Consider the following 288,358-nt stretch of genomic DNA (forward strand, 5'->3'; position numbering starts at 1 on the left):
GCCCCATTGGTTAGCGGTCAATCATGCTTTGTTTATATGAATTAGCTACATGGATAATTGTGTCTTGAACGTAAATTTCAGTCTTCGAATTGAATTCCTCGTTTTATTCTGAGAATTGTAAAACTTTTAACGAAGCTTCACAGTCAATATTAATGCATTTAATGCACCAACAATTTCCATGTTGATGATTATACTGAAATCGAGATATTAGTTAATATTTATCATAGAATTTCGTTTAAAATTTGTAAATGCTGCTCAAAAGAAAAAATAATTCAATTCTTAGAGAATATTTTTTGAGAAAGGCACAAATATTTATTTTGCAAAATGACTGAATAAACAATTTTATGACCAACAGACCCTTACTGCTAAGAGGGGTAATATAAGACGAGGGGTCTGGGTTCTTGGTCCTGGATTTCGAGGGTACGACCTAAGCCCCGCAGTGTTGGGTCCCGAAACAAATACATTGCACACCCACAACTGTCATAAAAGGGTGAGAGCTAGCAGGGGCGGATCCAGGATTTTTCTCTGGGAGGGGCACAAGGATACCTCGTAATACAAAACGAATGCAATGATAATGGGACCGTATTAAAAATCTTGCATATTTTTGAGGGTCTGGGGGGGGCACGTGCCCCCGTGCCCCCCCCCTGGATCCGCCTATGAGAGCTAGGAAACGTATATATTTGGCATTCGTTCACCTGCGTAGGAAAATCTCTGACGAAAATATACGGCTTTTGTCTCTCGGGTCAGGAAACGTCCAGACGCTCATTTACATCTTTAGTAGGGAAAAGGTTAAAGTAAACTTAAATGGTAAAAATTAAACAAAAAATATTGGCTTGAGATTATCTGAATGCCACTCCCTGGATCTCCCAAGTTGTTCGTTCAAGTGAGGCATATTCTCCTTTTGATGGAAAGAAGGTTATATTTATGAAAAACAGCTATTTTATTGCCCAGTTTCATGGTTTTGATGAAAATCATATAAAGAACCTATCTCATATCAAAATTTCAAACACCACAATCACCAAATCAATAATAATCACCCTTTGCTTTTCAATGAGCTGTGGGTGAATTCCGTGGTACCACAGAGTAAAAATAAATCACCAGGACTAGGATTTAAACCTTGTCTGTCTTTAGTACTCTCTGCATCAACCAATGAACATCCTTAGGCATACTTTACACCAGGAACATGAAACCAACTGGAGTCTTTTCACTTTGATGTGATCTTGAGCACGGGACTCTTATTAGAGAGATGAACAGCCAACTCATAATTTTCTTTTGACTTTGTACTGATCGACTGCCTATTGCCCCTGTATCCCTCATCAGTAAAACAGGTAGCTTTTTTCAAATGTTCATGTATAGAAGATAATCAGTTGACTTTCTGCTGCAAAATAACTCCCAAAATTTTAGACAATGTAAAATTTTCATAGGTTTAACATCCAACGTCCTTTGCTGGAAGTGTACGGATGCATATAAGACCATAGAGTAAGTATATACTTACTCTATGATAAGACTAAGAAAAGGCAAGACACAATGGAGTTGGTTGCCATTTTAAGTAAATTAAGCAGTCTTATGGATAGGTTCACGTGCAACATTTGCTGCATTATCTAGCAATCACAAATTAATCTCTCAATGACAGTGAATCAAGTCCATGTAGATGTTTGGGAAGCCCTTAAATAATCAAGCGTGCAAGTTGAGCATAACATATTTGGCAATTCGAATTGATCCTACAACTCTTTAGATGTTGCATGCACCATTCCGTCCCTTTTGTGTTTATGCCATTTCACAAGAAATTTTATGGATTAGTATTTTTACTGTAGGAAGGCTTGAATTAATAGAAAATAAAATTATTGACAACATTACAGCCAGAGGGTGATACTTAACCCATACATTTTCAGGGCTGCCTGGAAAATTTCCATGGGCAAGAAACTCTTACCAACGAAAAATTTCACGCATTTTGTACTTGAATTTTCTTGCATGTTATCCATAAATTGGCAAATTATCTCTGATTTCCTTCATTGGATGTGTGCTTATATGATTCAAATGTGTGTCTTAGGTAGAAGATGGCAACACTTTTCTTCACACAGTTTGTCCACCAACATACATCAAGATAACATCAATTAAGCCTCCAAGTTTGATCGTCCACATGCCACTACTATTTTGATCATGGGTAAAAATTTGTTCTCTAACAAGTCTCATTCAAGTGGTACCTTCAATAGGAAGAGGGAAGATGATTTGTTTTATTAAAAATTGTTTTCATCAATCTATCCTGAAAAGAATTCAACAAAAGTGATTCCATAAAATTCTCTTGATAATATGTGTGTATAACAAATATGTATTTGGGCTGCACTGTACCCAGCTGTTCTCAAAATTTACGCACCTCATTCAGAAAGGAAATACTACAATTGATTCATCCCCACACTTTCCCTGATTACAATAATTCAAAAAAAGTACGCAAGGTAGTACAGCTTTGGCAACAAACTCATCGAAGTGGAAGAGCATTAGGTATTAACTTGGAGCAATTATCAGCCAAAGATCCCAATGTGGGCCAATAAATAAGGAGCACTTGGTAGTGCTGGTACGAACATATGCCACCAGGATCACAATTCCGTCTCGATGAGAACCACAGGTTTGTCCGTGCCTATGAGGTCTTCAAAGAGGTTCGCTTCCGTCCGACCCTCCGCGCCAGTCTCTTGGCTGTAACCTTGACCACGGTCGCACGAGGGAGACTCGAGACGAGACTGAGCAAATCTCAGCACAGCACTTGTCAGTTCACCAATAGTCCATTGCCGGTCCAGAATCACTCTGCACACTGTATCCAGCTGACAAAATAGAAACATGTTTCAACATTTTAGGTCTGAGTTTGAGGGTTGAAATTGAGAATTTAAATCATGGATTAACGAAATATTATTACATTAACATTTGAAGGTAACAAACTGTTTGAAATTTATCAGTGAGTGGTTTTTGATGAACCTAAAGGTGGATTCACACAAACACCTTTTGAGTAATTAATTGGTTAATCACACAGCTTGTGAGTGAAGCACATTTTTTTGTATTGCCATGGGCTGGCTGCTACCATATATGTAATGAGTTTTCACAAACTGAAATTTTCAGTATCCATAAAATCACTATGTATATTTTTTTTGTTTGGCATATTCAAGGAATAAGAGGATAGTGCAATATTTTGAATCAGCAATTAATGAAATTTAAATTAGTTTTCCATTGTAATGCTGAGTACCATGTATACATATTTATAGTGACCGACATCAAAATACAATTGATTCAGTTAAGAAATAACATATGTATATGTGTATCGTAATCTACCCTGAGTGATTCCATAAAATTTTCTTGATACTACATGTATATAACAAATATTTTGGCTATCCTACATCTTGCTGTTATCAAAACTTACACACCTCATTTAGAAAGATACTACTACAAGTGATTCATCCCCAAATAAAAACAGCTTTCAAATGTTTTAGAGAATTAAATATGATAAATGAGAAGGTTTAGAAGCTTCTTGCATCCAGAATGGCTGCCATCTCCAGAGAGTGATCATTTATATTAAAATAGATGGGAACAAGGATGATCCTAAAAGCTAATAGATATTATGTTGAGCTATATGTATTCATGCTTAGGATTATAATAAAATTTCCATTCAAAAGACAATTACCAATGTGGTCAAATGTTTTACTTTTTAGCAATTTGCACATTGCATAATTTGTACTTTTATATATTTTCTTCTCACCTTAGTTATGTATTAATTATTTTATTTCACTTTACCTAATGTTACTATCAATTAATAAAACATATTTAATATGTTTATACTTTTCTATCCTGTAAAATTTTTAAAAGGGTTTATGTGCTAATTAATACACGTAAGGCTTGATTTATTGATTGAAGAAGAAGTGGGGGAGCTAGGCTCCCCAGGCACTTAGAACTGAGGGTCCATTGTGTCAACCACTGACGATGGATCACCCACAGAGGCCTATGTCCTAAGTAAAGGTCAAGAGGTCCCCAATGGGAAGATCTCTTACCTCCCTGGACTCCATAAAAGGTGAGCCCAAGTGTCTACATCGAGTCCTCATGATTGAGGGGCACTCGCATATTAGATGGGTAGTTGTTTCTTCTCCCATCTCGCACCATCTACACTTATCTGAGTCTGCAACTCTCAGTAGGTGTAGATGTCTCATCATGTGATACATAGTGGCCAGTAAGCATGTCTACTTCCTTGATTAACGCTTATGTGGCTCATGGTGATTTAAGAGATACATACGGGTGTATGCTGAGTGATGTATCGGAAATTGCCCCGACGTTTCATGACCAATGGTTCTCTTGTTACAAGGGAATGATTTCCTTGAAGAAGTGCCCAGCAGTCGGTCACAAAACGTCAGGGCAATTTCTGATAAATCACGTGGCATACACCCATATGTCTCTCTTTAATCATGCATACTTCTGTTTGAAGTTGGCTTCTGTTCATAAGAAGAAGTCTTCTCCCAAGTCTGGGGCAAGATTCTCCAATAAGCAGTTTAGCCTGGCATAACCCCGGTGTATATAAGGCTTAATCAGCCCTTCTTAAAAAAAATACCACAACCTCTTACGACAGGAATGCAATATATACCGTACATGTCTGAATATAGTCCCCCCTTTTTTTCCAAAAATGCCCATGATGAAAGTTAAGGGGGGGACTATATTCAAACACATTTTTTAAATTTTTTCCCGAAACTCAAGCCTCAAAATTAGGGGGGGGGGGACTATATTCAGAGGGGGACTATATTCGGAGGAATACAGTATTTGCTGTGCGATGCACTCACTCGTGGAGGTGAATTTGGTGGCATACCCTGAAGGGTTAAAAGGCATCTCACCTTGAGCATTCGTGGGTGGGCGCAGGTGTAGTAGATGAGGCACGGGGCTTGAGCACGGCTCGCAGCGAGCCACTGCAGGACTGCCTTCAGCTGGGGATCACCGCACCCTCCGCCTCCCCCACCGCCACCGGCCGGTTCGCTCGCACCGGGAGAGCCCTTGCCCACAACACGGGGGGAAGAAGGAGGGTGGACGTAGGAAGAGGACGTCCCGCAGCCCCAGTTACCCGTCGCAATGGGCAGAGGGCCCTCTCCGTCACTCCCATTCTCTCCAGCAGACCACTCGGCATGAGCACCCAACAAGGAAACCTGTCCCCAGAAAAAATAATTATGTATTATTAACACTATCATTTATCTAATGCCAACTGGTTCCCAAATTATTAGAATTTTTATAATACTGATGAAACACATTTTAAAAGCACCCATGCCCTGGACACCCTGGTGGAACTTAAACCCCGGACCTTCTGTTAGGTATGCAAGGGCTTACTCCTGTAACCACCGAGGCTGGCTAAATCAACAAAATGATAATTCCTTCTTGCGACAGATGAAAAATGATACAATTATGATGAAATATCTGATGCATCATTATTTTAGTTTGTTGTGCTGCATTGGAACATGGGCAAAACCCACTTGAAACACGCGCCCCCGGTGAAGAACGCGTCACCACGTGACCCTCCCCACTCCACCGGAACGCTCTCCTCATCTCCTCACCTTCCCCACTCCAGCCGGCTGCCTTCCCCTCACACCACGTGATTTCCCCACTCCCGCTTTTAATTGCGCACCTGCCCTCACACCCCGACCGCACACCTGCACACAATCGTGCACCTGTTCCCATCCCACCTCCTCAGCGAACTCGTCACCTCGTGACCAAGCGGAGCACCCTCATTGGACGGAGGGAGGCCAGGGTTGGATATAAAAGACGCTGCCCGGACCATGGAAGGCACTTGGGGTTGAGGAGGCCGAAGCTAGGACTAGTTCCTACCACAGGCCCTCAATCAGCCGGATGCCCTGTAAACTGCGGGTGGACCGGCGCTGCCCTGGCTCGCTCTGTCCCCGAGAGGAGCGAGCACGCAGTCCCCGAGGGTCCTCTCCCCGGACACCGCCGCCCGCCTGAGGTCATCGCCCGTGGAAGCAGACGGAGCACGAGGCCCACGAACCCGCCGTAGCGCCTGGAGCCGCCGCCAACGCCGGAACCCCCGCCAGAGCTGTCGCGGATCCACGGAGATTCCCAGAGAGGCAGTTCCGGACAGAGCCGGACCCAGCCACGCGGAAGCAGCAGCCGCGGACTTCGCCCGCCCTTATCGGCACCCCCTGTAACTTTCTGAACGCAATAAACACACCCCCGGGTGTTTTAACATTCCCATCCCGGCCTTTCTTTTCCTCAGCACCATGATTACCCAATCCCAGGTCTCCCTCGCAACCGAGAATGTCGCTGGAGCCGCGACAAGTTCCTTACAGACATAAATAATCCTCAATCTCCTATGGAGCATTTATTTTCTCAACTAATGACCTCATCATAGAGGTGAGAACACCTTTATATTTTTCCAAACCCTGATTACAAAGTCACCTCAAGGTGGACAAAGTTACCCCAGTTGATGGTAGCTGAGAAATTGTTTTGCTTGGCAAGAGCTCGTGACATCATCAATTTAATACCAAGGAAACCGTCCTGTGGGAAGATTTTCAGATGAAAAAGTAAAAGAGAGGTGCTACTTTGTAACTGTCCGGCCACACCTTGAATATTTAGTGAACATATGGAATCCAGTGCAGAAAGCCTTAATCCGTGAACTTATAAGAATACTAAGGAAAGTTGCATGAATAGTCAAAAATTGCTACAGGCAAGCAGAAACTATTACACAGATGTGAAACAAATTAGGGAGTCACTAGAGGCTCAGAAGCTTAGTGCTAGGCTTAGATTGCTTGACCAATTGAGAATAAATATCTTACAGAGCAACGTGGAGAAGATCATATTAGAACCCCTCCATGTTTCCAGGTCCGACGGAGGTGATAAATTAACACGTTGAGTGCCACATCAGTCATCGGTAACTGACACCGAGTTCTGTTCAGGCTGCATCAGTCACTGGTGACTGACAGTATAAAATATGATAATAAAGGTAAAAATTGAACATTTTTTCAGAAAACTTATATGCATTTTATTAAAATAAAGTAAATATAATATTGGGTGTCCCACAGAAGAGTCATAAAATGTTATTACCTGCTCGGTCAAATGTCGTGCTATTTTTCTGTCACTCTGTGCCGCATTTTCTTCATAGCACAATTTGCAATATTTTTCCACTGCTGCACTAATTTGACAGTATTGCACTTGGCAGTGCTGTACCACGATACCTGTGTGTGTGGCCTGATGGGGAAGTCGCTATAAAACCGTGTGGCACTCTACATGTTAAGAGACATATTTTGCTGAATGGATAGGTTCACGAATTCCCCCAAACCATAAAGGACTTTCGTAAATGCTAGTCGTAATTTTATAATTTGTGAACGACTGGTGTCCTAGGTGGTGAGGTGGCTTGCGGGGTGGCATGCAGATGTAGAATCTCAGCCTAGGTGGTCTTCAGAAACCAGTGGTGCAGGAGATGTAGTTGCTGTCTTATATCCACAGCCTCCTTGGAGAGTTTATCCCAATATCTCAATATCTTGTGGAGCAATTGGGCTTTTTCGAAGTGAAAAATATGGCCTTAAAGAGACTGTGTTCTTCTACTGCCAATTTTTTTGGATGGATAAGCTTAATGCAGCTCCAATGTTTTTAAGTCTCTTCTCTGCAGGGCTGCCATTTACCCTAATGGACTGGTTTAGTTGTGGAATGCTAGTAATTAGTTTATTTTCCAAACAAACCTTTTCGGCCTATATTAAAGCATTGAGTGATTTGGACGAAGCTGATGATTTTTTGTTGCAAACAGCTTGAGATGTAGATAGATAATGGATGGATATATGGATAAATAGAGGCCTCTTTATTTCTCTAACTTCATCACAATTGAGAATAAAATAAACTTGGTGATTGACCCCATGGCACTCACTCACCAAGTGTTCGGCCATCCTTTGTCTCCGGCTTCCCCCGCTGAGCCTGTCCGTCATGCTCAAGGACCTCGCCACTGGCGGTACGTTCTGGTGGCACCCTCCCTTGCCGGCACACATGCCGTCCCCGCTTCCGGCACCCTCTCCATCAGCACACTCCCTCTCCTCTCCACACCCTTCCCTGCCCCCTCCATGCATCGACATCATGGAGCCACCGTCCAGCGCCACCCCGGCAAACGAGTCACTCAGCGCTCGCTTGAGAAGGCCGCTGGCAAATCGTACGACAGCTTCCCCCCTGGCCCTAGTGCTTTCCCCACTCGAATTCCGCTCGGGCCCATCGGGAGAGTCAATCCAGTGGCCAAACTGTTCATAGATCTCTTCAAACTCTGAAAAAAAATTAAGAAAAAATATATGGTACACTTCCATAATAAAAACTGAATTCCACAATCCTTGCCCAGGTACAAGTCATAGGATGGTAGGGAAAACATGATTTTCAAGATAATTATGGTAATGATGATGATAATAATAGTAATAATCATAATTATTATTATTTATGGACACTTGTTATTTTTCAAATACAGAAACGAACAAGATTATTCCAAAATTAGAAATGAAACAAGAAAAATTGAATAAATAAGAATGTATAAAATGCACTAATTTGGGCAAAGTTTGCTCGAGATATAATACATTGAGATATGACTTATGAGGCGTGGCCTTGTGAAATTGCTCCATGATTAATCATAAAAACCTTGTGGATTTCGCATAGATAACTTTAATCTCAAACAGTTTCGTCGCTGTGTGACATTGTCAGGTTGACACCACAGCAATGTCACGCAGTGACGAAACTGATCGAAATTAAAGTTATCCATGTCAAATCTATGTTCCTTATACTTTATTCTATTGGTTCCATGTTTTCCCATCCAGTTCCCAGCTATTTCCATACTGATTCCCAACCGTCCAATTTCAGACCTGGAACATGGTGCGAAAAATCCACAGAGAAAAAATCATTCGCCTTGACCAGGATACGAACCCGGATCCCCCGATTTCCGGTCGAGTCCTTAGCCAGTTAAGCTACTGAGGCATCATTCTCCCCTGTGGAAATAGGGTGGTTTCCTATTATTTTTTTAATGCCTAAATCGAAAGATTATTACTCCTGGAGTACGTATTTCATGCTTTTAGATTTTTAAATGACAATATCTATTTTTCGCGATTAAATGAAAAGAGAAAAATTTCAAGCGCGTGAAAACGCGACGGCTAAGTATGATTTCTTGGAAAAACCCTGTGTGGCATCGTTCTGGTTCCCGCTGCCGCAAGTGAGGTGACCTTGGGGCGAGGCTTTGAGCGCTGATACGACGCAGGATGCTAGCAGGTAGCAGAGTACCCTGCTAGCTGGTAGCACTTGGCTAAAATAAGGATTATTAATACCTTATCAAACGAAGGAAACTTTCCGAACTCAGGTATTTTTAATAGTAGACTATTAAGACATGTTTTCCTGAGCTCTGTGCCTCATGCATGCATTGATAATCTCAGACAATGTAAAACTCCTATCTACTCATATAGAAACTAGGTCCCTGTGACGTCACTTGGAGTGGCATCGCATGGGCACCAATCTGGCCTTTTTCAAATGCGGTTAAAATTGACCATTGCCATTCGTCTAAAATGGGATTACTAAAACCAAATAATTTGTATATTATGAATACACTAATGGTGGGTAAGGAATCGTAATCAACACATTTCGTTTTCTTTGATGAAGGAAACTACCCTATTTGCAGACTATACTGAACAAAGTGGTATGGACTGCTGAGCATATGAGCATATGATGACACAAGCAGTCCAAATCGTGCGCACAGCCGGAGATCAAAGCCCGAACTTTGACCACATTGAGGCGGTCGCTCATGACTAATTTAAGAATACCGGGACTAGCCATGGTGATATCTTTACGGAGTCACCCACAATGCACAAATTGTGCGAAAAATCCTCAGAGAAAAGATAATTCGCCTTGACCGGGACCAGATCCTGGTCATGGCGAATGATTTTTTCTGTGTGAATTTTTTGTGCAATTTGTGCATTATGGGTGACTACATAAAGATATCACTGTGGCTAGTCTCAGTATTCTTAAACTGGAACGTGGTGTTCCAGATCTGAAAATTTCAGACCAGAAACTTTTTGAATAGAGTATCAGAAGAAACACCCACCTCCTCCCAAGATTTTATTTTTCTCCAAAATAATCAGATGTTCCTTCATTACTTACCCGAGCCATAATCAGTGCTGAAGCTGTATCTCGAGGAGTCTCCTGCACCGTCTTCCCTCTTCGACAGACTCTGCCCACCCGTCCGTCTTCTGGCCCTGAATGCCTTGAGCCACTCCTGCTCCAACTCAAGGCCATCTCCAACCCAATCATCACACTCGCCCAATTCAGCTTCTTCCTCCAGCACAAAACCCCTTGAACCCCCACGTCTCAGCCTGGAAATCAAATTATGTAGTAAGTGCACTGGGTAATAAAACTGTCAATGTGCACAATCCTTAAAGAGCACCACGCAGAATTGCCACGCAGAAGTTCATGCAAGAATTGCCTGGCTATTCTACCCACAAATGCAGACCTATTGATTAATTTCTATCTAACTATTGATACATATTGTTTGTCAACTAGGTTTTCATGAGGTTTTGTCTGATTAGAATTCCTAGCTGTTCGAAAGTGTTGAGAAAAAGGAATGGCCCTACAATCGATACATTTGGAAGGCTAGAAATTCTCATTGGTCAAACCTGCCTCACTAAAACAACGAGCAATTGTACCATTCTTGATAAGACCTTCTTAATTATTTTTCTTCTGAACCACATGCTTATATGCAATAATATCTAAGTTGAATATACGAGGGTCGTTTGATAATTCTGTGATTGCATTTCCCGCGTAGTAACTATAAGTACGACATAACTCCCGTTAATTACCATCTATTAACAAGCAGTTGTGAAATTTTGAGTCGGTTCCATCATTTAATTTGCATTTTACCGCCATTGAAAGCAGACAACCTTGGCAATTTTAGTGAAAATGGAAAAAAGTGAATTTTGTGTGCTGTCTAAACATACTTTTTGTGTGTACAAAAACTGTAACAGAAACCAAGAAAAGACTTGATGAACACTTTGGAAACTCTGCGCCATCAATTTAAATGGTGAAGAAGCAGTTTACTGAATTCCGTTGTGGTCGTACCTGCACAAGTGATGTCGAACGTTCAGGAAGCCTGACAGAGGACTTAATGCTAGAAATCATCAATAAAATCCATGAAATGACGCTGAATGATCGAAGAATGAAAGTGCGTGGGATGACTGATGCTGAAGACATCTCATATGAGTGGGTAAATCACATTTTACGTGAATATTGGGGAATTTAAAAAAATATCTGCGCAATGGGTGCCGCAATTGCTCACATTTGAGCATACACACAACCATATGACCACTACAAAGGAGTGTTTGGCGATGTTCGGTCCCAATCCTAACAAGTTTTTGCACCGTTTTGTAACTGTGGATGAGGCATGGATCCCTAACCTTAACACACCAGAGACAAAATAACAAGCAAGGCTATTGGTTTCTGCGGGTGAACGTGCATCAAATAAAGCTGAGTAAAACACTTTTTTGTTGAAAAAAATATATTTTCTACAAAAAGTCACGGACTTATCAAACCACCCTTGTAGCAATCATTATTCCTACTTCTGTGGTAAATTATTCACCTGTGGTGATTCTGACATTAAATATCCTGAGGTTGAAAGTTTTCTCACTTAAAGAAAGCTGAAAGTTTTATTCTCTGAAAGATGGTGCGGTGTGCAAGCTCACCAAACATTGCAGTCATCCACCTCGGACCCTGCAACACTGATGCCGACAGCATAGGAAGACGAGGAAGTGGATGAGGCAGTGAAACCCTGTGAAGACGACGATGAGTAGTTGGAAGAGGACAGTTTAGGCGGACGATGCCGTGATCTGGGCGAGGATGCAGCCGCTGACGATGATGATGCTGACGCTCCTGAACGGTTCAAGGCCTCCCGAAGGCGCTCGGCAAAGGATGTGTGCCTCACAGGAAAATTGGACTCCTCATCCTCAAGGTCATCTGGTGCATCTACAGTACGTAATGTAACATGGGAAAAGAAAGCTATCAATTATAATAATAACAAAAACAAATTAGATATGAGCAATAAAGTATTTCATAACCTTCAATAATTTAATTCACAATTGGGGTTTATTATGGCATACATTAGCACATGGATTGTAAATACTGAGGGTTGTATTCTAGGATATCACTCTAGCAGCGACTCTAGCGCCGACTCCATGGGGCCTGAGGGGGCCCGAGCCCCCCCAAAAATTCGTCACAGATGTGTGGAAAAAATGTGTAAGGCTTGTCGATTTTCCCCGGAGTGTCCAGATATCGAGATTCGAGTGATCAGGGTTCTAATGTTGATCATATGACTCTTCTAAAATGCTTAAAAACTTAAAATTCACTACTTATAAAATTTACCGGGGCTAGGTCCCCGGTTTGGGCCCCCCCAATATTTTTCGTAAGTCGGCACCCTTGCACTCAAGTCTTTATTTTGACTCAAACTTGACTCAGTTTCCATGTTGGTATTACGAGACCTCACTTTAGTTCTAAAGCTAACTCAGACTACACTCCATGGTTGATAAGTTGAGTCCCAACTCAAATTGGGTTACCATGTTCCATGATATACAACCATTGTAACCTCGCATTTTTAAAATGAAATACCTGTTGTACAAATTACTCCCATGTGTGGTATTCCACACCAGTAATACTAGTTTTTGAAGAGTGACCATGGAAGTCACTAAGGAAGACCATGAGTGACTGTGGTTTACGTAAATATATATGATTTTTATCAATTTTGCTTTTGATAACCGATTTAGAAGCAGTTTCAAAAGGGATGCCAACATTTTTTCAACATTGCATTTCCTGCTCATTACCACAACTAAAATCTCCAGCCAGTCAATCTGAGAAATTTCAAGGCGTTCACGTTGAAAAATCAAGTGCATACATACCAGTTGACTTGTCGGCCTTTCCATTGTCAATCTCTCCTTTGCTTTCTTCTGCAGGCTTTTGCTCATCATCTTCCAGGCTTGTTCGAGCACTGTGGAATGCTTCATCTGCTGAGGAAGAGGCGGCAGAATCCGCTGAGTGGCAGCTGCCATATTGACTACGGAGGCGTGGAGCTTGACTAGTCTATTGAGAGTCCAAATATCAGGAGTTACTGATGAATATTATCAAAAATTAAACTCTCTTAGTGTTAATTTTCTTCATTATGACTGGCAACAAATACTGTTGGGAATTCAACTCTTCAGCCAGTCAACTAAACTTGTAAGAAATTTCATGCTATTCACGTTGAAAAATCAAGTGCAAGCTAGCTAGATCGCAATTTTTTCACTCCTATAGTGGGAAAATTTGCTAAGGAAACCTTAGCCTTTTTACTGCAAGGAGGGGCAAATCATGTAAACAACCTTCCTGATCTTTTTAGGGACCATGGTAGGATTACACCCACTAGGGGATGGATTAGTGGAACAGGGATTAATTTATGGAATTATTTCCTCGGCCAAAATCGACATAACAAATGTTATATGAGGTATGATTTTGATTTTCTGTTTAATTTGTTACCAAACACATTGGAAATCAGTTGATATTTACCCACATTAGTTTAAAATTCTTCTATGCATCTAATTTCTCACATTCAGTATCGAGAGGATAATGGAAGGATTAGCGAGTACCTCAAGGGAATTGAATGCAACTGCTAACAAGTGATGGTGGGACAAGTTTAGGTAGGAAGGGAATATTGCCAATCAACCCGTTTATTAAAGCAAGAGTTTGACCTACAAAGATAAGAAGAGCCTTGGAGAGCAGCTCAGATGACATTATCGCTCGTTCTTGTATATATTTACCACAGTTACCAGTACACTTGTAAGTGAATGTTTTTATCAGCTGATTGGTTAATAAAATGTAGCCCGTTATAAATAAAATAATCGAGCTTCTTTGGATTTGTTCACAGGTTTTTTTACATTAATTAAGTTGAAGTTGTTAATGATCATAAATGTTTCCTCTGTCTGAAAAAATAAATGATAACTGTGCAGTGTCACAAAATAAAACATTATGCTTTGATAGAGTCGATGTACTGGCCAGCTACTCTTTTCATCCAAGGTGAAAAAGCCAATACATCAACCCACTGTACTAACTTAGAAGGTTAAAAATTAATACCACAGGATTCAACCATAAAGAGAATAGATATACATTTGTATGTGGAATATTCAAGACATATGCCTCAAGACAATTCTTCAGGTTTTGTATTAACACCCACTTCGTGAGGTATATTTCTTAAGGAAATAATTGTGGAATAGTCAGAGGCATTTACCATTATAGAAAAACCCACTTGAAAAATTAGACTTGGACTTTTCCGCTATGATTTTACTACCCATGAATGCAAATAAAGTGTGAAAATTCCACAGCAGGAAAAATCAATTGCACAAAACTTTGTGAGTTCACAAAAAACAGCCAACTTGCTAGAATACCCACTTATGTTCCTAAAGCTTCTCTACTCCATGCAGTGGATTAAAATAGAAAGGACAGAAAAGCAAAACTTTCACTCACTTCCGATGCAATTGTCGGGGGCCGACTCAACGTGCGCTCAGTGGACGGGACTCCAACTCTGAGGGGCTGTGTCCTGACGGGCAGTTGCTCCCCCGAGGAGCCCAGGGTAATGAAGCGTCGCTTGCAATCAGGGCTGGGTGGCCGGAGACGAGAAGATGGCGGAGGGGGCGCAGGTTTCCTCTGACACTTGCTGTTCTTCATATTAATATCCTCAGTGCTTGGCTGGTCAATGTCATCCTGAAAGTAAAATTGTTTATCCAGTAATTTGAAAGTTTATTCTTCTTATTATATAGACAACTTTGGCTGTCACTTTGTTCAAGTCGATACCACTTGAAAAAAATAGATTTTTTACATTTTTGCAATGATTTTGTCGCACAAACAGTGTCAGCATATCTGTGCCATTTTCCAGGAAGTACCAAGAAAAAAATGGACTGTACTTTTGTCCCACTTGAAAAATTAGACTTGGACTTTTCCGCTATGATTTTACTACCCAACTGGTTTCGGATCATATTATCCATTTTCAAGGAAGACTTTTGAAAATGACACAGATGGGTTGTGGAAGGAGAAGTGGAAATAGTAAAATAATTGTGGAAAAGTGAAAAATTAACTTTTTCAAGTTTATACTTTTCAGTGATCAAACTCACAATTCTCCACATTGCAAATTAAATGGTAATTATGTATCAAGTTTTATTAAAAATTAGAGTGCAAATTGTTACAAAACATAAAATATTTAAAAATAGTGAGGAATAGAGATATTGCAGTATGTATCAAATCCATTCTTTCTTTTGAGTGAGCAATACCTTAGCCACAAACATTTCAGGGGAGTCCACATTGATAGAGAGTTTGCTGTTAAAGTCCTTGAGAAGAATGGTAGATGGTTGTTCAGTATGCATACACTAATATTTTATCAGTAGCCACCTTTTAAAAATGCATTAACGCTCTTTACACATTACATGTTTTTGCCCGTGCGGGAATACACTCTACGGGTTTAAATCATGGCCAGTTTCTTTTCATACTGTACAATTTAACCATGCAAAAAGATTATTGTGAACACTACTGGAGACAGCTCCCACACGACTGAAACCGTATAGTGTGAAAGTGTGCATTTGGTTACGTAGATCACTGAGCAGAAAGACGATATGGTAGCCGAGTGGCCCCAGTGGCACTGGACAGCTGCAATACCACTAAAAATAGTGCCCGTGTTTATCCCTACATTGTGAAAGGTCTCGTACACTTCTTCAGTGGACTAATAGGAAAAGGCCAGTGCAGTTTTTTTCTGCATGGGCAAAAACGTGTAATGTGCAAGGAGTGTAAGAGTGGGAACTGTCACTTGAGATATTACATTATGTAAATCATATTCCAACAAAATCAGCATGCATGAAAATGAAAGAACAATTGGTTAATTAAACATATCACATGAGAAAAGACGTATGAAGTCTATTCTTCATTAAAACAATTAGGGAAAAGCACAGCAGGTTACCTATAAATTTTCTGTTCCAAGAGAAATGGTTGATCGTCGAATGAAGAGAATAACTCTGAGATTTCTCTTTTTATAACCAACCCCCCACAGTAGGAATTCCATGAAACAAACCTTGCCAGATTCTTCAGCCTCTGGTGGGGTGGATCCGAATGATTCGCCTATGGGCGAGAGACGCCTCGGTCCGACATCTTCCGCAGAAGGATTGGCTCGATTCGTTGGCGATGGAGTGGAAACCGTCGGCCGGAACGCCAAGTATACCTTGTTGAGTTCCCTCAGGAGATTGTCCTCCTCCCACTGCCTCATGGGATACGTTCCATAGTCCTCGGCATCGGCAAGACACAGTCGTAACCTACCCCTTCCACCCTCGCTCTTGGTTGGCTCCACGACGGCCCGACCCTTAGGGTCTGTGATCCTGGCTGAGCCCTCCGGCTGCAATCCACTCACTCGAAATGCCTCATTGTCTTCAAGGCCCTCAACCCACAAGAGGAGACCAAGCAATTCTGGATGGGTTGAAAACTGTATACATTCCTACAACAGAAGACAAGTCGAAAACTAAGGATTAATAATTAGAAAACAAAGGTAAAGACCGTCACCAAGGCAATTACTTTGTGCCTAGGCATTTACAATGTTATTCTGCTTGGTTCTAGTTGCTGTTATCACTACAGGCCGCAAGGTGAACCATGAAACACAAACTCGATTGTTTTCTCATGAATCACTTATAGAGAACGACAATTGATACTGTCAAAGGGTCTAAGTGAATATTGATAATCTAAAATAGGCAAAATAAGGTTAAAAAATATATACTGGACGATATAAGTCTGCTTTTGCATAGTTCATTGTGTTCACATAAGTTACAGCAAGAATTTCGAGTATTTCATTCTCAATATGAATGTTTCACATTTATCATCGTTTTTTCGTCATTGCAAAAATATCACGTCTCTAATTATAGTGAAACGATAGATAATAAAATTTAATAGGCAATGGGGTAGCCAGGAATTTCGTTTGGGGGGGTGGGTCCAAAACCAGAGTGGATAATTTTTGAAAAACAGGGTACTAACAATAAGTAGAGGTAAGTGTAATATTTCTAATCCTGCTGCTTGAACGGCGGTGAAATATACAAGAATTGCCATGAGAAAAAATTCATGCCAAAGGTCAGTGGTTTGATTCCCGGTTCAGGGGAATTTTTTCTCATGGCAATTCTTGTATAAGTAGAGGGTTTTGAACTAATTTTAACACTTTTCATAATCGAAAAAACAATATTTGTCAAAGAAATATTTTGTAAATTCATGATTTTTCAATACATATATTGTTATCAATAATGAAGGAAAGAAATGGTGTTTTTATACTTTGGGGGTGAGTCCAGATCCCCCATAAGTCCCCCGTTAACTACGCCACTGTTAATAGGCATTATAGTCACCTGAGAACATCCTCCCGATAGAACTCGACCCCCAATAAGAGGCGACGCAAAGCAAGCTCTGAGGGCCCATGGCTCAGCACCTTCAAGACGACCCTCGTGCCTGCACACCAGCGGACACAAGGGGCCTTCACACTCCACCCAATCTTCCAACGTCAACCACTGCCGGCTGGAGAGGACCTGAGGGGAAAAGGTATCATAGACGAATTTTAAAATCTGTGATATTGAATGAAAACTAAGAGATAAAATATGTTTTATACCAATAAATTTATAATGGATCCATATGGAGAATATGCCCTGGGACAGGAAATACAAATTGCAATTAAAGTTGGAAGGAAAATATCTTCAAAACAGGTTTTTCAATTGTTTTGGGCTATCATCGACAAGATGGAGAACAGGTGTTAACGTAGATGGGGTTAAGTGTATCTTAGCCTTACCCTCGGTGGGTTAACACCTCTTCTCCCCATAAATTATTGAAAAATATTATCAAAAAACTAGTTTTGGAGATACGTATTTATATGGGTTGGAGAAAAATTATGTTACGAAATTTTGACCGTGGATAGCTTATGCTAGTAGGAACCAAAATTAGGTACTATGCAAATGCAGGCAAAGCATTTTAAGTCTTGAGTTGTCCAGAGCAGCGAGGGGGGGTGGTTTTGGGGGATCAAACCCCCCCAGGGCTTAGAGAATTTTTTTATAAAATATTTTAATATTAAAACTTTTGTAATTAATAGAGATATGCGAATAGTATCCGCGAATACTCGAATACCTCGAATACTAGAATTCGTTATTCGAGGTCTCGAATAATTATGCTAAAGGTACACACTCGAATACTTCGAATACTTTGAATTTTGTGCCGTACACTGTCGCACACTGTTGTTGGTAGTTGACTCAGAAAATTGTAAAGAACTCTAGTCGTTTAGTGCATGCAGCGCCGTTATAGGCAAGTTGACGAACTACATCAAATTCGTGGATTAGAGCGGTGAAAAGAGTTCGACGTGGGGAACCGAAAATGATTGGGTGAAAAAATCCGAAAATCCCCCGTTTCCCCCATTAGGAGACCCTCAGTGCCGTGGGATAGTAACTACGTAGCACAATTCCCGAAATCTGCTACCCCCTCCATCCATCAGCCCTCGGCCTCCGACGCTTTCCTCCTCTCCAAAATCAAACAAATGGTGAAAAGGTCCCAGCTTGCGCAGGGTTTGTATTATGAAGACCATAAATGAAAAGCTTCAAAAGAAAATATCAAGTTACAGGAGAATAATAGAATCGTGTTTCACCCTTCCCTCTTTCTCCCTCACTGACCTTTTTCTGCCTACCTGCCTATTATTATCATACCTAGTAATTACCTAATATTAGGGGGACAGAGGACTCGCAAACAAAACATCAAACTATTCACACAGCCGTGAAACTCACCATTTTGAACCTTTCATCTTAAAAATTTTCTTGGGGAGGGCCCAGGCACCTCCCGCTTATCCTGGTGGGTATTCCATACCCTGCAGACCCTTCAGTATTAGTTGCACCTAAAACCCTCCCTAGATTTAATTTCTAGCTGTGCCCCTGGTCCAGAGTATCCAGCAACAAGGCAAACTCGCGGCCAATTGGAGCGCTTGGCTCAAAGTTTCTGCAGTTTAAAAATGGTGCATTATCAATCTCTATATCATTTGTTTCCTACCGGCATCAGCTATCCAGGGTTAAAATTTTGTGATATAATTTTTCTCCACACTGTATTTTCCCAATATATGTAGTTGGCATTTCGATTTCCTGTCTCCAGACATTCTATTTACTAAAGCTAATCAGCTGCTTATCTTAATTATTCCTATCTATATGGAGGTTTGTCGAATAACTGTTGGTTAATTTGTAAGTTTGCCTCAATTTTGACAAATTTATGTCACCATCCTCTCTTTTTTATGCCACAATCACATCATTACTGCCCATTTTGATATCATCAGAATTAACTATAAAAATGCTGAAATTGAAAAACATAGATGGGAAAGAGGTAATTATCAGTTTACATTCACTAATTGCATGGTGCAATATATTTATTAATCAACTACCTATTCAATAGTGTTTGGAACTAAGCAATCATTTTCTAAGATATTGAACTTTTCAAATATAATTTGAGAGAAATTAATATCAGAACTTAACAATTATAACATAAACAGAGAAAATTTCCACATACAAATACAAAAAATATTCTGCTCACAGAACATTTTACCCACATGACTGCACTATTAGAAATATTTAGCTATCAATAATGTTTATCCATAGTCATGAACCATTAAAATATTTTTCCACTAAAACAAGAAAACAATGACCTTTTATTAGAGTGCACTTTTACTTCATTGAATTAAGAGGTAAATAGGCACAAAACTTTTCCAAAAAATTATTTTTAAATTTTCATTAAGTTAGTACACATAGCTGGTATCCTTTTTGCAAAATACATAAGGGCATAGGAAACATTAAATTTTAACTTTTGACAAAAGTGGTGGTTCAAATGAAGATTTTTAGCATTGGGTAGTGCTTTTTATGAAATTTTAAGAGAAGTTTAGAGCACATTTGAGAATATTTTAGTCTGAAATCACATGCAGGCTAAGAACGTTTAAACCGTTGATTCAAATGCTTAAAAAAAATAACGAAAAGGGATATTTGGGATTAAAAATTGAATATGAGAATCAATATTAAATAATTTATTAATTAGAAATCCATGATTTAAATCAGAAAAGTCCCAGCAAACAATTGTCTAAGAATTCAGCCATATACACCAGTATTGATATTATTTGACTAAGAAACGTGATGTTTCAATGACCACACAAAAAATCCAATTAGCTCCACATACCTGTCTTGAAAGATTAACACAGCCATCAGGTTCATTTTCTGCTATCTGATCAAAATAGTGAAAAATGCTCCAAAGTTTTGCCTTCTGAGAGTTTCTGATCAAATGGTGATACCAGCCACAGGCAATAAAACGAAGCAAAATATAAGAATGTAAAAATAAATAATTAATAATTGCATTTTAAATGAGTTTCTTTTTTAAGAGTTTAACATATGGTTAATTAAAGGATTTTATATTAACTCTCACAGTTAAGATTCATTTACTCATCCCAAAAGAAAGAATTTCAAGGATCTGAATTAAAAATTATATCATGCGTAAATTCAAGTTAGAGCCAATCTCATGGCAATGGCAGATGAAAATAACTCATGCCTTTACTTTGAGTCCAAAATAAAGATATTCGAGAGGAAAATATGTACATATACACTATTTTATTAAAGCAAAATATTCTACAAGAATGTTTTTCTAAATTTAATCAGACAAAAAGGGACGAGTCCACATTTTCCCTTAGCTCAAGAGAGAATGGTACATAGTTGTAAGATTATATATACTAAGGAAAAACTTTTTCAGAAACATATAAATTAATATTGGCACATCAACAGGACTACTTTAGGGAAAAATAAAGACAAAGTGAAAATTTTGCTTTATTCTTCAACCACTACCAATTGTTAGACAGGCTCTTCAATCATTATCCAAAAGATTACAGAGAATAAATAATTGATAGTAAATAGTAATTGAATATTTGAAAGGATGCAAGATGATTTGATGAATGGATTCACAATTACCATGGTTGCAACTAATTAGTGGATGCTATGATTCATGCACAAGGTTTGTCCCAAAATTATGCCAAATTATCTTGTCCAGATTACGAGGATGATATGCTTTCCAGCTCACTGCTTAAATGGCTGCAAAATTCACATTGATTTCCATGGTAAAAATTTCTCCTGGACCCAAAATCCAAACACAGACTCTTTGGCTTCCTTGACTACTAAACATGTCCCATAAATTGACATAGAAATACCAGAAATAAAATACCTTGTGGTCTGCACTGTGACATGTAAAGAATGTGAATGATTCATTGGAAAATTTCAGTCCTTGGCATTATGTATTTCCATGATAAAAAATCACTTGGTTTCATTTAACCAATTTTTGATACAGCATCTGCACCAAGCACAGAAATATCAACAGTTAACATTAGAAACATGTAGGGAAATTGACATTGATTTATCAGCATCTTAGAAACATATTCAAAGGTCAGTTGGTCTGATTGCACATAGAGAGTTCTGGGTTGCATCACTCAAGCAAGGGAGGGTAATGTAGACGGGCAGTCATAGAAGTTCTTGTCTAGGTCATAACCAGAAAAGTATTTGAGGAATGGGGGTTGGAGGGGGAGGATTATGTTAATATTACTAAAGTGCGACTACTGAAAGAGAAATTCCTCACCTGTGCAAGTGACGGAAGAAATGAGTGAAGTTGAAGTCTTGTAGCGTTGGATGGGTCTTTGGCGTTCGCTTCGGAAATGTCGAGAAGAAAGCGTGCGATACTATGGAGGCGAGGAATTGACGAGATAACTGGACTCGGTCAGCTGGAATAAAAAAATAAAACAATCAGCAATGAAGAAAACATAATCTTTTGAAAAGTTTAAAACTATGTACATATGTAATTCAGATTTAAATGTACTGAATGCTGCAAAAAATGGACTTTATACTATATTCCATCAAAACTATGTATTTGGAACCTAAAGGCTCTTCTGACAATGAATACCAATGTAAAAAGCAAATGTTGATTATATTTCAAATGTAAATACTGTTTTGACAAAAGAAAATATCATAATATTGGAGACATGAAAAAAATTAAAAAAGAAAAAAAATTACTGCACTATACATACATACTAATTTTTTAATAGTAAAAATTAAGCCTCAATGGCTATGAGGTTTAAACATGTTTTGAGCAAATATGACTACATATAGAGTTTGGTAAAACAGCTGTAAAAATGTTGCATGCTAATTGCTTCAGGGTTTTATATTTCAGCATCTTATCATAACAAGTTTGCAGCATTTGATAGTTGCTTCCACTAACAGCAGTGATGTTTGGTGATGTGATATCTGCAGGCGGCTTCTCACAGCAATATTTAAACATATTGCCGAGCAAATATCCTTGAAGTCCATCAATAAAAAATGGTGTCAATCATTTTCATTTTCTCTTCGGCATCATGAGGAAGAAGATGGGCCAGAGCCAATCAGATTGGCTAATTGGGCGTTCTATCCCAGATATTGAAAGTTCAAAGCTTCCAACTCTTTGGCAGTCGTTACAGTATTTTAAGCACATCCATGAAATTGGGAGTAAAACTGCCAGGCTGACTATTTTAAAATTCAACAAAAAAAATAAGAGTGGAGTTAATCTTATTTTCATCATAGACCACAAAATAAAGTACTTTTGTACAAATCAATTATTCAGCTCCAAAACAAGCAAATTTATAAAATGGATAGTTAGAGACATCACTTCATGAAATTGCTTCCTGTTGAATGGAAAAAAAACATTGTAGACCTCATATAGATAACTTTAATCTCGACCAGTTTGGTCGATGTGCAAAATCGTCGAGTACAATTACAGGAAAAGCATGACCTTATATACATTGAGTCAGTAGGGATGGAAGGCTGGCCAAGGTGGATAAGCTAAGAGGGAGGGTATGGTTGTTCTTGAGTCATACATGAGCTCTACGGTGAGTCATACAATGTCAGAAAGTGGGAGGGAAGGTTGATTCAAAGGATGGATAGTGACCTCAGGTGGTGGGAGTTAAGTAACGGAGAATGGGATAGGAAAAGAACATCAGTAAGCAAAATTCCTTGTTCATGATTTAAAATATCCATGGACTCTATGGCATCCAGCTTGGGTCCCTTCTCCTCCACATGGAGGATCTCTGGTTCAAAAACACTTATATTGATGCCTTCAAACAAATGTTTTTTAGTGATTTAAATAATGAGGGATTGCTATTTTTGAAACCTGTTCCGTGTCCTTTTACTTGAGTTTTGAATTTCCTTCCCATTCGTCCAATATGTACATAATTATTGGCATGTGTCAAGCGTGTATTTGTACACATCACTCTTTTGCAATGGGTCTTCCTTGTCGTTGGAGTGATGGACCGAGCTTCTTAATGATTTTTTGGAATAAAAGGCTGGTTTGAATTTATTGGTGGGAAAAATTTGTTTAATTTATCGGAAGTACTCACCAAGAATAGGATTCTATCCACAATGATAATGAAATGGCAGGAACAACATAAAAGTCAATCATAGCAGAAATTCTTTTCGTGGGTTCAAGACCACTAAAATATACATATATCCAGTGGCGCCGACTCCATGGGGCCTGAGGGGGCCCGAGCCCCCTCAAAAATCGTTATGGGTGTGAGGAAAAAATGTGCCAGGTTTAACGATTTTCCCCGGAGTGTCCAGATATCGAGATTTGAGTTTTCAGGGTTCTAATATTGATCATGAGACTCTTCTAAAATACTTTAAAAACTAAAAACTCAGTACTTGTAAAAATTTTCCCGGTGCAAGATATTGAGCCCCCCCATTATTTTTTGTAAGTTGGCACCCCTGCATATATCTAGCCTCTTTGAATACTCACGCTGTTGCTGAAGACTGAAGTGCAGTCCGGAGGGAGGCCTCCACTGCTTCAGCTGCAAGGCACAGTGGACTATGCTAGGAAGAGTGACGGACAGGAAGTGCTGCCGCTCCTCTTGGTTCATGTCCCGGTCTAGGAAGGAACGCAGCCCAGAGAACACGCTTGGGTCCGGCTTCTCTGAGTCATCCGGATCCAAGCCGACACTAAGGAGTATTGGAGAGAGCATTTGTAAGATTTTCCACCAATAAGTAATTACTAAATACAGTAAAACTTGTTTTGTGTGGCCATCAAACTGGTTTACACTAAGTAGGAGCTTAACCATTCGTTTTTCAACTTAAAACGCTCAATATATTGGCCCCACGGCTTAGCAAAATGCAGGCTGAGGAGTATTTGAAATACAAAATATAGTTCCAAATGTATTTGAAATGAAAATACAAAATACCTTTGAGTTGGGTATTTGAAAAACAAACTACAAAATAGTATTTTAAATACCATTTAAAATACAAAATACATTTGTGCGGAAACTAAGAGGTCTTAAAAAAATATTAGCTGCCTCGGCATGCTATGGATAGTTGCAAACATGAAGAAAATGATGAAAACAGAGTAATCCTAGCAGCACCAGTGGTGCAGCAAGGGGGATAAAACCCCCCAAAGATCAGAAAAGGTTTTTTTATAAAAATATTTTAATGTGACAAATTTTGTAACAAATATTAGGGGGATGGATGACGCACCACAAAAAAATATCACACAGCTGCAAAAATCACCATTTTGAACCATTTATCCAAAAAAAGTTTCTGGGGAGGGGGACTTAGCACCTCCCTCTTATCCTGGAGGGTATTCCACAGCCCCCAAACTCTCCAGTATTAGTTGTGCCTAAACCCCCCCCCCCCTGTGCTACACAATGTTACACAAGTGTTATCAGAGCTACTTCAAAAGTATTCTACAAATGCATTTTTATTTTAGAATGGGAAAATGCCGAAAATCTGTATTTGAAATACAAAATACAAGATACATTCAGGTTGTGTATTTGAAATACCAAATACAAATCACTAATGTATCTCAAATATATATATTTTAAAATACTTGTATTTGAATTACTAAATGTATATACATACTGCCCAGCCCTGATTGGCCCTATGTGACATCCCATATAAAAATGTTTACTAACAATAATTTCAGTTAGTTTTCCTTTTATATTGGAGATATTAAGAATGTTTACTAAAATCACTTCTGATGAAATGGTATATCTTCCACAGTATTTACTGTTCCATATATGTAAACAAAAGAATTTGCCTCTTCTTTCGAATGCCTGATGAGCACTTCTGATGTAGATTGAGCTTTCTGGGAGTGAAAATGATAAATTTCTGTGAGAGTAAATGGATTAAAAAGATTACCTATGAACCGAGGTGAAAGATTCAGGATTTTCAGGAGTTAGAAATAGTAACTGAGCATAAAATGGTTATATGTAGTTTTCAACATTTTCATAGCTTCCGGAAATGCCATTGCAAAGGATATGAATACTGGTTGGGAGCAATACTTGTTTACTTTTTTTTAAATTTCCAGCTCTCCAGAACATTATTTAGAAACTCTTTATAAGTAGTACACCCAAGGGCAGATCAAAGATTTTTCCTGGGGGGTGGGGGGGGGGGGGGCTGACAGGCAAACAGTCTTCTCATACTGGCGTTTAAAAACAACATACCCACAACAATCACTGTATGAGATATTCTCTTTATTTTAATATGAAATTAAATAAATGAGGCTCCGTTATACACGAACGTCATGCACATTTAAAAAATCTTGTATATTTTTTAAGCGTCTCGGGGGGGGGGGGAGGGAGCACGTGCCCCTGTGCCCCCCTCCCCCTAAATCCGCCTACGAGTGTATCTCTTTGGGTTATAAGACAGCCTTACCCAAACAAATTCCCAAAGTGTTTCGCTGTAGGGTTCGCTGGAAAAAGATTGCGCTGGGCCCTGAAGGAGGGGGTCGCTGAATAGAGGTGGGATTCACATTTTTTGCACGAGAAATATCCACACCATGTGCCACCTTGCATTTTGAGGATTTTTTTAAAGTGAAGGCAGCTCCACACATGCAGAATACGAAACAGATGAAACAGTTACCATTAATCTTGTGGGAGGTAGATGATAGGCTAATTGCAATACCATTTGTGAAAAAGTTTTGAACCTAAAATGTTTACATATCCATACTAGATTGTTCTCAATTATGGAGTGGGATCAAAAATCAGACAAGAAAAGATTTATTGACCTGCACCTTACACAAACACACTAAATGCACTTAGCGTCACTTGTTGGGGCCTTCTCCGTATAAATCCTCAGTAGACAGCTGCTCCGTACAATTTTGGGAAATGGCTTTGCCACTTGGTATCAGAGGTTTGGAATGATGACGAGTTACAAAAATGAATTTTTTGAAACTTTTAATTTCGAAATTTTAAATGAGAAGGAAATTCATTCAGGCATAATAATCCAAAATTCCACCTCATTTAAAAGTAGATGAACTTCGGTGTGGGTCAGGTTGCAAACCCATTGAAGAGTGTATTTAACCCGTTAAAGTCTCCAGCAAAGTTTGTTGAATTTGTAAATTTGCAGAATTTTTGCGCAAGCATCACAGTATGTATGTACAGATATATACTGTGCAGTCTACCCAATCAACACAACAATTATGGCCACACTGTGGCTGAATTGTGGTTTACCTGTGGCAACTATGGCTATGGCTAGCCACAGCTTGCCATATTATGGCCAGACTGTAGTTGCCATGCAGCAAGCCATAGTTTGGCTTGCCAAACATGCCAAACTATGGCCACACTGTGGATCGTCTCAGGAATGCCACAGATTGGCAAACCAAACATTTGTAAACATAAGTATATTACGGTTGCTATTGATACAGGTTAGTTGGTAAGTTATTAAAATGGAAGTTAATTGATTCAATTGATATACAGATACTTAAGCCACATTATGGCGAGCCACACTTTGGCCACACTATGGCCGGGGGTCAGAACCACAATTGGGCCATAACGGCAACCCACTATGACCACAGTATGGCCACATTGTGGCCACAATTGTTGTGTTGACTGGGTATGGTTGGCGCATTTATTGGCATTTAGAATAAGTGATTATTTTTCAGGAAAGTTGTATAGTAAGCGAGAAAAGGCACTGGTTCACTCACTTGCACAAGTCATGAAGGCGTTGCATGCCCTCGATGACGTCGGCCGTGGATTTGGCGTGGCGGAGGTTGGCGAGGTGGCGCTGGACGGTGCCCCACCACGGCAGGTCGCACGGCAACATAACCAAGGCCATTTTGGATTGCTAAACAATGCCCTCAATCCAACAAAATGGCCAACGGTAATATCACCTGGTCAGCACCATCTCTGATTCTGAAAAGAGAGTAAAGGAGGGAAAAAATAAAATTAGCAGATCGATCGAGATCCGTTTAAATCATTGGAGATACATTAAGAAAGACCTCAAAATTTACAAAATATTACTTAATTATATAACACGACTATCTAGTTTATTAAGTCCAAGCGACGATACGTGGATACCATAACACTAAAAATGAAATAATTTGATTGCTAAATACAACTATCGCGTTAAATTTTTGCAATAAACGAGATTGTAAAGTTTCGAAGACTTTTTAAGTTGATATAGAGGTTTAATCACATTCCATTATTAAAGGCAGATAGGTATGAAAGAAAAATACAGAAGTTGCAGAAAAAAGTTCATAATTATTTTCTAAAAAATATTCTCAGAATATTTTTTCCAATCAGTCTCTGAAATGATTCAATGTACAATGCTATATAAGGTCATGAGTTTTAAGTGAAAGCTTAAGAAAACCTTTACGTTGACAAATCGTCATGCCCAATAAAAAATGTGATGAATCGAAAGATAAAAATCAAGAAAACAAAAGCCGAGGGGACTGTCCCATTCAAGTAGAGTAAAAATTCAACAACATTTCTGCCGTGGTGACTTAACCCATTATAGCCCAATGTTGCTTCTAAGCAACATAAAAAATTTATAAATTTTCAGCCATATTTAGTAAATATCTAAACTGTATATTATTTTGTGGTGTAAAGTTTAATTACAAAATATTTAGCTTCCACGATAATTATGACCAAGTGCAAAATTTTCAAGTTTTCAAAATGAAAAATCATGACATTTGAGTTCTCCTAGAAGCAGTTCTGGGTTAGAAAGGGTTAAATTTGGGGTGCTACACTTCCTGAAATAAACCCATAGAGGTATAATCGTGAATAGAGCGGTAGTTTTCAAGCTTTTTTCTTAAATTTTTTCATAAAACTCGAAAAGAAAGCGCCATGTCGAAGAGTTGGCATTGCGGTAAAAAATGCTGTCAAAAGGCAACCCAACCGTATACAATTTTCTGATGATCACGTAATCTTGGTAAATTTTAAAACATAAACATTCCATAGAAATGAGAATATAGCTCATACATTTGCTTTATTGCATATTTTCAAAGTATTTTTCAGACTTTCACATGGCCGAGAGCTGGAATTTATGCTTGAAATGATAATAAATTATGGCGGCCGAGGATTTATTTTTGATTCCTTAAGATCAGGAGGAGAATGGGTGATTTTTCCAGTGACCGAGTTCATAATTACACGCAACAATTAAGATGTGATTCGAATAAAATACAAGTCTCTGTATTTACGACAATAATTTTACTGTGTGTCCGTCAGTCAGTATCCTGTATCCATTTATTTCCTCTCAACAGTTTCGAGGTATATAAATGAGGCCAAATGCGTTGGATGCGGATTCTCTGCCTTCATGTTTTCGTTGTACGTAGTTATGGAAATTTAGCAGTCGATAGAACAGAGAAAAAACCATGAAACGTGCTTTTTTACAATGGGAAACACGACATATTGTGTGACCTGCAACCCGCGAGTGCTTAATCGCATGGTGGGCTGCCTAATGTTCAGGAAACCCGTTTCCTCGTGATGTGTAACCCCTTCCAATTGTTCAGTTCACTATCGGTGAAAATATAAGTGCTTTAAGTGAAGTATTTAGGTGTTGCGAGCTCACGCCCTTCCACCAATTATAATTAAGGACACAGGGTAAAAAAAAGTCTATAATTGTCGACTTGTTTTACCCTGTGTCCTCTGAAGGGACTGGATTTTGGGAGGGTTTTAAGGTAGGGGTGGCTGATCAAAACGATCTCGCGCGCCACCTTGGAAATGCATCTTAACTCCGCGGATTGCATAAGAGCAATTCGCCTCTTCTCTCTCGAGAAAGATGGGCTGCGCCCCAATTAGACCAAAACACCCTCGTATGCTCCATCTTTTTACTTTTTTTACAATCTAACTAACAGATTTTGTATTCCCCCAAGGGCAAGAAGAAGTTTCATATATTAGTGTTCTTGTAAAAACATAGCCATATACTATCTCTCTGCATATGAAAAATTGGATTACGAAAGTGCTAGTAATTTCTGAACAGATTAAAAACTCATTTCATGACAACTCATATCAGAGGCTACAAATAGCAAATAAAACCTGAAATACACTATTTATTTCACAGTTTTCTTTAACAGCGCACCACGGAGAGTCTGTTGGCAAAGCAAATGCTTAAGTTTTTTAGATTGCATTCCCAACACTGCTACGTCACCAAGTCGAGTCGCCGAATACGCTTCCACAATGGGAAAGGCGGCGTCCGCCATTTTTAGGCTAAGCGCCCCCTAAAGAGTTATGGGGAAATGGAAAGATATGTTTTTTGTATGTTTGTTGAACGTATGAAGATCGATGTAAATACAAATAGATGTTAGATGGTTTCTAAAGCCTCTTAGAACCAAGCTACAAACATTTGAAGCGACCCAATTATTGCAACATCGAAAATTAAGTGACAACCCTGAAGCACTTACATGGCTCCATGATGAAATAAACAACAATTGATAATTTCCACTCTTTAATACATAACTCCACTATCTTCCATGTCTTCGAAACTCTTTGTCAAGGTCAATGGCCACCTTGAAAATGACATAGTGTGTCGAAAACATGGACGGTAGTGGAATTATATTTTAAAGAGTGTAAATTATCATTTGTTGTTAATATTTTATCATGGATATATCGAATTTCCACCACATCAAGCCTGTAAAGATTACATACAATTAAGGAGTTGCTGGAAATATTTATTGCTGACGAATTCTCCATTTAATAATTGAAAATAAAAAAACTCTACAAGTCTTGACGTCTATGCTTCAATACAGTCCGCCATTGTAGTGACGTGCAAAACAATGGTGGGTTACGATAAAATCCACTCTGTAGTTATTATGGGGAAATCTAGAAGACTTTGAAGTAGGCAGAAGGCTGATATTAATAGTTTATATACATTTTTCGGAGTCAAGACCACTCACGAACGATTTATGCCTACATATAAATTACTTTTGACTTAGACAATCGAATCGAAAACATGTATTTATTTCCCAGAGTAATGAACCCCCTATGGACGACAATTTCACCCAATTTTCAGCTTCTTTCCGTAAAAAAAAAGTCTCGGCTAACTTCTAGAGCAAGTGCACTCGATAAATTGAAATTTCTTTCACGCAGCTCAGTAGAAATAGGAATAAAAACAATTTCCTTCGCAAAGTTTCAAACTCGAAGCGAAGCGAAGAATACGGCGCGAATCACCTGTCACAGTATCACCTGCATCTTCAATAAACTGTGGAGCTCTAAAGAAAAACTTATTTTCACTCATAGTTTCTTTTCCAAAGCTAAAGTTCCACCAAGTTGCCACGAAGGAAGTTCGATTCTTCTATCTTTGGCTATACCACTGAAAAGAAAATTCTCTGAAAGAGTTCTTTTTTCCAAACCACAAGAACGAAATAGAAATCTTGGAAAAATTTCTTCGAAAACAGCATTTGGACAGGTAAGCTTCATGGCTAAGCATTAAAAACAATTGACGTGGTGAAATTTCCAACAATATCGCAGAGCATAATATGTTTCCAAGATATCGGTCAAAAACCTCCATATCTTCAACTTATATCTAGATAAAAACTTTAATTCACTTTCAGAGATTTATATATTTAATACTGGACACATTTTGTAGATACATGAATTACCGCTAACTATACGACCTCGAAAGATATCCCTTAGATATCACTAATATCAACCCTATAAATCAAGTAAACATAAATCAAATATAAAAGAAAAACAGGTCATACTGTTTTGCATTTTTTTTCGTTATTTCATGCATTGCTTTAGCTGGTTCTGACCGCATTAAGCTCAACAATGCATGAAATGACATGCATTGGTTCAGTTGGGTGAGACCACATTAAGCTCAACAATACATGAAATGATACGAGACATAATTATAATATTCCTAGGCATGAGATATTTTCAAAATAGTAGTTAAAAAACGTGGTTAAATAATCGATTTAATGTGTATTGTTGATGTAAATAAAGTATCAATATTTTACAACTGATATTAAATTTTAGGAAATGAAAAGAAGTACAGAAACCTCCATTAAATTCTTGCAACAATTTCGCTCGCCGCCATATTGATTATGAATGCGATCCGAGCCACACGATCTGATGGAAAAAACACGAGTAGCAATTTGATGGGGATCAGACATTTTATAGCGTAGCACAGGAGCCTTTAAAAGAAGAAAAACTCCTCTTTTCCACATGCACGACGCTCTAAAGAAGAGGCCTTCGATAAAAAAAACAAGGAAAATAAAACCGTTATTTACACTCTATACGAGTTTGAAAAAAAAAAACAAAAAAACAAATGAAGTCTCACAGTCCCAGGCATTCCTTTCTTTTCCCCAGGGTCCCCATATCAACCATTTTATTGGGACTCGAAAAAACAGTCAACTTTCCCCATCGCGGACGCTTAAAAGTTTAAAAAGCGCGTGAAAATGTCATTCGGCTATCGATTTTTGAATTCCCATGAAAGTTGCACGAGGACGTTCCTTGGTGGCGGGGGGGGGGGGGGGGGGGGGGGGAAGTTGGGGGCGTAGGCACTTGGAAACCCTTGTAACTCCTCCATAGTGGACCCTAAAAATCAGCCTCCCACAAAAATCTACCCTCACATTAAATTCATATCAGGGAGAGGGTGAAGGTAGTATGGCGGTTTACGAAAAGGATGTATGTATTGATCTCTTGATGACGACTTGCGTGCTTTTTATGTTTATTGCAGATCATGATTCATATTACCGGGGATTTATCATTAATAATTAACTATTGAGAGGAATTTGCGGAAGTATCTATGAAAAACATGATCAATTAAAACGAAAGTTTATTTTTGTGAAAGCAAATGTAAAAGATTGTTCAATAGTTCAAAAAGTATATTAGTTTGAAGTTATTTTCATACAAATGAAATAAAATAATATTTCATTTTAAAGATAATATTTTAAACTATTATTTAAACTGCTTTCAAATACTCGTAGTATTTATTAGTATTCCTTTGGTATTCATTCGTATTCATCGGTATTCCTTCCTTATTCCTACAATATTCCATCCTATTCCTCGTACAGGACAGTGTAGGCATTTATTTGCATTACTCCCGTACTCAAAGTAACTGCGGACTTTGGACACATTACCATAAATAGATAAAGCACAATAGAGATTACACACCCAAAAGATTTATCGCAAAAAAAAGATAACAAAGAAAGATAAAGCCTCCAATTTTCAAAAGAAAAGTCAAATGCTGTGAGCCGACATTGAGGGAAAAATACTTCATACGGATATTCTGTTACAGATTGAAATCCTGAGTGCATGATGTATTTGAACTATCCACAGCGGATCTTTATGAATTAAAATGAATAAATATATGGGAAAATATCTTTAAAAATATATATTATGGTCAGCAAGGAATTATCAGCAACCTACACAAGAATGAATGAGGCATAATACCATTTTATGAACTGGCTAAGGGTAAGAAAAACAAACACAAAAAATTATTTTCTACAGTAAAGGAAGATAAAAATATAAAAAAATCATATGACTTAAGATGAATTAACACAGTTAACACAGGGTTAGCGGCATTATTTTAGAAAAGTAAATAAAAATTTTAATGTTTTGAACCCTCGAACAGAAAAATAGGAGAGGAGAAAGCAGGCGTTTTCTCTCAGATAAATAAAAATCAGAACACACTCTCGGACACAAAACATCGTCATGGCAACGAACCTCACAAGCATCCGCTTGGAAAAATCGAAAAAAATTGACGTGCGCATCGCGCGCATGGGAATTACTCGGCCCGGGGAATGACCCGAGGGACTCAAAATGCGATATACATATATACCTCGTCCTCCCTTCCACCTGGAATCACGCAAATAAAACAACGGACGCTCGCTCCGCGAACCAGAGCAGTTATGCTATCACGTTCCGCGAAGCGCCGGACAATTTTTCGTTGGCGAGCGAAATCGTCGTTTTCGATAGGTTTTTCTCCACATACGGATTCCCGCGCTGCGATTCCACGGTCCATTGTTACGTCCGCTGTCCAACAATGGAAACAACAACGCAACTGCCATGCGGGACTTTCCGGCATTCAGAAATGGCGGACGAGAGTGGGAAAGAGGTGGACGCATATACGAAATGGGACGATGCATGAATTTTTTTATATTCCATTGTCTAATTCTAAATGGAGTGGGAGCGTTGGTAGAGTAAAATGGTTCCATTAGTATGAAGCGACTCGTGACGTCGCGTCGTCGTGCCCGCCCAAGTGACGTAGGCGTCACGCTCTAGCGAAATGCATTCCAACGTACAAATCCGAATGGGGAGAGTTGAGGTCGTGATAAGGGAGCCAAAGCAATTTTTTTCACTTGCAAGTGGATATTTTTGGAACACGAACATGTCCGGTATAACTATAAGCAGGGGCGCAGCCAGGAATTAAGGCTATGGGCAGTGGCGTAGCCAGAAATTTCGTTCGGGGGGCGGGGGGGGGGGGGGGGGCAAAATCAGGGGGGGGGGGAAATCTTTGAAAAACAGGGTACTAAATAATGGGTTTTAAACTAATTTCAACCGTTTTTACAATCGAAAAACTTCATTTGTAAAAGAAATATTTTTTAAATTCACGATCTCAATATTTTGTTTTCTTTTATGAAGGAAAATAACTGTGTTTTTATATTTCGGGGGGCTCCGGACCCCCCTGGCTACGCCACTGGCTATGGGGGTTTTAGGCGCAACTAATACTGGGGACATGGAGTATCCGCCAGGGTAAGCGTGCGGTGAGGGGGGCCTCCCACAGAAATTTTTAAAGGTAAATGGTTCAAAATATCGTGATTTTTAAGGATTTCTGAGGGAAATTTTATTAATCCTTACACTGTTCTATAATTAATATTAATCCAATTACCTAAAATGGATTAAACTTATAAATTTCTCTGATCTCTGGGATCTTTGGGGGGTTTATCCCCCAAAACCCCACCTCGCTGCACCTCTGACTCTATGTACTACTTGTAGTAGGCCGATATAATTTGTGGAACTCTATCACAACAGAAAAGTGATTAAACTTTAAAATTCCACTTAATATTTTAAAACTTCATTTCAGTGAACGTGTTCCTATGCACTGCAGTAACAGCATAACAGTAGTATCAGTGCATTGCAGTAAAATGTACAGCAAAACACTGAAACATGCTACTGAAAAGAAAGATGTTGACCTTCATAAAGTATTTATATAGCGAGTGAAATTTACAATGTTTAATAAATTTTATGTTATGCAGTAAAAATACTTAAACCCAGGGACGGATCCAGGATTTTTTATGGACAAGGGTCTCGCAGGTTTTGCACTACACTGCACTGCACTACAACAAAATTATTATACAAAGAAAACCATGATACACAATGTTACAGCGACAAATCACAGAACCAACGAGGAATAAGTTTTAGGAATAGCAATAAGTAACATGATGAAAAGAACAAACAAAGAAATATAAGAGATACACATTTGTCTTCAATTAACCAATACGTTATTATGGGGTAGTAAATAATAAGCTATAAACTTTTGCCTTGAACGATTTCAAAAACCGAGTATTTTTAACATCATCTGGTAGATTATTCCATAGTTTGGATGCTACAACCTGGAATGACTTCTGGAAAGAAGTTGCGCGATGAGCGGGATAATAGATGAAGTAAGTATCTGATCTTGTAGTTATTGTAGTCTTTTTAGGCTTAGTTTTAAATAGGTTATGTAAATATTCTGGATTTTTATAAAGGAACAATACGTAAAGAAAAGCAGCGAGGAAATATTTTCGTTGATCTTTAGTGGAAAGCCATCCAATTTCATTGAGGTATGGCGATATATGTACTACATCTCTTCGAAGGTTGAACACAAATCTTACACAAATCACACGAATTTAATTGGCGTTGAAGTTTTAAATCAAGTTCATCTGGAATATCATTATAAACTAAATAGCAGTAATCGAAATGCGGAAAAACAATGGAGGATATTAACATTTTCCTGGTTTCAACAGGTAACAGTTCTTTGCTTAGTTTTAATTGATACACAATTTTACTGACTTCGTTAGAAATGTCATGGGCACATGATTTAGCCATGAATGATAATTAGACATTGTCACTCCAAGATTTTTTATTGCGCTTGAAAAAGGAGCATTAAAATTTCCCAGTTAAGGATTGAATCGAAATCAATCTTATTTAAAAGCTTCGAGGAGCCAATAATTATGGCTTTGGTTTTAGTACAGTTTAAGACAAGGTAGTTATTTTTAACCCAGTTGGATATGGAGGCAATATCTTCATTCAATCTTTCAATTGTATATGTCCGAGGTTATGAGGAAGACACTGTATTTAGTAGTGAAATATTACTCCGTGTTTTTTTTAATAACAAGTTATAATTTCAATTTTATTACAAAGTTTTTTGTTTTAGTTGCGAATGTCTACATTAGAAATTGAGGCAGCAAAGTTAATAAAAGTGTTATTTGACTATTATGTCTTTTGTTAACCAATGCCGGAACGTCGTTCCGGCACTAGAACACCACTGATTAGTTCGCCGGGAAAGGACAAAATCCCTTTTTTTTTAAAAAAAAAGAACAAAAATAAATTTCATCTATGGTGGATATAAATAAAAAGCAGGAAAGAAAATTTAAGAAAACAATTCGTTTTTGATTGCGCGGTCAAGAGCATAACTTCTTAAAGAGCTTATATATGTACGACCGTTCTAAAGAGGAAGGAAAATAGTAGAGTAGAGAAAATAGGCCATGGCGAAATTTGGCGGGAGAGGAGGAGAAAGAGAGACATGCCAAATATTCAGGCCAGGAGGGGAGTTAGTTTCTTTTCGAGTTTTACTTTTTTCCTCCCCTCCCACGATGCAAAATTTTTCGTTGAAAACTTCTCGCCAGCTCTTCCCCTCTTATTCATTTTTTCGCCCTCTTTCGCTAACTGGGAGAACTATTTTCTCCAACAATCCATTTGAGAGACAGTATGACTTGAACTTCCGCGAAGAAATGAGTTACATATTTCGCCAATTCCATTTTTCTTGTTTTTTTCTCTTTTGGGAGAAATTCCAGTTTTAAAAGTATTCCGACGAGATAAATGGAAATTCTTCAAATTCATTCATTCCTATTACAAAAAAAGACTAGAATCTCACGAAACACGTGGTCTTTTGCATCAAGTTTCCATTTCCGGATTGCTGTGATGGAAAAAACTGGATTGCGGAGAAGAGTTTTAATTTTTTCAACTTTGAATGTCATTGGGTATCTTACAAAGCGGGTACCTACGGTATTACACCTGAAGGAAGATAAAGTTAGAAAAAAATATGCAAAATGAATAAACTTAACCTAATTGAAAAAATTAGCATTTTTACAACGAAAAAAGACGAAAATAGAAATAATAGATCAATCTTTCCAGCCATTTTTCTTTATAATATATATTAATAAAATTTTCAAAAAAATTCAGTGGTGCCACAATCGCTGCCGTTGAAAATTATATTGTTCTTACCTCTCGTAGCGAGTACGGAAAATTAACATGGCTACTGGGCGCGTGAATGTCAACGGCAGGTTTAATGTAGCTAGTTGATCGACTTACCAAAAATCGCGCCAGATGAAACAATTCGTTTACACGAAAAGCTTGGCTTCGAAAAGCTCAAGCTAACCTACGAACATTCCAAGACGGGTTTTTGATAAGTTTGTTAACGTAACTGGTAACATAGAAGCAAGTGTATTTTATTTATTTATTTTCATACCACCGAAAACAGCTCATGTTGGCCTTTATGTCACAGTTTGACAACAATTTTTAACAAAAATACGTGCGATGGTGGGTGGTGTAACGTGGTGGAACTCCTTCATGATGCACAAAGGGTAAGAAAAAAAGACTTTGCTGTTCCACAAAATAAAATATATATCTGCGACCGGTTTCATATGTATCAAATACATATTTGATTTTTGTGGAACAGTAGTGTCTTCTTTTTACACCCTTTGTTAACAAATATACGTTCATGAACAACCATGTCCTGGATAATGGCAATCTACATAGGCGGGACTCGACCCGCGACCTCTTGTTTGGTAGCCGAGGACTTTGCCCCGCCTCCACCAAGGCCAGCAAATTTGTTTAATACTATTGTATATACTTTTAATTAACGTATACACTGTGCTGAAATGGCTTCAAGACTATATCAATATCAGAATAATAATCTTAATATCTAAAATAAGGTGTTGATAATAAAGATTATTTTGGATTTTCAGCATGATTCTTATTTTCACCCAGTCAGTAAATAATTCAAGAAAAAACGTCATATACTGAGAAAAAACGCCAAATAACAATCTAATGAGTGTTAATACAAGAAAAAGAAATAGTATTTGGCATAATTAAATAAAGAATTGCTGTCCTTATGACTGAAGTGGCACCATTTATAAAGGTTCTAACATTACATATTCCTCTTGTTTCAGAGACAATAATTCCATCATCTTTCGTGAGAACTTACAACTTGGAATTGAATAAAGTGGGGAAATCAACTTGAGTGCCTTCCTTAACTTCCAATTGACACGAACTTCCTCCTCACAATTGTGTCGTCTTCTTTCAAGAAACAAAGATTTCCCTTCTCAAATACGACTCTCCATCGTTTATAAATTATTTTGTTTCCATGGAGAATGTCGACGTCGAACCCTCCTCCATTGTCGCGACGGCATTTTATCATCTTGTTGCCACGAAACGCCGCCATTGTTATCGCGATGTTCCAATTGGGGCATGCGGAAATTGGGAAAAGGAATAAAAATACGAGGACGGACAATGCTCATTTTTACAGTACCCATAGGCGGATCTAGGGGATGGGGGTACGGGGATACGTGCCCCCAGACTCTTAAAAATATGCAAGATTTTTAATACGCTCCCATTACCATTGCGTTCGTTTTGTATTACGAAGTATCCTTGTGTCCCCCCAGAAAAAATCCTGGTTACGTCCTTGCTTGTGCCCCCCCCCCCCAGAAATAAATCCTGGATCCGCCCCTGACAGTACCTACCAACTCTTGTCATGTACCAGCTATACACCGTTGATATAGATCAGGAGAGTAAGATTTTATATGTAGCCTGATGATGAAATATTCTCTCTTAAATTTTAGGAATATTTCTGTTTATTTCAGTATTTCGCTTCACTTGGTATTAGTCTGTTACCATGAAATTCCGCAATCGATCTTCAGTTTACTTCTCTGCGAGATAGAACTCTGAAATTTTGAAGAATGATCAATTCTCTATGACAATGCATTTTTTATATTGTTTCCATCATTATTCATCGAATTTCCAACAAAATAAAATAAAATATGGAGATTAGTTCCAAATACTGTCACAATGGTGGCACTTCAGTCACTAAATGAAAACCGAAAAGCATTGTATATGAATATATGCAATTTTAAAATTGTTAAACAATGAAAAATAATAAGTTCAGGGACGCCGACTTGCAAAAAATATTGGGGGGGGGGGGGGGCCAAACCGGGGGTCTTGCCCCCGGAAATTTTATAAGTAGTGACTTTTAAGTTTTTTAAGCATTTTAGAAGAGCCATATGATGAACATTAGAACCCTGATAACTCCAATCTCGATATCTGGATACTCCGGGGAAAATCGACAAGCCTGAAATATTTTTTCCTCACCCCATAACGAATTTTTGAGGGGGCTTGGGCCCCCTCAGGCCCCATGGAGTCGGTTCCACTGACTAAGTTACATTGTATGATAAAAATAAATAAAATTTTGATATAATTGTGGCACCACGCATTTTGTTTTCAGGACGTAATATAATATAGATAGCAAAATAACACACTCAGAAATCAAAGAAAGCCTATACGATGAAAAGAATATACATTACAAGGGTTGTGCAACGCCATCCCTCAACACCTGAAACTGAGATTATTCATGGCCGTCTTGCTTCCCAGCATAACGTATGCCTCCCCAATATGGTCTGGACTGAAGCTGAAAGGTCCAATGCGAAAATTAGACAAGACCATCAGGAAAATCCTGCGCCAAATCACAAAATTCCCAAAACTGGCTGGCAACGAGGCGCTTTACCTAGCAACGGGGGAATCACCATTAGAACAACGAATGCAGGGCGAAGGAAAAGGATTCTACGAGAAGACGAGGTCATCACAAATAACTGATATTGCTCCCCTCGCAGTAGCGAATCTCAACTCATGGGACCGCTACCGCCGACCGGTGTCTTCTACGGGAGACGCTGAAAACCTACCGCAACACCGGAATTGAACATTCCCAGTCCTGGAAGGCAGGAAACTAATTCTGCACCATCTTCAAAGTGCCCAAAAGGGTGGAATGAAGAAAAACAAAATGATTCAACTTGCGAAGGGTTGTGTTGCATTAATTTTACTTCGTTTTGCGATTTGTTTAAAATGAAGTCCGCAATTCCGTGTCCCGCATTCCCCTTGCGTCTTGTTCACTCCTCCTTTCTCTGCATCTTATCTCGATATGATCGATCGGCTTTTCCTAACAACACAGTCGCCTCCTAGTCACTCGATCCTGGACATTCCTTTCAGTCAAACCATTCTCCCTAATATCATTCTCGACACAATCTTCTCTTTAGTCTCCACCTCTTTCTCTTCCCTTCTACATGAAAACTCCGAATTCAGTTCCCCACATCCCTTGTTAAAACATGACCGAAACATTGCATCCTTCCCTATACAGGGCGTCCCATTTATCTTGACCACTCGAAGTAACATTATGTCCAGATGCGAATTCAAAAATATTTGTCAAGCAAATGTTCATTGGCCGTCAGGGGGACATTAATCAGCATGACTGCCTTCCTTGTAGCTATGTTATTTACAAAGATATGAACAGCGGTATGTCTTTTTTAAATGGAGGAAATGAATTACCAAATAAAAAATATAGGGTGCCCTTTAAAAAAAGAAATACCGCTGTTCATGTCTTTGTAAATAACAAAGCTACAAGGAAGGCAATCATGCTAATTAATGCCCCCTGACGGCTAATGGACATTTCCTTGATACATTTTTGAATTTACATCTGGACAAAAAGTTATTTCGGGTGGTCATGATAAATGGAACACCCTGTAGTAACTTCAGTGAGATCTCAACGACTCCTACCACCTCCTATATCGTCTTATTCCCAATATAATAATTCCTGCTAAGTGAGTAAGTGAGCTTTCGTGATTGAGTGTTTCATTGTGTTTCAGCTTTATTTTTGAGCATCACCCCAAAGTCATCCTTCCAAATTCCCATCTTTTTGCCCGGCAAAGACTACGGTCTAGGGGAATTTATTTTCTTTCAACTGTTAAACGGCTGTAGAGCGTTCAATTACCTATATTATTACTAATCTTCACTCTTCTTGTTTTTTTTTCACGTCATCTATCTCAGCAGTATCATCTCTGACACAACCATTTTCTTTTCGTGGGCTATCTATGCAGGTCAGATTTCACTACCTTATGATATTATTGTAGGGGATCGAGTTGGTATGTTGGTTAGAGTGTTGGCTTACCACCCCCAGGGATCGGGTTCAAATCCCGGCAGTGGAAGAAAATGTTCAGAGACTGCCCGATCCCTGCTTGAATGTTATATGGAGGGCATTTCAAGTGCAACACTCCGTCCGTCGGATGGGACGTTAAGCCGTGGTACCCTTGGCGCCTTTCGTTAAGAGCAGGCTAATGCCGACGCCGGCTTTCTCTCCACCCTTCCTTACCAACCACTTCCCTCAAGGCGCAGATGACCTCAGCTGTCGGTCGCCTCCTCCAAATACCATACCATACCATAGTATTATATCCTTTTCCTTCTGAAAGTGCGATCTTGGAAGCAAATAGCAAGAGGGTGAAATTGGCGGATGGCCAATTTAAGGAGGTTGTTCCGTCACTGTTTTTATGTAGCCGAGGCTTATGACCCCGAGTCGAACCCAAATGACAGTCATTGCCAAGAGACACGCTTGTGTACTTTTGTTTTTCCCAGATAGAGGATCCTAGAAATACAAATGGATTTGCTATGCGACGGAAGAGAGCCGTAAAGCCTTGGATAGGGAGTCTAGCTGGTAAGGCATGCGGAGGAGGCGAGCGACAGCCAACGTCATGAGCGCTAAAGGGAAGGGTAAGGATGAAAGGGTGGAAACCAATCCCTGAGTGGAAGCGTCCATTGGGGCCATGTCACTAATGTAATTACCCAGATTATACAAAAATTCCAGTCAATTGGGTTTAGTTTCAAAGAATTCCGTGAAGGGAAGCTTCAATGACTGGACTAATTGCTGCTCATCACCTTGGATACTCGTAGATCCCTCCCCTCCTCCACAACCCTACCACGACAATGACTATATACACACACCATTTGTACCTCAATGCCAGTGGAAGATGGCGTAATTACCGTAACCGGTCGTTTTTACTTGATATCTAGAGGAACTGACCAAGTTCAGTTTTTGTAGACGACAAGAAAAAACTTGCAACATGTGAAAGCCTTTGACTCTATAGCTACCTGGTACGGCATTTGGAGGAGGCGACTGAAAGATAAGGCCAATTATACCATGAGGGAAGGATATGTTAGGAAGGTTGGCGAGAAACTCCGTGTCGTCATTATTCTGCTCTTAACGAAAGGCTCCAAGGGGACTTGAATTGTCCTCCACAGAGAAAAGCAAAAAAATTAAATATCAACGGTCTGAGGCAAGATGTTGTACAAAAAAGTGATGTAAAACGAATTAAGAACTTATAGAGTTTTTCAACTAAAATTAGTGACGTGGCGCCGATAGAACTTTCCACCCAGGGGGTGGTTACCATCGCTTCTCGGGGGTGGAAATTATTTTTTTATCTCAAAATAATCTCTCCGACATTCAGGTACGTCAGAAGCGATAAATTGATAGAGATATTTAGCCGAACGAATAGATATGGGAATTCATTTTTCTCCCGAACCATTAAGGTCTTAAATAAATGTTAATCGCTATTTCGCATTTACTCAGGTGTAATCGGCTGGTGTCCTAACACCCCCTGCCGTGCGCCTTCTGAGCAGCTTGCGGGGTAGTATGTAGACGTAGAATAATCCCGGAAATCTTTAGAAGAACAAATTTAATGCATAAAATGTGGCAATAAGGTTTTTTTGATAAATCAACGCTTTTTTGATTTTTTTTGAACGATTGGACACTAATGATGAATAATTCCTGGCTCATCGCGTTGGCACAACAATCAAGGAAAATTCGTCACAGTCCATCACGGATTTTCTCTCTTTTGGTGAAGAAACTCTTACATGTCTTTGTAGTCTGCTTCTGATTTAAATCAAGTGCAAATGATGTAGTATTTATCCACTTTAATGTTGACTCGTGCAACTAGTTTCGACGCATTCATGCGTCATAAGAGGACTCGAAATCATGAGGAGTACCTGAAGATGACGCATGTAATCGTCGAAATTAGTTGTACCAACATTAAAATAGACATATGCTACACCCTTTTCATACTTATTTAGCAAATTAAAATATATTTATTCTTGGGAAAAATTCGGATATTGTGGTAGCATTGGTGATGGACAGAACATGTGATTAAACTTTGCCGTATAGACTTGCGTATTTGGAATTTACGGCTTCAATTTATTTCCATTCAAATTCGGCCGGTTTGGGACAGGTATCTTAAACATGGTGTAATGACATTAAAAAATAAAATACAGCCGAAAAACAACTCTCTGTTTGAAAATGAATGCTTCTTTTTAAGTTTTATGAACTTTTGGTTTTTAATTTCAGTGTGCAAGTAAAAAAATAACAGTTTTTTTGTTCTACTGAAAAGTTGCTATTTTTGAGATACGTGTTGTTAGAACTTGGCCATCGAAATATAACTTCGGTTTAAATATGAAGTGGCACTTACAGCTCAAATATTTCTAAAAAAAAGTGTCTCACCCATCAAACTCCAGCAATTCTTATTTTTTTGGGCGTCGCTTCAATCACGAAGCTTCACTATTCAAAACAGTATTTTTATGGAAAAAATAACTTTTCAAACGGATTGTCACTAAAAAATACTACGCTAAAAATACAGCTAAAAATACTACGCTAAATATAAAAAGATGATTTAAAAACAAAAATTTAGGTCGTAGAAAAATAAAGACAGCCATGTTTAGCGGAATGTTATCTAAGTGGAATAGAAAGCAAAGTTAAGTTTCGGAAGGGAACTTTATTTGGCGAACACTCGAGTCGATGTATTCGACGTCAAATAACGGAAGAAAGATTGAGTTTACGGGTGTATGGGACTACGAAGAGTTTTATGGCACGATTGAATTTGTTTCGTTTTTCACCGCTGTGTATTTTCCTTCTACGCCTGCTGAAGTTTTTAGCGTGTGTGATCAGTAAGCTTTTCCGAGCGGGACCGTCTGAGCTAACTCGGAAGCAGCCTACAAAGGCATTTGAGAGTTTTTCCCTCCAGGAAAGAGAGAAAAACCGTGATTGGCTGGAACGAATTTTCCTTGATTGTTGCGTCAACACGAGGCGTCACGAATGAAAAGGCAATCAGAACGTGCAAACAGTGATTCGGCGAGTCAAAAGCTAGTCGAGTTCACGTTTTCTCAGGCTGTAATCACAAAAACGATTGCTACTTGGATAAAGAAAATAAAAACTAACGGGCACATTTCGAAATAAACAGCTAGATTTTTCAGATTATTTTCATATGAAAATGTAAAAATTGAATCGTTTTTTTCTCCACTTATGTGCGTATTAAAATTAAATCCGGAAAGAAAAAGTAAAATAAAAAAATTCAAATTTTATGCCCATTGCTAAAGATCCTCTGAATGATTACGCATGAAATGCAACGACGGGGAAGTTAACAGCATCATTACAGTAGTGGATATCAACGCAGTCGATTCTTCGTTAACTTTACCAAAATCCCTCGATGCAAAAGTCTTAAAGACTGGTTAATATTTTATGGCAGCGATATAAGGGTTGCGTTAAAATGTAATGGGAATTTTAGTTTTTTGAAAAAAAAAAAAAATTGTTCGTCTACATTAATGTTGTACTCTTCAAATAGTACCTACCCATTAGATACTATGCACTTGTGACAGCGCTCCTTCAAATTCTCGTAACACTTCTCAAACTAGATCTCTTTGGGATAGCATTTATCTCGGTCTGCAATTCACTTTCAATATCATCTATGCTTGCAAAACGACGGCCCTATAAGATAATCCTTATTTTAGGAAATAGGAAAAAGTCACACGGAAGCATGGCTGGCGAACACCGGGGCTGGGGCATCGTTACAATACTGTTATTTGCCAAATATTCACGAACAACCAGTGAAGTGTGTGTCGAAATCACAGAGCTCAGAAAACACGTCTAACCTTAGCGGCTGTCACAAACGAAGAAAATAATATATATAGCTAAAAATTTTATTATTCTTCAGGAGCATGTATAGTATACAATTTGTTTTGATATACGATGTATACCAACAAAGTTTTTTTTTTACAAACAGACTCTCAATCAAACTCGCGATAAATTTAAAAGCTTAGTTCCCGTAATTTTATGAACCCACCTCGTATGTGTTTTTTGTAACATATACAGAGATAATAAGAAACACAAATATGAAAACCATATGGGAAGATACTGTCGAAAAACTATTTCAGAGGACTATTTCGGACGTTTAATTTAAATATTTCTCGAAATATGAAAACAGTACGCTAAGCCCTTGAATACATTGAGATGTCTGAGAAATTTTCCATTTAATCGAGAAACCTATCGGCAGGGTGAATTGACCAAGGAACAGCAAAGCCGATAGTCTTCATAAATAAATTATTATTGGCCATAATAAATTCATCTAAGCGCCAGTCTCAGCGAAATTCTCAGCATAATATTTAATCTGCTTAGGTGGTCCAAAATAACATTGGGAAAACCAAATTCAAATAAAGTAACGCCTTGAAGCGGCCACCGAGAGAGTTGAAGATAAGTGTCGTATATAAATAAAAAAAAGATGAAAAAAAATAAATTGAGATGAAAAGTTTTCAGGATTAGTTTTAATTACGAGAGTCATTGATTGATTTAATTACCAAAACCGTCAATACTACCCGGATAGATTAAAAAAAATAGTGTAAAATTGCCACATAGGAGATTCCGACCGGATTTATGGCACTAACCTAATGAATGACGGAATAAAAAGTCAAATGATGTTAAAGCTTATATTTGTAAATATTAATCATAGATAAATATACCCATATCATTATAAGAGGTATAGGAATGATCTGAATGTGAATAAAGTTATTATAGTAAGAAAAGATACCATATAATCGACATAATGGGCTTTTTGAAAATTGTCGCTATATTACAAATATTATTTCGGATAAAAGGTATTTTGGAACTAGTTTCACGGCCAATGGACCACGACTTGCTGCATCCAAAATATAATCCAAATGAATATAAATATAATCCAAAACGGGACTCCAATTACTGGATAGCTCTTTAAAAAATCCTATTAGTTATTCCATATCATCACTTTAATTGGATGACATAATATTTAATGGAAATACGTACGTAATATGATCAAAGATCGGACTATTGTTAAATGCGCAAAAATGGATCAGAAGTGATAGAATAATTCAATTCGACACGTGCTTGATTAGAATATTTTTTCCCCCGCATAGCTTTCCAAACCATAGCTATATGATCAAAGGAAGTCAGGAATATAGAGTCCACACATAAAAAAAATCAATTCCCACACATATGGACGAATAATATTGATGGACCTAATAAAGCTAAGTCGTCAGCATAAGAGTATGGAAAAAATTAAAACACTGGAGTATAGTTCTTCGTTGCTTACAAAAAAAGAAGACGCACAATTGCAATTATAGTGGAGTCCAGCTAATCCGAACATCCGACTTACTAACGAACAAACTAAACAACTATAAAAAAGGTATATTACTTCAATTTTTTAAATTTGTTTTTTAATCGTTAAATATATCATTAAAATGTTTCATTAGGTGTGTTTTGCACTGTAATATTTATTTCTAATTCTTGACCAATTTTGTATCTATTCTACCTCACATATTCTAAAATAATAAGCCTTGAAATTTGAAAATTTATTTCCGACATTTCGTCAAATAAGTTTTTTTTAATGACATAAACCTCAAAAGCCTATATTTAAATATGAACAGGAGGTCAAAAACAAGAGGAATATATTATAACAGAGAAATAATGTTTTCGTAAATATTATTTGTGATAAAATAATAGTATAAAACGTAATTTGTAATGCCAAAAAAATGTACAACCATAACCTAATTAGTAATACCAAAGATGGAAGGCAACTTTGGAAGAATATTAACATTATCAGGGGTAAACAAGTCAATAAAAATAATGATGACATGATAATAAAACACCTTTGTAAGGATAAAGACATTCGTAGTGTATGTAATGAATTTGTATCTAATTATACACATGACATAAATAATTTAAAAATTAAATGTTCAAATAAGCTATGGAAGTCCTATCCAGAGTCAATGATAAATAGTATGCATCTACCAGAACCTACCAATTCTGATATTGCTAATATTATTATAAAGTTAAAAAACAAGGCCTGTGGAGAAGATAAAATTAGAATTAAGGATATAAAAAGTCAAAAGGCTGTAATACCAGTTTTGACTGCTCTTGTAAAATATAGTGTTAATGAAGGTACTGTTCCACAAGGTATGAAATTAGCCTTAATTAGACCAATATATAAGGATGGCACTTTCACTGACATGAACAATTATAGACCTATATCAATCTTGTCAGCTCTCAGCAAAGTCCTGGAAAAATATGTAGCTGCTCATTTAACTAACTTTATCTCTAAATACAGACTTATAAATAAAAATCAGTATGGTTTTCAGAAACATAAGGGTACAAGAGAAGCTCTAGAAACTTTTGCTGACATTGTGAACTCCTGTCTAGACAAGAACAAGCATGTAATTGTTTCTTTCATTGATTATAAAAAAGCATTCGATACTGTAAATCATGAGATCCTATTACAGGATCTTCAAGAATTTGGAATAAGAGGAAATGTTTTAGATTGGTTTAAAAGCTATTTGTCAAACAGGAAAATAGCAGTCAAGATTAATTAATGTACAGAGTAATTTCATGATTACTCAATATGAAGTACCTCAGGGATCAATTCTGGGATCTATATTGTTTAATATTTATGTGAATGGAATATTTAAAGCCATTAAGTACGGTAAAATTTTGCTTCATGCAGATGATGTGGTTCTAATAACAAACCATAAAGATTACTCTCAGGCAGTAAAGTACATGCAAGAAGATCTGAAAAACATAGCTCTCACGATCATGACCTAACAATAAACCCAAATAAAACAAAAGTAATGCAAATTATTAATAAAGGATTTACGATTACTCCCATTAAACTCTATTTGCATGACCATAAATGTTTACATAAAAAGGGCTTTTGTAGCACATGTAACTGCACTCCTCTGGAACAAGTTTCACATTACAAATACTTAGATCATAGAATCATCATATAGAATCAATAGAATCATCGATCAATAGAATATATACATAGAATATATAGAATATATATAGAATACATAGAATCAATAGAATCATGGAATCAATAGAAGGCAAGATGGCGCGGTTTGGCGACGATGTTCTTTGTGGCTCCTGCGATAAAGTTGTCGAACGGTTGGACCAAACGGTTAACTGCGATATTTGTTCGTACATTTTTCATTTTAAGTGTGCGGGCCTCTCCGATTTATGTTTTCGAGCTCTAAAAGACAATACAGACATTTTTTGGAAGTGTTTACGCTGTCGCCTCTCTACGGTTTCTCTATCCAAAATGGCGGCCGAAATTGAAACACTAAAAAGTGATTTAGCAGAACTAAAGTCAGCCTTGAAGCCTAAATCGGACTCTAAACCGTGCCCGATGCCATTGTCTCACTCGGCACCATCGGTGAAAAAAGTTACCTTTTCAGAGGCCTGCAATGTTGTTTCCGGCGAAGTTGCCTCATCCGGCCCACGTGATCAAAACAAAGGTGCCAACGATCGCCGTAAACTTCAATCAGACACGTTATCTGTTTTCCCAAGTTCTGATTCTTTCTTGGAAAGTGCGCGTACCTTAGTGGTTGATTCTATGTCGCCGTCCAGCGATACGAACGAAAATGATGGTTTCATAGAAGTCAAGAACTTGCGAAACAAGCGCCGGAAAAATGTATACGGAAAGGCCAAGGACCTTAGTGACTGCCCGTTCAAGGGTACTGAAAAAAAATGCCACATTCATGTGTGGAAAGTGCAACCGATATCCACTACGGAGGATGAAATAAGATCTTTCCTGCAAAGATCCGTGAAAAGTGATCTAGAAGTGGTGAAACTCGAAGCGAAAGGTGATTACGCTTCCTTCCGTGTTTCCGCCGCGGATTCGTACAAACGCTTGCTTCTAAGTGAATCTCTCTGGCCCGAGAATGTGGCTTTCAGGCCATTCCATTTCCCTCGAAACCGCTCCTCCCAAGGTGAAGTTTCGTCGAGGGTCAATATCCCAAAAGTTGCCGATGTTGCCGTCGAAATCACGGATGTTAGCACCGAGCCTACGGTCAATTCACAATCAGTTGACGCCACTCCTACCCAGGTAAATCGTAAGTCAAGTGATACTGTAGGTATCCAAACCGGAATGGTTACACGGAGACAAACAAACTCTACGGGAAAAGACTCCACGAACTTGTGGCGATATTTTCAAAATGTTCAATGTTTAAACAACAAATTATGTGACGTAGAAATTTTGCTCAAAAGTGATTTGATTAACGTTGATGTTCTCTGTTTTGCCGAACACTGGTACAACAGCTGTGATATAATGTCCATAAATTTTCCAGGCTACACTCTTGGTAATTATTCTTGCAGGAGTGTGTACAAAAATGGTGGGACTTGTATTTTCCTCAAAAATGGTATTAACTTCAAACCCATTGACTTAACTGACCTTGTGCAAATTGAAAAAGACTTTGAGTTTTCAATTATCAAACTGTTGAAATCTAAGATATTTATTGTGTGTCTATACAGATCTCCAAATGGTAATTTTAATACCTTTATTGATTACCTAACAATACTACTGGAAGAACTTTTAAAAAATGGGAGTTCTATCATTATATGTGGAGATCTCAATGCTAACTTCCTGCAAGAGCATTGTGGTAAAGTTTTACAAATTAAATCAGTTTTGGATTCATTTCAAGTTAGGGCCTTATTAAGCGAACCTACCAGAGTTACAAAAACAAGTGTGACCATTATTGATCAAATAATGACTAACCTAAGTAAAGATAAATGTAGTGCTTCAATTTTCAACACCGGCTTTTCTGATCATAAAGGTGTTTTAGTTAGCGCAAGTTTAAATGAAACTTTAAACCAAACCTCATACTTTGTGCATAAAAGGCACTTTCATACAAACCAAATGCAGTTGCTGGCTTTTGATCTGGAAAATGAAGCATGGGAGGATGTTTATGCAGCGAACACATTTGATGAAAAAAATGTATGCTTTTATGAGCAAACTCAAATTTTATTTTGAAACTAACTTCCCTGTCACGAAATGTAAAATTTCAAACTCAAAAAAAGTTAAGAATACTTGGCTTACAAACGATATCATAAACATGAGTCGTTATAAAAGGGAACTGTTTGAGCTTGCCAAATCATCTGACAATAATATACTCAAAACTGATTATAAAATCTTTAATAAATTTTTTAAAGAAACTGTTAGGAAAGCCAAATCTGCATGCAATGATCAATTCATTGCCCGCTCTAAGAATACCTCTAAAGCAGCTTGGCAAGTCATAAAAAGGGAAACATGCAGTAAAACTAATGTTTCAAACTTAGAACTCACTTTAAGGGGCAATGTTCTAACAAGTCCTAATGAAATTGCAGAGGCTTTTAACAACTATTTTGTGGAAACTCCAGGAGAAATAATTTCAGCAATTAAAAAAAAGAATTACTCTAGCAGAGCTGATGTCACCCAAAGAGTTTTACACTCAATTTTCTTATACCCTGTAACTAATGATGAAATTATTGGCATAGCTCATACCTTAAAAAATAAGTATTCCTCAGGAGTCGATGATATACCGGACAAAATAATAAAATTTGCCATACCTTTTATGAGCAAACCTTTAATATATCTTTGTAACCTATCTTTAACTGATGGAATTTTTCCAAACTGCCTCAAACTAAGTAAAGTCATACCACTTCATAAAAAAGGAAAAGTAAATGATGTAGAAAACTTTAGGCCAATAAGTTTGCTACCAGGAATCTCAAAAGTATTTGAAAGGATAATGTTTAACCGTGTAGTGAAATACTTGGAAACAAACTCTATACTTTCCAAGCATCAACATGGTTTTAGAAGAGGTAGTTCAACAACTAAAGCCCTTCACGAATTCGTCACCAAAACACTTACTGCAATTGATACAAACAATTTGCCAATAGGGGTATTCTTTGATCTCACAAAGGCTTTTGATATTGTCAACCATGAAGTCCTTCTGGAAAAACTAAATAAATATGGGATTTCGGGCATAGCTAATAAATGGTTTCATTCCTATCTACAGGAAAGATTTCAGCTGGTTGAAATTTCTCATTTTGATTCATCGGCAAACCTAAAGCTAAATTTTCAGTCTGCCAAAAGAGCAATGAAATCTGGCGTCCCCCAGGGCTCGATACTCGGGCCCCTACTTTTTTTGTTGTATATAAACGACTTACCAAGTTGTGTCCCAGAAGCTGAAACTGTTTTATTTGCAGACGACACTAGTGTATTAATTCAAGGGACTACTCCAGAGTCATTACAATACAAAATAAATTGTACCATGAAATCTTTTCAAAATTGGTTACATGATAATCTGTTGGCCATAAATGTCCAAAAATCTGTGTGCCTAAATTTTAGCAAAGAACAGTGTACATCAGTACAACTTAACGATGTTGACCTCTTATTTGCAGACAATGTAAAATTCCTTGGTGTTGTATTCGAGCCATCCTTAAAATGGTCCTCACACATCAATTCAATAATACCCAAGCTAAGTAAATCTCTGTATCAGCTTAGATATCTTCGCCTTAGCGTAAGCTTTAATATTCTGAAGATGATATATTTTTCTAACTTCCAATCCATACTGGCATATGGCCTCATTTTATGGGGCAGCTCCTGCCACAGTGCAAAAATTTTTAAATTGCAAAAGCAGGCCATAAGGACTCTCTTCAACCTATCTTATAGAGAGTCCTGTAGACCTTATTTTAGTAAGGCCAGTATAATGCCCCTACCCTCCTTGTATATTTTTGAACTCATTCTGTTTGTTAAAAATAACATGAATTTATATGAGTTAAACTGCAACATTCACCAGCATCATACCAGGTCAAACCTAGATATCCACATCAAAACTAGATCTACCACACTAAATACTGAGGGTCCATACCACAAAGGAGCAAAAATCCACAATTCACTCCCACAAAATATTAAAAAAATCAACAATTTTTTTAAATTCAAAACTGAGCTAAAAAAATTTTTAATACAAAAACCTTTGTATTCTACTGATGAATTTTATGCTGTATGTAAAGAAAAACTTAAATGAGTTATGTTGTATGTAAGGAAAAACTTAAATGTAAATTAATGTATTAAATATTGTCCTGATGTATCTTTAATTGTCATTTGCATACACACTGTGTTCTAATGCCATTGTTTGTTTGTGTTTTATCCTTTATGTAATGTAACTTGACGAAGCTATGCAATTGTATTGCCTTCAGCGAATAAATTATTATTATTATTATTATTATTATCATCGATCAGTATTTGAAATTTGATAGACACATAGTTAAAATGAACAGTAAACTAAGGAAAATTAATTATCAGATGTATCAAATTAATACCCTAGTCTCAACAAAAACAAAGGTTATGATATATCACGCGCTGGTTGAATCAATATTACGCTACGGAATTACCATTTGGGGAAGTACTGCTCAATACTATCAGGACACTCTGTTAAAAACAAAAAAAAAAAAAAAAAAATTCTCAAATTAATTCAAGCAGGGATTGAATCAACAACAAATCATAAGAATGCAGGTATATCCCTCAAGGGTTCTCCTGAACATAATAAATCTTTGTATGAAGAACTCGGTATACTAAAGGTTACTGACCTGTACATTTATGTGCTAGTAATTAATAATTATTTCAACAATACATTAAAGATTCATAAAGATTACAACCACTCCATGGAAATGAGAAATCTTACTCATTACTATGTACCGAAATATAATAACAACTATGGTAAAGGTGTAATGAATACTAAAATCCCAATGGCAATAAACGAGTTACCAGATAACTTGAAGAGAATAAAATCTATTAGGGAATTAAAAAGTAAACTAAAAAAGCACCTACTGGAGAGATCGTAAAACTGATGTCTTATAATTTTCATAGATATGTTTTTGAGTGTCATAATGTAATACTATTATGTGGCTAGGGAATTTAGGAATACCTTAGTGCTCATATGTATGATGGGGTATATGTATATTGCCTGTGTGTAAAAACTTAATAAATGTTTTGTAAGAGCAAAGATAATAATGGAACCTGCTGATAAGCTTAATGCTTAGCAGGACCATTAAAATGCAAAAATATAGTCTTCATTCAAATGTAAATATTTAGAGAACTTAAATGTTTTATTGGAAGATATACTAAACTGAATTGAATTATATAATGACAATATCATATTTTCAGATAATATTTTATATTTTGCAACATTTTTAAAAATTTTGTAATATGCTATGCAATGTGACTACTTATTTGAATGGATGTTAACAAATGGTTAATATTTTATAGGTATGGAACTATTGTTTGAAAAACTTTTTAACTATCAAATGTATTATTTAAACAATTTTTATCATTGTAATAAATAAATTAAATTATTATTAATAATAATAATAATAATAATAATAATAATAATAGTACAGTAAGTATTAATAATAATTGCTTAATATTTTAAAGGTATAGAATAATGATAAAAGAATTACATCATATTGACGGAATCTGCTATTATTTATATTATTCTGCTAAGACGAATGAACCTACAAAAACGTAATGCCAAACACTATAGGAACTTTTGCTGGGAAGCTTCATATAACAACAGACAACATATTTGAGGATCACGACTTAATTTCTAAGAGATTAACATATAGGGATGCTCCCGCAGGAAATTCATACTAAGAAACATAAAAAGGCAACTACTGATTAGCGAACAAAGCTAAAACAAACTAATGCAGGATTAGCTCCAAGTTCTACCACGAACATAATCAACAATATCCTAAAATTTACGGAGCAGGAGTAAAGGATTTCACGGTTGTTTCTTTAAAAAAAACGGTACTGGATGATAAATATAAAAACGGGCTGCAAAAAGCTGGAATAAATGAAGACAACATGCACCGAACCCTGACTGAATTTAAAGAGAAAATTCGATTCCGGACGCCCTGATTAGACTCACGTGTTTTCTGCTGGGATTAAACGTAACACGTGATGATTAATATTAAATCCATGAGTGTTCAAGCGCGTCAGAAAACATTAATGTCAATTCTAAAAACAAAAGTAGGAATTGTACCGACCAGAATAAACCTTTGACGGACTACTCTTGGCGTTTATTTGATATTTGATGAGAAAGAATAAAAAGCGGGGAATAAAATTATAGAAAACGCGATTTTTTAAGGCTTTGCTCAGTGAAAACCTTTCATCTTTCATCATGAAAAATAAAAGCAATGCAGCCATGTTGTGTCATGGCGGTACTGCTGTTAAAGAAATAATCTTTTATTTCATAATTACGCTTAACGTTTCGCCGAATTAATTCTCCACTATCAGTTCTGCGAAAAATCCGCAGAGAAAAATCATTCGCCTTGACCAGGATGATGACAGGCGAATGATTTTTTCTTTGTAGATTTTTTCCACAATTTGTGCATTGCAGGTGACTCCGTGGCTAGATATGACCGTGGCTAGGCCCGGTATTCTTAAATCAACTTCATCAGGGCTAGCGAAAAAAACAAAGGAAAAAACCACAGGCAATACCACAATCGTTGACATTCTAAAAATATTTTTTTTGACGGCAAGCAGAAAAATGATGGAAACTTGCACATAAAGCAGCAATGAGAAATAATTACAGATTAAATGAATACATTTAAATTCATAAAATGAAAATCATGCTATTAATCTTATGTTTTTTAAATTATGGAAATCGTATTGTTGACTCATAGAATTTATATGAGTCAACAATGCGCAATCGTATTGTTGACACTCGCTCAAAGCTCTCGTTTAATTAAGCCCAAAGATTAATTGTTTCAGTCAATTATAATCGAAAATTATCGTCCAAACATAATTATTTAAAGTCCTTAGAAATCCAGATTATTAAATAAAATATCGAGAAGGCTGAATATCCAATAGAAACCGTTTCCATAGAAATCGCTAAGAGCATTCAAAAAAATGTTTGTGCTGCCATGGATCAGTAGCTGAGGAGTTGCGAGTTTATGGACAAAAAATACTTAAAATTGTCTCCCCCACCACCTCCTGAAGTACTGCAGATTCCTGCTGAAACACCTCATTGTATATTACACGAATTCATAAAATGAAAATCATGTTATTAATCTTATGTTTTTTAAATTATGGAAATCGTATTGTTGACTCATAAAATTTCTATCAGTCAACAATGCGCCTTGGACAAAAAATACTTAAAATTGTCTCCCCTACCACCTCCGGAAGTATTGCAGATTCCTGCTGAAACACCTCATTGTATATTACACGAAGTTTGGATAATTACGGAAAAAGGTAAGGAATGCGGTCTTTCGTGGAAGATGATGAAAAAGAAGGAAATATTGGGCAGAACGGAAGTAAAAATAGGAAGAAGTTTTAAGAAAAAATTTACAAATTATAGAAACAGGAACATCATCATGGCGGTTGGAGCACGAGAGAACGTAGCAAAGAAACACGTGGTCTAAAGTTGTACAGCGAGGCAGACGGGTAAGGAGACGAGGTGATGAGTGTATTAAGTGGTCACTCGCTTCCAAGTACCTACTTGAGACCTCGGCGTCTACGTCACGGATCTTTTTTAAGGGCCGGGTGCGACCCAGCCTCGGACTCACAAATAAGGAAGAAAAAAAATAATGAAACTGGAAAAGCACCTCTCAAAACATGCCGAGGTCAGACGTCTCACCTCTATTTATATGAATGTTAAAAAATCATTCTCGGAGTGGGGAAAGGTTTTTTTTTTAAGAAGTCAAAATGCAAGACTTAATGTGATGACGCGAGAGATGGATTGACATTATAGCCTCATACTAACCCGAAGAGCGCCTAAATAGGTGTAATAATTCGAGTCTGCCGCGTGAACGGCGGTGAAATATACATGACTTGCCTAGAGAAAAAATTATCCAGGACCGATAATCGAACCACAAACCTTTGGCTCTCTGGAGATCTAGGGTGAAATATCGGTGTGACTGAGGAGTCTTGGAAATTTTACTTCTTTTCTTAAATCACGTTTCTTCTCCGCGTTGAGTAAAAGCCACGGTATTTTTTTGTGAAAAATAAGAATATGCACGGTTAAAACGTTGGCCATTTTAAAATATCGACTCAGGTTACCACTAAGCCATTATTATTTCCATGGTTACAATTTCAACAAAAATAAAAATTATTAACCTTTGAACAAGTCTTTGATAAATAGCGACTAGTGAATGAATATTGTCTCCGGATTGTCAGCATAAAACTGGGCATTGAGCACAAGAAATTAAGGATAAGTGTATTATGTATGAAAATTACAGAAAGTTACAATGCTTAAAGTAAGGTTTTAATAGCTAATTTCGAACAAGGACAGCGAAAGTTGTAGTAATTTGACAGTAAAATGTGTTATATTTTCGTAAAATAATTAAAAACTGTGTAGCAGAGAAAATGTGTTACAGAAAGAATTTATAAAATATGATGTACTTCTTTCCCGGCGAATCTTATGAAATGTAATGTCACGAGGACGTTTTTCTCAAGAATATAGGGTACACTCCCTCATTTTTTGGGAGGGGAGAATGATGGTGTGAATCAGGACTTAATAAAAGTTACACGACGCCAAAGAGTGAAAAATAAATCAAATACGATTACATTGTCAAAAATCTTCCAAGGCCGAGTTGGATAAGTTTTGTTTACATTTTTAATAAGAGTAGAAGTGTATTTTTATCAGTCCAATTGTTTTCATTCTATCTTGGAATGTGTTTAGATACACCTCAGAATACGCTATCTATTTTAATATGTTTACGGTTCCTTTCGAGCTATCCTATTATTCAGATAGTTATTCCTTTCCTCCTTCCCAAATACTTAGTTATGCCCATAAATATCGCAGTAATATAAACTTTAGGGTTATGCCACTGCAAACCATTCATGACATCACCATTGTCTCAGACCAATTGCCTTTATCGGTGCACTGCATGCAAGCCGGAGATACCCCTGCTCGCAGATCGCTTTGTTTGCAGCCGTTTGAGAGAGGGAAGGTCAGTGGGGGAGGGACCTTGGACCCTGTCCCAGAATCCACTCTCATGGGGCCTGGTCAGGCGGGTGAAGGTGAGTTAGTCGACTTGAAGCTGCGGGAAAGAAAGCGAAGCGGTTGCGGCGTGGGCGTTGGGAATGCGGAACAAACGACGCACGACGACCGCTGCGCGATCTGGACGGAATCCAAGGGAGAAAGAGCCGTTCTCAGCACTACTCTCTCTTTATCGCTATCTGTCTCCCTCTCTTCCATTCGTTCTAGCGCGAATCTGTCTCGCACAGTCCGGCACGGGGCAAAGTTCCCGCCAATGACAGGCACTAAGCGAATGGGGTCGAGAAGATAAACTGGCCTACCGCATTCGATTTTTTGGGGGTTTTCCGGCGGGAAGGATGGAAAAATAGGCAAAAGGCACTGAACTGTAAACAATTGGATGCCGATAATCCACTCCTCAAGTGGAGCCAAGAAATTGCGCATTTGGACACCTTGATAAGGGCATCTCAATCTTGATAATGTAAGGGTTAGATAAATTTATAAATGCGCGAGTGCCACAAGGATCCGTATTGGGTCAAATTTTTTTCTGGGATATATAAATGGTTTAGGTAATCATGCAACTTCAATGCATAAAACATCGCGCAACTTTGAATTCTTTTTATCTCGTATAAATCGGATGAGATTCAGAATTGGATGATAAATTACTAGGATCCCAGCAGACAATTTTTGGACATCAAAGTAAAATATTCTTTAAATCAAGTTTTATGCATTTTTCCATTTTCATTCCATGGGAGTTGGCCATATTTAAAGGTCCCAAACGAATGGGGTCGAGAAGGTAAAATTGCTAACCGTATTCGACTTTGGGGAGTTTCCGGCGGGAAGAAAGGAAAGAAGGGAAAAGGCACTGAACTGTGAGCAATAGAATGCTCATAATCCCATGCTCATATGAAGTCTAAAAATAGCGCATTATCCCATATTCTGAAGGAAATACAGAGTTAGGCTTCATTTAAATACAGGGGATATCGCTCAAATTTTAAATTGTATTATCATCTCATATAATTCCGATTAGATTGCGACTTGGGTGATGAATTACTTGGAAAATCGGTCGTGAACGACCGATTTCGGTCGCGAATGATCGAAAAAAAAAGTCAGTCACGAACGACCCAAAAAGATTGAGTCGTTCGTCGGAGTCGATCACTATCTCGTTCATTAATCGATCACACAGAAGATCTCAATCGCGCATGTCGATCGCTCATGATCGATCCATCACAGTATGCAGCACACACAACACAGGAGGCATAAATAGTTGCCTAAACACAAGGCGAGTTAGGATTACGGCCTTATCTCACGTGTTACGATACATATAAGTTTGCTTGTTTGAGAAGAAAGAAATGATTGAGAAAATAAAATTTTAAATAGGCATTTTATATAATCAAATTTCATAAAAGTTATACATCGTCGAATTTACTGCTACCACTACGAGTGAACAGAGAGGGCGAGTTCCATCACTAGCCCTTTCAGTCAGTGTCCAATAAAATGGACATGACTTTTAGGGGATTTTAACCTCCAAATGTTCACAATTGTCCATAATTATGATCATAGACCATGGAATTTATTTTTCAAAAAACAGTCATTATTCCTGCCCGTCATCAAAGTGTTCACGACACCATATTTAAGTTTAGATAGCAAAAAGAATTATTTACATCATATAATCGAAAAAATATCTGAATGTAAAGGCTAATATACCTCCTTGGTGTGAAACATGTCGATACCTCCACTGCATCAACGCTCAACAATCGCCCACTCCGTCAAATCCGCTCATCTAGTATTATAAGGGCTATCTAGATGAGCGGATTTGAATCGGTGGGCGATTGTTGAGCGTTTATGCAGTGGAGGTATCGATGTACTATGGTTCATTTTAAAAATATTTGCGACTGAGAGGCAGGCCCAAATATTGTTGGGTGGTAGGTGAGAGCGGAGAGCTCGTGACTTTCTGAAAACCAACCAAAATGCGATAATCGTAGCCTAAATTCCCGGAAATTCAGTCGCTTCCAGGCCGTTGTGGTGTATACTGCGTACGTTTGCCGTGTTGCCAAACGTCCTGTGCTTTCGTTCGCTTGTTTTGCCGTGGTGATTGCTCTCCAACGGCCCCTGAAAAGGGTCAAAATAAGGAATTCGAGCAGGAAGTGAAAGGGATTGGATGGGGTTGATCCCTTCGACAGAGGAGCTCGCAGGATTTTCCACACTTCCTGTATAATGAGCCAAGCGGTGGCTGGTGGGAAGAGGGTTTTTGAGACAGTCTCCCGTTTCCATTCAATGAAAAAGTCTCCCGGGAAGTCATGGCAACGCCCGCCTCTTTCTCTTACCATCCTACATTGGACCGTGTTTCTTTAGTAAGGCTGGTACAACTTCGCAGTACGCCTTTAGCTGTACTAGCCCTACTACGTCTTGCACGAATATTACAAAATCCTCAAGTCGGCCTCTAAATTTGTTTTCACCCACCGCGCATTTAAATGGGTTTACAAAAGTCGCTACTCGCGTCGCTGACGGACAAAGTGATCCGAGTTTCAAGGGAATATAAGGTAACATTAGCGATTTTAGGCCGAAATTAATGCATATGATAATGTGATCTATCAAATTCATAACTTCTCTATGCTATTTATTAGAATTACAATCATCATGCTGCAAAATATTGGAAAAAAGTGGATCTCATTGCACTCATCACCGCGCCGCGGACATTTTCGAAAGCCGATTAACAAAAGGGACAACAGAAATCAGCCTTCAATGGGATGGAATTGGGCCTCCTCTATGCAGTCCCCTTGACGTCTTGCTTTGGTTGTGAAGTTCACACAAAGTCGAAAAACGTGACGGCACTTACGAAAACTGGGGAAATTTAAGTAAGTACGACAAGTATACCCTAAAGTGGATTGGAATTCTCCTACAGCTTAATACAGACTACACATGAAATGGTATGGGGGCCGCTGAAGACTCGAGAGGCTACTTCTAGGACTAAATTAATTGAGCAATCAATAAAAGATATTTTATTTATTAATTAAAGTATTCTACCGATTAAGGTAGGTTTCCATGGAGTACTTGAGAAGAATTCTTGGATCCTCCCTCCCCATCAACAAATTCCCTCTTCAATTCACAATAAGGCTTACTCCCTTTCATTCTATCTAAAAATCCTTTTCTTTTCCTTCCTCTCCCTCGTTTACCTATCATTCTACCCTCTAACACCATTTTCAACATCCCCTCCCCGCTAAGTAATCTCTCCAACCAAACCTTCTGTCTCCTCCGTATCTCATCTAAAAGTTGCCTCTCCTCTCCTACCGTGTCTCCTCTCCGTCGATTTCACCTTCTCCATTCTTCGCCACACCCACATCTCGAATGCTTCCAGTCTAATAAAAGATATAATGAAATATAAAATACAATAATTCCACGAAAATTTAATATCGTACGACCTAGGTTTAGACGTGGCACGCCGTCGTTTAGATGACTTCGTTTAGATGATTTATCGTTTCGATGACTGGCCACGTTGAAATCAAGGCTGTACAGTATTAAATTTATGAGGAACTATAATTTTTTTACATTTCACTATGTTGAAATGATTTCATGAAGTGATGCCCGAGACAACGAATTAAATAAAAAAGATATCTATCAGCGCGACACGTAGAAAATTACCTTATAACCACACCACATTCCCAGGTCTGATAGAAACTACGATTTAAGAGAGCTAAACGGATAGGTATAACGATTATTTTTTTATCCAGAAAAATTACGTCATAAGTTAATGCTAGGTGGATTTTTTGGAGTATTTCCTTTTTATTTGTCAACGGCCGGTGTCCTTACACCCCCTGCCACACATCTACTAATGTGGCTTACATGAACTATACAGTAAAATCGCTCATACGTCAGCCTTATTTCATTTTCCTTTTTGTTGAAATATTGAATCAGTTTACGGGGTTGTTATTTGAATGAAGATGACTTCATAGGCTTTCAAAATTGAATCTAATAGGCAATGCTTTGGGCGCTTAAAGACACGGTTATCCTAAAAAATTCACGTGAATCACGTAAACCACGTGAAAACTATTTAGCCATTTTGTGGTATGCATTTGCTCGCTTAACATGGCTGGCGATGCTATTATTGTGTACAATTACGGTAAAGGCCTGGTTACACAGTATATTAACACGTACAAGTAAATGTACGTTTGCGTGAAATGATTTGGTGAATGAATGATTTTGGTGGACCGAAACGGAGCATGTACTAATGCATGAACCAAATTAGAACAGGTTATATTTTCAGGGCACAAGTTGGGTGGTTACACGGTGCATTTTGGCGTCCATTCTCGGGTTCATACATTAGACATTAACCCGTACGTGCTAATGTATCGTGAAACCAGGCCTTAAGAAAGAAGTGCTTTTTTGATAGTTTCAAAGGCACGGTTGTACTTAAAAAATAGTTCACGTTGTGACGTGATATTTTTAAAATCATGTTTTAGGAATGCATATGCACCCTTTTCCAGTTCGGTGATGCTATTATTTATTTATTTTTTACGATACGAGCATGAAAAATACTTTTTTCCGGATCCAGAAAAGTGGGTTGCTTTGGGTGTTTAAAGAAATGGTTTCCCTTCAAAAACGGTTCACATCACGTGACATAGGGATTTGGGGAGAGGAGAGTTCTTTCGAAAGAGAGACAAGGGGGGGAAAGCGGGGGGGATGAATTAGGGGAGGAAAGAATCCCTCACCCCCTTACTACCACCCCTATAACCACCTCTCTCTCGCCCTCCGAAAGCCCTGAGGCGTACACATCCACTCAGGTTTAATTACTTGGCTGTTTCTCTCACCCTATCCTCCCGCGAGGACCACGTCGAACTCTCATATCCCAACAAAAAAAACCCAACTCCTCTCCGTTTCTCTCCTGTCAAGGAGCTCGGCAAGACGTCTCAACCATCTCATGAAAATAGACAAAAAGAGAAGAGAAAAGGAAAGCCTTGTCATATATATGTATGTAACAACCCGGGCCGAAGTGTATGACAAGCGATCATGAGAAATGTGAAAGACAGGACAAAAATAAGGAAAAGTTATGAGTGACTACTAAAGCTGGATCTTTCTCCTCATTTCCATTCCCATATTTACAGTAAAAATTCCGCTGATCCGAACTCGCTTGATCCGAATAGCTTCGAGACGAAATTTTCTTCAAAGAAAGTTAAAATTTTTATTTACTTGCAGAAAAGTTTTTATATTTAATATTTGAAAGTTAAAAATATGTAAAATACACAAAAATGGATCAGAAGTGACAGAATAATTCAATTCAATACACGCACTTGATTAGAATAATTTTTTACCGTGTTGGGCTTTCTAAAAAAAATTACCATGATTACGGGATCTCAGGAAACTGGATCCACGGATTTAAAAAATATTTACTGCACATATTGACAAATATTATTTATGGACCTAATAGTAAGTAACCATTATAAGTGAATGGAAAAATAGAAATACTAGAGTATAGTGTTAAAGTTAATGGATTAATCAATTGCTAATTTAAATTAAAAGAAACGAGCAGAAGGGTAGTCAAGGGTTAAAAGTTGTTGATTAGTTACTGGATAAGATCGATCAGTCAAAGAGACAACAACGACTTGTATGATTTGATGCACAAAGGTTAAGAAAAGACTTAGCTGTTTCACAAAATAAAATATATTTGCAGTAAAAATTCCGCTGATCCGAACTCGCTTGATCCGAATAGCTTCGAGACGTAATTTTCCTCAAAGAAAGTTTAAAAAATTTAATAAAATATATTTGTATATATAGCAAATATATTTTATTTTGTGAAACAGCTAAGTCTTTTCTTAACCTTTGTGCATCATGAAGGAGTTTCACCATGTTACGCCAACCACCATCGCATTTACTTGTATGATTTGAGATTAATAAGATCATAATTTATGCTAATACTGAGGATAATAATTATTTATGGAGCAAAAGAAGAATTAATTCCAATATGTATTTCTTCTTTACTTATTGTTGGTAAAAAAATGACGCAAAAATGCATATGGAGTGGATTGCCGATAATCTGTACACGCTTAATCCGAACGTTTTTCGAAGAAAACGAACCTTTTGCCATTCAAAACACGTTTCTTTGAATACTTTCGCCTTAGAATACAGCACGGTAATTCATTAACGTACTAAGTTAAAAATATAACACGCAATATAAAGTATAAACTATGTAAAGTGTTCAATACTATACGTATTTGAAGTAAATTATAAGTAATGAGGACTGCTGAAAGTGCAAGACGCACCTTAAAGTTAGCGCGTGTGTGGTGCGTTGAAGGAGGATCTATTTTACGCGGTCCTTTGCAATGCTTTTGCTTGTGATTCTCCATTTCTTTTCGAACCGGTTTTTTTTACTATTATTTCGGCTAGTTCAAACAATCATGTAATACGAGCAGTGTTCGGTCCCGATCAGAAATACCTGGGCTATACTGCACTGCAAATAAAAAGGGACAATTGTTGTCTCTGGTTATTTTTCAAGCTGGATCGAAATTAATTAGTAACCTGAATCTTAAAAGCACATGTATTCTTTGTTGTAACACTCACAAACTAAAACTGATACTTAAAAAAAAATCATCAAACAACAATACACATGGTAACTCGGAGAAATAAACATTGAAATTGCGTACACATATTAGTGGGTGAGAAGCCAAGGTGAGCAAGCGATTTATTTTTTGTTACAGTTAGAGTTCGGTACAGACATTAGGCATACAAAACAAACGAGATCAATTCGATGTTTAGTAGTGCATTAGATTTTCCACTCGACGTAAGCACAGAGCAGAGACTCACACGTATCCCATGGCAACCAAGTTTTTGTGTATCTCTTCTAACAATTTACTTTACCTAACTCTGTTGAGAAAAATGTCACTTGTACCCCATGTCTTCTCTGTTAGCAGAGCGTGATTCTTGGTATAAACTCGCCCAATATATTACCAGAAATGCACTCCTGGGACAGGGAATCAGTAAAAATAAATACACCACCTTTGCTTGACAAGAGCACAACCAACAATGCTTTATTTATATTTACCTCTCTACAAAAGTAAATAGATACCAGTAGCGACTATGCAATTCCTATACTTGCCGCTAGATGGTATACCCATCGGTATAATCGCAGCTGATATCATATGATCGCAACTTCCAACATTCTCAACCTCTCATATATATACACCAACGATGAGCATTTCTTTGATCGCTTGACATTTATAAGAATAAGTAACTCTCTTTAGATTACTGTCGCTACGTATGTGCTGAGGTCGAGGAATATACATAAGGGGAAAAATGTCGGCCAATATTTGCTACACTTCTTCCTTCTATTCAACTATTCCCTCTTGGGGCGGCTGTCCCTAACTAGCTGTCTCCAAGTTACTCTATATCCCGGGAATCCATCCCTTCCAGTGAAACCCTTCTCCCTCAAATCATTCTCGGCACACTACAACCCTCCATCTTCTCATTGGCCTTTCCCTCGTCCTCTTCCCTTCCACAACGGAAAAATTTGAATTCTGTTTCCCACATACTCCTAATCACTTCTTTAAATATGACCGAACCATTGTATCCCTCCCTCTTTCACCTTTATTTGAGATCTCAACGACTCCTGCCATCTCCCTTATTGTCCCATTGCTAATCCCACCTCTTCTTGTTTTTCCTAATATTAGTATTATTATCACTGTCAAATCCATTTTACTTTCGTGGGCTTTCTTATCAGGCCAGATCACAACAGGCTAATCTTTGCTTGATCATCATTCTATGAATATAAAAGAGGATGTTGGTATATCCGAGAAGATTAGAATCTTGCACAATTTCATCGACCACCATTCTTACCAATGCAACCTCTCACTCTTTCTCACAGAGGAGCTTTGCAAGACGTCTCAACCACCTCAGGAAAACAGACATAAAAAGAAGAAAGAAGGGTTCTCAAGGTTGTGATAGATGATAAGAGTTCCAAAGAAATATGAAAGACAGGACAAAAAATAAAAAAAATACTAAGCTGACCGATAATCTAAATGGTACTTTTTTGCCATTTTCATTCACGCATCAACTATATATAAGCGCTTTTAGAGCCATAAAAATTGCCTGCAAAAATCACCAACCTTCACTTCCCTGACGGTGGAATTGAAAGTATACGATGTATGAAACGTATTTTCCTGAGATGAGAAAGTGACTGGTGGGGAAGCATTTTCAAATCAACGATGAGCTTCAACAGTAAATAACAACAGTAAAATTCATTGAAAGTCATCAGAAGCCACGTTCTATGAAGTAGCTATTGTAAGTATTTTCGACAGGCACGAACAATCACCGATCACCGAGGCTATAATGTCGAAAATTAACAAAGAGCGTGCCTAATATTTTTAAATGAAGTAATTTCTAATCAATCACTTTTTCTTCTATTCAAGGCCCATCAGAGGTTTAAAAAAATAACAGCCCTCGTTCAAACCCAAAAAAAAGCACCCAGTGTTTTCATATCGACCTCTATGAAGACAGATCATTCATCAAATCCAAAAGCGTTTCTGTGACACATCCATCTGCGATCAACGAGCGTGTACAATAGATAACACTTTACAAACTACGCGTACATATACATAAAAAAAGATTGTACAGCGATACCAGAGAAACTCAGACTCTGTCTTCAGCTAACATGCAGAGCAGAGAGAAGAAGATTAAACAATCCTACGAGCAAAAACATGAAATTGAATGTGACCCAACTAAAGCCCTGCAAAGCGCCTTCTAAACTCGACTACTTTCACTCGGCTGGCGAATGAATCTAATGTACTGAGCACCCTTTAAAACCTATGGTTCCACACGTTGGCTGTCACGATAGTTCGACGTTTGCCTCTATGACCTTTGACCTCCGTATTAGCCTTGGAGGTCAAATAGTGGATAAGTGAACGAGTATTTCGACAATACCGATGACTTGGGCACCCTTTAAAACCCATGGATCGACACCTTTGTTGGTATGCCAATCTTTTTGCCACCCGTATGACCTTGACTGTGACCTTTCAGGGTCAACGGTTGAGTTTTCGTAAATAAAAGTGTTATTTTGGGTTTCCTCGTGTCCGAAAACCTAAAAATTGACATCTTGGTCAATGAAATTCAGACTTCTTTCCATCTCGATTTTTTAAATATTTAAACCCCATAAGGCATATTCAAAATTTTGGTTTGGACCCACATTGTGAGTTCAAAAGGTCAAAATTGTAAAATTTTGCTTACACTCAACAAAACGTAGGACTTTTCCCCATAAGTATGCCAATTTTCAAGAATATTGCTCGAGGGGAAATTACTAAAATTAGAGGTAAAACATTACACACGAGGTAACCGAGTGCGGCTGTGCTAGACGCTCGACCGCTAACTCGACTCTGATCGACGGTCAATCGCCGAGTATGAAGGGATCCGGGGGACTCGGCAGCTCTATTGGCACTCGGTCAAATATTTGCTTTGCTAAAATCTGCTATCCGTAAATTCGTTCTCTGTAGATAAGAAAGGCGAGTCGAAATTTCACATTTTCTTCGTTTCAATCAGCAATAATATGTTTCCTAGGAAACCAGTCGCGCAACAATAATAAATAGATACGGTGATAATAACTTCTCAATCGGATGCGATTCCGCAATGGAATTCCACTGTTTGTTGTTGAATTGCATAAAATGTGTGAAAGAACGCTAATACAATTATTTCCCTTCCGCATAGTGTTCTACACTTATGTACTGAGGCAAAGAAATACAGACACACAGGACGTCCGTTGAGCTTAGGTAATTTTGTAAAAACCTTTGAGAACCCAGAGTTTTTTCTTATCGTCGCAAAAAAATGAAGCACATTCTTGATCCTCGTCAAAGAGCTCAGTTTTTACTGCGAGATACTTTGCACTCATTCGCCTTTTTTCTTTCATCAAAGAGTCCGGTTCATATCGCGAGATGTTTTGCACTCATCCAAGTTTTTTTTCTTTTAGCTAGTCTGAAAGCTATTCTGACGTTTTTCGCCCTTCCTGCGCTTGACGGGAATAACTCGTTCGTCAGCTTTCAACGGACGAAACAAGCGCATTTCCGTCGGTGCAATTTACTCAAGTACGTAACTAATCTTGAGCAATGATAAAAATCCACGGTGCAGGAAAAAGTTTGTAACAATCCTAAAACGTACGCCTCAATGACATTTGAGGTGGTGGATATGTTTAAGCACATTTTAGCAAAAGGGCAGGCATTGTAATCGCAAGTCACCTTCAGTTACGCATAGGGGTACGAGCATGTTAGATTGTTAGAGACATCTTGGCGACATGTAAGTACTCTGGTTGCGACTTACGCTTTAGTTCCTAATTTTGTCGAATAAAAAAACTTTTAAGCATCTTCATCACGCCAAAAAAGCATAATTAAGTATTTTTCTGGGGGGAATCTAACGATTGACAACGTAGGACGATCACAACCATCCGTTTTTATTATTTTATCCGTATTTATTTTATTTAATTCACGGATTAATTGTTTTGCGCCGGACCCATAATGCTCAATGCACATTCAGGGTGTGGCCGGACGAGTGCTAAATAGCAAATATCCTTTACTTTTCATCTGAAAATCATCCCACAACACACTTGACGAATCCAAGCTTCTTCTGGATTCTGCCCAATATGTTTCTTAAATGTTTTCTCACGATTCCTCACGTTCTTTGCGGATTATAAAACCAGTAATCAACGAGCAATGGCGGTTGAATATATTATGTTCAAAGAAAAACGGCCATTATCTTTACATGGTCCCCTTTCCCAAAGTAAGGGTCGATATTTACTGGAATTCTCCTCCGCATTATTTAGGGCGTTGTTATGTACAGGTTTATCAATCACTTTTATTTTGCAGGGATTACTATAAATACCAGAACTATAACAGCTGATCTAGTGCTACGGTCGTCCTGACTTTGTGATGCCATTACGGCAGCAAAGGCATAAATACAAGGATTTCAGGCTTTAAAGGAGATAATAAATATCAGGATCAATATACCTACGTAATCCAGCACGGCTATCGCATTTCTACTGATGATCCCGGCAACAAAGTTTTGAAGAAAATGGATAATTTTACATGAACCGCGTATAAGAATGACCAATATGTTCCAAAGTGAAACTTTTCCGGTAAAGGGAGGGAAAAGGTGATATCTAGAGAATCCTGAAGGTATTCAATCCGCTTTGCATTAATCTCAATATTGCCGATCAAACTGAGAACAGTCGGCATTGAACATATCTCATACATTATGTGAGAATAAAACAAAATGTCACTTAGCCCTGGTCTTGTACTCCTTTCATCAATACCATCCCAGCCAGTGTCAACTTTTCCTACCGATTGAGCTTTCTAAGAAACTCTTTCTGGCTTGCCCTTTGTCTTTAAGACTCTTTTAAGGCGACCAACCTTCATCACGAAAAAAGGGAAACAGTCCTGCCAACTTCAGAGGGACGACGCTCGCAACCGCGCCGGAATATTTTGTACCACCCTCTGCTCTCATTTCTCCAGACACAGTTTCCGGGCCTCTCACTATTCAAAAGTCTCAGAGATTCCTTTCTCACGGGTGCAGATGCAAAAAATTGCAAAAAATAACGACTTCCATCTATACTGCAAATGACTCCCTCTGCTTCGCATTTGAGGCAGAATCCCCTTTGCTTCTCCATTGTACTTAATGACTCAGGGTATTAACCCTTCTCCACTCCCCCCCAACGTCTTTCCTCCCCCTATACAGCATCCCTCTTGAGTCAGGATGTAACCTTTGCGAACCCCTCTATTTTCCCTCTCTTTCTAATGGGGTCAGGCACTGTCGTCCCGGATGGACCCGCCCCATTTAACACATTAACCGTAGAATGGGGCCAGCACAAAGTCGCTGATCAAATGGCGCCATTTCGTCTGCGAGACTTTTCTCCTCTGAAAGACGCTGGGGACATTTCCTGAAACACTAAGAGGAAATCTGAGACCTTGAACTTTTGCTGTTATCCACCCATTTTCAGGGTAATACTGTTCTGGCAAAGCGATGTTTAATGACACGGTGCGATAATCGAGAGACAATTCCCACGGTATGAAAAAAATAAAATTTGAGAGCCATTCTCACTAAAAATGTACGAGTTTTAAGTTCTTTCTACTAACGACAGTCAGAATGAAAGAACTATATTTCTATTTTCCAATTGCATTATAACCAGTGCTGTAGTTAGGCCGGTACGGCGTACCCCCTAAAGTCCAAACTCGTTAGAAGCGTACCGGTTTTAAAATTTTTAAAACGTAAATAATCGGCGTAAATTAATGCGCAGTCTTGGCTCAGATCAGGAATAAGATCAGCTGAAAAAACAGCGTGTCGAACATGTGACTCACTAAACAAAGTCCACCACGAGTCCATCTGGAACCTCCCTAAGTGATTTTTGGTGAGCACCGCCTACATTTATTTCCAGCTAAAGCACTGATTATGACACTATAAAAGTGAAGAAGTCATTCAGCAACCCAAGGGAACAATAATGATATGTTTACCAACAATATCATGTACTGATTGGTGAAGTTAACTTTAGCTGAATAATAACAATGAAATAACTAAAAAGGAAGTGTATCTACCGGACTTTGTTTTTTGACTACCGTCATATCTACTCCTTTAAAACTTATGATAGTACCTAGAAAACTCCTGAATTAATAGAGTAGGTCCTGTTCAAAATTCATGCCAATTCATCAATGACAGTTTCTCAAGTATGAAAATTTTGCCTCATTGCTTTCTCAGGCGAAATTTTTTTTACATATACATAATAGGAACAGTGATATATGCATCTGCATACTATACCCCACTGATAGGCGAGTAGCGGGACTGTTAGGACAGCAGCCGTTGACAAAAAAGGAAATACTTCATTAAAGTAAAAAAAATCTATGGTCGAAATATGGGTTGGATGAATACTTATAGTGGGGAAGTTAATACTTAATGTAAACTATTTTTATTCAACATAAGTGGTGAATATGTTATCTCCATCAAATTTTAGCCCAAAAGTGGTAAGTATCAGGACTTCTATGACATTTTACAGTAGCATTTCATTTGCTAAAGCCTTCAATCCGTTATACTGGGCACAAAATGACAATTATTTAGTTGTACGAAACAGTGGCGCATCGAGGGTGAGAGCTTGGGGGATAAACCCCCACAGAACTCGGAGAAATTTTAAAATTTAATCCATTTCACTTAATTGGATAAATATTACTTATAGAACAGTGTAAGGATTAATAATATTTCCCTCAGTAAGCCGTAAAACTCATCATTTTTAACCATTTATCTTAAATTTTTTTCTGGGGGAGGGCACCCACAACTCCCGTATTCCATACCCCCGCTTTGGAGGTATGGAATACGGGAGTTGCGGGTGCCCTCCCCCAGAAAATTTTTAAGATAAATGGTTAAAAATTATGAGTTTTACGGCTTACTGAGTGGGGGTATGGAATGCGGTAGGTGCGGGTTGCCCCTTAAAACCCACCCTAGCCTTAATTACTAGCTGCGCGACTGGCACGAATCACTTAAAAACACCGAAGGATTCTAGTACCAACACGTCAATAGTGGACTTCACAGAAAAAAATAGTGCAAGAACTTCTCAAGTTAAATTAGCCAGTAAATTAACTGTCGTGGAGTTTGGTTGTTTTCGCATTAATGGGAATATTAGCGGGAAGCTTTGGAACGCGCAGTAAGATAGATATTTTCATAAAGTTTCTTGGGTTTTCACATTGAACTCAGGATTGTTGTTATTTCGTAGTCACCTTTAGCACTTTTTTTATATTTATAATATCATAGATTCTAAAATTGTCCTTTGACGTCTTCGTCCACCTAGTAAATTCAGCAGATATAAATATGGGCTCGGTAACACATTGATACCCAAAGAAGTTACCTTATCATGAACAATAAATACAACCCTTCAATGATTTTTTCCATTTTTATTAAATAATAAAGACCCGTAAAATCATTTTACAGAAGGCAGCAATAGTCAAAGTGGGGGAAAATAAGTGAGGAGGTAAGTTGCTCTCGTATATGATATGTTTGGAGGTTTTCCTGAATTTTAAGGTGATGAAGGGTCATATTAACCTTATTGCTAATGGCTAGCACATGATTTTGCCAAGCCAAGTCGCATACCATGGTGACCACATGGTTTTTAACATTATTTGAATATAACATTTCCCCAACACCAATTTATATCTTCGGAGTTGCATTAGGGTAGATTTTTCTGAGTAAGTTTTCTGAGTATTAACTCTGAAATCAAGCCTTAAGTCATTTCATTAAATTTTGTGCGAATGTATTATCTATTTGATATCGATAGATATCCTCAATCAGATGTAGTGAAACATCCAAGGAGGAAAGAATGGAGAAATTTTATTCACTGTAACAAGGTAACGTAATTTGTCTTAATCACTACCGCCATCAGGTGTGCCGAAAAGATGGGACTAAACATCAAACAATAAGTCCAAAATGAATCGTTTGTCGTACGGTGTGTTTCAATTTTGGCTCAAAATTCGACTCACATTGTTATGTGCATTATTTTCTCCACACCAAGTTCAGCGACTCCCCGATAGGGATCGCGCCAAGCGTTCGGTCGCTCCCGATTATTTTTAGGACGATAACATCATTCGAGCAAGACGGAGGAGAAAGAGGGGGGGGGGGGGGAGAGGAGGATGAGTTCCACTTCCCCTCTTTTTCCCTAGGCGACATTTATTTCGGGACATCAGGGGCAGTTATCACTTGAAAGAGGTCGTGTGTATTCTGTACGAGGCAAGGCAGTTAGGAAGAAGAGCTGGCATCATTTCGCCATTTCATACCATTTGAATACTTCCCTTATTTTATTCAAGTTAACGATATAATATTATATTTAATGACATTTCTTCAGCCTATAAAGTTCGGACGTAGTGAGAATTATATATAAGAAATATATGCAAATAATAAATGCACAAACTGCATGCTGAAGAGTATGAATTCGTAATGAAATCTTTTACTAAGTAAAAATAATGAAGAAGTGGGTAACTTAACGATAATTATTTATAATAATGTGATATAAATACCATAATTAAAGCTGTATAATTTAAATAATAACAATTATATTTATCAACATTTCTCCGGCCTATAAAGGTATATGGTTCAGTCATAGCCATGATAACGTATACATGCATAAAATAAATATAAACATATATAAGAAATGAATAAATGCATGCTAAATATTCTGACTCTGTAAAAAAAATATTTACAGATTAAAAGCAATGTAGAAATGGTTAACTTTGAAGAACACGTCTAAAAAATGGTCTTCTGTAAAAAATGCTAATTGTATAAATTAGTTATTTCTTTTTATTATGTGTGAGAATAAGTGAACCAAAGATTAATAACGCCCAAATGTCTATAATATCCATATAATAACCAAATGTAAAATATTTTTTTTCACGCGCGTGTAATTTAATGCCATGTATTATGCATAATCACTGCACTGAAAAATGTGTCATAGATTTTTTTAATCATTAAAATCTATATTGACAGATATGTATTTACGCTACTCACTGAGTTTATTTGTTTTGCAGCTAAATCCCCATGTCAAAAATATGTTTACACTCTAGTACCAGTATCATTCAATCACACAAGAAGTAACTAACTTTTTACATTTTACGGTTAGTCTCAGAAGGTCAAAGCTAAAATATAGGACTCGCTAACATGAAAGAACATCAGTGAAACTTAACTGATCGCGGCTAAAACCAATTAGTGATATTTTTCGCCCAGTTACAGTTAATATTGGGCTTTAATTACGTAATCGATGAAGTTCACTTTTGATTGAATGAAAGATACCAAATGCTACATTCCGAACTTATGCCTATTTTTAAGGTAAGGTTTGGCTTTTCTTAATTAATGGCCACGCTAAGTCGCGTTACGCCGATTTAAGTTGCTGTGAATTAGGAGATTCTTCACTTAACAAATTCTCAACAGAAGTGAAACCAAGGTAAGTCATGTGTAGTAGTTCTGAACATAGGTTAAATTCTGCGACCATTTGAGTTACCAACCTGGAATAATTGAAGGAAAAATTGTTCCTTATTGTTCGAATACCGAACTTAAACCAGGTTTACAAGCCGAAGCAAACTGTAGCAGTAGCAGTAACTCCGAAGCTCTCGCTGTCACCATTAACACGGGAGTAGAAGAAGGTAAGAAAGACGGTTGCAAATGAAATTGATAGGAATTTCATAATAATTCTATCTCGCACTCTTATTGAGATAACTGGACAAGTTTCTTCGCACAGAAAATTCAGCTTACCACTGATCCCTAACGACAGAAGAATAAAGCAATCTGTAGTCGTATTCCTTGCCTGCGTAGTTAAATCACCATTTCCCGCTTTCCATGGATTCATAGTAAACGAAGCCTACTGTGTTCAAGTTGAACAACTTCGACTTCGTAAATATATCGAATGAAGACTGATATCGATTCGTGATCTTTTCGCATTAGTTGCCCACACGTACTATTCGAGCTTAACAGCGTGTTAACCCAGCTCTAAGCGGGATATCGTCAAATTCGGAATCATTCAAAGCGATATTACGAAGTTTTCAAATCCCTAAAGACGAACAAGTTCAAGATGTCGGCCCAGAAAAAAGTTGCGAACGAAGGGAATAGTGAAGTCATCAAGTCTGGTCCTAAGAAGTCAGCAAGAAATCAGGCGATATTCAACGTGTGGAAAGATTTATCAAAGAGCTTGAAAGTTTTTGAAAGATCACAGTATATACCTATCTAACCTGTGAATCATGAGTCGTTACTAGCCCACTGGGAATGGGGATCCGTTGGTGGACAGTCTGCACCAAGCAATTGATGACTGGTAGAAGCAAAATATGAGCTTTCATTCAGATCAAGGAAATCGAAATGAATTTACAGGACAAAGTTACTAATCGATACGACTACTGAGACAATCTTTATAGTCAAAATTGAAACCAGATTTCATATCATTAAAATTCGCAACTAGTACGAGGAGAATACGCGTAAAATTAAGGGCAGAATTTTAAGTGAAGTATGAATTCGAAAATAAGAGGCATTAAAATAAAATGTCACGCATTGCATGTTAACAGAGATAAAACAAAATTCTTTAATTCTGGATTTTTGGCAACAATGTTCCATTAATCAAGAATTACACTGACGTCAGATATACTCTGATGATAACAATCACTTTTATTGTAAGTAAGAATGTTTGTTATCATATTTTCTTTACCAATTTTAGACTTACTCGACATTCCTTGAATATTCCATTGCTATTTGGCCCTGTTTTTCTTCGAACGAGCTGCTGCCAGAAAGATCACAACAGATATAAAAATGGGAGACGACAAAGGGAAACGTGGCCACCATGGAAACAATAACAACAACAGCTACACTGGCGCCATTAGAAGAAAATACAAATGGAGGGGCCGGAGGCAGATATGAAACGAACCGATACTGGGTGTCATCAGAATAAAAGAACGCCATCATTGGAAAGAAAAGATATGAAAACCTCTTTTGTGGTCCATTTTCTGTTATAATTCGCCATTATTTCTATATACGATTCCTTTCTTTTCACTTTCCGACCGTAACGCGGGAATTTCTTCCCGAGAAGTCTTCTTACGGATTTCCTCCACTCGTCTTTCCGGTTAACGGCGTCTTTTCACAGGATTCGCTTGCCTGCCCAGAAAAGGGGCCAATCGGGGTGGTTAGCAACGATATAAAAACATGGGAGGAACGAAAAGGGAGAGAGAGAGCGAGATAGAGGAAGAAAAGAATCAGGCTCCAGGAAAGAATTAGTCCGTCATGCATGTCGCTTTTATACCATTCTCTTCCTTTTGGAGAGATCGGAAAACCAATTGTAATAATATGACAGCTTTCCAGTTTCTAACATTGGAGGACATTTATCAAGAACATCAAATGCGATGAAAAAAAAAGATTACGCATCCGACCATCTTGAAAAGGACCTCGAGAATTGCGCACTTTTTAAATACACGTAAATTGGAACACTTTCATCTCCGTTATTATAATTTAGATAAGATCGCCACCTGGTAGATAAATTACTGTGAACCCCTGCGCCAGTTTCATCAAAATTTCAACAAGAAATGCAAATAAAGTAAATCGACGCGTTGTAGAAGCGGTGCGAGGAATGGACTGAATAACAATGGCATGAATATTTTCCCTCCCCAAGTGAAGACCAGGAATTGCGCATCCGGCCATCTTCAAAAAGACCTCCGCCCCATTTTAATGCATGTGAATTATCTCCACAGCCTATACATTTTGGATGAGACTGCGGCTTGGAAAATCTTGGATCAAAAACGACATTTTTTGCATCTCAAAATGCACTGTTCTTCACTGTTCACGACTCATTTTCCCTACATAGGCGAATAGACAGCTGGTAAAGCGTTAGCTAAAAAATTGCTTTGCAAAAATGTGTAACTATTAGGAGTGTAACGATTATGAATATTAAAAATTCTATTAAAAATTACGGATTTTTGAAATGTTTTAACTTCAGACAGAAGATACCGTCAGCTAAAATAATGGCTGCGTTAGATGAACAATAATGTTAATCGCTTGAGGGTTAACATGCATTTTACTCACATTAACTCGTGATAATGTATGAATTTCACATGATAAAGATAATTACAGTAAAATTATGGCAAAATAAATGAAATTTAACAAGTTTAAACAACAAACAATAATAAAATATCACCATATAATTTGTTACCATGAGGTAAGCGTCAAATGCCACGAGGTACTTACATTATAATTAAACAAACTATTAGTTTTCACTCCAGAAAGTTTATCCTTTATATTTGCAGCCCGTGAAGCATCCAGGGACGAAACAGGACCTTGTACCATTTTATCACCAATATATTACTAAAATCATCGGCCTATTACAAATATCCCCCATAAGCCGCCATGCAATGCAGCAATCACATTAGCCTCGCATTGTTACCTTCTGCATAGAAAGATCAAGGCGCATGGTGGCTCTGGTGGCGCCTACAGAATTAAAAGCACCATTAAGACATTTGAATAGCGGGCATAAAGAACCAGAGGCGAATACAGATAATATTTGGGGGGAAGGAAATGCCAATAATAAGTTATTAGTAATTGAGATAAAGGTTTTACATTATTTTTTGGTAGTTAAATTAAAAAAGTAACTAAAAATAATTAGTAGTGGGTTCATTAACTATTATATCACTTTTTTATCACCTGTTGTATCACTAACTTTGCAACACTTTTTCACCTTGCGCATCATATCTATATTTAATCACATTTAATACTTTTTTCCATTTCGAAGGGGGGGCGGGCCACCTGAGCCCCTCCGTTTTATTCGCCCCTAGGCAGAATTAGTATTAGGTGACCATTATTGACCCACCACTACAACCGTCAGGATGGCCGAGCGGTCTAAGGCGCCAGACTCAAGATATCCTTGCCCGCCATGCGGGTCTTGTGAATTCTGGTCCTCGTAAGAGGGCGTGGGTTCGAATCCCACTTCAGACAAATTTTTTTCGCTCACGATGATCATGAACACATACTCAGCCTTTAAGACTCCTCGAGAATTCCTCTGTCAACTACAAATATCCGCCATTCAATAAAACAATCACAGGAGCCTCGGGTTTCCCCCTTTGAAACATATAGCTCAAATGAAGTATGGTATGGTATTTGGAGGAGGCGACCGACAGCTGAGGTCATTTGCGCCATGAGGGAAGGGTATGGAAGGAAGGGTGGAGAGAAACCCGGCGTTGGCATCAGCCTACTCTTAACGAAAGGCGCCAAGGAGACCACAGCTTAACGTCCCATCCGACGAAAGGAGTGTTGCGCTTGAAATGTCCTCCACCCAACATTCAAGCACGGATCGAGAAATCTCTGAAAAATCTCTGCCTCCGCCGGGATTTGAACCCGAGCCCACAGGGTAGGAAGCCAACACTCTAGCCACCACACCAACCCGATCCCCTCAAATGATTGAAACTAAAAACAATCAAAGCGCGATGAGGTTGATTGGACCACAAAGGTTCTCGCTGAGGGCTGCCATTGCCATGAGGCCATTTGGCGAATTTTGTGGTGGTTTAAATAGGTACGCAGTTCGAACTTGGCATGAGAATCAATTGAGTCGACTTGGTAACAAGACAACTTTTCACCATTAACTGACAACTTGCTCGCAAATGACTGATCGTGTGGTACAGCGGACAGGAATTTGCCCTGTGCTCGCAGTAGTCCCAAGGCACATTGGGTGGAAATCGAAAAAAGTGTGACAAAACCCTAAATTTTCACTATTTTTTTGGTAAACAAAAATGGTACAGTCCGATAGAATAATGTCCAAGGATTAAGGAACTATGGCTATTTCAATATTTGGTTCACCCATTAAATCATTAGAATCCGTTAAAGACGAGAAAAAATTATAAAAAATGTCAATTCTGAATTTCTGCAAAAATCGAGTATTTACTTTCGCTATTGAGCCGTTAATATGGTTTTCCATAAATTTCAACGCATATTTTGTAAAAGAATAAATCTTTCCTAAGAATTACACGGGATAGTTTTTTTATTTTTATTAATTTTTCATATAATAATTAAACATTCAAAAGTGCATTGTTTTTGGACTATTTTTGACATAAAGTGGAAAAAAACTTTATGAGGGCGACTAGACTCGATCTTAAAATTCATATGGAAATAAAGACCTGAATCTTGACTATATGATCCAAAAGAAAAATCTTGCTCCAACTTGCTAACTTGCTTGTTGATGGGATATGTATAAAAAGTCAACGCAGCCGCCCGGCCCAGCCGCAGATTACCCTGATTTGGTTTTTGCTCCAGTTTAAAGCAAATAATTGTTCCACCACTATTATTTTTACCACCACTATTATTACTTTACCCCAATTGTTAGGAAAGATGTGAAATCTAAAAGTAAAGGCAATATTTTGTCCAAAAAAATTTCGTACTCTCTTGTTGCACATAGAAAGTAGAAAATTCGCCGCTTCCGCCGGTCACCCATGAGCCCTATGAGGACGTGTGACCATACGTCGGCCATAAGGGGACTGCATAGAGGAGGCCCAATTCCATCCCATAGAAGGTGCCTGTTTCTGTTGCCACTTCGGTCGCATTTTATTCGATTTTCAAAAATGTTCGCGGCGCGGTGATGAGTGCAATGAGATCCAATTTTTTCCCATATTATGCATTAAAATGTTTATAATTGTGAAGAATTGCCTTAAAAAGTTATGAATTTTATGGATCAAATCTTCACGTACGTGAGTTACGGTTAATGTCCCTAATTATACTTATTTCCCAGCGAAACTCGGATCAATTTGTCCATAAGCGACACGAGTGGCGACTTTTGTAAACCCATTTAAAAGCACGGTGGTTGACAACACATTTAGAGGCCGACTTGAGGATCCTCTTTTGTAATATTCGCGAACCCGCCTTTGGCTTGTTTGGCGTTGCTAAGTGATCGGCAGTCGAAAATAAACATCTCCCGTATTCCTTTTCTCTTGTTTTATGTACCAAGCATAGCTTGATCTTCAGTGTTGGCGCCATGATGTTTGCATTCCGCTCCTTTGCCTGCCATTCGATGGAGCGAACTTTTCGTTTTTGTTTGTCTGTTGTTGGTGGTGGCCAGGGAGTGCAGATTGTTGAAGACGCTTACATACCTATGTAGAGTCAATTTTTACAATTAATTTGCATTTACAAAACAGGCCACTAATTTTCTTTGGCATTGATTTTTTCCTAGTTTCTGCCTACTCATTCAGCGTGAAAACAATTCGATACCTCCCCTGAAAAAACGCTCAACAGTCGTCAACCGATTCAAATCCGCTCATCTAGCACTACAAGGGCTACCAGATGAACAGATATGATTCGGTGGGCGATTGTTAAGTGTTTGTGCAGTGGAGGTATCAAATAACTTATGCAAAGTATTTTTCTTATGCAAAGTATGGGCTAGCAAAAATAAATGACTAGTTAATATAAATAATAATAATGGAATCTTCCGCTAGTACAGCACAAGAAATCGATCTTCCAGATGGTCCCTCACTCATTCATTTTCCCGATATAAACTTGAATTTGGATGCATTATACATCACTTTTACAGGCACATGATATGGATGTTATTTCAAGCATACGAAAAATTGTTCTTAGGCTTTTAAATTAGTAAAGAATAAACATAAATGATGACTTACCCTATAGTATGATATTCCTGAAAACTACTTGTGCTGCCACCTAGCTTTCTGTCTACGCGATCGACATCACGACGACTGAGAACACTCTGAAATAAAAATGAAGAAACAAGAGATTAAAATCTGAATAGAGAAAGTAAGGCAATTTGGTGAAAGTATTATTCAGTCATTGCGAGTGAAAATATTGACAACGAGTCCATGATCGTCACTACCAAAATTAAAAGTTACCATAATTGTAATTCTAATGATTCATTTTGTCAAGGAATTATTTGTAACGGTAATTATTTACAAATTTAGCATTGAAAAATTGAAACTAAAAGCAACGAAAAGAATCGTAATTTTCCCCGATTACATTTTTTCAAGAATATTCCCATCACTGACAAGGAAAGACTTCAGCATTGCGTAAACTTCTCCCGTGCGAAGTGTACATCCAACAGCATTCAATTGTTTACAATTCAGAGAATCAAACTCTATTGTTAAAGTTTCCTTTGTAAATAAACATACACACGGTATCTAAGGTACCTCTGTGATTCTTCGGCAGTGGTTAAGTGTAGGCACTGATTGTGAGTAAGAATGTACACAAATAGCTCATACAGGGTAAAAATATTATTAAAAATAACTTAGAGTAGCTCGAAAAGATTAATTTACCTGCACGCACGTTGTGTATTCAGATGATATACATATTGGTGCTGATAGACGTCCGTTGAGTTTATTTAAACGATTTATCCTAGATATGAATATTTATCAAGTGCCCTCGTCACAACTGGCGATTAATTTGATTAGTTGACGTCGTCCTAGCTAGAGAGCCGAAATAGCCTTGCCTCAATTAGCGTCGAAAGTTGGAGCTGCATTATATGGGGAGTACGTCGAGTGGACATCAGTTCATATTTCACGTGCACACAGACAAAACTGAATTGAAAATAACCCTTGGTTCGCGAAATTGGATTACCCATTTCAATCATTCAAGAAGCAAACATTACCCGATTTTCCTCTTCACTGGGAACCGTTTAGGAAAACGAGATTTTGGATAGAAATATGTATTAAAAAACTAGGAATTAGATTTTGGAAAAAATGAGCATACAAAAGCTATGAATCAGAAATAGAGAAAATCAGTTTACTTCAAAGCCTAATCTAATCCAAATAGAAGAGAATTGCTTCAAGCTGTAGAATTTAATAAGTATTCTTTGATTAATTCCCCGCGGAAAAGCGAACGATAGAGGAACCAATATTAATACATAGTTCCAATCACTAAGTCCATAGTTTTTATAAACAAAAATACCTCCATATATACGGAAACTATTTGGGGACATAAAGATATCTCATCGATTTATTAATAGAGCGTTTGCATAAAAATAAGAAAGAAATAAAGTAAATAAATTATATGAAAATTAAATAATAAAGATATAAAATTGTTCTAAAAGAAAAAATGATAAAAAAGTGAAAAACCAATGGAAAAAAAAAAAAAAACAAAACGCATAACTATGCAACAAAAAAATAAAATAAATTGCAAAAATCTTAGAAAAATTGGCATTTCTATATCAAAAATGCTTTGGGCCAATCAGGGCCCTTTCCCGACGTCAGATTTCGGTTAGGTTTAGTTCTTCTAATTTTAGTGTGCTTTTGCCCACGCTCATTAGTAACCTGTCTTTCTCATTCTCCTTCACTAACACTGGAAAGGTTAAACTGGTCCCTTTTACACTTGAATCGTCATTTTTCCCATGCGTGAGCTCTAGCTCACATCCATCGCCGCTGAAGAGGTGGTATATATACTCACCGGCAGCAGGCACATATCCGGTTATATAACTCGGTCAATTTTGAAATATGTTCTCCATGTTCAAGGCTAATGATCAGGGATGCCATCTTACAAAAAAAATTGGGGGGGCCTGAACCGGGGATCTTGCCCCGGGAAATTTTATAAGTAGTGAGTTTTAAGTTTTTAAGCATTTTATAAGAGTCACATTAGAACCCTGATAACTCGAATCTCGATATCTGGACACTCCGGGGAAAATCGACAAGCCTGACACATTTTTTCCTCACACCCATAACGAATTTTTGAGGGGGCTCGGGCCCCCTCAGGCCCCATAGAGTCGGCGCCACTGCTAATGATAAGAAAAGATAATAGGTCCAAGAAACACATAAGAGCTCACAAATTAAAAATTAATTTTTCAATGCAAAAAATACGCAATAAAACAGTTTAACAAACAGATTAAAATTTAAAAACAAATAATTGAGGTGGCATACCTTTTATGTAGTTGTTTAGTTTGTTTGTTCGTGCAGTTGTTTGGTTTCTTTGTTGCAACTAACAAACAAACGTTGTGGATGCAAAACGCGACTCAAGAGACGTGAGATGCTGGTTGTCAAGGGAACATAATAACCTTCGTGAAAACATTAGCATGCAGGGACCAATAAATTGCCCTATCAACGCATGTACTAATTAATTATTAATTGTTGAAGAACTCATAACAAAGACGATACCCGCTCCGAAAGTGAAGCAACAGAAGTGCGTATCGGCGTGCCAATAATGTAAATGCAGTAAAAAAGTGTTTTCCTTCCATTATCACGATATAAAAATCAACAAGATGAGCCAATTGTTTTTATTTATGTGGAAACAAATTTTAGGACCATCACGTCACTTCATGGAGAGTCCCCTCTATTAAAGAGTTGACTTCATAAGGCCTGGGTATTACTACGAGAGCTCGAAGAACTTTGATTAATTAAAAGGCCCTCTATTTCCACTTTTAACAGCGACCGAAATTCCTCTCGAGTTCATTCGATCGTAACAGAGCGAGAGGCAGGCTGAAATTAACGGAATTTTAATTACAGAAAAAACATATACACTCCAAAGGTCACGACGGCGACAAGAGCATCAAGCAACGAAACTTTGAGAACGAGAGTACAGGTAGTCGATGGACTCTTAATTAACGAGCCAAAAAAATATTTCAACACTACAAATTCTGAAGAACTTGTCACGGCTTGTCGTGACCAGATGCAAAAGGTCCTACCCCTCCCCCACCCGGGCCATCCCAAAATTGAGGGTAAGGTGAGGTGGAGTTAAACAGACAAGCAAAAACAACTTTAGATATCTAACACCACTCAGTGATTCAACCCGAAGATTGGTTTGCATTAGTGAGGGTAGAGCTCACCTCGAACTAAGTCAAAGGCGTTGGAATTTCACACATTCAGGGTAGGGGAGCCAGTTCCTTTCTCTGGACCACCTTGCACAAGTGAATGAAGTAGATTTTCACTAAAATTCGTCTTCATTAGACGGACAGTTTCATCCAAGAGTAAAAATCGGTCTTTAGGGTAAATATAAGGTCTTTAGGCATGACAATGAAGTGTATTTTTTATGAAAGCGTAAGCATTGCTTCCTCATTGCTTTCCGGACCACTCTATACACTATTTAATTAATAAAAAAAATAGTAATAATATATATTATTAAGGCCCTTAAAATAATATTATAACAAAAAGAAAAAAAACAACTTGAACTTTTAAAGTCAACACAGTTGTATTTCCTGTTTTAAATTCATTAGATTTAAGTTTCTTATTCCACACAAACAACATTAAATACCGACAACGATACATATGCGCCATTTTTCATTACTTTTGTCAACAGGCTGGTTGGGGTTAGCCATTTGACTCAACGGTACAGCTCCAGTAGACGTTCGGCGTGGAGAATACGTGACTGTTCTCGTCGTGACTTTTGGCCTGATGACCGCCACTGTTGGATGCACGAATCTTACAGAAGAGGGAACCCCAGTCAGCCACGAACCTAGGTCCTCTGGATTGTTGATAATACAGACCCTATGAGGGAGTAGTGTAGAGAACTGCCATCCAGAGGACTCTGTCACGAACAGTTTTATCACCCACCTCGCATTTAGATGGGTTTTTTAAAAAAGTCGCCCTCGCATCACTGACGTGCAGTGTGATTCTAATTTGTCTCTGAAATAAGGTATAATCAGACTAATTAACCAAACATTATAATCGTGGTGACGTGACCTATCAAATTCCAGACTTTTGAACGCTATTCCTCGAGATTGTGAATATTATATAAAAATGGCTGACGTGAGACCCGAAGGTTGATTTGCATAATCGAGGATAGAGCTCACCTCTAACCAAGTCACAGGTAAATGAATTTCACACACTCGGCGTAGGAGTGTCAATTCCTTTCCCTGGACCAATTCGCACTTAGAGGATTTTCTTTGGGGATGTAGGAGGACTACGCCCAGCATATGAACAAGGGACCTCCCGATCAGGAGCAAAAGGCTATACCCACGAAGCTCCCTATTTCGGTACTAATATTTTAAAAATCCATTTAGGGTACCTTATAGGGCCCAGTTCCATTCCCTGGGACACCTATTATCAAGAGGATTTGTCTGGAACGTTATAAGACTCCACCCGGGATTGAATGCGGAACCCACCGATCAGAGTCCCAGAGGTGAACCCGCTAGAACACCGAACTCCGAACCATGAGAGCTACCTATCATTAAGGAAATGTTTCGAGTTACGCCCGTCTTTTCTTAATGGAAGACAATCTGCGATTACATGCGCTAACAGATACGCCCCCTCAAACTTTTACCATGAGACGTTGGATCTCAAAATCATTCTAGGCAACTTACGTCACACGGTTTATGTGTTCACATGAGGAGCCAATTAATGACATGGATTTATATATAGTTGTTTCGGATTGAGCATGTTCAGCGGGACTTGTGACGCGTATGAAGCTAAAGGTCCAGGAAAAGCTCCTCATGACTCCTCATTGAAAACGTTTTTATGTTGGCACCGATATATTGCCCTAGCAATTCGTCTACTGTTTAAATAGGATAAAAAAATATTCAGCTAGGCTACCTAATCGGAGTCATAGGAAAATGTTCTTCATTCCATAAAGAAAAAATATAAAATATAATAATATTTGCCTTGGGCTCAGAATTCCTCGCATTCCCTCCGATAGAACTGAACTCTAAACAACAGAATGCTGGTTGCTAAGCAACGCAATCGAGCAGTTTGTACTAGGCTTGTTTGGGCCCTCCAAAAATGGGACACTCCCATTCATTTAAAATAGGAAAATACGTAACAATATAATGAAAGAATTGTGTATTTTGAGGAGTAATTGCCGTACGGAAAGGGTTATGTAGTTCCTAGGATAATATATAACATTCGTTCGCATGAAGGCGACGAGTAACTTAATAAAAATACCTCTGACAGCTGATTGGGTGGATAAATTAAGTTGCTTAAAAAAAAGACAGTGAAAAAGTCCCTAGCAAAACGTCGGGATTCCAGCTACCATTTGAATACACTACTACGGAAATGTCAGCAATAAATACGACTAATTTGAACCAATACAAATAAAAGTGTCCCAATAGCTCGCTTTTCCCCAGGAAATAAATCAAAGAATATTTATTTAATACTACAGCTTAATGTTAAATTAAGCTTTGGAGGTTCGTTAATATTCTAAATGTCTCATTCATAGTTTTTGCATGCTAATTTTTTCCAAAAATCTTGTTTTTCTAAACGTTTCCCAGTGCAGGAGGAATATTGGGTATTTTTTGCCTCTTGAATAATTGAAATAGGTAATCAAATTTCGCAAACCAAGGGTTACTTTCAATTCAGTTTTGTCTGTTTGCACGTAAAATATGAGATGATGTCCACACGACGAACTCGCTATAGAATGCAGCCCAAACTTCCGACGCTAATTGAAGCATTGCTATTTTGGCTTGTTCTGTTAGGACGGCGCCAACTAATCAAATTATTCCCCAGTTGTGACGACAGCACCTGATTAATATTCATACCTAGGATAAATCGCTTAAATAAACTCAACGGACGTTTCCCATCAACAAGATACATATCAACTGAACATACGCCGTGTGTGTCCATACCTTAAATTTGTCACGATACTCAAAGTTATATGTAATAGCGTTGATTAATAATGATCTATTTGTGCACATTATGCCTCGTTCAGATTACGATTGTTCCAGCAATCGTTGGAACTATCGTGCATTCACACGACGTTGGTTAAAACCTATGCTGCCCTCCAGTGCTGACATCTAAAGTGAACGAGAAATTGACGGTTAGCAAAGCTGTTGAGGTATGCAGGGTCAAGATATTACTGTGTTCAACGTATATTTAAAGAATAATTTTTCTTCCGCCCATATTCTTCCTTGTTTGGACAAATCCATTAAAATAATAGAGTGAAGGGAGCTTTACGAACTTTTCGCCTTTCTCTTGTCGCTTCCTCTTCCGGTCTCCCAGCGCCTGACGATCGTAAAGGGCAACGTTCGGAACTACAGTAACTATTGTCAGGACATGCATTCACACTTCTAATTCGGCCATCTATCGTTAGGACGATCGCTAACTAACGTAATCTGAACGAGGCATTATACCTTACTCACTGCGTATAATGCACCACAGCCGAAGACTCACAAAGGTATCTTAGATACCGCGTATTTATTTACAAATGAAATTTTAACAATAGGGTTAGATCCACTGAACAGTAAACAATGGCGGTCGCTATGTGGGCGCGGGAGAAGTTGACGGCAAGTTGAAGCCCTTTCTCGCCAGTGATGAGAAATTTATGAAAATATAATCGGGGTCAATTAAATGACACTTTCAAGTTTGTAATTAATAACAATCATAAATCAATCTTTGAAGAGTAACAGTAAGCAAGCAAGGATTACAAATTTAATTTTTTCGCGTAGATTACACAATCGCTGTGAATATTTTCTCAAACAGGGAATACTAACATGGAATCCAACATTTTAATTATAATTTTATGCCATTGCACAAAATTATAATTGAAACTTTTGATGTTAGCACTTTAGGGATATGTGTTTAGACATGTTCTAACAAAAATAAAAAACCTGTAGATGAGGTTAATGTAGCTGGAACTGCCTTTCGATCATAGAACTTGGAATTCAAAATATTTTTTTAATTTCTAAAATGTAACGATAACTCAAAGTTAGCGATTACTGTCACGAGCTTTGGAGTAGATTTCAAGTGAAGATTACTCTTCCAAAAATGTATTGGTTACAAGCAAAATGACCAAAAATGTGATCGTTAACAGTAATTCAAATACTTTTACTTCGTTACATCACACCACATAACCAAATATGGCCAACTCCAATGTATATAAAATGGAAAAATTTGATTAAGAGAATATGTTTATGTGGAAAAACGGTCTGCTAGCATTCAAGTGATTCATCTTCCAACTCTCAATCTATATCAAATCATTTGATATGAGGTAAAGATTCAAAGTAGGGCGATATCCCGTGGATCTAAATGGAACGCAATTTCGGAGGTCTTTCCCAAGATGGCCGGATGCGCAATTTCTTGAATTTACCAACGGAGGAGGAATTAGTAGTCCGTCGTTTCCCGAGTTTAGTGTCTGAGAGCCATAATAAATTTATGGGGTGACTTGATTCCAGTTTTTGGCATGCATTAAGGTGCCTGGTTCGATTCCAAGTGAGGGAAAACGATTTTTTCCTATAGTATATTTTGGAACTGCGCTTCCAAGCTTAAGTAATTACTATCAATTGAACCCGTGACTTGGTTACCACAGTGAAAAAAAGGAATGAAAAGACGTACGATCAGCGCAGAGTTGTTATTTTACGCAGCATTCAAAATATCTGTTTACCGGACAATTTGAACTTAGGCCAAACGGGGAAAAAATGAGATGAACCACTTTCACTCGCAGAAAAATTGGCGAGTTTCACTGGTATTGAACAACAATGGATTCACACACACTGCAGACGCGTTCAACTGCGGTACCAGCGAGATTAATGCTATCCATAACCAGAAGTTAACGATAGAAATTAATTTTGTACGCATTTATTTAAGTTTCAGGGTAGTTTCGAGTTTGTGTCAACAGATAACTTAATTTCAAGCTTAGATTATATAGAAAACAGAAAATATCAATGGAATTTTCTATTTAATGAGTGTATCATACAAATGTAATAATTGCTTTAAACGCATTTGCAAACAATTAATTTTTCAATTTGTAATCGTTTTTCAGTTATATTATATTTTCCAGCCATGTTGAACTTGTTATATATCGTGCTTCTTTATTTGCAAAGGGCCTTTCCATATATTTTTTGATTTTGGCCTTTTTTCCCATACATGCTGAAAAATAATTAACTTTGCAACAATTACATTCGCTAACATTATATGCTGATAACTTGCTGACTGATCTGCTGGCAACTTGGTGAGCCAGTGCATGAGTTTGAAAAAATTGCCATTAAAATGATTAAAATGCAGGCTTATTACATTTAGATCGACCAGAGTTATGTTCCAACTCAGACATTTCAGTGATGCGGACCACCCTTCACCATTCACTTGAGTGAATCAATCGTGAATGGTCAATCGTCGGACACCACTTATGTGATTCACGACCAATATCGGCCTCTACTTACGTCGGTCACGACCTATGTCATTCAAGACCGATGTCAATGACGACCGAATTCAATCACGAACGGTATCGTTCGCGACCGATATCTTTTATGGCAGATATGACGGTTCGATCGGTCGAGACCAATATCAATATCACGACCGATTTCGATCGAGAGTGAGCGACGATCGACATCGGTCTTAGGCAGTGGTAGATCCAGGATAGGGACAAGGGGGGTATGTGTAGGGATAAGGGGCACAACAGTAGAGGGGGTCCGAACAAAATTTCCATTTTATCTAGTGTAAATTTTATACGCCCTTTGATAGCCCGTCTCCGGTTTCGCAATAGGGTGGTTTCCTTTTATTTTTTTATTGCCTAAATCGAAAGATTATTACTCCTGGAGTACGTATTTCACGCTTTTAGATTTTTTAATGACGATATCTATTTTTCGCGATTAAATGAAAAGTGAAAATTTTCAAGCGCGCGAAAACGCGACGCCTAAGTTTGAATGCCGGGAAAACTCCGTGTGACGTCGTTCTGGTTCCCGCTGCCGCAAATGAGGTGACTTTGGGGCGAGGCTTTGAGCGCTGATACGACGCAGGATGCTAGCAGGTAGCAGAGTACCCTGGTAGCTGTTAGCGCTTGGCTTAAATAAGGATTATTAATACCTTATCAAACGAAGGAAACTTTCCGACCTTATCTAGTTTTAATAGGTGATTATTAAGACATGTTTCCCTGAGCTCTGTGCCTCATGCGTGCATTGGTAATCTCAGACGATGTAAAACTCCTATCTACTCGTATAGAAACTAGGTCCGTGTGACGTCACGTGGATTGGCATCGCATGGACGCCAGTCTGGCCTTTTTCAAATGAGGATAAAATTGATCGTTGCCATTCGTCTAAACCGGTATTTCTAAAACCAAATAATTTGTATATTATGAATACACTAATGGTGGGTAACGAATCGCAATCAATGCCTTTCGTTTTCTTTGATGAAGGAAACAACCCTATTGGTCGCGAGCAGTGGCGTAGCCAGGGGGGGGGGAATCCGGGGGGTACGGACCCTCCCCCCGAAATATAAAAACACAATCATACTCCTTCATAAAAGAAAACAAAATATTGAATAATCTGGAATTTAAAAAATATTTCTTTAACAAATGAAGTTTTTTCGATTGTGAAAAGTGTTTAAATTAGTTTAAACCCATTACTTAGTACCCTGCTTTTCAAAAATTCCCCCCGTGGTTGGACCCCTTCCCTAACGAAATTCCTGGCTACGCCACTGGGCTTGAGTGACCGACGATCAAAGAGTTTGTATATATGTGGAGGGGGCACCACTGATTTCGAGCGTGGGGCGAAGTGTGGCCGGAATGGGGGTGCTAGAGTAGGACAAGACACGCCCACTTTGACCAAAACATTGACAATCACATAAGGGTCAATGCTTCCTAATTTTGGTGAAATTTTTGTCATAACTCGTTAATACATTAAAATAAACTATGGGACGCACAATGTCCACATTCGCCAGAAATGCATATCTGTGACTTTTTCCTATTTCCACAAATAAAGAGAACCTCAAAAGACTGTCGTTTTACAAGCACAGATGGCATTAAATGAAACCGCTGACGGCGCAAATGGTTATAATAAAGGTCGAGTTTGAGAAGCGTTTCGAGGATTAGAAGAAGTGCACGCACAAGTACACGTGCATGTAATGAGGATTATCTTTAAGGAGCCAGCATTAATCTACAGGAATAAATAAATCTTAAAAAAAACTAAAATTCCCATTTTTTAAAGAACATAACTCGTATAATCCCGAAAGCCGCCCCTATTGGCAAGTGGCGACCAAGGAGGTTGTAAATATCTGGAGGGAGCACCATTGGTTAAGAGCGTGGAGCGAAGTGTGGCAGGACGTGTGGGGTGCTTGGGTAGGACGAGCCACGCCCACTTTGACCATAACATTGACAATCCCATAAGGGTAAATGATTTCTAATTTTGGTGAAATTTTTGTCATAACTCGTTATTCAAACATCTTTTCCCAGGGAAACATTATTATCAATCACCATGGTTACGTTCTACGACCAGCTCAGCTGAAAATAAAATTTTACGAGAGTAAACTAGTCATTTATTTGCACTTATACTGGTATTTAATTTTATTATAGCCAATGGAAATCTAACAATTACAGTAATAAAGTATATTTTCAAGGATATCCCCACCAATAAAGTGGCTAACAGACACAGAGTTTATACACTAATAGAAATATCGCGAGTGATAGAAAAAATCCGATGATAATCACCGGCGAAATAATAATGATTAGGATTTTTCACTTAATTATTTCATTTTCAGAACAAAACTTAGCCACCTCAAATATATCAGCCGGAGACTTAGTCCACAAAATTGTCAAACCATGATGGCCGCGCTGAAAACTTGGAAACAGTGCCTCCTGATAATTACCACCTCCCTGCAGACGACCGACTTCGGCCGCGAATAACTGACGATCGCCAATTTTCACGAACGGCCAAAATGATTGCATCGTTCGGCGGAGTGATCCCGTCCATCAATCGATCAAACAAAAGATATAGATCGCTAGTGTGGGTCGCAAACTACGATCCCATCACTAACCGCAAGGGGCAAGTGCGCCCCAATAAATTAACTCAAAATGTATTCTCGGCCACGGAAAAGTGAGGAATCAGAGAGCGAGAATTAGGTCGAGAGAAACACACAAACACTCCCGGCCGATAAAAGCTTGGCGGCAGGCGAAACCATTCTGCTCTTCAAACTCTAGGGGACTAGCAAATTACTCTACCGAATGGAAATTAGTCCTGATAACAGCACCTAGTAGGTAATCGATACGCGCATCTGCTTCGTGTCGCTAGGTCTTTCACCGCCTAGTCAAAGGACGCGAGACGCACTGATCCACAGACTACGAGGACCATGGTTGAGCGGCTTGTTTTCCCGTGGGGAGAAAATTGTGTTCCCTTCGTCTAAGGGCGAAAGGCCGTAGTTAGGATATGTACGCCCCAGATTCCTGACACTTTGAGGTGCGGATCGGTTCTCTATCTCCTCGCTGCATGGACTAATTAAGTCCATAATAATTTAAATAAACCTCACGATACAGAAATCGAAAAAAACGATAAAGAGGACGGATCATACCAGCTATGATTTCAGTGTCTGTCTCGCTATCCATCTCTGTCAGAACTTTATGTCTCGATATCCAGCTTTACTTGAAGTCTTCGTCTCGACATCCAGATAAACCTGTAGTTTTTGTCTCGACATCCAGCTCTACCAGACCGTTTAGTTTCGACATCCAGCTTCACTCGTAGTTTTTGTCTCGAAATTCATCTCCACCTGTCCTCGTGTAAACATCTACCTCTACTAGTATACGTTGTCCCTACATCCAGCTTTGCCTACTGTTTTTGTCTCAACAACCCGTCCCACCTATACTCTTTGTCCCGACATCTAGTTCAACCAGAGGTTTTTTTTCTATTCATACAGATTTACCTGTACTCTTTGTCTCTACATCCAGGCGTATTGGTAGCTTTTATTTTAAAATCAAGTGCTACCTATAGTTTTTGTCTCGAAATTTTGGTCAACCAAAAGTTTTAGTTTCAATAACATGAAATATTACTTTGTTAACTGATTCTATCACCTTAAAAGTTTTAGGATCCATGGTTAAGACTTCAGTCACCTTTTGCCTATGCCTCGATTATAAAAAAAAATATTTTCGCATCAGCAACGAGATTAAATAGCCACATTTCAGATACAAGAAATAGTTAAAAAGAGTCTTACCCGCAGTACAGGCACTGGGATAAAATATGTACTACTTTTGGACAAAATGCGTAGCTTAAAAGGGTTTACTTATATATCCTGAAACGTTCCACAAACAGCGTGGGTCTAAAACGCGAAAAATTTCAAAGCAAAAAGAGAAAATACAATCGGTTGAGCGGCAGTGATCTTTTCTCTTAAGGAGGTTGCATTTTCATCAAATACATTCTCATTTTGGTTTCCGAATAGGATCGGTAGAATGCTAACTTAGAAAAAGCCTATAAGATGGCTTAGGCTCAATTGAAATTTGAACGTATTTTCCTAACAAGGGTAGTCAAAATTTTTTAATAGACACCTTCTTAGCCATTAATTTGCCTACTGTATTTGGTTTTCCATTCTTGCAAAATTTAATATGAACATTTTGCATTCTGCAAAGATGCAATTGAAGATTGTCTACACACTGCACAGAAAACGGTTCAGAGATTTGTCATCCCGCAAGGATAAATTTAGGACATTCTCGCGAAGTGGATTAAACCCACTGTCCCGATATGAGCGCCCAAGTTTCCTGACACGTTGACATAGGTATGTGAAGCGTAGTTTTGGCTCTTAATCACCTTCATACCTCCACTAATGAAGTAACTTCAGATGAAAATATAGATACTCCTTCCGGAAATAAGATATTTATTAAGAGGAGGAATGTGTCCTGCTCCACTGGTCCTTTTAGCGTTGAATCCCAGAAACATTAATATTATATAACTCATGCATTCATTTAAATCTTTTCATGGTAGATAGACGAATGTTCCAATATAGGTAAGCAGGTACGTCAAAAATGAAATTTTACCACCATATAGGTAAAAATTTCAAAGGTACTGTGGTAAAATTTTTCATAATTGATTCAGACGATAATGATCTAATGGTCTAATCTGAAGTACGGACACAAGCAAAACTGAAATTATATTTCGAATTTTATCGATTATAAGAGTCTGTACTCCAAAATTACTGAAAAGTTCAAGACGATAAATTGAGTGCTAAATAAAAAAATATGTCAGGAAGTGAAGACAAAATCGTGGGTCGACGGGAAGTCATACGACATATTAAGCTGCGACACCAGCCGTATACAAACAAAAAAAGACCTGCTCTAACGAAGCTCCGCCTGGCATTTTTTAAAGCCCTCTTTCGTGAACGAGAAGAACGATTTTCCATACCTACCTGTTAGGCAAAATAACACTCATAATTTATCATTACTATCGGACGTGGCAATATAGTGGGTTTCTAATGTGAAGTTCTCCATGACGCTCTGAAAGATATCTATCCTCAATCGCTCAAGCAGTCTAAGCATAGCGCGCAGCCTCCGAGTCTCTAGCTGCTCCCGGGATGATTCGTTAAACATCCATGCCACGCTTGCTGCAAACTTGTAGGAGATTTCGAAAAAAATCAGCCAGCTTTCCTCTGTAGTTTACGAAGTCCACGGGTTAATTTTTTATGTTATTTATCGCATATGCTCGCTGTATATTCAAATGGAGGCGGGAAGAGTGGGAAATAACACCTCTCTTATAATTTTTCATCCGAGGAAGCACGATTTCAATCATTGGCCACCATTTGTTGAAAAAAAGGTGAAAATAATTTCTTTCCTCCATATTAGCACTTTATTTACGCATAAAACTATTTTCCATGTTTACAAAACGCAGGATGTAAATATTTGTTCCTTGCTGAACCAGACGATGTTCAATGGAAGATACTCGTTAGTTCGTAGGACTTCGCTAGGAACGGTTCAGCGGTTAGTTTCCACGAAGGGAGAAATTTGGGCCATTCTCGTAAATGGGCTAAAACACATTGTCAGGAGTGCCCTAGTTTCCTGACACTTTGAAATGGGAGCGGTGACGTGTTACCACTTTGTCCTCACGTACCAAGACTGACGATCTATGCACCCCATAAAATACATAAAGCGACACCTTCCGGAAATCTAACCATGATCGATGAAAGCTTAATAGCAATGAGAATAATTTTTTTTACAAAAGTGTGTGATCTTAATGTATTTGTGATACCTATTATCAAATGGCGTAGCCAGGAATTTCATTCGGGGGGGAGGTTCCAAAACCAGGGTGGATAATTAATTAAAAACAGGGTAAGCTGTAAGTAGAGGGTTTTTAAACTAATTTTAACACTTATCATATTTATAATCGAAAAAACGTCATTTTTCAAAGAAATCTTTTATAAATTCATAATTTTTCAATATTTTGTCGTCTTTTATGAAGGAAAGAAATTGTGCTTTTATATTTCAGGGGTATTTCAGGACCACCCGGACTTCCCATTCTCGCTACGCTACAGCTGTTATCATCTCCGGTGGGATCAACGGGATTATTTTCGCTAAAAGCATATAAAATCAGATGTGTCACCAACCACATTACTGAAAACATTTTCTTTCACTTTCTTTTCGAATAGAATGAAAGAAACGTTTGTTTAAACCGTTTCTTATTTTCTTTTGTACCTATCTCATATTCTTTTTTACCAATTGAGCTAACTTTTGTAAAAGCTTCATGGGCTGCTTCCAGATAGGCGGCTGCGGTAGTTTTAATCGCGTATGACTTCACTTGCTTCGTCTGTCTGTTTAATCGATGACATCATGTAGTTAATTTTTACCCTTTTCCGATTGTCGAATTTGAAATATGGCACACTTGCCACCTTCTAATGACATCGCAATATTCATTATTTCGGAATGTGGAAGTTACTTCCACCGTCCTATAGTTAATTCACCAAAGCTTATTTGGGAAAATAGTGTTAAATTTTATTAATGAATGGCGTTAGATAAAACGTTTTGGGCAGACATTTGTTTAAGAACTCATGTTCAATCGATTTCATGGTTCACCACTAAACATTAGAAATTAATATGAAAATAAAAAAGATTTAAAAACTTGCTTTTCCAAAAAAATATAGGAAAACGTTAAATATAAGCTTTTTATCATCTGGACAAAAACTTAGGTGCTGATTACGTTTAGATAATAATATTGCGCGCCAATCCTTAAGGCTCTTCTACAGGAATTGCTAGTGAATCATATCAGCACCCAAGCAACATTCTCTGCGTGATGAAAAGCTTATTTTACACTTATTAATGCCTTTATTACTGACATTGGAATAAACGTTTTTTTCATTCGATTTCACTTTCGTAAACGTTCAGGGACAAAAAACGCAAATCTCTTCAGTCTATTTTTGCGATTGGGGTCTGCGATAAACGCGTGCGTGAGTGTACGATCGCGCTTTGAGCTACGTCTCCTGTTTGTGCCTATTCGAGGTTTTTGCTGGCTAAAGGGTGTATCTGGCCATGAGCCAAATAGGTTACATGGTTTCGCGTGAAAAAAAACAATGACAGAAGAGCATCAACTCCTTAGCTCGCTCGTGTCTCTGTTTTTCGTCTGGTCCACAAGAATGAAAGCTATCCTGCCAAATGTTTGTCTCTCATGTTATAGTATATAGTAAACAACGATATGGCGATTTCCAAGCAGAGAGACTGAAAAATGCTTTCTCGGGTTTTCTCCCGAGTGATAATGCCCAAATTGTGCGAAAAATCCACAGAGAAAAAAAATCATCCGCCTTGACCGGGATTTGAACCCGGATCCCTGTCAAGGCGAATGATTTTTCGCACAATAGGGTGGTTTCCTATTTTTCTTATATTGCCTAAATCGAAAGATTATTACTCTCAGAATACATATTTCACGATTTTAGATTTTTAAATGACGATATCTATTTTTCGCAATTAAATGAAAATTGAAAAATTTTCAAGCGCGCGAAAACGCGACGGCTAAGTATGAATGCTGGGAAAAGCCCGTTTGACGTCATTCTGGTTCCTGCTTCCGCCGTACGAGGCCACCTTGTTGCGAGGCTATGAGCACCGATAGGATGCAGGCTGCTAGCAGGTAGTGCTTGGCTTATATAAGGATTACTTACACCCTATCAAACGAAGGAAACTTTCCGACCATAGGAAATTGTAATAGGTGATAAGAAATGTTTCCCGAGCTCTTACCACATTCATGCATTGGTAGTTTCAGACGATGTAAAACTCCTGACTACTAGCATAGAATCTTGGTCCCTTGTTGCCAAGCCAACACAGTACTCATCTATACTTTGGAACCTTGAAAACTGTAGGAATCTTTTGTTAGTTCGGCCACCCAATGGTAACAAACAGTATTCCATATTACAATGTGTTGACTGAAAAACTGTTCGGAAATATAAAATCTCTTTTTAGGAAAGTAAGCTTTAAAAACATGTATCAATTTTTTTAAACAAATGTTTTTTTAAAATACCCTGATGGGTCAAAGTACGGAACTCACGGAACTGATTTTGTCTATCGCAAGAGAATTGCTTGAATTAAACTCCTCAAGGGAAAAGCTAATTATTCCGTACGTCATCGGTCTTCACTTCGGATTTCACTATCAACGTGCTCATGCATATCGGTTACGAGTGGAGACAGAACGAAAGGCTTTGCCAATGTGTCGTCACGGGAAAGCCCTCTGTTGAGTGCGTGGGAGTAGCCGGCGGAAATTAGACTCGCGCATCAGTTGACTGGGACCCACTTGGCTGGTGGTTCGCGTTCCTCGCTACAGCCATTTCGGGCGGGCAACCTTTCCACAGACGGGCGCCATTTCATTTGCCGCGACTCAACGTTACAAGCAATAATGATGGGGATACAATGTTGCCAAGCCTTCGATGCTGGGCGACGTTGCCAAAGTTACTCCGATTTGCTCACCAACTAAGAAATTAACTAATGCGACTGAAGAACAGAGAGCCCGCTACACTCCAGACTTTGAATTTCATGCATTTTTTTTCCACGGTTTCCAATTCAAAATTTCTTTTTCCATGTACTTGAAAGAATAGTATTTGTGGCAAGTATATTAAAAATAAGTAACACGTTGAAATTACTCATGGCTACACCTAAGGCACTTAAAAAATTAAGGTAAAAGAGGGACGTTCGTTAGAACAGCCTATACGAGGACGGCCTTCGATAGAAATACCTAGGAAGGTAAGCTTGAAAAAAATGCATCTATTTTTAAAATAACTAGTTGACCGCTCAGGCCAGCCGCTTGCATGCTTTACTTAGGGAGGGTTGCGAAGGAAATAAACTGGAGTAATTTACGACGAGGTAATACATTAAAATTCTTTTTCGGAATATAATTTACTTCGTGAAATGGAGTTCAAACCTGGGACCTGCCTGGCCCCTTCCTCTGGGCGAAACATTTTCCACTGCTCAGAAGTTGTAGAGAGCCCGTGACGAGACAATCGCAAGCAAGTGAGGCAAAAAATTATTTCTTCGCATGCTGTTGTGATTTATGATAATAGTTCTGTAGTTAATTACATATTGATGCACCAGCGATTTCAAAGTCCCTAATTAACTGTTTATTGTTACTAGTCATAGAAACAGCGATCACAGAGTTCCTAGTGGAAAAACCCATCAATCATTCTTGAGGAATTCTTTCAATGTTTCCAAGCCGTCAAGGCAAAGCGGCGTTGCTAAAGGTACTCCGATTTCCACACCAACTAAGAAATTGATTAATGAGACTGAAGAACAGATTGCCCGCAGCACTCGAGACTTTGAATTTCATGCATTTTCCAGGCATTTATACATTCCAAAGGAGGCATATATACCAAAAATATCTAGTGTACGACCACGACGATGAGCTTTCGAGTATGATAACATACATCGCAGAGCCGCAAATGAGGCGAAACTCATGAAACGAAAGTTAGGGGGTGAGTGAAGCTAAGGACGTAGGTTTGGTTCTCAAAAATTTACGTCATGTACTGGAATTATTTCTCCCTAATCTATGGTGACTACAGTATACAAGGGGACTGCATAGAGGCCCAATTACATCCCATAAATGGCATCCCATTTGAATCGGTTTTCAAAAATGGCCGCGGCGTGGTGGTTAGTGCAATGCAATCCATTTTATCAAATAATTTGCAATACAATGTTTGCAATGGCGAAAAATATCATTGGAAAGTTATGAATTTGATAAACGACTAGTCAACCAGTGACGATCCGAAACTTCAATTTTATCATATTTTTTTAACCATACATAAAAATGTAATCAATTTGATTGTCCAAGACACCTCTATGCTGTAGCGTTCAGCAACATATTTGGCATGCTTAGACAAATATCTTCAAAATAATCAGAGTGAAACTTGTGGCTTTTTAAAATCTACTTCCAGAAAATATTACACGAGAAGCAGTATTTTTCGTGGCCATTAGTAGATGTAGAGCTATAAGAAGATAATATTTTGATACTTCCACGAAAATGACAGAGGCAACCCCCAATTGGATTGGGAGAAGGCCCGGGGTAATCGACAAAAAGGTACGCGAAAACCCACCATGATATAATAGTTGGTCCATTATAGCGCTCGTATTTTATCTCAAGCCAGTTCATTCAAATGTAGCAGGTAGTACTACGGTGTGGCAGTGGCGCAGGGAGGGGAGGTTTTGGGGGTTAAACCCCCCCCCAGACCGCAAAGAAAGTTTTAACTTTAATCCATTTTACTTAATAGGATTGATATTACTAATGTAATAGTGTACGGATTAATAAAATATCCCTCAGAAAGCCGTAAAACTCACCATTTAAACCGTTTATCTTAAAATTCCGCAATTTATTAATCTCGCACATACTGCTTATCCTGGTGGTTATTCCATACCCTACCCATACAATTAGTTGCACCTAAACCCTCCCCAGCCTTAATTCCTAGCTGCGCCCCTGCGGTGTGGTATCTTTCGACGTTATCCACAGCGGTGCCAACAATTATGCTGCAATAATCAGAGTTTTTTGAACAAATACATGAAGGTGATCATAGCAATATGATAATACATAACCTCCTCAAATATTTCTATTCGAAGAAATGACTAAATATTAAATTAACTATTTTTACCAAGGATGACATTTCTCATGAAAAAAATCATTTTGCTTCAAACCCCATTCTCTCGATTGACGATCAGGTATGCTTCTAATTAAACCACCAAGCCATCTCCAAAAGGTAAATCTCAGGCTGGGTTTTACCGAATACGGGGTTGATGTCTGAAGTCAACTCTTTGGCACAAGAGTAAGAGGTCGTGCTTAATAATTCACTGATAGAGAAATAAATCCTGCTATGTCGCTATTGAGCGACGGACGTTTTCCAAATAGAACGGGACATTCCATCATAGACAAAACGGGATGTCCGGGGGGTCCAGACCCTCCGCCCGAAATATAAAAACACAATTACTTTCCTTCATAGAAGAAAACAAATTATTTAAAAATCATGAATTTTCAAAATATGTCTTCGTCAAATGAAGTTTTTTCTATTATGAAAAGTGCTAAAAATCAGTTTATAACATTCTACTTCGTACCTTATTTAAAAAAAAGAATTCCCCCCCCCCATGGTTTTGGACCCCCCACCCGAAGTAAATTGATCCCACTCCTCGCGGGTATAAAGTCACTATCTGACCCGGCGAACTTCGTACCGCCTAACAATCAATGAACTTACAGTTTATTTACACCATTTATAAATCAAGAGCGGCTGTATCGTTTTTAATCATGTTTAATTTATTATAATAAAATAAGGATACAAATTTAATAAAAATACGTAAATGAGTATCAAAATTGATTGTCAGAAATACATTTTCTTTATTGAATCTACATAGGGTGGATCGGAGCACGTTTACGCGGATTTTTTTCAATGAATTTTCTTACGTTTTAGCTTAAGAAATTTTGGGCATTGTGGTTTTATAAAGCAGTTAATGAAATAAAAATTATACGGATTCAGTTGTTGGCTATTTGCGTTATTAACCGTAAAAAATGTTTTTATGTCCTAGTCCGTTGCGTAAACTTGGCCCGTTCACGGGGCAGGTTAACACAACGCCAGACCGACGCTTGACTGATGCTCAAAATCGTGTAAGAAAAGCCCCTATGAAGCAGCATTCGTATCAAATGAGTTTAGGCGCGCCAGTTATAGTATCTCTGTTTGGAAAAAATGCACTGCGAAAACTTGCTGCATGCGTAAACGCACCACGGTGTGCCCTACACATTCGGGTTTACTTATTGTCTTGCGTCAAGCACCTTCTGATAAACAACAGTTTTTGTTTTGTTATCAGGTGCAAGATAAAGCCGATGAAGCTAAATAAATATAGCGAAGCGAAGCAGTGACGCAGCGAGGGGGGTTTTTGGGGGATAAACCCCCCCAAGAGATGAGAGAATTTTTTTTATTAAACAATGTGTTACTAATATTAGGGGGACGGATGAGTAGCAAACAAAACATATTTAACTATTCACACAGCCGCAAAACCCACTATTTTGAACCATTTATCTTAAAGAAATGTCTGAGGGAGGGCCCCAACACCTCTCGTTACCTTAGCGAGTTTTCTATACCCTACATCCCGTAGTATTAGCTGCGCCTAAAACCCTCCTATCCTTAATTCCTAGCTGCGCCCTTGAAGCGAAGGAAGAAACTCAGCGGATGGTTTAACGACTCGTGAACATACCACGTTTAATTGACCATGAGAAAGTAGTGGGTTTTCATTAGCACATGAGCACAAACATCACAAGAACTGAAAGACTGACCATTCGATTTGTTAATCGTTATCACGAATGCAACACGAATTGGAAATTGAATACGTTTGAGTTCAAAAGGGCATTTAAGTTGGGATCATGGAATCTTCGGAATGAGAACTTCCTCATCTTTGAATTTTCCTTGAGTAACGTGAATCATATTCACTATCAATTTTTTAAATCACCAATGGCGTTCCGTAGGATAGTTTTGGTTGGTTTAGGTTTCGAAAGATCATGAGCACAGAACCTACATTTAGCTGTAAATCGTGCCTTGGTAAGCCAGGTACGTCCAAGGACTTAAAATATTCAAATAGATAGTTGGAGATTTCGTCTTCGTTTGTTACACAGTTAAAATATTTGAATTCATGCAGAGTACCAACTATTTAATCCTGATTTACCTAGTTTGAGTAATCCACATCTTCGTTCTAGGCCGTCAAAATCGTTCGCACAATCAACCAATTTTGATTTTTGTGGTGATCAATCATATTCTGGAACACTTTGTTGATGAGCTCACCTTCCGATGAAACTAATTTGCAAACATTCCTACGAAGTGAAATCAGACTGCTCCTCGACAGGAACACGGACATTACCGTTCGTCAACAATTGCTTGGAGATTTGTTTACAAACACGGTAGTGAAGAGACAACTCGAGCTGGGCTTTCAATTAGCTCGAATTAAATTTTTTTAATGCAATTTCAATATTTTGAATATATATGGTGATTAAAATGTTATATTGCTACGAATTTCAGTTATTAAATTGGTAAAAACAAAAAATAATTTAATTTGTAGTTTTGACGACTTATCAATTGTTGTTGCGTTACTTACTCCTAAAAACATATCACTAAGAAAGAGATGAGTTCTTTCGTGAAATTATCCTTTTTTTAATATTATATGTGTTATCCGGGGCTGAGACGAATCCGAAGAACCTAATATCATTAAAATCGGTGCAGCCGTTCTCGAGTTATAAGTGTTATAACTAACACGATTTTCGACTTTCTTTCTTATATAGATAGTATAAATCCAGGATGAAATCATCAAAACATCATCCATAATTCTAACCCCGGGAGATCCGGGTTCGAATCTTGACCTCGCCAAATGATTTTTTCAAGGCAAATTTAATCCTTATGTAATTTTTCGCCTGCTCGCGTGACTGCGTACAAAGTCGCTTGCTTAATGAGTTTGAAACTGCGTAGCCGTGGCGAAATAACTTCGTCTCGCGTTCACGTCGCGGAAGGAAGCAAACGCCGCGAGAAGACTGAACTGCAGCGTCTTCAAAAAGAAAGTATTGCGAAGGAAGACAGAGAGAAAGATAAAGACCCTGAGGGAATCTGGAAAGTCGGAACGGAACGACGAAATTTATGGATCCTCCGTGGATTGTTGCTCCTTTTGGACCACCAGACCCACAGGCAAAACAGATTACTCCTTCGATAACAGATACGGTTGGCAATATTTATGCCACCTTTCTGCCAAAAGCTTACGAATAAAGAATCAAGATGATAAAGCGAACTGGGAGAATTAAGAATATATTCTAGGGAATAGAAAAGGCAAAACTGGCGAGCGAACCAACATCTTGGAGGCATGATAAAAGCTGAGTTATGAGGTAGGGAGTTAAAAATATTTTGGTCCAGGGGTAATATTTCAGGAGGCTGAGGGAAAACTTCAGTGCGTATAAATCACCGCCCATATACTTGGAGTTTATTCTCTTCCAATGAACCTCCCATATGCAAGCATATGGTATGCCTGACGAGAATAAAATATACAATGCGCGTAAAATGCAATACAGAGAAGCACGTTTATCAAAACCAGCTAGAAGCGAATGAAAAAAGGATTTTTTCGTCCAAAGCACAGGGTTTGTGCAACAAACAGAGATTTCGTGGATAAATAAGACGGAAAATACTGTATTATTGAACTTACCAAGTTTTACTGATTTAAAGACTGAAAACAATAGATTGAAGTTTTATGTTTTGTAATTTTTCAACAATGACAATGGATGAGAAAACCTCTTAATTAATGTAAAATTATTAAACAGGCGTTTTCTTCCCTCATAAGAAATAAATACAGTTTCACCGAAGCAAACGGTTTAGTTAACTAAAAATATGGACGGCAGTGCGATTAATTAGAAAACGGTTTTATTTGAACACAAAGCCTTTTTAGTAAAAAAAATAGATCAAGCCAGATGAAAAAGTATCGTTTCGCTGAGAGTAGACATTCATCTTTTGAGCTTCAACAAACATTTGCAACACATCCGAGTTTGATATCCAGATATATCAATATTTTGAATGTATCTCCGGTTTCAGATAGTAAGTTAGAGATACATTCACCTAAGGAAAAGTTATAAAATAAAAGGCTAACCACGGTAAAAACTCGCATGGCAAGAAGAAATAAAATATGTCAATGGATCACCCACTATAAATGCCATTTATGAGAATGAAATAGAGGCCATGATTTCAAAAATGCAGTCCGCTTGGCCTTAACTTGGAATGATCAGTTTTCTGTATATTTTTGGGGCTTCATCAATAGCATTTTCATCAAAGGATATCACATATTGCAATGTTTACCTACTCGAGCGGGAAAATTTGAAGTTAGGGCATTGGTGAATTTTAAAATGTGCACTTAGTGTGGTTTGTCTCTAACTTTAATGAATTTTGTTGCTGAGAAGATCTCATCAGAAAAATTCACGAGTGTCAAGTACTGATGGGAGTCGTGTAAATGAAACCTAATTTACTAGAAGTCTACGAGAATGTTTACGTAATTAAGTAGCGTAAACATTGATGAAAATTTTCAGGCTAAACAGGCGAATACCTGAAGTAAATTATTTTCTGGTTTAATCCGGGTCAGTATTGCCATGGTGGCCGCAGCCCTGATGGATTTCACAGGCCAACAATGAAAAAAACTTTTTACTGAAAATACCTTATTCTTATGTTTTTCAAGTTGCTGAATCAAAATATGATGGTTTTAAAGTTGAATCACCCACCATTTATTCACATTTTACAGTTAAATTTATGAAATCAAGCAACATTTTTAGAATTTAACAGCTTTTTCACAGCTTAATAAAATTGAAAAAGTAGGTCTAATGAACGAAGATAATGGGGGATTACTGTTGGTACTTCACCGAGAAGTTCAGCAAGCGATTCATCGCAGAAAAAGCTAGAAGCTTACAGGAAAAAAGGGAAAGAAAATGTAGACCAAATCCAGTTGACAAGTGAACCCTGTATTATCACGCTGTAGTAAATACAAACAATTTTATCACGATGTAGAGAACAGTAAATACAAACAATTTTATGATGTAACACAGTGTTTCATTGAATTCCCTGTATACCGTATAGGGGTATTAGACTAAATTTTAAATAAATATTGCTTGGAAACTATGGGTGGTACAAAAAAACTAAGGCCAGGTTTGAATTCGGCACACAAAAATCTATAAAAATCAGCTATAAAATAAAAAAGTTTACACAAATAATTTTTTTATTGGCCTGTGTTTTTTTCCTGCTCTGAAGATGTGGAGCAAAAATCTTCTTCACTGGCGGTCAAAAACCGACCAGAAGTAAAAGCATAGGAGAATATACAAAGGAGTAAATATTTTTCACGATGAAATCATGACGTATATCGATGGCTAACTTATAACAACACGTATCTCAAAAATAGCAACTTTTCAGGAGTGCAAAAAAACTATTAATATTTTTTACTTGTACACTGAAATTAAAAACCAAAAGTTAATAAAACTTAAAAAGATGCATTAATTTGCAAACAAAGATTTTTTTGCTTGTATTTTTTTTTAAATATTATTGCACAAGATACCGGTTTCAAGTCGGCCGAATTTGAGATACGTGTTGTTAGAACTTGGCCATCAATATGTTGGTGGGAGCGAGGCTGAAATGTGAAGATTCCACTTCAAGACTAAAATTTTTGCTTTAAAACTTGACCAGAAAATAGTTCCACGGAAAAAGGGACAAGTCACCTTTTTAAATGTCAAGGTACAGAGATTTAGGGCACGGCGTCCACGTAAAATGGGGCACGAATCCGTCCCCGAGGAAGGAGCCAACCCCATTCTACTCTCCGGACATGGAAACCTCAGCTTGACACATCTGGGTCGTCCTGTTTCCTCAAACTTTTTTCTCCCTTGCTCAAAAGATCCCAAATCCCATTTCTCTCAGGGCGCTAACGCTCGGGAGGAAGAAAAAAAAGAACGTGTCAAGGGCGCAATTTTAAAGGCGAAGCAACAGCCGGCAGCCAAAAGCCCGCTTATTGCCCAAACGATATTGGCAGTACCCGAAGCACCACGTGAAAAAAGTTGGCCCTCAACATAACAGAGCAGATATTCGGTCAATGCAGAGCGATGTTGAGGGTAACAGGGGCACAATATACCCCTAACGACCTCTAGACTACGTGAAACGTCGTCAACGCCGAGAACCAGGGATGGCAACTGAAACGAAACGAAAATGTTTCGTTTCGACACGGAAGGAAACGAAAAAAAAGGCCAAGGCTTAGTTTCGCTTCCGCTTGAAATTAAAATCTCCGAGGAATTTAATTTCGGCACGGGACCAAACTTTACTTCCGGGAACGAGACTAAATTAAACGAAACTCCGCTCCTCATAGTTATGTTTCGATACCAGAAGTTGATTAGAGGACGATTTTATTTTTTTATGTTATTACACAAGATACCTGTCTCAAACCGGCCGAATTTGAGATACATGTTTTCAGAACTTAGCCATCGATATGTTGAAGACAGCGAGGCTAAAATGTGAAGATGCCACTTCAAGACTAAAATTTTTGCTTTAAAACTTTAAGAATGGTTTAGACCCATTACGTTTGATATACGTTCGGAGAGTTTAAAATATTGGGCTTAAAAATCGAATGGCCAGTTTGCGTTCACCGTTCTCCTATTAGTGGTAAAAATATGAGTGCCCCAGGCATCGAATGGAGGTAGGCCAAACCTCTACTTCATTCCACCATGCTTCGTACTCGGTAGGTGGGTGGAAACTAAACTGTTCGAAGGTGAAGCAAGTGGTCCCTCCGGTGCGAAAAGCTATCTGTGATTCGTTCCGTCCCAGAGATTTAGTTTAGTTTCTACTAGATGCATGGGACACTCATATTTTTACCACTGAGACCAAAGTCGTGGCCTCACCCGCGCTGTACTAATACTACTAAGATCCACTCCTGTCTTTTTTATTTTGCATTGATGGTGAAATGGACGGAGAGGAAAAGGAGCGACGTAGTGCTGGATATGGTTGGCGAGGAGAGGCAGCTTTTAGATGAGGTACGGAGGAGACAGAATGTATGGATGGAGCGAATACTTATCGGGGCGGGGATGTTGAAAATGGTGCTAGAGGGTAGAATGTTAAGGAAACGAGGGAGGGGAAGGAAAAGAATAGGATTTGAGATAGATTGAAAGGGAGTAGGCCTTACAGTGAATTGAAGAAGGTAGCGCTGGAAGGAAAGGGAGGCTCCCAGATCACTTCTTTAGTACTCCATGGAAACCTACCTTAATCGGTAGAGTGCTGTAATAATAAGAGGAAAACGGCGAACGCAAACTTGCCATTCGATTTTCAAGCCAATGCTTCAACCTCTGAACACGCATGCCAAGCGTAATGGGTCGAAACTATTCCCTCATATCCCCTCCACTCAACTCCTGGGATCGAAACTTAACTATAAGCGGCGTAGTTTCGATTAACTTAGTTTCGTTCGTGGGGGCTAAGTTTCGTAACGGGTGGAAACTAAACTTCTTGGTGATTTTAATTTCGTGCGGGAACGAAACTAAACCCAGACCTCTTATTTTCGTTTCGCTCCGGGTCGAAACTAAACATTTTAGTTTCGTTTCACTTGCCACCCCTGCCGTTGAGAAGCATGATCATTGTTATTGTAAAGCAAAGAGATAGTTATTCCATATAAATTATTTATAAAACCACTGTTTCGACGCAAAACGTCAATCACCAGGTGAAAAAACTGCGGAAACAAATACACATTTCGCATGTCAGTCATAAAATACGATAGGTCGCAACTGAGATAACTACATTCAGCCATAACTGAATTAGTACCACAGGAGCATTAAATTACTAAGACACATCTTGAAAAACAAAGCGGTACCCTTTGTCTACATTATAGTCATAAACGTATGAAAATGGCGTAGCTTGCCTCAAAGTTACACTTATTCGATCAGCTTTTCGGCAAGAATAGTTTCGGCAAGGATTTCTTTCTGGGGGGGGGGGCACAAGCAAGGCCGTATCCAGGATTTTGTTCTGTGGGGGGGGGGGGGGCACAAGGATACCTCGTAATACAAAACGAACGCATTAATAATGGGACCGTATTAAAAATCTTGCATATTTTTTAAGGGTCTTGGGGGGGGGGGGGCCTTAGATCCGCCTATGGTATAGAGCTATAAACTAAAATTTAAAGAGAAGACTACTTTTTTAAAGTTTGTCAAAACTGGCCCTTGTTAAGAGTTACAAGACCCCGGTTTATATTCTTCCAAAACACTTTCTATCCTCAAACCCTGCGATCAGATTTTGGCAAGCAATTAAATATAAGAGAAAGAACTACACCGCTGTCACTTACATGGCGGAAGGAGCCATTAATTGTGTTCCTGGTGACAGAAACTTTGTCGCAGTCATAGGTGCCAACTTCCACTTATGAGTCATCAGAAACTTTTCATCGACGAACCGGTGAAAACATGAAGGAGTGAGATGTTTTCCGAAAGATTATTAGAGTGGAACGGAAAATAAAGAGAGAAATATAGGTCAAGAGTGGAGTCTATGTGTTCCCGTCGGGGAACTCGCGCGCCATCCAAATGTCATTTCAATCTGATACCCACTAACGCTGAACTAAGGGGAAATAAGCAAAAAAATAGCATCATAAAACATCGTATCACGTCCCCCGGGTAATTATTACGTTACTTTTACAAAGAGATAATAATACGATATTGCGGTACGATAAGAAAAACTATGAATTGGGGTTTTATTCTGTAATTCCATTTGAAAATTGCTGTATTTGGAGAGCTGTTGGATCTTCATATGAATCGTTCAGGGTGTCATTCCTTCATGGAGGCAACGACGATAATGCGATATAAATTAACTGTTGTCGCGGAAGTGAGCCGTTACTCGCGCGCCGTAGGCGGCCGTATATTGAACTTCCTATATTTATGTTGTAGTATTCTTGGCATTAAAATAGGTTTCCATGAAGTATTTACAAAGCTATCTGGCAGTTCCTTCTCCATACATGGACTTCCCTTGCAATTCACTGTAGGGCCTATTCCCTTTCAATCTATCTAAAAATCCTTTTCTCTTCCTTCCCCTTCCTCGTTTACCTAACATTCTACCCATTAACGCCCTTTTCAACATCCCATCCATATCCATCTATACTTTCTGTCTCCTAAGTATCTCATTTAGAAGCTGCCTCTCATCACCCTACATGACATGTCCAGCACTTTGTCGTTCCTACTCCTCTCTGCCCACTTCACCTACTCAATTCTTTTCCACACCCACATCTCGAACGCCTTAAGTCTTTTCTCGTCCTCCTTCCTAAGTGTCCATGTTTCCGCACAGTAAAGCGCTACACTCGTGATCAAATTCTTCACTAACCATTTTCTTTTCTTGTTGCATAGCAACCCGCTCATACTAGGCACCTTTCTGTTTAAAAATTCCAATTAATGGATCGTATTTTTGTGATGTCATCCGAAGTGGAGCCGAAAGTCAGGAATACAGATTAACCCCCGTGGAGTGTAGCGCTCTACGGATAGAAAATGCGGACACTTAAGAAGGAGGAGGAGAAAATAATGGAGGCGTTGGTCATTCCCCGTTCAGATTAAGATTTTCCGTGCGATCGTCAAAACGATAGTTGGCAGAACTAGTCGTGTGAATGCATGTCCGGACACTGGTTGACGTAGTTCCTAACGTTGCCACTTTTCGATGGTTAGGCGCTGGGAGACCGGAAGAGGAAGCGACAAGAGAAGGACGAAAAGTTTTTGAAGCTACCATCACTCTATCTTTTGATGGATCTGTTCAAGTAACGAAGAATATGGGCGGAAGAAAAAATATACGTTAAATACACGTTGAAGAAAGTAATACCTTGATCCTACATACTCAACAGATTTGCTAACCATCAATGTCTCGTTCACTTTAAACGTCAGCACTGGAGGGCAGCACAGGTTTTAACCATCGTCAAGGTCGGTAAAAGCCAGGTCGTGTCACACACTTGACCAATGTAATCCGCCATCTTGAGTTTCTAGCGCGGCGGGAATTCAAATTTTACGTGCATTTAAACGGGAGACATAGGTAAAAGGAAACACGGTTTTCTCACAACGTAATCAATGCCGGGAAGTGAAAGTTTTGTTATAGATAGTTAATAAAATGAATATTTATGATACGTCTGTATTTTGAGTCTATGGTCCACGGTTCGACTCTGGAAAAATTGTCAACTCACGGGAAAAATAAATTTCGCACTGCAGCGCTCTGGATACATGGGTTGTAAGGCACCATGTCTTACTTCCTTATTTAGGAAGTCTGGTACATGAAATTTTCTATGGTTATAGAAAATTATAATATACTTGCGAACACGGGCAGTTTTTGACACTGAAGACCTCGGTTCGACTCTGGAAAAATTGTCAACCCACGCGACAAAAATGTCTTACTTCAGCGCTCCGGGTGCATAGGTACAAGGAACAATGTTTTATTCCTTTATTTATGAAGTTAGATTCATGAAATATTCCAAAGTGATAGTAAATTATAGTATACTTGATAATACGGGCAGATTTTTAGTCTGAGGACCTTGATTTGATTTTTTAAAAATGCCCAAATCAAGTGAAAAAAAAATTCGTTCTACAGCGCTCCGTGTGTATAGGTACAAGGAACCATGTCTAACTTCCTTAATTAGGAAGTCAGGTGCATGACATTTAACACGGTCGTAGGGAATTATAGTATACTTCATAATACGGGCGGTTTTTGACCCTGAGGACCTCGGTTCGACTCTGAAAAAATCCCCAACCCACGCGAAAAAAAAAATTTCGCCCTACAGCGCACCGGGTGCATAGGTATAAGGAACCATGTCTCATTTCCATATTTAGGAACTCAGGTGCATGAAATTTTTACATGGTCGTATGGAATTATAGTATACTTCATAATACGGGCGGTTTTTGACCCTGAGGATCTCGGTTCGACTCTGAAAAAATCCCCAACCCACGCGAAAAAATAATTTCGCCCTACAGCGCACCGGGTGCATAGGTAAAAGGAACCATGTCTCATTTCCATATTTAGGAACTTTAGGTGCATGAAATGTTTACATGGTCGTGTGGAATTATAGTATACTTCATAATACGGGCGGTTTTTGACCCTGAGGATCTCGGTTCGACTCTGAAAAAATCTCCAACCCACGCGAAAAAAAAATTTCGCCCTACAGCGCACCGGGTGCATAGGTATAAGGAACCATGTCTCATTTCCATATTTAGGAACTCAGGTTCATGACATTTTACACGGCCATAGGGAATTATAGTACACTTCCTAATCTGGGCGGTTGTTTAGTCTCAGGGCCTCGTTTCAACCCTGAAAAAATGTCCAACTCACGCGACAAAACATTCCCATCATAGTGCTCTGTGTGAATAGTTTCTAATGTATCTAGATTTTTCTACTTTATTTTGAAAGTAAGGTGCATGGAATTTTTCATGGCCATAGGCAATTATACACTTTGCTCTACCGCATAGGTTCTAGGATTCACTAATTACTTTCTTTTTCCGGATTGATTACTAATATATTAGGGTTTCAGCATAGATATAATAATAATAGGGTAGTTTCCTTCATCAAAGAAAACGAAAGGCATTGATTGCGATTCGTTACCCACCATTAGTGTATTCATAATACACAAATTATTTGGTTTTTGAAATACCGGTTTAGACGAATGGCAAGGGTCAAATTTTATCCTCATTTGAAAAAGGCCAGATTGGCGCCCATGCGATGCCACTCCACGTGACGTCACAGGGACCTAGTTTCTATACGAGAAGATAGGAGTTATACATCATCTGAGGTTACCAATGCATGCATGAGGCACAGAGCTCAGGGAAACATGTCTTAATAATCACCTACTAAAACTGGCTAAGGTCGGAAAGTTTTCTTCGTTTGATAAGGTATTAATAAACCTTTTATAAGCCAAGCGCTACCATTCAGCAAGGCACTCAGCTACCCGCTGGCAGCCTGCGACGTATCAGCGCTAAGCCTCGCCTCAAGGTCACCTCACCGGGCGGGAGGGGGAACCAGAAATACGACGTACGGAGATATTTCCCGGCATTCATACTTGAGCGTCGCGTTTTCGCGCGCTTGAAATTTTTCACTTTTCATTTAATCGCGAAAAATAGATATTGTCATTTAAAAATCTAAAAGCGTGAAATACGTACTCCAGGAGTAATAATCTTTCGATTAAGGCAATAAAAAAATAATAGGAAACCACCCTATTATTCTTATTGGTCCCATGACTTTACATTGTTAAATATAGTACAAGTCAATACAAAAAATACATACACATTTGAAGCTTATTTGTGCTAAAATAGCTTTTGTTAACAAGGAAGAGTTTCAGATTGTAGTTGAAATTTGCCCTCGTAGGAGCATTTTTTAAGCATGAAGGCAGGGCATTACAGACCTGGGTAGGTATATGAATATATATACGTAGAAGGCAACGTTAGGCTATGTATGTGCTTCAATACCTCATTTTCTGTTACCGGAAAGAGGGCCATTGAGGACCTTATATGTTGACAGGGGTCAGTATTAAAGCTGTCCCAACATATTATTGAATTCTGCATGCATAGGGGCACATTGGCGAGGTACTGATTGGCAAACACTGCCATTTGCATGGGATCGGTTTTTATTACTTACCATGATATTTTGGTCAGGTTTTTCGCCAGACTGATAACTCTACTGTAATATTATTTCTTAGTTCGTAATACAAGGTCCCTGTACATTTTTTAAACTCAAAATAATATGATTTCTCCATATGATAATAATATACTCTCATTGAATGCTTATTAATTGTCTTAAGTTGAGGCCTATGTTGATTAGTTAGAAATTGTAAATATTGCCAATCCCAATAATAAATGTAATACTAGAATAATCCGCATGCAAATATTCCAAGAATCATGGCAAATAATGTGACACAGTAATGTCAGTGTGCACTCAGGTGAGCCTTTAGGTACATTTAAGATTTTACAAATAACTGCAATAAATGAATACACATCAGAGCATTAATTAGAATAGGATGGATTCCAAACTCAATCACTGATATTGAGGCAGCAAATGCTGCACGAAGGAAATGCATTCCAAATTGAGCAATTAGACTCAGACAATTAACAATGACAAGACAATCATGGATGTAAATAACTGAAGCAAAAAGCGCGATGTTATTGTACATTTCCATTTGTTTCTTCTGCAATCTATCGACCACAGAGCCATTCTTTTAGGATCAGAACAGTGGCGCCGACTCCATGGGGCCTGAGGGGGCCTGAGCCCCCTCAATAATTCAAGAAAATAATTAAGTTATATTATGCCTTGTGAAATCACAAAAATATATTGGCGATTTTTATTTCCCATGCTTGACGATAGTCAGTGGCGCCGACTCCATGGGGCTTGAGGGGGCCCGAGTCCCCCCAAAAATTCGTTATGGGGGTGAAGCAAAAATGTGTATAGCTTTTCGATTATCTTCTGAGTGTCAACTTATCGAGAATCGAGTTTTCAGGTTTCTAATGTTGATCAGATGGAATCTAAAATGCTTTAAAAAACTTTAAAACTCACTATTTATAAATTTTCCCGGGAAAGGCCCCCGGATTGCCCCCCCCCAATATTTTTTATAAGTCGGCACCCCTGACGATAGTTACCTTTTAAAATAAATTAAACAATGAGTGTTGAAAAAAATAATTATAAGGTTAAGCAGGTTAACTGAATCAAGTGTTGTGAATCATGGTAGTGTTTCGGTGCTGCGACACACTTTCAATTTAACCTCTTCCTGGGGCAAGACTTCCGATATGGGCCCCCCCAATATTTTTTATAAGTCGGCGCCCCTGGATCAGAAGGAAAACGAAATATTCTTACTTCGTTTTTCGTGGATTTGGAGCAATGCGGAGCACTGCAACACACAATTTTTTGAAATTAATTCACATGCCCTATGCTAACACCATGTAAACAACAGACAGGCGGGAACCAAGATGGGAGCGTGTCACGACCTGGCTTTTACCGACCTTGCCATCGTTGCGTAAATGCACGATAGTTCCAAGGATTGCTGGAACTATCGTAATCTGAACGAGGCATTTCGCCGGTTTATAATAAGAAAGTTAAGTAGACGGGGTAGAAGAGGAATAAGGAAATTCTAGGAATGATTGGCGCGGAGAGGACGCTTCTAGAAGAAATGACGAGGAGAAAGAAGGTATTTATGGAACGACATATAAGGGTTTTTAGGCAATAGAAAATACGTCAGGTAAATGGTGTGTGGAATATGGCATGAGAAATAATCAGAAAAAGACCAAAGTTATGCGGTCTTGTAAAGATAATAAAATTTGATCAAATTAAAGGAGTGAAATTGGACGAAATAATTAATGAATGGAAAAAAAACAGAAGTGGAAAGATGGCATTAAAGAGACAGCAGGAAACGAAATAATTTAAAATGGATAATGGAAGTTTGAAAACGGAGAAACCGCAAAGGCGTGGTTTTAGGATTTTCTTGTGACTTGTTCAATCTTACTGGAGTCGAAGCTCTCCGTTTTCCGCCCTCGCACGCAGGAAACTTCCCCATTTCCAAATTCCCTTTCGCGCCGCAGTCGTCAGTCCATCTGTACTCCGTCAGGAATCCCCCAAGCACACGTGAGCGCACGGAATTCCAAGAAGGAAATTATTTCGGTGCCGCCCGTCGCGTGGTAAACAAGCTCCGCAGCACAGTCGGAATCCCCCAGCCTCCCATGTGCAACCCCTTTGATGAGTTCTTCGAATATCATTTCGGTGGGCAAAGAGGGGATGAAAGCAGAGGAAGTTTGAAAAGCCAAGGAAAAATTTCATTTTCCACTTTTAAATATGTGCGCAGCAGGAACGCAATAAGGAAAAGGCTCATCACAATCAGTCATAACTTTTTTCATCTATATCTACCATTAAATTTACTTACTGCTTCGCAAGCCGCCTGTCTTTCACAATAGCCCTGTGCTTAGCCAATAGCCGCCTTCGCTTCACAATAGGCCTGTGGCGGGGGGTGTTAGGACACCAGTCGTTTACGGATGAAAAGGAAATGCTCTGACAAAATTACGCCTAGAATTTATTAAAGTCCTTTATCGTTCCGGGGAAAAACGAATTCCCATACCATTAAAAAATATTTCTCCTATTGATCCCTTTCGCAAAATATTTCTCCTATTATTATATTTATCGTTTCTGTCAGACATGGAAATGTAGTGGGGTTCTAATATGATATTCTCTGTCATCATCATTAGACAAAAATCCTAAGATTTGTTTGACGCAGCTCTCCAATTCTCTCTTCTATCCGCTAACCTTTTAATAGCTACATATTTCTTCTATTTTACATCCTTTATAACCTGTCCTATATAACTCATTCGGGGCCGTCCCTTACCCTTTTTCCCTCCCACTTGTCCTTCAACGATTGTCTTCATCAGGCCGTCGTGCCTCAAAATGTGGCCAACTAGGTTGTCCCGTCTGCTCCTAAAGGTTTTTAGGATGCTTCTCTGTTCTCCCACTCTTCTTAGCACTTCCTCGTTACTTACACGGTCGATCCATTTTACCTTCATCATTCTCCGGTAGTACCACATTTCAAATGCTTCCACTCTTGACTTCTCTGCTGCTGTCAACGTCCAAGCCTCGCTTCCATAGAGAAACATACTCCACATGTAGCATCTGATGAATTGCTTCCTTATTTCTATGCTTGTATTCTCAGCTGTAAGAAGATTCTTCTTTTGCTAGAAATCCCTCTTCGCTTACGCTATTCTACTGACTATGTCTTTCTTGATTCGTCCACCGTTGGTAATTCGGCTTCCCAGGTGAGAAAACTCTTTCACCACTTCAAGCTTATGCTTTACTAGGTTAATCTTTGTTATAGCCTCCTCTATTTTGCTACAAACTAATATCTTAGTCTTCTTTTAGTTGATTTTCAGCTGATATCTGGCCATTGTCCTTTCCATGTTTGTCAAAGTATTCTTCAAATCCTTCTCTTTCTCGGATATGACTGCCATGTCGTCAGCAAATCCCAGCATACTATTTTTTTCTCCGTGGATATTGACAACCGAAGCTTTCTCCCTATTCTCTCTATTGCTCTGAAACATATCTATTCTCAATACCTAACGAAATCTAAGCTTAGCGCGCAGCCTCCTATTCTCTATCGGTTACGGGCATAATTCGTTTAACATCTGTATAACCCGTAGCAGTTTTTGACGAATCGCGCAGCTTTACTGTGTCTTTTATCATGTTCACGGATTGTCTTCCTATACCGCATCCCGAAAGTTTGTTTGCTGTGTATTTAAGGGAGTTAAGAAATTCTATTATTCCAAGAAATGTCAACGTATTGAGAAATGACATGGGGAGAAGAATTTGGAAATCAGAATCAGGGGGGTTGTGCAATCGTAGGCTTGGGAATAGGATCATGGGAAAAGTATATAAAAACCATTGGATAGGACTGTCAATGCAGTAAAACCAGGCTTGCTAAGAAAGTCCACGAAAAGGAAACGAATGCGGTAGAGATGATTATTCTGCAATGGGAAAAACAAGAAGAAACTTGGGAATAAACAACATTCTGGATTAGTGGGAAATTTAGAGTGAAAATTTATGACGCTCAGTATCGTATTCACTTATTTAATGAGTTATTCAACCATGTTTTGTTATTTATAACCTTGAATCGTGGATAAAGACACCTCGGAATGACAAATAGCCTATATATGACATGCGATTGAGAAGTGAAATCGGGAAAAGAAATCGTTGCAGCTAAGAAACACATCTAGTCAATTTCATCACAATTTGAGTGGCTTTTTGCCGATATAGATCTGCAGATGAATTGTAGATAGTTCCCAGTATACGCTAATTTAATTGATAAACCGGCCGTGACGCTACATAAGACCCAATATAGAATAAACATCTTGCAAATGAGACACTTGAATTCCTTTTAAAACCTCCAAAGTGGATCAAAAATCCCATATGAAAATCATTGACAGCAGATCGAGCAGATGCTCATAACTGCATACAAAATTTTAATTTCCCCCAGTGAATACTATTGATGAATTCTTCTCGGGTTCTCAGCCAGCCAGCCAGGCCACACGTGAAATTGGACTTTCAAAGAGTAACATGACCTTGAAGACGGGAGACAAGTCGTCTATCGAAACGTCGGCTTATATGATAGAATTAACCTGGCTAAGAACCCGAGAATTCATCAATTTCATTTATTATTTATTTTCCGATTCCTTGAAGGAGGAACTTCGATTAATTGAATTACTTTCAAATTTCAAGTTTTCTGTTAAAAATAGCGTTTTCATCTACGAATTAACAATTGTATAATTTCATTTTGGCATAAGAAATGTCCTTAGTAACTAGACGGAGAATATTCATGGTTGGCGCGAATAAGGCTTGAGTAGCATAGTCAGAGTGCAATATTAAACTGCGTTTTTTAGACTAATCTAGTGGGTATATAAACCAATGATGGGGATGATTCGTAAATGACTCTTCGAGAACAATCTACACCTGCGAAAATTACACTGAAATCCCAGAACTTATTGTTTGATGTTCACCTTATCGGACAAGGCTGACTGGGTACACTGTGATTCAACCCCAAGACTGAACAAAAGCTGTTCAGGAGTCCAAAAGTAATCTTCCCAACCAGTCTAGTTGGATTCCCACCCTATATCGACCAGTCACGGGCATTTCGGGAACTCAACCGGCAGTTGTTCACCCGAAAATCTCTCTGGCAAAGGAAACACTCAACTCAGAGAGAGAGGTCCCTGAATCCGCGTGGGTGAGTAAACAGAAGGACAAACAACTTCCGCGAAGTACCAGTCGAATGGGACGACGAACGCGACGATTAACTTCCTATGGCATTTGACTCTCTCTCTCTCCCTCTCTCGAGTGAAATTTCCCAAATTCTGGAAGTTGGAGAAAGGAAATGGGACAACGCGTAAACCTCGATGAGTAAATAAAAACAAACAGGATTTTCAACTTGAAGAAAGCTATGAAAACGAATTCTACGCGGTTGTTTCACGCTATTTTGTATTAACTTCAGATTTTAATAATCCTCGTAATTAGAACAAAATCTATTTTGCTTAAACCACTTATGTCAGTTCTTTTTAATACAATTTTTCGTATGTTTGCATGCATAACCCATTATTTAAAACAATCTTTTTGATAAATATTTTATATATTTTTGCTTAATAAAGTATTTCAATTGTTATGTAAAAATCATCTTATCTTTTCACTATATAATCTTACCATCATTAATTCATCGTATTACATAATCACTTATTTTCGTAATAATAATAATAGTAATAATAGCATTATTCATAGTTTCGCATATATAATAATAGCATAGTTTCGTAGTAATAATAAGCATTGAAATCTGAAAATAAATTTTCGGAACGTCGGAAAATATGTTATATATATTTTACTTAAACCGCAAGAGTATATAGTCAATATGTATTTGGTGCTGAAGGTGCACCACCCCACTGAATCATGTAGTCTGAAATGACGTTTTTAAAATGGACTTTGAAAAGATTTCTTTCTTCCCGCTAGCTTAGAGTATAAAATAATGCTTGATAGTATTTTATTTAATTGCACTGCAATTAAATTAATCTTTAATTAATATTAATTTCTCATGGCCCACATAATCCAAACGCCACTGTTAGGCAATTTTGAAGATTTATTTCTTATTTTTTTCTGCTAAGCTTTGGGGTGGGATGAGTACAGTCTCTAAGGTACCAAAGTGTAAATAATGTGTTAAAATAACATCATCATCGTGGGCGAAAAAAAAAGTTTTGTCAGAAGTGGGATTCGAACCCACGCCCTCTTACGAGGACCAGAATTCACAAGACCCGCATGACGGGCAGGACTATCTTGAGTCTGGCGCCTTAGACCGCTCGGCCATCCTGACAGTTGTGATTATAAGACGATAATAGTAAGGTAGTTCTGCCTGCTATTCAAATGCCTAAATGGCGCTGATAATAATTCCTTGTGCGCCGCAGTCAATAGGCGCGGAGCCAGATATTTTCCTCGGGGGAGCTTAGGTGATATGCGGGTAGACTACACGCGGATCACCCCCAACGGCTAGCATGGGCCGTGTATAAACAACAGAAGAGTAACTCAGAAGAAAAATATTGGGAGCCAATAAGAGAGATATGAGGGAGGAATCCTTCGGCTCGCACGCAGAAGAGGGAAGATGAGGAAAAAAAGGGAATTAAGGCCTGTTTGCACGGTACAATATCTCGCACGACTTAATGTCTATAAGTTTGAACGCGTGAACCAGAGCGTACATAGCGAGGGGCAGGAGGGGGCAGCTGCCCCCACCCTTGAAGCAAAAGTCGCAAATGTTTTTGAGGAAAATAATATTTTTTTAAAGCGAATAATTTTTAAAACTAATAAAGAGCTGTTACAGTTTCCTTAAAATGTTGATTTCATTCACCCTTTTCCATTGTTAAATATTACCTACAGCTCGAAAAACCATGGCTTGCCCCCCCCCCCCCCTTACTTTGATCCTGGGTACGCCCTTGCGCGTGAAGGACCATGAAAATGCACCGTGTAACCACCCAACCTTGTGCAAATCAATGCACAGAAAATAGAACCTGCTCTAATTTGGTTCATGCATTCGAACATGTTCCGTTCCAGTCCGCAAAAGTCGTTTAGGCAAACAGGCATTTAATGTGTTGATGTGTCGTTTAAACAGGCCTTTAGGGAAAGGGAGTGGGACTCAGAATTATATGGTCTCGATAATGCACTCTTTATGTGTCCCACTTTCATTTCCAGGAATCGGGATATAGAAGTAGATGCAGTGGCTTAACTATTGGGGGGGGATGAAGGGATGTATACCCCCCCCCCCAAAGCCTCAGAGAAATCAAAAAAATATTTAAAAATATTGTCTGGATTTGATTTATATAATAAGTGCATCTGCTAAAAGTTAAATTTTAAGTACCAAAATTATGTAAAATGCATTTTTAGGCAAGTTATTTTTCAAAATTTTTCCTAAATTCCCCGTATCCTGGGGGGTAACTCCCACTAACCCCTTCATTACTCCAAAAGCCCCGCATCTTCCCGAAGTTACGCCACTGAGTGGTGGAATTTAATAGTCAGGACTGTGAAGGAAGGGGAGCGAAAAATTATTCAGGAAGGGTATAAACAGAAAAATAATAGAAAACTACGGAATAGACCAACTTTTAGATAAAAAAATTGCAGGTGAGAACACTATCGGCGAAGTAACTAACCCTGTCTGACTTCTTACCTCCGTAAACAGGGGCATATCCAGGATTTTTCCTGGGGTGGGGGCGCAAGGGTCTAACAGGCAAACTATCTTATCATACTTGAGACTTAAAACAAGGTAAAACAATTGCTGTACGAAATAATCTATTTATTTTAATACGAAACTTATTAATATTAAATTAAATGATTGAGGCTTCGTAATATAAAAAAGGAAAACGGCAAAAAAAATGTTGTCTACTTTTTAAGCGTCTGGGGAGGGTAAGTGCCCCCATTCCCCTAAATCCGCCTATGTCTGTAACTCATCCAGGAACTACTATTCTATCGGTAGGCCAGCTCAGCAACCGTCACATCCGCGGCAGCCACCTCCCCGGCCGACACAATACCAATTCGGCGGGCTCTGCCGATCCGTCAGTCTTTTGCTGTCAATTCGGGAAAATATACATTTTATTAAGTCAGCTTTATTTCGTTTGCATAATGCTGAAAGTTTACTTCAGAATTAACTGTATACATTGATGTGTGTGTTCATCGAAAAAAAATTGAGTGCCAGAAGATTACCCCTGGAGTGCCTGAACAGTCTCCATGGACTAGTGGTCTCCTCAAATTATGTATCAGGGATAATCGCCGCGGAGGAAAAAATTGCGGATGTGGGTGTTTTGGACGCACCAAAAACCTGCTAAGGCTACGCTCCTGGCTGTCATAGCGAGAAAGGGATAATTATAGGTAGCGCGGTTGTCATTTTTGTTCTATGAAATTTCATGAGTCAAAAAATGTCATTAGTTGGAGAATACCACTGCATTCCAATGCTAATACTCCACCAAGCTCATCTATTTGCACTTTTGAAGCGCCAAATTATTTATTTGGTCAGAATGGAAATGAGAGTCGGCTATTAACTTCGCATCCGAAGAGAAAAAAAATGCCAGTGACACGTTCTTCGTCAAGTTGGGCTTCGTAAGATCTGACGGTCTATCATCGCAGCCATTTGAATTCTTGTACCGCTTCCAAGCGAGGAAAATAGGCTGAAGTTCCCGGGCAAGTTGCCGAACTTGAAGCGAGCAAATATTTAGACTTGTGCAAGAATTAGATTGTACAAGGCAGTAATTACGAGTAGCACAGACAAGTGAAATTACTATGCTTCAATTTTCTCACTGAAATTAGTTTTTTTTCTTGTGTGCCTCCTAAATTCGAAAATTATATTTAACATGTCGTGTCACGCCTAGTAATGGAGAAAATCATACACTCCACGCATTTTGATTGCACAAATAATGTGATGCTGTGACACTTTGTGTCAAGATAGAAATTTTTTTTTAAGCACTTCCGACTATGTGCCCAAATTCGGATGACGTCACAGGTATAGCCTAATACGGACATTGTTTGAAAGTTCAATACATGACCGCCTACGGCGCTCGAGTAGCGGCCCTCATATAAAGGGCTCAGTTCCACGAAAAACAGTTCGTTCCCGTCCTGCCATTGTTATTTCCTCGAGCAATGAATGACTCATCGAAAGGTTCATTTAAAGATCCAATATTTTGTTTCGTTTGGTCATTTTCATTCGGAAATAACAGAATAACCCCCCTTTGCAGAGTGTGTTTTTGTAAGCCGTTTTACGCTGGGGATAAGAGGAAGAAAGCGGAGGTCAATACATCAGGTTCTCGTTAACGTAATATAACGGAGCAAAGGGCCCGAAAAGCGAATCCTCCGCTTGTCTGACAGCAGACTATCAATCCCACTTCCTCCTCAATCTCCCGACTCACACTGGTCCACTTGGGAGGCAATGGAAGAACACCGAGGGAGAAAAAAAAAGGCCTCACTCCGTGCACGTGTGTCCGTATTTTCCTAAAGCTTGAAAAACTCGACTATTTTTCATGTAAAAGTCCACCGATTACTTCATCTATGATATACAAAGACAGGGAAAATGACAGCGTAAGCCATCATTTTCTATATCAAACCCTTCTTTGAGGACATCTTGATGTTTACCAAGCTCGTTTTCATGCTAGAAAAAAATGGATTCATACAAAATTAAAAAAAATATTAGGGGGTGAGGCACCCTGCAACGCAAAATGCCTGCTTTTGAGGTAACAATAGGTTTTTGAACATGCGAAATATAATAAATTGTGTGAGTTTATTTCATGACAATAAAAAATATTTTCACGGAAAAAACAAACAAACCTTCTTTAACATCCAACTTGACTCTGGCAACAAAAGAGAAAGAAAAAAATCTCAACGAAGCACATTGTCAATGTTTATGCAACCATTAAAAATACTATTAAATTTATTTCGTGTTATTCAATCCGTTGAACTTACAACTGATCACTGGATTGAAAAATGTCACCAGATGACAAGTCTTTAAGTTCTCAGCAGAACCAAACCGCCTTTTTCCTTATATATTTGTTTTTATTTTTGTATTAAAAGATTCATTTATTTCTTTTATTTGGATTTCGTGAGCAACTTCACTATTTTGATTACACTAAAACATTTTTTCACTTCATTCCTAATGTTTAAATAAAATATTACGACGAAAAAAAACAAAAAATATCATTATTGTTTATATAATTGAAAATGATGACGTTTTAGAGTCATCATTTGAGCTGACATTGACGCCATCCCTAAACTTGAACGTGAAATATGATCGTGTGATTAAGGGCCAAGGGTCGAGAGACGGACAGCGGAGGAAATGGTAGGAGGGGAAACTGTTTCGCGTAGTCATGGCGATAAATGGGTAAGCTTTCCCGTGAACAAGAGACTCGATCAAAAGCAACGCGGCCACGATGAGATTCTTTTTTCTCCGAAGAAATCCTCTTCTAATCCAATTACGACGACAGCATCCAAGCCGCCACTCAACCCCAGAACCAAATTGACGAAATGAAATCGAGCCATCATGGAGAGAGAGTCTTGTTTTCTTTTCTCTCCACTATCTCATATTGGGAGTCATCATACTCATATTGCTAACGAGATTCGTCCATCAAGGGATTTATGAAGTCAACGAAGGAAGAAATAGAGGTAATAAAAAAATTAGAACTAATAAAATAGATATATTGCGAGGATTTACTTTTAGAATTTCCCTGGGTAAAAATGTAGAGTCCACTGAACCAGAAGTGTCGTATCAGATTTAAAAATTAACTTTAACAATGGAAATAATTACACATGAATAATGCAACACGAATATAATTAAGGTTAATAATTGCAAAGGAGGAGAGAAAATAGCCAGTCAAATATGAAAATCTGTATGAATTTGTAGGAACCCATCAAAAAAATTGAATGCGGAGTAAGTTTATTAGTAATATAGCGTGGACTGTAGCTGAGTATGTTCCTTTCCCTGTAAATTTAATTAAGAACTCAAAAAAATGAAAATAAGTATGCATACATTACGCATCACGAAAATAAATAAGGTTGATTCACGCAGAGGAGTTGGAAACAATGGAGAAACTGGCCCATCAAAATTAAATGTCGATATTAAAAAAATGAAAATACAGAAAGAAGAATGGAGAAAACTGCACAATCAGGAACTACGTAATCTTTATGGGGACAATACAACGGTAGGGTTATTAAAAAGCAGGAGATTGGATTGGATGAGACATTAGGAACGGATGAAAAGCGAAAGACAACCAAAATAAGCAAATTACAGGTTTCCGGAGGGAAGAAGAACAAGAGGAAGACCGAAGAAATGGTGAACGTAGACGATCTGCAACGAATGGAAGTCTGGGAAGATTTTAAAGTATACCGGGACTAGCCACGGTGATAACTTATACGGGAGTCACCCGCAATGCACAATCGTGCGAAAAAAATCATTCGCCTTGACCGGGATTCGAACCCAGATCCCCCAATTTCCGGTCGAGTGGTTTAGCCAGTTAAGCTACCGAGGCGTCATTCTTCCCTGTGGATATTTGCGGACACTACCGGACAAGGTGTTACTGGACTGCAGGGTATATGATGCCACAAGCAGTCCAAATCGTGAGCACAGCGCCACAGCCGGAGAGCAGGCCCGGACATAGAACACAAAGAGGTGTTCGCTCTTGACTAGTTTTAAAGTATACCGGAACTAGCCACGGTGATAACTTATACGGGAGTAACCCTCAATGCACAATCGTGCGAAAGATCCACAGATTTGGACTGCTTGTGGCATCATATGCCCTGCAGTCCAGCAACATCTCGTCCGGTAGTGTCCGCAAATATCCTCAGGGAAGAATGACGCCTCGGTAGCTTAACTGGCTAAAGCACTCGACCGGAAATCGGGGGATCCGGGTTCGAATCCCGGTCAAGGCGAATGATTTTTTCTCTGTGGATCTGAGAAAACGATAGGAGGGAAGGGTGTGGAGTGAAGAAAGAAAGAAAGAAAGAAAGAACATAAGAGCCTTGGTTTCGACGTCGCGCGGTCCAATGGGCCTGATTCCATATAGCAAGTATCCGAATAGATAAATGATGGAAAACCCAGTACCCACCCAAATAAAATCAATACAACTCATACGCCCGCGAAAAAAATATGACGCTGAAAACCCAATTACAAGAATGATTACATGAATTACGACAATGAATGCACGAGGGTTGCCCAGGAAGTTATGCACCACTCCTGGATATTCTCAGCCGACAACAATGGTGCGAATGGGAAACTTCACATATCGATGGCTAAGTTCTAACAACACGTATCTCAAAATTTTTTACCGGTCTGAGTTAATACTGCTAATACTGTTAATAAAAATGCAATTCAAGAAAAAAATCAACTCTTTGTTTGCAAATGTATGCTAATTTTTCAATGTTATGTATTTTTGGTTTTAAATTTCAATTCAAATTATATAAAATTAAAAAATAAATCGTTTTTTTCGCTCTTCTTAAAAGTTACTACTTCGGAGATACGTTTTGTTGGAACTTAGCCATCGATATGCATTACCTGAAATTTCATGGGTGCCCGCCCAAAATTTCTGACTCCTACGACTAATATCGTATCTACAGGACCGTTTCGAAATGGCGTCTATAGGTGATGTATATAATGCAAGCAGGGAGCGTCATTGAATGTCTCACTGCAGAGAAAGAAACTGTAGAGAATATTTAAAAACGTTTATGCAAAGTCTAAGGAGATTCTGCTGTCAGTATAAGTACAGTTAGTCACTGAGCTCAGAGGATGAGGGCATCAGGAGGCGGTTCGGCGGTGCCCCGAGATTTGCAGTGGTCTAGGACCTGAACAAGCATTGCTACCAACGGGGCAAACACGTCCTTTTTTCGCGCTGGAGGAAGGCCATGAAACGGGACGGAGGTTACGTGGAAAAATGGGGTTTAAGCTTAAAAATTATCCCTTCGTGAGTGTATATCTCCTCATGCGCAATGAATAAACGTCGAAGAAAAAAATATGGTGCATTACTTTTTGGGAAAACCTCGTAGTAACCCCAGGACAGTATCATCATCATAAGTCAGCAATGCTAAAATTGGTTTGACTCAGCTCTCCATTCCGCTCTCCTATCCGCTAGCCTTTTCATAGTGACATATATATTCTCTAATATATATTTTATAATCTGTCCTATGTAACTCATTCAGGGCCCTCCCTTGCCCTACTGCCCTTCCACCTGTCCTTAAACGATTGTTTTCATAAAGCCTTCATGCCACACAATGCGGCTAGCTAAGTTTTCCCGTATACTAAGGTTTTCAGAATTTATTTTATCGCCAATTTTTCTTAGCGCGTCCTCAATAATTACTCGGTCGATCCATTTAATATTCATCATTCTTCGGTAGCACCGAATTTCCAATGCTTCCACTCTGACTGCTCTGCTGCAGTCAACGTCCAAGCCTAGCTCCCATAGAGAAAAATACTCGATACGCATCACCTGACGTATTTTTTCCTTACTTCTATGCTTGTATTCTCAGCTGTAAGTAGATTCTTCTCTTTGTAAAAATCCCTCTACGCCTGAGCTATTCTAGTGACAATTTCTTTCTTGCGGCGTTCATCGCTGTAATTCGGATTAATAGTTAACGAAATTCTTTCACTTATTCAAGCTTTTGTTACGCATACTTCGACACTATTTTCATGGTGATTTTCTGCAGAAGTAGTCATTCAAGAAGATAACGAATGGATCTCGCAAATTAAATCACCACCGTGCGAAAACGACCATCATATAAAACAGTATGCTCCACACCTTTGGACACATTCCGCAGCTGTGTTCGCCTGACCTACTGAGAGAGGTTACTGCCTTGCATTCTCGCGTGACACTGGGATTTTTTCCTCAATACATTATCCCAGCGAGCTACCTCAATCCCGAAGAGTTTCCCGCTCCCACACACCAGCCTCGTAACACTTTCTCTTTCGTTTTCCTCGGTAGATGCTCAGCCTCTTCAACAGCATAGTGAGTCAGTCATGCGGTACATCACCACGCGCTGAGTCAACAGTTATTCCGAGTTGTCATTAAATGGGAGACTCCAATCTACACCCAGACCCAATTTTTATCGACACATTCCACGATCATTATATTTCTAGAGAAATACTTTCCTGACGTCTTTATTTAATACATGAAGTAGGACTGATGGCTGAAATCAAAATAGCATAGTATATGGTGGCCAGATTCGTGATGAGTTGTTCCGATAAAAAGTACAGCATTTCCAATTCGTTAGGAGAGTTAGGATGGGAATCTTGCACAGGAACATAGAGCAAAATTAAGGCTACATTTACTTACTATCAATATATTCGGAGGAGATTATATCTCAGACGACGTGAAACATATCCCTCGTTTACCGTCGCAGTATGGTAGATGTTACATCAGATTAACGCTGAAAGATCTTCCTAGAATCATAGGAAGCAAGATCTTGCATACTGGTGTCACACCGTGTGATGAGGTAAACCTAGGTACCGTTCGCTCACTTATTATTATTAAAGTATTCCACCGATCAAGGTGGGTTTCCATGGAGCTCATAATAGGTATTCTGGCAGTATATCTTCCCCATACTTCATTGACTTTCGCCTTCAATTCACAAAAAGGCCTAGTCCCTTACATTGCCTTAAAATCCTATTTTATTTCTTCCTCTCCTTTTTTTCCGAAAATTCTATACTCTAACCCCGTTTTCAACATCCCCTCCCCACTTAGAACTCGCTCTATCCATACCTTCTGTCTCCTATGTATCACATCTAGAAGCTGCCTCTCCTCACCCACCATCTCCAGCACTTCGTCGTTTCTCCTCCTCTCCGTCCACTTCACATTCTCCATTCTTCTCCGCACCAAATCTAGAACACCTCCAATCCTCTCTCGTCCTCCTTCCTAATTGCCCATGTTTCCGTGCCGCAAAGCGCTACACTCCAGATCAGACTCTTCACTAATCTTTTCTTCAAAATTCTTACATAGCGAACCTCTCAGAAGCTCCTTCCTGTGCAGAAAATTCTAACTACCTATCCTCTTCCTTGTTTACCCAAAATTCTAACCTCCAACACTGTTTTCAACATCCTCTTTCCGCTTAGAACAAGCTTTATCCACACATTATGTCTTATATGTATATCATTTAGATGCAGCCTATCCTCATCAACCATGTCCAGCACTTGAGCACTTGAAAAGGGGTAAAAATCTACAATGGAAGATGATGCATGTACGTGTTGAGGCCTTCAGAACTCCGCGGCCGTATTATCAGGGCAAAGGCCCGACCGTAGCAGCTTCGGAAGCGCGAGGTGCTATAAATGAATATGGGAGCCTGTATAAAAATAACATATTTAGAGCTCTCGGGCACATTAATAGGCTGCACAAGCCGATGCGGTCGAGACGAGTGCGGAGGAGCGCGGTATTTTTGGGAAGGGTGGCGCTTCGTGAATGGCGGGAAACTCGAAATCTAATGACAATTGACAATCATAAAAAATTCATCGTCAAGTCGCTCCATTGTTTGGTTTCTCAAGCTTCTAATAAACATCACGTTAGTATCGAGAAAAATGAGTTTGATTACCTGATTAACCCATTTCAGCCCAATGTAACCATGTGGCTATACCCTATCGTGCTGGGAAAATGAGGCTCTTGCTGAATAAGAAAAATATGAGAGAATTAATGTATACGCTTTGGAGCTAGCTATGCACTAAAAAATAAAAAAAAATAGCTTTTCATCGCTCAGAAATTAATGTGGGAGTGCTGATTAAAATTATTGGAAATTAGCGTGTAAATAAGGTGACCGTCCTTTAAAAGTTGTCCAGATTTTACGGGGCGGCCAACCTCCCTATTTTTATACGCCACTGATTTTGATGACGCACGAAATTTTTCGCATTAGGGCAGGGGTCTTCAACGTTTTTTAATGCAGGGGCCAAAAATCGATTTGACATCGTCCGCAGGACCTCAATTCTCACATCACTTTGGTACCACATCAATAAAGTAAAAAAACTGCAATAATCTCTACTGGTTAAAAAAGTTCAATCAATCAATGCAATTTTTGACATTGTTTATTTTTGACGAGTCTGTCGAAATTTGGTACAGTGGATTCGGGGTTCCCAGGGCGGGCCCCGCAAAGGATACGCTCTCGAGGGCCGGGAACCTAGTTCCGAGACTTATACGCCCGTGCCACTTCGAGAGGGGGAGGACAGAGGAAGGATAAGGATGGGAGGCATCGCCGCGATGAGAGCCCGACGACACCTCCAGGGGAAGGATAGGAAAGGAAGGGAGGGGACGAGGAATCCCGCACCGTCACAAAGGCGGGCGGGCCCTACTAACAGCGAAACCAAGCGTAAGCAATTAATGTTCTCAGTGCAATCTTGGAGGACCATTCTATGAGGAAGAATGATCCAACGATCAAATCGTTAGATGATATTTGGTACAATATTTTCTTTTACGATACAATATTTTCTTTCGACACTAGGGGCTGTAAGAAATTAGCCGGGGGTTCGAATGCGGCCCGGGGGACGCGGGTTGAATACCCTTGTGTTAGGGTATCCCGCGCGACTACTTCAGTTGGGCCACTCATCGGATTCATATTTTAAAATCCACAAAGAAAAAATCTTTCGAATGAAGACTAACTTTCATAAGATAATGTAAATCCGGAGATGGCATCCCTTATTTAAGCTGCTAAGCTTTCGAATTTCGAAATTAAAAAATAGGTATTATACTCACTCAATCTTGTATTCCTATGTACCTATATGACGAAGACTATTGCAAATTCAAATTTGTATAATGGCTAATAAAACTATTATTATTATTTTCATTATTATTTATAATATTTTTGGGCTTGTCGGGACCTCAATGAAAATATAAGTAAGAGCGAACTGGTGCCTCTGAGACCAATATTGAGACGGCAAATCCCGAATAAATCGTTTTCTTTTCCGTTTTTAAATACGCAGCGTTTTCCCATAATTTTTTTTATAGATCGAAATTTATCCATTTTTTCATTCTAACAATAGAAATTAACCGTTGAGGCCATGGGTAAAAATACGTTCAAAACATGAAAAAAAGAGAAACTGCTTATACCCTAACCTGCTATAAACGGTAAATCAACACCTCAATAATTGTAAAGCCCTAGTTTATTCAAATTGATTGATTATTTCCACGGGTGCCTTTGTTAGTAGGATATAAAATAATGTCTAGAATGAATAGAGAGAAAAAAGACGAGCGAAAAGATGAAAGTTTTTGCTACTCTAATCAAACACCTACTTTCACGAACGTAAGAAACATTCGCAGAGAAGTCAGAGGCATACGGAGTACGGAGGCTATTCGGAGTCACACGAAAGTAAACGTTGAAGTGCGGAAATTCAACATAAAAAATATCATTCACTTATAATATTTGATCTAATTAAAACGTACATTTCAATTTTTTATCTGGCCACAAATGTTATGCAAAAGCAGATGTTTTGAAAATGGTTTTTTAAAAATTGGCAATTAAGTAGACATATTTACTTTAATGCGGTGAGAAAATTATGTTTTGTGTTCAGAGATGGATTCAACACCTTTTGTCTTTTCATACTCCAAAAAGTTGTTGATCCTCCGAGAAAGAATCATTTCACGTAATCCAGAAGTTTAACCATGATATTTCCTTTGCCGTTGAAGCATGCTTCTACCAAGTCGTAATTCTTCGTAGCGAATAGCTATATAGGGTTTCACCGAACAAAATGTTCTAGTCCCTGATTCACACAAGAGAGATGGGTCTTTGCGTAATGCAATCCGTTGGCTTTTCGTTAACTTTATCCTTCAGACGGTTCAGGCTAAATCCCTTTATACCCATATTTGAGTTCAGGTTTACCGAAAGAGCGATGTGCGAGATGCATTATGGGATAGCAGACGACTCATCCTTGGACGGCTACTTCTGGCTCGAGAGACGAGTGATACACGTCCCCACCGGATGATTCTGATTTATTGCGCTCCGAACGGCGGCCTAGCCATGTGTAATGTTCCCGCTTGAGCCCGATTGTGTGAGTATGAGTGCTACCGTAGTTCATCGCTGTTTTTAGCGCGTGAGGAATACAGTGAGTAGGCAGGTCTGTTTTGGTTCCTGTGTTACGGGATCTCTTTAGAGGATTATTTATTTAATGCGACCCGACAACTGCACAAGTCCAATTACAAACGACTCGCAATAAAAACGAAAAGAATGAACAAATAGTCAGAAAATCGTAAATAACAATGAACAAAAATCAAAAAAATAGTAAGAAAACCTTGAAAAATAATTAAAAATGATTTTCGATAGCAGAGGCGCAGCGAGAGGGGTTTTGGGGGATAAAACCCCCCTCGCTGCCCCAGAGCTAAGAGGAATTTTTTAATTTAATCCATCTTCTATATTATTTCTACTGTATAGATACCTTTTTCTCAAATTATACGCAAACAAACTCTACAAATGAGGTACCAAAATGCACAGAATTTATCAGAGAACATGCGACGGCATATTTTACTTCCTAAATATTGCTATTGTTTCCTAAAATTGGTTTTTAAATAATAAAATAAAAACAAAAAACGGTAAATATTCCTAACGTTAACGTCACACAAACTGATACATTTGTTCATTTGCAATAATATCTCGCATTCTTTAAATAACTTTTATCAAAATGCGGCTGATTCCACATTCAAGTCTCCTGTTGATACGTAAGTATGAGTCATCATGTGCGTTTAACAGAGGATAGTGTAATTACTTCCAATGTTGTGTTTAAAGAGGTCCTCTGACCTCAATTTGTACATGAACATTCCAATTAAATTTGTACATAAGACCCTGCCTTTTTTTTCTACATTTAAAATTAGTAACGCGCCTATTCCTATGTGGACCTGCATTGAAAAGAGCGGGGGAAGCCCGCTGGGAGCGGGCGCAGCACGCTCGTTTTACTTAATTGGATCAGTATTACTTATAGAATAGTGTTAGGATTTATCAAATATCCCTCAGAAAGCCGTAAAACTCGCCATTATTCTTAACATTTTTCTGGAGGAGGTTCCCCGCAACTCCTGCTTACCCTGGTGGGTATGCAATACATCCACACCAGTAAGTATTAGTTACCCTAAACCCCCCCCTAGCCTTAATTCCTAGCTGCGCCCCGGTTCGACAGTATCATCAAATAAAGGACAAAGAATGATAGCATTCATAGGGTGGCGCGAAGAGTAAGGGGAAAATTAAGATAAGGATGGTGGGAGGTAGACGAGGGATGACAAAACGGATAAAAATTTGGGACAAAGAAATAGGTAGAAGGAGAAAGTATTCTAAAAGAAGATATTCCGAATAAAAAATAATGTTTAGAGACGGATAGAGTAGGGGGTGAAACAATTAAATAAGTCACTTTGAACTCGTCGTGCGCAAAGGAGCGCGAAGCGGGAAAAGACAAAGATGGTCAGATGATCGGCATTTGCCCTTTATAATATTTAGGTCAGGTGGAAGGGAAGGGACGGCCTCGAATGAGTTACACAGGAAAGTTTATAAAGGATGTAAAAGAGAAGAAATACGTTGCTATGAAAAGGCTAGCGGGTCGGAGAGGGAATGGAGAACTGCGTCAAACCAATCTTAGTGTTGTTGACTAATGATGATGATGATGAACATTTAAGAAAATTATCATTGAGGGCTCGGCGATCAGCTCGAGTTGTAATACCAAGAGAGGATATAATTATCTAACCATCATGAGAAGAATTAAGGTGGTGGTCCATCGTTAATGTATTCAGATGTTACTTTTTGTGCACTGGACAAGGTGACTACGTAGAGAGACCTCAGTCAATCCTGTTGAAGATTGATGTATGCTACCACTCGCATGCATTTCACTCTGTATCCAAAATTTAATAATTCAGGCCAGTATAAAATGGCAACACTGCTGTAAGTGGTTCTCTACCATTTTAATAAGAAAAAAAAGTGATGGCAGATCGGCGATAAGCGTAGAACGCAAACCACTTTTTTTCCAATATTTTTGCAGTCTGGTCCTTTTTAATTGCAAAAAAATAGCATTTAAGAGTCATGTAATACTCGAAAGATCACATTATCACGAATTTAACTTTGTAAGTAGTAGATTTTGTTTTCCTTATTTACAATTGAAATTCGTATCGCTTTGACGGTAAGCGCCTCGAGTGTATATTTTGTAAACCCATTAAAATGCGCCTCGGGTGAAAATACATCTATAGGCCGACTGTAGAATACTTAATAGTTTCATTCTTAGGTTTGAGTACGATGTGAGATAGAGGGGAAGTAAGTGATAAGTATTTTTCATGATTGGAACTCACAAACAACGGTGAGAATAACATCAAAGTCATTCTTATTTACGCGAGCACTCAAATCTTTTTCGAGAAAGGCAGAGGTAGTGAATAGGGTGGTTTCCTATTATTTTTTTATTGCCTAAATCGAAAGATTGTTACTCCTGGAGTACGCATTTCACGCTCTTGGATTTTTAAATGACGATATTTATTTGATGCGTAGTTTTCCGCGGCGTTGTCTAGATGATGTCTCCATGTTCCTGGGTTTCACCGAGTGGATTTTCTTTGTGACGACAGTTTCAAATGACCTGAAGACGCCGGTTGGAATACCGGCGAAACTGTCGTCACAAAGAAAATCCACGCGGTGAAACCCAGGAACATGGAGACATCGACGATATTTATTTTTCGCGATTAAATGAAAAGTGAAAATTTACAACCGCGCGAAAACGCGACGGCTAAGTATGAACGTCAGTCTGCTTCCCGCTGCCGTATTGTGAGGTGACCCTGGGGCGTGGCTTTGAGCGCTGAAACGATGCAGGCTGCTAGCAGGTAGCGCTTGAGTTAAATAAGGATTATTAATACCTTATCAAACGAAGAAAACTTTCCGACCTTAGGCAGTTTTAATAGGTGATTATTAAGAGATGTTTCCCTGAGCTCTGTGCCTCATGCATGCATTGGTAATCTCAGACGATGTAAAACTCCAATCTACTCGTATAGAAACTATGTTCCTGTGACGTCATGTGGAGTGGCATCGCATGGGCGCCAATCTGGCCTTTTTCAAATGAGGATAAAATTGACCATTGCCATTCGTCTAAACTGGGATTTCTAAAACCAAATAATTTGTATATTATGAATACACTAATGGTGGGTAACGAATCGCAATCAATGCCTTTCGATATCTTTTATGAAGGAAACTACCCTATTCGATAAACGATGTATTTTAGAATATGATATTCGGTGAAAAACTCTAATTATACTCCTCCAACCATGAAATTTGGACCACTCTTCCATCAACGACTCGAAACAGTGGGGTAGCCACGAATATCGTTCAGGTTGGGTCCAAAATCAGGGGAGAAAACTTCTGAAAAACAGGGTGCTAAGTACCTAGAGGGTTTTAAACTAATTTTAACACTTTTCATAATCTATAAAACTTCATTTGTCATGGAAATCTTTTCTAAATTCACGATTTTTAAATATTTTGTTCTCTTTTATGAAGGAAAGTCATTGTGTTCTTACATTTCGGGGAGGGGTGGAGGGGGGGGAGGTCCGACCCCCATGTGCCTCCCCCCTAGCTACGCCGCTGACTCGAAAGGTGACCTATTTGCGTGTCTTTAGTGCCTCTTTTTGAAATTTAAATTTAAGATATCTTTAACAAGTAATCTCTCTTGTAAGTGGTAGTCAAGACCAAAGTGGTGTCGCGGTTGACTTTGTCGTCGTCGAAAAAAAGAGAAAACGAAGCGCCAGGTAAATATCGACGTAAAAAAACAACAATAATTAAAAAACTGACCTTACGAGTTGACTAAAATGTCGTTTTCAGACCCCGAAGATGGTGGAAGCCTCAGAAATTTTGAACTTCATTTTAAGAACCCATTCACCGAATGTTAAACCCGTGAAAACTCCGTAAATAATCGTAGTCTTCTCGGGATTTCCACCGTTGTAATTCGTTTTATATCCCTTAAGTTTAAATGTTTCAACTAGGCTTAAGGGACATCGGAGTTATTTTAGGTTGCCCTATTGGTCTGCTATGGCTGAACATAGTATGAATGGGGAACACAAGGTCAAATTGGGTAGCGTGAAATTAATCTGCTGTTCAAAAACTTCTGAAAGAGGCTTACTAAGGAGGCCATTGAGATCATTCATAAAAAATATGTTCGATCGAGACATGGAGTATAAACATAGCAATGCGTAGAAACCCATTTTGAAGAAAGAAAAAAAGAAATAACGGGTCTCCTCTTTTTTTCACTAAATTACCAAGATATTTGTCTACCGATCTGGAGTTACCTGATTGTTGTAACTGTTTTTAGCTACACCTCAACGTTTTTTAAGTCAAACTTATTCGTTAACCATGACAATGATGGACGGGTAGTCCGTTGAAACGACTTCACGCAAATAATTCGCCGGGAAAATAATTGCATCGTAGTTTCCCTAAAAAAGATACCATACGAAATTAATTAACCATATATTACTTTATGACACTTTTTTACTCTGCCAAATTATCGCTACACATTTGTTTACAAAGCGATAGGTAAATTTACTCTATTGAAGATAATAAGAAATGATTGACACAAGTCGAGTCCAAGTAGGCCTATTGAATGATTCAAGCTTAATGAATAATTAATAAAAGTGTTAATTTTTACTGTCGAAAGACCATAAGTAAATAAGTATAACGGCCCATTATAATAGAATATGTAAGCATTACAATTGGCCCACCCCGACCTGACGGCGTATATTTCGCTCTCCTGTGAATTGGTAATGGGTGAGCTCTTCACAATTCCAACAAAATCAACCCCAATATTCTAGTTGCGGCACTGAGTAAATATGAAATTCAGCGATAACTATAAGACCACGTATTGCATCCTACGCACTGTAATGATTTCTTCGAGTGATACCTGAACTAGTGACAACTTGGAGACCTTGAGTATGACGTATTACTATTCCACCGAGCGTATTTAGTCTCCAAATCGTCGAGAACAATAAATACACGTTCACAATCTTAATATCAGCAAACACTGCAGCATGTATTATCATATTGTAGCGATCGAATTAAGTATCTTATCACTACTTACAGTTATTTTTACTTCTTTAATCTTCCTCTTCATCTTTTTAAGTACAAAAGATTACATATGAACTTTCGTGTTCTATCTGTTTCGTCCCCCAAACATAAACAAACACCCATTATTGGTAATTTTACGTGACAACTTTATAAGTGGAGTTAATGAGGGTTTTCTATTACATTTATAACATACACGTCAGTATGTCATGTGAAACGATGGAAATTCACACAGGTGCACGACCCAATTCAACGTCGAACTCAATGGAGGAAGGAGTCAAACGCCGCAAAAGCACACAAAATTATTCGAACGTGCTACATACCTTTCGAGAGATCCGACAACAATGGGGAGTTCACGAAGCAGGCGGCTGCCAGGCGACGAAAATCCTTGAGCCTGTCCCTAGGTCCTTCACAATTGCAGAACAAGACTATAGCATAAGATCCACGTAATAATGAGCGTGCATATAATCCGATTAGGAGGCGCGGAAACTGTGATATCTTCTTATTCTTTAAGATGAAAGAAGTATTCCAAGTTGAAGAACAAAGGCACTCAATGAGTCTCACTGGAACCAGAACGGCGGTAGCGGTATCTTTTCCAGAGGGGCACACGTGCTATATTGGTTGCAGCCGTCGACCGCGGAGGATATCACGTGGAAAATCTCACTGCCGCCCGCTTCAAGACGAGACTGACTTCTTGGCGCGAGCTATTCTACTCCACCTCGCCGCCAGACTACCACCCAACCCCTCCCCTCATATCCCCCTCCCACACAATCCAGTTCTCCCTCCCCTCACTCTTAGGTCCCTCCCTCCACCTCCCCAGCGGTATCGCCACACACGCGCCGCGGGAAGCTGTGGAAGCGCGCGGCCTGACTCGTAGACTCCGACACTTACCGGCCGTAACGTCGGAATTTCGATTGTCAACTGTTTAAAAATTAGTAGGCCTGTTTTTGTGTATATCCTACCATGCAGTGGCGCAGCGAGGGGGGGGTTGGGGATAAAACCAGAAAAATTTTAAAGTTTAATCCATTTTACTTAATTGTATTGATATTATTAATAAAATAGTGAAACGATTAATAAATTATCCCTCAGAAAGCTGTAAAACTCACCATTTTCAACAATTTTTCTTAAAATTCCGAAATTTATTAATCTCGCACCTATTGCTTATCCTGGTGGTAAGTCTCGCACCTACTGCTTATCTTGCTGGCCTCGGTGGCGGCGGGTTAACGTCCTCGCCTGCCAGCCAAGAGGTCGCGGGTTCGAGTACCGCCTGGGTAGATTTCCCCTGTCTATAGCATGGTTGTTCGTGTATGTTTAGTTGTTAAATTTGTTGACTACCCCGATGTAAAATGGCCAACATGAGCTTTATTCGGTGGTTTGAGAATAAAATTAAAAAAAAAGTATTCCATACCCCCACACACCCCGGTATTAGTTGCATCTAAACCCCCGCCCCCAGCCTCAATTCCTGGCTGCGCGCCTGCTACCATGAAAATATTCGTAAGCCTGAACCGCACGATTATTTCATTTGTCCCTTCCTAGCGATAAACCCTGACAAGAAGATGGAACAACCTTATAGGCCGTATCTTGAGTCATGATGGCCTGATGAAGACAATCGTCGAGGGACAAGTAGGGACAGGGGTGCAGCCAGGAATTAAGGCTAAGGGGGGTTTCAGGTGCAACTAATACTGGGGTGTCTGGGTGTATGACATACCTGCCAGGGTAATCGGGAGGTGCGAGGGCCCTCCGCCAGAAAAAAAAGATAACTGATTAAAAATGGTGAGTTTTACGGCCTCTGAGGGATATTTTATTAATCCTTACACTGTTCTATAAGTAATATTAATCTAAATAAATAAAATAGATTAAACTTAAAAAATTGTCTGAGCTCTGGGGGGGGGGTTATCCCCCCCCCCCTTGCTGCGCCACTGAGTAGGGGAGACTGGGGATATGGTGGTCAGCGGGTAATGACGGTCACCACCTTGAATGATATATATGTAACAGGTAAAGAGGGATGCGAATGAAAATAAATTCGTAAGTGTGAAAAGATTAGCAGATGGCAGAATTGAGTGAAGAGCTACATCAAACCAATCTTAGGATTGTTGACCAGTGATGATGATCCGAGCCATAGCTCCAATGATGGCGGAAAAATGACAGTTTCTCGCGATCATTTTCCTGGGATGGAAATCCCATATTTTTTTCCATCATTCGCCACGCCCCCTTTTCCGTCGCTGAAACATTCCTCTTTCAGCTAATCAGAACGCACGGCTGCTTACAGCGATTGCTAGCAACGCCACGCTGGGCATTTTATTCAATGACAGTTGTAAATATAAAGAGAGACGGAATAAGGTATGGAAAAAGGGCAGGGATGCCGACTCACAAAAAATATTGGGGGGATCCAAACCGGGGATCTTGCCCCGGGAAATATTATAAATAGTGAGTTTTAAGTTTTTTTAAAGCATTTTAGAAGAGTCATATGATCAACATTAGAACCCTGGAATAGAAGGATCAACAACGTTTCTATGTGGAAAAAGCAACGTTGCTGACCCTTCTATTCCTGCGATTATGGATTTCCACCAAGTTACGCCCGCTACTATTAATTATTAGAACCCTGATAACTCGAATCTCGATATCTGGATACGCTGCGAAAAACAAGCCTGACACATATTTTCCTCACACCCATAGTGAATTTTTGAGGGTGTTCGGGCCCCCTCAGGCCCCATGGAGTCGGAGCCACTGAAAAAGGGACAACGGGAAAGACCGTGTGATGCGGAAAATGATAGGTCGAGGGGTAATTGTTTTAGTCCCTGAAAACCTGTCGCTGAAGATAAACTAAGCACTAAGGGGGAGGGGGGGCACGGAGGCACATGCCCCCTCCAAATCCTTAAAAAATGTGCAAGATTTTTAATACGGTCCCGTTATCATTGCGTTCGTTTTGCATTACGGGGTATCCTTGTGCCCCCCCAGAACAAAGCCTAGACACGGCCTTGCTTGTGCCCCTCACAGAAAGAAATCCTGGACCCGGCCCTGTAGGGGCTTTCTCTAACTCGATAGCAAGTCTTATCGACGTTGCTGCGTCGTTAGCTTATCGAAAATCTTCACTAACGACAATTGGTTTCTCTACGCTCGCTTAACGATATTTTCTCGATAGCACTAACGAAAAATGCCGATAGCTTATCCGGGGACTCGGGAGCCCGTCTTAAGCTTATCGACGCCCGCTATAATGTTTTTAGGTATCGGTTGCTCAGTGCGTGGCAAAGTTATAATTCTGCTACCACAAAGCGATAAGGGTATTTTTACTTGAAAATTTAAAGATACACTTTTGCAAAGGAGATGGAAAGCATTAAAACGTTATGCAGCAATCAATGATTATATAAAAGTGGCAACAGAGACATTAGTTTTTGCGGGGGAGTGAACATGCTGTTTGAAGTAGATTTAAGAAAGTTATTTACCTTGTGAAAATAATGTTTACGCATACCAATTATAGTGCTCCGATTATTTTCAGTCGGTGGTTTATTTATAGGCTCGATTGATGGGTCTTAACTTTTTAGGTAGGGATCTAACCACATCTTGAGGAGAGAGCAAATGTAATTTAGCATCTAGTGCAGAGAAGACGACTTAGGAATGTTCAGAATACTAATTTTCGAAGGACTTTTAATTCGGAACAACCGTTTGAATAACCCCCGATATGGCCCTAACACTGACAGATCTTTGATACCTTTTTTTGGCTGGCTAAAGCCACCGTTCGCGAAAAAAATAACGGTTTCCCTCTTTTACTCAGAACTCATTAGTCGTCACTTTTAACTTTTGCAATGCTGTTAAACTAAGTCCCAACGAATAATATGCCTGTGTTTTGATGGGTACATGCATACACTTATTTTAAAATCATTTGCAGTTGTTGATTGCAGTGATTTTCTATGCCTAATTGTGGCTACCAACGATTAACCTATGCTACGTTTTGCTTTTGTGTGAGTTTAATCAGTAATTCGATGCCTCAACATGGTGAGTGACTATGAAAATATTATATTATTTCCTTAAATGCGCATTTTTTTCTATGTTTACTTTATTGTGTTTATCTTCGCTTTGCGTGGAATAAAATTATAAGTAACAACAACACCAACAACATTAACACTTCCGTAATCTTTACTCAAGAAATTGACACTAAAAAACGTTAAGATTGTGGCACGAGTTCACAATCACACCACTCGCGATGATTCCTTCCATGGCATCCGCGTAATCTCGTCATTTTTTATCAACGAATTGATTTCAAACATCCCAAAATATGATGAAAGCTTCAATAAGTTTTTCTAATTGAATAACTACCACTGTGGAAGTTGTGGACTTATAGCGGAAATAAGGCAAACGATGTAAACAAGCCGTGGCTGAAGATGCACTCCGAAATTTACATCGTTACAATACTAATAAAAATAATTTTGTCACTACTATAACCATGAGAGTAAAATTATTATAGGCGTAGGTGAACGAGTAAGTAGCAGACAAAGTTCTCTTCAAGATAATTATACTTGAAAATTACGATACATAATGCACCAAAAGTTACCGATATTCTTCCATCGACGACTGTTGAATCCTTGAATATACACGATTACTTACACTAATTTCCCCCTTATTTTATTTTGTTCTTCATGGAAATATATTACGACACATTATAAAAACAGTAAATGAATCCACTACTAAAATGATACTCATCCGTTTTCTCCATCATTTATTATTCTTTTCCAAACCGACCGGTGCGTTCTTTAGCAGCTTCTTGTTTATTTATGGTGACTATTTATCGTTTATTAGTTACCGTAGTTAGGCACTGCTTCTAATGCTACCGAACGAATAAATCTAGGCATGTGATTGGTTGAAAATTCTAGCCTCACTCGCAGGCGCCGGCGGTGTATTGTTTGCTATCGACGAGCCGTGGTCTTGTTTTGCAACGACGAGATGTCGTTAAGGTGAGATACAGAAACACACTTTCGATAAGAGGGTGTCGTTGCAAGAGAGGACTTTCGTTAACAACCCGTTAACAACAAAACGTTAACGAGTTAGAGAAAGCCCCTACTGGCCCCATGCGCCATTGACCTGTCCCCGTAAGTAAAATGGGACATGTGGGTGTCTACATATTATTGAAAGCGACGCTAACATGAAAACGACGTTAACTATAGACTCAGATAGATGGTTTTTTTGCTCTGTACCGATCTGTTCCAAAAGGAGCAGTATGGGTTTTCTTAAAATATTTCTTCGATAAAATAATTAATTACCAGGGGAGCGCGGTAGCCTAGCAAGCTTAGGGTAGAGTTTTGCTGCTGATCGAGCGGTCCCGGGTTCGAAACCTAGGTGAAGCCTTCGGGAGTCCAAGGGGAAGAAACTTGTTCCACCTACCCTGAATGTGTGATACTAAAAAATCTGACTTAGTTCGGGATGAGCTCTATCCTCGCCAATCCAAACAAACGCTCGGGTTGAATCACTGATTGAGTCCAGTGAAAACCATTATGTTGATGCTATGATTACTTTCTATCACTGTCTTATTCCCGCGTTAACGCCTAAAATGCAACAAATATCGCATTAAGGTCCGAAGACAAAGATTTCGGCCCGTTTCCCCATTGGAGTCGATAGGGATCCTCAATGGAAAATGGCCGACGGCGCTATTCCCATATCGGAATCCATGTGACGACTCAACCCTCTAGTAGACTGCCGTGAAATACTCTGTGGTGAGCTCTACCTCAATTATCTATACTAACCTTCGGGTTGAAAACTGAATGAGCTAAATTATTAGACTGTAGATAAGTAGAAACTGGTTAGTGGACTTAAATGATTGATAGTTTATTTTGAGCTCAAGCGTCTAAAAATTCTTCGTAGCTATTTCAGCTGCTTTTTTATTTTGAAACGAATGAAAAATGAGATTGATTTATCTAGACGAATAAAAATTTGGTCTCGTCGCATTTTACCGCACGCGGAAATGCGATGTCCAGTCACTTCCATTCTGAACCAATCGAATATGAGGAGGAAATTGCTAAAACAAAACGGATGAGTTACATTGTATTGTTGTTGCCAAGGGCGACGGAAAGTCGGATGAGGGAAAGAGGGGCGGGGGGTAACCGTTTTCCACTTCATGATTGCCCTCGGACAATTGAAAACATTTCTCGCAACATGGTACTGTGCAGAGGAGAAATTTTAATTTTTTATCAATCGCCAGTAACCGATTTTCACCTCGGTGGGTTGGACGTTGAGATATGCGATTGTACGATATCGTATTACCCATTACATTTTGATTTTCACGAATGAATAAATGTTTACCAATGCTCTAGAGTGACCTGTAAACGCAAAGAAAATAAATTACATAGGTATCGTATTCTACTCAGAAAGAAATATAATTTTAATAAAATGTGCAACATCAGCGATACACAAAATATGCTATTTTTTTAGATTTTAGAGAATTCGTAATGAACACTCACAATAGTAAAATGTTTTGACTACAACGCAGAAAAATATTCAATATGAGTAAAACAAAAAATGCAAGTTTCAAGAAATCCCATCGAATACAACGAACGATGTCATATAACAGAGTTGTATCAATATGTTATAGTTTAATAGACAACGCTGTTGGTCTGTCATAACTGTTTACGTATAGGTTAAACCAGAAGACGTTTTGATGTTTAAATTGGGGTACACGAGAAATCCTTTATTTTTACAAGAATTCAACGCGTTTAATTAACAATAATCATGTGTCCCTCCTTGCTCTAAATGAGTTACACAAGAGAGACAGTGCGGTGAGTTGGAATTCGTCGAAAACTTTGAGGAAAGGGCATTTGACTATTTCAACAGAGAAAAACTAACTGAAATTACTGCTATGAACTAACCACTTCTTTTCTTAGGAGTCGCGCTCCCTCGTCAAAGGTTTCAAAAAAATGACCTTGATACATGACCAAAATACATAATTATCTACTCGCCTTAATTCACCTTCAACACCACCTTCCCTACTTATCAGCTTTTACCCCTCATCTGGTGTAAATCAGAAGGACAGGTTCTGTTCGATGCTCGTTTGAACTTGTAGATGGTGATGAATCACTGAAACTCGTGGAGGACAAATGCATCAGTGACGCACGGACTAAAAGCGGTCGCCCCCTCTGTTCCCCCTTAATTTCTGGAAACATATTAAAGATTAAGGTTCTAAGGAATGAAAAATCTTTAAGGTGGCTCCTCAATGAAACTTTTTATTTCACCAGTTTTACAACCAATGTTTATAAGTTCATTACACCAAGGATGAGAATCACGATGACAAATATTTACCTTAGCCGAGATTCGAACCCGGATCTCACAATTAGGTCAGGTATGCCACCAGTTGCAACACGAAGTCATCTTATTCAAATGGGAATATCAGGCTAGAATTTACCAATTAAGGTGTTTACGTTCGTAAAGGCCTGTTTACACGGTACATTGACCCGTATGAGTTAATGTCTACATGCATGAACGCGAGAATGAACACGAAAATGTACCGTGTAATCACTCAACTTGTGCCAATGCATAAACGGAAAATAGAACCTGTTCTAATATAATACATGCATTCGTACATGTTCCGTGTCGGTGCACTAACGCAAAAAAACATTAACTTGCATGTGTTAATGCATCGTGTAAACAGACCTTAAGTCAAAACTGTGATGTGCGTGACTGCGTACAAAATTACTTGTTTCATACAGTGATTTGGAATGTTTTAAAGTTATTGATAAGTATCTAAAAGCCATCAGTCTCCGTGTATTAGACCTCGAACGAATTGTCACTAACCATAAGGGGTATTTCATGTTGCCATGGCGCCGTCCAAAGTGACTAAACGATGGCAATATTCAAGGTGGCTCTCCAATTATGGTTTTTATTTCACTAGTTTAAGAACAACGTTATCAAATAATTAACGAATATGTAACGAAATCCAGAGTAAAGGTGACAACAAGTCAGCGTTCCCCAACAATTTAATCGAAGGACATTCATCAGTTTCTTCCTCCAAGCCCAAACCATTAATTGGCCATTGTATCTTGTGCCCAAACACCATTCAAACTGGCTAGCTCAAGTGGTCTCCACGTATTTCGTTGCATTTCGGGCGATTTATCTAGGAAGAAATACGTGTTATAAAACCATAGTAAACTACCCGCCATCTCTTGAAGTTTTCCCGAACTTCATTGTTGCTTCAAGGCAGCGATCAGATCACCTCTCGAATCATTTGTTAGTTTTGCTTACGTAACTTATATTGTATGGGCATGTGGAGGACTATACCATTCTGTCTAATGTTTATCATGGAGTCTCTTTTGAATTTCTTTATCACTTATGCAAATTAAGCCAAAATGGGCAATGCAAATGAAGAGAAACACTAAATTATTTAATAATTAATCAACATTTTTGCAATTAAACTAATATGTACTGTCTTACGCTCCTTGTATAATGCATGCTTTCGCTCGTGCGGAAAAAAGCGCACGGGGCTTTTTCTTATAGTCCACTGAGGAAGTGTACGAGACCTTTCACATTTTACGGTGAAAACCTGGGCACGATTTTTAGTCGCATTGCAGCCGTCCAGTGTCACTGGGGCCACACGGATACCGTATCGTCTTTCTGCTTGGTGATCCACGTAAAAAAAATGCACACTTTAACACTAGACGGTGTCAGCCGTGTGGGAGCTGTCTCCAGTACTGTTGAAAATAATCTTTTTGAACGGTTAATTTTTACACGTTTTTTCCCGCGCGGGCGGAAACGTGTAATGTGCAAGGAGCTTATGAAAATCAACCGCCTTGATTTAAAACAGTGTGTTTTTTCCCGTATGGGCGAAAACGTATAATGTGCAAGGAACGTTATACATTGTTATTGCTATACTTAAATTTCAAAGAATATTTTGCCTCAAAATATGAATTGTTGACTGATTGAGGGTTAAACCGTAGCCACCGAGAGACAAGGCCTACGCAAGTGAGCAGAGAACGTCCGTGACGTCAGGACGAGTGGGGTTACAAATGTTGTTAGGGAGTTGTTGATGGAAGGATAGTGGGATTATTGAAGAGAAAAACAGAAGTCGCTTGAATGAGTGAGACGTGAAAATACAACTATAATTTGAAGAAAATAGAGGTTTTTAGCATTGGTTCGTTCTACGGTAGCAGTGCATGTAACTGAAGTTCTACTAAAGTGTAAAAAGTGGTGCAATTAGCCTAACTACCGCAGTGTTTCTGACTGCTGAGGAAATTACAAGACGGGGCCCAAGATGTCTGTTTTCAATTTCCCGAGCGATCCAGAAGTTCGAGTAAAATTACGGTTAAACACGCGTGTGACTGGGAGGGGGGGGGGGGGCGGGGCCTTCGTAGAAACCTTCAAAATTTTAGCATAACACATTATGCATAGTAAATGCATTTAGAATGAGCTATTCTCGTGTTCCACCCCTTTCTTTAGCGTTGATAGAAACCTTAGAAATTCAAACATAAAACAAAATAAGTTTAGAATAACCAAGACCCATATTCCACCTCCTCTCATTTGTTTTCACGGTCGGCGACCCCACTTCAAACCCAATTTTCCTAGAGCCAAAGGCCACCACTTGTTCACTCCGTCCTCCCTACTTTCTTTGACCTCAAACTTCATCCCCCTTCTTCTAATCAATCCATTATCAAACCCAATCTTCTTATCTAACCCCCTGTATGCATATGTCAAAATGCATCCAGTTTTTATCAAACAAAAGCTTGCATTTTTCTCTGGAAAATTGCCTGAATGACACGCAATAGTAGAGTGTCTTAAATGTGTCTGTGGAATACAAAAACTTTCTGTCATTGTCATAATGATATCTAGTAGAGTTTGGTTTGGATATGCTACCTTTAAGATGGTATTAGCAGATAAAAACATGGTCCTTAAAATCAATAAAATAGGATTAATGGCAGTTTTCAGATTTCATTTTTTACTGCGTGACATAGATATCACGTTTTTCTCCTAGTTAAGGCAAATACATTTCACTGACTAATATATTGGAGTACAGCTACAGTAGGCACAGATGCCCATTATCGCGGCACAAATTACAACGCGGAAATATTAATGTATTAGACTGGCAAATAACAGGTTTTCAGGAGCGCCTTACAGGTCGCAAAGAACAAAACTGGATGAGATTTGATAATCACGAATTTATAAGTTTTAATCGTAGACGGCATCATCAAAATGAAAAGCCGGTGCATACGAATCGAAATTGTAATCGTGCGGGAGAAGCCATGCTAAATTCACTGCGTAGAACCGACTTGAAATCATGAAAATTTTGTACAGGATCGTCAATTTATCTCCTTTTATATCTACATTAACATACTACCCCGCAAGCCGCCTAAAAGGCGTGTGGCAGGGGGTGTTAGGACACCAGCCATTTACACACAAAAAGGAAATGCGAACTTACGATTAGCATCTATAAAAGTCCTTTATTTTTCGAGCGAAAAACGAATTCCCATACCTATCCGTTTGGCTAAATATCTTTCTTAATTTATCGCTTCCGTTGGACCTGGAAATATGGTGGGTTTTAATATTATGTTCTCCTTGTCGCTTTTTAAACTATCTATTCTCAATTGTTCAAGCAATATAAGCCTATCGCGAAGCCTCCGAGTCTCTTTAGGCTCCGTTTGATATCTATTTAACTCGTTTAATATCTGTGTAATGCTATCTTTACGTCCGCAGCACATTTTCGAATGAATGGTATAGCCTTCCTATGTATTTCATTAAGTTCAAGGATTAAGTCTTTCTGCAACGGATTCCATATGCTCGCTCCAGTGGTGGATCGATGGGGGAGAGGGGGGGTGAGGGTTAAGGGGGTATTGTATATCCAAATAGAATGGACATTTTCTTCGGACCCCCACTACTGCTGGGAGATTACTCCCTCTTACACCTATCGTTTACTTTCTCATCCGAAAATTTTCCCACAATACGCTTGACGAATCCTAATTTCTTCAAGGCTATTCCGCAAATATTCCTTATATGTGTTCCCCACGAGAGGTTCGAGGTTATCGTAATTCCTAGGCACTTCACTTCGTCTTTTGCCTTTATTTTAATACCATCCACAGCAGGGGCGGATCCAGGATTTCTTTCTAGGGGGGGGGGGGGGGCACAAGCAAGGCAGTATCCAGGATTTTGTTCGGGGGGGTGGGGGCACAAGGATACCTCGTTATACAAAACGAACGCAATGATAATGGGACCGTATTAAAAATCTTGCATATTTTTTAAGTGTCTGGAGGTGGGGGGGGGGGGGGGGGCGGTCACGTGCCCCCGTCCCACTTACCCCACTAGATCCGCATATGATTCACAGCATAAACATGGTTGTAGTTGGATGAACTCTGCAAAAATGTACCGCCGTGCATTTGCTCATATTAACTTCGAGTCCCCAATCCGATGATAGAATTTTATATTCAGAGTGATCACTAATTTCACGATATATGACAGCGTCGTCAGCAAATAAACGTATTTTACTGCTCATTCGGGAGAAGAGGTCATTTATGTGTATAATGAACAAAAGGGGAGCACATGATGTCACTTTAACTACATCAGAGCTAATTCTGTCAAGAACTACTTTTTATTTACGATCACTAAGAAAGTTGCGCATCCAGTTTACCACTGTTTCGTTTAATACGCATGACTAATTTGTTTACAAGTTTGTTGTGAGGTACCGTATCGAAGGATTTATTAAATTCTAGAAATAATGCGTCAGATATTAAGTCGAGAGGAATTTTAATGTGGAGGAATCGATTACGAGTTAAAAATACAAAAGGCAGTATTTTCGATAACTTTTACTTCATGAAATCACATAGCTAGTTACCCTTTGAAACGTGGGTCTCTGCTTTTTTCACATTTAAGTGTGGTAAATATCTAAATAAGTGATGAGCTGTTTTCACGCTATACACCGGGTGAGTGGGTTTAATACTGCTAGTGTTTCGGATAGCGGCTCTTTACCCATCCTCCGACAATCGATTCAGATTCGTGGAATTTTACATGAACTAGGATAACGAGTCGCTACCAAAACTGTCGATGCATGTTCACGTCATAATTTTCGTGAACGCTTTTAAAAGACTAAGAGCAGGGTTTAGAGCAACAAGACCATTATGATTGGTCATATGACGGTCGTTCAATAAGTCTTTAGAAAAAGTTATAAAAAAATTATATTGGGTCAATTGTTTTATATTTTGCATTTTAGTTTTCCTTTAGCCGTATAAAATTTTTATGCATTTTTTCAAGCATTTTAAGCCATCCAAAAAGAAGAATTTCGGCATCAACTCAAAAAAGGCATTGGTTCGGACGATGACTTCCTCCTTACACGCAAACCTTTGTCCGAAAAGCCATTTATTCAAGTTTTGAAATTTTAAAAAGTCGCCGACGGCCAAATCTTATGAATGCGGAGAATTTTGTAATAATTGAAACTTTAAATCTGTAATTTTGGATGTTGTCTCCGAACAGGTGTGCAGCCTTGCATTGTCTTGTTGAAGGAAGACATTTTTTTTGCTTCAAATGAGGGCGCTTTTCTTAATTTCTAGCATTAACCGGTCCAATAACGATACCTAATACTCTCCTGTTATCGTTTTTCCCTTTTCCAACTAATTGATGTTGATGATTCCGCATAAATTCCAAAATAACGTTGCCATGACTTGAGCGGCCCATTTCAACATCTCCGCCAGCTTAAGAGCCCGTTCGTCTTCAAAATTCCACTGTTTACCTGTTATTTTGTCTCTGTAGTGTAGTGATGAATCCATATTTCATCAAAATTCATTAATTGATGCGGAAAATACCCAGGGTTGCGAAGGAATAGCGCCAATACAGCCTTTGAGTTGACCACACTATTTCGTTTGTTCTCCAATGTGTGAAAACGTGGCACTAATCTTGCCGATATTTTTTTTACTCCCAAATTTTCGCGCAAAAATGAAGCCATTGTGCATTTCGATATGCCTGTGGACTTACCTATGTAGTTCACTTTGATTCGTCTAGCACTTAAAACCATGTCTTGAATTTTCAGTCATTATAGGGATAGACATTTCCATAGAGCGTCCGGAACAATGCTCAATTTTTGGGATGTATGGCCACGTTTTCACTCATTTACTCAATTTTAAATAGTTTAAAACACAGGAGCAGATCTTCCATAAGCTTTATTCAAGTTAGCTTTGATATCTTTCGGCGTCAACCTTTTCAAAATCAAGCGTTTGATCACCGCACGAAACTCAATTTTATTCACTTTAAAAAACAAATGAGAGTGTTCACTACAATCTTCAACAACAATGAAACTATAACATGAATACAGCCAAAAATGATTATAAAAAGTCAATATTAATTTTTTGTACTAGGATAGTAATTTCTTGGAGATTCTAAGGACTTATTGATCGACCCTCGTATATTAATGGTTGCCAGGACTACGTCCCACAAGAGATAAAAAAATGAATGTAAGCTGGCTCATATGATAACATGATTTTGGATTAATTGAAACCCAACAACAAGAGCAAACAAACAAACGACAAACGGTAAATTTTCCATTTTATTGATGCATTCTGGTAATTTTGTTGAATTGTTCATTCAAATAATGCTTCAATCACAAGCCAGCGATTAAAGGCAGCGAACATGCGCTTTTTTTTATGGAAATATAATGGGTCAATACAAATGTTTCCCAGGCAACAGAGATGACTATTATGGCATAAAAAATTATGACCATGCATAAGGTTGATTTACGCCATGAACTGGGCTATCATTAGTAACTCTTGATAATTATTCCACATGAAAGAAAAATAAAGCAGAATTAAAAAAAGACAGATTGTGTTATAAAGATAAAAAAGCTGTTTTTGGCCAAAAAAGTCTGAATAAGTATTATTCTGCAATTGGTTTTGCATAATTCAATTAAGGAAATACTCGCCTACACATGGTTTACAGTAAATTAGATTTTTACTTCCGGGTGATATGTATCAATACCTTGAAAATAATCCACAATAATATTAAAAAATTCGCGACTATTTTATACTACCACAGTTAATACATCAGATGTCACGTAATAGACGGATCATGTGATCTCATAAATGTCAGCATAGAGAGAATCGATTAACTACTTCGCAGAAAAGTTTAATCCAAAAGCCAAAGGTTATGTTATCAGTTGCAGCGCGAAATGTATGCTCTCCATTAATATTGAGGCAATTTTAACAAATTTGAAAAAGGTAAACAAAGTTTTATTAAGCCATTATAACACAATGTTGCTTCTAAGTAACATAAAAAATGTATACATTTTCAGCTCCATTCAGGAAAGATTTAAACTACGCGCCCTTTTGTATTGTAAAGTTAAATGGCGAAATATGTAGCCGCCACAATAATTATGATTGAGTAGATAATTTTCACATTTATAAAAATGAGAATGCTTGAAATTTAATTTCTCCCGAAAGCAGCTCTGGGTTTGAAAGTGTTGATTACCTTGATATATGCGGAGTGTATGTACCAACCATTGAATATACAAACATCGAAAATTATGTATACAACGCTTTGTTCAGAACCAAAGCGAAAACCAAATGATCAAATGATGTGCTTGAATAAAAGTTTCAGGCGAATGAATAATAAAAAAAATGAGAAAACATAATATGACAATTTCAAAAGCTAAAATTTGGAGCACATAATTTTCATTTTATAACATGGCATCTTCATCCCGTCTCAGTGAATCTAATTGGGAAAATTACTCCGAAATGACAGAATGCAATTCGCAAGCGTAAACAATGCGCCATTCGACCGAATCGAGCCAGAACTGGGCCATTAAAAAAAGATAACATTATCGGGGCATCCTCCCGTTCGCATGAAATTTCCACGCTTCCCTTAATTGGTCGCAGCTGGGCGTAACCAATCAACCTGCAATTATCGTGACGTTTCACTACGCGCGCGTATCTATGAACGAGGGGAAAAAAACAGTCCCCATTATCGAGAGTTGGGCATCATTAAAATTGAACGGTAAATTTATAGGTATAAAATAACACGACTCGTTAGTAATTTTGCATCGTTTTCGAGAGAAATGGTTGAATTTTTGATTGAAAAAAAAACAACCTTATCCACACCTCTGGTATATTGAAGATTGAATACAGATTCTAAGAAAAAAAACAATGATGGTTTTTAGAAATCGTTGACGAATCCAATCTAAATTTAATGAGGAGATGGAATGAGTAATAAAAAATATTTGAAGTGCTTTTCTATCTCGGGAGTTCGATTTCAAGAGTAATCGGTTGAATCTCTGCGGTGGAAAGAATTAAAAACTGTGATAGAATGAATATAGAAATTAAAGAAAAATATATTTCATGAAATATTTATTATATGAAAATGGAAGTTAGAAAATCACTTTCGAAAACGATTGTCCCTAGCACCCACTTACAAGGACTTGTAGAAATGTAATCGAGGTAGATTGAAAAGTTAAGGATAGGAAATAATGGGGATGTGGATTTGGAAAAGACTAATGAAAACAAGAGGGTCGACAAGAAAAGTTACAAAGGACTTCTGAAGGTAACTGAAAAAAACTAGGAGATGTACCAGTCACAGGAAAGGATATCAAATGTATGAGGAATATTTTACGGCAAGTAAAACTCCTAGACTAGACAATGGGCGGAAAAACTGGACATAAAAATGGATTGAAAGGCCGAAAAACAGCTTGCGCCTTGCATAACCCGGAGGTTTGATGGGACTCAAGGCATAAATTGAACGCTCACGAAGAACGAGAAATATAAGGATATTGATAAAAAATTTATAGTACTTACATTGCTACCTGTAACTATTTCCTTTTATAATACAGAAGTAATAATTTGCGATGTAGGATTCGGCTTTAGGTTACTGCGCAGCTATCATGAACATTTTCTCTGAGGTGTAGAAATGTATACAAAACTTAAATAGAAGACTTTGATTTTAATTAAAATTGAAATTTTAAATTTAATTGGAACAACAATGGGAGGAAAAAAACGATCGCGACAATGCTTAAGATTTTAGAAGAGGATGATAAAAAAAAAATGTTTTGATGAAAGTGACGATAGCACCGATATCGTTCATCAGTGAGGGTCAACCGTGAGTCAGCGTTGTAAAAACAAGGGCATTTCACACATTTTTGCCATTGAGTAACACAAACTTATAATTTTTTTCCTAACTGACTTCTTATGAAACACTTTATCGCAAAATATAAAAGCATAGCCGTTGATTTTTATTTTGCCTTTTTAAGTAAGAGTTGCGAACTCTTACTTAGCAACTCTTACTTAAAAAGGCAAAATAAAAAGAAAGGAAGAAAAGAAAGAATTGTATAGGGAGCCAGATATTGTGGGCGTAGTAAAAAGTAGGAGGTTGAGGTGTATGGGCCACATTCAACGCAGAAATGAGAGAAAAATGATAAGACAAGTGTCAAGAGGCAAGCCAGAGGGTAGGAGACCGCTAGGAAGACCAAGGATGCGATGGATTGACGAGGTGACGAAGGACTTGAGAAGAGTGGGAGCAGACATAGAGCTGGCAGAAGACAGAAGTGCATGGAGGCGCATGGTTGGTGAGGCCAAAGACCACTTAGGTTTACAATGGCCACAGGAGTAAGTAAGAGAGTAAGTAACTAAGTAAGAGTTGCGAAAGAACTTTAGAATCGTGGGTCAAATCAAGTTTTAATTAACTGCCATTAAGGCAAAGTTAAAAAAATAGCGCTAGCTTTATGGCTTAAGTCAATTTTTTTTAACCCTTCACTGTATGAATTTCTAACTCAATGGCAAAAAAAACCTCATAAAATATACCCCGAAACGCTTCAATTACTACATTATAATAACTTCTCTGCAATTTTTTAAGTTTTAAGGAAAATTTGAATATCTGTCACCTATGATAAATAATGGTTCAATCAACATATAAATTAAAAGTATAAGTATCGCATATGATACACACACTCATTGAGAACTTCTTATTGGCACCTGTACCTTTACTGTCTTATAATGATGACATTATTATACTGATTAGGTACTCTAGAGATGGCTTGGAAAAATATTCAGGTTGCCAAGCGGAGAGCGGATTTCCTTCTATATATAATGGGAAGCTGATGACAGCTACAATCTTCTCGCGAACCACATTGTGTAGCTAAGTATGAATTCTGGGATAACCCCGTGTCACGTCATTCAGGTTCCCGCTGTCGGCGTGTGAGGTGACCTTGGGGCGAGGCTTTGAGCGCTGATACGATGCACTGCTAGCAGGTAGCAGAGTACCCTGATAGCAGGTAGCGCTTGGCTTAAATAAGGATTATTAATACCTTATCAAACGAAGAAAACTTTCCGACCTTAGCCAGTTTCAACAGGTGGTTATTAAGGCATGTTTCCTGAGCTCTGTGCCTCATACATGCATTGGTAATCTCAGACGATGTAAAACTCCTATCTACTCGTATAGAAACTAGGTCCCTGTGACGTCACGTGGAGTGGCACCGCATTGGCGCCAATCTGGCCTTTTTCAAATGAGGATAAAATTGACCATTGCCATTCGTCTAAACTGGGATTTCTTAAACCAAATAATTTGTATATTATGAATGCACTAATGGTGGGTAACGAATCGCAATCAATGCCTTTCATTTTCTTTGATGAAGGTAACTACCCTATTGTGGCTCTCAGAAATAACCGCCACGGAGTGTAGTGTATCATATATGATACGTAATGCAGCGGAGGACGAAATCCATCATCGTGGTATGAAAAATTACAAATACATATTCATACATACTCATTAGCGAAGTCAAAAAACCACATTTAGCGAGACATTTGACCATTCGAGAATGTCGGATGGCGGAAAAAATAGTCTCCTCTAATGTGATCATTGAACTGTTCGCTATTACACACCATTAAACAACGAAAATCCGCAAAATCAAAGCACTCTTTTGGAACGGGGTTAAATTGATTAAAAAGATCACAATGACATATTCATGGGACGAGAGCAGCGTAGTTAAACAACTTATCAAAGGGAATGGTGTACCAACGATAAAGGCAATTAAAAAAATATATTATATTAGAGAACCTGAACACAAAAATCCAAGCCTTTCCGTTTGCTTTATTCATTTATGCACTACAGAGAAAATGTAAAAAACAAGCGCCAGCTTGATAACTACGCATGGTATTCTAAATCCGAAGCGAGCATCGAAAATCCTAACTTCCGTATATTAAAATAGGAAATAGTTACAGTTAGCAAAGTGAGTCCTAATGAATAGGTTTTTATTCATATCCTATTATTTCTCCTTCTTCGTGAGCATTCAATTAACTAGAAATAGAATTTATGATCTAAATAATTAACACGAGAACAACAACTATTCTCGTCGCTTGCCAATCAGATCCATCAAGAGATCCTAGAAAGTTACAGATTATTATTATATCATATTATTATTATATTATTATGCAGGTTACAAGGTGGCTTTTTGCCAGGTGGTAACAGTTTATGTTTAATTAAAATTTATTTAATTAAAATACTTCACCAAAATGAAAATAGATCACTGAAAATTTAAAATAGGAATGAAATTAATATTCCAAGATAAATTTTTTACACCTTTTTTTGAAAATCTTTATGTTGCTAGGATATGGCTGAAACAGTAACAGTAGTTCTGTAGGGAGTCTATCCAATCTCTAATAGTCCTGTTGAGGTATGAGAACTTTTTTACGTTAGTCCTTTGAGGTCGGCATTTCATCTTATATTGGTGATCTTTCATACCTATATAGCTGGGTTTTTCAATCTTTTTTCGTAGTTCCCCCCTTGCTCTTTCCCCCGTAGGTTAGCGGAAAAGTGCGCAAAGCCTATTTATTTTTCTTCGTCGTCCTAGTGAGTCCCTTTATTGATTGCTTCGGCCATTAAGAACTTTCTTAGAGACTTACATTCTTAGATTCCTTTACGATCGACAAGGAGATAACCTTGCAACGTCACAATTACTCTCGATCCGGCAGAAACGATAAAATAAGTGACACATTTTGCCGCTTTCGGAGAGATTCGATATAGAAATATATTTACCCACGAAAAATAGAGCCTAGGTGGTTTTTATTAGTCAAATATATCCTTTAAGTGCACCTTTTTTTCACCGACGGTGTCCTAATATTTCGTCGCCAACAAGAAGGTTGTAAATATCTGGATGCGTTTTTTCTGAGTTTTTAGCATATTCAAAGTTCCAAAATCTTGGTTTGACAATTTTCGGACTTAGTCTCCGACTGATATGTTGAGGTGACTAAGTTTTGTTCTGAAAATGAACTACATTAAGAGAAAAATCCAACCATAATCATTAGTATTTCGCCGCCGATTGTCATTGGATTTATCCCATAATTCGCAATACTTCTATTAATGTATGAAATCTGTGTCTGTTAGCCACTTTCTTAGTTAGTCTTCACTGGTGGGGGTATCCTTGAAAATATACTTTATTGCAATAATCGTTAGATTTCCGTTGGCTATAATAAAATTAAATACCCTTATACGTGCAGATAAATGACTATTTTTCTCTCGTAAAATTTTATTTTCGGCTGAACTGGTTGTACGAGAAACATCTTATGTAGGCAACGTGGTACCGGATTTTTTCCATTTTCATCTTGGTGCCATACAGGGAGTCTGAATATCTTTCCTGTAGATATGTCTTCTCTTGACTTCGGTACCGTAAAACATCGCAAGAGCATAAATTAAGGTTTAAGCCAGACTGTGTTCGGGTTTTTAAAGATGTAAATAAAATGCTTTAAATGAAAAAAAAAAAGAAATCGAGAAGGGCAATCGACCCTTCAAAATGGAGCTCTTGAACCCACCACACGCTAGACCCTTACGTTCCGCTGGCAATGCCAACGTCACGACTTAGTCATTAGCGCACTTCTGAGAGCCACGAGTGGAGTCAACGACCATGAAAAGCAAGCACGAAGGAGGGAGAGAGGAGAAGGTAGAGGAGAAAGCAAGGTTAAGAAGGATGTGAGGTAAACACGAAAGGTAAAAAGGCATATATGTGGGCCAGCTGGAAATACGTGAAAATACTCAGTGAATGTCAATTTGGAAAGCTTGAAATCCAATCGCCAATTGAGGACCTTAGAAGCCAAGGGGGATGAATGCAATTTTTAATTTTTGGAGACAAGTACAAATAATAAATTCCAGAGAAGATTAATCTGCTAGCTTTTGCAGATGATGTAGAAATTGTTGCTGAAAACAAGGAAGACGTAACGAAGGTGCTATTGAAAGAGGCGAACAAAGTAGGCTTAAAATTGAACGAAGAAAAAACAAATTACATGAAAATTAGCAGAAACGAGGACAAAGAGAATTACATACCGGTATTAAATTATAAATTAAAAAACTAGCCAATTTAAATATTTAGGATTGATACTAACGAACAACAGTAAAAAAGATGTAGAAATAAACGCCCGGATAGCAGCAGCTGAAAGATCATATTGGAGCTTAGTAAAACTATTTAAAAATAAACTCTTGTAAAATAAAATAAAACTTAGAATATATAAAACAATAGCCATGCCAAAATTATTACATTCCTATGAAGCATGGGCTTTTACAAAAGTAGCCCAAAAGAAGCTCATAACTTTTGAAAACAAAGTTGTAAGAAGAATATTCGGCCCAATGAAGGAAGGAGAAAGAAGGAGAAGGAGACACCTATACAGAGGACCAGATATCGTGGAAATAATTAAAAGAAAGAGAATAAGATGGCTGGGCCACCTACATAGAAGAAATGAGGACGCAATGCTGAAACAAGTTCTGGAAGGCAAACTCGAAGGCAAAAGACCGGTAGCAAGATCAAGAATGCTCTGGGGCGATGAAGTTAAGGATTTGAGAAATATGGGAGGCCAGCTTGATAGGGCAGGCGACCGTAGAATGTGGAGACACCTAGTTGGTGACGCCAAGACCTTCTAGGTTTCGAATGGCCACAGGAGTAAGTGAGTACAAATAATGGTTGGTGGGGTAAGCAATGTCATGCGCACGCGACGTAGAACGACAAGTCACTCCATGGAGCGGTACATTTTGGGGTCCTTGCCAGGTTGTCAGCTGAACAGGGGCCAAGAGCATTCTTTCAAAGTTTTTAAAATAAGTTTTATTTCCCAAAGCACAGCTGACACAACTCCACAATCACCAAACAACACCAATAATCTCCATCTCCACCACTTTCTGCAATGGCGACTCTCACAACAATACAATCCCACCACCCAAACAAACCCCGCTTCCAGACAACCAGCAATCATCAACAAACCCCTTTCCTACTGCAGAGCCTCTTCCAACCAAGGATGGCATTCGAAACTAAATGAGAACCATAACCAGTAACATTCAATAGTTTCGTCCGCGAGAGCGAAATGTAGAAACGAAATGGATTTAAACCCGGGGAGCTAAGCTTAGGGTCGAAACGAACTCGGAGTCAAATCTACTTCGGATCGAAACTTAACAAAACTCTGAGACGAAACCAAACGCAGATAATGTTTTGCGCCGGAGGGACCAAGTGCATCACCTTCGAACACTTTAGTTTCGACCCACACACCGAGAACGAAGTATGGTTGAATGAAGTAGAGGCTCGGCCTACCGCCACTAGATGCATGGGGCATTCATATTTTCACCACTAACAGGAGAACGGTGAACGCAAACTGGCCATTCGATTTTTAAGCTCACTGTTTTAACCTCTCTACAAGTATATCAAACGTAATGCGTAATCGAAAGTATTCCCTCTTTTCCCCGTCTACTCAACTTCTGGGACCAAAACTTAACTATGAGCAGCGGGAATGACGATTAATTTAGTTTCGTTCCCGGGAGTAAAGTTTCGTCCCGGGTCAAAACTAAACTCCTTGGTGATTTTAATTTCGTGCGGAAAAGAAACTAAACCCAGGCTTCGTATTTTCGATTATCTCCGGGTCAAAAAGGAAACATTTTCATTTCTTTTCACTTGCCATCCCTGCCTCCAAACCACAACTCAGACGCACAACCCTTTGTGACCACGCAATTCTGTCGTAGCAAAGGGATACAAGCGGATCACTCATAAGCATATAAATATAGATTCAGTGATTTGCATGTATATCTTTGTTTAAACAGTATTGTATACCCCATCAACCATTATCCGCATTTATCAAAAATAATTGTACTTATCGATGACTAAGTTCTAACAACACGTATCTTAAATTCGGCCGGTTTGAGATAGGTATCTTAAACGAAGTCTAATAACATTAAAAAATAAAATACAAGCAAAACCTAACTCTTTGTTTACAAATGAATGCTTCTTTTCCAGTTTTATGAACTTTTGGTTTTTAATTTCAGTGTACAATTAAAAGAAATTAATCGTTTTTAGCTCTCCTGAGAAGTTGCTATTTTTGAGATATGTGTTGTTAGAACTTAGCCATCGTTATATCCCTTGGCTTATAAATGCCTGGTTCCACGGTACATTAACACGTGCAAGTTAATGTACGTTTGCGTGAATGATTTGGGTGGACCGGAACGGAACATGTAAGAATGCATGAACCAAATTAGAACAGGCTCTATTTTCTGTGCATGCATTCGCACAAGTTGGGTGGTTACACGGTGCATTTTGGCGTTCATTCTCGCGTTCATACATTTACACATTAACCCGTGCGTGTTAATATATCGTGTAACCAGGCCTTAAGGTCCTCAATTAAAGCTTGTAGAAAAAAGATCTAGTATTAATCAGAAACATAGATACTTTTAGAAATTCAGACGACCACCGCCGGTGGGGAGATCAAGATCAGAAAGAAAGGGGGCTCGGAATGTGGATACGAGCAGAGAGATTTAAACAAAAATATTTACTACAAGAAGACTTTCAAATCTTAACTTAGATACGACTCTTTTGATCAAATGGAAACAGGTGTGGTTATCTTCAGAGCAATTAAACTACTTGTGCTGTGAATTAACACTTAGCGTGCTATGAGCATAATATTACGCCACATAAAATCCTTCGATTTTTGATGAGGGCGTAATATAACGCCATCCCCCTTCTGAAAAATTCTTAGTTTACCATTTTTTTTAACTAAGTGTTACCAGCCTATAAAAGAATGAATAAAATAAAAGCAAAATTCAACCTTAAACATGATAACAAACACTTATTCCTCCAATCAAAATTTGGCTGTTCAGAAATAACACAAAAAAGTATTGAAAATGGACAGCACATAGGTATATATGAACAGAAATGAAGTCAGCGCGGTAAATATTGAATGAAAACAGATAGAACAGTATCAGGAAAAAAATCATATGTCAGAAGTGGGATTCGAACCCACGCCCTCTTACGAGGACCAGAATGCACAAGACCCGCATGGCGGGCAAGATCATCTTGAGTCTGGCGCCTTAGACCGCTCGGCCATCCTGACCTATTATTCAATTGTCCGAACGGCGCAGATAATTGTAGTAGTGAGAATTGGTCAATTGCATGTAAAGCAGAGGGAAAATTCTGTGGTCATCGAATAATCTTCAGAGTAAACAGATGAAATAACGAGTAGCATTTATTTCTTCCTTTATTTACTTCTTCTTGGAAATCCATCCCCCAAGGATGGACAACGTTGCCATCACGAACGGACTGCGAGGACCTGCCGAGAAAAAATTAGTGTAATTACGTTGGAAATTTAAGACTCTGAATAGCAATAGCCCTGTATTCTGTGTAATGGAATGGGAAGGAAAATGTCAGTGGCTCCATTAAAGATGCAGGAGAATTTTTCCTAGGCCAATTAATTAAAAATATTAGATAGCAGACGAAGAAAATTTATAAATAAGAAATAAATTATTCGTACTATTCTTAACCCAGCGTGAAACCAAGGTATCCGGAGAAAATGGACCAACAGAGAACTTAGTGTCCTATGCCAAGACTCCCGACAGATGAATCCCTAACTTCTTTACCCTAAAGTAGCACAAAAATCGAAGTCAACAGAAAATAAGTTAAAAATTGTTCCCCAGGGTTACGCAACAATTAAAATACCTCTCTAACCACTCACACTGATTACGTCATGGTAACCAACCTTCAAAAGTAAGTAAAAGTCCCTTTTTGTTCCAAGTTATACGCCTGTCCCAAATATACGCTGCTGACTACACCTTTTCTTTCCATTTATAATATCAATGTGGTGAGTATTTTTCTTAGAAAACCCCCATTTCTTGCCATGAGTAAATTAAATTTTCAATTGTGCACTGATGATTTAGAATAATTAAGACCACTCGAGAATGTAGCCTAATACTCAAGAATGACGCCTAAGCGTCGAAATTCGTCAGACCAGCAAATAAATTCAGCGAAAATTTACAAAGTGCTTTTATATTCATTCTAGAATAATTAAGTTGAGCCACCCATTTGCCAAATTGAATAAGTCCGAAGGCGAGAAATCCAAATGGCATTCAACCCGAAGGAAAAATTATATCCCTGTAGTTGTATATATTTAAAACTCCTTACTTATATCCATGATTATCATGTTACTGATTTACTTTAAATTCGCAGAAATACTACATGTAAAGATGATACGTAGTTTTCCGCGGCGTTGTCTAGATGATGTCTCCATGTTTCTGGGTTTCACCGCGTGGATTTTCTTTGTCACGACAGTTTCTCCGGTATTCCGGTCGGTATTTCAACCGGTCTTCAGATCGACCTGAAGACGCCGGTTGGAATACCGGAGAAACTGTCGTCGCAAAAGAAAATCCACGCGGTGGAGCCCTGAAACATGGAGACATCATATATGTGAAGAACTTAACTAAATAAATAAATATAGATGATCGGAATGGTAGGATGTAGCAATATGGCCACGGTTGGCGGAAATAGGTTTAAATGATGACATATAAAAAAAACAATTACGTGCGCGAGAGTTGGCAACTCTCCATCGGATAGATATTTAAAGGAAACGTGATCATGTGAGTAGGGTATTAGGGAAGGAGTACACGCAGGAAGAATTCAAGCAGAGCGATAGAGTGATAAGGGTCGGACAGGAGCGGCAGGAAAGGGCCGTGAGAAACCGGAATGAATCCTTTTTAGGAAAGCTGCGGAATCCTGGACCCTTTTACAAATACATATGTATATATGTACCCTTTTCTCCCGCAGGTTACGGTCGAGGGGCCGCGTAAGGGTTTTTGAAGAAAGAGAGAGGGAAAAGTATCTCTCGAAAAGGGTTCACGTGAGAAGCGGAAGGGATAAGCATCCTTTTAAAGCATTTGGATGGGGTGCTTCGAAAAAGTGAACGCATTTGCTCTTCCTAATGAGCATCCACTCCTAACAGCACGAGCGTGGAGAAGTGCTAAATTGACGCGTTAAGGTCCCACCACCACCAAACGCAGTAAATCTAATTTATCCTCCGAGTGACGGTCCGATTGCTGAAAATGATGATTGGAGTGGAACAAGTGTCGCAGTCGGTGGGGTTGGGGATGGAATCAGGGGGCACAAATATACCCACGAAATTTTTGCGAGGTGCAGAGACAAGTGAACCCCCGTTAGAACAGAGATTTCCGTTGAACTTCTTCGTTTCCGGTTACTACCATGTAGGTTGCTGTGGCGATGACAACAGTTCCGCTTATGCCTCGTTCACATTACGATTGTCCGAGCGATCGTCCTAACGATGGTTGGCCAAACTAGCTGTGTGAATGCATGTCCTGACAATAATTCACGTAGTTCCGAACGTTGCCACTTTACGATGGTTAAGCGCTGGGAGACCGAAAGAGGAAGCGACAAGAGAAAGACGAAAAGTTCGTGAAGCTCTCTTCGCTCTATTTTTTTTCATAGATTTGTCCAAGCTAGGAAAAACATGGGCGGAAGAAAAATAATTCGGTAAATACACGTTGAACAAAGTAATATCTTGACTCTGCATACCTACCTCAACAGCTGTGCTAACCGTCAATTTCTCGTTCACTTTAGATGTCAGCACTAGAGAGCAGCACAGATTTTAACTGTCGTTGCGTGAATGCACGATAGTTCCAACGATCGTTGGAACAAACGTAATCTGAACGAGGCATTACTACTGCGTCGGTTGCTGTGGGGATGACAGCAGTTACCATCGCCACAGCAACCGATGTGGTAGTCAAGGGAAATGACTCTTTGAGTGACCCCCCTCGTAAAATGTTCTGACAACGGCCATGGGTGTGGTATATTTCAAACCTGCCGAGATAACGGCGAAATACACACTAATTGACATGACAAAAAATTCCTCTGAACCGAGAATCGAACCAAGGACCTTTGGCTTTCCGTACCTTAGAGCAGACGACTACTAGTACCTAGTGGTTAGCGCGGTGGCCCAGAATACAAAATTTTCGGATTCCTTGACCCTTTTTGTACATCTGTCTTCACCGCCCTGAAAACAGCGAATTTAAGACCTTCACAAGGCCCGTACAACGAAAAACCACATGGATGATCATAATACTCATGCCCAGAGTAAGGGCAACCAACCTAGGCGGGACTCGATCCCACGGCCTTCGGTTTGGAAGGCGAGGACTTAACCCCGCCGCCTCCGAAGCTGTCAAAATAATTAGAAAAATAATAAATAAAAATAATAAAAATTAAATTTTAAATTGAATAAATAAAAAATAAAATAATAGCATTAATATAGCTTCATCATATTCATATTCAATATACCCTTTACAAAAGCAGTAGAATGTATAAATAATCCATATGAAACTGTTTTGGGGCTACCATCATATATAGGGGATACTGGGGTAATGGCGGTCAGCGGGTAATAACGGTCACTATGACTTCTCGTAAAGTTGACAACGCAGAGTCAAACTGATTGGTGCTGTCAACTCACTGTCATTTAATGGATAAGCTTCTCAAGTGCTTACCGTACCTTGCCAATCACAAATATTATGTAAGAAAGACTGTTTTCACGTTTTGCCTTACAAGAAAGACAATGGTTTAATCCACTATCAGGTCTTACCGTTTACTTTTCATAGGACGAGACATATCCCGCAATAACTAGGTAAGCCACATTGTTCTATCACGTGGCGTTTCATTAAGGTTTGAAGCACTCATATTTTTTTTAGCCGTTGAATGAAAACATGCAGTAGGGGTAATGGCAGTCGCTTTGGCAACTATCCAATGATGAGCGCCGAGTTTTCGTTTAAACCTTTCTAACTCAGAGGTGTTTCTGGGAGAAATCAAATTTCAAGATTTTTCATTTTGAAAACTTGAAATTTTACACTCAATGATAATTGTCCTGGCAGCTAAATATTTCGTCATTAAAATTTACACTACAAAATAATTTTTAGTTTAGATATTTCCTGGATAGAGCTGAAAGTTTAAACATTTTTGATGTTGCTTAGAAGCAACATTGGGTTATAAAGGGTTGATGTGCCTATGTCATCGAAAATCCTCATATTTCTTATTTTGCAACCATATAGTAGAGCATGACATTACCGACTGCCATTATCCCAGATTTGGGGTAATACCGGTCAAATCTGATTTTCCTCGGACAATTTACCCTCCTTAGATCTTAGCCCCCGGATTAAGTTGCAGGACTTCGGCTAAATGAATTTTCGTCGAGGGAATTCGCGCAAAGGACGGTAAAAAAATATCTCCGACTCAAAAAGCCGGAGACTCGTAATTCCAAAACTCTATCCGGAACCTTCATCTGGTCCACTCTTCCGATCCTGCCTTGAGCCCTCGAGGAAGTGACTCCCCTCCTAATTTCCCCTCGCCTCATTACTCGGGGATAACCAATTTCCCCTCTTCGATGTAAACCCCAATTGTGGGAGTGTCTCTCTTGCGTCGCTACCGACGTCGCGACGTGTTGATTAGACTTCGCCCACAATCGCCGCACACCCTCAGAGTTTTACTCTTCGCTACGGGCGTAAGGGTCGTCATCTTCAAATGTTGGTTTAGAATACTCGCTTTTGAGCTTTTTGGAATTATATTGCCACTTTGATTCTTCTTTTTGTTTTTTTTATTGTCCTTTGCGGAGTTTTCCCTAATTTGTGTCGCCGACAGGTGGAAAGAGTCCCTTCTCTCGACAGTAAGAACGTTAGTAACCTACGGTTCGAAAACATCAAACCACATCATATTCAATTAAAAATACAAACCGATTTTTCACAGGCAACAACCGGAACAACCTTGTAGGCCACATCTTGAGAAGTGATGGCCCGATGAAGACAACCGTCGAGGGATAATTGGAAGGAAATAACGGAAAAGGAAGGCCTCGAACAAAATACATGGAACAAGTAAAGACGGATGTGAAAGAGAAGAAATACGTGGGTGTGAAAAGATTAGCTGATAGGAGAACTGAGTGGAGAGCTGCGTCATACCAATCCTGGGATTGTTGAACAGTAATGATGATGATAATGATGTTACAGCATGCAAGTTCAGGAACGCGTAGAGTCGCAGTTCAATTTTTTCATGCGCTTTCTATGCATACATGTCGTTTTAATTCAAGTCGTGAATCATGGAAGAAGACATTTTTGAATGAAAAATAACGTGTATATAATATGAAATCCTTTTTTTGATTACCTCGAGAGAGCGAGGTGGCGCAGGGAAATGAACTGCCGACCCCCAAATCCAACGGCAAGCAGTATAATGACACCCATAAAAATAGGTCCATGTGCTATTCCGATCTGGGGCGCAATTGTTCAAATTATCACCACGGCTACCAGTGACGAAGTAAAGAAGGATGTGAAAGAGAAGAAATACGTAGGTGTGAAAAGATTAGCTGATAGGAGAACTAAGTGGAGAGCTGCGTCAAACAAATCCTAGGATTGTTGACCAGTGACGATGATGATGATGAACAACGAGTCGTTCGGCAATAGACTCCGATGTTTTTGCATTTCCGAGCTCGCTTTTCTACGTAAATACATTCCAAAATAATAGCGATGAAATAATTATTAAAATTGTCGAAAATATTACTCACGGTTTTCGACAACAGCGACCACCGAAGTACTTTCCGGTATTTCACTCGAAATCAAGGCTGCAAACTCCCTAGCTTCTCACCTGCGTAGAAAGAGAAGAGAAATACGATCAGAAAAACACTTCCGAAAATTTCCGCATTAAGTAAATAAAAAGAATTTTAAATAAACCATTTTCAGACAAAAGAAAAAATGAAAAGTATGTAAGAGAGGAAAAGTGACTTATCGCGCCAATGTCAAATACAATTACACATAAGAAAATCTCATCGTTCTCAAGGATATATACACCTTGGTTGAAATTCGCTATGAAAATATATTTCCATTCGTCTTTAGATTCGAATTGGAATAAGTTGGCTAGGTTGTGTAAATGGTAGTATACCTAAGCGAAAACCTAAAGATCCGTGTTCGAATCCCGACTATTCAAAATGATTTTTTATGACGAATTTCATCCTTGTAGAATATAACCTGGCACACATGCGCGTGACTGTGTACAAAGGTACTTTATTCATGCAGTACTTTGTACTACTTAATGAGTAAATTGTTCTACTTAATACTATGATGATGGCATGAAAAGTATTTTATTATTAGAAATGAAACTGGCTGAAATTTCCTGATTATATTTGCGGATAAAAAAAAAGGAACGAAGAAGAAGACTGCTTCAAACAAAGTCATCGCTGAAGCACAGGTGAAATCTCAGTCCTCTTTGCGTATTCATGCCGCATATCTGTTTAAATGCACGTGGCACAAATAGGAGGAAGTCGCTGAAGTTCGCGCTTTAAATTAATTTACCAGAACAAATACCAATCCATGTGCAGAGTTGAATCACCGAGGGGGTATAAATGAAGGTCTCTTAATTTGCCATTGTTAAACTCCATTAATTCCTATCGTGTACGCAACAGGAAAACGGGAACAGGCATTATAGTTCCCTTCATGATTAGTACGGGCTTCTCGCTTACTACTTAATTATATAAAAGCAGGAATCTACTTCCACTCTATCGTTTAATTAATCGTGTTAGTCCTCAGGGATGGAGATGGAATTCTAAATGAATCGAAAATTTAGGTACCATATGAGAAAGAGAAAACAGCTTCACGGGTGGTTAGAGAAATGATCAACTTAATATTTAGACAATAATTTTATTTGTTCGGCAATACAAATATCAGCATGTTTCTAAAAAGTTTTAGTTGACCTCACTATTCTAGTTAAGTTCTAAAAGTAGAGTTTCCCTAGCTAGAATTATCATTGTAAGATAAATTTACTATTACTTTTATTAAAAACTGTTGTTTTAAAGATATGAACCATAAAATATTAGATTATGAGAAAAAGATAAATTGGACATCTCAGTGGTTTTATTTAAAAGGTAAAAAGTATTTTGTAACTTGAGAAATATCAGCATCTTTGCAAAAATGTTTAAATTCTCTCGCTATTCTAGCATGGTGAACTCAGAAGTGAGTATGAGATCCGCGCGTTTACGATTAGTTGAATAGTGAATTGACCCAAAATGTCAGCCAGGCGAATGAAATGCCTCCGGACGCGTTGGCATCCAACAATGATTAAACAAGAGGTTGAATTTTCGATTCAACAAAGAGAAAAAATGGGATAGCATTCATTTCAGCATGACACGTAGAGGAGAATAACACGTAATAAACCCTCGTAGATGACTCGGAATAGGGGCATTTTAAACGGTAGCATTCGCTGTTAAAGGGTCAAAAATCGGTTTAAAGAGACTGATAAAAATGTATCCAGTGATGGTGAAAATATATATGAGTGGGTTGGAAGCCAAGCTGTACAAGTGATTTTTTTTCTCAATAGAGTTGGGTAAAGTTAATTGTTAGAATAAATACACAAAAACCTGGTTGCCAAGGGAAACGAGTGAGTCTCTGTTCTGTGCTGACATCGAGTGGAAAATCAAATGCACTACTAAACATCTAATTGATCTCGTTTTTTTTCTATACCTTATTTCTGTGCCTAACTCTGTATAGAAAAGAGAAATCACTTGTACCCCTTGGCTTCCAACCCACTCATATGAAAAAGATGGTTGGAATATTATAGATTTTTTGGCAAAAAAGAATGTAAATAAACAAAAAGATACACACAAGGCCAGCGGTTCCCAATTATTTTTTCTCCCGCACCCCCCCATATGTGTACATCTAATATTGTACCCCCAAAATTGTAACATGCACATTATATTACATAATTTCACTACGGGTTGGTGACACCTTTAGTAATGAATAATTGCATAAATAGAAACTTTGTTTTAAATTCCCCATGTAATATGTTTACATATTTCCTGGTTAAGAGATATGTATTTACTGTCTTTCACCATTACCCATTAATTTTGGCGCAACCCCGACTGGTTCGTCGCGTACCCTCAAGGGGTACAATTACCACCGGTTAGAAACCGGTTCACTTGACAAGCAATTTTTTCTTACAAAAAGACTTCGTTGATCCCAGTCCGGTAAATTTTTTACTGTAATCCTTTACGTTGAATGATTATATTTTAACATAAGGCTGGTATAGGAAGACTAATTATGATAGTAGAAAAACTACGCAAATATTTTTAAAAACAATACTTTTTAGACACGCCCAGCTTTAAGGTATCGAAAATATTTTACGGGAGAAGAACTAAGTTGCCTAAAGACATGGACAGACATACTTTGTATAATAGTCGTAGAGGCACTTGGTTCGTATGTTTGCTCATTTATCAATAGATTCTTTTTTTATGGGACCTATTTTATATAATTAACTACCGAACAAAATTAAAGAGGATACATTTTGTACAGATTTTATTAGATTAACTAAACAATGGTTAATGGCTTGTATAAACATGGAAAATGTACCTCGTTGAGATTTTTTTCTTTTTATTTTGTTACCAGAGTTAATTTGTATGCCGGAGGAAGTTTTTTAGTTTTTTTCTAATACAATATTCTTACATAATTTGAGAAATGCATGTGAAAACTTGTTGGTATTCTGAAAACAGGCATTTTGCCTAGGGATTAAGTGGTGGGGCACCTAACTTCAAAATATGTTTATTAATACTGCACGAATCTTTTTTTTTTTTTGAATGAGAAAAAATTCTATATTCCAAAGGTTATAGTTCCCAAAATCTGAATCATGAATTAAATTGAACTAATTTTAAAGACATGTAAAAAGAAGAGTCAAACTTGTGATGAGTAAATATAAAAATTATATAAATATACTAGTACTTTTTATCTGGAAATATTTTTTGCAGATGCTATACAAATCATATTATTCTACGAGGGTCGTTCGATAAGTAATGCCCCACATTAATAAAAAAGCCATTGATATAGATAGACGAATCTCATTGTCAGTGCTTCACAATTAATGTTTTTTCTCTGCGTTGATGAAGTTTGACACCGTTCTAGCAGATAGAACAACCGTAGTACAGTGTCAAAATGGCGTCTACATACGTCTCAAGTTAAAAGTAGCGTGCTGTTATTGAATTTTCGTGTACAGAAAAGGGAACCGTGGTGAACATCCATGAACGTTTGTGTGCAGTGTATGGCAACGCTGCAGTCGGTAGGAGTGAAGTTGGGCGATGGGTAAAGAATGTTACAGCCTCAGGAGATGCAGAAACAGAGCTCCATGATCAGCCACGCTCGGCATGGCAACGCCTACAAGACAGGAGCTTTTACCACTAGGGAATGCACGCTCCCCCAAAATGTTGTCGCTAGGCCTTAGAACGTAATGGGTACCACGTAGAACAATAGGGCATGGACTAGACGTGTTGATGCATATTGTCACCAAATTCTGACTCTTTACAATAAATATCCTCTGAGAAAAAAACAAGGGGCATTACTTATTCAACGACCCTCATACAACAAAAAAATAAATTGGATATTTCAGTAATTTCAAGTGCAAGATTTAAAATAAATATTTAGAAATATGAGAAACATTAACTATGCCAAAAAATTGAATTCTCTCGCTAATAGTGAACTCAGAACTGCGTTTGAGATCCGTGCGTTAGCGATTAACATAATTGTTAATAGATCCAAAATGTCAGCCAGGTGAACGATTAGCTCCAGGCTCGTTGACATCGAGCAACGTGTAAGCAAGGGGTTGAATTTTCGAAAGAGACACAATGGGAAAACGCTAATTTCGGCTGAAAATGACACGGAGAGGAGAATGAAACGTAGTAAACCCTCACAGATTCGTCGGCACAGGGGCATTTTGAAAGAGCGCTAATGAAAGCACGCTGTGAGCCCTGTGATGGTGACCCAGAATGCTAATAGCTTCCCTTTTCGCCCCAAGCTCCATCATCAAGGCATAACACGTGTTCTGGCAATTTAACATTAACGGTGATTAGTTTAGGGTTGCGGGGCAAATTGTACGAAGAAAAACCTCATTAGGTATCTAGCGCAGGTTTTGACGCGATTTATGCAATACTTTCTGGTTTGTACTTTTTGGAAATTAGCAACGCACAATCTGGGCATTCAATTCCCTCCCAGGGGTTTGAACCCGGACCCCTTTGAGAAAGAATCCAAGGCTCTATGGGATCGGATTGTTGTGGTAGCTATAGTTATGCCTTCTCATCCCGTGGGCTCCGGGTCAGGGGTGTCATGGTGAAATATTAATCTGTGTGTTTTTTTATTGCAAGTTATTATTTTAATTTATCGCAATTTTTTTTGGTTACGAATGTATGCATTGGAAATTTTGAAGTAACAAAATTGATAGGAGTGTTATTTGACTATTAAATGTTTATTTGACTATTACGGGTTAACTAAACACGTAATAGTCAAATAACACTTCTATCGATTTTGTTGCTTCAAAATTTCTAATACATGCATTCGTAACCAAAGCAAAAAATGTAATAAATTTAAATAATAACTTGAAAATAAAAAAACAATTCTACAGCACTTGTATTTCACTCATATTTCACTTGTAAAAAAAGTTAAGGAAAGTGCTTTCCGGCACTGCTAATTTTGCCATGACGTCTCTGCTCCGGGTCAAATCCCGGTGGTGGTGGGGAATTTTCAGAGAATGCTCTGAAATGCTATGTGGAGGAGATTTCACGTGCAACACTCCGTCCGTCGGATGGGACGCTGAGCTGTGGTCCCCTTTAGCGCCTTTCGTTGAGAGCAGGTTAATGCCGACTCCGTACAGTGGGATGCAATCGAAAAAAGCTGGCCAAAAATCCGTGTAATCTTAAGTATGGTTTAAATACTGAAAATTTGTGCATTGCAGAGATGCAATGAAACTTATTTAAGATGATGCAGTCCACTATATTGTTTAGGAGGCCAATGAAAATTAAAATAGGAAAAAAATATGCGGGAAGCATAGTTGCCGGAGCACCGGGTTTCTCTCCACCCTTCCTGCTGTACAATTTTCTCATGCCACAAATGACCTCAGCTGTCGGACGCCTCTTCCAAATACCATACCATAACCATGACTCCAGCCACTGACTTGAACATGATCCTCACATTTTTCACCAAGTTAAGCCTGATACCCTCATATAAATGAAAGTAACGGCAGTCCTTTTCCCCATTTACGGATGACACAGAGCGCCATTATCGCGGCACAAAATACGGCGCGGACAGGGACCAGAGATATGATGGATGAAGAGCAAAACAGGCAGCGGCAGTCAGTTGAGGAAAAGTTATGAGCGGAGGGTGAGATTTCCAGAGATGAAGCGCAGGAGGGAAGGGGTTTATTAAAGGCTCCGAATTCTCTCTGGCCAGCACACCACCTGCAGAAGAAAAGGAGAGGACGCATCGTGGGAGTAAAAAAAGACTTTTTAAGGGACTGAATAAAAATATATTTCCGAGGCTGGAAGGCAAAAAAAAAGATGGAGCAACTTTTTCGTGGAGAACGGAGGCGACAGAAAGCATTGGTTCCCCAGAGAAAGTGAGAGAGAACGAGATTCTGAAGATGAGATCCAGAAGGGACAGAAAGCGGCGAAAAGGGACGACTTTTTTTTGGGGAAGGAAAGTGGATATGAAATATCTGAGTCTAGTCTGCGCCTGGGTTGGTCCACGAAGAACAATTTTGTGTGATATCACAGGGGCGAGTACAAAGTGAACTTAAAGTATTTCGTAAAGTAAAGCGTAAAGTTACTAAAGGATTCCAAATGTGATTATGTCAAGAGAAGTATTTTTAGCGCATTTTCTCATGTGTGGGAAAAAACGCTCTAATGTACTCGGTTTGTCTGCCCTCACTGTCCTCACTTATGTTCGGTATGGAATGTCTTTCCCAAAAACATATCATGATGCCCAGGTCTCGAATCCACGACCTTAGTCTGAGTTTTTGTTTGATTAGACAGAATGAATTTTTAAACTAAGTTTAGACAGAAATATTTGCGCTGTTATCCCTCCATTAATTTTAAACAACTGTTAAAAAATTATTCTATAAGATAATGCACCAATAGCTGTAAAAAACGGATTCAAGGCCTGTTTACACGGTACATTAACACGTACGACTTAATGTCTAAATGTACGAACGCGAGAATGAACACGAAAATGCACCGTGTATGAACCCAATTTGGGCGAATGCTTGAACGGAAAATAGAATCTGTTCTAATTTGGTTCATTCATTCGTACATGTTCCGTTCCGGTCCACAAAAACCATTCACAAAAACAGACATGAACTCGTACGTGTTAATGTATCGTGTAAACAGGCTTTTAGAGTTTCCTTCGCAACTTTTTCGGATAATTTTAGCATTATACCTATCGCAGAGTAATTATATTAATCGCAGCTTCATATACTGATCGCAGTAAAAACTGATCTAAACAAGAGAAAATGGACTCTATATCACTCACTGAGTTAGTAATGACTTTTTATTTATCACCATTCCACCGAAAACAGCTCTGTATTACCTTTTTCAACGGGATTTTCAGCATGCTAAGGTACGTACCTACGTTAATTTAACGTATGCGAACAACCATGCTCTGGATACTGCCTGCCCTTCCCCGGCGGGACTCGAACCCGCGGCCTCATGTTTGGCATGCGAGAACTTAACCCCGCCGCCACCTAGGCCGAAGTTCATTGCGCATACGTTGCGACGACTATTTTTTAACGCTTTCACGGTAAGTTTTATGGTCGCACATACAAGTGGTTACTTTAAAACAAGTCACTATTAATCTACATCTATTCCGCATCCACACATACCACATACGTAACATCAGTCGTATCCTTGAACGCTGATAGCTATCTATATATGTATACTAAAAACGGTCAAGAGTTCTCCGATTCAATCGATTCAATGATGAGCACCTACTTTACTTTTTCTAATATCGACTATGTGGATTGTTTTTTACTTGTAAAAAAAACTCTTGTAACTAACAGGTAAAAATGTAACGTCAAGAGGATAGTGATACACCTCACGCGGCTATTAATACCATCAAAGCGAGATTTTTTTCTTCAATAATAATTAAACTTAAACAAGAAAGTGCACGATAAAATTGAGATATACTTCTAGTGAAATGTCACTTTACCCTTTGGTATACTTCTTCTCGCCATCTATTAAAAACTTACAAATGAAGTTATTTAAGCCTATACTATTATAATAGAAAATGAACTTTCAATAGAAAAAGGAACTCAACAATACATCGAAAGAAATTTTAAACAACAAAAATTGCTGCTGAGAATTCGTAATACAAGCCTTCCAATTAATCACATTTCAGAGAACTTTCTCTTTCATACACAAGGTATTGAAAATAACAAGGAACTTTCTCTTCCGCCTTTCTGAGCAAATTATTAATATTCACTTCAAAACAAACTCTTTTGTGGACTACAAAGCGTCTCTCATAATTACAGAATAATGACGATACATTCAGGATACCCTCTTATTTTTACGGAATTTCTTGAACAATTAACAATGCTTTCAACTTTCTGTATGAACGAAAGTTGCAGTTTATTTAATAAATACTAAAGTATCAAAGCGAAAATAAAAACTTCAAAATTTCGTGAAATTATGATTTTTCTTTATTTTTTATATTTTAATATGGCTTCAGGCTCAACAATCCTTTGTTTTTATCCCTGTCACCAAGTCGCCAACTTGACCAAAATACTAAAGAATCAAAAAGCAACTAAAACAAACAACAAATGAACTTCAGAAAATGTAAGAGGATAATAAAGTATATAAAAACATACATAAAAGTTATGTGGGTTTTTCAAAGAATATGCAACGAATAGGGATGTGCGAGTACTCGCAATTTCGAGTCGATTCGAGTAGCTGGTACTCGACTCGAGTGCTTCGAGTAGTAATACGAATGTCGAGTCGGTTCGAGTAGTTTCGGTGGTGACAGTATAGTTTTATCGAATCTCGTTTTTTTGTCGGTTCTTCACCAAAATTAGTGCACATAACTTATTTCACATACCAAAAAATCCTAGGGGTGGGCGAAAGCGGTTCGAGTACAAATAAAAAGTTAATAATTCATTACTTATCTTGGTGTCGGATGGGTAACTTATACATTGCAGGAGCCATCATAGATGAGAAATGACGATCGAAAATTGCACATGTTTGGAATTGTAAACAAGAAAAAAAAATCCCTCGAGCTGGTCCAATACATAACAAAGCGGGAGGTAGAAGTGGGTAAATCACTTTCCGGGCACATGTACGGGCTGGTCAACTAGAAAAAAATATTCCTCGAGCTGGTCCAGTTGGTAGGGTGGGAGACTATAGGAAAGTGAAGGTTTGAAGGCGAAATCCGGATTGTACCTCTTGTAAAGTAATACCCTAATTAGTTTGTATCAGAGGGTTTTGATGTAATTTTGAGGGACCAGTTAAAATAATCTCGTTTATGCCGTCATAAGTCCGTCTGTCGGAGTCAGTCGACACATAAATAAGAAAGCGGCCGCGCCTACGGCTTCCGCCGTGCGCTACCCGACCCACCCCTCCGGTCCTACGGCCGTACACTAGGAATAAGCCGTTTATTTGCTAGGATTTTACAAAATGTAGAGAGGAAAATTTGCATCCTTTACAAGACACATCATGCCCCGTCTATACCCAAACCCAAACCTTAGCAACAGTTTGTTTTCGACCGTCTTTTCTCATCTATGATGGCTCCTGCAATGTATAAGTTACCCATCCGACACCAAGATAAGTAATGAATTATTAAATTTTTATTTGTACTCGAACCGCTTTCGCCCACCCCTAGGATTGTTTGGTATGTGAAATAAGTTATGTAATCTAATTTTGGTGAAGATCCGACGTAAATTGGAGATTCGATAAAAGTATACCGTAGCCGTTTCGGTTACATTGCTGTCGACGCCACACACTGACGGCTCTTCTGATTAGTCTGGATGCATTCATTAATTAAATTGACGACATATTACTAGAGGTTCATTCATTTCAATAGGGTAGTTTCCTTCATCAAAGAAAACGAAATGCATTGATTGCTATTCGTTACCCACCGTTAGGGTTTTCATAATATACAAATTATTTGGTTTCAGAAATCCCAGTTTAGACGAATGGCAATGGTCAATTTTAACATCATTTGAAAAAGGCCAGATTGGCGCCCATGCGGTTTCACTCCACGTGACGTCACAGGGACCTAGTTTCTACACGAGAGGATAGGAGTTTAACATCGTCTGAGATTACCAATGCATGCATGAGTCCCAGAGCTCAGGGATACATCTCTTAATAAATACTTATTAAAATTGTCTAAGGTCGGAAAGTTTCCTTCGTTTGATAAGGTAGTAATAATCCATATTTAAGCCAAGCGCTACCTGCTAGCAGGGTACTCTGCTACCTGCTAGCAGCCTGCGTCGTATCAGCGCTCAAGCCTCGCCTCAAGGTCACCTCACAGGGCGGCAGCGGGAACCAGAAATACGTCACACAGACTTTTCCCATCATTCCTACTTAGCCGTCGCGTTTTTTCGCGCTTGAAAATTTTCACTTTTCGTTTAATCGCGAAAAATAGATATCGTCTAGTCGTATCGACAGCAAATGACCAGTATAGGCAACCAGCATGTCATCAAAGCCTTCGCGAAGCCAATTTCTGGCTGCTTGCCCATTTCGAAGGAATTACTTTTCCCTCTATTTCTTCTCTTCACTCAGTACCCTTGAATATCTAGCCTTACCTTCCGCTCCGACGCAGTCACCCTTACATTTGGGAGTCTTCCCTAAGGACCCTTATGAAGATGTATTCTCATTTTTTGCCTGTACCCCGCCATCCTTTCCTGTTCTTCGCTTTCACTTCCCCAAGCCCACTACAATTTCCTCCCTCACCTCATCCCGTCAAGATAAAAAAACTCTTATTTTTTGCCTATGAGTCTATCTTCCACGCACATTTATTTTGAAGCGGTTCAGTCAGTCATTTTGTATTCAATTTGTTCAGTTCTCTGCCTCACGTTTAGACGCATAGAGCTGAGGTATGGTGCCCTTAAAGTGAATATCTATCTTCGCGTTTTTTGTAGTTTTTGAATGCAAGTAATCACTGGAACTAATAAAAACGCAAAAAACGTGTTTTTTTGCATTTGAAGGCATGTAATTTATTCTCCTTGTTATGTGTACTGCGTGGATAGTCTTTCAACATCAATACCTACCTTGCAGGAATAATATAGCACTCAGCAACACTAGTTTGGATGCAATTTGAAGATAATTCGTAGAAAGAATATTACTCTAAAATACGGTATGTGGTATTGCAAAAAATAATTCCGATAGATTTAATGGTAATCGAAGGCCAACTGGGGTTATGCGCGCGAAAGAGAAGACAGAGACTGAGATTTAGTGATCATAGTCGAATGACCCTTCCAAATATGCTGCGCGTGCTAGGGTTAGATTGCTTGAACAATTAAGAATAGATATCTTTAAGATCGACACGGAGAACATAGTATTAGAGCCCCACTGTATTTTCAGGTCCGACAGATGTGATAAATTAAGAGACATGTTTTGCTGAACGGATAGATGTGGGAATTCGTTTTCCCCCGAATCGGAAAGGAATTTAATAAACCGTTGTCGTAATCTCCTTTTTATGTGTAAACGCCCTAACACCCCCTGCCACACGCCTTATAGGTGGCTTGCGGGGTATTATGTCGAAGTTGATGCAGATGAATATCTCTCCGGAGTGGTTATCTGTAAACGCATAGGTAATATTTCAGGTTTTTCGACACACTTTTTGTTGCAATTCATTTCAAATTGGTGTAGTAAGAGAAGTTTTAGAAAGACCAGGTTGAGAATGATAAATGCAGTGGAATATATCAAAATTCTTCCAGAAAAGATCCGTGATATATAACGCCTTCAACACGCTCGACAAAAGAGGGGAGAAATTGAATTCGTTGGATTTTTGTCTCGCGCTGGCTTTCCACGCTTCCATAATTCTCCTCGGCGATAAAAAAAGACCTCCCACAGCTGCTTACACATAAGTGATTCTTTTTTTCACTCCCTGGAAAAAATATTTTTTTTCTCCTTCGAACAGAACATGAATATCAATTCATAGAGAAGCTTTGATTTACTCCTGGCGCCCTCCGAATTAAGATTTACGAACTACTGCTGAACGCACGTTTTCACATTCGTGGGAGGGACGATTCCAGTGCCTGGTAAAATTTACGCCGCCACGAAGGTGGAGAAAGCAATATGAAAGCCCTAAATTTCGATAGGAATAAATGAATGGTAGTGGTTTTCACAACAACAAAAAATCACTGAATATATTCAGCAGTTCGATGAGCGAGCAGGAGCAAAATATTTTCATTCATAATGGTGAAAGTTTTTGGCACTGTTTCGAGATAACAGCGAAAGGGTCTCAAAATCAGAAAAAAATTGCTTAGCGACGAAGACTGAAAGGGTGGATTAAGGTCGTTGTTTTTGGTGGGTGGAGTTTCATTACTTTCCACGGTGTCTACGTAGAACGCAAGTATGGATTCCGCCATCTTCTGGTGTAAGACATCACAGTACATGAGAACATCAGATTTATGCAGCTGAGGAAGAGATGGTCGATGATCGTTAAGTTCAAGGAAGGTTTTGGAAGCGAAGGGGCGGTAACAGGGTCGCGGCTAGGAATTAAGGCTGGAGGGGGGTTAAGGTGCAACCAATACAGGGGTGTGTGGGGGTATGGACTACCCACCAGGATAAGCGGTAAGTACGAGATTAATAAATTGCGGAATTTTAAGATAAACGGTTCAAAATGGTGAGTTTTACGGCTTTCTGAGGGATATTTTATCAATCCTTACACTATCCTATTCAATCCAATTAAGTAAAATGGATTAAACTTGTGGATTTCTCTGAGCTCTGGGGGGGGGGGGGGGGGGTTTAACCCCCAAAACCCCCCTTGCTGCGCCACTGGCTCTTATATTTTGGGAATATCCCACTAATTGGGTGTTATTTCATCATTTATGAGTCAGCATGCGAAACGACGTGTCTTTAGACGGTTGTAGCGAGCCCCTGTGACAGTTTACATTTTAAGAGTTTATTGATATCCTCGATTTTTGAAATGGCTGATATTCGAGAGCAGCGTGCAGCGTTGAAAATTTGTTCTCTGCTCGGTAAAATTTAGTCCGACACGGTTAATCTTTTGTCTAAAGCTTGTGAAGAACACGCCTTATAAAGAACGGAAGTGCACGAGTGGTATTCGAAATTCAAACGCGGCAACATGTCGATCGAAGACATTCAACGTCCGGGCCGGCCTTCCAGGTCCAGAACTGATAAAAATGTGGAAAAGACGTCGTACCCTTGTGCACGAGGATAAGAGGCTTACTATTTACTAACTCGCTGAAAAATCTGGTCTTTCTTCGAATTCATTGCAGTGACTTTAAGCTGAATATATATTACTAAACAACAGAGGTTTTGAAATAAAAAATAAACTAAGTTAAAACAACAATTTTTATCATCAACAATTTGAATTTTTACTCTTTGGCTATTTTATCTTTGTTTTCCGTTTTAATTTAGGCGTTTATCATGATGTGACGCAAGATTTTCAATCTCCCCTCCGAATAAATCTGCTGCCTGAGAGTTCAATCACTGGTTTAGGCATACCGGTATGCAGTTTACATATTGTCATTTGACAAATCGTTGCGTATCCAGCCACGGCTTCATCCATGTGAACAGTTGTTAGTCCCGGTAGTCCCTCAGCGCTAAATCCGGGCTGTGTGGTGGATTGTTGAAAACTTCCCATCCCAAAGCATCCAAGAGCTATTTGGTTCAAATTTCCATTTGTGGACGAGCGTTTCCTCGGAGAGATGAAAATTTCTTCCAGAGTTTTATCCGATGCTTGTTTTGTTTCGCGCATGCCAATTTTCTGAGTGGTTATGTCTTGACCGTACAAACAGCAAATCTGGAGATAATTTTCAATTGGTTTGTGATTTTTCGCCAACACAAAACTTATCAAAGTTCGCACTTGTGAACAGGCGGGATTTTCAATTGCAGCGCTCATTGACTCCACTGTAGACGAAGTTCGATAGGCAAGATGCGTAAATATCCCGGTTGATTGCGTACGGAAAGTAGAAACACTTTGACACCAAGATGGCGGTGCTAGTCCCACCCAGTGTTGCAATATCACAAAACGTTTGTCACTATCTAGATAGTCCTCGTAAATCCACATGTTTCAACGCCTATGCTTCAGCATAAAGGAAGTTGTAAATATGTGAAGGGGGCACCACTGGTTTCGAGCGTGGAGCGAAGTGTGGCCGGAATAGGGGTGCTTGGGCGCACGCCCACTTTGACCAAAACATAGACAATCCCATAAGGGTCAATGCTTACTATTTGGTGAAATTTTTGGTCATAACTCGCTAATACATTAAAATAACCTATGGAACGCACAATGCGAACCTTTTTTTGTTACATCATTGGTAGGCTTCGCTAAGTTATACCTCAAACATCTTTTCCGTGGGAAAAATTATTATCAATCACTACGGTTACGTTCTACAATCAGCTCAGAAGAATATAAAATTTTACGAATCTAAGCTAGTCATTTCCCTCCACTTAAACTGGTATATAATTTTATTATAGCCAACGGAAATCTAACAATTACAGTAAGAAAGTATATTTTCAAGGATATCCCCACCAGTAAAGTGGCTAACAGACACAGAGTTTATACATTAGTAGAAGTATTGCGAATGATGGAAAAAATTCGATGACAATCACTAGGGAAATACTAATGATTATGGTAGCATTTTTCACTTAATATAGTTCATTTTCAGAACAAAACTTAGCCACCTTTAAGTATCAGTCGGAGACTTGAGTCCAAAAATTGTCAAACCAAGATGGCGGAACTCTGGCCACGCTAAAAACTCGGACACAGCGCCTCCAAATATTCACAACATCCTTGTTCACCATCAGTGAAGTTCCGAACAATCGTGGGCAGCGGCAATTCCTCAGAGTAAGGATAGGGGATTTCATATATTTCCTCTGAGGGCAATTCTACTTCTAGTTACTATGAGGTAATCCAGAGGGCTCTGGTGGATATAATTCAGCAGAGTCCTCTGGATTGTTGATAATACACTACAAAGTTGAGGGAGTAGTGTAGAGAACTGCCATCCAGAGGACTCTGTACTCCAGCAACGCCCTCCCGTGTCGGAAGGTGGCAGCGGAAACAGACCGTAGCGTCCCTTAGTTTTGGGAATAATATCCGGGTCGGGCCTTCGCCCGGGGAAGAATCATCATTTTCCTCCCTTCTCGCCCTCTTTAAAAAAACACCCGCACCTACGGTCCTTCTACTGCTTGAAATGGACCGCGCACTCGCTATGCCCCCTGGCACCTTTAGGGTCGCAGGATTGTATGTACCCACTGCGAATAAGTGGATGGAAATCTCTACTCTCTATGGCAGGTATTACACACATCCTTTATTTTATTTTACAAAAAGGGTCAGCCCCAACGATCTGAGATTGTAAGCACGATTTTGACCTCCTCGTCCGTTTCAAAGCAAAGAGAAAAAAAAATGGCGAAGTTCTCCACCCTGTGGAAAGTCTCAAGGGAAGTAATATCTTATATTTTGGCCCTGCCCGCTCGGGAAACTGCTTAGAGAAAAGACTAAAGCAGCGAGCACAGAAGCATACTGCATACGCCACGAATATTACAAAAGAGGATCCTCACGTCGGCCTCTAAAAGTGGTGTCACACACCGCTCGTTCAAATAGGTTTACAACATTCGCTACTCGTGTCACTATCGGACAAATTGATCCGTGTTTCAATGAGGAAATAAGGTATAATTAGGGGTACTAGCCGAAATTTATACGCATGAATCATCAAATTCATTACTTTTCAAAGCTATTCCTTGCAATGGAAAACATTACCTTATTATCTACCATCATATTAACATCTTGTCTATTTTTTAGGACTATTTAGGGGGTTGGGAGGGGGAGAAACCGTGCCCTCCCCTTAAATCCGCCTATGAGGGAATATCCAAAGTTTGCCTTCCACCTCATTGTCATTATTATGATGGGAAATATTTACATTTTTTCTCTTGTAATCGTTGAAATTCTATTCGAAAATTCAAAACAGCGAAATCATCACCAATAATTTTTTTGTACGATTTTGTTAAATATTGATGTATACGTGGTATTATTTTATGCGAAGTAGTATAAAAAAAGTGAACGTCTTCTTCTCATTAATGGTTGCGAAGCCGTCCCGGAAAGCTATCTTCACATCAACCAACCCGCGGAAAAGACAATGAATTTGTATATAATTTATGAAGGTGATTGTGTTCGTACAATCCTAAAAATTAAACATTAAAAATGAATTAGAACGTTTCTTTGCCAATTCCACACAGGATTTTATGCATATGGTACATATATATTTTTAATTTCTCATATTTTACATTTTTTGTCATTACTTGACATTGTGTTTTACCTTTTTTGTTGTAAGTAGCAATTATTTATTTCTTTTACATTTCAAATACAATAAACATCATATTGTAGTAATGTATACGCTCTGTGCGCAATATTCTGCTCATGGCGATCCATTGAATGCTCATACTTATGAGACTATTCAGCCTCAGGGTATAATTTCGATTGCTGCTAAGTAATTGCATTATTGATATGAAACAAATATCTCCTTCACTGCCTCCTCATTCTCACACCATCAAATGCTCCTCTCATTTCATGTCGACATGTAAAATTATGGTCGTTTTGTAAAATTTAGCAGCCTTAAACCGCAATTGGCACCTATCAAAGCTTAACGTTGTGATCGGTGCGAGGTTAAAATATGAGACACCCTAGATAGGTAGGCAGAAATGTATGGGTAGAATTTCCTTGGGAAGCGAAGGAGATTTGAGAGCGCGTGTCAATAGGGAAGGAGGACATTCATGATTTTGCCGAATCCAATACGTGCGGGCGAAGATAAAGAAAGGAATCTCAATTACATAGTGGATGGAGAAGGAAGCCGAGAGGCGAAAACCGATTTCCCGATTTCATGGGCCGAAGCCATGAATGGAATGGGAGACGGATTCAGAGTGAGCGCCAATGGAAACAGATAAGCCCGAAGCAGGTAGCAATGGGAGGGAGAAGGAATGAGCTTATATTCGTCTCTAGATACCTACATAATACCGTGTGGGCCAATTCCAGGGGTTTCCCTCACTTTGAGTGAGGATTAGTAGAGGGAGGTTAGTTAGCGCCCTCTTTCGTAAACTCATATCTATTCAAATCCCGTAACCCTTCCCGCCGAATTTTCGCCACGGCGCGAAAGTCTGCACAAGGCTTCTTTTTCTTAATGATTGGAACCGTTCTGATCTACATCTACATAATACCCTGCGAGCTACCTCTAGGGTGTTTAGCAGGGGGTGATCAATCACCAGCATGCAGCATGCAATTGGACTCCCACACGGACACCACACAGTACAAAAAGGTCACGCATGCTAACAAATAATACTACCATATGCTGTTAGAAATATTAATGAAATTAAGAAGCATGCATTAAGTTTTACATAGGTTAGTAGGCTACACTACAAGTCGTCTAATCCATTTATGAGTTTTATCGCTGCCGTTATAATTTCTTATTGATCGTGGAAAAAAAGACATTCTAAATCTGTCTGTTCTACAGACTATCTCTCTTATTTTATTTATATGATCATAATGGGTTTCCAATAATTATTTCTTGCCAATAAAAAAGAGTGTAAACTTTTATCAATCACGTAATGTCTGCTTACAGTTAATGACCTACGAAAAATTACTGCTATGGGGAATATTGATGTAGGAAAAATCCATATATACTCGTAGAATTTCATTATCATCGAATAATTAGCCTACACATTCGCTGTGCTAATACGAGTATCTTTCCGCTTAATACCGGTGCGATAATACCTCTTCATCTTAAACATTAACCCATTTAAAATTCTACGATTTCAAAAAGTCTATTTTGCTACCGCTTATCCTTCCCGTCAGATGGAAGTAAATTTTTTTAAACGAATCTTGCTAAAATTGATGTAGAAAAGAAATGTATGTTAATATGCATTTTGTGATACATTGATGGCTATTACGTAATCAAACAGCCTGAATTCAAAGCATTATTCTAATAGGTACATGATACTTCATTGCTATAAAAATGATACTATTAGATGCTCTCTTTAATAGAAATATTAAATATCAGACGACAACTGATGTTAATATTTATGGTTGATTTATTAATCAGAATTCTCGAGAATTCATGGATTGCTTAACAGTTTCAAACTCGCAAAAAATGCGTAGCTCTACGTAGCGAGAAACGTGGTCGATGTATGCTCTTTTGAGTTAGATTTCTGACAGTGTCGAAGAGAAATATTTTGCGTCGAAACTTTGCGTGAATTATTTCCGATTTTTTTTAGGGACACGTGCTTCTTTGCTTCGAAAAAAATTGCTTCTTTTGAGTTTATTTTTGTCGTCACTGAGCATTGTTGCGCTTGTGAAATCCAACATTTAAAACTTTGCTTAAAAGCATGCCCTTTTGTCCCTTTGATTTCCTTTCTCCATGAATTTTCGTTCAGGGAAAAAAGTGTCGATTTCCTCCCTTGAAATATCTCTGCTGAATTTTCCTAAGCACGCGAGCGGAAAAAAGAGTCCCTCTCTTGTTTCACCGTTTGATCGTCGCGGAACGCTGTTCAATTTTTCAACAAGGGTCCTAGTCTCGGTTGAATTACGACTGACTGTCGTTTGAGCTGAAGCATCTCCCCAAGCATGCGTTCCAAGCAAATAGTCAAGCTTAAAGCCTCGCAAAGGTTTCATTTTCTGAACCATTATTTACGGAATTTATTAAAAGAATTGAAGCCGAATATTCTTTTTCTCGATTTAAAATATCTTTTGGGGTAGGAAATAACGAAATTTTTATATTTTCATCCGTTTCTAATGCTACCCTTTGATGGAAGACAGGATAAATGTAGCGATTCAAACGGAAAATCAAAAATATCCTGAAAATAGCAAATAAGGAAAGAACAGAAAACAAAAAATGAGAAAAGCATAAGTTTCAGCTGTCACAAATACCAATCTACCCATGAAACACAAACGGATGCGCACAAAATTTAATGTATTGTTAACTGGTGGGTTATGGTGAACTTTTTGTTTACCGGTATAGTGGAAAATACTGAGATTCCATAAATGAGTTGCCGACAAATTTTACTATTGTAACAGAAAGGGAAATGTGCCTGAATCGAAAAATAAAATTGTCGTCCGATTCAGTTTGATTTGAGAGTAGTTAATTAATAACTTTTTAAACAGCGCAATTTATCATGATAGGAAGTAGCATTAAGTCAAAATTATTGGTATTCAATGTCTTAAAAAATGTGTTAGATTTATCACGCACAAATTGATTCAAGCCGAAGGTTGGTTTGGCTAGGTGAGTGTAGAACTCTCCCCGGACCAAGTCTCATGCGTGTGCCAAGTACCGCGTATTAGTGGTAGGGGTTTATAATAATAGAATTATTTACTCATTGAATTACTTGCAATTGCATACATTTCAGGCATATCAAAGAAAGAATCCTTCTAAGCTTTGCTTAAATTTGGGGGTTCAGAAAAAATAATCAGTAAGATTATCTTGAAATGTAATACACAGAGGCCAAATATGCTAAATAGGTATAAAAATTAAAGAGATAACGATCTCAACCTATAATACGATATGATGCGATCATATGATAATGATGGTATTAACAAAAAACATACCAAGACATTCTGTATCGAATAGCCATCTTTTTACCCTGTAAAGAAAATATAATTAGCTAATTATATCTCGATTACCATTCCGAAAACGCATGAAATAATTCCGGACCTTGTTAGATTAATTATCACTGAAATAAAACCTAATTAGGCTTGGGAAAACTATGCACACTGTGCATTGCAGAGCCTTATGGGTAAACTCTTCTCGGGATTCCCACCGGATTAAATTCTTCATTTCAGCCGACGCACAGTGGGCTAGAATCGAAAAAAGCTGGCCAAAACCTCAAAATCGATTTTTTTGAGCTAGGAAATTGAAACTTCGCATACACATTCTCAAATAAATTGTGCATAACTACCCAGATTGTTTTGGTCCTGTGTTTTCACTTTAACAATATATGTGAGGTCAAAGTTGAGCAAATTTAGCGAAAAACGACCACCCTCGATTTTTTCTGAAAATTACCGACTTTATCCTCGTGCAGTGGTTTTATAAATTGTTTTATCGACAAAACTGTTATACCATCTTAATTGACACTTCTTATTCTTTCATTTGAAGGGTTTTTAAAGATTTTGTTTCATCAATAACCATAGATACATAACAAAATGGCGGAGCCTGTTTTCAACCCATTTTTTCACATAAACGTAGAAAAAAAGTAGACATTGTCACCGGCTTACACTAAGTAACTTATATCATGTCGTTCTTTGAAGCTTCTATATTGTGAATCTAAAGTCAAACCTTGCACCAATTTGCAACCCCGAATTTTAAATAGTTTTTTCGAACGCACGGACGACTCCGGTTCTGGCCGGCGGCGGCGGAGAGTACGGCGACGCGGCAAGCGGGATGATGCAATATGGTCTCATTCACTTTTATGTGTGGATAACAGATATATTAGTGACAGAAAATAATCACCAGAAAATAAAATTTATAAATATTGCTACGAATGACTCTCATTATGCAATCGCTGGGCACTGCAAGAGGTGCACTGAAAGGTTTCCTTCTTTGAGTGCATTCCATGGGGAATGGACTTAAATCGCGTGCTTTAAGTGTGGAAACGGACTCTTTTACTAACTAATAAACTTTTTAACAATAACAGATAATATATTCCTTAAACGTGATGGAAAATGGCTCAATACAGTACTTGATTTTGCCGAATTTTTCCAAATCAAGTACTGTCTTGGTGCTTGAAGAGTTCATTATTCTTATCCAGTAAGGTTATTTAATTTATATTCTTGATTTAAAGCAATTAATAACTATTCCTTATGCAGCACAATTTACATGTTGCTCTAGTTTAGCCAGTGCAGATGGACGTCAATTCATTTTTTCAGGGTTGTATCGAGAGAACGACTAGGAGGAAAACGAATGGAAGATACAGTGACCATCCTCGGAGACAAGAACTCTTGCCAAGTGGATAAAATGCAACCCAGAGTATTATGTTATGTCAGATTAAGAGGCCCTCTCACTAAGTAATTGTGTCCATGCAGCTCACAAAATTTCGGTGCAAGGGTCTTCGAAAATCTGAAATGCCAGGGATAGAATATTAACCCCAGCGATGAGAGAGTGACGCGAGTATATGACTTCATTTATCCGAGTGAAATTATTGTAGCAGAGGTTATATAAGAAGTTTCCAAAAATGGTTCTGCATCTTACTGCGACTCGAATCTTAACGTACATTTCCACAGATCCAAGTTTCGCGTCGCATATAAAGTGCACTTAAATTTGCAAACACGGCTTTGACAGCAGTTAGGACATGCGCAATATAATCACACGTGGGAACGAGGGCCTATGTCTCATGAATTATTGCTCGTGAGCACCTTTGTGCATTCTTGTTTAGGTAAAAAATGCTGTTCCTGAGGCCAAGCATGAAACAGGCACGAGTATTCAAAAGTCATCACAATTATTCTAGATTTCCTCTCCAAATAATTTAATTTTCTCTCTCTCACACTGACGCTTTAAATACAATTATGGTATGCCACCAACCGTACATTAGGTCTTCATTCAAGGAGCTGACATTGCAAAAGAGTCCATTCTTAATTGCGACAACTGACAGGGGAAGCGATATAGGCACGGTATAAGGACGTGAGAAAGTTCCGTGAACGGTTGACTAGAAAAATGACACGAGTGGCCACAAATAGGGATTAATTCCGAAGACAACTCCTAATGTCATAACTGATAATGACAAAAATTACGCCAATTAAACTGGAAGAAACACACAGCTTGCCGAAAAATGTAATGGATCTGTTTTTGAAAAACGAAAACAATGCTTTAGCTCAGACGGTGAAAGTGATAAAAACTCGTCAGATAGTTAATGACAGTAACCTTTTATTGCTGACAGTGATAATTGCAGTATGTTAGTTGGGAAAAGTGTAAATTGTGTTGCTTTTGTTTATGTTATGTTTGTATGGTAAAATATTTCTGAAAGATAACCATTTTGTCACCAGCGCAGTTTAATAAGAATAATGACGTTGATATATAGGTAATAAGAGATTTAAATCAATACTTTAAATTGAGCATAAGGCATTCATTAAAATGAGCTGTATTTCTTAGAAAGAATACATTATTTGATGTGAGTAATATGCCTTCCGAAACTTTTAAAGCTAGCAGGAGTTCAGACCAAAAACAAGTTCGAAGGGCTCGGCACTACAACAATACTAAAAAACGAGCGTTGTCAGAAGGCCTTTAAATATGTATGGCAGGTTAGGAAGTGGAGGCTATGGGTCATCGAGGGCTCTTGCTTAGAAATAGAGCTTGTTTGTTAATAAAAGAGTCCGTTTCCCCACTTTAAGCACGCGATTTAAGTCCATTTTCCATGGAATGCACTCAAAGAAGGAAACCTTTCAGTGCACCTCTTGCAGTGCCCAGCGATTGCATAATGAGAGTCATTCGTAGCAATATTTATAAATTTTATTTTCTGGTGATTATTTTCTGTCACTAATATATCTGTTATCCACACATAAAAGTGAATGAGACCATATTGCATCATCCCGCTTGCCGCGTCGCCGTACTCTCCGCCGCCGCCGGCCAGAACCGGAGTCGTCCGTGCGTTCGAAAAAACTATTTAAAATTCGGGGTTGCAAATTGGTGCAAGGTTTGACTTTAGATTCACAATATAGAAGCTTCAAAGAACGACATGATATAAGTTACTTAGTGTAAGCCGGTGACAATGTCTACTTTTTTTCTACGTTTATGTGAAAAAATGGGTTGAAAACAGGCTCCGCCATTTTGTTATGTATCTATGGTTATTGATGAAACAAAATCTTTAAAAACCCTTCAAATGAAAGAATAAGAAGTGTCAATTAAGATGGTATAACAGTTTTGTCGATAAAACAATTTATAAAACCACTGCACGAGGATAAAGTCGGTAATTTTCAGAAAAAATCGAGGGTGGTCGTTTTTCGCTAAATTTGCTCAACTTTGACCTCACATATATTGTTAAAGTGAAAACACAGGACCAAAACAATCTGGGTAGTTATGCACAATTTATTTGAGAATGTGTATGCGAAGTTTCAATTTCCTAGCTCAAAAAAATCGATTTTGAGGTTTTGGCCAGCTTTTTTCGATTCTAGCCCACTGTGCGACGTTTCGAGCTACAACTCGGGGCTCATCCGCAGGGCTGGTTAATCTAAGAAAAACAATAGTAAAACAAAATGCCGCTCAATGCCAGCGCGAGCCGTCATTACCCATATTTGTGGATTGACCGTTACTTTCCCTGCGCTAACTATACTTATCATTCACTCGTGTGATCCCACCCGTAGGTTGGTTTGGATAAGTGAGGATAGAGCTCACTCCAGACTTAGTCACATGCTTGTCCGGGATGAGCTCTATCCTCACATATCCAAACTTAGGTTAGAGGCATATTAAATGAATTTAAGTTGATTGCAGATTGTGATCCTCGTTACACACTTATATAATTTTTTAAATGTAATATATGTATTGCAGCATGTATCTTCGAGAGAAAAACGTGTGAAAACCATATAAGTTGTGTATAGTGCCGCCTCGCTCAAGTACTTCCACTTCCTCGCCGGCGAAGGTTTTTGCTTGTGTCCCAAAGGCAAAAGCAAGTGAAGAAAGTGGTTGAATAACTATGCATTCAGGGTCGGAGGACCAGTTACTTCCCTTGGGCCTCCTCGAACATAAAGTTTTTTCTTAGGGGGTTTTTCGAAGGCCTTTAAAATACGGCTGATACTCGCATTGCTTGGTAATTTCTCTTAATACTGCTTTTCGGAAGATTGGTGGCGGATCAGGGTAATTTCATAAGAATCTCCCAAGAAAATTATGTTATATTTTAGAATAGAATAGGTTCAGTGCATTCAACGGTATGATGGAATAATTGCTAAAAACAACATGTTCGGATGTTGTAGGTAATTCTTTTAGGTTATTATCTGTGCTGAGATAACTACAGAATGAAAATAAGAAATCGCCCTCGAATGGAGTTACAGACAGATAGTGCTCTGAATGTAGTATTGCTTGAATCCTCAATTTACTATTTTATGATATAACATCACAGTTATGTTAATGCCTTTTAATAAAATTAAGAGTTATTGTAAATAGCCCGGTCAAGTTAGCCCAAAAAATTGGGGTACCTGATTTACCAATCAAACAGACCGTGGAGTAGACCCAGTGGGAAACTAGGCTAAAAAAAACGCGCTTCGTTCACTACCAAATAGGTGGCGAGGAAATGTGTGCATATTATGGAGAATACTAAACCCTTTGTCCTGATTGTTGGCTAATGGACAGGTGAGAGCTAATAACCATTAAGGTACGTTTTCATAGACGCGTCAGAGGCGCACGCGCGCGACGATACGCGTCACGTATTCGCGTGAACCGTTCACATGCAAGCGAAAGCGAACCTGCGCGTAGAATGTGCTTGCGCGACATCTACGGCAAAGAAGAAATTATAAAAAAAAGAAACGACACGACCGTGTGTGAATGTTGCAAACTAACTTTCAGATATATGAGTTGGAGTGTATTTCTGCGAACATATTTGAAGGGAAGAAATGGATGCAGTACTGCCATTGAATCCTGTACAAATGGAATGGAGGTTTAATGCCTTATTGGGCCTTGTTTTACTAAGAAGACGGCGATATGCAAGAAAAAGGTGGTGGTTCGCCCAATATTTGAGGAACGCAGAAGGCAGAGAGACTACCATCATCTCCTCCAAGAGATGAGGCTTAACGACCGCGAGTCATTTTTTAATTACTTAAGAATGTCCCCAGAAATGGTTTAGTTAGAACTATCGAATTCTGATGAAATTTATCAAAATTTTCGGTCGTCATATGGCTCAATGAAAAATTTAGTAACAATTACCAAACCAATTTGATAAATGATATCAAACTGGTTTGGTAATTGATACCGAAATGGCCTCAGCAGTTCGATAAAAACTAACAAAATCAAAAGATAATAAAACATACGTAGCGTGCACATGTGAAATATTTTCAATCCAGAAAACACTCTTATGATTTAAAATCATAAAATTAATAGTTTAACGTAAGTTTATGCCAAAAAGATACATAAAAAAGTAAAAAAAAATACTCCTGCTAGCAGCATCGAACGCGGGCCCTCCGCATGTTAGCGTTGGGCGCTAACCACTGGGCTATATCGGTTGCCACAACAATTACCTACACAAACAGACTAATATTTTATTAATGTTCATAATCAACCTTTGCGTTGAAATGTGAATAAGATGTGATTAAACTTTCCCTTTGTAAGCTTAAGAGTAATACTTGATGCACACAATTGCACTAAGTAGTTACTCCATATCCATATCTAGTGCATATGCGCAAGAAAACTTTGTTTGTACGCTTTTTACATCGATCTAGAGGTGATTTTAACGTGCTGGGTGATATCCTTAGCATGGATTGCGTCTAGTATGACGACTTTAATCACGTCATTCAACATGATCGCGAATGATTATGCCTCAAGAATACCTCCAATTAAGGTTTTTATGTGTCGAAATACACAAATATCTCCTAACAGCTTTAATATCCATGATAATACGCTGTTCAATCATTGTCTTTGATGCACCGGCTCACGGATAACATTGCAATGTAAAGCAGAAATAAACCGAAAAATGAACGTAAATAAAATTAAAACTTTATCGCCATCACAAATAATAAAAACAAAATCATTTCTACCAAATTACCCGGATTTCCGAAATGATAACTTCATCAACGAAACCTCGCTGGTCGGCCATGTTTGAGATTCTACGCGTCCCACGCGTCGAAAGTTGAACATATTTCATCTCGGGAGACGCGAAGCTAGGCGAACGTACGCGATATCACACGAAGAAACCCGGGCTTCTGATTGGCTGAAAATTTCGCTTTCGCGTCGGTTCGCCTGAAACGCGTTCATGAAAACGTACCTTTATACGTTTTACGCGCCCAATAATGTTCGGAGAGCACAACAATACAGTCATGCATATTACGGAGAAGCTCCAGCGAACTTTCGAATGGCTTTTTATCAGAAATGGTAAATCTTAGATAATTTTATGATCTATTTTTCGGTTTGAGTAATTTTTATCGTAAAACTAACCGTTCGGCCAAAAAAAAACCAATTTTGTGACCTTTGAGCCGGAATAAAATTTTTTCGACAGACGGGATCGATGGGGCTTTTCAGGATTTCATTAGAGGGGTATCCTTAACGTTCATTCAGATTTTCAGCTTTTTGGGAATTTATGCAAGTGTCAATGCCTATTTTGAACGGACTAAAAATACAATGAAACATGTATACTATTACAGCTGATTTTCACGTAATACTTTCGAATGTTTAAAAAAATGCTGTGCTTACTCAAAAGCCAAGGAAAAAAGTGTATAAATAACGACCAATACCACCTCTCCGCACTTCATCGACCTGAAGAAGATAGCTGCAATGCTGGCGAAACAGTTGTCTAAAAAGATCTGTAGAATCGACAAACAGTTGTCAGTTGACTACACGCGGTACATATTCCGCGTACGTCTTCGCTCAAAAAGAAACCTAGTTGTAAGAAAGTTAAGCTTCTTACGCAGTGTAGTAAGCACGTTTGATAAACAAGCGTAGAACAGGTGATGCGCCTGTTAATTGGCACTTACAAAGCAGGGGCACCTATCACTTGTATCCAGTCCCTCTCCGAAGGTGTTATTATGCAGTGGCAGGGACGCCGAATTAATTAACACCGCAAAACCCCTTTGCTCCCTCGGCTCTAAAAATCGGACGGAGAAAGTGCCTCACCGTTCCTTCAAGGGTCGCCCACTTGAACCCTTTTTTTCGGGGTTCTCCACGACCCCTTAGTTTTCTCTATTCAACACACCACCCGGGGCATATTATCCTCCTCACCCTTGGTAAAATGGCAAGGCCATCATCGGGGAACAGCGCACGGGACAAAATGTTTATAAGGCCGTTTTACACGGGGCTCGGAATTGCGCAGGTTAGATCTGCATTAATTTTTAAAATGGCGTCGTATTGCGCGAATATGAACGAAATTAGAACAGGGGCTATTTTTGCATCTCACGTCAACGCATTATCGCATGTGTTCTAGCAATTCATCGCTTTACACGACGCAATTTTGACTTCGTACACACGTCAGATTGAGCAAGTACGTGCCCCGTGTAAAACGGCCTTTAGATCACGCATCTCCGGCTACAGCGAAGGGAGTGGACAATATACAAAGGGTTAATAGGAAAAATACTTACAGCTAACCCTGAAAGATTGTAAACCCAATGATTAATGTCAGAGGCGCAGAAAACAACCTCGAACGTGACTTAGAACACGTAATGAGAATCTGTACGGCAGCAGCCACGAAAGACTAAACCATTAGGCATGTCAATGGGAATATAATTTTCTTTATTAATTTGTCACTAAAATTAGTGAAAGCGTGCATAAAATAATATGCCAGTTTAGTTTTGAATTAACAGATTTAGTTTTTTTATGGCAGTCCATCGACATGGACATAGGAATCAGCTACTTTTCCGAAAAGTAACTTTTAACTAATAACTAGTTACTTTTTATCGATGTTAACAAAGTTTAGTCATTCAACTTTTTGGTATCTTCCCCAACTCTGCTGTATGGAATACGGAGATGATCTGTATGACATCGTGATTAGATCTTACATACGGATTCAACGTCGACGGAGAAATTTTGGTATGAGGGAATTTTGAGACAAGTGATTTCACAACAATAAATGAAACAAGCAACTTATGTACGCAGTTAAAAGAACGGGTGCAAACATACTCCAAGAGCTAAATATTAAGGGTTAGTTTCATTATCGAATAAACTTCGAATATTCCTTCCGTATTTAGCTATTTCATCAACGAGTTTCACCGCTTGCATTATCAATGAAATCTTTGTTTAAACTGAAGTTAGATACTCAGATTCAATGCCCTCATAATGGTGTAAAGAGATGAAAGACGTTGGTGGAATAGTAAATTCTGCAGAGAAATACTAAGTTTATTCCAAAATGAATGTTGGCTACTTCTAGGAAGTAAAGTGAAGCTTCAAGTCGCTAGATATATCCGACGGGTTACGTTGCAAAAAATATTCTGTTCCACCTCATCTGAAAGTCTTTAATACAGATTAATTATGGAAACAGCATAGTATTCTCCTCAGTACTTAACTATTTCACCAAAGCTCTTCACCGCTTAAAGGCATTATTGAGGAACGAAATATCTGAATACGCTTAAATTGGATAATAAGATTAAATTACCCAATACTGCTATCAAGTAAGGAGGAATGCTGTTTAAACAATAAGTTATTTTTAAAAGAATACGAAGATAATTCCAAAGTATTGGAATCATCATGGCATGGGATCTTTGTTTCAACTGAATTTGGAAATAAAGATTCAAAGCCCAAACAATTCTGTTTCTCCTCTCTCCTATGCGCTATCCTTTTCATAGCTACATATTTCTTCTCTTTTACATCGTTTATCATCTGTCCTATATAACTCATTCGCGGCCGTCCCTTGCCCTTCTTTATTCCAAAACGAACGTTAGTTCGGTCATTCTCCCATAATCGTACAAAATCATGTCGATGGACTGCCATAAAAAACTAAATCTGTTAACTCAAAACTAAACTGGCATATTATTTTATGCACGCTTTTACTAATTTCAGTGACAAATTAGCAAAGGAAAAATTATATTCCCCAAATTTAATGTCCACAGACTATGATTCGTCATGTCCGGGGACAGTCCCACTCAGATTTTCGAAGAGGTGCTGATAAAATTAACAACGTTTAGTAAATAATTTACAATAAAATCTATCATTGCACAAGTTGCAAAAATTTAAACATTCCAAAAGAGTTTTTTTGCGTTGCTTTTATTTCATAGTATTTATTGTTAATAAAAACCTTTGACCTTCCAAAAAAAGCAATGTTCGTGACACACAGGAAAAAGGGGGAATTAATCATAGGAGATTGTGGCAGCCCTGAACAACCGGTGCGTAGAGAAGGAGATTTTCAACTATATTGGGTCGTTTGAGTTTATTCAGTTATTATATCCGCAGAGTTATAGTTTGCGGTATAGTGAATGTTTTAACGTAGGTCGAATAATTTAACTTAATTTAGAGGAAATCGTCCTGCCCGTGGACAAGTAAAAGCAGGTAAAAGTAAGATATTTTACTAATTACAATTGCGGTATCTTATACAACTTTAAGATGCAACTTCAGTGTAGTAAGGACAGTGTCCTAGCTTATTGTCAGTCCCAACTTTAACTTAATTTAGAGGAAATCGTCATGTCCGTGGACATCATGTCCTTGAACTCTGCAGTCCACGGACATGACAGATGGTAATGGACATGATGATACACTATGACGAGTTTAAGAATGTCCAATTACAAGTAAAACAAACTTTTCCCGTGAGTAAACACAATATTGTGCTTCTTATTATGTTATGTTGTGTTGATGGAGACTTTCGCGGGGTGGTGCAGCATGCGTAGCAAGGTTTTCGGGTAGACCTCCGCGTCGTTTCATCCTCATGACGACAGTTTCGCCGGCGTTGCAGCTAGCGTCTTCAGGAACGAAGTATTTGATGCAGGTTTTTGCCCGTCAAACCAAGGCCTATATAAGACGGGCAAAAACCTGCATCAAATACTTCGTACCTGAAGACGCTAGCTGCAACGCCGGCGAAACTGTCGTCATGAAGATGAAACGACGCGGAGGTCAACCCGAAAACCTTGCTACGCTTATGTTATGTTGTGTTTGTTATGTTTAATATTGAGCCATATCCATAGATAGAAAATTAAAACAAAATGTGTAAATATTACTTGTGATCTCTGTCACTTACGTCATTAGATTGCATGATTGACAAACTGTAATCACACATTTTGGTTTTTATATTAACAAAAATAATTTTTTTTTAAATTTCCGGCAGAAAATGTATGTTTTTTGGAGATTGATCCACCTACTTTTTAGAAGAGAAGCTTGAAATTGATTGTTTTACTCGTATCTGACGGGTTACTCTGCAAAATATAATAATTACATCCACTCTTTCTGTAAGTCTCAATTCTAGATTCATAGCTTACTTACTTTGTATTCTTTTTCAGTGATATAAAATTTCACCAGAGCGTTTCACCGCTTAAGGACATCATCAGGGAATGGAATCTTAGCGAAAACTGAAATTGAAAACTAAGATTAAAAGCCCCAATAATGCCGTTAAGACATAAAACAGGTTGATTAAATCATTAATTACTGCAGAGTAATACTAAGTTTATTCCAAAATGAATGTTAGCTACTTCTAGGAAATAAAGTTGCTAGTTGCTTGCGACCACTTACGCTGCAATAAGTATTCCTCTTCATTCCATCTCAAAGTCTTAAGTTCAAATTCATGCGTAATTAACTTTGTATTCTTCTTCACTATTTTACTATTCCTCCAAGCTTTTCAACGCTTAGATGCACCACCAGAAAATGTAACCTTTGAGCAAATTAATTGGAAACCTAACTTCAATAACACTGTTTTAAAGTGACCACGTGCGTTGTTTAGATTATAAGATATCATGGAGGAATGCAACATTAATTCCGAAATATAAGTTAGTTCGAGGTTGGTACTGAAAAATTTGCAACAATACACTCAACCAGTTGGTTATCGATATAAGGCACGTCTACAAGGAGGTTAGCAGAATTCTTCTAATATTGTACGTCAATTGTCATACAAATTGGCCGATATATACGGGCATGCCAACATGACCAAACTTTAATAGGAATGGGAGTTTTTAATTGCATTGGAAAGTTTTACATATTAAGTACCTGATGACGTCATTACAATATTTTAGTGGGATAAAAAATGGTATCTTATATTTATATGATTCTTTCTCTCTGTTTTAACTTAGTTTCAAAGATTTTGAACTAATTTTGATGACATGTTCGGTAAAAAATGGCGGACGCTAATGTTACGCAGATGGGTAACCATTAGGATGTTTCTGTAATTCCGGCATAATATAGAGTGACGAAATGTCCTGAAAATCCCGAAAATTCCTGTTAGGAATAGAAAGAATCTTTTATGACAAAAATAAAGTAGAAAAAAAATTGTGGCAATCAATTCTAAGAGTAACCTGCGTATCACATTTACACTAATTAATAACCTGAGATTAATGTGCAGCACGGAGTTTTTAATGCTTACGGGGACCTGAATTCTCGGTAGCGAGCTTTTAGGAACTTTTGGCTCTAAAGGCCGTTTTACATGGTACTCGGAATTGCGACATCTGACGTACGTGCGAAGGCGCAATATAAATTGCGTCGTGTAAAGCGGTGAATTGCTAGAGCACATGCGAGAATGCGTGGATGCGAGACGGCAAAATAGCCCCTGTTCTAATTTCGTTCATGCATTCGCGCAATTCCACGCCATTTTAGAAATTAATGCAGCCCTAACCTGCGCAATTCCGTGCCCCGTGTAAAACGGCCTTAAGCAAGGAAATCATATTTTTTAAAATGTCCGGCAGTAACTGTTAATTTCTTGCTGGCACTTGTAATTATGCACAGGTTAATCATGTAAACAAATTTGAACTGACATAATTAAGGTTAACGGACAAGTCTTCCTAATGTAAACAACAATAATGTGCACCCCGGGTAGGTTTTTAAAGCACACCGCTTTTGACAGAATTCATGTGAGATCGCGTTAATGCCCGTCACGAGGTTATAGACGGCTGAAATTAGATCCTACGACACCATTTCACACTGTAGAATGTCGACATATCAACCGCGCAATTCTCGTTCGATATTTTCAAAACGACATCCATCATGGCGCTACCTATCTGCTTTAATCATTATGATTTTCACTGCAGCACTTAAATGTTCAGCGTCACCTCTTATCGAAGGTATCAAGCGGACGGCAATGGCTTCCTTTCTTCCTGCAGTCAACTCTAATTATCACGGCTGGGATTATTGCGCCGACTAAATGGCATACTCGATTAAAGCCTCTCCGGAGAACATCGCGTCGCGACAGTCGATTATTATTCATCATGGTTGCAGATTACCCAATTAGATTATTTAGTCGTGAAGATTGGAGACAAACCAAGGTTAGAATTCTGACAATAGGGTGGTTTCTTATTATTTTTTATAGCCTAAATCGAAAGATTATTACTCATGGAGTACGCATTTCACGCTTTTAGATTTTTAAATGACGATATATATTTTCCGCGATTAAACGAAAAGTGAACATTTTCAAGCGCGCGAAAACGCGACGGCTAAGCATAAATGCTGGGAAAACTCCGTGTGACGTCATTTTGGTTCCCGCTTCCGCCTTGTGAGGTGACCTTGGGGCGAGGATATTGTGCGCCCCTGCGATGCTGGCTGCTAGCAGGTAGCAGAGTACCCTGCTAGCAGGTAGCGCTTGGCTTGAATAAGTATTATTAATGACTTATCAAACGAATGAAACTTTCCGACCTTAGCCAGTTTTAATAGGTGATTATTAAGATGTTTCCCTGAGCTCTGTGCCTCATTCATGCATTGGTAATCTCAGACAATGTAAAACTTCTATCTACTCGTAGAGAAACTATGTCCCTGTGACGTCCCGTGGAGTGGAATCGAATGGGCGCCAATCTGGCCTTTTTAAAATGCAGTTTAAATTGACCAATGCCATTCGTCTAAACTGAGAATTATAAATCAAAATAATTTGTATATTATGAATACACTAATGGTGTATAACGAATTGCAATCAATACCTTTCGTTTTCTTTGATGAAGGAAACTACTCTATCCCGACTTTGAAACGCTCCATCCAGTTTCACGGGAACATTGGCGTAAAACGGCACTGAGATGTCGAATTAAGAAGCCGTATTACTCCTTTAGATATGGCTTTTTATCTGCGCATCCAGGGTCATAAATTAAAAATATTTCGCAAAACGCGAAAGAGTAACCAAAAGTCTGGATAGTAACGAACGCAAAGGATTAAAAAAAGTTTTAACTTGAGCGAGGACTACAAGGCAAGTCAACCTACAATATTAACACCTGCGGATTGGAAAACGAAGCGCCAACCATTCATAATAATAGGCCGGAGAGATAAATTACTGAGATAATTAACATCAGCAATTCATTATGTTGATATTTGCCACATAAAAGTGTGCAAATTGCTCCAACTGTTTAAAGATAAAATTTCCATAGTGGATTACTAGGGGCTGAATTTTGAATGCATCCTATAATCTTAAACCATTTAGCAATGCACAAACAGTCACCAATATTTTGGCCAGCAACTCAAGGGAAGAATTGCAAAAAATGTTCACCATTGACGAGGATTCCACGCTAGGTAATCATGTTGGTTGAGATTCCCTGAATTAGAGAGCGAAACATGTAGAATTCACGATATAAGACGGGAATGCAATGACATAAATGCGATCAATACCGACGGATTTATTTGACGGCTGATTGTCATACATAACCCAATGCTTTGCATCAAATTTCAAGGGAAAATCTTCTTTGAGGGCAACCAGGATGCTATATTTGTACTGCACATTATGCAACACGGTAGAATATTAGAGCTCCGCATTGATGAAAAGACACATGAAACATTAAGAAAAACACATTAAAAAAAAGAATTACAAAAATTTTAGAAAGTAATTTAAGGATACAAAACTTATCGCTACCGAGGATTACACGCTAGGTCCTCATCTTCTATCTTCTCTATGTAATAAAAAATGAATCGCTATGCATTAGTCTCGCTAAAAGTCGAGAACGGCTGGACCGAGTTAGTTTATTGTGGTTTTAAAATATTCATGGAAGTTCAGGAAAGGTTTAAATGGTGAGATAAATGTTCCGTAGGGCCCATGGGGCCTTGGAATAGGCACGGACTCATTTCCATAAGAAATACATGTAAAGTTCCTTATTATTGACTGCAGACCTTTTTCCTTTTACAAATTTATATTAGTGGTAATGATCAGACATAGTTGAAACATATACCATTGAAAAGAAAAATAAATACCTATTCTTATTGCAGCAATTGATTTTAGTTTTCCTCGTGATTTACGGTGAAATTTGAAAAAATATACTTAAAAATGCTGACATTTCTACGTTTTCGGGTTACTAGATCCCCTTGACGACTGTCAGTATTGTTAATGTAATTTGATATATTTTCTAAGTTTATTCAAAAAATAAATCCTTTGATTTGGTAGTTAAAAAGTTCCTTTACCATTATTTATTTATAAATTTAGTGTGCGAAAAAATTCTTCACTTACTTAAGGCTAATTTTGTTATTAACCGTTTATTGTTTATGTTAAGACAGTCATTCGTGTATGTTGTGCTGGTGGAAAAGTAAAATTGTCGCAATGGGTCTCAGTACCAGATCCATTACTCTCATTAGTTTCAGGAATAGGAAATGATTCTAAACCCTTATTGGCCAACATTAAAAAAAATATGACATTTTCAGGAATAGAAGGATCAACAACTTTGCTATTTCCACATAGTAATTTATTGAAACCGACCATGGTTTCGTTACAGAATAACATTATCAAGGTTAAAAATGCAGGTAAATTGACAGTATATACAGCAGAATTTTGGGTAGGGAAATTTCCGTGGTGAGGGGGAAATAGGGGTTGGGTTTGGAGTTGGGTTAGGCGTCACTGTGGGTGGGGTGGGTGGAGGGGTGGATGAGTAAGTAGGAAAGTGGAGGGGGAGGGGAGCGAGAAGGGTAAAGGTGATCATTAACCAGGTATGAGTCCCTATGGCTTAAAATTTCCAGCTCTTCCAAGGCGCGTTTAACTATATGACCTTTGACCCCCATTGTGATCCTCGGAGGTCAAAAAATCAACAATACGGATCTACGAACTGCCTAACCGACTTTGGCTTCCTTCAAAACCTATGGCTTGACACGTTGGTTGTCATGATGGCCCGAAGTTTAACTCTATGACCTTTGACCCCCATTGTGACCCTCGGAGGTTAATTAGTGAATAATACGGGTATTTGGACAATACCAATGACTTGGGCACCCGATAAAACCCATGGATCGATACCTTTGTTGGTATGCTATTCTTTTTGCCACCCTTATGACCTTGACGGTGACCTTACTGGGTCAACGGTTGAATTGTCGTAAATAAAAGTGTTATTTTTGGGTTTCTCGTGTCCAAAAACCTAACAATTGACATCTTGGTCAATGAAATTCAGACTTTCTTCTATCTCGATTTTTTTAACATAGAAACCCCATAAGGCAAATTCAAAATTTTGGTTTTGACCCACATTGTGAGGTCAAAATGTCAGCATTGTAAAATTTTGCTTACACTCAACAAAACTTAGGACCTTTCCCGATAAGTGTGCCAATTTTCATGAATATTTCTCGATGAAAAGTTACTAAAATTACAGGTCAAAAATGACACACGACCCTTGAGACAGTCTGTATACTGTCAATTTACCTGCATTTTTCACCTTGATAATGTTACTCTGTAACGAAACCATGGTCGGTGTCAATAAATTACTATGTGGAAATAACAAAGTTGTTTATCCTTCTATTCCTGCGATTATGGATTTCCACCAAGTTACGCCCAATACTATTAATAATATGACATTTGTTTTCATTCGTCATCTTTGTACATTCAAACACCGAAAAAAAGAAAAAATAGGTTATCAGAAAGCATTAAATTGATTAATTCTCTTGTAACTGTGCTGTGTTTAATATAGATGAAGATATTATATTAATTTCAATTGTAAGAAAGTTTTATTCAATAACCGCATTCAAAAGTGTCAGGTCGTAAACGGTACCTAATGAAAAAAATGTAGGTAGGTACTTATTTGTAGACACAATAATCTGTAACACAATGATGAGATAAACGTGGTTGAAAGACGGGACGAGCATCAAATGTTCAAACTACCGCAGATATTTCATAACCATTCGTTCAATTGTATTAGGCTCAACTATGTGGAAGTTAATACTCGAAAATGAAATGCTTGGTAATGACCTCCATGGTCGGAAACATGTTGTACGGACGAAATAAATCAGTGGAAATCAACGAAGTCTCCTTTTCATTTTCGGATTTCATAACCAAAATTTGCCTAATCGGTTTAGCCGCTTTCGATTCTTAACATGAAGAACTGCAATTGATTTATGCAATCATAGATATATACAAAGGTGATACGAAGCTCACCGGATCATTCAGTATAAAATAAAATTCCTTGAATTACAGAGCAAAACATAAAAAATTCAAAATAGTAGAGAGACGTGCAAAACAATAAATGCAATCAAATGATGGAAATTGACGGAATAATACCAGCAGAATAATTTGCTTCCTCAATGCCACATGTAAACTAATAATTCGCATGAGGAATGCATAATTATAATTATATCAACGTCATAGGAAAGACATCCCTCTCATCCCTATAATACTATTCGACACGCATGCCAGCTCATAGCACCTTTGAATGCCCCGTTAATCCGTGTCTGCTCACCCGATATCTCTGAGGAGGCACAACGGATATCATGCATATGTAGTAGGTGCTTATTATGCCATGCAGAATTTCTGACCTAGCTTAAACACGTATAAAACATACAAAATGCCGACGAAGATTCACTCAAAAAATTCACACCTGCAACAAACAATCTAAAGGAGTCATAGAAATAATTCACAAGAAGTTGAAAATGTCATTTCGTGTTCCGGGCGTTATATTTTAGAATACGTTACTAAAATGCACGAGGCAACGATACTCAGAGATAAGAATTGTCTTTGAATCTTCAAAGTACTTTTTAAATCTTATTTTTGGCCTTATATTATATGTTTCAACAGTGAATTCACAAATTCCAGCTCAAATTTCAGATCAAATTATAACCTTCAGAAAAAAAACACAGAAGGAAAGTTTCCAACAACGGAATAATTCTATTGAGTCATCACTAACATTAAAAGTACATGAGAATAAAAAATATTCTTAAAACGATAATTAGAGTGAAAATTACTTTGATGTTATTATTAAAGCATTCTATCGATTAATGTCGGTTTCCATTGAGTACTTAATAAGCATTCTGGCAGTCTCCCCGTCCATCAAGCACTTACCTCTTCAAATATCAATTAGGCCTACTCCCTATCAATCTTTCTAAAAATCCTATTCTTTTCCTTCCCCTCCCTCGTTTACCTAATATTCTACCCTCTAACACTGTTTTCAACATCCCCTCCCCGCTAAGTAACCGTTTCAGCCATGCCTCTTGCCTCCCTCGTATCTCACGAAAAAGGTGCCTATCCTCACCCACCATGTCCAGTACTTCGTTTTTAATATATGATGCATCAATTTTCCACGGTCTCTTAATATTTTATCGAAAGTGATGCAGAGGGGGTAAAAGGTTTGGATGGAGCAAGTGCTACTTGGTATAGGAATATTAAAAGCTAAGCAAGAGGGAAGAATGTAAAGTAAGTGGTGAACGAGGACGAATGGAATTGAGAATGTTTGGCGTAAATGTTCAATTTATACCTTTCTTAATCGAAAAAATACCTTTTGCAACCATAATTCTCAACTTAAAAAAAGAGGAATCCTATTCCAGCTGAAAATACAAAGCAATGACGTCAGAAAGCATATGCTAAGACTTATATTTGGAGCATTATTTATGGTATTGAGGCAACGAGGATAATAGCAGCGGAGAAATCAAGTTTGGAGGCTTTTGAAATGTGATGTTGTAGAAGAATCTACATCCACATAATACCCCGCAAGCCGCTTAAAAGGCGTGCGGCAGGGGGTGCTAGGACACCAGCCGTTTACAAATAAAAATTAAGTGCTCCAAGGAAATTACGAATAGCATTTATCAAAGTCCTTTATGGTGCGGGAGAAAAACGAATTCTCATATTTATCCGATCTGCAAAACATCCCTCTTAATTTATCGCTTCTTGAATGATGGAATGATGAAGATAAAATGGTTAGATCGTGTGAGTAAATCGGAAGTTCTTAAGAGAGTAGGAGAGAAGAGAAGTTGCTAAGTTAGTTTGGTCTCCGTCACTCATTGTCAGCGCCGAAGGCGCGTATACTTTTGCTGTACCGGTGAAAACAAAACTCACCACAACCAGCCAGTTTACAACCGAAATTTAATTAAATTTGCGCATGTGTATCGTTGTTTGTGTAAAGTGTTGCTTGTGTGGAAAAGGAAAGATTTTGGAACATTGGCATATTGAATATATGCATATATATATTTTTTTTCAACATTTTTTAAATTAGTTTATATAATTTTATCTTCTATTTAGAGAATAAAACATGTGCTTTACAAGCAACAAAATATATTTTTTTAAAATTATTTTTGTCTCTTTTAAATTACATTTGCAAGGTAATGGAATCATATTGTCTCGAAAAATTAAAGGGTTAAGATATATATATCGAATTACCGCATAGTAGAGGTCAACTCAAACACTATATATCCCGCTCAGATTGTTCTTCCAATATTTCCTCCCATCTAAGAATGAAGAAAACCCCTCGTTCACGAAGGGACCTCCTCTTGGGTACATATTCAAATTGCAGTTCCTCAACTTTGCTCAAGAAAGTTTTTAAGTCTTTGTTGCCCTTGTTGGACACGGGCTAGAAAATAGAACGGAAAACACCTCCGCATCCAATTAGGAGGAATTTCTAGGGGAAATGTTTTCCTGACCTCTCAAGCCCTGGAAAAAATCCGCAGTAAATAAAATCACTGGAGAAAATGGGGTCCAGACCAACCCGCAGGAATTTCTTGGGACCTCGCTTAACGAACTTCGGGAAATGGGTGCCCTAGTTTGGCCCGCGGACTCCATGGACGACTGCTCCACTAACTGAGGAAAAATGAAATATTTTTTACTTCCCAGAAAAATACTTGAATTCCTCTTCACCAGCCTATTGTAAACATTCACTGCTTAATTCAGTTGTAAACCCTAAAGATGTAATGTTGACTAGATAACTAAACTTTCGGTTCATCGGGTATTCTTTGAAGAATCACTATTTATATTTTTTGATGTCGTTCTTGTTTTGCAGAAAAAATAAGATGCGTTAGTCAGTTACGGTTAAAATAATCTGACGAATTAACGACTAGAAATATTAATTCTCTATGAGGGTTTATTATATTTCCTGAAAGTCCTAGTAAAAGACCAAAAAATCCTACTGAGCACGGTGAAACTATCGCAAATAGCAGAAGAATTATGTAGGTTAAAAGAAGAGCTGTGTGTAGGTGGTCAAACCAATCTTAGGATTAATGACCATTAATAATGACGAGGAACGTCCGACAAAAAAATTCCTTCTTCCTTCAAGTTAAGATACATATCGTATCACTACATTATAGAGGTCAACTCAAACACATATATCCCGCGCTGATTCCCATGTCCCTTGGTGTATATATACACTACAAATTGTTCCCCCGTGCCTAAGCTGCTAAATTAATAAATTTCCCCAAACCTCCCACACTTATCCTCCCTGTTTTTCTATTCGGATAACTCTTAACCCTCCACTTCTCATCGCTTTGCTTTTCACTTGCTTCCTCCGAAGAGGCTTTTTATCCACCCACCCCGTGGAAGTGCCAATATGCTCATTAATCAAGGGCGACCGAGGTTTAAACCTAGGGTTCCTAGCTTAGGGAGGGAGAATTCTCCTCTACCGGATAAATTAGATCGCTTAACCACTTAAGTTTCTTCCAAGAAATGACGCGAAATGCCGATGAAGTGAGGCGGGCACCAAAAGAAAATTAAAATATGAAAACTTTGGCAGAATGGAGACGAGGACGAAGTAAAAAAAAATCGCGGTGGAGTGTGCTCTCAATGAAGACACGCCGCTGGAGCGAAAGAAAAACCGATTAGCAATTCTGATGAGAAATCTATAGGTATAGGCACGGAATAACCGGGACATTTTCTTCGAGATTTTCAGCCACCGTAATTGATATCTCTCGGAAAAATATGCTCATGGAATATCAAACTTCGAATTCCGATAAGCCTGTGATCGATTTTTCTTGGTTAAAACTCACGACGTGAAAAACCATTACAGCATTACGGATTAATCTTCCCAGGTGAAAAAATTTCCAAGCAGGTTGGGTGGCCTTAACGAGCATTTGAAGCATCCTTGCTTAAGCTCACCATGATGAGATAAAAAAGCCTAATGGCATAGTTTAGCAAATAAATTAAATAAGCGTGGCGCAAAGACTGAAGTGAAAATGAATGGATGTATCCCATCTTTAAATGTTTCTCAATTATCTTGGAGGATTTTATTCAATGGACACAGATATAGCTATAACACTTATTACAGTCTACATCTAAGATTATTAGCGAAACTCAAAACGTTTCTCTTGATGAAATGAAAACTGATTAACTAATAAGAGAAAAATCAAATACATCGGATAATACATATTACGAACATCGGAGATATTGTGAATTTTGCAAAAAAAGCTAATTATGTCAGTAATTGTTACAATCATGTGGCAAAGGAACGACTAAATTATAAATTATCTTTGAAGATTTCTTTTTTACCGTATACCTATGAATTTTAAATGCTTTTTGCACGAAACAGGACCATATATACGCATGTATAGAATAAAGTAGGACAATTAATCTTCAAAAAAAGGTTTCACACAAAATGATAATAAATAACGTATCATTGATGATCATTCTAATTATCCATCATTTTCAATTATTTTCTTCGGACACAGTGAAATCTCGAAGGTCGTTCAAATATTTGACTAGAGAGAGAGAGAGAGAGAGAGAGGGCAAAAAATTAAGCCATTTATCAAACCGAGTCTTAATTACAAAGTTGACCTTCACTTTTCAGGGATGATTCCGTAAATTGCTATTACACCATTTTAAATATCAAACAAAACGGTTTCTCATAAATAATTATACTCTGAGGTTGACATGAGGGCAAAAGTGCTCTTCTCGGTGGAAAAAATAATCCCATTATAACTGAAACGTACGCATGATCCCAAGAGATATTTCAATAATGCAGATCCCTAAAGTGAAACCGGTTGTTGAATCATTGACGGCGACATTTATTTTTCATTCTGGCTACAAATGAAATTAATTTTTTGACGTAGATCGGTAAGCGAATTAGTGTTTTCTTTTTTTTTACTTTTTCATCTGTTGAAAAAGATTTTCATTTGTTGTTTTCGTCTTACAAGTCAGAAAAATATTGTCAAAAATAAAGTATTGCAGCGAGAAGAGAAAGAAATCCTTCATCGAACTGAATTACAGGGAAAGAATATGGAAATATTTACCAAGGGTCATCGAATGCCTTTGAGTATGCCATGCAGCTCCCCTGATACCTTCCTCCTCAACATTGTAATTAAGAATATCATAACTTACTTATATTCATGCGTCGCATGAATAACACACCAGACATTTTTGATAGAAAAAATGGATCAAGTCTTTCAAAGCATTACTTAAATTATTTTTCTTAATTTGGTTCTTGAGTAGAATTGCGAAATTATTATTTTTTTAAGAGAGACTAACTAGTTAAAACCTCTAGACGGGTAATGGTAGTGCATAGAACCTACGACCACTCCACGTCATGTGAATTCGATTCGGTCAATTCCGATAGAGGATTAACACGTTTACCTCGACATCTTTTTAAGCCATAAGGTTAATTATTAACAACGAATATTATTAGCCGATAAGGAAAACTCATGAGGCTAATCTAAACTGAGCTTAACGTCGACGCTTCAGGATAAAGGTTTCGGTGATGATCATAAGATAATGTTTCCGGAACGGAAAGGCAATTCAAAGGCATTCAAGAATTAGGTTATGTAGGATCTCCCGAAACGCTGGAGAAGTTCTTGAAGGGATCAAGATAATCCCTAGTTACTGCTACATCGGAATATGGCCATGATACCTTTAGCCCTATAATCCGTTCCTTTCCAAAAAAATCTCCCTTCCTATACCACTACGCAAGAACTTTTCATGGATATCAGAAGTTAATGTCATTTTATTAAATTCTTCTCTTGCAGTCCAACTAAATTTAACTACATACGAGATCGATTTCCAGTCAGAAATAGGGCCTTTCCCGTCGTAATATACGTATTGCAATTGAGAACCTTGAAATATGTTTAGATAAAAATAGGGCAATTTTCTTCACTCATAACTTTTTATTCAATGTCATCTTCAGGAAAACATCTGCATGATTTAATAAAACTTTTCATGCTGTCCACTTTTTAACGTGGAAAATTTGCTGTACACAACACGTTTTGACGCATAGCGTCAGCATCAGGCAATTTGATAAATAGGTATCAAATAAATAATAAATTTTCGCAATGAAAAAGAGGAAAGTTGAGAAAGCTTTATTTTATATATTCGTCATATAGTTCCACCACGTCCGGCCCAATGCATTTGAAATATCTGAGCATTTTGGTTTCTATAGATTTGAAAGCTTTATTTAATAATACTGAATAAAGGGCGAAACAAAGTATTAGTTTGGAAACTCATGCGCTTCGATGTCCTACTGTGGATTCACTTTGAACATAAACAGTTAAGCAGCGATATGCCCAGAATTTTTAAATATACTTTTTAGCAACAAATTCAATATATTTTCCGACAAAATCGGGACGACAATTTTAGGCACCTTCACAGACGTACACATTCGTAAATTATTCAATGATGAAACAAAGTTATTTCTATATTGTCAGCGTTGATCTACAAATAAGATTATGCAGTTTTGTTATACATAATGTAATAATAATCGCAAAGATAGCCTCAAGATTAAGGAAGCTGGTCATAATCTTGAGCAGGAGGATCAACGTTACATTTTTCATAGCCACATAGAAGTGCTTTCCGGAGTTAACGAAGCGGAATGACTCACTAATTTGTTCTTATTGCTGCTTTTCACGAAATGCTAGTAAACTAGGTCGTATTTTGGTGAAATGGGCCCTTGCTTTTTTTCAACACATTATATTGGGTGCGGTAAGTTATTCTTGAGTGCCATTCCTAGAAGTGCCTTCTGTACCTTTCAAAGTGCAATGCTCCTTCAACGGATGAATTCCGAGCTTTTTTCCCCATCATAATGATGACTCCGAACTTCAACGCCGAAAATAGGACGGATAAGAGAAACAACGCCATCTATAACAATAAATTTCAAAGTTCGAGATATAATCCGTGCAAGTACCATCCCATTTTCTACGCTGTTCGATTTTTTCACGCAGGGTGAATCCTTCGGGCCAATGGATGAAGGCCGGCTAACAGAAAAAAAATATAACGTTAAATTCGGCACCTAACGAAAAATTCACTGCTTTGGGATGCCTGTAAAATAATGAATGCGTACTCGACGGCATCTATCATTCTCCTGCAGGTATAACAGCGAAATGCTGCACATGCTATGTTGGTATTGATTTGAGTGGTTTCTTTTACGAATCGATGTGTTTTCCGCAATTGGATTCTCTATTCAATGTCATAATCATGTCATTTTTCATCCCGAGATGAGTAAACACAACACGGACGAAAAGCGCACGACAAAAAATGACTACGACACAGCGCGTTCCAAACTTTCACGCAATTTTTCCCGTTTATTTAGCCAAGTTCTTCGCTAAATATGTTCTGTGTGCAGTGACGCAGTGGTAATAATATATCACGCCAATTTTCTGTACGGATAATGTATTATTATTCTGGTCTAAAAACCAGACTTAAGGATCGATGACTGTATATCGAAGTAAATCAGGAAAGAAATGCGTCACGTGAGATGAACTTGTAACTTTGAGAATCATTGGCGTCAGAACAAATTATTGAGGTTTAATAAGAAAATTAGTCGAATCAATATTTAACTACGTGGACTGGAAAATTTATGTGCAAAGTGTTGCGTATTATTTCTCATAGTTTTCTCTGTTCAGTTTTTATCGTCTGCTGTAGGCTTCCCCGTGTTCCCGAGGAAGGCGCTAGTAGTCTCCCGGCGTCTTCCTTCGCGGAGACTCATCACAAAACCAGTGCAGTTCAGTGCAGTTGACGAATAAGTGACCCGAGAGGCAGTCACGCTTTTCTCCCTCCCCGGCGTAGCTGAGTGTTCCGCCGGACTCTGCATGCTGCTCGCCTACCCCTGCATGTTGCTCGGCTACCCCTGCATGCTGCTCGCCGGTTTTCAACGCGTTCTCACCGCTGCTCCGACTCTCCTGACCTGTATTTTCAGGCTTCTTTATTATGTTTTTTCATTTTAATTGTTCGTTATTTGTTTAACTTGCTAAACCGAACTAAATGTGGCAATTGTCTTTTTTCCCTCTATACAGTCCACTTGATTATATCTTTTACCCCACACGAAGTTTACTGCATTTTTTGCTCATCTTCAGGGTCGTTGAAATTTGATGTTTGAACTTCAGGATCTCTTGAAATTTGAAAACTGAATCTGTTCCAGGAATGGGTGGATTAAGTTAATTTTCTGTTCCATGCGAAGATATTTCTTGCAAATATTAGGTTCCGGAAGTGACTTTATCTTAGGAATGACTTATCCGAACGCGAATGTTTTTATGATTTCTATATTATTTTTATCATTATCGTAATCAGTTACAATTTGGCAACTGGCCAGATAGTAACATGTACATCCAAAATTTAAACGCAAAATATCCACAAAGTCACGTATAAACTAGACAGTGTATAAATTTTAAAAATTCATTTAAAATTTCTAAAAAAATAAGTCACTTTTTCAGCTTTTTCTAAAATATATTCACATTACCAGGAAAGGGCTTAATTAACACTGCAGGCAATCTGTTCCAATCTACAATTGTTTTATTGAGGTAGTACATTTTTTTAACATTAGTCCTCTGCGCCCGGCATTTAATTTTGAACTGATGACCGTTCCATATGTGATGCTCAAGAAAAAAGAAGGTGGTTGCAAACTTCATCTCGTGGATTTTAATAGTTTGGGCAATATATTAGAGGAAAACGGACACATCCGTAATGACATCAGGATGTTTATTGCGTTAGCAAAGAAGGCGTTTTATAACAGAAAAGAACTGATGAGAGGAACTTGGAGTAAGAATTAAAAGAAAAGACTTGGGAAGAGTTTGATCAGGAGTGTTGCGCTTAATGTGCGGAAACATGGATACTTAGGAAGGAGGACGAGAGAATACTGGTGGCGTTCTGCATCTACACAATACCCTGCGAGCCACTTCTAGGGTGTTTGACATGGGGTGATCAATTACCAGCATGCAGCATGCAATTGGACTCCCACATGCACACCACACGTTCCAAAACGTCCGTCACGTATACCAACAAATTATACTACCATATGCTGTTAGAAATAAAAATAAAATTAAGATACATGCATTAAGTTTTACATAGGTTAGTAGGCTACACTCCGAGTCATGCAATCTATTTATGAGTTCTATCGCCGCCGTTATAATCTCTTATTGATCGTGGAAAAAGACATTCTGAATCTGTCCGTTCTACAATCTATCTCTCTTATTTTATTTATGTGATCCGATCTTCCCTAGTATGTTGGCGTCCGTAAGATATGGTTAATTTCGTTAGAAAAGACACTGCTCTTGAATTTATCTAAAAGGTATAGTCTACTTTTCAATCTACATTCCGACAGAGATTCCCATCCGAGTTTATATTGCAATCTACAATGAGAGTTCTATATGTGGGCATGTAGAAGAATGGAGAAAATGAAGTAGAGGAGGAAGAACGACGAAGTGCTGGACATGGCGGATGATGGGAGGAACTTCTACATGAGATACGTAGGAAACAGACTGTTTGGATGGTGCGAGTTTTGACCATGTAGGACATGATGAAAGCTGCATCGGAGAGTAGAATATTGGGTAAACGAGGAAGAGGAAAGAAGATAATACAATTTTTTTAGTTAGAATGAAAGGGAGTAGGCCCTATTGTGAGATGAAGAGGTGGGAGGCTGCCATGAAAGGGATGGGAGACTGCCAGAATAAATAATAGATATATCCTCTTTGGTAACCAACCTTAACCGCTAGATTGCTTAAATGGTATGGTTTTTGGAGGAGGCGACCGACAGCTAAGGTCATTTGCGCCATGAGGGAAGGGTAGGTAAGGAAGGGTGGAGAGAAACCTGCCGTCGGCATTAGCCCGCTCTTAACGAAAGGCGCCAAGGGGACCACGGCTTAACGTCCCATCCGACGGACGGAGTGTTGCGCTTGAAATGTCCTCCACACAACAGCCAAGCAGGGATCGGGCAGTCTCTGAAAATTCTCTGCCGCTGCCGGGATTTGAACCCGGGCCCCGGGTGAGAAGCCAACACTCTAGCAACCACACCAACCCGATCCCCTAGATTGCTTAAATAAATCTGCTAAGTACTGAAATGCCCCCTATATTTCACGACTTTCTGGCACTTACTGAATAAGGGTAAGGTACGTCACATCAATTTTATTTTTATGTTTTTAAATTTAGCTAAATATGCATGTACGTGTTAAAATTTTTTATGAATATTTTTTTAGCTCCAAATTTAATTTTTAGTAAAACTCGACCACTTCTCAATTTATTGTACCTCTCATCTTTTCTTATAATAATCATTTTAAAATGGAAAATTAATGTCAAAAACGTCGCCAAATATATTTTTTTTTTATATAGCCTCAACTTCAAGAGTCCATGTTTAAATATACAAAAGACGTCAAAAAATAAAATAAATAAATACAAATTAGTTGTGATGGAAACATGACATTTCAATGAGTAATATGCACATTAGCGGATGAAAGCGTGAAGAATAAGCAACGGCTAATCCACGACTGCTTTTTAAGACTTGTGTTGAAAAATAAATGTAAAATGATAATAGAAGCGAGAGGTTTGAAAAGAAAAAGAGCAGATGAAAGGAATTTTTGAGTAAAGGAGCCAAAACAACGAAGACTATAATCTGGAGGGTCGAAAGTAAAATCAAATAAAACAAAGAATAATCCTTAGTACGTAGAATGATTTCTGACCTATTCCTGAACATTTCCCTGAGATTCTCTCGAAAACAAGAGCAACGAATATGATAATCCGGAACGTGGCGCTTTTCGACGCAGACACGCGGAAACAGTGGGAAGATAGCGGAGAAAAATTGGAGTGAGAGATGGAAAAATGGAGGAGAATGAACAAGGTGATATGAAGTGAAGAAGAACGATAGTGTTGCATTCAAATCTGAAATACAAAAATCTACGCTTTGAGCAAGAGCTATTGTCGTTTTGAAAACTTAAGCAAAAAATCTAATCTATATACTTTAAAACTCCTTAACGACCACTCACTCATTCATTCATTCATTCACTCACTCAAACAAATGTTTGGGGTGAACGAGTCACGAATTATAATCCAGTTACCCCACACAGCGTTCCTCTCTATGTCTGCCCTTTCATTGGATCCAATGCCTTCCCGTGGGAATATTTATGATCTTTCTTTCATTTAGATTGCCATAGCCACCCATACGAATATTTTTATTTTTTAGATGTCCGTTGCCTTAAATGTTGAGTACCGATCCAATGAAATATTCCCATGCTTTTCACTTCAAATTCTCATCCCCACCTACCGTAACAACATCAGATTACAGCAACCTAAATTCCGTCTTTATCTCTCCCAATTACTTTTTTTAACAGACTTCCTACCTTTTTCAATGTCATTTCGTCTACTTACTACCATTTCCTGTATCCATCTGCGGCATCCGGAACAATTAAGAGGCAACTTCGAATAGCCTTCAGCTCCAGAATCTTTACTTTTTAATATTTCTTCTAGTTTTTTTCATAGTTTATGCTTGTAAACACAGCAGATTTTAACTTTGTATTCAATTTAAGGGCTTTATTTTTGAATTGTTAAATAAATAATGGAACCTTGAAGGCCATATACCAACATTTGTCTTGTAGACGCCAAGTTGCATTACATTAATTTGAAAAGTGAGTAAATAAAGGCCATAAAACTATGAAAAAATGCCTTAATACGTTAAAGTGGTGAAATGTATTTTGTGATACATAGGGATAAACATTTACGGCCAGTAATTACTTGTAATTTGATTAGTAAGTTTTTATTATTTCGTAATGAATATTATGTGGTATGCATTATAATTGTGCCTCTATTATTCTTTTACTTAGGTTATTTATCACAAGTTTTTCTAAACAACAATAATAGAGGCTGATAATTTTTTCCAAGTTCTGTGGTCTTTTTACTCTTTCCCTCAATTAAACGTAATAGGCTAGTTTCCTTCTTCAAAGAAAACGAAAGGCATTGATTGCGATTCGTTACCCACCATTAGTGCTTTCATAATATACAAATTATTTGGTTTTAGAAATCCCAGTTTAGACTAATGGCAATGGTCAATTTTAACCGCATTTGAAAAAGGCCAGATTTGCGCCCATGCGATGCCACTCCACGTGACGTCACAGGGACCTAGTTTCTATACGAGTAGATAGGATTTTTTTCACATCGTCTGAGATTACCAATGCATGCATGAGGCACAGAGTTCAGGGAAATATCTCTTAATAATAACCTATTGAAATTGCCTATGGTCGGAAAGTTTCCTTTGTTTGATAGGGTATTAATAATCCTTATTTAAGCCAAGCGCTACCTGCTAGCATCGTAGCGGCGCTCATAGCCTCGCCTCAAGGTCACCTCACACGCCGACAGTTGGAACCAGAAATACGTCACACGGACTTTTCCCATTATTCCTACTAATCCGTCGCTTTTCGCGCGCTTGAAAATTTTCACTTTTCGTTTAATCGCGAAAAATAGATATCGTTATTCGAAAATCTAAAAGCGTGAAATGTGTACTCCAGGAGTAATAATCTTATAATCTTTCGATTTAGGCAATAAAAAATAATAGGAAACCACCCTATTTCTGGGGTTAATTTCTTCTCAAAACACGAGAGTAATGATCCGAGTGTGCGTAAGAAATAATTAAGATGCCTGCATTGCAAACGAATTGCGAGTTGGGTTCCACAAACTCTCAATTTGTTCATTGACCGTCGATTAAGGAAAGAGCTGAGCATCGCTCGGTCCTCCTTATCCATCACAACTCATCCTTTTTTTACCCTTTCCTACGTCTTTATTTTTTTTCACGGATCCTTCGGCAGCGCGATCGCAAATTTTACCTTCCTTCGAGGGACCCTTTCTTCCGGTTCACAAACCCTTGCTCTCTCCACCGGAAATCGGTACCCTTAGGGGCGGCGAGGGTATATCGGAAGAGCGGGTCCCCGAGGATAGCCCTAAACCTTTATATTTTTTTCCTTCTCACCGCTTTATCTCCACGCCCTGCGGAAAACCCTTTTCAACGACTGCGTTCGCACGCAGAAGAGGGATAGAAAGAGGCAGGTAGGGGAGTCCAAGGGATAGCTTCAACCTCCACTAACCTCAACCGACATCTCTACTTCTGGTAATCCAACGTACCGTTCCTTGAATCTAATTTGTTTTTTGCTATACGTACTTGCTTATTTCATCATCTATTTTTAGTTTACTTAATCACAAATACACAAACATTGTATGTTCCAACGTGTGTATTAATGAACTGACCCTTGTTGCGACATTGAACACTTTGCCATACTTTAAGGTAAAATTGTACATAATTATTTTCACCTATGAGAATTATACAGCATATAGTGCCGAAATCTGGTTCAGATCATTAAAAACATTTGTGACACATACGATATTAGTTCATTTGTGATTATGCTACTTGTTAGACAGTTCCAACTAATATCGCCATTCACCCATAAGTTGATCAATTTTTAGTCTTTTTTATAATGACACGTCTAAAGTGTTCGATAAAAAAGTTGCTAAGGCAGCTTAATTCACGTGTAAGATATGCATGCAATTAAAGAAAGGATATTCACTTGTCAGAGTACAGATACACAGTGCAACATCAACTAACACAGTAATCAGCCTAACTTGACTAAATATTCATGATCGGGGGAAATATTTACTTGGAGCTCTTCCCTTTAATATATTCCGGGAGAGAACTCATAATTATCTCAAGGAAATGTTTAAGAATGTTCAGGAACCACTCAGACGACATCTCACACAGAGAGATTTTCTTTGCATTATCCAATTCCACGTATAACTGCCTCCAGAAACAATTTCTCACTACTGCAACTAAATTTTGAAATTCCCTCTTTGAGAACATTCATGCATTCAAAAATGGATTATACATGGATCTACTGAAGGAAGAGCAAAATCATACTAACTGTGCTAAATACATCAATTACGAATACTGTAAATTATCAAAGGCTTAATTCTTTGTTATTCTGTTATTTTTTGTGTATCACGCAGCTATATCTATTTCTTTACTGCTATATCCATTCTGATTTGTACCAATTGCAATTTTCTGTTTTATTTTTATGTTCCTCATGAACTTTTTTGGTGTGCCATTATTGTAAATTATGTTTTGTTTCTTGGATGATACCCAGAGTATAATAAATATATATTTTATTCTATTCTATATCGTGACTCATTTGTGATTTAATTTATATTGTGGTATGGTATGCTGTTAAATAGAACGCTTTTTTTGCGCGCTTATACACATTAATGTGTTATGTTATACCCCTTTGCTTCTAGAGTCCTTAATTATCCCATTTTTGAACTGAGTGTAAACTGTACTTAGGTTTTTCGCTCTTATGGATTTTCCAGTGCATCATTAAATCATTCATTCAAGCGGTTTTGTTGTAAACTATAAGAAAAGGCCTTAATTAACTGATGAATTGCTCAGCGCAGGGCGTACGGAAGAAAATTGCATGCAAGGCGAGGTAACGGCAAGTTCCACGAGCCACACACAACGGGAGTTCCTCGTCACTTCCGCCAAATCCTGCCCACTGATCACGGTGCTCCAATTTTCTCCACCCTCTCATTGTGCGCAATACCACTAACCCAAATATCCCTCTAATATACGTTCCCCGAAACCCGTGAGATTGGTGTCTATAAATAACACCGAGTTTAATCTCAACGCCTTCTACAGACAGTAATTATACCTCGCGGACCACCACTTATGCTAAAGTTAATTTCCAACAGCGCTTCTCCTGTAATTGGGTACAGCGTGGGAGGGTCACTCACACAGCATTTTAGAATTACAGGGATGAGAATACCTTTATTTTTAGTTAATGTGGCGTTTAACAAGAAATATGAGGATTGTACTGAGCAAAATTTATAAATATGCTACGTGCTGGAATCGACAAAAACTGCCTATAAAGGAATAAAAGCCTCTTTAAAAAATACACAAGTAAGGCTACATAAGATATATGGTATGATATTACCTATTCCATTTAATGGATCTGAAATCTGGATACTAAGCAGAAAATCATTGGAAAAGAAGCTAATAGTCTTCGAAAAAAATCTACGTACAGTGTCTCGGCCCTATATATGACCTGCACCTGGAGTTAGGACCAATAAAGAAGTTAGTGTCCTCTACCAAGATCCCGAAATCATTGCCCAAATTGACCCCTTGCGCAGAAATGACGAGTCTCGCTCGTCATGAACTTCTTATTCAAAATGGCGCAATTACAAGTGTAGCTCGTCATCAGACTTTCATAATTTTAGTTCTATGTAGGGAAACAATATCAATGTTTTGAAAGTTTAACAATGTTAAACCATCCATAATGTACGTAAATAACTCATATTTTATGAAACGTGATGCATTGCAAGGAATAGATTATTTTTATAGGAGTAGCGGTAGCTGCGTTCTCGATCTTCTTTCGTGAACAATAAGAAACAATAATCACTTTTTATTTCACTTCTCTACGTTGTAATGTTTTTAGATATCCACTACTGACTTAACAAATAATTTCAGTACACTTCAAAACAAGCTCTATATTTTGAAACTTGGGAGCAAAAAAACAACATCAACAAGCCACCATGACTATTACAATATCATTTGTACTACCCGTACTTCCACTCACTGAGGCAATGCCATGAACTGCACCAGTGGGGATCTTGAGTTCTGCCGTATTCCTTTCCTCCGGTCTCTTTCCCTCTCGTAGGCGCCTCCTTTTCTCTGCGTCCTTTTCTTCTTTCTACCGATCTTGAATTCTGCCGTATATCTTCCTCCGCTCTCTCAATACACCGCTACTTTAGTATTTCTCCCGATCTTTCTTAATATCAAGTCTACCTCCTCCTTCTCTCCATACACGACTCCCGCTTGTCTCTTTTCTCACTGCGTCCCTCACTACCATTGTTAGTTTTAAATTATTTACAAACAACATGGAGGCTTGCTTACATTATGTTACAACGTCGACTACAATCTATAAATATCATTTCATTAAGCCAGAATCACACGATCATTTTTTTTCGTCGCGAAAGTGATCACTATCGCGATCACTAGAGTGATCACTCGCAAAATGATCGTCGCCGGTAATTGTTTTTCGCGATCGCGATCGCAATGAGGATTCCTATCGCTATTTTTCATCACTCGTCCGGTCGCTTTTTCCGTCGCTAAAGCTGTCCCTAAAACCCCATATCAGCCAATCGGAACGCACGCCCATATAGAGCGATTGCAGCGCAACGTTTGGCAATCGTGGGAATGATATAGATAAACAAACTCGCTGTATATTTTCGTGATGCGGGTCCTATGACAACGAGCTGTGATATCGGAAATGATGCAAAAAGCGACGGCGGGAGTGACCGTGCGATTCAGAAAAATGACCACTAGAGCGATCCCTTTTCGCGACGGGAGTGTGGCGAGTGGCGAAGAATCTTCCACGAGGCAGACGACGACGGTGGGACTAAGAGCAGAAAATATGTGAAGGCTGAGCGTAACACCCGAGCTGATACAGGATCGAGACGGATGGCAAGACCAAAACCTTATGGGGTTTGAGTGACCGTATAGGTAAGGTATACATCCTGAGTATTTATAAAATTATATACAGCAACGGATGAAGTTCATCATGAAAAAATATTTGACTTATCTGGGAACCGATCCCGGATCTAACGTTGGCCGGTCAGGTGTGTCAGCCAGTTACTCCACATTTTCTCAGAGCGAACTTCGGGATGGGTTTTACCGAACGAGATGTTGACGTCACAAGTCCACACTGTGGCAAATATGGCGAGGGTCGTGCTTACTAAGCCACTGTTCGGGTGAAAACCCCTTATGTTGTCGCTGGTCTGCGACGACGAAGTTCAAAGCAATGCAGGAATAAGTGACTTTGTACGCAGTCAATTTAATTTAGCCGGGAGTCAAATATTTTTTTGACTCCCCGAAGATGACGCCGCTGCGTCGTAACTAGTAGTAACGTGGAAATAAACTGGTGAAGAAGTACAAAGTTTTTCTTTTCATGTGCTCAAAATATTTGTATGCTTTATATGTCCTCTTCACCTTTTACATTCTTCCCCACGCCCACATCTCGGACATCTCCAGTCTTTTCCCATCCTTCCTCTTAAGAGTCCATGTTTCAGACTCTTCACTAGTCTTTCCATTAAACTCTTACATAACAATCCTTTCATCAGCTCCTTCTTGTACCTGTTTTGCTACCGCAATCCTCTAACTTATATCCTTACTGCTGTATCCTATCTACTGGACTTTAGTCCTACCTACTTTAATCTCGAGTCCCTAATCTACTCCTACTTAAATCAAATTCCTAGCTTGCGACGCTTTACAAAACCGCATAACCTTGGTCTTCTCGTGATTAATCCTCGAGCTTTATTCCTCGCAACGCTTGTGTAACGAATTCACCTGAGCCTGCAATCCTCTCGTTGACTGGCTGATCAACGCCTGCATGTTGTGTTGCCTACTCACTCTTATTTTAAGCCGCACATTCCTAGCTCATCCTAAGTATTACTAAAATGAAGATTACTGGCAATTATCCACGACATTTTTTCATCAAACAAACAGCTTCAATATTTTTTATTATCATCATGAGACTTCTGAATACCATGTATACCATTTGTATATCATGGGGGGGAAGCAAGTTGCGGAAGAGACCGAGGGGAAAAAGGAGGTAGAAGAGCGTAAGGCACGGACATGAAAAAGTAAATAGATCTTAAAAAATGAAAAACACGAATTCTAATCCAGTTCCACAACCATATTTTTTAAATATGCCTTATAAGTGGTTTATTTAAAGCTTTCCGCATGAACGGTGTTGAAATTTATATTAACTGCCACGGGAAAAGGGTAAACGCCTAGTACCCTTTAACCCCTGTAAAATTGCCATTGTAGTGAAAGAACTTGGATAGCGTAGCGGTCACCGTAGTGAACTGGAAACCCCAAGGTCCCTTAGAGGGGAATTTTTTTTATATAGACCAATTGATTTTTCATGTAAGAAGGAAAATAGGGGGCACAGGTTGTGGATAATTTATGCCTAATTTTTTGAAGTAATGCCTCCTCCAGCTATATGAGTCGTCCGTTACGCCATTTTCATGTAACCAATGTGGTTTGACTTCAATTGAGGCACGTGAATAAGGAAAAAATCCTTTCGAGAATGTAGAAGAATTGTGATTGACCTACGAGATTTTAACTAAAATATTTACTTCGAGAAGTAATTTTTTAATCTTGTATTGGGTAAAAGATAAAAAAATCTATTATAATAATACTCTTTTAAGCAAAAAGAAACATCAGGGGGTAGTCGTCATAGAAATTCAACCTCAAAGAAACTTGTGCAGCATAAAAGAGGAAAACGGATAAATCAATAGGTAACCAAATGAGGAAAAACACTTGTCAAAAGTGGAATTTGAACCCAAGCCTTCTCATAGGAGACAGATTTCACAGGAACCGCAATGAGGACAAGTTCATCTTGAATTTGCACCTTAGACCGCTCAGCCATCCTGACAGATGTAGATGACAATGGTCGCGTTCAGGCGACTCAACAGTTGCGGCACCGGAGGAAATTATCTCCTGAACGCTCACCGGTTAGTCACCGGTGAGTCAACATGTTGTAGATCAGACGCCATTTTTTCCACCGGGATTCATCTCCGGTGCGAATTGGTAACATGTTGAGAATCAATATGGCTGCGCCCATGACTTCTTCTGGTGAAAATATAACTTGTGTTTATATTTACAATGGGATGACCAATCAGATTGAAGATAGCCCAGAAACTCACAGAAACTTCATGCTGAATCATATTTAACACATTTGACGTGAAATCGTCGTCGACGGCGATAAATAGAGCCAAATCTCTCACTACATCGTTGGCACCCATTTTTGGATGTCTGTCTGCTACAAGTCACGTCAGCTAGAATTTTTACCGGTGGCTGATTTTCCCGTTCAGCCGATAGTAGCGCGCACCGCTTACCGGTGAGGCACCGGTGACTCACCGCAATACTCGCCTGAACGCGACCAATAGTAATCTATCTTTGCCTGTTATTCTAACAGAATTTAGCAGAAGGAAAATAAGCAGATTTTTAGCAGATAATAACAGGTTTAGCAGAAGGAAAATTCTGTGGTCATCGAATAATCCTTAGAGCAAATACAATAATAAAACGAGTAGTATTTATTCATTTATCTCGTCCTGCTGTTGAAACTTCTAAAAGGCGTTGACCATTCCATTTTACGGAGAGCATGGGATTTTTGGAATTCTCTTTTTGTATGCTGGTTCATTTTAAATGTATTTCACCGTGTTAATAAATTAATTTAGGCCATTGCTAGTTAACTTTTAACAAGTCATTACTAAGTGAGAAATGACTTAAGATTGTGTGGGTACACGCACGTACCCAGAAATTTACTTCGGGGAGTGCTTCCAGCTCTTCCCACGGCATCAGGAGGCGCGTGACAGGTAAATATAGATTTTACGAGTGTAAAAAAATATTGTCAGAAGTGGGATTCGAACCCACGCCCTCTTACGAGGACCAGAATTCACAAGACCCGCATGACGGGTAAGACAATCTTGAGTCTGGCGCCTTAGACCGCTCGGCCATCCTGACTGTTACATGCAAGAGTCGATAATAGCAACCTGCTTCTTCCTTGTATTCAAATGCCATTACGGCGCTGATAATTCCATGTTACGGTGAGCACTCTTTCATAATGAGGCAAACCCGTACTTCAATCCAACCCCTTGAATATATTCCATATTTAGGGAAGTATCTCGATATAGACCGAAAAATGTTTTAATGTGAATGACCGTGATTACAAATTAATTTATCCCGCGGCTAGTTATCTCATTCACATTTATAATTTCTGTATGTTTCCTACTTTCCTACAAAGAAGGAACTGTTTTTTGGCTGAAGTGCGACACATGTCGCGAACCGCCGGAACAGCTCGAATCGGTGCGACATGGCTCAGCACGGTAATGGAAAGACACGGTGCAACCCCATTGTTTAAGTCTTGAACGGCTTTCCTAGTCAGTCAATCGCGCAAATTGAATGTATCAAACGCCTCTGTTCCCGACCTAAGACAGATATGTGCAATTTATTTTGGGAAGGCCTCATACTAGCTGTTGCATCAGCTGAGACGCGATGCAAAGGGCAGCATAGATTTATGGTGCAATATGATGGAGGAAAGGATGATACTTAATGGACGGAATTCACTTCAATTGTCCATTTATCCGCTTCAAAAACAGAGTTATAGGATACTGCATCATTCAAAATGAATTATTCATTGGAATGGACCAATTCAATTATATCATGCCCCTTTTAGAAAAACCTCAAATCAACAAAATCGTTCATTATGTAGGATGCATCCAAATCCAGTTAAATTGTTTGATTTCGTTGCTACGGAATCGAGTGACACAGACGCTGACCGAATCCACCGAAAATTACTTTAATGAACGAATTATACCCAGCAGATTCGGATTGCAGCAGATTTGGGCTTTGTGATAACCATGAACAAGAAATTACTAGGATGACCGAAAGTTTATCTTTGTTTACGATTTCTGAAAAAGTTCGATATTGGCTATGCAGGTTGGTTGCCGAAAAGAATCAAATTTTATAGCCGTGAAGTGATTTTGACTTAGTTTGGTATATATTCGTCCCTGAAGGGAATAAAAAAATAATGATGTTTCTCGAATATTTCTCTACCTATCATTACATTAAAAACCGCTTGAACCCACTGCGCATGCGTTCTGGATTCGTTTGATTTGGCTTAATCCAAAGAAACGCGAATTTATATGATTTACTACGTCATGCACGAGTTGAAGAATCGAATCATTGTCGTGAATTAAACTCTTCGAACCGATTTCTCGAAATAAATCGGAGCTCCAGACACTACCCTGAATTTCTTAATTTCTAACCCTAACATAACTCCGCACTTTACATATGATCTACTGGAATTTCACCTCCAATTCGTCCCTAGGGCAGCAGAGAGGTCAATCTGCCTTCATATCCCACGCAGTTTTTTTCTCCCACAAAAACCCTCAAAAATAATTCTTTTCTCGCCTTCCCTCCCGGCGACTTTTCCCGCCCGGAATGAAAGGCAGTGATGGAATGAAGCAATCAGCCAGGGTTCTTCCGTTACAGAGGATCCTGTCTTTTTTTTTTCAACCCCGAAAGAGCACCTGGAGGGGGCGTGGCGCCATATATAGGTAGGAAGATGGGCAAACAAATGGCAGGGCCTTAAAGGATCCCGGGAATGGAGGCTGAATTATGTATGACGGTATATTTTACTAATGGGAGGAAACTCATTCGCTCCCACCGAAGCGGAATTGGTGGTAACGTTTCGCCGATTGCTTTGCGAGCACCTCAAAGGTTTGCTGAAAGGAGGCATACTACATAGATAAGGCCCCATTCCATCCTATAGGATAGTCGATATTTTTACCACTCTTGTCGCCTTTTAATCCGATTTCAAAAATGTCCACGGAGCAGCGATAAGCGCGGATGGATCCACTTTTTTCACCAATAATTCGCAGAATTATTCCTTCAGTCACCTCTCAAGGCCGCTATACACGGTGAATGATCATGCGAATGATGATGCTGAATGATCACGTGATCACTCACAGGATCATGCGAGCAAAAGGGAACGTGTTCTAATTTTCACTGAATGATCACGCGCATGAAGGTTCATTCGCGTATTTTTCCGTTATGCACCGTGAATGATCATGCGAATGAAATCATTCACCGTGTAAAGCGGCCTTCAGAAGGATTTAGGGGTTATTTTTGACCCTTAAGCTGCTCTCCGTGAGCACATTAAATATATTTCCGCCCGCGCCATGTAATTGGTGGGTATGATGTATCGCTACATTTAGGTGTCGGATTTAACTGCTCTACGCATCTTATTATTTTCCTGAGTCTCTCCGGTCCTGGAATACTGGAGCCAAATCTGGTCTACGGCTCCGCTTTCTTCATTAAAGCTCCTGGAACGCCCGTTGAATTTTTTTCCTTTCTGTTGTCCGCTACAGCCACAAGCCTTATCGTAACTTCTCCCTCAATAAGATTAGATACTCCCGTGGTATTGCAACTTTAGCTGATCACCGTATCCTCAATGACCGGAGACCCTTCCTAAAAATTAATATCGGCAAATACAGATCATCTGACACTCTTTCTCTTTTCCCACTTCGTGTTCCTTCGCGCACGACGAGGTCGAGTGACTTATTTTATTGTTTCACCCCCCGCCTTTCTGTCTCTAAACGCTCTTTTCTATTCAGACACCCTTTCTCCATGAACTCCTATTCCAAATGTGTTCCAGATTTTGATCCTTTTTTATCCCTCATCCAACTTGCACCATCACTACCGTAATTAACCCTCGCACCTCCAGATGAAATTTACTATTCTTTGTTATTCATTTGTAAATACTGTTGAATGTTTTTTGTTCACTATTGGTTACGTTGCTTAATATTATTATATTGTTTCTCCTGTTATTGTGAGTCCTCTGTAATTGGCCTCGTGCTGTTTTTGGACTGGATTAATTAAATAAATAAATACACTACTATAACTTTACCTTACAGCATATGTAACGCAGTGACGCTGTATCTCCCTGATAGCAGGCAGGGTCGGATTTACCGTAAGGCAAAATTGGCATGTGCCTAGGGACGTCGCAGTCCAAGGGGCGCCTTCTGTTAGGCAACCGGAAATGATCTGTACTGCAGGCGTCTCGAAGGGCACCGCCGTCAGCAGCTTTATTATGTGGGTTCCGCCTGCCTGCAGGTACCTTCTTTGCCTATCTTTAAATATTGTTTAAATAAAGTGTATAAGTTGCATAAACTTTAGATGCTTACATAAAGTTTAGATGCCGGCCAAGGTGGCGGCGGGGATAAGTCCTCGCCCGCCAAACCGAGTCCCGCCTGGGTAGGTTGCTCCTACCCAGGGAATGGTTGTGTGTCATAGTCGTTGTTTCATATTATTTCCCCCGATGTAAAAGGCCTCAAATGAGCTGTTTTCGGGGCGATGAAAATAAACAAAAAAGTTAATCTGTTTCATGTAGTTTTACTCCAAGCTGTTTAAAAAAAATTGAATTGTTAATGTTTTCCCTGCGTAAAAATCAAGCATAAACTTATGCTGTCAGTCATATATTATCTGATTATTCCTTTTTTCCGAACCTTAGCCCGAAGCCCCTCGCTATCCACCCGTGCCATCACCAGCATCTCCTCTCATTCCCGAAACTTTTGGCTGTTCTGTACGCACAAATTCATCATTACTTTATGTATTTGGAAATTGGGATTTTAAATTGGGAAATAAACTTTGGGTAAAAACTTTAAATACTTTTGTCTGTCGAATTTCTTGATTGAAGCCTTCGCGGCTCATGATGATTAAAGAATAACTCACATACGGGTGTATGCCGCGTGTCGTAATGGAGATTGCCCCGACATTTCGCGACCGACTGCTGGTCACGTTTTTAAGGGAATAATGTTGGGCGGAGGGTGTGAGGAGTTAGGAATGGAGGGGAAGGATAACGAATTGTTGCGGATGACTGGGTTCCAAGTACTGCTGATTCTTAATCCGGTATCTCCCACCTGAAATATAAAAAAGGCAGCAAAAACCAATCCCAACGTTATTCCCTTGAAAAAGTGACCAGCAGTCGGTCGCGAAACGTCGGGGCAATCTCCATTACGACACGCGGCATACACCCGTATGTGAGTTATTTTTTAATTACTTTTGTGTAATTATTCACTTCCCGACACCAAGGGCAAGAACTCACGCAATTCCAAGTGTGCAACCCGCGGCCTTAAGGTGGCGGGCCGTACCTATTACCATGACGAGAGAAGAGCAGCATCTTTGAATGCAAATCGAAAATTCCTCAAGGAAAACGCAAAGTTAAACGTATTCCCCGAAGATTCGCCGCAACTTTGTCTCTGAAGTTCAGATTGTTTTCGCCAGGGAGCGCGCTCGTGGCGGAAGAATCAACCCCTTGATTATTCCCCAGCGAGCTTGCCACTTCGTTGAATTCGCGATTCCGCAAGGACCCCCTCCGAAAACAGCAGGTGTGTGTTTGCTCCGAGGAAAAGGTAAATCCAATTTTCACCGCCCGGAATGAGTAACGAGGGAATGAATGATTGAGAAATGTCGTCTCGGAAACATTCAGAGGAGATCCGAGTCAGCTGAGTCAGTGAGGGATGCGAGGCGGTAATAGGAGGAAAGGGCTTTTAAGCCCTTCGGAGGAGACACTGAAATATCGCTTTTTTCCGGAAAATTCCGCCCACGATCTGTCACTTTCTTCATATCCAGCGAGCGAGAGAAATGCTCGGGCCGTCATGTTAATACAGGGGTGACAACATCGCAAAAGGCGTGGGAGAGGCTTAAAATATAACGAAAGGGAAACGAGTCTTCGAGATAAGACACAGCCCTACTTTAACGTGTATTTGTCATTTTCCACGTCGCGTCGGATCATTCACAGCCAATAGGTAGAGCTGCTGTAAATTACTGTCACTCTTTCATTTCCATGTACTAATAGAGTCAATACGTAGCAGACATCTAGTAAACTAATGGATAAACAATTAAAAGGTTTGGTACTTTTCCACACAATTTATTTAAGACTAAATATATAAATTAAATTAATTTAGTTAAATTAATTAAATTTATTTGGCCTTAAATAAATTGTGTGAAAAATAACCAAACCTTTTAATTGCTTACGATGGATTTTCACAAAGTTAAGCCTGACACAATCGAGTTAAACTAATGGATAGTTTGAGGCGTAACTTCGTGAAATTGCTTCGTATCGATTCGAAAAAAAACTTTATAGATTTCACATAGATAGTTCACAAAAATAACTCCTTTTTCATAACTTTCGCTTATTAAGGCACTCTTGGACGAAAGCATTGCTGCCGAAAAAAGAATTATGACAACTGATAGTTGTAATTAACTGTATACTGCATTAGTATCACAGGTCGCGGCAAGTAGGTTTGAGTGCATTTTTTTGAGTGATACCTGAACCGTAAGTTAGATTCAGAAGTAGTAGGTCATCAGAATAGGTCATACTGATGAAAATCAAATGGATCGACAGAGTTAGTATCGAGGAAGTCCTAAGAGGAGTGGGAGAGAAGAGAAGCCTCATGAAAACCTTAATAAGAAGACGGAACAACCTTATAGGCCACATCTTGAGACATGATGGCCTGATGAAGACAATCGTCGAAGGACAAGTGGAAGGCAAGAACGGAAAAGGAAGACCTCGAACAAAATATATGGAGCAAGTGAAGAAGGATGAGAAAGAGAAGAAATACGTAGGTGTGAAAAGATTAGCTGATAGGAGAGCTGAATGGAGAGCTGCGTCAAACCAATCCTAGGATTGTTGACCAGTGATGATGATCAGAAGAGTGATACGTGACGATATCGCACAGCGAAGTAAAACAGGTCGAGATTAAAGTTATCCATGGGAGATCTACAAAGTCTTTCGATTCAACTCTAGTCATTTAGTTATTAGCTGATTGTTTTTATAAACAAACGTTTGCGGTTCATCTTAGACCATTGAGCGAAAGTAAAGCCAGTTTACTCATTTCGTCTCCGGAGTTCATAGCATTATATTTTAAGTGAAATTTTATCATTACGCAATTGCCCATACGAGTACACCAAATTAAAATATATGAAATTAATTAAGAAAATTTGAAAGTTTTTTACGTTTCTTTGCATTTTAATACAGGCGATTGTATAAAAAACGTGATTGTTCGATCTATGATGCTTAACTCGACTATTTGAGACATGACTGGTGCAGAATCGGCTGAAAAAACCATTTAAATCACGACATTTATCGCCGAAATAGCGTAAAAAGCTGTTATGCGTTGCGGGTTGCCTACGCTCAACATAAATGGCCCTGGTGCCTACGTAGAATGTCAACCTTCACGAACAAAATTTTTTCTCTGTTCATTTCGTACCTCGGCCTACATTTTGTAAAATGTCGAATTTTGACTTTCGAAAAAAGTTGTTTGATGACCGCCCCTATTACGCATGAAATTAATTATTCCTGTGCACATTTCGCGTGTAATGTAACATTAAACCCGATATTTAGCTTTGAAATTATGAAACTTCCACTTGGCATCTATGTTTTCCAAAGGTGTGGCAAATTCCGTTCACAATCTGTCACTTCCTTCATATCCAGCGAGCGAGTGAGAGAAATATTCGGGCCGTCATGTTAGTACAAAATCGCAGAGGGCGTCGGAGAGGCTCAAAATGAAGGGAAGGGAAGTAAGTTAGACTTAGACTCAGCCCTACTTTAACGTGTATCTGTCATTTTGCGCGTCGGATCATTCAAAGCCAATAGGTAGTGGTGATCAGTGGCGGATCCAGGATTGGGATAAGGGAGGGGGGGGGGGGGGCTGAGCGAAGGTTAAAATTCCAGCAGCAATGAAATAACCATTCTATGGACGAAAAAAAATTATCATTCTACTTAGTGTAAATTGGATATCCAAGGGGGGGGGGGGGCATAGCCCCGTTAGCTCCCCCATAGATCAGCCACTGGTGGTGATATAAATTACTGTTCACACTTTCAATTTCTCTTCCATGTACCGTAAGCTGGGGTTCCTTTGGCCCACACTCAAAAAAGAGATTTAATATATTAAAACGGTTTTTCAGTCAACACATTGTCATAGTGAATACTGTCACCATTAGGTGGCAGAATTAACTACATATTCTCAGAGTCCTCTGGATTGTTGATAGTACACTAAAAAGTTGGAGTATAATACACTACAAAGTTGTAATATAATACACTACAAAGTTGTAATATAATACACTACAAAGTAGACCCAATGAGGGAGTAGTGTAGAGAACTGCCATTCAGAGGACTCTGCATATTATTACAGTCTTTAAGATTCAAAAGTATGGAGGAGTAATGTGATGGGCAAACTTCTATCCTAGGGTAACACTGACCCTTCAGTAAAAACAAGCATCATCACCATGAAATATCATGCGTGGGACTAAATAGCCCCAGGTTTGGGCATCACTGGCCCAACTTGAAAAAAAAACAATTACTAGGGAATTTCTGTACAATTGCTATATCTGAAATTCATGTAACATATAGTCATAACCCCAAGAGGTAATATGGATCATATTCGACATCGCATAGATTCAAATTCACTGATTTAAACATATTTTTTGTTTTCACAATTAGTGAAGTGAATCACCGTAACCCCATCTTACTGAACTGGTAAAGCCACAGATAGCTAGTCATGTATCCATTTTAATAAAAAAAAACCTTTTCAGCTCATCTCAAAGAATTGAGTGAGATTTTAGTACCTTTTTCCATTCCGTCAGAGGAGTACAATGCATTATATTTAACTGAAACTGTATCATTACGCATAAAATTCATTATTTCTCCACACATACAACACGATCTTGTAATATTAAACCTAAAATTTATCTTTCAAATTTTGAAGCTTACGCAAGGCGGTAATGTTTCTTAAAAACGATCAGCTTGTATTTTGTGTTTTCAACTAATTAGAGTGATACTTAAAGTTCCAAAATAACTCCATATATATATATATATATATATATACTCATAGATCTTCATGTTTACAAAAACCATTCTAGGTTTTTTAATCTTTAATTTGCAACAGAAGGTAAATTATCTTTCCGCACCACCTACGAGGAATGGGCGATCTACAAGTCAGTTGAAACACCTTCCTTGCACCGCTAGATCATTCATCGGCATTAGGTAGTCATAAGCCACTATTCTCACGCTCCGTTTCTTTTCTTTTCTATTCATGAAGCCTGTAGGTGATTGAAATCCCGCAAGTCGCCTCAACAGGTGAGTGGTGGGGGGTGCTATGACACCCGTTAAGAAATAAAAAGGAAATACTCTAATAGAGTTCCACCTAGCATCTATTTAAGTCCTTGATTTTTCGGGGAAAAAACGAATACCCATGTCTATTCGTTCGGCAAAGCATATCTTTTAATTTACCATTTCTGTCGGACCTGGAAACATAGTTGAGATCTAATCGGAAGATAATAATTTAGTGAAGTTAAAGGCTAATACAGAGCAAAAGTTCAAATCGAATATTAGTTAGGGCAAATAATTTATCGTGTGTGGAATTTCTGCAAGAAGTAAGAGTCACGACCTGGAGAAGTACTGAGCAGATTGAAAACAGGATAATGAAACGTAGATTTGCGGCTCAGACAAAGAGCCGAAACTAACTTAGCCTAGAATTTGGGATTTAAGTGTCATCGCTAAATTATACTCAGGAGGAAAATTTATGATGATCTGTCCTTGATCAGCTCAATCAGGCAATACTTATGAATCTGATTACACCTAAATCTACGTAACTACTGCAGTGGGGTAACCAGGAATTTCGTTCAAGGGGGGTGGGGTTGGGAGGGTCAAAAATCAGGGGGATAATTTTTGAAAAGCAATAAAAAAAACTTTTGTAAATCAAGAAATCTTTTGTAAATTCATGATTTTTCAATATTTTGTTTTCTTTTTTAAGCAAAGTAATTGTATTTTTATATTTCGGACCTCCCCCCTGGATACGCTACTGACCTATTGCCCCGCAAGCAGTCACAATTTGCGTGCGAACTGGGGTATTAGGCCAGGACACCAGATGTTAGTAAAATAAGAAAAGGAGATGGGGGTTGGAAGAAAGTGACTTATGACACCACCTAGCATTGATTAAAGCCCTCAATTTGTTGGGGGAATAAGGGATGCCTACACCTATCTGGCCGGCAAATATCTTTCTCATATTATACGAGAGTCATATAACCTATGGCAGCGCTGAAGGCGCTGACTTAATTAGTAAATATAGCCGACGCATCGAGGATAGTGTTGTGATCAAGGGGACTGCATAGAGGATGCCCAATTCCATCCCATTGAGAGTTGATTTCTGTTGCCACTTCGGTCGCATTTTAGTCAACTTTCAAAAACGTCCGCGGCGCGCACCGCGATCCGCATTATTCCAATATTTTGCGGTATAATGTTTGTACTTGCGAGGAATAGCAACGAAAAGTTATGTATTTGATAGATCACATCATCAGGTACATAAATTTCGGTAAACACCTCTAATTATACCTTACTTCCCCGTGGAAATCGGATCAATTTGTCCGTCGCAAGTGTCACCTTTTGTAAAGTCATTCAAAACTGCATAACTTTGGTCTTCTTGTGAATGATCCTCATGGCATATTCCTCGCAACGCTCAATTATATCGAGGGCTCAAGGGCTCAATAATATTTATTCTACAAATCATCTATTTTAATAATAAGAACACGGTAGCTAAGGTAATATCTAATTATTTATGACGGAGGCGAAGACAATATTTAGGAGTTATTAAACTAGTAGGTACTGCATACTATCCTATTTAAAAATTAAATAGAACGAAAGAATAAGGATAGACGCTATTTGATGCATCGAACAGCGAAAATATTACAATGCCTCTTCAGGATCTGATGATTCATAATTAAATTTCGGAATCTCTGATAAAAACTCGGAACCTAGGAACGAAAACTCAGTGATCTACCAAACTGATCCTGTGAATGCGCAGTTTTTATATCATACGACACTCTTCAATGATGCTGCGTCTTTACTGGATTGCCCACGCCCCTGATTAAGGGAGAGGATGGAAAGGAAGAAAGACGACCCTGAAATTGCTCGGTTCATTGGGTCGTAGGAGTCTTTTACAGCTGCGGATCCTTGTGAGTTGGCGGAACCATCGATAGGAGATATAAATGCGGCCGATAACTCGCCTCGCACAGGAACTTGCTCGAAATTGCGACTTTATTGCCGCAATCGGACCTTTTCGGGAGGCTTAGGATTACCACCCAGTCATAAAAATGGAAAGAGAGCCGTTGCTATGTACTTTTGGTCCGAGAAGTATCCCAACAAGTAAAGCGGCAACAGAATCGCTATCTTTGTACACTCACTTCTTCTCTTGTGGCATGTCTTTCTGGTGACAATTTAGTTTCTTCAAATTCTTTATCACATGTTCACCAAATTTAGGATTTTCACTACATTAAAATTCTAAATAATCCTAGATATGGATGAAAGCGCTGCTGCGACAATCAAATTAATTGTACACATGGTATCCAAATTGATTACTAAACAAAATTACTAAATTTTTCCGTCCAATAATTGTCGTAAACAACCGCATGGCAACGTGCTCTCGAATGCATTGAAAAAATAAAATTATATCACAAGAAATGCTGAAATGTCGACTTAGAAATAATACTGGCAATTTCTATTATATAGCCGAGGGGCACCTGCAATATTAACTAAACTCTGACACTTAAAGACATCGCACCTCGAGTGTTTACACGACTTAGAAGGAATCATATAAAACAAAATAAAATCCAGAAAATAAGGATCCATAGCCTCGGAACAAAAAGCCTTTAAAACAGCAACCAACCAGTAAAATATAGTTTCTTAATGAGCGAATGGTACATCATTTACATCGACGTCCATGATGGATGGCAACAGACGATCGAATCAACAAGCTTCTAGGTGGTATGGCATTATTTAATACAACAATTTTCAATTACATCAAATCGGAGTGAATCGACATCGAAATTTTGATGTGAGCCGGTTGAATAATTCTGGTGTGGGTTGTGCCTAGGTTGGGTCAGGGTACGGTGTATGTATTAAAGGCACTATTTCCTCGTCATCCCTAAGCCTATGCTAGAAAATAATTTTCACGGATCGAGATAATGTATTTTCCTTTCAAGGTACACGAAATAGCACACTTAATATAATTTTCTTTCACATAGCCGAGCCGCTTGTTGATTCAACCGTCTGTTATTGAAGCCGATATAAACGAGTTTATAACAATAGCCGATATTGAATTTTACTTCCAGCCACCACTGCAACTTATACGAAAGCAGAGGAACGAATGGTGTGTCGAATTCAATGCTTGAAGTACTTTCCCTTATTTAGCAGCGTACTAGGTAAATCACCCCCTCAGTGATTCAATCCAAAGGTTGGTTTGGATAGGTGAGGGTAAAGCTCCTCCCAGACTAAGCCACAGGAGCGTAAATTACACGCATTCAGAGTAGAAAAACCAGTCCTTCCCTTACACCACTACTGGGTGATTTTTTATTACGAATGTCCAAAAGCTTCACCCTCGATTTGAAACCAAGCCAATCGCCGAAACCCGAAGGCCACCATTTCACAAATGTTGAAATTTATATGTGAATGATATTTTGAAAATTGATAAATATATAAAGAATAATAAATATTAAAAGTTTCTGATGATATTCCACATTTTATTTTATCGAACAGCCGATATTTATAATTGTATTATATAAATAGAATGATTCCAGTACATTTAAATTTATTAATATGCTAGTATTCCATGACAATTAGCCTAAAAAACTCACCATAATTATTACAAGGCTATAAAAAGATAAAAACGTGACGAAAGGACCGAGGTTTAGAGGTAGTTATTGGAAACATGGTTCGCTAAAATGAAAGGTTTTTAGGGAAGAGAGAAACTTGAAACATAAAACGGTAATATTTTTCGAAGACGACAATTTTGTACCCCATAATTAGCCCCAGGTGCGATAAGGTTGGTGTGTTGACCAGAGGGTTGTCGTCATACTTCAAATACTGGCGACAGCAGAAACCTTACTCCCTATCCCTGCTTAATTGCTGCTTAAAGGAAACTTTAAGCAGCGTCCGTGCCGTGCCGTGGTCCCCTTGGCCCCTAAAAGCAGGTTAATGCTGACGCCGGGTTTCTCTCCACCATTACACCACTGCCCTTCCCACATGGCGCAAATGATCTTACATCGTAAGTTATTATATACGTCCTCTAATTCGCGTGGTAAGGCAGAATTTGGAGTTTCATTTAAAATCTATAAATTGATATGAAAATAAAAAAAATCGCAAAGTAACTAAATAAAACGAATGGGATAAAATGTATCAGTGATTTCAAAAATTAGAAGAGAGAAAAAGTATTGCCCACTCAAACCCGGGACACCATCTGCAGGTTAGAGGACTTTAGCGCCCTAGACCGAGTCGCCACGGCCGTAGGTATGAGTTCGCGATTACTCAAGGTATGTCATGCATCGCGAAATCTGTACATACGAATATCTCTTGAACCCGGGCCTATGTGGAAGAAAGCCGTGACACTTTTTATACCTTACCAATATAGTTTCAGAAAATAACATTCGCATCTATATCCTGAACATCACTTTGGCGATGTCTCCTTGTTAGTTCTCGATTACCTACTCCGAATACCATATGAATGAGAAAGACGTGTTGTTCCATGTATGATGTAACCTCTCGATGAAAGCAACTAGTCGTTGAAGACAGTTGAGGGTAAGAAAACTGTGTTGTGTCGCGTGGAAACTCTTTCCCTAACGAGTGAAGTTCCAACTAGTAATCACGTCGACGAATAATTCTGTATGTTATGGATTTATGTTTTTAAAATATTATCCAGGTGATCTCCAAGATAGTGAAATCGTGATCGGGTACTTTTTTTCAATTTTTAACAGGAATAGTTAGCCACGTTTTCACTTTATAATATCGTATTTTGATGATCAGACACACGCAAAAGTTCTCTTCCTTGGTGCTCCATGAGTTTCTTGGCCGTAGTTTTGATACTTTATCTTTCATTACGACAACTTTAGATAAAATAAGGCGTAATTGTTTTCCCTTTTTTCCTATAAAAAAGAGCAACCTGTTCAATGAAGACTTTTTTACCTTTGGGATATTAAATATAAGGTGATTATATTTTACTGTTGTATCTAATAGAATGGAATTTCCTCTGACCTTTTCATAAAATAAGCCTTGAAAATGGAACATTCATTTCTGAATATTTTTTCTAATTAATGTATAATAAGCAGCGAATATCATTTCTTAAAAATGAACTACTTAAGCCCTTAAAAGTTCAGGTTAAAAATAAAGCGAAATATTTTTAGTTGATAACAAGGACTTAAATTATACCTAACAGCAGTATCACATAGTGACCAATGGACAGTACTACAAGAGAATGGGAAAAATGTGGAAGCGAAAAAGACGAGGTAGCAGCAGGAAAAGTCTTTCTCCACGGAGGTTTAAGGATACCAGAGAACGGGAGAAAAAATAGGGGTTGAGTTGAGGAAGGAAGGAAACAGGGTTTTTCCTGTGGACCCAATAACTCAGCGGAGGCCTTAAATCTTTCACGTCTTATGCAATGCCTTAGACGCACTTTGCCTCCTCGCCACAAAGAAAATGACCACGTCGTGAAACGACCCCAATAGCCACTAGCCCATTTTAGCCAGAAGACTCATTTTCAGGACAAAAAAAGAAAAAAATGGGTGTGTACGGAAGGAATTGAGCCTTTATATTTCCAGGAAATGCGAAAAGGAAAAATAAAAGTGGAAGGAAATTGCCCAATCGATTGTCGACAGGTCGCTTCGATATTGCGACATGTTGAGTACGCCGCCAGTGAATGGGACTCGTGTGAGAAAAGAATGGTTTCAGATATAGATGGAATAAAGTGGCAAGCAGCAAGTTTAAAGAAAAATATTGATTCGATTAACATAGTAGCGTATTTGTTTGATTAGAATTGCAAAGTCTAATCGATCGAAGGGAAAAATTTAGATTTAATCATTTGCGAAAATTTCAAGTGGAATGCTTATTGCCTGATGTTCAAAATATCTTGAGAGAGCATGATTATTATGTTGGAAACGATCAAAAAGATAAGATTAGGGAAATAGAGTGCAAATCCGAGAGATTTAAGATTTCGTGCTTTCCACAACATTGGACCATAATACCTGCGATACTTTAGCTCTAGGATAGCTTAACTCGGACTAGGTAGAATAGGCTCTGCAGTCCGCAAGTATAGCCAATAACTTACTTTAGTTGCCACTACAAGTTATCTCCATGCATTCCTTGGCATGTTATAACTCATACATGCATGCACTCTCTGCATGAATCAGTTACTACGCCAACTTTTCGTTTTCTATTACTAATAAATAGTTTTATTTGCATGGTAGCATTCTCGTGAACTTAACACTCTCCTAGTTTCTGTTATGACTACGTGTCGTCGTCGTGTAGGCTTAAGGCCGTTCTATACGGGGCACGGAATTGCGCAGGTTAGAGCTGTATTAATTTTTAAAATAGCGTGGAATTGCGCGAATGCATGAACGAAATTAGAACAGGGGCTATTTTGCCGTCTCGCATCCACGCATTCTCGCATGTGCTCTAGCAATTCACCGCTTTACACGACGCAATTTTGATCGCGCCTTCGCACGTACTATCATTTGCATAAGTCTTGCAACAAATCGAGCGGCGCCACTTTCGCTCCATTGTCGATTTCTGGCCACCATTAAGTTTGAATGATCACTATCTAGGTATGAATCTTCATGGTAGCTCGGGAACGACTCACGAACGGGTCATCGTGACACGGGAGTGAGACGTAGGAAATCATTACGATGTTCAGTTGAGTAAACGAGCGTAGATGTTGTTAAGTCGTCGCGGCGTTTGAGATTATTTTTGTACCCGTAGTTGACTGGAGTAGATAGTTTAAAATATTTACCCGTTAAAAGAGTGGGTACCTATGACGCCTGGCTTCCAATGGTAAACCCAATAAGGCCGGCTGGGGCGATTTCGCCATTAGGAACACAGAAATCAACTCGCTCGTAACCCTTTTTTTTAGGGATTCAACGTCGTTCAGGAGACTTTATACTAAGTTGTTGAAATATTTATTCAATATAGAAGAATTAATAAATGAAAAAAATTAACTGGCAATTTTTCGGAAAAAACACGACTCTGTCGTCTTCACCATATTTAATTGATTGGCATTAAATAGTTCTTTACGTAGGTTGAAGTCGATAAAGATAGCCCCATAAGCTTTCTTTTTCATTAATTATCAATTTGTTAATTGGATAAATATATTTACACCGATGGAAATGTTTCTTCGGAAAAAAAATGGAATTTTGATTGCCAAAAAAAATCGCTAGGCCTCATCGTTGCAAGCTGAATGTGTCTCTATTTTTACTGTTTACATATCTAGGAGAGGCTTAAATTTTTACGATAGCACTAACATATTTAGTGATCATGTCGCATTAATCTTCTTTTTGTTATAATAAATTAGTTACTGTTTCGATTTTAATATTTCGGCCATTATTATATTATTAAGGACAACTAACTTATAGAGTGACTTAATAGTACGACTTTTCCCTATCCATGAATGCCTCCATTGGTAAGGTTTCCAATAACAACAACGGACAGAGATTAAATTGAAAGTCAATTTAAACCTATATTCGCCCTTTTTTAGGGAGGGAAATACTTTGCGCATCTATTAGGGAGGTAAAATACTTTGCGCATAATTTAGCCGCTCCCTCAGCTCTTAACGCTGAATCGGGTGCTCCCGGGCCGCAGTTTTGGTCAGCTTATAGGTCCTGCACCTCGTCTTGCCCTACATCTTTATCGCAACTTTACCAGCCAGGGACGAGGATGTAGGTTACCTTGAGTAAAACTTGCAGGCCGTAAGTGATTCTCACGTACTTCCAAAATAGTGTAAATAGGGCCAATTTGTAGCACTATCATATACATGTTGATACCACAATTTGCTTAAAGAAAGTACGCACTAGGAAAATAGTTGATAAATACCTCAAGATAAAGCTCTCCTATATTTAAAAATAAGCGCCGTGGTGCGTGCACGATTAAGGATTACCATTACATAGGTTATTCCTATGATTGTACTTAGTAGATCAGCTAGTCTCACATTCTGTCCCTTTCCAACAAAATTACTGTATTAAAAAAACATTGTAGAATGCTGAAGCCTAAAGTTTAAAAGTAAAATTCTTCACTTAATTTATATCATTTTCTATCTCTAAGAAAAGTTTCCGTCACTGCTCATTTACGAAACGAAAAAGGGTAAAATTGTTCTGAAAAACTTTACTGGAGAAATTAACTTGGTAGGAAATGGCGACAAGTTGATGACAAATAGGCAGCATACTACATAGACGGATAGCATAGTCGCTGCAAAATATCATTCATAATTTTCTTTTTAATCAGATAAAATTGATCTATTTAAGAAATTACGTATATGGGACCTTAGATTATTACGATAGTTCTCATTTCAAAGGTTAATAATGTTGAGCAGTAACGGACCTGTAAAGGAAACCATATAGTACCACTAGGTGAAGAAAGATTTCGTGCTTTCCCGGCGAATGGACTTGGTGAAAAGTTCTCGGGATCGCCACCGGGTCAGGAACTGCATATCTGCCAGATATGGAGTTCCTGACCCGGTGGCGATCCCGAGAACTTTTCACTAAATATAGCACTAGGAATTACATTCACCAGTGATTCTGATTGGAGTTCCTTCAAGAAAACGCAATTGATTCGTCCTACCGCGCTAACTACGCATGATTCCCGTCGCACGGTCATTTAAATTAGAAATTGTAGCAAAAAATGCTCAAATTCAACAGCTGGTACTCTCTTAACATAAATTAAAAAAAAAAAAACTTTAAAATAAAATACGGCGGTGCGGAGAATAAAAATTTTCGGCTCCGGGCTGGACTTGAACGCGGGCCCCCTTTTTCATCAGTCCGATAGGTTACCTACTGAGCTACTACTAGCTCAAGGTCACAATGCGGTAATTTTGATAATTTGATGTTATTGTAACACTGAGCTCCTTCATGTGCTTCTGCTACGGCTTCTCACTTGAACGAATTTGATCAAAATAATCACTTTCTCGGTATATTAGTCTTTTATTCGTTTACATGATTATAACTTGAGCACGGAGGCTTTCGCATACTCTATGTTTCGGCTGGTTAGTATATACAATAGGAATATAATGATGTTGTCGCCTGCGGCTTCGGTATGGTATCGTCTTTTTAAGTTATTATTATTTGTTATTATGTTTCAAACTCGGTATTTGTATTTCTAATGAAGCAAGCGTTTCAAACAGATTCATTCATTCATTCAGAACAAATTCATTACAAACAGAAATTCGGTCAGGATTTGCTTACGTCCTTCTTACTCGACTTGAAAGATTTTATAGATTGAGCTGCAGTTCCACTGATGCCTTAAACATAAAACGTATTGCCAACAAACACATTTCCTAATACAATGTAACCTACTTAATGCAAGTAGATAATTCAATTAATAATGCTAAGTAAGTAATCTACATTATCCCGAATTCATCAGTGTATATGTAAATGATTGCATCTAAATAAGATAACTTAATCATCAACGACATAGCAGCTTAGAGTTAATATTCGCATTCACACTAATTCAGCAGTAGAACATATTATCAAACAATACCTGTTGAAATCCGACAATCATTAAAAATGGGACTTTTAGCTGGAATTAAGTTTTCCTCGTCATACTTTGACTAACAATAAATGGAAAGGAATACATTTTTACCGATTGACGGACGTCGGAGAACTCTGTTATTACTTACGCAACGATTAATGCCGATCAGCTTCACTATTTCATATTTTATGTGTTTGCTCAGATATTTATACGATGAAACACTGGGAATTTCAAAGCTGCCTCGTATCATATGTCGTAGATATTGTATTAAAACATCAACCCGAGTCGATAGATGTAAACAAAAGTCTGCCATGTTCATAGTGAACGACTCGTGATTTCCAGCTCTCTGAAAAGAGCTAAGATCACTCAAAAAGAGCCAAGCTACCAACTTTTTAAAATCTCTCCGAGGAATTACCTTCGGTCTTTCCTACTGCATTAAATGCTACAATGTGTTTGGGGGAATATCATGAACATTAATTTCACTTAAATGGAAGCGGTCAAATCCCGAGACTGAAAAGGATGACAAAATACCTCACCCACCCAATGACCCGTTCTCCATGCATTGAACCATGAAGACTAGTATTGGATTGTTGCATACACCCGAAAACCATACAATTTCCGGGCACAATCTTTGTGGAGCGAAAGTGGCGCCGCTCGATTTGTTGCAAGACTTTTGCAAATGATAGTACGTCAGATTACGCAATTCCGTGTGCCGTGTAAAACGGCCTTTAGTCTGTGCCTGGCGAACGAGTACGTTTCTTATTCAGGCTGGGATGAGTGCTGCTTGCCTAGTGTTGAATCATCCCGTGCCACACACCCTGGTGGTGGCTTTCACAGTATCTCGTAAATGTATATATTAGCACAAATACACACCTAGAGTGAAATGGGTTGAACGCGAGATAGAAACTTTCTCGAATTAAAAAGATGTTCCTAGATCGTAGGAATAGAAGAAATAAAAACTTGGCTATTTTGTACATGGTAATTTATTGCGACCGACCATGGTTTCGTTACTGCGCAACAATGTCAAGGTCAAACCTTAATAATGATTCACCTTGGTAATGTTACGCTGTAACGAAACCATGGCCGGTCACAATAAATTACCATGTGGAAATACCCAAGTTTTTCTTTCTTCTTATTCCCACGATAAAAGATTTCCACAAAGTCACGCCCGCTACTTTTAATTATGTTCCTAGATGTTCAAATTTGTCCATTTAGTTCGACAATTCTTCATTAAAGCTGTAAGTAAAGAAAAATTAAATGAATGTTGAAAGAATTTCATACAAGATTTCAAACAACAGGAAAGCCACACCATGGAGCTCAGTCCAAAAATTTCCTAATAGAATCAACGAAAATTCGACACGAATAAATCATTTTCCTTGACCAGGAATCGAAACCGTATTCTCCAGATTGCCGGTGAGGTGTTCTACCAGTTACACCACAAAGCCATCTAATTTCAAGGTGACACTACCCAGCATGTCAGTGACAGCACCAAAGTATCTCCTTCCAAGGCTAATTTCAGACTGGGTACTTCCTCTTTGAAAGAAGATGGTTTGAACTGGTAATATACCTCACTTAAAAGAGCAAGAATCGAGTTCCAGTCTCAGGCTGGATCGAAGGAATATCCGAAATATTCAATGCTCCAAAACGAAACTAGGATATATTTTAATACGATGGTTATTTTCTTCAAGATCCGGTCAGTCGTGATATTAAAAACGCAGTGGATCTCCAATTAAGCTCTGCTCAAATTTTTGCACAATATATCAATTACGTCCGTCAACCGTGCAATGCAGCAATTGTTAGTTATGAGATTAATCCGTAATTAAAGAGTCCATAATTGGCTAGTAGTGAGTGATTTGATTATCTATGGACCAAAAGAATCGATAGAAGGGAAAGGATACGACGATATGCAAATTTTCTCAAGTACCTATCTAAAATTAAAAAAGAAAGTTTAGACTGTTTGAGCAATTGAGAATAGATGTTTCACAGCGACACTAAAAAAGCCATATTTGAACCCCACTATACTTCCAGGTTCAACAGAAGCGATAGAAAAGGAGAGATATTTTGCTGAACGAATAGGTGTAGGAATTCTTTTTTCCTCCGAACAAAATATGGCTTTAATAAATGCTGGCGGAACTTCGTTAGAGCTTTTCCTTTTTATTTGTTAACAGATAGTGTCGTTACAACCACCACCAGACGCTTATTGAGGCTGCTTGCGGCGTAGTATGTAGGTATAGAATGCTGTCGAAAGGCATTGAGGATTTAGTATTGAGTACGGTACAAATTCGGCAATCAGTAACTTACTGTTTCAATAAGGGCGTAGTGACGTTTATGAAGCTAGCAGTCAGGTAAGGATGCAAACCGATTCCCTTGCTCAGCGAGCTGATCAGGTGATTTGATGATGTTGTGAACACAAAGGGCGGTGTTCCCGAGTTTGGATTGAGAAGGCTCGGCAGGCCCAGGGTTTGTTGATGATGGCTGGTTGACTGGGGGTTGTTGATTTGGTTGGGGGATTGTTGTGCGGGACGCCATTGCGGAAAGTGGTGGAGAGGGAGCTGTGTAATTGATTGTGAGATTGTGGAGCGGTGTAAGTGGAGTTTGAGAAATAAAACTGATTTTAAAACCTTTGCAAAAGTGCATCTCTGGACTGACGAATTGGCAAGGATCCCAAGTTGTGCCCGCTTCGTGATACTCCTTCGTACCACGTCGCGTGCGCACGACAATGATACGTTCGGTTCACAATATCTGTACTGAAGACTTTGTCCCCTATAATTTTTATCTGATTGTTCACATTGAACTCTGGCTGATGGCTAAGAGTACAGCGTTTTGGCATAGAAAACGAGCGACAGACCAAGGTAAAGAATGGCAGAGATCACTGGCGGCTATATTCTATGATGCGGGTTTTGGAAAAAATTTACCACGCTACAACAAATGTCTAAGTCGGGACTGCGGGAATGTACAAAAGTATCTGGATGGTTTAGCTAAATGTTGGAAGTAAATCATATTTAATTTTAAACCTGGCTCAGAGTCACGTGGTCACTAAACCTTTTTCATTTTGACGAAAATGCTTCTTTTACCTTTCATTGAGGTTATTTTTGGGCTTTAAACCAATTTACGTAGAGTTTTATCAATTTTAATGCATATTTATAGTTGAATTCATAAGTATTTAATTAGAAATATTTTTCAGAACAATGATTCTTACTATGATTATTAATAAAAATATGTATATACAATAAATATATACCTTAAAATACGTAATTTTTTATCACAATATGCATTTTCCAAAACTTTGGAATTTTAATTTGGCGCGCCGGAAAAATTACGAAGGTTTACTGATGCAGGGCTAATGCCGTTTCAATTTATGACTGATAGGACGTGGAAAAATAATAACTATGGTAGGAAGATATTGCCTCGCGTTAGATGATATGGGTGGATGTCATGTTGCAAATGTGTTTAGCTGCATAACCATAAAAATTCAATCAATAACGCTTACTTACTAAGGAATCCGGAATTCAGAGGAAGGAATTCCTCAGGGTAACTCAAGTTTATTTCCTACCATTCCAACAAGCTTGCTACATATCCGGCCGTGAAAAATAGCGAAAATCAATCAAATATATCACACACAAGTCGAATATTATACTATCTATCCATTATAATATATCCATACAAGTCGAATATTATATTTTCTATCCATTAGTGCTATTTTGTTCATCGTACGATGGGCAAAACAGGGGAGTGTGGTTATCCCATGGGTTGCTTGGTCTACTGATCGGAGGGTCATGAGTTCAAATCCCGTATGAGGCCCTCGGACAGCCCTCAACAAGAAGGCACATTAAATTAAAGAGCCTGCAGCTAAGACTACAATCATAGAAGTAAGAAAGCAATTCGACAGATACCACATATGGAACATGTATCTGTAAGGGAGAAGGGTTTGGTCGTTGAGAGATGCAGAGAAGTCGAGAGTAGAAGCATTCGAAATGTATCACTACCGAGGAATGATGATGATGAAATGAAACGACTGAGTAAATAGTGAGGACGAATAGGGTTGGCTAAAAGGACAGCATTTTTGCAAGGACAAAGAGCTGCAGACCTATGTAAAGAATAGGGTGGTTTCCTATTATTTTTTATTGCCTAAATCGAAAGATTATTACTCCTGGAGTACGAGTTTCACGCTTTTAGATTTTTAAATGACCATATCTATTTTTCGCGATTAAATGAAAAGTGAAAATTTTCAAGCGCGCGAAAATGCGACGGGCAAGTATGAATGCCGGGAAAACTCCCGTGTGACGTCGTTCTGGTTCCCGCTGCCGCAAGGGAGGTGACCTTGGGGCGAGGCTCTGAGCGCTGATATGATGCAGGATGCTAGCAGGTAACAGAATACCATGCTAGCTGGTAGCGCTTGGCTTAAATAAAGATTATTAATACCTCACCAAACGAGGAAATCTTTCCGACCTTAGCCAGTTTTAATAGGTGATTATTAAGACATGTTTCCCTGAGCTCTCTGCCTCATGCATGCATTGGTAACCTCAGAGGATGTAAAACTCCTATCTACTCGTGTAGAAACTAGGTCCCTGTGACGCTACGTGGAGTGGCATCGCATGGGCGCCAATCTGGCCTTTTTCAAATGAAGATAAAATTGACCCTTGCCATTCGTCTAAACCGGTATTTCTAAAACCAAATAATTTGTATATTATGAATGCACTAATGGTGGGTAGCGAATCGTAATCGATGCCTTTCGTTTTTTTTGATGAAGGAAACTACCCTATTGGCTGAGAGCATAGGCAGCCATTATCTATGGCATTGGTATTGGAAATTTATCACCACGCAACAAAAATGAACGACGATTACGAACGAGGGGACTGCATAGAGGATGCCAAATTCCATCCCATAGGAGGCTGATTTCTGTTGCCACTTCGGTCGCATTTTAATCGATTTTCAAAAATGTCCGCGGCGCGGTGATGAGTGCAAAGCAATCCATATTTTTTCGAATATTTTGTATTTGTATGCTTGATATTCGAGGTATAGCACTGAAGAGTTATGAATTTGATAGATATCATCGTCATGTATATATATTTCTGTTAAAACCCCCAATTATACCTTATTTTCCCGTGAAACTCGGATCACTTAGTCCGTCAGCGACGCGAGCGGCGAATTTTGTAAACACATTTAAATGCGCGATGGGTGTCAACACATTTAAAGGCCGACTTGAGGATACGACATTTAACGACCGACTAGAAATAACTATTACAAAAGAAATCGAAAAAAAGTAACTAGATCATGTTGCTAAATGCTGCGAATGAAATTTTTTTTAAATTTTCACTTTTGTTTTAATTTTAGGTCGCTCGGATCTTAAAAAAAGAATAACCATATTTTTAATGCAAACTAAAAAAATGCATGCACTCATGAAAGAAATCTATTCAAAAGGTATGTACGCAATGATAAAAAAACACTAACCCCGCAGGACTTTTCCCCCTCCTAGAAAAACAATGAAAAGTCATGCAGCTCATCAGCGAAAGAATTTTATCACGGCACACAAATAGTCTCTATATCTCTTTTCGAGGGAATTTTTCACGTCAAGAGTAACCCAGAGATAATTGAATTCCGCCATATTTGAATGAATGAACGAAGTCATTTTACCAGGAAATTCAGTTTTTTTTGCGACTGCAATGCGGTCAACGGCAGACTGCTGTCATCTCAAAAAAAAAAAAAAAAAAAAAAAAACAGAACGAGGCACAAAGGTGAATTCGAAAAGTTCTGCGGAGAGGTCAAGGAGGACAATGGCGGACGAGATGGCTAAAAACTGGACAGACGTCCGTAATTGGCTGGTACTCCAGTGATTCGATTAACTTTCGACCAAAAATTATCGAGAGAATGAAAAGGCTACGACGATTCGCAAATTCACTCAAGTCTCCAGAATTGAAAATAAAATCGACAGCGTCAAGCTTGTAAATAATAAAATAAAAATTCACTGGATCGGAAGGAGATCGTTACACATCCATCTCAGGTTCTTTCAACTTCATTCAACATGCTTCATTTTCTAGAAAAAAGCCTATGTTTTAGAGGAAAAAATACAGATATGGCAATTATTTTGAATTTGTGATAAAAATACAAGCTTATGGGTAATCACATTTCATTCGTAGCTTTAAAAAGAAATGTAATAGTGAATGTGTAGCATAAAAAAACATGAAAATTAAATAAAAAACCGTTAATATATCAAAATAAATAGAAAATTTTATGTAATAAAAATCAATTCTTAAAATAAAAAAGGAAAATGGGTATAAATATACGAATGAAAACAATCGAAAAGTATCCAGCGTACATAGAAAAGTGGTTAAATTCGAAAATTACGTCATTAAGTAATCCGTTGAATAAACCATGAAAACTAAAGTCAAAGCTGAGGATAATATGATCGCAGTTGAATTTTCATATGGTGATCCGTCTTTAATTTTTAATAATAGCAAAAGTTACTCGTTTAAATTCAAAGGATAGCTAAACGGCAACCTAAAAATGTGGGTTCATAATTATTAAAGCCGTGATTTACTGTTTACCGTAGGTTTCGGTTAAATTAGTCAAAATCAGTTACGCTCTTTTATTTGTTTTGAATCAATGTTTTCGTCCGGCTGCTAAGGTTATTTTCGTCTTTGTAGTATTTCATGGCTGGTTTTTCACATGAATTGCCGTGAGAAAACACCAGTAAAATCCTCATGAATGTCCATAAGAAAAAATGATTTACACACCGCATTTCATGAGAAGTTTACAGCCATTCATGCGGCAGTATTGAAATATTACACATTGCCGCCATTCACGGGTTTAGCGCAGGTTTGAGACTCACCCGGTTGTGGCTTCATAGACGTCCTGTAAGAACTATTTACCTATTTTATTGGATTTTTAAAACCCTTATTGTGACTATTGGATTTCAGTTTGACTTCTGATTAAGTATAAACTGAAATACATACAGAGTGCATGATTTGCACTATTAGTGTGATGATACAGTGCTTTGAGCACCAACTACGAATTCAGGAGGCAGAAACACACTTTGAACCTTTGCGAGATTTTTTTTCGCTGTTTCATGGTGTAATCAATACTAACTTATCAAAGATGGATAGAGCTAAGCACAAAAATTCCTCTCGGGCTGGTGATGAAAATGGTTGCAAATGACTCAGAAGATGTAACTAAGTATAAAAAGTAAACTTTGAACAACTTACATCATACAGCTCCACAGATGTCTCTACGTGCGCCGATGAGATATTTGTGGTATCTCCGGAGGTAACCTGAAGCAGAAAAATAAAGAAAAAATTAACTCCAATTAATAAAATTAAAACAAGTTTTTCAATAACCATGCTTTTTCGAAAACAGAGCATAATGTAAAAGTACTACAAAGTAAAAAATTCGCTTATCAAAACAGTCAGAATTCAAGCGTGGGTGTGGATTAAGTTTATTAGATGGAGTGATGAGAAGCCTAGTAGGTGAGTAAGAATTAGCACATGAGTTAGCAAGTGAAACGAAACGAAAATACGAGACTTGGGTTTAGTTTCGTTCCCGCACGAAATAAAAATCACCAAGGAGTTTAGTTTTGACCCGGGAGAAAACTTTTCTCCCGAAAACTAAAGTAAAATTATCGAAACTCTCAAACTCATGGTTAAGTTTCGAAAGTCATAAGATCGCACTGTTGCACAGGATCGCCAACAGACATACAGGAGCTCAAGAGTGAACTAAAGACACCCTTGACATAGCCCTAGCATATCATTTTTATGAATCGCAATACATCACCATTTTTTGATAGAAATTTTGTCGAAAAAAGAATGATGGTCACCTTAATTTTGATTTCTAAACTTTTATGATCTAAAAAATTTTATTCAATTCAAAAACAACAACAATAGCGAGAATGATGTAAACGCGACAGAAATTCGATATAATAAACGTTAAATACGTTTTTAGGGTAAGATATTCTATAGATGTTTTAAAATATTAAAAAATTTTAATGACGAGTTAGCCCAGGACAAATGCGACATGGGTGACGCTTCGCCTGCGCGATTCGAAACCTCCAACTGCAAGCCATGTCATGAATGCCTCTGGTGAAAATAGAGACAGTGCGACGTCAGTGGTCCGAGTAAATGGTGAGAGCAAATGCCTCAATGTTGATGTGCATAGAGGGGGATATATGTGCATTAGATCGAAGCAAAAAAATAAACAAAAGAATGCCACAGCCACGAATATCACAATAGGGGATTTTCCTATCGACCTTTAAATGTGTCGTCACCCACGATGCATTCAAATGATTTTATAAGATTCGTCAATCGCGTCGCTTACGTGCACTGCGGTCTAAATTTCACGGATAAATAAGCTATAGTTATGGGCGTAATGCGAAATTCATGGTCGCGCTTTTGAGCTTATTGAATGCTTAACTTTTCAATTCTATGCCTCGTGATTTCAAATATTACCAAATAAATAACTGGATACCTTTGCCCACAACGCCACGCTGCTGTCATTTTTTAAATCTGATTGAAACGCAACGACAGTGGCGACAAAAATCAAATTTCCACGGGACGGAATGGTACTTCCACATTGTTGTCCCTTTGACCACAATTACAGATGGAAGCGATGCAACTCATGAATGGCATTTGACATTATGCATCCGGTACACCAGGGAAACTAGGACATTTGTCGATAGCTCCATGAAGCGTTGACTTTCAAAAATATCTATTCTGCCTCAATATCCGCCAAGTATATAAAAAAAATCTATGCTAGCGTCCACTCAACACAAAACACTCCATTAGTATAAAAACTATTTGAATGCCGCTTGCTGCTGCATTTTAATTCTCCTTTTAGACCTTAATGTGCCATAAAGGGACTTAAAAGTTTTGAGGTTAAAATATGGATGACGTAGCGCCGGCTGCCTGATGGGTATCTCTTGTGACGAGAAAGTAAATAATGGATTTCCACTAAACGCCTGGTATAGGATGTAACTCATGGATATTTGATCGGATAATGAAAAGCTACATTCGATCGCTGAAAATAAAGTGTAGCGTAAATCAAACGCTGGTTGTCCCAAATTGCTCATCATATTCGTGTTCTTAGAAAAATGAATTCTTGAGGTTGAGGTACTTAGAAAGGCATGTGCCGACGCAACGAAAAAGATTATATAAAAAAAGATTATATGGAGAAAAGGTTAAGAAATGACAAAAATACAATAAAAGGACTGACATTAATGGTTTAAGTACAGTGGCGGAAAAAATTAACGCAAAGCTCGTTGGCGTCTGAGAGCGGGCAGTTCAGGAACTACTTGTCTTCCAAAATTTTGCCCTCGTAATGTTCTCATACAACCGGGAGTTTTAAAAGCAATATATCCCTTATACCGGGGAAATTATCATACCCGTCGCATTATGACAAGGCGTAAAAGATCCAGCTACGAATTCTTCGCCATATTCTCCGAAGTATGCTTCGCCCTCGACTCACCTACGATGGAATCTACTGATCGTCGGGACATCGTGGACACAGCCGAAATATTGGGCATTGAGACTGCCTTAAAATCCAATGGTTCCGGTGGTGTAGTTGGTAAAGCATCATGCTTCGAATTAGAGGTTCCACGGATCAAATCCCAGTGGTGGATAACTTGATACTGCACACACACACACACTGTAAACATTTTCCTGATCTTAAAACTTCGCAATACCTATCAATAGGTCCATAGGATGTTGCACGGCTATTGAATTCTTACGCGCTTATTTATTTGTTGAAATTCAACCACCATATTGCATAGCCATTTGGGCAGTTGACTGTAGAATGAATTTTGACTACCATTTCCGCGTCGTTCCAAATCTAATATGTTTTAAATGTTTTATTAAATATTTTTACACTGTAAAATTGATTTTTTTATGCTTGACCACTTTTGTTTTTATTGTACCCCTCATCCTAACATTTAGTAAGCTTTAAAAATGGAAAGTAAACCTATGAAAAGTTGGCAAAAATATTGTTTACATAAAAAGCTCTAAGCCAGAAGAATTCGTATTTTCAAAAATTTAAACAAAACAAAAGAAGTACATAACTGTATTGCAAGAAATTACGAAAAGCGAAAGAAATACCAAGAAAAAGAGTGTTGTATGGAGGTGTTTTATGATTCATTTCCTGATTTATTATTAATTCCATTGTTAATAATAATAAAATGTCTTTATTCGGGCGAGGTTGAGACTAGGAAGTCCCCTCTTCCACCTAACCCCTCCATAACGTCAATGCAAACATATTAAAAAATAATAGACAAACGTTTACAATACAAAGGTTATACAATACTTATACAATATTTGTGAAATGTCAAAAATATGAACAACTGTATGTGAAAATTTTGTGAAAAAAATATTTCTGTTTGTGGGAAAAAAACATGAAGATAAGGGTGTAGTATCCTTCAGTGGAAAAACCCACTGCAGGAAAACTCCCACACAGGAAGGGGGAGGTGAAAAACCTGCGAAAACCAACTGAGTGAAAGCTAAAGTCGTGTAATTTGTAAAATACAACATAATCAATGAGGTACAAAGTATACACAAATATTACAAATATACACAATTATCTCAATTATCTTATACACAATCTCGATTATCATATTGTTTAGGTATTTTGTACTATACATTAAATCACGGGCGCCTTCACAGGAAAGTTGCAACTCATTTGAAAAACCTACTTTTCAAGTCCAAAAATTGTAGGCGCACATTAGCCGCTTTGGAAAAATCTCAGCGATGAGTAGTCGTACATAATACTGGACTCTGCTAAGGGAAGGGAAAAACCACAGCACAGATTAACGCTTATCACTCTCCGGGAAAATCACCAAGGAGCTACGACAACAGGTGCTCATGTAAACGGGAACACCTGTTTTTCTACTGGGAAGCATTATCAGATAAGAGAAGGCTGTAATCCTGCTTTCGGTCCCCTTTTGGGACAATCACTCCAGGTTGAAAACCTCTTGATTCAAATTGAGTATTCCGATCTCGATTATTTTAATTTTTCTATTTTTCTACATTTCTGGTGGTTAAGCAATTGGATTATAAACGCGCCAATCTTTTAGTCTAGAGGAAAATCAATGTTTGAAATACTTACTAATTTAAATGCGTCATCAGTTAGTTTTATTTGCATTATCGCCATTAAATTACGGGGTTTGTTTAACTTCAACGTGGCTAATATGAAGTAAGGTTATAATTTCAGAGTATTTCAATAAATTTACTTTAAAATATTAAATTATAACTATACTTTGAGTGCAATATTTTTGTTTTCATTTTCAAGCAATATTTTTTTCAAAAGAATAAAGTATATGATGCTCGTGCATTTTTCGCACTGATCATTGGAGCTAACCGATTGTATGCTAGAAAATAATACCATGCAATTCAAAGTTTACTCACATACCCTTAAGTAATGAAGTAAAATAACGGTAAAACTTGAGAAATTATGAATCCATTAAATTAACAGTGTTTTCCTACATTATTCAAGTTTTTTTTGGAGGGAATACTATAAGGACAAGTACCTATGATCAAGGATTAATAATTTTCTTTCGGGATTAGTTACGTCTTTAATAACTTCAATAATCATGCAATCTTCCAGACCGTTGAGCTAAAGGTGCGTTTACACAATGTAACATGTTACATAAACAAGTTACATATTACATGTTTTACGAAAAAGTTACAAATCCGTGTAACAAGTTACATGCAACATTTTGTTACAAAACCAAAATCCGTGTAACAAGTTACATGCAACATTTTGTTACAAAACCAAAATTCGTTTTATACAACAAGTTTTGGTTTCCCTTACAAAGTGGGAAAATGTGTAACATGTTACAGAAAAGAGGTGAGGCGCATGGTGGGGATAGACAGTTGACGGGTGGGCTAGAAATGAATCTGTAAAATTTTATTTGTTCATTTTTTGATCCGCTTGATTCTCGTTATAAAAAATATTAGATAAAACAAATGTTGCAAGTAAGTTGTTACATATAACATGTTACACAGTGTAAACGCCTCTTAAGGTACGGCTACAGTAAGAAGTGCGTGTACTGTAGATAATGACGAACTTTAAGCCCATGGAATTTGATTCGACTATAAGAAGCTGGGTTAGACATTAACAATGTCGAAAGGCATCAACGTAAAATTGTATAAATATAATGAAGTGTAAATGATGGCCGAATACCCACGTATTTCAATTCCAACAAGAAAGGAAAACAATAAATGTTTTCTTTAAAATCACTGCATGAAACAAGTACCTTAGTTCGCCGTCACGAACACGGATGCAAAGTAATATACAATGAGGATGAAATTCGCAATGAAAAAAATCATTTGGCTCACCCTGGATTCGAACCCGGATTTCTCGATTGCCGCCAGTCTGACAATGACATTCGAATATGGAGGAAGATACCTTGTTGGTAAAACTGATACTATATCTAAGCATCAATCAGGATATACGGGTTTTAGTCGTGTTATATGTGTTTTCAAATTGAACTTCATCCTTGATGTATATAAATGTTTTCTCGTGAAAAACAGAGCTGAATTAAAAAACAATTGAGTATATTGATTGTTCGATATCAAGCATAGAACGAAGTTAGAATTGTCCTTGACCTTTAACATGGGGGATATATATATAAATCATATATTCACTTGCTTATGACAGTAATGCTGAGTCGCTCTTTAATTCAAGGAATCGCAATCGAATAATTAAACACATGCTTAAGAGAATAATTTTATTTCTATTGAATGGAATGACATACTTTTATCATTTGAGTGTTCATTCACGGAGTTCTTGCTGCTAATAGGCTTATTTATCTTCTAATCTTTAGCAAAATCAATTCATGACCCTCACCTCAAAATATCTAGACTTCTACTGACTGATTACACAATGAGGATTATCTAGGATAAATTTATTAATTAGAATTTAGGACATATCGAACACAAACCTGGCTGAAAATTCTAGACTGCGCTTGATTGATTATACTGAAATAAAATTTTGAGAAAAATAAGTCGTTGAATAATAAACTTTATCGCATTGATGGTAAATAATCCGTGATTTGGCGTTTTATTTATTATAGTATTCTACCGATTAAGGTAGGTTTCCATGGAGTACTAAAGAGGTGATCTGGAAGCCTCCCTTTCCTTCCAGCACTGCCTTCTTTAATTCACTGTAAGGCCTACTCTCTTTCAATCTATCTAAAAATCCTATTCTTTTCCTTCCCCTCCCTCGTTTCCCCAACATTATACCCTCCAACACCATTTTCAACATCCCCTCACCGCTAAGCACTAACTCCATCCAAACCTTCTGTCTCCTGCGTATCTCATCTAAAAGCTTTCTCTCCTCGCCAACCATATCCAGCACTTCGTCGTTCCTTTTCCTCTCCGTCCATTTCACCCTCTCCATTCTTCTCCATACCCACATCTCGAACGCCTCCAATCTTCTCTCGTCTTCTTTCCTCAGAGTCCACGTTTCCGCACCGTAGAGAGCTACACTCCAAACCAAACTCTTCACTAACCTTTTCTTTAAACTCTTACACAACGATCCTCTCAGAAGCTCCTTCCTGCTCATGAACGCCTCCTTCGCTAATGCTAGTCTCTTCCTGATGTCCTTACTACTGTATCCGTTTTCCTCTAACGTACTGCCTAAATAGTTGAATTGCTCAACCTGCTCAAGTTTTTCACCACCCACCTTTATCTTGAGTCTCACATTCCTCGCTCGTGATGCTTTACAAAACCGCATAACCTTAGTTTTCTTGTGATTAATCCTCATCCCAAACTCCTCGCAACGTTCGTATAACGCATCCACTAGGGCCTGAAGCCCCCTTGCTGACTGACTGATCAACGCCTGGTCATCCGCGAATCTCACTGATTTGAACATCATTCCTCCCACTTTTATCCCAGCTTCTAACTCATCCCACGCTTCCCTTACCATCTCTTCAGCATACACGTTAAAGAGCAGTGGCGATAGAGGACAGCCTTGCCTCACACCTCGGCCAATGCTTGCCCACCCAGATTCTCCGTCCGCTATCCTCACTTGCGCAGTCTGGGCCATATACAGATTACAAATCAGTCGTCTATCCCTCCAGTCTACACCTATTCTCTTGAGAATATCCATTAACTTTACCCAGTTCACCCTATCAAACGCTTTTTCAAAATCCACGAAACACACATATACGTCCTGCTCATATTCTAGGTTCCTCTCCACGAGGGCCCTCATTATTGCTATTGCATCGCGAGTTGACTTCCCTTTTCTGAAACCAAACTGATCTTCGCCCAAATACTCGTTTGCCCTCGCCTCCATTCGTCTGTTCAATATCCTCAGCACTACTTTAGCCGCATGGGATATTAGGCTGATAGTCCTATAATCTCCGCATTCCACAGCTTTCTTCTTTTTCGGAAGCGGAATTAAAACCGTCTTCACGAAATCCTCCGGCCAACATCCCTCCTCATAGATCTTGCGCACTAGTTCGAAAAACCTTTTCTTACCTTCCTTCCCTAGACTCTTCAGAAGCTCGCACGGGATGTTGTCCACGCCTACTGCTTTCCTAGCCTTCATATCACGGAGTGCTCTCTCTATTTCTGAATCTAATATCTCCGGCCCAAGATTATCCTCCTCCACTGCACTTTCCTCCTCTAGAGTCATTCTCTCTGGTCTGTTCGTTCCGTCATACAGGTCCTCCACGTATTCCTTCCACCTACCCTGTACCTCTTCTCGCTCGGTTAGCATCCTCCCATCTTTAGCCTTAATTTTAGACATGGCTTGTCCTCTTTTGCCGCCCGATAGCGACTTAACTTTGGCGTACAACGCGCCTACTTCTCCATCCTTCTGGAACTTTTCCATTTCCTCGCACTGTCTTTTCCACCAAGCCTCCCTTGCCCTCTTAGTTTCACGTCGTAATCGATTATTCAATTCCCTATACATTCTTTTGCCCTGTTCTGTGTCCACGTTCTTCCACTTCCTCCTCTCCTCCATTTCATTTACCATTGCCTCAGTTATCCACGGCTTCTTTATCCTTCTACTGTCAACGTAACCAATTGACTTCTCCGCCGCTTTGACTATTCCCGTTTTTAAATTATCCCATCTTTCCTCTACCGTCTTGGTACTTTCAATCTCCCGTATACTAATGTCCACTAGCTCCTGATATTCTCTCCTCATACTCCCCTTCAGGGCTTCTACGTTCCATTTCTTCGCCTTCCTAACTTTCATAAGTCTTTTGAATCTTACGTTGCATTTCATGAGCACTAGATTGTGGTCCGAATCCGCATCCGCTGCAGGGAAGCTGCGCGAGTTTTTCACACTGTTCCTAAACCTCTGTCTTACCATAATGTAGTCTATTTGATATCTCCCCGCATCCCCTGGACTTTTCCACGTGTACCTTCGCCCTTTATGATGATTGAACCACGTGTTTGTGATGAATAATTTGTGTCTCCTACAAAATTCTGCTGCTTTCTCTCCCCTGTCGTTCCGTATTCCTAGACCAAAATCTCCTATTTCGTTTCCATTCCTCCCTTCCCCGACTGAGGCGTTCCAGTCCCCCATCACTACCAGATTTTTCTTACCCGGTGTGTCTCTAATTATTTCCTCGAGCTGTTCATACACCTCGTCTAATTCTTCCTCCCTATTAATGCTAGTGGGCATGTAAACCTGGACCACCATAAGGTTGGTGGGCCGCGCCTCAATTTCTACCACCAGAATCCTATCGCTTACCTGGTCTATACCTACCACACGCTTACCCATCTTCCCGTTTAATACTAAAGCTACCCCTCGCTGGCTTTCTTCCCCTCCACTATATATAACCCTATACCCATCACTCCAATAGTCCCCCCCATCCCTCCACCTCACCTCGCATAATCCTAAGATATCTATCCTCCCTTTATCCATTTCCCTTTTGATATTTTCTAACTTTCCCGCCCTCATCATAGTCCTCACATTCCACGTCCCTACATTTATAGCAGACTTCTTCTTCTCCATCTTCTTGGTCTTCTTTTCTTCTTTCTTCATTGCTGCTGCCACTGATGTTGATGATGATAAGTCTCTGCAAGGATTTCGCATGTTGACGACCCCGAGGACCTTGCCGACCTCGCTGCCGTGCCCGACACCCGCCCTTTGCGGACGGGTCCCGGGCGATGAGATTCCGAGGCTCATTTGGTTGTACTCCATGTGTTCAGGGAAGAGATAGTTGGTAGGGTTTCCCACTTCCATTCCAACAGTGTTTTTCACGTGACACCATCACGTGGACTACCTTTCGTCTGGCTCCTACCCTTCGACCTATCTGGCATGGGTGGCCCTACCGGGAATAATTTAGAATTAATCCCGCCAGTGCAGCTCAAGGGGTCATAGGAGCGCGCAAGCCTTTCCACCGCGACAAGGTTGTAGCCCAAGGGAAAGGGATTTGGCGTTATTAAACGATTTTATCCTTGGACACAACTGGCATAAAAAATCGATTAGCGAGTAAGCAATGGATATGTTCTAAGAAGAGTGAGAGAAAAGAGGTCCTCTAAAAACCTTAAACAGAAGACGGGAAATTTTTTTTGCCACATTACGAGATATGATGGCCTGATGATAATAATCGTAGAAGGACATATGTAAGGGAAAAAGGATAAGGGATGGTCCAGAATGAGTTACGTAGTACTACAGGTAATAAAGAATGTAATAGAGAAGAAATACGTTACATGAAAAGGCTAGCGGGTGGGAGAGTTACGTCAACCCAATCTTAGGATGACTATTGATGATAATGACTAATATTAGTCTACTTAACGAACAAATTAGGATGTAAACTATAAGAAATACGTCACTACAAAAAGGCTGGCGGATAGGAGAGCGGAATGGAGTACTCTATCAGACCAATCTTAGGACTGCTGGCTTATTATGATGGCAAATAAACGGAAAGTTAGAGAAATCTATTACTGAAAAAACTATCGTAACTCATTGATTATATCGGTACATTATTTTCTCGTTAGTCAAATCGAAAGATTGTGCATCTGTTTCGAGCATGGATGACACTCGTACGCCGGTATGGATTTTCTAAAAGAGAAGTGATCTCAAAGCTGAAGTTCCTTCGGCGATAATTTCCCGGGAATTTATTTGGCAAAGCAATTCCACAAATTTTCGAAGTTTCTGCATTTGACATAAGGAACGTTGCGCGCAGAAATAAAGGTGGAGGTTGGTTGCTTTGCCTATTTATTGGGGGAAGATTCAGATCTGTTCCGCTTGAAATTAACTACCTCAACAGATAAATTGAATATTTCCACAGGGAAATTATTATATATTGAAGACAGTGATAAAAATGACGAGTAAATAAAAGCATTCAACTGGAGTAGAAGAGAGGAGGCAAAGACCAGCCTGAAACTAGAAAATCATAAACTTGAGGAAATAAAGGAGTTCCGCTACTTGGGTATTTGAGTAACCAACGATAGACGTAGCAGGAAGGAAATGGTCGAATTGTAAACGTAATAGAGTAAGCCAAATCGAAGATTGCTGACTAATACGCAAAGAGTATGCAACATAATTATCACAACATACTTTTAAAGGTCATATTTGATTTTTTACTTGCTTTTTCTGGACGTACTTCATCTGTTTTATCGATGGAATATTGTCATTGATTTTTAATCCACTCCCACTTTAACATCGACTAGAAATTTTGCACACCTGCTTGTTTCTCAAAATTTCTCAGAAGATTACGTTCTTTATACATTTTTTGGCAAAAATTTCTTTAACAACTTTGATTTAATCTACTGCATGATTCACCACAAAAAAGTAAAAATTAATAAAAAATAAAAAGGATTAGAAAACAGCTTTAAAATTGTATTCAGTGCACTAAAAAGAAAAAAAAATAAGCTTCCCATCACTTGAAGAATAATGCGCCGGTGCTGATTAGGTTTAGATATTAATATTGCGTATCGATCATTCCTCACCCCTTAGGGCCTTCTAAAAACATTTCCAATTAATAAAGATACACTTTTGTAAATTCTACAGAAGTTTAAAAAACCGACCCAGGTTTCGACAGTACACTATGTCATTATCAAATAAAATATGTAATATTGATAATGATGTAGTGTACCGTCGAAACCTGGGTCGGTTATTAAAACTTCTGTGGAACATATACAAAAGTGTATCTTTATTATATTTCCTGTCACCAAGTTCCACCAAGTATCGCCTTCTAGCCTTAAGTTGATTTCCAATTAACCTTCTCAGCACCCACACTTTACTCTCCGATAGATGAAAAGCTATTTCTTTGACTTTTTAGTCCATTTTATACTGTTTTTGGCACAGACGTTTCAATTCATCTTTCTAATTTTATAATTACTGTTCATGCCTTGAGCACAGGTGAACATTAAAAATTTCATTTTCTACACAAATTTAAACAGGTGGGGCACGCACATACCTTATGCACATTGGAAAGACTTGTAGACCGTTAATTTGAGTACGCAGTGTACCCGCAAGTAAGAAAGGTGCTCGACAATTTTAGCGTTGCACGCCGCCTGCGGGTCCTCCTTCAGCGAAACAGCCGCGCTGCCGCCGTTCGCTCCCGTTGATGTCGGATTAAGATGGGATCATAATCGTTTTGCCTTCTTTATTTATTGAAGCCACAACCTTCCGCATAAGGGGAGGGGGAGGAGTGGTAACTCCAGTGACTGTGTCTTTACGGCTCTCCGTGGTCCTGGCTCCGAGCACCCATGCATTATGAACGATTTCTTCCACCTGATGCTCTCCGCCTCATAAAAGCACTTACTAAGATGGCCGAGGAAGATATGCACTCAAATGTGATATTTGAACATAAAAAAACTGATGAAATAATACATCGTCGTATTCTTAGGGCAAGAGGAAGGCAGAAAAGATCATATTCTACGTAGAGGCTATGGTTTTGACTTTCCCTCTGATGCATTTCCTTAAATTCCCGCAAAAATAGAAAACACTGAAATCAAAAGTAGCCCTACTTCGTAAGTATCTGCCTGAGTCACTGCTCAAAGAATTACTGATATTACGTGAACTTGACCAAATAAGCTTGGAAATTAACGTGGGGTTTGGTAGATGAATGGACGGGAAAATTGGCGTCAAATCTTGGAACGCGCAGTGTCCCAGTCATTTTTTTCATGCACTTTACATCCGTGTTTTGTTAGCTGTAAGCGTAAAAATCATAGCATCAGACGTATCGGGATGAAAAATTACATGCATATCTTATGGAAAAGAGAGCTAAAACCCGGAAAACACATTAATATGGCAAAGAGATCACTCAAATCAATTTGGTTACAGTGTGAGCGGCATTCTGCCATTATTTATCCAGAAGAATGATAGATGTCGTCGAGAGAGAGAGTTAATTTTTTCTATAAACACCACAAAGTTGAGCGGTTAATTTTTTTGTGAAGAGGTTAATTTAATTTTTCGATAGAATTTTCTAGAACATGCCCTTAACGCTCGTAAAGTAATAGCGAAGATTGGTAGCGTATGTGTGCATGAAAACACTAAAGAATATTGAATGAAAGGATATTAAATACGTAGTATTTTAAACATAATACCACCATTAAATAAATCAAAAACAGCAAGAGAAGGACGTATTAAATATTTCGTTGTTGTTGTTGAGGTGCTCCGAATTAATCAGCAAGAAAAATTCAAGGAATTCCTTTCCTTTGTACCCTACATGAATGTTCATCAGCGAGGGAGGTGAAAAAGCATTCTATTCTTCTTTCTATAAACCTATTCTCGTCCGTCCGCTCACCAAATGGCTGTAATAATTTTAGAGATATTTTTTCTGTTAGCCAGCCTTTATCCATTCGCCCGAAGGATTCACGCTGCGCGAAGAAATCAAACAGCGCGGAAAATGGGATGGTGCTTGCACGGTTTATATCTCGAACTTTGAAAATTATTGTTATAGATGGCGTTGTTTCTCACATCCGTCCTATTTTCGGCGTTGAAGGTTAGGAGCCATCAATACGATGGCGGAAAAAAAACTCGGAATTTGAAGGAGCTATGCACTTCGAAATGTGCGAAAGGCAGTTCAAGGAATGGCACTCAAGAAAAACTCACAGCTTCCAATATAATGTGCTGAAAAATAGCAAGATGACAAAAGGGCCCGTTACCACCACGATATGAACTAGTTTACTCACATTAATTTTTTCAAACGATCTCTTGGAATACAATTTTTGGCTTTCAGTTATTCGCGGAAAATAGAGCGTTACCATTGTTGTTGTTGTTAGTTGAAACTCCCTCCCATTGTGCCATATTTTAGCCTACATGTCCGAAACTCTCACGTCTGAATACACAAGACTTTATCCGTGAACTGAATATCAGAGTAAAATACGAAGGAATACTGTGCGGTTCGTGAAAAACTGCAACGGGAATACAGGCAGCGTTACCAAGATATTAAGGGAATCGGGAACCGCTGGAGACTCGGCGGCTGCGCACTAGGCTTAGATTTCTTGAACAATTGAGAATAGATATCTTTATGAGCGACACGGAGAACATATTAATTGAGCCTCACTATATTTCCAGGTGCGGCATAAGCGATAAATTAAGAGAGATGTTTAGCCGAACGGATAGATATGGGAATTTGTTTTTCCCCCGAACCATAAAGGACTTTAATAAATGCTTGTCGTAGTTTTGTGTGAGAATTTGTTGTTTATATGATGACGGCTGGTGTCCTAACATCCCCTGCTACACGCCTTTTTACGCGGCTTGCGGGGTAGTTTGTAGATGTAGATTAGAAACTTCAGTTTCGCTTTGGGGTCTCAAACAGATCAACCTCATCATATATTTACACTTTTGAGTAGTAACTAGAAACAGTCAATTCACACATCAGAGACGGATCTTAGCTCCTGCTTCCGTTGACGGTCTAAGCGCATCAATCGGCTCAGCAAACACAGCACGCGATTACCAGCAGCAAAGCGGTTTACGCTAATTATAAATCGCTTCATTGGTTCGACGCCGACTCATGTGAGATGCAGATCATTAGTTCCGGCATCGGTATCTGAGAACGGCACGATTTGCGTTGAAAAGTAATGGTGAACGCTTTTGGTGAACGTCTGCTGTAATTGGCTGCACCCTAAATCGATTTTTTTATCATAATTTCAGATGCGACACCGTTTCGCTTTATGTGTGCATTCTACCGAAATAGGACCGTATGGACGTGAAGCCGATTTGCGTTTGCCATTTCCTCACGTTCATAAACCTCGAATATATGCTGCTCTTCGCTTTTGCTGAGAGCAACGGGGTATTTCCGCACATTCACTGTGATATGCCTGGCCCGAATCAGCGAAGCAACCTAAACCTGCAAAGCTGAAATCTCAGAGAAAATATAGTTAAGGAACGCGAAAAGGCTCTGAAAATATTATCATTACTGAAAATGCAAATTACTGAAAACCTAGATCACGTGATAAATCTAATGGCTCTAATTAACTAACTATTACGACAGCGTTTCTTTACTAAGTTTTACACAGTGTATTACATACAGTATCCATAGAGATTATTGAAAGTGTAATAAAAACTTTGTTACGGATTGATTTGATAAGCAATTAAGGTACTCATAAAATTTTTTGCTATACTGATTTCTATATTGCTGCTATTTTTCAATGATTTTGATATTTTTGTAATACAAAACGCTTTTCTATGCATAAACATGCCTTGATACTTAATTATTTTTGCTGCTGTCACATGTATCGGATGGCAGCGGCACTAAAGGAGTGCTCTTCTGGGGTGTCTATTCCATATTATTTCTACTGTATAAATACATTTTTCTCAATTTATATGCAACCAAACTCTACAAATGAGGTACCAAAATGCACAAATTTTATCAGAGAACATGCGACGGCATATCTTTCTCCATAAATATTGTTATTGTTTCTTAAAATTGGTTATTAAATAATTAAAAAAACAAAAAAAACTGTAAGCATTCCTGACGTTAAAGGCGCACAAACTGACACATTTGTTCATTTGCAACAATATCTCGCATTCTTTAAATAACTTTTATCAAAATGCGGCTGATTCCGCATTCAAGTCTCCTTTTGATACGTAAGTATGAGTCATCATGTGCGTTTAACAGAGGATAGTGTAATTACATCCAATGTTGTGTTTAAAGAGGTCCTCTGACCTCAATTTGTACATCAACATTCCATTTTAATTTGTACATAAGACCCCGCCTTTTTTTCTATATTTTAAAATTAGAAACGCGCCTATCCCTCTGTGGACTTGCATTGAAAAGAGCGGGGGAAACCCGCTGGGAGCGGGCGCATCACGCTCGTTATATTAATAGCTGAAGGTCGGTTTATGTAAATGAATGAAATAAAGTCATGCATTACTATTGTTACATGCTGTTTATTTCTATTGGAAATTTCATTTCCCATTAATTTTGTACTCCCGAAAAAAGGAAAAATATCAGCATTTTAATCAAATCTATTCATAATTATTTCATTATCCAACTGTTTTTGTTTCCCATTACGTATTAAACGGAAGATGGCCTCAGATTTTTCCCACATAGCAGCGATTATGCGTATCATCTTAATACGTATTGTGAGCTTGAAACTTATCTGTTTCATTTTTGCCTCTGAAATTATAGTTCGCTAGTTGTCAGAGTGGATACTCGCCCACGAAAAGCACCAAATGAAAGGCATCACAAAACTCAATGGGAAAATGCGCGTTTTCTCAATTATTTTGCTTTTTCTGGTTTGTTGTTGCGGCTAGAGTTTTGACTTCACTCCCTACGGACATAGATTCGTATTCCGTAGGTGGTAGAAACTTCAGAATATGCCCGATTCCTACCTGAGTCCTTTGTGGAGGGCAATGCAAGCACAACAATCCGTCCGTCGGATAGGGCCGTTGTTCCCTTGGTACCTTGCGTTATTTGGCATTTGTTTTTACTCAACGTGCTTAAATTGTTTATTGCCAGAAGTGGAAATATGCCGAGTAGATGTGACAAATATAAATATAATTTAAGGACTGAGTCATTTATAGTAGCAAACAGACCCAAGTTAACTTTATATAAACGCTGTTTTCTTTATATGGGGCCAAAGATATTTAATTTAATGCCCGCTAGAATAAAAAAAAAATAAAACCTCAAATGTAATGCTAAGACTTGCTAAAGACTGGCTCTTCTCTCAAGAAATAGTTGAAAATTTATTTTGAAGTTTTTTATCTAAAACACTCATATATCATTTACTACATTTTATGTTTATTGGCATACATTTTGTTATTTGATGGTGGCTCAATTCTGGTCCTATGACCTTGGAGACCACCTAAAGCTCCTTCTCTTGTTTTTTTGTATAAAGATGTAAAAACAAAATGTAGGAGTAATAAATTATTATTATTATTATTATTATGAGCAGGCTAACAATGACGCCGGGTTTCTCTCCACCCTTCATTCCCTACCCTTCCCTCAAATAACCTAAGCTGTCCGTCGCCTCCTCGAAACACCATGCCTTCACACTTTTACAACAGAAGATAATAAAATGAGGAATTTAAAGGTATTCATGGACCATAGACAGAGAGTTAAGGTAATTGTTGGCGTACGGAATTCTCTGTAATTTCGAGACTGCATATCAACTTTTTCGCAGATCGTGATTCTGCATTCCAATGGAAGGGAATTTTATTTGCTATTACGATTCCCGTACGTTTACGCTCAACACAACTACATGTTGCACTATTTTTTCGTGAGAGAGGAATTGCATTTCCAGTCCATTGCATTGATAACCTTGACCTCGGTACTATTGGGTCATTAAATGGCGATGAAGGTCGCCATTTTTCTCTCATCTAGCTTCACCTATGAACGGATACTAATCTCGTACGGTAATAAAGAGGCATTTGCTTTGCTAACCAGGGATGCGAGTTTATCTCTCTATTAGCGGCGAGCAAATTGTAGGTATTTATCTTTCGGTTTTACATGATGCCATATGAGGATGATCAAGAATAAACACTGGGCGTGTAGGGTGAAATTTATACATATTAGGTTGAATTGTAATTTTGGATCGTATCTGTCAGTCAGTCATTCTGTATCATTTTTTTCCTCTCTCCTCATACATCTTGAGGTATAGAAATGAGGTTTAATATGATATTATATGAATACCTACTCTGTCTTTATGTAATACTTGTAGTTTTAAAATTTTAACAGATGATAGAGCATAGGAAACGTAAAAAATGTTTTTTTTATTTTAGAGCAACAAAATATTAATTAAAAATATGGAGCAGGAGAAAGTGCAAAAACAGAGCATTGCGAAGGGTGACAGTATCAGCACGTCAATGGGAGTTTGACTACATAGCAGGCAAACTCAATGTTACATAGCAGGCCTGCTTGTAAGAAAATGTTTTGCGCATGTGCTCAAAATACATGGACAAAAACAGTACGTTAAAGTGTTTGAAATTCTATTCCCACTACACTTTTCTTAAACAAGTTTGAAACTTATGATCTTGTCATCACCTGCAACTTGTTGTAGTTATCATGTAAAGAATTAAAATAAAAAACGGTTGGGAGAATTGTTCTTCGCCATTTTTTTGGCACTTTGACCTTCACTCTCACTAACTGTAATACAAATCGCCAAAGGTATGGTTTTTTTCAAATTCGTCTAGTTAAAGCAGCTCTGAATAACTGAGAACGCACTGAAATCACGAGTTACATTTTTATACGAGGAGAAACTTCTTTACCAGCAATTTCCAATGTATGAGAAGAGCAAATGAAATGAAATATTTGTGCTTTTGTTAACATATCGTTTGTTTCAAACATGAACACATAACAGAAAATTGTAATAGTTGAACCAATACCTGTACTCTTCACCATTCACTCACCGTGTACTATTCACCATTGAAAAAAAAATTGAATGGACATTTTTTAATAGTGTTATTAAGATTCCATGAAGTAACAGAAAACATAAAGTGAGGTATTCATAGGGATAGTGACAAAGTTATTATTAATCTCAAATAGGCGTGAATAATGTTAGAATAATGCTTATAAAAATGTGCACAAAAATTTATAAAATGACGATTTTATTATGTATATCGACAGGTGCATTGTGTAAATCCAAATTTTTATTTAATATGTACGTTGGTATATGTTTTAATATGCATGCATGCCATTGAAATTGCACTGCCTGTATTGATATGTAAACCATGTAATAACCTTTAGCAAAACTGAGTACTGACTTCGAGTAAACTGACTAAGACATGCCCTAGACCAATACATTGTCTATTTATCCATCTATACCTCGGGTAGACATATGGGTTATTCGTGCAATATGAATTGTTTCATTATAGGCCTCCCTGAATTGGTGATCGATGAGGACTTGAATAACATTACTCCTTGTAGACATACACGGATGGAGATTTCGCAGCATATCTATTTATTTTTAGCAATTCATTATTTATCGAATGGATTATTAATTAATTCTGGAAATAAAGTGCTTATTACAGAAAGTATGTTGATAACACTTTAATGATATTAATGGCTTGGACACTTAGGACATATCCAGACTTATTAAAAACTTTGGCGGGCATGCTTGCGTACATTTTACGGTAAACTACGGGAATACTGTGAAACATATGGACATACCGTTCCATTATTACGGTAATGAAAAACTTATACCGTGCCTTTATATGAAGCACATTCTTCTCATATAATCTGCGAGTAATATCTTAAACTTTGTCTAACAATTTCTCCTTCAATTAACGGTGTATAACTCAACTTTGGAGTGAAAATATTCTTTTACATTTAAGCACAATAAATATAACTTACGTGCAGTGGCGGATCTATTGGGGGGGGGGGGGGACTAAGGGGACTATCCCCTTGTGTATCCAAATAACACGAGATAGAATGGTAATTTTGTTCGGACCCCCTCCCTTGTCCCCATCCTGAATCCGTCACTGCTTACGTGATAAAAGTATCCTCTTAAAGGCCGGGACACAATGAACGCTAACGTGAGACGAGAGCCGTTAAAGGGAATCGGTAAAAATATGGCGGAAGGGACACAATCACCGTTTACGGAGAGTACGTAAACGCAAGAGATGGGCAACTTCCATCTCTTCCCGTGTCCCGTACATGGAAAGCCAATCACAGCGATACCGCATTGTTGGCGCCCATTGCTGAATATAGCAGTTGTTGTTGTCGTGCAACGTGAGCTGAAGAGAAGTCAGTTAAGGTAAGCCATTACTTAATTTAATTTACGTGCATACTATCCTCGTCGATTTCGAACATTCTTCAAAACTCTTCCTACACACAAACGAAAAGACTGAAGACCACAAACAAAACCACTGCGCGGGCGTTAGTCAATTTTCTTTCCGGCCACGGGAACGTCAATTGTGACCGCACGGTGGCGTTCCCCGTCTCACGTTCTCCCGGATCCCGTATACCATCTCACGTTAGCGTTGATTGTGTCCCAGCCTTAAGCCCGTATGACACTTGCCAATTTATTGGCCAATCCATTGGATATTGGATTGTGTACCCACTGACACACGCCAATTTCTAGCCCAATCTCAGTTTCACAATATTGGGCACAATTTCTTGGCCAATCTACAATTTAGAACAGGTTCTATTTTCTCGAGGCCAAGCTCCAATCAGAACTCAGTCTTGTCGACTCCTAGTGGCCAAAACTAGAAGCTCTTTGCAAAACATTTCACCTCGGAATTTTAATATCATATATAAAAACTTTACAAGCATAGCAACCCATGAAATAGCTCAAATAATTAATGTGTACTTTGAGAGAATATAAATTCACAAACATCAACTGTCTAAAGTGGGTAATTCGGAAATAACATTTCGGATATTTAATGAATAAAAACGTCGTGTTTCTCCTCGATAGCGTCTATGTTTTGTTTATTTTACAATTATTAAACTATTTTTCATGATTTGAGCGCTAAAGTTTCGGGTGAAAGTCCCAATTGATGACACAATCTCTGTTTATTCGATGAACATATTCCAGCCAAAACGAGCCGCTACGTTATCTTGGCTCACCTATGAGATCACCATATTGCCTATCTCTCATCATTCAAGGAACTCACCCGAATGAAATTTCGAGCAATTCGAGAATATCTTTGTAGCCCCTCGAAATAGTTATTAAATTTACAATTATTATGCCACCTCCCATTCTGTAGCTCATTGGCAATTAACCTGCGTCTTGAGATGCTCTTTTGTCATTTTGTGTTATGTGGCGTTCTCTAGTGGGGTATTAGAACACTATAACGGCCAATATTGGTGTAAATATTGGTACGTGTCATACGATGCCTAAAGCCCAATATTTTAACCAATATTGCGCGCCGATATATTGGCCAATAAATTGGCAAGTGTCATACGGGCTTTAATACATTAAAATTAAGATAAGTAGAGGACGGGTGACGTCACTACCGTGGTCTCAGCATGCCTCGAGCGTCTCAATGGCAACGCGTTATAGTGTCACGTGGCTTGCATGCGATTAACGAAATGGTGCGCTACTGCTATGTATTTGTACGTATAAAAGAAAAGTCACTCAAAGAAAGCTCCGTACTTTTCGTTGGTGAGAATATTTTAACATATTGTATATCATTTGAATGCGTGCTTAATTTCTACTCCCAGTCTCATTGGTGTTGTAATTTCCACGTCACGTGATAAATGTGATGGGTACAAGTTTTCCTGGATATCAGACAATTACTTATGCCACTTAATTTTTATCAGAGCGTGACCCGGGTTTCAATGACTTATCATCATCTTCATTCGCAAATTATTATTATTAATTGATGATTATTATTATTATTATTAATTAATTAATAATAGTTAATTTGCACCTGAAGATGATGATAATTCATTGAAACCCGGGTCGCGCTCTGATAAAAAATAAGTGGTATAAGTAATTGTCTATTATCCAGGAAACTTATAATGGAATACCACGAAGTAAATCAAGAGTTAGTGAATGATAGGTACAGGGGTTTGATGAAGAGGGTGCTACCTACCCGCTCTCTGCTAATCCTTACTCTGAGCTTATTATCTGCCTGAGTAAATATCAATGACGAAAAAAGCTGTCCCTAGCTACGTCAGGGTCGCCACGTAACCAACAATACGTCAATCTGGGTGCGGCGACAATGACGAATGGATGGGATCTCGCTATTAGACTTTCAAAGTCTCACTCACCTCCTCCACCCCTCGTTCCGTCGGTTTACGCCCAGGCTAAAGGTCAAAGGGTCACTTCAAATTCTCATTACCGGTCAGAGTATCTCCGCCCACCCCCTCGCGACCCACCAGGGGGGGGCGGAGGGGGAGGATATCGCCTCGGACGACTAGACCGCCCATCTATCGGAGTGGATGAGGAGGAAAAAAAAACAAAAGAGACGCATAAATCACGGAGCGAAGGGTTGGAAGGAAAAAGCAAAGTTGAAGGTGGTGGGTGGGGAAGAGAAGCCGCGGAAGATATTAGTTCGCGAAGAAAAACCGCCGCCTGTTTCCAAAAGAAGGGGTGGAAAGTAATCGATATGTATAGGTTACTCACTCGCACACACGACGGTGTAGCCGGGAGGAATTCAATGGAAAAGGCGGATTTGTTTATGAAAACGGAGATGAGCTATTGCATAGACGGGTTCCCGAGACGTTTTCCAGGAGGTGGTACAGAGATGAGGGAGGTGGGAAAGGTACAAAGGAGATCAGAAAGGACATATATCCTGTGTCGAACGCCCGGAAACGGAATAAATTATGGAAACTCCATTCTCTCTTCCCCAAAGGTTTGAAAAGGAGCACTGGGGGGATGAAAAAAGTTCAAAAAAAAGATATAGGAACCACGATAGATGTATGCCTGGATAAACTTCTTTCGAAACAAGGAGGATATTGCCTATCTCCCGAGTAACCAACCTTCGAAGTTCCCTTAGTATGGAACACTGATTTTTTTTTCGCGAAACTATTAAAAAATCCTATTTACAAACACATTATTTATTTCATGAATAATTTAGCATTCAATACAGGAAATATTACGAATCATTTCATTTGAGTGATTTTCTTTCCGGATGGTGTGGTTCTTTCGCGACTTGAGCTGTAGTTCCATCATTGAAAAACCTGTGTCAATTATACATGCATTCACAAAAAGAGGATTTTTTGTAATATCAAGTCATGTATAAAAATAATGGTGGGGATTACTATCTTTCACTCTGAATGAAGTACGGACCAGCGTAAATCGACAAACAAATTTCATTCACTTATACCGGAATAAAATGTGGAACAATGAACCGATAAGCAAATTAAGCCATTACACGCAGTTCCAAAAATTATGGAAACTAAATTCTCTCCCCTGAGGTTGGGAAAAGCAGGCCTATGGAAACAGTAGGGGGACGAAAAAAATTTTTAAAAAGGGAAATATGAACCACGATAAATGTATACCCGGAAAAAATTCTTTCGAGATTGGGAGGATATAGCTTATCGCCGAGGTAACCAGTCTCCGACGTTTCTTTAGCCTGGAGCATTAATTTTTTTTTCGTGAAACTTCAGCGAAATTAACGTAAATCCTATTTCCCAACATATGATTTTATCCCAGGAATAACTTAGCATTCAATATTGAAAATAATACGTACCACCCCATTTGTTTCATTATTTACGGATAGTGTGGTTCTTTATGACGTAAGCTATATTGCCGCCATTTAAAAAGCCTGTGTTAGTGGCACATTCATAAATAGAGTAATATTTGTTGTCTCAAATCATCAGTAACAACAATGGAGATGATTACAAAAAAGCGTAACATTCACATTGAGCCAACTATGAACCAGCGCAAATCAACAAAAAAATGCATTCACTTTACCGGGACAAGATATGAACAATAAACCAGTTAGCACAAACGGCAATACTTTAACACTACTGAAAAATTACGGAAACTCAACTCTTTCACTCACGCAAGGCGAGGCAAGTCTTTACGGGGACTAGGTTGATGGAAAATGTAAAATATAGGGAATTATGAACCACGATAGATGTATATCTGGATAATCTTCTTTCGAGATAAGGAGGATAAAACCTTTCGGCCAGGTAACCAATCTCCGTCGTTCCCTTAGCCCAGGAGCACTGATTTTTTTTCGTGAAACTTCAGCGTAAATACTTAATTTCTATCTCCCAACATATAATCCCAGGAATAATGTAGCATTCAATATGGGAAATAATACATACCACCCCATATGCATTATTCCTTCCACGCCTTAAGCTGTGATGCCACCATTTAAAAAACCTGGGTCATTTAATAATTCATAAAAAGATGAATGTTTATTGTCTCAACTCATGTTTTAAAACAATGGACGGGATTACGAACAAAACTATTACGTTCACACTGATTGAAATATAGATAGAAAAATAGGGTAATTCAACAAACAAGTTTCAATCAATTATTGCGGAATAAAATATTGAATAATGAACCAGTCACCATAGACGGAAAGACTATGGAACGGGCGAAAAAGTATGGAAACTCAATTCTCTCGTTCAAGTGAGTGGAGATTCAAGTGAGGGGAAGGAAGGCCAATAAGAGTAACATTAGGATGAATAACGTTTAAAAAAAAAGAGAAATATGAATCACGATAAATGTATACCTGGATAAACTTCTTTCGAGACATGGAGGATATAGTCTATCACCCAGGTAACCAATCCTCGAGGTTCTCTTTGCCTAAAGAACTATATTTTTTCGCGAAGTCATTTAAAAATCCTATTCCTCAGAATATTAATTTATCCCGGGATTCATTTAGCATTCAATATAGGAAACAGTATGAATCATTTAATCAACGTAATTTTCTTTCTCGATAGTGTGGTTTCTTTAGGCCCTAATCTGTAGTGAACCCATTAAAAAAAACCTGTATCATTTACAGAATCAAAAAAATATGAATCTATGTAGTCTCGAGTCGTCTATTAAAAATATGCATGGGTAGAACTCTTAGGTAGAAAGTAGAACCAAAACTATTAAAATTCAAACTAAATTAACCACGAAGCAGCGTAGATCAACAAGCGAATTTCATTAATTTATACCGAAATAAAAGATTGAACAATGAACCAAGTATCGTAAAAATTTCCACTCAGTCCAAAAGTTATGGAAACTCAATTTTTTCCCCAGGATTTGAAAAGGAAGGCCTATAGGAACACTAGGGGGGTGAAAAAAATTAAAAAAGGAAAGTATGAACCACGATACAAATATTCCAGGATAAACTTCTTTCGAAAGACGGAAGATATAGCCAATCACCCAGGCAACCAATCTCCGAGATTCTCTTGTCCAGGAAACCAATCTCCCAGCTTGGACCTCAATTTTTTTTCGCAAATCTACGAAACAAAATCCTTTTTCCCAGCCAATTATTTATTTCATGAATAATTTAATATTCAATATAGGAAATAGTACGAATAATTTCATTTGAGTGATTTTCTTTCCGGATGGTGTGGTTTCTTCGTGTCTTGAACTATAGTGCCACCATTTAAAAAAACTGTGTAAAATTAAAAAAATGAATATTTGCAGTCTCGAGTTATCCAACAAATGATGGAGAGGATAAAAAATACTGTTACTTTCACACACAGTGAATATTGACCAGAGTAAATAAACAAAAAATTCATTCACTGATTACAGAACAAAATATGGAGCAATGAACGAATTATTAACAAAATGTAGCCATTTCACGCAGCCCAAAAATTTTGAAAAACTAATCTCTCCCACAAGGTTTGAAAAGGAAGGCCTATAGGGGCTCTAGCGGAATGAAAAAAGTAAAAAAAAGAGAAATATGAACCACGATTGATGTACACCTGTATAAACTTCTTTCTAGACGGGGAGGATATAGCATCTCGTCCAAGTAAGCAATTTCCGAGGTTCCCTTAGCCTGAAGCACCGATTTTTTTCGCGAATCATTCGCAATATTTAGCATAAATCCTATTTATATTCAGAGTAACTATTTAGGTATCGACTATGGCAACGGTATGAATAGCCTTATTTGAGTGATTGTCTTCTTTTCTTCTAGTTGGGTCAGTTGCGGTATATCATTTACCGAGATAATTTTCTCAAGCAGGGGAGAAGCAAGAAGAGCCTTTGGAGATTGTAAAAAAGTTAAAAAAGAGAAATATGAACCGCGATAGATTTATACCGGGATAAACTTCTTTCGACATACAGAGGATGTAGTCCATCGCCCAGGTAAGCAATCTCCGAGGTTCCCTTAGCCTGAAAACACTGATTTTGTTCACGAAATGTTCACAAAATTCCACAAAAATCTCATTTTACAACGCATTATTTTATCCCAGGAATGATATAGCATTCAAAATAGGAAGTAATATGAGTCATCTCGTTTACGTGATTTTCTCTCAAGTAGTTAGGTTCCTTCATGCATTAAGTTGCAGTACCCTGGACCTATACATTGTCTACCTATCCATCTATACCTGGGGTAGACATATGGGTTATTCGTGCAATATAAATTGTTTCATTATATATAGGCCCCTCTGAAATGATGATCGATGGGGGCTTGGATAACATTACTCCTTTTAGTCATAGCATACACGGATGGAGATTTCGCAGCATATCTATGTATTTTCAGCAAGTTACTATTCATAACGAAATGGATTATTTATTAATTCTGGAAATAAAGTACTTATTAAAAAAAGATCATCATTTCAAAAACCTGTATCAATTGCACACACATAAAAATAATTATGTTTGCAGTCTCAATTCATCAATAAAAACAATGGAGAGGATTAAAAAACAAAAATTCCACTTTCTCACTGAATGAACTACGGGGCAACTTAAACCAACAAAAAAAATCATTTAGATATACCTACTGGAATATAACATGGAACAATAAAACAGTTAACATACACGGAGGATAAGGCCGAAAAATTATGGGAACTCAATTCTTTTACCCACGCGCGGAGAGAGAATCCTTCGCGGGGACTAGGTTAATGGAAATGTTAAAAAAAAGGGAAGAGTGAACCACGACAGATGTATACCTGGATAAACTTCTCTCGAGATATGGAGGATTTAGTCATACATCCGACTAAACAATCTCCGAGGTTTCCTTAACCTGGAGCAGAGATATTTTCTCCGAATCGTTCGCGATATTAATAACGAATCCTACTTCCCTACATATTATTTTATTCCGGGGAACCATACAGCATTCAATATTGGAAATATCACGATTACCTTATTTGAGTGATTTTATTTTCTGTGTGGTTACGTCTTGCCTTAAACTATAGCGTCACCATTTAAAAACCTGTACTCAGTAAATAAATATTAAATGTAAAATATTAAACAGTGAACCAGATATAATTATAGCGTTAGGCCATTCTATAGAACCGGAAAAATTTGCAAAGGGCTGCTACTAGTCAGTGAGCTTGCAGGAATTTCGTTCGGGGGTCCAAAACTAGGGGGGAAATTTTGTGAAAAACAAGGCACTAAGTGGAGGGTTCTAAACTACTTTTAAAACTTTTCATAATCGAAAGAAAATCATTTGTCAAAGATATCTTTTTTTAAATTCACGATTTTTCAATATTTTATTTTTTTTTAAACGAAGGATTGAAATTGTGTTTTTTATATTTCTGGGGGGGGGGGGGGGTTGTACCCTTCCCCCTCTCTCTGCTATTAGTCAATCAAGTCACCAGATCCATAGAATGTTCCCAATACGGTCAGTCGCGATGACGTTGGGCGTCATAATTTAAAAATTATATTTTTTTAACGGACGGAGGAAATTATAACTACCAACCTTTTTAAATACATTAACCCATTAGTGAATAGCGTCCGATATATAGGACGCGCGTATTTAATTTTTTTCTGGGCTCCCTTTTGCTACATTTTGATACTATATAAAGTTCAAATGGATGCCTGTGTTCACCGCCCTGCTAATATTTTAGTTGATTCCCTGAATTTATCGACTTGAGAAGCATTTTTGTGAGACGGGACATTGAAAGAATTTTCAGTCACCCGCACGGGGTAAGTAAATTATTTTTTACTGTAGTATTTTGCTCAATATGTTGATAACTTTTATCTCATTTTTCTTCTAAAGGATGATCTTTCCATTTTCTTTACTATCAAGTTTTTCTGTACTATTTTGAATCTGTAATCAACACTGAAAACTGACCGTCCGATACATCGGACAGACTGTATTGTTTAAACTATTGATTGTAAAAAATTTTAAATTGCAGAAATAAGTTAAAATGAACCTTATTAGCCAGAATAATTAATTACTTTCTGAGTTAAATTCAACAAAAATAACTTTATGCACTAATGGGTTAAGACAAGCAGAATAAATTACGGAAATTCCATTCCCTAAGCTAGGGGAGGGGGAAGAAGGCCTTAACGGTAGTGTGAAAATACAGTATAAAAAACGAATTTATGAACCACCTTTATGGAGTATGAAATACCTTTGGAGATAAAATATTTAGACCTTTGCCCGGATAACTCATCTTCAAGATTACCTTGGCCATGAGCTCTGATTATACTTCATTAAACGCCCAGGAAACTAGTCAGAAACTGTAGTTTCCAACAAAATTATAACTTCCTCCTTCGACTTGATTTCTTTTCGGATCGTCTGGTTCCTAGAGGAGGCTATCGACGTAGTAAGTAGAGTCTCTAAACTGTTTCTGCGTAGATCTACCAAGCCAGTACAGTTTAACGGCTATTTACAAAATGGATCAAAATACCAGCACAGTAACTCAGGGTAGGTACGTGAAACTGTATTATTAAGCTGATTTAAACCATGAAGGTTTTTCAAAATAAAAATTATTTCCGAGCATTTTTGCATTTTAGCGTAAAAGTTTCAAAGTGGAGGCTAATAAAAACTAAAATATAGTGTTAAAAGATAATAATAAATAGTGTTGATTACAATTTTTCACGATTGAATATTATATCAAACCGTATAGAAATTTAACACGCTGATAGCTTTCGAAAAGCAAGCAAAATACATTGTTTGCACTAATTAATCCCAGTTTTTCAAATTAACAATTTTTTATGCCGGAGTTTACTCATTAAATTAAAACGAAAAAATAGTCTGTTTCTACAATCGAGTTAGTCACTCAGAGTACCGACGAGTAATTAAACACAGAGGTCTTTGTGCTTCAAAACTCCAAAAATCCATAACTATTTTTATAAATATTTGACCACATAAACAAAGAGACGGAACTCTGAAATGGATTATTTTGTCTGTCATTCATCACACAGCTTAAATTTAGCTAAAATACTAATTAAATAGAAATTTTGTTACAATTAAATTAGCATTGACATCCAAATAATGCTGTTGTTTAAAATTCAAATCATTACTGGCTCTTTAAAAAAAATATTTCCGCCTGAACTGGACACTAAACCAGGACTGCTGTTATGCATAAACTCCTTGATGATTTTAATTTCGTTCGGGAACGAAACTATGTCTAGGCCTCGTATTTTCGTTTCCTCCGGGTCGAAACGATTCGTTTCGTTTCACTTGCCATCCCTCGTTATGGGTTCAAATCCGGGTGAAGTCTTCGGACACACCCGCAGCCAAAAAGTAAGAGGTCGCATTTCACACTGATGAGGATCTTTCTCGATCGGTTTTCATTAACAGCGGTTAATTCCGATTTGTTGAAAATGAGTGAGTTAGAGACTTTTCATTCGGATGACGATATGAACTCTCGTAATGAGTCCTCAGAATGAATATTTTCAAACATAACTAATCCACAAATCGAACGTTTTCAGGATTAATTATGTGAACATTTTCCATGACGGAAATGAGGAAAAACATGAAAATTTTACATTATTAAGTTTAATTGTGTTAATTTGTATAATAAATGAAAATATTAAATATGAAAATTATTTCATTTTATAAATAAATACGATACTGATCCCGAGAGTTAGGAAACATAATTTCAGCAACTACGTGGTTCGGGTTGATGCGATGGGTAGAGAGATGGCTTCCCACCTCGTGAGTACGAGTTCAAACCCCGGCGGTGCCATTATCACTGCCCGATCTCTACTTGAGAGCTTTGTCGAGGACAATACAAATATAACGATCCTTCCTTCAAATGGGAAGTTGAACCATGGTCCCATTGGCGCCCTTAGCGAAGATCAAGCTGATATCATCGCCTGGCTACTCTCCACCCTTCCCTAAGCAAATGACCTCACTTGCCAGTCACCCCTCCAAATATTATGTCTAACCATCATCATCCGTTATAGTTCTCGGGTGCACCATTAACCGTCATTATGGAAGAAACACATCATCATGAATAGGCTTAAGCTAAGACAGCATTCACAGCCAAAAGACAGCAAGTCTGATTTGAGGGCATTAGAATAAGGTAGTTTCCTTCATCAAAGAAAACGAAATGCATTGATTGCGATTCCTTACCCACCATTAGTATATTCATAATATATAAATTATTTGGTTTTAGAAATACCGGTTTAGACGAATGGCAAGGGTCAATTTTAACTGCATTTGAAAAAGGCCAGATTGGCGCCCATGCGACTCCACTCCACGTGACGTCACAGGGACCTAGTTTCTATACGAGTAGATAGGAGTTTTACATCGTCTGAGATTACCAACACATGCATGAGGCACAGACATCAGGGAAACATCTCTTAATAATCACGTATTAAAACTGCTTAAGGTCGGAAAGTTTCATTCGTTTGATAAGGTATTAATAATACTTATTTAAGCCAAGCGCTACCAGCTAGCATGGTACTCTGCTACCTGCTAGCATCCTGCATCGTATCAGCGCTCAGAGCCTCGCCCCAAGGTCACCTCACTTGCGGAAGCGGGAACCAGAATGACGTCACACGGGGTTTTCCCAGCATTCTTGCTTAGCCGTAGCGTTTTCGCGCGCTTGAAAATTTTCACTTTTCGTTTAATCGCGAACAATAGATTTCGTCATTCGAAAATCTCAGAGCGTTGTATGCGCACTCCAGGAGTAATAATCTTTCGATTTAGGCAATAAAAAAATAATAGGAAAGCACCCTATTGAGGCATGGAAAAAGTATGTGAAAACATTCATCTACATTCACAGAATAACCTAAACTTAGGTCCACCTTCTGGGTTACTTAACGCTCCCAATATTTTGTCCATGTATATGTTTGTAAATAATATGGAGTGATAAACATTATAATTATTATTATAATGCCCCGATAACCGACGTAATAGGCCTATAGTGGGAGCTGTTAAGACACCAATCGGAGGAAGAGTTCTCGGGTTTCCAGCGGGGTCCAAGGGTTTTTCTGCACCCACCTTTCGAAGGTTAAGTCTGCCATCGTCTTCAGGGTCTTAAACCCGAGTTTTAAACCCATGGTTAAACCCAATAACTCTTTCTCGAGTCTATTCGCCGGGAAAACCTTAGATCCTTCAAGACACCAATCGCTGATAAAAATAAAGAAATGCGCATTCAAATTTCAATATCGCATTTATTACAGTCCATCATTGTTTGGAGAAAAAACTGTTCTGCATCCCATCTGTTCGACAAAATATCTCTCTTAATTTATCGTTTCTGTCGGATCTGGAAATATAGTGGGGTTCTAATATGTTCCCCGCGTCGCCCTGAAAGAAATATCTATTCTTAATAGCTCAAGCAATCCAAGCCCAGCGCGTTACCTCCAAGTCTCTGGCGGCCACCGGCTTATTCGTTTTAAAATCCGTGAAACGCTATCTGTACGCCCGCAGCAGTTTTTGACGATTCGTGCACCTTTCCTTTTTATATTATTACGTTCGTGGATTAAGTCTCACTGCGCCATATGCTCGATGAATATTCAAGGTGTGGTCGGAGGAGCGCGAAATAGTACCTCTCATAAAATATTTCATCCGAAAATCTTCCCACAAAAGGGGGGAAAGCAAAGCAAGGTTGCAGCATATCATCTCAGGATTGAGTTGCTACTATGTTTGTAGGTAAAGTCAACTACATGTGTGAAGTGAATAGCATGTAGATTTATAGAAATAATTGTATGTAACGAAGTTTGTGCCGTATATGATAGAGATTTCTGCCAAGAGAATTGTGCCTACTATACTAAATGAAGGTGTTATGCAATGAGTTCAATTTTATCATCATATCGCCGCAATAAAAATGTATATGAAAAGTTTACGCATCCGTACCGGAACTGAAACAGCTCCCTCACTCTGAATAGAGAATCTATACCGTGCTCCGTTTCGAATGGTAAATATCTCGTAAAAATAGAAAGGAGAGAAAATACGCATCTTTCTCATTTAGCGAGGAAAAAATCTTCTAACATGTGAAAAGATTTTTTTAGGTTAATATCGAAAATAGTTTATGGCGAGAAAAAATTATTTAAAACTCGCTTCGAAACGCACATTGCGAGAAACTGGGACGCATGGTTACTGACTTCTACGCCTCGCGATGTTTGCTACCAAGGCGACGGAACCCATAGGATGCGAGAAACTACCAAGGATAATGGAGTATCGGTTTTTGACGCCTCACGACTCGCGCATGCGCTGTTGATGCCTCTTCATATAAGTTGAAGGGAATTGTTTACTTCACAATTTAATGAATTGTCAACAACGTTTTTAATTAAGTTTCGTTCTTTAAGAAGTTCTGATCAATTGAAACAATAAATCTTTACTTCGGAACTCTACCGAGTTTTCAGTTAATTTATTTACCTCCATTAGGGCCAATAAAAAAGGACAAAACCACAGCCAATGCCACAAGAGCGGAAATGTATACATTGATAATATGCAAAATGTATTGCACATTGTGTAGTGAAAATTAAAAAAAGAAAAAGAAAATATTCATAATTAAAAAATGAGCATTAAATTTGGATATTTTCAATTATGGGTGTTTGTTACTGCTGTTTTGTCAATGTGTTTTTATGTTTGGTTAAAAATTTTGGCATACCATGATCATCATCAGTGGTGATCAATCCTAATAATGGTTTGACGCAGTTCTCCCGTATCAAATCTGATAATATCTACACAGTTCTTCTGTTTTAAATCCTTCAACACCTGCTCCGTGTATCTCATCCGAGACACACTTCTGCCGTCCTTCCCTTGCTCCTGTCCTTTTGCCATAATTTTCATTATTCTTTTGTATTTCGCGACGTCTTTTGTATACCAGTGACGTAAAAATTTCAATTATTGCGAAAGCAACCATCAGAATTGTTGCCTAAACGTACACAGTGAGGGTCTTCAACCCGCCGCGCCGGCTGATTTCTTGCTTCCCCTAGAAGCTAAAGAAAATATTGTATAGCACCACAAAATATAAAAAATATATATCGACACACTCGTCAAAATAAAAAAATGTGAAAATTTGCATTGATTGATTGAAAATTTTTACCAATAAATATTATAGAACTTTGAAATATTTTTTTTTAATTTTATTGATGTGGTGGTATAATGACGTGGAGAATTGTGGCCCTCCGGACGATTCCAGAAAAATAAATTTTTGGCCCTTGTAATAAAATAAGTTGAATAACCCTATCTTACAGTGCCGTATACGCCAATACACAACTGCTTACGTCGCGTTTAAGGGATATCCAGATGTAAACCAATGAGATCTTAGATTGCACCAGCATGGTATAAATGGAATGAGAATGGAATTCTACATTCAATTTGTAACTAAAAGTATGCAAAAGCTGTCTAGACGTCGTAAGTCAACAACGCTAATATATTGGTTTGAAGCAACTTTATTCTCCATATTTTATAACTTTTCATGCCGAAAAAATATTCGTCGTGATCAAATGATAACATAAAATATGTATCCATTAACTAATGTCTGTGCTGTGCAGCACATTAGTTATAGCTTGACCATAATTTAGTGGTGCACGCGAATGACGGAAAGTCAAAATGTAAGTATTCATTTACGTGAAGTATTCTCGGGATTTCCACCGGTTTAAATCTTTGCAAATCGCAAACGTTTCAACGAACACCTCGTCCATCGTCATCAGGGTGAATGAATGAAAGCCGTTTACAACGCGCGAACGATAGGTTGTTTATATTCACAACAATCGGCAGTATCATTGTTATGACTCGAACCATGATCAGAAAACTCTTGATCGGCCGTATGTTACCGCATGTATTACAAAGTACATATATCTGTATATAAATACGAAAATATCTCTGATCTTAAGCAAGTGGTGTTGCGGTGGTATGATTTTTATGGAATAAAAAACACAATATTCCTTTGACCGGATGATTTGGCTGTATTATCCATTATTTTTTTAAAGAATTTGTTTCACATCTGCATGGTTTTACGACACGAAATGGCGTACTCATTTTTCGCGTGGAATTTGAAATAAGTAGACATTATGTTTTGTCACGAAATATGTTACACCGAAAATTTAGTTTTGTGAGTTATTTCTTTAATTGTACCTTTTACTTTGCGTACCCAACCTGGGATATTTTCGTGTTATACACCTCATCGAGGAACAAATTGAAGAATCTATTTATAAATACATACCTAGGGACGTATGAAACAAGCATGATTCTTAAATATAAACTGAAGCACGAGCAGGGAAGCAGAAAAATGAAAAGCGACCGCATCTAGAGCCAGATACTTACTATTCGTGCAAAAATGGAGATAGCTGAAAATTTCCCCTCAATTCTATTCCTTTACAGACATCTATTGCACTCAAAAGGAACTGGATGACAACTCACGACAGGAATAACCAAATAGGTGGCAAGATAACGTATTTATCTTCAAATTCGCGAAAGGAATAACGCTTAACAAAACAAGCCTGATCAAGCGCACAAAGAAATCAAACGGATTCATCGGACTGAAAAGAAAGGAAAGGCGAGAGAGAATAGTAGCTGTTCCCGAAATAAACCCCGATAGAGACGTTACGGAACAATGAACTCTTTTGTTTTTACAAACGTTCCGCTTTCCGTATTTTTTCGCTCCGTCGCAACAAATGCTAAAAAGGACACGTTTTTGGACAGGAAGTGCTTTTGGAAAGAGAGAGAGGGAGATCGGAATCAAAAAGCAAATGAAAAAGCGGAGATAAACCCAAAATCCAGGACAAAAGAAATGGAAAGTGGAAAGAAAAATATAAAGACGGCGACAAAGACGACGACATTCTAAGGAGAGTTTTCTTCCTGGAATAAAGCACCCGTTCGAAAAGATAACACAATTTAGAAAAGACTTGCTCTTCCGAATCGTCGTCTGAAGAATACGAGACGGAAAGGATACGGGGATCATCGTCGTCCATGCACGTCGTCGAGCACGGTGAAAGTGGCGCCAAGGGAGGGAGAGAAAAAAACAAAACAAAAAAAGTGTGGAAGGCGTCGTAGTTTTCTCCGAGCACGTCACCAAGATCCTTGCGCTTTGATAGTTTTTAGCCTCACATTTTTTAAGCAGGACGATAGATGGCAGTTGGGAGGAATCCGAGGCTACAATGGTTGTCGTATTAGGGTGGTCCTTATTTTTCGATTTTTCGAATTTCTTTCGGGACACCCCCTCATTATATGCCAATTGGTGTAAAAACATATCCTGTAAAATATTATTGCAATTGAATAACGGGAAGACGTGCCGCATCGCACTCGAATTTGAGAAATTCTGGCATTTTCGGCTGTTTTTCGGATATGAATGGCGATAAGAAGGCGCTGGTATTTTTCAACGGATTTTCTATGGTAACCAAAGATACATTGGACATTTGACATGCTGCACATAAAATACTTTCCAATTGTGACCAGTGATTCCCGAGATAAGGCCCAGAGAGTGAGCGCGTGCTCATATTAATTGGCTTGGAGTTTAGTATTAGTTTAGATTAATTGGCTTAGAGTTTAGGATGAGGTTTAATCGAGGAGCACAGACTAAAAATCGTTTAAAATGCTACACTGGGAAATGAGAAACTTCCGAGGGAGCAGAAAGACCACTAAAAAGAAATTCTATAAAACCCTGGCACGACCAACCGAGTACACATCTCTTGCTTTGGACCCAAAAAATGAAGAAGAGGTGACGAACATAGAGAAGGTGCAGATAAAAACTGCTAGGAATGTGTTAGGTAAAACAGAAAAAAACAGAGCGTTGAAAAATTCTTGGAGTTTGTTTACTAGAATGGCTGGAAGAGAGCTTACAGGAGAGGAGGGAAAGGAGCAAACTGTGTTATGTGAAATTTGTACAAAATAGGAAGTTAGGAAAAAGCATGGGATCAATTTGGGAAGGATACAATAAAACAGAAGTTATTTAAGGAGAAAAAATTATCAGCAGATCAAGATAATGCGATGATCACAAAGGACAAATAGGAAACAATTCTCCATTTTTAACAGGACCTAAACTAAACTATACTAAAACGACCTACTATACAAGGCAAAACGAAACTAAACTATACAAGGCGATACTAAAACGACCTACTACGCAAAACATATCCGATAATTTTTTTAGCAAAATTATAAAAAATAAAAAAACATGGAAATTGATGCGACTTTTAAAAAATCTCGGGTGTAGTTTGGGTGGTTAAAAAATTCTTTGCGAGGGTTTTGGATTAAACGAATTTAATGGATTTCATCGTCAGCGCAACTTACTACACTCGATAATGTAGGTATAATACAAGATAATCAGAATTTATATCAATTTATACTGATGTTGATAATGATATGTAAATGAAGAGGACGAGAAGAAAGATACTGTATAACATTTTAAAATAGCAACTAAAAAATTAACTAAACAACTACATAAACCAGAGGCGTAACCAGATTGCAGTCCCAGGGGGTCCACCCCACTCCGATTCCTTCAGGAAATGTAACAAAATATTGAAAAATCATGAATTTACAAAATATGATGTGACGAAAAGCCTCGTCACGGCGCATTCTGCGTCCATCTCTTCTCCCCGATTCATATTGGCGCGCGGCAACAGCGAGTGATGAGCGACCTTCTTTTCTTTTTCCTATGTTGTCTGCTAGAATTTAGCATGTCTTTTGTTTTGTAATGGGTATATAAGGCCCGGTATTGTGGGATGTGGGGTTGGATTCCTGAGAAAGCGGCAGTTGTTCCGCTAGAGGAGACGGAGGTCAGCTGTGACAGTGCCAAGGTGGGGCGACAAGACGGGGCTGCGACAGACGAGGGCTACGGCAATTTCGGAGGTCGGGCAACGCGACCAGGGGAAGGGCGTGCGGAGAGAGAAGCGTGGAGTACAGCGAGACACGAGAAAAGTGTCCTTGCTTTTTCGTCAGGACATCACGACATCGTCCAAGGATTTGCGGGAGGTGGTTCCCCGCGATCGACGCATCGTGACCCGGCGGCCAGGATTCGGACCCGCCGTCTTTGACACTTAAGTACTCTAAACCCTCTCCCGGGACGGGGAAATAATCCCGATCCCTCCCCCGCTCCAGCCAGCCCACGCGCCCTGTACGAAGAAAGTCCCCCAGTGTGCACGTGTGTCATCCTAATACTCATGTGGCTTCTGACACAAACTCACGTCTCTCTTTCTCGGTCTGAAGACCATTTTTTAATTGTATCACGATTCTCCCGTTCTCGTCATCCCTTCTGGTTGACGTCAGACTCATTTTTGATTGAACAGAACGTGGAGCATGTAACATTTGATAGTAGAACGACGAACATTACTCATAATTGCCTTTGAAGTGCAGCAAGATTTCGAGTGCCCGTGTCATAGCAATCTCTGAGAGTATACAGTGTTATTTTTGTCCATTTTTGTTCATTTACCCCAACAATCATCTCATCCCTCATTTATTAGATATAAGATTTCTCTTTCTTTTTGTGTATGGCATATTTGCTTCATTTTTATTTCTGCAAGTGTATCATTGATGTCTCGCCCAATTCAGCATCACTATTCCATCCCTCATTAGCGTTTAAGGACAGAAGTGTTCGTTTATTTTTCTCTAATAAATTTTTGTATGACAGTCATTCGCTGTGTACGAGGTCATTCATCCCTTTGCTGTGCCATTGTGTTTAATGCCGCGAGTTCCCATCTTGACCGCGAGCCCCAGAACCTACGAAAAATTAAGAACTCGGATAATAATCTCAGTTCGACGGTGCATGGCTCACGGGAGCGTTCCGTCACATCTGGCGCCCGACAACGCGGGGCCCGACCACGAGGGGACTCGCATTTAATTTTAATGTTCGTTTTTGATGCCACGAGGTTGGCACGTTTTGATCAAACGGCGTGTCGGGCGCGTTCCGTCACATCTGGCGCCCGACAACGCGGGGCTCGATCAGGGGAGAACTTGCCATTTAATTTTAAATGTTCTGTTTTTGATGCCACGAGGTTGGCACGTTTTGATCAAACGGCGTGTTGGGCGCGTACCGTCACATCTGGCGCCCAAGAACGCGCAGCTCGATCACGAGAAAACTTTCCATTTAATTTTAATGTTTGTTTTCGATGCCACTGTATTGGCACATTTTGATCATTCGGCGCTCGCGTCAGCTATTAGTGCATTTCACCCATATGAATGCGCGTGACCACGAGCCAACTCGTGATTATTATGTAATTGGGTTCAGGTTAGTCGACCATTTGTTAGTTATAGTGTCACGCCATTGGCAATCCATTCTCAAGTTTGAATCCGATTGTGTGTTTTTCTTGTACCATTGCGTTGTCGGTTTTCTTTTCTATTTTTTTGGTGTTTGTGGCCGATGAATGGTGGTCTACGGGTCGTTGGGGTATCCCTTTGTTTTATTCCTGTTGTTTAAGGGGATCCAATTATGAATACGTCCGACGATAAGGCACCCGCGTTTACCGTGTATCGGGAGGTCGCGAACGAAGTAGACGACTCCGACGACAAGAGCGCGAATTCGGGAACCGATGATTTAACTGACACATTCCGGGGAATGCTGTTAGATACGCCGGGTTCTGGCATGAGTGGGCAACGTAAAACACAGCGTGAAGGTGACGAGGGGGGCGAAGCCAGCCGAACCGAATCGAGTCACGATTCTAATGATGATTATGTGTCTAATAAAACAATCTTATTGATGTTACAAAATATGAGCGCTCAGCTTAACGCTAATAATGAAGCCATACAGAGCATGCGCTCTGAGATGAGTACAAATATTGAAGCATTGCGTCAGGAAATTAATCATAATCTACGACAGGAAGTTAGGAGTTGTCATGATATTCTAATGCAGGAAGTTAATAGTTGTCATGATATTCTACGGCAGGAAAAGTCCGTAATTAAAGATAAACTAAACAATGGTGAAACTCATTGCCTAGAAAAGGTGAATGAAATCGCGAAAAAAGATCGCGATGAATGTCTAAGGGTGGTTGATTCACAAGTTGAAAACCTAGAGGTGCGCACAGACGCTCTAGAACGCTCTTATAATGACATTGCAAATCTTAAAAAGCACGAGGAAAATGCCGTCGAAATAGACGAACGCAGGGTAAAATCGCTCGAAGCGGAATTTGAGGCATTGAAGGATAGCGGCACGCCAGTAGCAACGGCGACGTTATCAAGTGAGTCATTGACGAAGCCCGTGTTCTCCGCTCGAGACGCCGATCACCCGATAGCGTTTTTAAAAGAAGTGGAAAATTGTCTCTCGATGATTACCGTTCCGGAAACGATGAAATCAAAAATGATTTTTACTGAAGATTCGGAAATCGGGAGGGAAAATTTAATTTTGTTTGCCACCCGCCAGTTAAAAAAGGCTGGGTTAAAAAGAAAGCGTAGTCAAGACAAGACCCATTCTAATTTTCATGTCAGGGATTTAGTCTTGTTAAGGACACCTAAGGTGTCTGATACCCAGCTTGGGTTGTTTCATAAGTTTTTTCATTTGCTCTCGGGTCTATTTAGAATCTCAAGTTTAGTTTTTAGTTTGTTGCTCGTTCATCTGGCTTATTCTTTCCGCGATATGCATGGATTCATCTCTTTCGTTTGGACACATCTTTTTCATTCACCCCTTAGGAAAGAGATGCATCCATGCAGGGGGGCGATGTGACGAAAAGCCTCGTCACGGCGCATTCTGCGTCCATCTCTTCTCCCCGATTCATATTGGCGCGCGGCAACAGCGAGTGATGAGCGACCTTCTTTTCTTTTTCCTATGTTGTCTGCTAGAATTTAGCATGTCTTTTGTTTTGTAATGGGTATATAAGGCCCGGTATTGTGGGATGTGGGGTTGGATTCCTGAGAAAGCGGCAGTTGTTCCGCTAGAGGAGACGGAGGTCAGCTGTGACAGTGCCAAGGTGGGGCGACAAGACGGGGCTGCGACAGACGAGGGCTACGGCAATTTCGGAGGTCGGGCAACGCGACCAGGGGAAGGGCGTGCGGAGAGAGAAGCGTGGAGTACAGCGAGACACGAGAAAAGTGTCCTTGCTTTTTCGTCAGGACATCACGACATCGTCCAAGGATTTGCGGGAGGTGGTTCCCCGCGATCGACGCATCGTGACCCGGCGGCCAGGATTCGGACCCGCCGTCTTTGACACTTAAGTACTCTAAACCCTCTCCCGGGACGGGGAAATAATCCCGATCCCTCCCCCGCTCCAGCCAGCCCACGCGCCCTGTACGAAGAAAGTCCCCCAGTGTGCACGTGTGTCATCCTAATACTCATGTGGCTTCTGACACAAACTCACGTCTCTCTTTCTCGGTCTGAAGACCATTTTTTAATTGTATCACGATTCTCCCGTTCTCGTCATCCCTTCTGGTTGACGTCAGACTCATTTTTGATTGAACAGAACGTGGAGCATGTAACATTTGATAGTAGAACGACGAACATTACTCATAATTGCCTTTGAAGTGCAGCAAGATTTCGAGTGCCCGTGTCATAGCAATCTCTGAGAGTATACAGTGTTATTTTTGTCCATTTTTGTTCATTTACCCCAACAATCATCTCATCCCTCATTTATTAGATATAAGATTTCTCTTTCTTTTTGTGTATGGCATATTTGCTTCATTTTTATTTCTGCAAGTGTATCATTGATGTCTCGCCCAATTCAGCATCACTATTCCATCCCTCATTAGCGTTTAAGGACAGAAGTGTTCGTTTATTTTTCTCTAATAAATTTTTGTATGACAGTCATTCGCTGTGTACGAGGTCATTCATCCCTTTGCTGTGCCATTGTGTTTAATGCCGCGAGTTCCCATCTTGACCGCGAGCCCCAGAACCTACGAAAAATTAAGAACTCGGATAATAATCTCAGTTCGACGGTGCATGGCTCACGGGAGCGTTCCGTCACAATATCTTTGAAATGAATTTTTTTCGATGCCCTGGCATGCCCTCATCCAACTCGAATGTCTTCTATTAAAATTAAATTTGTGTTCATGGATCCTTGATCGAATCGAAAAAAAATAACGACGCGTCGCTTCGGGCAGCAAAATAACTGAAATACCTACACTGTGAGGATAGGTTTTCTTTGACATTCATTTAGCAGGAAGACTCCTCGTATGAAACGGATCTTCACAGGTATGTATGTATATTTTCTTTCAATTTATTCCCCAAAGAGGAAACTGAAGGTGACGCAAATATCTATTCACTTGCGCATTTTTGCGTAAACCCATCAAACTGGCTCGCCCCAGCAGTGGAGACAGGCGAAACACGGTATTCGGCATCAGAACGAAGCCACAGACATTTCAATTTCAACGAGAGTCGGGAAGTCCAGAGGAATTTCAATTATAAATTGGCTCTCAGGAAATTCCATAAATGAAACGAGGAAGGGAGCTACAGGGCGTTTTCCATTGGGACAATGAGTTGCATCAACCGAGGGGATAGTTTCACATAGCCCCGGAGCACTCAAAGCGGAGAGGAAAGAAGGGACCAAATTAGTTTTTCGGTTTCGTATAAAAAGTTGTCTGAGAGCGTATTTCATCAAAAGCGCGGTCGGGCGGTCCAACTATATCAGGAGTGCTATAAAGTATTTAGGAAAACGAAAGGGTTTCGACGAATAGCGAAAGGCGTCACAGACAGTATTATGGCCATGCGATAACCTTTCCGAGTGACCATCATCATACAGGAACAAGGAGGTTGTGAATAACTGGAGGCGCTGTTTCCGAGTTTTTAGCGTGGTCAAAGTTCCGCCATCTTGGTTTGATAATTTTCGGACTTAAGCCTCCGACTGATATTTTGAGGTGGCCAAGTTTTGTTCTGAAAATGAACTACATTAAGTGAAAAATGCTATTATAATCATTAGTATTTCGCCATGGATTGTCATAGGATTTTTCCCATCACGATACTTATATTAATGTATAAACTCTATAAGAAACTTTGAAATACCTAGGCCGACGACTGAAATTTATCGACAGTCATACCAATACTTAGGTCCTAAATTATTTAGTATGTTGCCAAGTAATGTGGCAAACTCAGAAAAAAGATGGGGATTTGCATCCGCTGCGCTGTAAAAAAAATGGCTTATGAGGTATGAGGAAGTAGAGTTTCTGCTAAGAAAGGTGGCATAAAAAAAGTTTACAATAAAAGTTTACAATATTCTATGTATGTAATTATGCGTATATATAAGAAAGATAGTTATCCTTGTGTAAATATTTGAAATATCATATTATAATAATGAATGCAATCGGTAAGATAACAAATAACTGAATGCAAAGAAATAAATTTACTTCTCATGTATGTTAGCACCAGACCTGTGCAAAAAGTGTAAGATGGTAGCCCCATAACTATTCAATAAGGGGCACCTATATATTCCATAATTATTTAAGTGTTTTCTAATGTAATACTTTTGAATTTAAATGGAATAAAGTTATATTATTATGTCTGTTAGCCACTTTACTAATAGGGATATCCTTGAAAATATACTTTATTACTGTAATTGTTAGATTTCCGTTGGCTACAATAAAATTAAATGCTACTACATATAACTGCAGATAAATGATTACATTACTCTCGTAAAGTTTTATTGTCAGCTAAGCTGGTTTTAGAACGTAACCGTGGTGATTGACAATCATTCTTCCCTGGATAAAGATGCTTGAACTAGCAAAAGAATTATTAACTTGTTTACTTTCTCATTATATCTCAATAAATAAAACATACAATATAACGGGTAAAAAAAAACCTTTCAACCATTTCAATATTTATGATTGGAGCACTTCGTGTTTTATGTCATTCTTCTTATAGCCTTTTTAGTACCTACTTTACATATATGCTATTTAGATTGATAGATGTTAAAAATAGTGTTAGAGGGTAGAATGTTTATGGTTTCCGTATAGCATAAAAATTTCCCATCTTCGGGCTTACTCAATTTAGCCAATTAGCGACTAAACTTAATTATTCCTTATCACTCACATTCATTATCGCACAGTGATTCATTCCGATATTTGGTTGGTATAGATGAGGGTGGTAAGGCTCACTCCGTGCTAAGCCATAGGAGTATGAATCAAACACATTCAGGGTGAGAGGTGCAGTTCGTTTCCCGGAGCCACTGAGATGATTTGGATTTGGGTTTGTCTGAAAGTTTTGACCGGGATCTGAACTCGACTGTCGGTTAGGAGGTAAGCGCTACTCCCACTACGTTACATAAATGTAATTTTTAGTTTTCCTGTATACTCAGGATAATCGTCACTCTGGCAATCACCGTACCATTACCACATGTTTGAATTCCACAAAGATGTATTCCGGTTCAAATTCCATTACAGGTGAATTCCAACGCTTCCAGATAAGCACGCGTTTCGCATTACTTAATACTTTTGGGTAAATGCCGCAGTCAGCGTACAAAACTCATAAAAACGTTCCTGCACTTTAAGGCTTAATGAAAATTTCTAGGGGCTAAAAAAATATTTACAAATGAGAAAATCATAGTAGGTACATGGTAAGGTGAAAAATCGAATTTTGGTTCTTATAAAACTGGTACATCTTTCACTTGTGATATTCACGCAAACTATATAGGTACCCATTAGCCATAAAAGGCATAAATTATATTGATGCACTCGCAATTATTTCTCTCATTCATTCACGGATTCAAAACTGTAAAATATTGTCCGGAGCTAAGTAAGAAATTGAGTTTCCCAATCAGATCATTGTTTGTAGTGGTTATTCCTTTAAAGTGATTTTTCCAAATCGTAGAAACAGTAAATGTTCACTCCTTAAAGTGGTTCACTACCTCTCAGCTCAATTACAACTTCTACGGCTTTCCAGGGAAAAAGCATACACCATTACGAGGCATGTGCGGAAGGATAACTTCCGCCATGGAATCATTTGAAATATGGTGGGAAGGTATTTGCTTAAGGTTCAGAATCTCTAAGGAAGGTATGCGAGCTCTTTGATTTCCCGAAGGCATATCCTCCGATGATGATCCAGAATACGTCAAACAAAATCCAGCAACGTCGTACTTGTTTTTCATACGCAACTCCTAATTCTTACTGTGAGTAAACTATTAATGTAATTTCTTATTCATTTCCTCCGAAAACCTTCGCCCAAAGATACGCAGTTTGAAATAGGTTAAAATTGGATATATATCGGCGCAAAAAATATGTTTTCATTGAAATTGGCAATATTAACAAGTCGCAAAGGCCATGTCAACTGGACTTCAACTGGACAGTCCAGTAACCTGATGGAACGTTCAACCAGTATTTACACACGAAAGTAAAATTTTCATCGCTATAATTATTCGTAATGTTATCTGGAGATAGAAAATGCGTCAACTCGGCTAGTTAACTTCTCCACCAGCACTCTCTATTTCTTAAGCCGGTCTAAGGTCAGCATCCTCAATTCTTGAGGCGCGCTTGAATACCATCATGCATGCTGAACAGGCCTCAGTTATGCCTTCCGAATTTCTTTTTCAACCTGTTTGTGAAGAAGAAAAAAGTGAAAATAGCCTTCAGTATTAATCCAACGCATATGCATAGTGATGGAAAAATTCATAATTTTTACAGACAAAATTTTCGCTGAAGGCAACTTAAATAAATTCTTTCATTAAATTCGAGAAAACAACCGCAAATGTTGTACCTTTGCAGAACAGATCACGATGGTATAAAACGAGCGAAATTCTTACGGAGGAAAACTCTTCGTTCCATGCCTTAAAGGCACACAGTGTGCATAAAATAATTTGGCATAACTTAAAGCAGTGGCGTAACTAGGAATATCCTTTGGGGGGGGGGGAGATGGGGGGGGGGGGCTGGAGGGGGGCGAACTCCCTTCCCAAGCAACTTTCATTTTTCCTTCTCAGACTCCAGGGATTTTTCCTTCGCCCAAAGTTATGAAGATTTAAATAGGTTGAAGTCGGTGATATATTGGCACTTAAATACGATTTCATTGGAATTTGCAAAATAAAGAAGTCGCTGAGGCAATGGAGAAGTCATGAATTCACCAGTTTTTTCACGCACACAAAAGGATAATTTTCACCCCTTCCCAGGTCCGGGAAAATTTGTGAAGAATGACATGCCGAGAAATACATTTTACATAATTTTGACACTAAAACTTTAGATGCAAGCAGATGCAGTTGTTATGTGTCAAAGCTAGGCAATAGAATTAAATATTTTTTTATTTCTCTGAACTTTGGTGGGGGTATCTATCTTCCCTTATCCCTCCCCATAGTTATGCCACTGACTTAAGGACATCTCAAAATCCTTCCGATATTGTAAAATTTTTGCATTAATCTTCGAAACATATATTTTGCTGCAATTTTCAAAATGTTCGGTCATAGCTAAATGTAGAAAATTAATCACCGGGGCTAAATTATACACTTACATGCATCTAAAATTATGGTATGTTAAATATAAATTATATATAACTATAACATTGATCGAAACTGCATCATGAATGGGTCTTCAGGTGCATTGCTCTCCTCCTATTCTTTTTCCGCAAGACCCGCAAATACAGAAACTTTGCATTAGCCCAAATTCCGACGGCTGATTTCCCAAAGATTCCTTTTCTACGGTTTACCTTTCCTCTTCAATTCCTTTTCAAATACTTCTTCTTTTACTCTCTTAGCCTCCCGCACCAGTTTCAACAGCCGATGGGGAACTTGCATGAATTTTTTTTATTTCATAGGCGGACAGAAAATTATTTTCTGAATACAACAAAGAAAACCGCATGTAAATCTGAGTTTTCCTTCGCGAGATATTTAATGATAAATATAGCGAATTTTACAGCGCGGGAAAAACTCCCTCACCCCCCGAGCCACTGCCGACGAAGCCTCGATGACGTCAAAGGTGCCTAAACATCACGCGAAGTTATTGTTGTGATTGTTTGTAATAGTTGCCAGCAGTTGTGAGAGCTTCGTTTGTTAGACGTGTTGATTATTTTATATTTAAAGATAAATATCCGACGATAGAGGCTTGGAAACCCTCGTATTTTGCATTATTTATAATATTAATATCTGAGTAAGGGCATAAAATATAAAACTGGAGCAGTTAAACCAAAAATTTGATAATACCTAAATAACATCGTTGTAGGAGTCTGAGCCACGGCCATTGGAAGGGGGATACGTTAATTGTAAGTTGATTTTATCGACGGCATATCATTCATTTAAGTATGTAATTAGAACGATTTTGATGTTTACTAATGTCCGCTTAGCTTTTATATACAATCACTTCATCCGTTTATTCGTAGGTACCGGAGAATTCGTCGTTTAGGACTGTCTGTGCTTGTATTAAGGGGTGAATTCCAGTCAATGCAACTTTTGCTCGCTGATTGGAGACATCTAGGAACATTTTTGTGCCAAAATAGTGTTATTTTCAACGTGACATCTCCCGTTAAGCTACTGCTAATAATCACAGTGCCAGTGGTTGTAATGCACAAAGTTTGACAAGGTTGAAAAATATCGGCCAAGAGTTATCAGTATTCCATCGTGATTGAATTGTAAAAAGTGCTTTTACGCTATCGATAAATGTCTAACAGCAGTGTAAAAATTGTCAGTGGCGTGCTTATCTCCGTTGTTCACCGTAGATATGACATTTCACGATCACGCTATTGAAATAAAAACTGTGAGTGAAGTTTGTTATTCCATTATTTCAACGAATAGTAGTGAGTTAAGTCACCTGTGTCACTTGTGTGGGCTAATTTAAGGGTTTAAATCAGTGAATAAATAGTTGTTTTCATCATAACGAGTTCTGTAATTGTAAGTTGTACGTGATGAATATAAGAATGTGACAGTGACATCCAGTTTTTGATAAGAGTATTTGCCTATTTCCCACTATATTTTTATGGTATATGCTAGTATATTGTTTATGGATTTACCTATATTATTGAAATAGGTTGTAGCTTGTGTGTGTGTTGGCAGCGGAACCGATTCGCGATCTCACATGTGGATTGTGTGCAGACTGTTTTGCTGTGAATTCGTACCGTAGGACGGATACCTTCTCCGTTAATTCGGCGTTGCCAAATTCAACAGCACAGCTTACTCTAATGTCAACAGCACAGCTTACGATCGTTATCCTCCAGTAATACAAGTTTCTTTTACAACTCGATTTGCCGCCGACGTATAGCAATAATTTGTCTTAACAAATTCCATGAGGGTCGTCCTAAAAAAAGGCTGGTGTCCTAACACCCCATGCCACACGCCTTTTAGGCGGCTTGCGGGGTATTATGTAGACGTAGATGAATTTCAGGTGTACTATTCGAACGAGTGGCAACGTTATCATCCATTTTTCTGATAACCAAAACACACGAAGTGAAACGCTTGTACTTCATCATCCCGATGCCGCATTATTAATATCCCAAGTAATAATCTAGGCACAATAGCAATAAGAAAACTTGCCCAAGAATAACAGCACAAAATAAAGTGACTATGAGCGGCTAAATACTCCCTCAAAACAAATTTTACACCATGCGCTAACCTTATTTCCCTACTCCCTACGGTTGTTTAGGCACCTATGACGTCACGCCTGGCCTCGGCAACGCTCGGGTGTCTTCGCGCAGTGGTCGGCTCAGAGAAATTTTTCTCGATTTTAAATGCAATTTTTTTATTTCTTTTGATGTTGAATGGAGAAACTGAAGGTATTTTTGCG

General features: G+C 38.5%; 1 protein-coding gene and 4 non-coding genes across 6 annotated transcripts; 1 reads left to right on the forward strand and 4 right to left on the reverse strand.

Moving 5' to 3' along the window:
• Nucleotides 1–916: 916 nt before the first annotated feature.
• LOC124161237 lies at nt 917–133,990 on the reverse strand. 2 transcript variants are annotated; one of them, XM_046537509.1, is made up of 15 exons: nt 133,602–133,990; nt 78,835–78,920; nt 27,037–27,244; nt 23,860–24,059; nt 21,679–21,820; nt 20,242–20,335; nt 17,406–17,582; nt 16,100–16,516; nt 14,509–14,745; nt 12,915–13,095; nt 11,709–11,988; nt 10,135–10,346; nt 7,890–8,269; nt 4,860–5,165; nt 917–2,816 (listed from the first exon to the last, which is right to left on the reverse strand). In XM_046537509.1, exons 3-15 carry the CDS (start codon nt 27,165–27,167, stop codon nt 2,595–2,597), a joined length of 2,979 nt encoding a protein of 992 aa, XP_046393465.1. In that variant the 5' UTR covers nt 27,168–27,244; nt 78,835–78,920; nt 133,602–133,990; the 3' UTR covers nt 917–2,594. The 2 variants fall into 2 exon arrangements, with proteins under 2 accessions (XP_046393465.1, XP_046393466.1); XM_046537510.1 differs by lacking the exon at nt 78,835–78,920.
• On the forward strand, nt 76,054–76,168 carry Trnal-caa. The gene is made up of 2 exons: nt 76,054–76,091; nt 76,123–76,168. It is a non-coding gene; the product is annotated as a tRNA-Leu (tRNA).
• On the reverse strand, nt 116,494–116,608 carry Trnal-caa. Its single transcript has 2 exons — nt 116,571–116,608; nt 116,494–116,539 (listed from the first exon to the last, which is right to left on the reverse strand). It is a non-coding gene; the product is annotated as a tRNA-Leu (tRNA).
• A 22,455-nt stretch (nt 133,991–156,445) lies between the features above and the next one.
• On the reverse strand, nt 156,446–156,560 carry Trnal-caa. The gene is made up of 2 exons: nt 156,523–156,560; nt 156,446–156,491 (listed from the first exon to the last, which is right to left on the reverse strand). It is a non-coding gene; the product is annotated as a tRNA-Leu (tRNA).
• A 60,456-nt stretch (nt 156,561–217,016) lies between these two features.
• On the reverse strand, nt 217,017–217,131 carry Trnal-caa. Its single transcript has 2 exons — nt 217,094–217,131; nt 217,017–217,062 (listed from the first exon to the last, which is right to left on the reverse strand). It is a non-coding gene; the product is annotated as a tRNA-Leu (tRNA).
• Between the last annotated feature and the right edge of the window lie 71,227 nt (nt 217,132–288,358).

The sequence above is a fragment of the Ischnura elegans genome, chromosome 6 (assembly GCF_921293095.1).
Source record: "Ischnura elegans chromosome 6, ioIscEleg1.1, whole genome shotgun sequence".
In the NCBI taxonomy this organism is placed as follows: domain Eukaryota; kingdom Metazoa; phylum Arthropoda; class Insecta; order Odonata; family Coenagrionidae; genus Ischnura; species Ischnura elegans.

Excerpts from the sequence above, each read along its gene's own strand:
- LOC124161237 (XM_046537510.1), bottom strand. The coding sequence starts at position 27,167 with ATGGCCTTGGTTATGTTGCCGTGCGACCTGCCGTGGTGGGGCACCGTC. Across the intron at positions 17,583-20,241 it reads GTGTTAATCTTTCAAGACAG|GTCCTCTCCAGCCGGCAGTG; the intron begins GTATGTGGAGCT and ends TTTTCCCCTCAG. Across the intron at positions 10,347-11,708 it reads GTGGATGACTGCAATGTTTG|GCTGAGACGTGGGGGTTCAA; the intron begins GTGAGCTTGCAC and ends TTTGATTTCCAG.